The sequence below is a fragment of the Hemiscyllium ocellatum genome, chromosome 2 (assembly GCF_020745735.1).
Source record: "Hemiscyllium ocellatum isolate sHemOce1 chromosome 2, sHemOce1.pat.X.cur, whole genome shotgun sequence".
Lineage (NCBI taxonomy): Eukaryota > Metazoa > Chordata > Chondrichthyes > Orectolobiformes > Hemiscylliidae > Hemiscyllium > Hemiscyllium ocellatum.
This window is the reverse complement of record NC_083402.1, coordinates 46,491,050-46,746,116: the sequence shown is the minus strand read 5'-3', so window position 1 is coordinate 46,746,116 and position 255,067 is coordinate 46,491,050. Positions and strand designations below refer to the sequence as shown.

Below are 255,067 nucleotides of genomic sequence, written 5' to 3'. Positions count from 1 at the left end.
GGGAATAGAGGTCCTCTGAAGGCAACTCCCACCATCATATCCAACACGCCTAGCCCCAGCTCAGTGATGTTTCCATCCCAATCTATTCAAATGCCTCCAATGATCCAGCAAGAACCTTGGCAGAAGTCATAAACCATTGCCAACAACAGATACCACTCGCCCTGCCTCTAAGTGACCAGACATTGGTGAGGTCTGCTTACACTGCGATTGCCACAGGTGTCCTGGAGAAAATCAACATGACGCTCACAATAGGCCTTTACACAGTTAAGGATGACCCTCATCGCTAGGTCTAAATTCTGTCTGAGTTGTGACTTTTCATTGCCACTACAGGTTGCCAATCTACATGCTCCACTCGTCAGGCACACAAAAATAAAAATCTACTCCAAATTGTTTTGAGTTGTGCTGAAGCCTAAAGGGTGAACCAGATATTCTACATCAGAGCAATTAATTCATAAGTTTTGTTTGTTAAATTTATTTACATGGTAAAGTTTTAGAAAGCAAGTTTGTAAATTGTTTGTATTGCTAAATGATGGGACAGTTTATTTCAAAAACTTTAATTATAAATAAATACAAATACAAAACAGTACAGCACAGACTTTACAGAAAATACAATTGAATGTTGATATTCCTCATTAGAGCTTCAATCCAGTTGGAACAAAAAAGGCATTTTCTAAACATGAAAGGCAATTATTTACATACCTTAATTACATACCTAATATAACACATGTATACATTAAGGCATAGGATATTACACCAAAATATTTTAAGTTAAGCAAGTTAAATATTAGGGGCAGCATTAGAGGAAAGGAGAATTATTGATTTTTTCATTTAAAGTGACTATCTCAGATGTTAACTGTACTCTGAGAGAAAAGCTTGTCTTTCTTTTGCTGCAGATAAGCTTTGCTGCAGTGCATCTTGTGCTCAATGTATTATTCACATTAGATTAGATTACTTACAGTGTGGAAACAGGCCCAACAAGTCCACACCAACCCTCCGAAGAGCAATCCACACAGACCCATTACCCTACATTTACCCCTTCACCGACCACTATGGGCAATTTAGCATGGCCAATTCACCTAGCCTGCACATTTTGGACTGTGGTAGGAAACCGGAGCACCCAGAGGAAACCCACGCAGACACGGGGAGAATGTGCAAACTCCACACAGACAGGCAGGAATTGAACCCGGGTCTCTGGCACTGTGAGGCAGTGGATTTGCATATTGTATCTCATTGGTCAGTCATTATACTGCGCGATTCGAAAAATGTATAAAGCTGATGGAAACTGAGACATTCGCAACACAATGTGATTGTCCGTAATGACTGGTAAGGGATGTTTATTGTAAAGCTATGGGTATGTGTATAATTTTGTTCTAAATATAGCTTTCACATATAATAATTCTTGGAACTATAATACTATCATCAGTGGGCATCAATGGAACATTCTTATTTTACCCTTAACTGTACGGAGGAACCTCGATTATCCGAACAAATTGGCCAAGCACTATTTCGTGCAGATAATTGATTATTCAGCTAATTTATTCACTGCTTCTCCTCTGGGGGTTGGGGTTTTCTGAAGTTTCCTTTTCCCTCGCTCTGACTGCCTTGCTCCCTCTCTCTGTCTCAGGATTTGTTTCTGAGCAGAGGCACACACTTGTGTGTAAAGGACCTGCAGCATTGCTGAAGTCCCCCCCCCCCCGACCAACACTGCTCCAAACAGTTCAATGGGATTGACACAGCGAGCACTTGCTAAGACTGCTCCCTGTTCAGAAGACTAGGCAGCAGCGCACCGCGCGCGGTCCCTGCACCCCTGTCCATTCCCACGCCAGCCCCGTCCCCCGGTACCCCCCGTCTGCTCCCCCAAACCCATCCACCTTCTGGCCCCCCCAACCCCATCCAACCCTGACCCCTGTGACCCCCCAACCCATCCACGCCAGCCCAGTGAGGTCCCTTTCACCCCCAAACAACATTCCGCCACCCCACCCCACCTCTGGGGCAGCCAGGCTGGACGTCAATAGGAAGATTGCTGCTGCCTTTGGGAGGGTGAGTTTCAAAACAGCACACACACGCGCGCGCACACACACACACACACGTGCACACACCCACACGCGCACGTGCACACATACACACACACACACACACACACACACAACATTATACTACAACTTTTTGGCAGGTTCCACCTTTGTCCTGTACAAGACAATGTTGGAAAGGTTATCTGGGGAAGGGGGGTTTAGGGTACACCCTTGTGTGGAACTCCAGTGAACGTGTGAGGAGAGAGAGAGAGAGAGCAGGAGGTTGAAACAGTGCCTCGGCTCCCATCGACGTTCAGGACTGTTCTCAGCAACATTTCAGTAAGCCGAGTTTATTTTAAACAATTTTTAAATCATTGTAAACAAAAGACGTGAACAGTGTTGAAGCACCTCTTTTATGTAATGTTTCTATCGGGACCTTGAGAACTTCGGATAATCCAAAACTCGGATCATTGATGTTCGGATAATCGAGGTTCCTCTGTAAAAAGATTTAATGCACATTAATGAACTCAGTCAGCAGTCATTTGCTTTCACTCAAGTTCTAGATGTAGGCTTGGTCGCTGAACTGGAAGGTCTATTTTCAGACGTTTTGTCCCCATACTAGGTAACATCATCAGTGAGCCTCCAGATGAAGCACTGGTGGTATGGCCCACTTTTTGTTTATGTGTTTAGGTTTCCTTGGAAACTGGAGCATAGCATTTCATCATTGTTCTCTGGGGGCCTTCACAGACAAAAAGGACTTCAATGATTATTGAGAGGATCCAAATCATACAATATCAAGCCAACAAAGAGTGCTTTATGAACAAAAGACTCTGGCCTTCCGCTATCTGCAAAGCATTCTGAAAGCCCCTTGAGCTGCACCATCTTCATGTAGTGGAGGTTTGGCTTCCCCGACTGGCTGTAGCTGGTTCAGGCCTTGCTGCTGCACCCCTTTCTCCACTATCTCCGTGTGCTGTTGCTGAATGGCAGTAACTACAACAATGGAGCCCTGCTGTGGTTGGGTGCATCCATGGACCTAGGTAGGGAACATAAGGAAGAGAAAAGGTTCTTGCCAATTGGACCAGTTGCATTCATGACAAAGAAAGACTTGACATGCTCCTCCCTAGTGTGAGAAATATTGCATTATATCAAGGAAGGCCAAAGAATGACTTATTTTGCCATTCTTGCATTGGATCTTATTTTCACAAGTGTTTTCTGGTCATGCCACAGAGTTGTTAAGCAGATATGTCACTTGGATCACTGCATCGCTGAGTAACTATCTGTTTTTTCATGTGTCTACTTATCCCAAGGTTGTATAGTGACACATGCTGTTGGAGAAGACTGAAACATGTCATTGTGCACAAATACTCTCTTGTCAGTTTAATATTGCCCATGAGCAACCCACTCTATTTCAGCTCACACTATCAGCATCTCCTATCCCTCTTTTCCTTGAGCATTTATAGTCATAGAGTAATATCGCACAGAAACAGACCCTGCAATCCAACTTGTCCAAGCCAACCAGATATCCTACATTAATCTAGTCCCATATGCCAGCATTTTGCCAATATCCCTCTAAACCCTTCCTATTCATATACCCATCTAGATGTCTTTTAACTGTAATTGTACCACCCTCCACCATTTCCTCTGGCAGTTCATTCCATATATGCACCAGCCTCTGTGTGAAAAAGTTGCCTCCTAGATCCTTTTTAAATCTTTCCCCTCTCACATTAAACTTGTGCCCTCTCGTTTTGGACTCCCCTACCCTGTGGAAAAGACATTGGCTATACTCCCTATCCATGCCCCTTAATAACAAGAGGGCAACTATTCAAATCACATCAATAGTGCCTTTCCAATCGTACTTGTGACCCAATTCTAAACTCACCCAATTTCCCTCAATCAAACTCGTAACCAATGGATTTGACCTAACTTCTATCATCCTACTACATCCAGTCATGAATGAGGTAGACAATTAAACAACTAATAAGATTTATCCACAAATATGATATGGGGGAGACCAGCACGTAAGGCTGAGGTATTTGAATCCATCTTCAACCAGAAGTGCCAAGTGGGTGATTCTTCTGAGTCTACAGGATCACAGATGTCAGTCTTCAACCAATTCAATCATTCCATTGACATCACTCCACGTGATATGAAGAAATAACTGAAGATATTGCATAATGCAAAGATTATGGATCCTGGCAACATTTGAACAATTGTACTGAAATCTTGTGCTCCAGAACTTGCAATGCCTCTAGTCATGTTCTTCCAGTATAACTATAAACTGACATACTTGACAATATGGAACATTGCCTGGGTGTGCCCTCTACACACACACAAAAAAAACCCACCTCAGCCAATCATTAAACTATCAGTCCACACTCAATCATCAGAAAAGTAGGGAGATGGTGGCATAATAGCAATATAGCAATATTATAATAGCAATATAGCAATAATAGCAATATTAGTAAGCTAAAGACCTGGGCTAATGTTCTATGGGCAGGGGTGAAATTTTAATTCCATGACATATGGAATTAAACGTGACCATCTAACTATTGTTGATTGTTGTAAAACCACATCTGACCCATTAATGTCCTTTAGGGTTGGAAGTCTGTTCTTGTTACCTGGTCTGCCTTATATGTGACTCCAGACCTACAGCAATATGGCTGATTCTCAACTCTGAAATGGTCTAGCGAAGTATTCAGTTGTAGGACAATTAGGAAGGACGCCAAATGCCAGATGACCCAGTGATGCACCCACCCTGAATGAGTTTTAAAAAGTAATAGAAGAGGTCATTAGCAGTGCTGTCGTGCACATTGATGCTCAGATTTGTTTCTGCCAGGGGCACTCAGGTCCTGAGCTCATTACAGGTTTAGTGAAAATATCGACTCCAGAGGCAAGGTGACATGACTGCCCTTTTTATCAAGGCAGCCTTCAAATGGGGGTGACACCAAGGGGTCCTCACAAAACTGGAGTCAGTGGGAATTCGATGAAGAAATGTCACCAATTGGAATCATACATTAGCAAAAAAAAGGAAGATATTTGTAGTTGTTGGAGGTCACACATCTCAGTCCATGGACATGTCTGCAGGAGTTTCTCCATGTAATGTCTCTGATTCAACCATCATCAGCTGCTTCATCAATGACCTTCCTTCCATCATAAAGTCAGAAGTGGGGATGTTCACCAATGACTGCACAATATAAGAGATTGAGGAGTGACCTTCTCGAGGTTTATAAAATCATGAGGTGCATAAATAAGGTGAATAGCAAAGGACTTTTACTAAGGGTTGGGAAGTTCAAAACTAGAGGACATAATTTTAAGGTGAGACGAGAAAAATTTAAAAGGGACCCAAGAGGCACTTTTTTACAGTGAGAGTGGTGAATATATAGAATTAACTGCCTGAGGAAGTGGTAGATGTAGGTACAGTTACAACATGTAAAAGACATTTGGAGAGGTACATGATAAGGAAAGATTTAGAGGGATATGGGCCAAATACAGGCAAGTGGGACGAGTTTAGTTTGGGAAACCTGATCAGCATGGATGAATTGGACTGAAGGGTCTGTTTCATCTGTATGACTCTATAGGGTAGCATGGTAGGTCACTGGTTAGTACTGCTGCCTCACAGCGCCAGGGACCCGGGTTCAGTTCCAGGCCTAAGTGACTATCTGTGCGGAGTTTGCACATTCTCCCTGTGTCAGAGTGGGTTTCCTCCGGGTGCTCAAGTTTCCTCTCACCATTCAAAGATGTGCAGGTAAGGTGGATCAATGATGCTAAGTTGCCCATAGTCTCCAAAGATGTCTATGTTAGGTAGATTAGCCATTGCAGGGTTACAGGGATAGAATAGGGGGATGAGTCTGAGTAGGATGCTCTTCAGAGAGGCACTATGGACTTGTTGGGCTGAGAGTCCTGGTTCCACACTGCAGGGATTCTATTCAGCACCATTTATGATTCCTCAGATACCGAAGCAGTCTGTGTATACATGTATGTTGATAATTGGTATTTACGCCATACAAGTCCCACATGATGATCATCACCAACAAGAATGATTATCTAACCATCACCCCTTGACATTCAACAACATTATCGTCACAGAGACCTCCACTATTGATGGTGTTTGCTATTAACCAGAAATTGAAATGAATCAATCATATAAATGCTGTAGCTACAAAAATGAGTCACAGATTATAATTTCTGCAGAAAGTATCTCAAATCCTGTGTCCCCAGTTCCTGTCCACTATCCACAAGTCAAGACTTTGATGGAAAACTCTCCGATTCCTGAATGTGTGCAACTCCAAAATCCCTCAAGAAGCTTGATATCATTCCTGGATAAAGCTCGCTGCTGATTTGAGCCATACCTAGCACAAAAGAGGTCAATCATCTGCAGGCATTCTTCAGAGTAATGTCCAATTCAAACCATCTTCAGCTACTTCATCAAAAATCTTCCTTCCATCATAAGGTCAGAAGTGAGGATTTTGTTGATGATTGCACGGTCTCCAGCATTACCCAGAACACCTCAAATGCTGAAGCAGTCCATGTTCAAGTGCAAGAAGATGTGCACAATATTTAGGCTTGGATTGATAAGTGACAAGTAACTTTTGTACCATTCAAGTGCCAGACAATAGTCATCTCAAACAAGAGAGAATTTAACTATTATCCTTTGACATTCAATGGTGTTACCATCACTGAACCTACCACCAAGCCCTCAGCCCCTTCCTCAATATCAATATCAATTGACCAGAAACTACACCAGGCATATCAATACTGTGGTCAGAGGCTTGGAATCCTGCAATGAGTAACTCATCGCCTGATTGCCAAAGCCTATTCCCCCTAGGAACATAGAAACAAGGTTAGGCCACTCAGTCGCTTAGGCCTGTTCCACCATTTATGCATTCATGGCTGATCTATGGCCTAAATGTATATACCTACCTTTAGCCAATATGCTTAATACCGTTCCTTAACAAAAAGAAATGACCAATTTCAGATTTAAAGCTAACAACTGATCTAGCATCAACTGCCATTTGTGGAAGAGAATTCCAAACCTCTATCATCCTTTGTGTGTAATATATCCTCATATCTCCTGAATGGTCTAATTTTCAGACAATGCCATATCCACATCAACAAAGCAATGTGATGAGCGTGGTGGAATAAACTCCATTGGCCTGATGAGTCCAGTTCTGAAAACAAGAAGCTTGATACCATCCAAGACAAAGCAGCCCCTTTGATTGGCAGCACACCCACAAACATCCATTCCTTCCACCAATGATGCTCAGTAATAGCATGGGGTACCATCTACAAGATGCATTGCAAAGTTGATCAAAGATCCTTCGTCAGCACCTTCCAAACTTGCATCTCTGAAAAAAATCTCACTAATGGAGGGCACTCCACAAATATCCCTATCCTCAATCATTTAGGCACCTCACAAATTTGGGTTGCTTTGTCTCAACATCAGATTAATTCTAAAAGCAATTTTACAGGTTTATGTATACCTTTGCTGTCTTCAATAATGTTTGAATGTAATGCTCACACAATACCACTGTTGCTGTGTAACTTGTGAAAAGTCTAGGGTCACCCCACTTCATTTCCATTCTGAAAATCAAAGGTTTTGTACCATTATGTAGTGGATTAAACCAGGATCAATAACTCTCATGCAATATACCAGATAAGGAATTGTGTTTGCAATTCTAGTTAATTGAAAAGAACATAAATGTTTCACTATCAAAGGTTACTACAGAAAGAAAACACAAACCACTCTGGACCACATATTGAATCCTTCACACATGAAGTTGTTTGAAGCAGTAATTCCAAATATTTTGTAATTTTTCGCTGTCAGTTTAATGTTTTCTTTTACTCCAATGGGAACAACTATAGCTGGTGTTTACAGAGCTAAATACTGGTGCAGAACTAACCAGATCAGATTATATTAATTCAGAGCACATTAACATGAATTCCTTTGCAGTGACTAAATTAAGACATCTTGGTCACTGCATGTCCTTAAATGAGGCAATAAACTTTGCTGCTGATATTCTGTGGGGTTTGTGCCAGTCTCCTGCTCTAACTCTGACAGGAAACTGATGGAATTCCTTGGAAAATTGCAGACACCTACTCACTCCACCACTCTAATGTTGCCAGATGTACAGAACGTCTACTTCACAGGTTTAGTCAGGACCCAGCCTACTTCTGTTCGCTGGCAGGCTGAGTGAGCCGAGGGGTGCTGGTCTTCAAATGGGCAAATGTGGACCCCACCAATATGAAGCCAGGCAGTGGAGCATGCTGGAATCCAAAGTAAATTGAGCTTTTCAGGGACATTCTTCTTATTCAGTCCTTTCAGGAAATGAGGTTGGGAAAGCAAAAGAAATGCCCTCAATGACATACAGTGACATTCCTTTTTCTATATTATGGAGGATATGCTGGAGGCTCATTCACTTGTACCTCATTGTTCTATGCAAATTTTGTGCCCCCAACCCGCCCACTGCATCTGCAAAAAACAGCAGTTACCAATCAAATACAACTGCAGGCATAGTTCCAATGGTCAGGACTGCATTGTATGAAACTATGTGTGCTTTGGCTCATCAAAGCTACAATGGGTCCTCATTTCCTCCTATCTTGTGTCAATTTACATTGAGATATGTTCTGCAGGTCATTATTTTAATCCACCTGAATTACAAATTCAAGATATTCGCATAGGTCTCACATCACTCAATATACAAACACCTTTTGACAGAAAATAAAGTTCAGAAATGAAGGAACAGTGTGTGAAGAAACCTTTTGCTTCTGAACCCAATCCAGAAACAGCAGTTCAACAGCTTCCAGCTCCAGTGACAATCCTGCTGGTTTCAATTAGGAATCTTACCAGTTTATAGAGCTGAGACTTCACTGCCTGTCAGCATTCAAAGGCTTCAGTTTCGGATGATCTGGATATTGGCAGTAATGTCAATCAACTAGAAATCTCAACATTTAGTTTCATTTGTGTTGAGGCACAGGGAAATGGGTTAGGAGGTACACTGTCTCTCCGAGAAAAAACTCACTTACACTGCAATGGATCACATTGGCCTGACATTAGAATTAACAAATGTTTCAATTTTTAAGATTTGCACGTGATTTGGAAACTTCCCTTATTTACATCTTAAAAGTCGACCCCAAGACCAGTTTAATAAATTTTGTCAGAGCAGAAAATCCCCGAGGAGACAGTGACCATAACATGGAAGAATTTCATATTCTATTTGAAAGGGAGATACTTGAGTCATAAAGAAGTGTTAAACAAGGGTAATTACAAAGGAATGAGGGCACTGCTGGCTAGGGTAGACAGAGAAAGGAATTTAGCAACAAAACAATTGAGAAAAAAAGTGACAAATGTTTAAGAACATGGTACATGGCTCACGACAAAATGTACAGGAGTGAGGAAGAATGATCCCATGAAGGGATAAGCCAACCAAAGGTAACCAAGAAAGTTAAGGATGGTGTCGCACAAAAGAAAAAAATACAATGTGGCAAAGATCAGTGGTAAGCCATAGGATTGGAAAAGACGTTTTTAAAACTAACAAAAGACAATCAAAAATATAGTAGAGGAAAAAAATATCAACAATGGACAGCAAAAGCTTCTTCACATATATAATGAAGAGAGAGGCCAAAACCTCTTAGAGAATGAGATTGGGAAAGTAATAATCGAGAAACCACAAAATGACAAAACAGTTTAATAAACAATTTGCATCAATATTCACAGTAGAAGACATGAACAACCTTCCAAAATATACTAAATAATCAAGAAGCAAAAGGAGGAGAGGAAATGAACGCAATAATCATCACTAGAGAAAAAGTGCTATGAAAACTAATGAGCTGAAGGCAGTAGGTCCCCTGGACCTGATGGGGTGCATCCTTGGATATTAAAGGAAGTAACTATAGATATAGTGGACATACTGAAAGTGATCTTCCAGAATCCTTTGATTCTGGAAACGTCCCAAAGAATTGGAAAACTGCCAATGTAACATCATTGTTAAAAAAGGGGAACAGACAAAAAAAGGGGAACTGTCAACCAGATAGCTTAAAGGCTTATTGGAAAAATGTTACAGTCCATTAGAAAGCATGCAATAGCAGAACATTTAGAAATGTACATTACAATAAAGCAGAGTCAGTAGTGCTCCACAAAGATAAAATCAAGCCTGATAAATTTATTCAAATTCTTTGAGGGAGTAGCAAGCTTGATAGATAAAGTGGAAGCGCAGTGGAGGCCAGGACGTTGGGTGTCTTCAAGGAAGAGATTGATAAATTCTTGATCTTGTAAGGAATTAAGGGCAATGAGGAGAGTGTGGGTAAGTGGAATTGAAACACCCATCAGGCATGATTAAATGGCAGAGTGGACTCGATGGGCCAAATAGCCTTACTTCCACTCCTATGTCTTATGGTTTTATGGTCTGATGGTCTAAGCTGTGCCTGCAATATATTTGGATTTTCAGAAGGCATTTTATAAAGTCCACACAATACACTACTTAATATGATACAAGTTCATAAGTTTATTAGTGTGAATAGAGAATTGGTTAACTAATCAAAGGCAAAAAATTGGGGTATTTGGGGCATTTTCAGGATAGCAACCTGTAAATAGTAGAATGCCATAGGGATACATGCTGGGGAACAACAATCTATATCAAACATTAATGACTTAATAATGAATTTGATTGCACTGTCACCATGTGTGCAATGAAACAAAAATAGCTGGGAAGGTGAATGTTGAGAATGATAGAAAGAGTCTGCAGAGTGAAACAGATAGGTTAAGCTGAGAGGTGATCTTATTGAAACAGAAAGGAATCCTAGGAGGTTTCACAAGATTGATGTGGAAATATTGATTTCCCTAATGGAAAAGTCTTAGACTAGAGCACGTAGTCTCATTTAAGATACAGATGAGGAGAAATTTCTTCTCTCATAAGATGGTGAATTGGAGGAATTCTGTACTGCAGAGAGCTGTCAAGGTTGGCTTATTAAGTATATTCAAGGCTGGCTTATTAAGTATATTCAAGGCTGAGATGGACATATATTTAATTAGAGCTGAAAATGTGTTGCTGGAAAAGCGCAGCAGGTCAGGCAGCATCCAAGGAGCAGGAGAGTCAACGTTTCGGGCATGAGCCCTTCTTCAGGAATGAGGAAAGTGTGTCCAGCAGGCTAAGATAAAAGGTAGGGAAGAGGGACTTGGGGGAGGGGTGTTGGAAATGCGATAGGTGGAAGGTGGTCAAGGTGAGGGTGATAGGCCAGAGTGGGGATGGGAGCGGAGAGGTCAGGAAGAAGATTGCAGGTTAGGAAGGTGGTACTGAGTTCGAGGGATTTGACTGAGACAAGGTGGGGGGAGGGGAAATTAGGAAACTGGAGAAATCTAGGTTCATCCCTTGTGATTGGAGGGTGCCTAGGCGGAAGATGAGGCACTCTTCCTCCAGCCGTCGCGTTGCTATTGTCTGGCGATGGAGGAGCCCAAGGATCTGCATGTCCTTGGTGGAGTGGGAGGGGGAGTTGAAGTGTTGAGCCACGGGTGGTTGGGTTGGTTGGTCTGGGTGTCCCAGAGGTGTTCTCTGACACGTTCCACAAGTAGGCAGCCTGTCTCCCCAATATAGACGAGGCCACATCGGGTGCAGCGGATGCAGTAAATGATGTGTGTGGAGATGCAGGTGAATTTGTGGTGGATATGGAAGGATCCCTTGGGGCCTTGGAGGGAAGTAAGGGGGTAGGTGTGGGCGCAAGGTTTGCATTTCTTGCGGTTGCAGGGGAAGGTGCCGGGAGTGGAGGTTGGGTTGGTGGGGGGTGTGGACCTGACAAGGGAGTCACAGAGGGAGTAGTCCTTTCAGAACGCTGATAGGGGAGGGGAGGGAAATTTATCTCTGGTGGTGGGGTCCATTTGGAGGTGGCGGAAATGACGACGGATGATACGATGTATGTGGAGGTTGGTGGGGTGGTAGGTGAGGACCAGTGGGGTTCTGTCCTGGTGACGATTGGAGGGTTGGGGCTCAAGGGCAGAGGAGCGGGAAGTGAAGGAGATGCAGTGGAGGGCATCGTCGATCACATCTGGAGGGAAATTGCGATCTTTGAAGAAGGAGGCCAGATGCAAAGTGGATGAACTCTTCAATCTCCTCATGGGAGCACGAGGCAGCGCCGATACAGTCATCGAGGTAGCGGAGGAAAAGGTGGGGGGTGGTGCCAGTGTAGTTGCGGAAGATGGGACTGTTCCACATATCCTACGAAGAGGTAGGCATAGCTGGGGCCCATGTGGGTGCCCATGACTACTCCTTTGGTTTGGAGGAAGTGGGAGGATTGGAAAGAAAAGTTGTTCAGGGTGAGGACCAGTTCAGTCAGTCGAAGAGGTGTCAGTGGAAGGGTACTGGTTGGTACGGCGGGAAAGGAAAAAGCGGAGGGCTTTGAGTCCTTCGAGATGGGGGATGGAGGTGTACAGGGAATGGATGTCCATGGTGAAGATAAGGTGTTGGGGACCGGGGAAATGAAAATCATGGAGGAGGTGGAGGACGTGGGTGGTGTCCCGAACGTAGGTGGCGAGTTCTTGGACTAAGGGGGACAGGACCGTGTCGAGGTATGCAGAGATGAGTTCTGTGGGGCAGGAGCAGACTGAGACAATGGGTCGGCCAGGGCAGTCAGGTTTGTGGATTTTGGGCAGGAGGTAGAAACGAGCAGTGCGGGGTTGTGGGACTATGAGGTTGGAGGTGGTGGATGGGAGATCCTCTGAGGTGATGAGGTTGTGGATAGTCTGAGAGATGATGGTTTGGTGGTGGGAGGTGGGGCCATGGTCAAGGGGGCAATAGGAGGAGGTGTCCTTGAGCTGGCGTTTAGCCTCAGCGGTGTAAAGGTCAGTGCGCCAAACTACTACTGCGCCTCCCTTGTCTGCTGGTTTGCTGGTGAGGTTGGGATTGGAGCGGAGGGAGTGGAGGGCTGCACGTTCTGAGGGTGAGAGGTTGGAGTGGGTGAGAGGGGTGGAGAGGTTGAGGCGGTTAATGTCGCGGCGGCAGTTGACTATGAAGAGATCGAGGGCGGGTAAGAGGCCAGCACGGGGTGTCCAGGTGGATGGGGTGTGTTGGAGGCGGGAGAAGGGGTCATCAGAGGGTGGGCGAGAATCCTGGTTAAAGAAGTAGATGCGGACGCGAATGCGGCAGAAGAATTGTTCGATGTCTCGCCGCGTATTAAACTCGTTAATCCGAGAGCATAGGAGTATGAAGGTGAGGCCTCTGCTGAGGACTGATCTTTCCAATACCAGTACTGACCAGTTCCAATACCATACAAGTCCCTCCTCCCTACCTTTTATCTTTGCCTGCTGGACACACTTTCCTCATTCCTGAAGAAGGGCTCAAGCCCGAAACGTCGGCTCTCCTGCTCCTTGGATGCTGCCTGACCTGGTGCGCTTTTCCAGCAACACAGTTTCAGCTCTGATCTCCAGCATCTGCAGTCCTCACTTTCTTCTAGCATATTTTTAATCAGTAAGGCAATCAAGGTTTCTGGGAAAAAGATGAAGATGAGGAGAAGAAGATGATCAGATCTGTCGTGATTTCATTAAATGATGGAGCAGAATTAATGGGCTGAATGGCTTATTTCTACTCTTGTCTTATGGTTTTATTTTTTTCATCGGAGTTTACTCTCACAAGCACTTTCCGCAATGAACTTTATTTTAATCTTTTAAACAGACTTGGTGTTTACATAACTCCAAGTGCCCATAATTTTGATTACTTAACAACTGTAACAAAAGCTCATGCCTGGAAGTGCTCCTCAAGGGTCAAGAGTATGTATGATAAATATTTTTATTTCTTTCCTGCTTTCTTCTCCTGTGTTTCAAAATATTGCTTGCTTTTTTTGGATTGTTTTAACTTTGGTTTTACTCTGTCATCAGAATATGGTCAAAAAACAAGGGTCTCGTTAGTCAGAGGCATAGACAGATGTTTCTGCGGCCAGCAGAGAAAAATCAAAATTGTGTGTTGTCTCCCTGGTGCCAGCATCAAGGATGCCTCAGAGAGAATGCAGAATGTTCTCATGGGGGAGAGGAACCAGCAGAAGTTCATTGTACACATTGGAACTAACGACATAGGAAGGGAAAAGGGCAGCAACCCGAAGGGTGGGAGCTTGCACCAGGGCCTGCCAGGAGTGGTGAGTCACTGATTCGAACCTTTAAAAACTTACCATGAGCGCTGGAGTCCTCCATTTTTGTTTTTCAGTGGCAGCAGCACCTCGAAGGGTGGGAGCTTGCACCAGGGGCCTGCTGGGAGCAGTGAGTCACTGATTTGTGCATTTAAATTTGAATCGGAGAACAGAGGTTTCTGGGAGAGGAGGGACTTCTTATTTTTATTTCTGTCCAGCTATATAAGTCAGCGTTTTCTCAACCCGAGACCGTACCTTTGTAGGGCCTCCCACCCAACCACCTCCTCTAACCTTAAAACCAGAGACATATCAGATAAGCATCTCTTCTTTTTTATTTTGTGACTAGGGGACTAGCAGGGATGGCAGTGCAGGGAGAGCAATGTTCCTCCTACATGGTGTTTGAGGTGTGGAACACCATTAGTGTCCCATCCAAGTATATCTGCAGGAAGTTCCTCCAAGACCGTGTTAGGGAACTGGTGTGGGAGCTAGATGTACTTCGGATCATTCGGGAGGCAGAGGCTGTGATAGATAAGAGTTATAGGGAAGTAGTTACTCCTGGGCATGAAGAAAGCTATGTGATTGTTTGAAATGGAAAAAAACAGTCAGTGGAGGGATCCCCTACAGTCATTCCCCTGAAAAACATGTATACCATTATGGATACTGTTGATGGGGACGACTTACCAGGGGTGTGCAGTGGGGCCCAGGTCTCTGGCACAGAGCCTGTCCCTGTTGCACAGAAGGGAAGGAGGGAAAGGAGGAGAGTGTTAGTCATTGGGGACTCGATAGTTAGAGGCTCAGATAGAAGGTTTGTTGGGAATGAATGAGACTCATGGTGGTATGTTGCCTCCCAGGTGCCAGAGTCCATGATGTCTCAGCTCATATCTTTGGGCTCCTGAAGGGAAAGGGTGACCAGCCTCAAGTCATTGTCCATGTAGGTACCAACGACATAGGTAGAAAGAGGAATAGCGATGTAAGGCAGGATTTTAAGGAGCTAGGGTAGAAGCTGAGAGTGAGAACAAACAGAGTTGTTATCTCAGGTTTGTTACCCATGCCATGAGGCAAGGAATAGGGAGAGATATCAGCTGAACATGTGGCTGTAAGGATGGTGCAGGAGGGAGGGTTTCAGGCTCTTGGATAACTGGGACTCATTCTGGGGAAGGTGGGACTTGTAAAAAGAGCACGATCTTCACTTGAACCAGAGGGGTACTAATATCCTGGGTGGGAAATTTGCTGGTGCTATTTGGGGTGGTTTAAAATAACTCAACAGGGGGATGGAAACCGAAGGTATAGTTGCAGTGCACAGGAGGATGAGAGTAGGAAGGACAGGAACAGGATTTCAGGGTCACAGGAATGTGCTGGCAGACAGCGAAGTGGTTTGAAGTGTGTCTACTTCAACGCCAGAAGTATCCGAAATAAGGTAGGTGAGCTTGCAGCATGGATTGGTACCTGGGATTTCGATGATGTGGCCATTTCAGAGAAATGGATAGAGCAGGGTGAGGAATAGATGTTGCAGGTTCCAGGGAATAGATCTTTCATTAAGAATGGGCAAAGCGGTACAAGAGGGGGAGGTTTGGCCTTGTTCGTCAAGGACAGTATAACTGTGGCTTAGAGAACTTTCGATGAGGTGTGGGCTGAGATTAGAAACAGGAGAGGAGAGGTCACGTTGCTTGGTGTTATTTATAGGCCTCAGCAGAGTTCCGGGGAGGTGGAAGAGAGGATTAGCAAAATTATTCTGGATAGGAGTGAAAGGAACAGGATGGTCATTATGGGGGACTTTAACTTCCCCAACATTGACTGGAAATGCTATAAGCCTAGTCCGTCGGATGGATCAGTTTTAAACCAGTTTCAGTCCATGTACATAGATCCCTGCAAGTTTCCACCCAGGTGGATAATGCTGTTAAGAAGGCATTCAGTGTGTTAGGTTTCATTCGTAGAGGGATTGAATTCCAGAGCTGCAAAATCATGCTGCAACTATACAAAACGCTGGTGTGGCTGCACTTGGAATATTGTGTATGGTTCTGGTCCCCATATTTTGGGAAGGATGTGGAAGCTTTGGAAAAGGTGCAGAGGAGATTTACCAGGATGTTGCCTGGTCTGGAGGGAAAGTCTTATGAGGAAAGGCTGAGAGTCTTGAGTCTGTTCTCATTGGAAAGCAGAAGGCTAAGAAGGGATTTGATAGAGACATACAAGATGATCAGAGGATTAGGTAGGGTAGACAGTGAAAGTCTTTTTCCTTGGATGACGACGTCAGCGTGTACGAGGGGGCATAACTACAAATTGAGGGGTGATAGATTTAAGACAGATGTCAGAGGCAGGTTCTTTACAGAAAGAGTGGTACAGGCATGGAATGCCCTACCTGCCAATGTAATTAACTCCTTGGATAAGTACATGGATGATTTTGGGATATTGTAGGGGGCCGAGCTGAGAATAGTTCACAGGTCGGTGCAACATCGAGGGCCAAAGGGTCTGTTCTGCGCTGTATTGTTCTATGTTCTATGTTCTAGATTCTGAAGGGAGAATATAGAACATGAGGCAGGAATTTAAAAAAGAGGTCCTTGAGGGTAGTAATAACTGGATTACTCCCAGTGCTATGAGCTAGTGAGGGTAAGAATAGGAGGATAGAATGGATTAATGCATGGCTGAGAAAATGGTGCAGGGGTGAAGAATTCAAATTTTTGGATCGTTGAAATTTCTTCTAGGGTAGAAGTGACCTGTACAGGGAGGATGGATTGCACCTGAATTGGAAGGGGACTAATATACCACAGAGAGATTTGCTCGAGTTGCTCGGGCGGATTTAAACTAGTAAGGTAGGGGGTGGTGGTGTGGACACAGGGAAACAGTGAAGAAAGAGATCAATCTGTGACTGGCATAGTGTAGAAAGACAGCAAGTCAGTCAGGGCAGGCAAGAACAAAGCAGGGAACAAGGTGGAACTGATAAAATTAAACTGTATTGACTTCAATGCAAGAGGCCTAACAGGGAAGGCAGGTGAACTCAGAGATGGTTAAGAACGTGGGACTGGGATATCATGGCAGTTACAGAAATGTGGCTCAGGGATGGGCAGGACTGACACCTTAATGTACCAGCATACAAACGCTACAGAAAGGACTGAAAGGGAGGCAAAAGAGGAGGGGGAATGGCGTTTTTGGTAAGGGATAGCATTATTGCTATAATTAGGAAAGATATTCCCAAAAGTACATCCAGGTAAGTTATTTGGGTGGAACTGAGGAATAAGAAAGGGAGGATCACCTTAATGAGATTGTATTGTAGACCCTGTAATAGTCAATGGGAAATTGAGAAACAAATTTGGAAGGAGGTTTCAGTTATCTGTAAGAATAATAGAGTGGTTATGGTGGGGGAATTTTAATTTCCAAACATAGATTGGGACTGCCATAGTGTTAAAGATTTAGATGGAGAGAAATTTGTTAAGTATGTACAAGAAAATTTTCTGATTCAGTATGTGGATGTACCTACTAGAGAAGGTGCAAAACATGACTTACTCTTGGGAAATAAGGCAGGGCAGGTAACTGAGGTGTCAGTGGAGTAGCACTTTGGCGCCAGCAACCGTAATTCTATCAGTTTTAAAATAGTGATGGAAAAGGATACACCGAATCTAAAAATTTAGTTTTAAATTGGAGAAAGGCCAATTTTGAAGGTATTAGGCAAGAACTTTCAAAAGCTGATTAGAGACAGATGTTCACATGTAAAAGGATGATTGGAAAATGGGAAGCCTTCAAAAATGAGATAACGAGAGTCCAGAGACAGTATGTCCCTGTTAGGGTGAAAGGAAAGGCTGGTAGGTATAGAGAATGCTGGATGGCTAAAGAAATTGAGGGTTTAGTTAAGAAAAAGAAGAAAGCATATATCAGGTATAGACAGGAGAGATCGAGTGAATCCCTGGAAGTGTATACAGGCAGTAGGAGGATACTAAAGAGACAAATCAGGAGGGCAAAAAGGGGACATGAGATAGCTTTGGCAAATAGAGTTAAGGAGAATCTGAAGGGTTTTTGCAAATACATTAAGGACAAAAGGTAACTAGGGAGAGAGTAGAGCCCCTCAAAGATCAGCAAGGCAGGCATTATGTGGAGCTGCAGGAGATGGGGGAGATGCAAAACGAGTATTTTGCATGAGAATTTACTGTGGAAAAGGACATGGAAGAAAAAGAATGTGGGGAAATAAATGGTGACTGTCCTGGATATCTAAACACAAATAAAAGTGGGTAAGTATGCATAAATATGCATAAAAATCCCCAGAACCCGTTCAGATGCCCGAAATGTCAAATTTCCTGTTCCTTGGATGCTGCCTGACCTGCTGCACTTTTCCAGCAACACATTTTCAGCTCTGATCTCCAGCATCTGCAGACCTCACTTTCTCCTCCTGATCAGATGTACCCTAGAACTCTGTGGGAAGCTGTGGAAGTGATTCCTGGGCCTCTTACTGAGATATGTGTATCATTGATAGTTATAGGTGAGGTGCCGGAAGAGGTTTGTTAATGTGGTGTGTGGGAAAAGATTTGCTAACCCATGATAGGCCCACAAAAGCAAAATTGGCCAAACAGTACTAAAAACACCCAGAATTCCCAAGCAACTCACAAGCCAAATCAGACAACCCACACAGATAAAGCAATACATTTCAAGCTCCCACTAACAATAACAGAACACCACAAATATCTCAAAGCCCAAGGGCAGTTTTACAACCCAGCAATACCAAAGCCACACAAAGAGCAGGTCAGATAGAGGGACACCAGCAAGGACGTGCTCTAGGAACAGGACAATGGAAACACTCCACCACTTCAGAAGAGACATTAACACCTACCTGTGAAGAGGAATGAAACCACCGATACTGTCAGGATGTTGCATTGTGTGAAGGAACAGGACATTCTTCAAATATTTATTTTCCAATTAGCATCCTTGCAACTATTTTCAGATACATTGTAGTTTCCCATTTCCTAATCAGTGTCATTGTGCAGCATTCCTGTAAAACTGGTCTCATCCTCAGCTCTGGGAAGAGACATCTGATCTACCCTGTTCAGACTGTCAGATCTGTGTCAGCTGGTCTGTTTCTCTTCCAGCGATATCACTTGCAATAAACTGTTAATTTCACTTCGAGCTTTGTTTTGTGATCTCGAACCTACTGGGCAAATTTCTCCGACATGGTGCCGTTATTAAAGAAAGGTGTTAAGGAAAAGCAAGCAAACTATAGACCGGTGAGCTTGACATCGGGCAAGTTGTTGGAGGATATCCTGAGGGACAGGTTGCACATGTATTTGGAAAGTCAAGGACTGATAGAGGGATAGTCAGCATGGCTTTGTGCATGGGAAATTATGTCTCACAAACTTGATTGAGTTTTTTGAAGAAATAACAAAGAGGATTGATGAGGGCACAGTGGTGGACGTGATCGATATGGACTTCAGTAAGGCATTCGACAAGGTTCCTCATGGTAGACTGGTTAGCAAGGTTAGATCTCATGGAATACAGTGAGAACTAGCCAGTTGAATACAGAGCTGGCTTGATGGTAGAAGACAGAGAGTGGTGGTGGTGGGTTGCTTTTCAGACTGGAGGCCTGTGACCAGTGGAGTGCCACAAGGATTGGTGCTGTGTCCACTACTCTTCATCATTTATATAAATGACCTGAATGTGACCATAAAAGTATAGTTAGTTAGTTTGCAGATGACACCAAAATTGGAGGTGTAATGGACAGCGAAGAAGGTTACAGCAGATTACAACAGGATCTAGATCAGATGGGCCAATGGACTGAGGAGTATCGATGGAGTTTAATTTAGAAAAATGTGAAGTGCTGCATTTTGGAAAGGCAAATCAGAGCAGGACTTATATACTTAATGGTAAGGTCCTAGGGAGTGTTGATGAACAAAGAGACCTTGGAGTTGCAGGTTCATTGTTCCTTGAAAGTAGAGTCACAGGTAGATAGGATAGTGAAGAAAATATTTGGTATGCTTTCCTTTATTGGTCAGAGTATTGAGTACAGGAGTTGGCAGGTTATGTTGTGGCTGTACATGACATTGGTTGGGCCACATTTGTAATGTTGCATGCAATTTTGGGCTCCTTCCTATCAGAAGGATGTTTTGAAACTTGAAAGGGTTCAGAAAAGATTTGCTAATACGTTGCCAGGATTGGAGGATTGAGCTATAGGGAGAGGCTGAATAGGCTGTGACTGTTTCCCCTAGAATGTTGAAGGCTGAGGTGTGACCTTACAGAGGTTTATAAAATCATGACGGGCATGGATAGGTTAAATAGACAAGGTCTTTTCCCTGAGTTAGGAGAGTCTAGAACTAGAGGGCATAGGTATTTTTTCCTGATTAAATTCCCCTACAGTGTGGAAACAGGCCCTTCGGCTCAACAAGTCCACACCGACCCTCTGAAAAGTAATCCATCCAGACCCATTTCCCTCCAACAAATGTACCTAACACTATGAGCAATTTAGAATGGCCATCTCACCTGACCAACAAGTCTTTGGACTGTGGGAGGAAACTCACACAGACACAGGGAGAATGTGTAAACTCCACACAGACAGTCACCCAAGGCTGGAATTGAACCTGGGTCACTGGTGCTATGAGGCAGCAGTGCTAACCACTGAGCCACCATGCCACCCAAAGATCTCCCCCCATTGGGGAATTGAACCCTGGTCTCCCGTATGACAGGCGGATATACTAACCACTATACTAATGAGGAAATGACAGATTGATAGGCGAAAGACAATAAAAGGGACTTGAAGGTCAGCTTTTTCACGCAGAAGGTGGTGAGTGTATGGAATAAGCTGCCAGAGGAAGTGGTGGAGATTGGTACAATTACAACATTTAAAAGGCATCTGGATGTGTATATGAATAGGAAAAGTTTAGAGGGATATGGGCCAAATGCCAGCAACTGGGACCAAATTAGGTTAAGATATCTGGTCAGTATGGACAAGTTGGACTGAAGGGTCTGTTTCCATGCTGTACATCTCTATGACTCTATTGCTTCTACAGAAGTACCAAGTCATCCACTGTAATAGAAGTGTTTAAATTAGTTCATAAATCAAGCAAAATTGCAAAAAGTCTAGCCGTGTGAATGAGCTTTTAGAGGGTGAATGTTTGATCCAAATCAGTGAACAACAAGCCACTTAAGCTTCAACCTATTTAGCAGGGTGATTTAAAAATTAAGATGATGGGGTTGTTTTGAAAGTCACTCAACTATATGTATGAAGTAGCGCAAGATGCAAGAAGGCATGTGTGATCAGCAGGGACCAGATTCCTGCTGCCAGACTTTCCAAATCCAAATATACCTGTATGTCATGGTGTTTACTATGTGCTGACTGAGAGCAGACTTTGTGTCTGCATCAAGCTAGTCGCACAGTCTTACCATCTGTTGTAGAACCCCTGTTCTGTATTTCTAGCACAATGACAGCACTGTTCATGCTACCAGTACACAACACCTCTGCCCAAAATAGTTTAGGGATCATCTGAATACTGATATGCATGAGTTGAGCAAATGACTTGTAGAATAATCATCAGATCCAAATCAATCATCTCCTTAAACAATTACTCAATATTACTGAGCTGTTGTATTTCCCAAAATGTGTGGGCTATTGTTGTCAGTTGCTTAAATTGGCAATTTATATTAAATCTAAATGACCAATTCTGTGAATCAGTGCAGCTATTCAGGTAGTAGGTTCCCACCCATTTAATTTGCAGCCAATACTCTATCATGATTTCCTCTACACTGTGACTCCATCAGTTCAACCTTGTAAAGCACGTCACACCCTTAGAAAGTAGCTTATTGTGATTGGTTGCTTGCAAACTTATACAAAAGAATGCAAAATGTTGTCTTGTCCTTGTTATTGGCAGTGTGTTGATATTAAACTTTCTTAACTTATTCCATTGAATTTCAAAATATATCATCCGACATCCTCTTCCTGCAAGAGCATTATTTTGAACTCATCATTATTTCCTTCTTCCTCCATCTCCTATCCTTCCTCCTGTCCTTCAATCCTCCCTCCCTTCCTTCCTTCCTTCCTTTCTTCTTTCCTCCCTCCCTTCAATTTTATCTTGAGCTCATTTAAAATTGCTTTGTTGCCAGAAAGAATTTGGTAAATCAATTCATAGATAAGAACACAGAAGCATTATGACAGAGAGGGAGACTCTTCAGCCCATCATACCTGCATGACCCTCTAAATGAGCATTGTAACTCAATGTCAATCTCCTTCCCTTTCCCCATGATTCTGCACATTGTTTCTATTTAAATAATCATCCAATGATCTTTTGAATGCTTCAGTTTTGCCTACACCAACACACCTCCAGGCAGTACACTCCAGATCCTAGCCACTCATTGTGTGAATTTTTGTTTTCTCACATTAAATCACCCTTGATTCTTCTGAAAATCATTTTAAATCTATCTTATCATCCTTGATTTTATTAGACATGCAAACAGTTTCTTCCAATCCACTCTATCAGACCACTTCATTTGGAAAACTGCTACCAGTTTGTTCTGCTATAATGCATGTTTTGTTAACACAAATTCGCTATAACACGATTGACGAAGTGGGGACCCTGTTTCTAAAGCACAAAGTTTTAAAGCGTTATTGGTTATAATGTGATTCTGGCCCCATTTGTTTAAATGATGCTGCTATTACATGATTTTCTTATAACATGGAATTGCACAAGAATGGAACTACCGCGTATAGTAGAACTGACTATGGTCCCATTCTCTCCAACTTATTTTGATAGCTAAAGTTCCTATCATAAAACCACTCTCGTAAATCTCTTCTGCACTCCCTCCAATGCATATGCATCCATAAAATAACACGGCACATAGAACTGTATTCAATACTCCAGATGAAGTTGTAACAAGTATCTTGTATAAGTTTAATTCCACTTCTTTGTTCTTGTATTCTAGTCTCTATAAATGAAATCCAGGAAACTGGGTGCTTTACTGACTGCTCTCTCACATGTCCTGACAACTTCAATGATTGAAATGCATACAACCACATCCCTCTGCTTTTGCATCCCTTCAGAATTGTGCCTCTGATCTTATATTGTCTCTCTATGTTTGTGAGGAACAAAGATCACGTATCAATAAATTTCATTCTGAGTCAAATTCTGAAACAGCGAATTTTATTGAAACGTTCTTGCAAGACTGGTGGCTAACAAATAGGCACACCAATCCTAAAATTACTTCACAATTTATACAGTTTAACTGAGTCTCTCTCGGTACTTCCCCGTTTATTTCATTGGCCTAGCATATTACACGTCAATCCTATCACTATTCCTTACTGTATTCCGCCCCTGCCTAGCTGCGCTCTGCCCTTGTTTACTTCTCCCACTACTCTAAGCCTGGTGCCCCTTACTCTTGTTTGTTTTATCCCTTATTTGTAACTAACTTGGCTTGTTCTGGTGCCAACGTGAAGGCAATCTGCTGAGCTGGCATGGTTCAGTGTCCTTTTCTTCCTACTATCCTCCTTATCTACTTGTCCTAACATATTCCATTGTTGCTTGTCCTAATCTTAACTGACTCTCTTCAGATAGTTTCATCTTTGCATGCAAGTTTAGCTAACTCAGCTCTTTGCTTAAACAATTATGCAATTGTGTAAGTTAGTTCATCACCTTGCAGAAGCAATTACAGCTCAGAAGTAACACTGCTTTACTTACATCCCACAATTTCCCCCTTTTCTTTAATTAACATTTGTTGTCTTATCCCCAAGATTTCATGTATTTTGGAAACCTCCCCGAGGTCACTTATTCCCTCGCTGTTCAGCCCTTCTCCCTGATTGCTCTTTAGGGGCATTTGTGAGGCCAAAGCTATTTCAATCAGCCTCATGCTCAAGGTATGATACAGCATCCTATTGTGGTCAGTACTCCTGCCACTACAATCAAAGAGGTAAGGACTGAATCCACCACACCCTTCCACTTTCCAAACCACAAGTTTAGCCACCCGGTGAGTGATGAGTTGACTCCTGAGTTTTCGGCTAGTTCTTCCGTCAGAGTTGTTAGGCCTTGCAGGGCCCGAGTAATAGACCCATCTGGGGCTGTGCTATTTGGAATAAAGGTTCAACAGCTCCCTCCTAACATCACACACACACACACACACACACACACACACACACACACACACACACACACACACACACACACACACACACACACACACACACACACACACACACACACCTTTTCCACTAGGATCATGTCTTGGGCCATTCTACTCTCCCGTGCCATTCTGCTGGCTGCATCAAGTTGTTGTTCAGCTATGCCTTTAATTGCGTCTCTGGTGTAATTAACAAGAAAATATCATTTATCCATTCCACATTTTTGTTGACTGTTACCCACCAGAAGAGATCCGATTCAAAACCTGCTGTGATCTGGTTACAAACCTTGAACTCATCGGGTACCCCTCTTTGAACTCCGATAGAGTCTAGATATATCTGATCATCAAATAAAGTATCCAGTAGTGATCTCTTTCTCTGTCCCCCTTTCATTACTATCTTTTTCTTTTCAAATGCCAGGATGAACGGGACTGCCAATTACATAATCGCACGCATGCCCGTCCAATCTGGAGGTAGTGTGGGTCTCAATTTTTTCCCTCCACCGTACCACCACAGATCCACTTGGGGAATCCTTAATGCTGAGTAGTTCCCTCCCTTGTCCGTTTCCGTCACATACTCAATTTCGGTACATGATTTCAGCTCCCCAAGTACCTCGACCAATTTGTTTCTCGTCTGTTTACACATGATGCGTGTTTTCCGACCAAGGCAGAAAACGTGGGGGGTGTTTTTAAATCTTCCTTCTTTAAGGGCAGGAGCATTAATAGAAGGAGCTTACAATTTTTATTACTCCATGTGGTGCCATCCTGATGCAGGGCTATCATGCATGTCATGCGCCTCCTGTCTCACTTCCACACGAGTGGATAGGGGACTATTTGGGCCATTGGTCTCCCAGAGGCACATGCATAACAATTGCTTTTATTCAGACTTTTCACAGTGTACTTTACCCATTCAACCCAGGCATTTGTATCCCCATGTCCTGTTTCTACTTTAATGGTCTATTTTAAGTCTTTTATCTCTGCAATTTTTATCACCTCAGCGTCAGAGTAAGGGGCTTTACCATTCATTTCTTCTACTCGGGTTCCATCTTTTACCTGTATATTGAAACAACATCCCAAATCCTTCCCATCTGCTTTCATCTCTATCCCAAATGTTTTGTTTAATTGGACCTAATAGGTTCCTCCCCCCAAAACCACTTCATGCCATGAGGTTTCCTTTATTGTTAAATATATAAGGTTACACTTTTTATCAGGACAGTCAAGAGCTGGCCGGAAGGGGCCCCGCTGTACTACAACGAGTGGATTAATCAAGAGATCACCTTCACGGTCTTGCTGCCTCCGCCATTCTTTACATCCTCCATCCCAAAGACATCCTTTACACTCCTCTCTCCAAGACACTTTCTTCCCATCAACCCTACCCCATGCCTCCCCTTCGGGGCCTTTTTCATAGAACTTAACTCTGAATTACTATATTGCCTGAATTCTTGCATCTCCGCAATCCACTAGGCTGCAGGCATCTGTTTCTACGACTTGTGGATTTGTACTTCCTGGAACTGTTATCACTAAGTAAGACGACCACACCAGGGCCTGACAGATTCCTAGGACTAGAAGAGCTAATATCGTGTACCTAAACATCCACCCCCCCATTCTACAATGGTACTGAAGCCCCGAGAGACTTAGCATACAATACTACAGAAACTATCCCGTGCCTGCACCGCCACTGTATAATCAGTTATTTAAAGTCTTTTTAGTTTGAGTTTAAGTGGTTCTTTTGTCGATTTAGTTTTCCAGACTTCTCTCTCAACTGGAAATTCAACTGGCCCCTTAATCTGGGTGTAGTGAGTCCAGCCTTTCTCTGCCATTCTTATCACCGTTTCAGTGGTCAAAACAGCCTCTCCCAGTCCAGTTGCAATTTGGTCTCAGTCCATGATTTGACTAGGACCCAATCTCCTGGTTGGATTGGGTGGACAGTGAATTCAAGGGGTGGAGTCTGTGCCAATGAACTCTGTTTTCTGAGGAAAGACAAAGAGGAGGATTAGCCCAGTATATACTTCTTTAAGAACAGAGCTTCAGTCTCCAGGGTCGGTAGTTCCCCTTTCATTCCCAGATAGGGCAGGCCAAACAATATCTCATAAGGGGACAGCCCCATATCTTTCCTTGGGGCAGTTCGTACTCGCAAAAGAGCTATAGGTAAACACTTAGTCCAAGGAAGTCTGGTTTCTACTACTAATTTAGCTAACTGCCTCTTGAGTGTCTGGTTCATTCTCTCAACCTTTCCTGATGAAGGTGGATGCCAAGAGGTGTGGAACTCCCAGGAGATTCCCAACTCCTTCATCATTCGTGGAGTACCCTGGAAGTAAAATGAGTTCCCTGATCCGAATCTATACACTCCACTATCCTGTATCTGGGAATTATGTGTTCAAGTATTATCTTGGATACCCCACTTGCAGTGGCAGTGGCTAGAGGATACACCTCCACCCATACAGATAAATGATCAACTATTCCCAGCATATACCTCAGTCTTCCCACTCGGGATAATTCAGTATAATCTACCTGGATGCTCTGAAATGGTCTTAACCCAGTTATCTCCGTCCTGGGACTTGTTTCCTTTACATCCTCTTGTTTACTTTTTTGCATGTTATACATCCCTCACTTATCTGTTGGCTATCATGTATATCCCTTTGCATCCATATTTGCTTAAGACTAAATCACACGTTGCTTGCACTCCTCAGTGACTCCCATGATATAAGACAGCCATAATTTCTTGCATCATCATTTTATTCAACATTTCCTTCCCATCTGGTAACATCCAGCACCCATCCGCTGTCTTTGCAGCCCCTAAATCTTTCAGTTCCTCTTCCTTCTTTGCAGTAAACAATGGGGCACCCTGAAGATCTGGAATTGTAGGTATTAGGGTGTATATCACTGCTCCTTGTGGATTTGGGGCTGCTTCTTTAGCTACCTCATCGGCCAGTTTATTTCCTCTTACTTCCAGTTCATTCCCCTTCTGATGTCTGTTTATATGAACTATCGCTATTTCTCTCGGGGAGTAACAGGGATTCCAGCACTTGTTTTGTCAATTCCTCATGCGCTAGTTCTTTTCCTGTGTTATTTATTAGTCCTCTTTCTTGACAAATTTTTCCGAAGATTTGTACCACTCCAAACGCATATTTGGAGTCTGTGTACACCTTTCCTTCCTTGTATTCTAAGGCTCTGAGAGCTCTTTCTAGGGCATAGAGTTCACAAGTTTGGGCTGACTAGTCGTTAGGCAGTCTTTCAGCCTCAATAACCCTTCCCTCTATCCCTCTACAGCATACCCATTGTGCCTTTTACCCTGAAGCATCCGGGAGGACCCGTTGATAAACAACCGAGCTCCCACATGCAGCGGGATGTCCCTTAAGTCCATCTGCACTTTCGTCTGATATACATAATATCAAGGCAGTCGTGTTCTGGATTGCCGAGGGCCTACCCCTCTCCCCTCCACAGGAATGTGGCCGGATTTAAGCAACTATCTGTGACTAACACAAGGTCATCTTTCTCTATTAAAATTGCTTTATATTTCAAGATCCTAGAGTTGGTGAGCCATCGTCCTGCTTTCTGACTTAATATGGTCAGTACCTGGTGTGAGGTGCTGAATATTAAGGCTCCCCCAAAAGTAAGTTTCCGACTTTCCTCTATCAATAAGAGTGTTGCTGCCACTGCCTGCACACACTCTGGCCAGTAATGTAGCTTTCCATTCTTTAATTAACAATGAGTTAATGCAGTCATGTTTTAAATTAACCATGAATCAATATGACAGGTCACTGAGAATGTGTGATGGAATCCTGCCATGAACATTGATGCAGGCTAATACAATTGACTTATTTAAAATATTAATAATATAAATAATAATATTTATAATTAATAATAAATATTTATAATAATAAATAAAATAATCATTATCTGTAATTCAGGATGAAAACCAAAAAATTGTAATCTGCTGCTTTATCCTTCTTATTGCATCATTCTCTTCCCTTCTGTAGTTGATCTCCTTGCCTGATTTTTCATTTTAACCTCATTTAACCAATTTATCAAATTATGCTTGTCTAACTTTAAAGCCTGTTTCTAATTATACATTTTGGAATCTTACTTGTCATAATCTGAAAGCTAATTTTAGATTTGAATTTTCATCTAATCAAAAATTGCAAGAGGAGAATAAATAAATAGGTGATTTATCTCATTCACTTGTCTACAAAAGAAATAATGATTGATATACCACCCTATTCCTCGATACGTTTGGCTGTCCCTATTTTCCAAAGGTTGGAATGCTGGGTGACAGCAGTGCCTGCTTAAGTCAGTTAGGAACACCTAATGATAAGGATAGAATTCAGCTTAAATTTTGGAGAAAGCACTGAGTGGAGTGGTACCAAGCCACTATAATTACCTGGTTTTAGTCCCTTAATTTAAATTCAAAATTAGTTTTCTTAAGTAGTCCTGACCAATCATTGCTCAATTACAATGCTATAGGTCATGAAATAACCGGAGCTACCTTAAAAGGATTTGTCTATTCAAGTTAAAAAAAAACTTCTAATGCATAAATAATGGCCGAATCCAAGGTCACAGATGTTACCATAGGATTTTTTTGGATGATTTATTACAATCTAATGTTGAACTGAAACTTCAACTGTCACTGGGGGAGGGGACTTTCTGAATAAAGCTACAGCTGGCGCATCATAATCACCAATAAAACACATCAATCTTAAAATTAAGTGGAAACAAATGAGTCTGAAACACAAATAAAAAGATTATAATGTTGTTTTCCTCCATATTAAGCTGATTTGAAATCGAATAAGGTTGGCTTTTATGTAAGGATAAAATAGATTAGTTAGAAACTGATAGTAAGGCAGCCATGACCTGTAAAAAGAACAGGAGTTAACATTTTATTTCATAATCACTTCAAAATCCTTAACCTTAAAAGAAATCATGTTAAATTTCCACAATAGAAATCAGATTCAAAACACTCCTGGATCTCAAGCTCCAGGAAACAAAGCACAAACATTCAATCACCAGCAAGCACATGTGCATTCAAACCAAATCACCAAGGGTGAAACTTTCTATTGTTTACTATCTCACACACGCACACACCACATCTCACAAACACTTTCTGAGCTTTCCGCAACAACTTCTCTGGAGCTTTCTCACTCCACCTCTCTATCTTTTGAATGTTTCTGGATGTCTGGTCATGATTTTGTTATGAAGTCTACCCTCAGTAGCCCTTCAGCTACTAGCCCTTCCAGGTCCATCCCGGAATGCTTTCTCATAGAATCTCTTAACAAGTATTATGTTTCCAATTCCTTAACATCCTCCCCAATGGACTTTCTGGAGGTAAGACCCTGCCTCATTTCCATCTCCTTTTTCCTTGGAGGCTTTCTTTACTGCTGGCACAACCCATATTGAGTTCCTTCATCACTCCCCTGTTGACTACTAGAACTCAATCCCAGCCACCAAAGCAGTACTTAAAAGTCAATTTTCTTACCTTGGCCCATGCACAGAGTTGCCTGGCTTAACGTCTCCCTGTGCCTACTTACATTTCTCACTTCATAACCCTTTCGCCTGGTTCAGATAGATTCTCATTGGATCTCGATCAGTCAACCAGAAGGGGGAGCCCACTGCTGAGGAACATAGGACCATTCTAAAAGGAACGGAACGTGTCTTCCCAGCCGTCGATGGTGCCTACCCTGCTGGCGATGATGAACATCGCGGACGAGCCCCCAGTTGTGAGGAACAAAGCTCACGTATCAATAAATTTCAGTCCAAGTCAAAATCTGAAGCAGCGAATGTTATTGAAACATTCTTGCAAGACAGGTGGCTAACAAGTAGGTACACCAAGCCAAAAATACTTCGCAATTTATACAGTTTAACTGAGTCTCTCTTGGTACTTCCCCATTTACTTCATTGGCCTGGCATATTACGCGTCAATCCTATCACTATTCCTTACTGTATTCCGCCCCTGCCTAGCTGCGCTCTGCCCTTGTTTACTTCTCCCACTACTCTAAGCCTGGTGCCCCTTACTCTTGTTTGTTTTATCCCTTATTTGTAACTAACTTGGCTTGTTCTGGTGCCTACGTGAAGGCAATCTGCTGAGCTGGCATGGCTCAGTGTCCTTTTCTTCCTACTATCCTCCTTATCTATTTGTCATAACATATTCCATTGTTGCTCGTCCTAATCTTAACTGACTCTCTTCAGATAGTTTCATCTTTGCATGCAAGTTTAGCTAACTCAGCTCTTTGTTGAAACAATTATGCAATTGTGTAAGTTAGTTCATCACCTTGCAGAAGCAATTACAGCTACAGAAGCAACACTGCTTTATCTATATCCCACAATGTTCTTCCTATAGAAATGGGCAGCATGATGGCTCAGTGGTTAGCACTACTGCCTCACAGCACCAAGGACCTGGATTCAATTCCATCCTCAGATGATTGTCTGTGTGGAGTTAGGATGGGTTTGCATGGGTTTCCTCCAGAAGCTCTGATTTCTTCCCACCATCCGAAGTTGTGCAGATTAGGTGCATTAGCTATTCTAAATTGCCTGTGTTGTCCAGGAATGCGCAGACTGGATTAATTAACCATGGGAAAAGCAAGGCTACATGGATACGGGGAGGGAGGGGGGTGGTGGAGATGCTCTTTGGATGGTTAGTGTGGACTTAATAGGCTGAATGGCTTGCTTCCATACTGTCAGGATTCTATGAAAATGCATAATTTCACATGCATTGAAGTTCGCCTCCAACTACCCATCTACTTCACCAACTTGCTGATTACTTTTGGAGTTCTACATTGTCCTCATTACAGTTTACATTGCTTCCAGGTTTTGTTTCATCCAAGACCAATGAAACTGTCCCTCATGCACTAAGTTCTACACTGTGACCATATATCAGGAAAAGCAAAGGTTCCAATACTAATCCCTGAACAACACCACTACAAACATTCCTCCAGCCTGAAAAACATATCCATTGACCCATTCTGAGGAAGGGTCACTCAACCCAAAACGATATAATTAATGGCCACATGGAAAAAGGTAGAGGTTGATTGGAAAGAATCATCATGAATTTCAAGATTCTAAAGCCCACCCTCTTTTGCCATCTTTTCAGCCACACATTCATGCCTTATCTTCCTCTTCCTGTTGCACATCTGCAGAATAATCCAGAGGTGAATACATTTGAGGTCCTTCTTGCTAGTTTTTTCTTCCTAGCTTCCTAAATTCTGATTGTAGGTCTACATTCCCCTCCTACTTAAGTCATTAGTGCCAATGTGGAACGTGACCACTAGCTGTTCACACTCTCCTCGAGAATGTACTGCACCAACTCTGTGACATCCTTGACCCTGGTACCAGGAGGGCAATACATCATCCTGGAGTCACATCTATGGCAACAAAAACACCAGCCTGTTCTCCTCACAAGTAAATCTTCTATCACTGCTGTTATGCATTTCTGCTTTCTTCTATCATGGGGAACTGAATGGCTCGTGGTGTGACAAACTTGAACTGAATCACCCAACTGAAATAATCATTGATACAGTACACCATCTCATTTATCAGTGAATCAAGAGGCCAGTTTCAAGTCCCACCTGCTCCAGATGTGTGTAATAACATCCCTGAACAGGTTGTTTTGAAAGTATCTCATTACTAGCTGCTTTATCTAGAAAACAGGCAATAATTCACATAATCCTCAAATATTTGCTGTAATGCCTATTTCTCTGCTATAGAACATTATCTGCAGCAAAATAGAATATCACACATATCAATGTAGTAACTTCAGAACATCTCTCAGAGTTGAATGCCCTCCTTTGTAAAGTTGACCAACTAGGGCATCACTAGGAATAGGCGTCAGAAATAAGTTGATTTTAGCATTCTAACTACCAATGCATTCCTTTGCTGTTGTAGATCGGGTGAGATAGCATACCTAATGTTTGAAGACCAAAGATGGTTGAGCAATGTCTCTCTTGACAATGACTAAGTTGACCTTATCAGTAAGAGTTTTCATTGAAAGAGTTTGACTTGAAAAGCTGGATATTTTGTGGGGGATAACATTAATTTTTAGGAGTCCTGAGATCACTCCCTTTCAGACTATCCTGAGATAAGTTAGTCTTATCCTACTGATGATGTGTTGTTGCAATAATAATACTGCTCAGTCCGCATGGAACTGTAGGTTCAGACATTTGGTGTTGTGCGTGGCTAAGGAGCCAGTGATATGAGTTGTGGGACTGTGGGATTGTGACTGAATGCTTCTAAGTCAGAATCCCAGCTAAAGGTAACAATACCCTGGCACTGTGGATTGCTAGTTGGCCTTAGATAACCGAGTGCGCTCGTGTGTGCCATCTGATTCAGGGCAGAACTGTGGCTGTGCAGAAGTTGTCTCTCTCCAGTAAACACACAACATGTTTGTGGGGAACCTGGTGATAAATTGTGCATAAATGACCCGATTCTGGCTCAAGGTTTTATAAGTAGCAGAGCAGCTGCATCACTGCTATTCATTGAAAGTCATCCCCAAAACCAACCTTTTGTTACTTTTTTTGGGTGGTTCAGTGGTTAGCACTGCTGCCTCACAGCTCTGGGACCTGGGTTCAATTCCCGCCTTAGTAAACTGTCTGTATGGAGTTTGCACATTCTCCCCATGTCTGTGTGGGTTTTTGCTGCATGCTCCAGTTTCCTTCCATTGTTCAAAGATGTGTAAGTTAGGTGGATCGGCCATACTAAGTTGTTCATAGTATGCAGGATGTGCAGATAGGTGAATTAGCCATGGAAAATGTGAGGATCATGAGCTGGTTCTGGGTGTAATGCTCTTCAGAGGGTTGGTGCAGACTCGATGGGCTGAATAGTCTCTTTTGTACTGCAGAGATTCTATGATTCTAATTGTATATTACTGACCTGTCCATGGAACAGGATATGTAGAAATGAAGATGATTAAGGAATATGAGTTGTTGACTGAAATGTATAATTCTTTGTGTAGGACTATATCAGGTTATTATTGCTTAGCTAGTCTGTGGGACACTTTGGGGAAGGAAATGGTGCAATGAGATCTCTGAGTCCTCATGTACCACTCACTGCAAGTAAGCATGCAGATGCAGCAGGCAGTGAAGTAGGGAAATGGCATGTTCCTAGACAGAAGATTCGAGCATAGGAGAAGGGATACAACTGTACAAGGCCTTGGTGAGGTGACAACTGGAATATTGTGTACAGCTTTGGTCTCCTTTTCTGAGAAAGAATACTCTGGCTATTGAGGAAGGGCAAAGAAGGTGCAGACTGATTCCTGGGACATCAGGACAGACAAAAAGGGCAATACTGGATCAGTAAGGACAATATTCAATGGAGCTTAGAAGAATTCTATTAGAATTCTCATACAAGCCTATAAAATTCTAACAGGACGAGACAAGGTAAGTGCAGGACAGATGTTTTTAATGACTAGGGAGCGCAGAATCAGGGGTCACAATCTAAGGATATGGGATAGACCATTTTGGATAGATTTGAGGTGAAATCTCTTCACCCAGAGACTGGTGAGCCTGTGAAATTTTTTGTTAAAAGAAACAGTTAAGACCAAAAAATGAAGACTTTCAGGAAGAAAGGACTAAACACATCAAAATAAAAGGGCAGCTTTCCCATTTCACTAACAACTTAGTGAGGTAGATTCTCCAGGATCAAGTTAGTTGGATGCACTTTGTCTTATCCAAATCCAGTCCTCAAGTTGGTGGCAGGTAGTCTATCCCTTATAATATGCTTATTATAATTTTTGTAGCACTTTGAATAATCAGTGGCTTCCTAGCTCATTGAAGAGGACAGCTACATAATTGGTGATCTGAAGATGCATACATAAACACGGCAGAAATCCTTTGTTAAGGACATTAGTGAAATAGGTGGGTTTGATGAAGTTATTGGCCTCCATTACTGATATTGGGCCTTTGTTGAAATGCCCACATTCCACAAATGAGTATAAAAAAACCCTCCATGGCACAGTCACTATTGCCAGTGCTGTAGATAGGATTCCCACCCATATGACTACACTAACACTAACCCAGTTGTACTTTATTCCCATTTTGACTACAGTTGAACTTCAATTAGAAATATTGTAAAACAGATCGAATATTCACTATTTCCCACTTTACACTGTTACTAAAAGAAAAATCTATACCTGTAATGCTTGCAAAATTGCAACTCAGTATGAGAAAGCTAAAATTGCGGTTGGATGGAATTGAGATACAAGCCCAGTCCTCCAGGATCTCATTCATGCGTTTCCATACTGTAGATTGTGACCCCCATTGGGGTCATGGGCTGATCATTTGAGCTATAAGTTCTCATGTAGTAATAGTGAATCAAGATTCTGGATAGAATGTGAACTTTCTGGCCAAATAATTTCTGAATGGAACAACTTCTCAGTCCATTCATCAGTCATTCTTTTAATCACCTGACTGACCATTTAATTCTATACTCCAATGAATCAATTAGGGACATCCTTGGACATTTCTGGAAAGGAGGAGGATCTATATTATGCATTACTGTCAATGGTGGGACAGTCCCCGATCTGCACTGAAGCTCCATTACATGCTCACGTGTGACCCTTAGCTCTGAAACCTTATCAGAGCCTTCAAGACTATTGTAGACAAAGCTATTTGCCTCCACTCAATAACTGAGCTGAAAATGTGTTGCTGGTTAAAGCACAGCAGGTTAGGCAGCAGCCAAGGAACAGGATGCTACCTAACCTGCTTTGCTTTAACCAGCAACACATTTTCAGCTCTGATCTCCAGCATCTGCAGACCTCACTTTTTACTCCACTCAATAACTCCCCGGTCTGGCTCAACAACATTCCTTTATTCCTCTCACAATTCCCAATCCCACACCACTCCCTGACAATTGCTAGTATGTGAATTTCTCTTCCCCAAAAGCAATGAAGACTGGGCTATTGAATGTTTTTTCAAGTGTGCTGGATAACATTTTGATAGCAAGAGAGTCAAGGGTTGCGGGAACAGACTGGAAAGTATCACCCATGATCAATGGGGAACCGACTCAAAGGGCCAAGTGGCCTATGTTCTATATTCCTATTACCATTCTAGCATCATTTTACCCTCAAAATGTAAACAATGAACACCAGTGCAAGGTTTGTGTCTTATTTCTATTTACATATCATCAATATAGTGCAGCAAGTTAGTTTCATATTCTTCAGGTTATCTTCAATGGGTTCATTGTTTTGTCAAGTTGAGAAGAAGTTTTAAAGAAAAGGGACAACTTATGCATGTTTCATGGATGCGAAATGTTTGTCTTTCACTGCAGGACTTATCGCAGATGTCCTTTTCAGTGGTTCGAGCAGATGTTATGGGATTTGGAGCATTAAACTTGAAGCAGTCCAGAATACAAGTGGGCCTCCAATGCCGCACGTCATACCGGAACTGGGCATGGTTAATAATTTTTTCTGGCATTAGCTGTGTGCCAAAACGCCTGATTACAGGTCCATTGAGTCTAAGTCTCAAAGATAATCTTGTACCCGAACAAAAAAGATTGTTTTATATTCTAACCTGAGGCTGTAAACACTACAGTTGCAAAAGCTGAACTTTAGTAAGTACATCAAGATATTAAGTTTAAGTCAGTTCAATTACGAACATGGTACATGTTGAAACCATTATTCCCTGGCATGAGTTATTCACTTTCTTTGTCTGCAGGGAGAGAAGGAGGTGATGTAGAAGCACCAGCACTGACTTCATATGCCTGCTGTTGCTACAGCCAGAATTCTATGAATCTGGGAACACATTTTACAGATAAGTGGCAACTTTCCAAAATGGCATGTTGGCCCTGGTAAAAGTGCAGCACTTACCACATGATATAAAAGAATAGAAGAATGTATTGTGCATTGTATCTAAAAAGTCCATTCTTAGTACTTCAAAATCATTCATTTTCATTAGAAAATAAGAATTCTTGGAACAGGTAACAAAAAAATAACTAACAACTTTGGTTGAGTTCAGAATTGTTTTTAAGATAGTAGTTCACATTACAATTTATTAATGACCCTTTCTCTCATTGTTCTGGGATTTGTTTAACTCTTCTACCCAAATGGATGGTTCGGGAAACTCAAATGAAAATTCACCCCAGAAGTTTTTTTGTCATTGCAATGTGTAACAGTCTCTTGGTCTACATTCTTGTCAAAAAGCTTAGAAATAGTCTGCGCTGAACATAACTATACAGAAGGAAAAGTAACAGAGAATATCTTCTGGAAAGCTTCAGACTCGGGTTCTATTTCCATGTAATCTGCATCACTATGACATGGTACCTTGTACACATTCTCGGTAGTTATTCTCAGGTCAAAGCTATAGTTAACCCTTTACTTCACATGATCAGGCAGTAGACCATGTGAGGATAAACGAGTAGACAAGCAGGAAGATGATGACAAAAATTTGCTCTGACACTCTTAGCCAACAGCTCAAATATTGGCATTGAATGTATTTTGGAGGAGAACATAGCGATTGAATCTAAACATGGGGAAGCACTGGGGACAAGTAAGCTGCAGCGAGGGCAGTGAACAAGGATAGTCGAGATCCAATGTAGAGGTGCTGGAAAAGCACTGCAGGTCAGGCAGCATCTGAGTAGCAGGAAAATCGATGTTTCAGGCAAAAGCCCTTTATCATGCATCTTGCCCGAAATGTTGATTTTCCTACTCCTCGGATGCTGCCTGACCAGCTGTGCTTTTTCAGCACCACTCTAATCTTGACTCTAATCTCCAACATCTGTTGTACCCACTTCCACCTCTCCAATGTAGAGGATTCATGTGAGAACACCAGTGAGATGGTCAACAAAAGAAGATTGATACATTAGTGGATTGAAATATCTGGTGCCATTGCCAGACCCATCAGAAAGCCAGGGGTCAGTCAAGAAACTTTGAGGAGTCCAGTGTCAACTTGGAATAGAGCTTTATGCTTGTTTTATGTGAGGAACTTGAGACCATTCTTGCCTGTGTGGAAGTGGTGGTTAAAATTCCATCAGCGAAGCTATGGGTCCTACTGGGCTGCAGCTTGTAATGGTCAATGTTTCAGCTCCGCTGCATCACAAACAGAAGCTAACTAATTTTTGAATGTTACATTAAAAGACCATAAGACATAGGAACAGGAATTAGGCCATTTGGCCCATCAAGTCTGAACTGCCATTCAATAATGGCTGATGAGTTTTTCCCACTTTCTCTCCTTTACTTTGGATCTCTTTAGCAATCAAGAAATTATCTATCTCTATTTTAAATATTCTCAATGACCTGGCCTCCACAGCCTTTTGTGGCAATGAATTCCACAAATTCACCACCCTCTGGCTGAAGAAGTTCCTCCTTTCCTCTGTTCTAAAAGGTCCTCCCTTTACTCTAAGGCTGTGCCCTTCAGTCCCCACCTCTCCTACCAATGGAAAAATGTTCCTGACATCCACTTTGTCCTGGCCATTCAGTATTCTGAAAGTTTCAATCAGATCACCCTTTCAACCTTCTAAACTCCATCAAATATAGTCCCAGAGCCCTCAAAAGTTCTTCATATGTTAAGCCTTTCATTCCTGGAATGATTCTTGTGAACCTCCTATGGACCAGCTCCAGGGCCAGTACATCTTTCCTGAAGTATAGGGCCTAAAATTGCTCATAATATTCTAAATGTGGTCTGACCAGAGCCTTAAAAAGCCTTAGAGGTACATCCCTGTTTTTATCTTCTAGTCCTCTTGAGGTAAATGACAACATTGTATTTGCCTTCCTAGCTACTCACACAACCTGCAAGTTTACCTTAAGAAAAACCTGGACAAGAACTCCCAAATCCCCTTGCATTTCAGATTTCTGAATTTCCTCCCCACCTAGAAAATATTCCCTGCCTCTATTCTTCCTACCAAAATGCATGGCCACATACAAAGCTCAGACAAGCCATATAAGCTGACCTTGCACTCAAACTGCTCACATCCAAAGCTGGATTGGTTGCCACTGTCATTCAGTTTGCTGCTATTATAACAGCAGGAATCAATGTTCAAAGGTACAGCAGACTCTCGCAGTAGTCCAGCATTGTTTTCTTGAAAACCTTACTAGATTTGTTGACCTATTGCCTGGGAGGACTGACAGTGACACCACAGAGCATGACATATAGCCTGCATTCACGTTTGCAACTTACATCTTCTCAGGCCCTATAGAAGGGCCTTTACTGTTGTCTACCAGCCAACCAGCCCAGACCGATGCCACACATGCAACATTCCAGCTGATGAAGGAGCACTAGGTAGGAGCATAAGGATCAACAAAGGAAAACAGTAAGCTAACTAAAAAAATGAATGGGGATCTCAAAAGAACCTATAAAATTCTGACTGGACCAGACAGGGTAAACGCAGGAAGGATGCTCCTGGTGACCAGGGAGTTCAGAACCTGGGGTCATGCTTTAAGTACACAGGATAAGCCATTTAGAACTCAGATGAGGAGAAATGTTTTCACCCTAAGTGGTGCACCTTTAGATTTCTCTGCCACATAACACAACTGAGGCCAAAACACTGAATATTTTCAAGAAGGTATCAGATAAAGTCATTAAAGCTAAAGGGAATATAGATATAGAGAGAAAGTGGGAAACAGGGAACAGAGTTGACTGATCAATCATGACCATTTTGAATGGTGGAGCAGACTCAAAGGGCCAAATATCATACTCCTATTCCTATTCTCGATGTTTCTATGTTTCTAAGCAAATGTTCTGAGGTGTTGACATGATGCTTATGAGCACGTAGCATGATTTGAATCATGGGTCTTATTTGAAGCACTTAGTTATTGGTGAGTTTTATTTTTACATTGTGGTCGATGGACACTCTGATCGTCAGTGACAGAGTGAAAACTGGATGTATGGCTGTTGGGGCAATGGAATTTAAGGTTGCATTCATTGGTATCACAGTTGAATGAATTGATTGTAGCCAGCCAGCTCAGTGTTACGACACAGGGCAAGCCCTCCTGTTTAATTTAAACCAGCAACATAGAAAAGATTTGTCCCATCCAGTAATCTGTAAAAAGGTTCGAGTGGCTAAGAACTATTTAAAGTAAAAATGAACAACTTGATTTAATAAAGTAGAACAGTAAATAATTAAGTAACAACTACGGACATGTCCTTACTATAACCTACCTTTTACCTTCCCTTCTATAATACTAGTCCAATAAAACTCACAATTAAGATTTAGAAAATAACACTTTTTGTCTCAAAACCAGGCAGCTTATGCTTCTTCTATTCGGATTTTCCTGTGTCTTCTTTTCTTCTTCTTATGAATTTCTGTGTCACAGATTACTGATTGAAATGGTACCTTTTAAGACAGCTATTTTTCAGATAGTCTGTTTACATGCTGGGCTTGGCAGTTCTAGTTCTATCCCCAACTATTCAATTTTCCTCTGGTCTGAAAACCCCAGAGCATCGGATTTTAAGATTGTCAATATAATCAATTCAAACTTGACCAGAAGTTGGTATTTTTCGGGGTATAACTTAAACTGATTGGCCTAATTCAAATCTGTTTTTTGTTATTTCCAGGCAACCAGCTGCTCCAGGAGCTGGAACACATGTTACGTTGTGTCTTATTGAGAACACTTGGTGCTGTCACTGTTAGCTTTTAGCTCTCTTAAAAGGTATAATTCACCCACCCTTTATAACACCTCCCTCCTTAAGAAAAAATGAACCATCATAATGAAAAGATTAGATTAGATTAGACTTACAGTGTGGAAACAGGCCCTTCAGCCCAACAAGTCCACACCGACCCGCCGAAGCGCAACCCACCCATACCCCTACATTTACCCCTTACCTAACACTACGGGCAATTTAGCTTGGCCAATTCACCTGACCCGCACATCTTTGTGACTGTGGGAGGAAACCGGAGCACCCGGAGGAAACCCACGCAGACACGGGGAGAACGTGCAAACTCCACACAGTCAGTCGCCTGAGTCAGGAATTGAACCCGGGTCTACAGGCGCTGTGAGGCAGCAGTGCTAACCACTGTGCCACCGTGCTGCCCACTAATGCTTAATGTTTTTCTCTACTTTTTAACCGCATTACCCTAACATACAGATGACTTTAATATAAGTTCACCCTAATTTATTTCTATATATTTTATATGTATATAAAACATTAAATAAAGACAAATCTCATCTAAACTCTATCAGTTAAATCCACAATAATGCATCTGTGATTACATTCTTCTGACCTGCAACATGTATGATTTTTATATTAAAAGTTCAAAGTTTGTGAGAAGATTTGTAGCTCCGGTGCTTCACAGGAGGCTCCCAAGCACTGAAGATGTCACCTAGAAAGGGGACGAAACGTTTGCAACAAAAACTCCCAGCTTGGCGAACAGAACCACAACAAATTAAAAGTCTGTAACATAAGACTGCAATGAAATTGTCTGATATTTTTGTCTTTAAAGCATTCTAAGAATGTAAGTGTATTGTGGACTGTGTCCGACTCATGTATGCGGTATGGTGGCACAGTGGTTAGCACGGCTGCCTCACAGCACCAGAGACCCGGATTCAATTCCCACCTCAGGCAACTGTCTGTGTGGAGTTTGCATATTCTCTCTGCGTTGGTTTCCTCCGAGTGCTCCGGTTTCCTCCCACAGTCCAAAAATGTGCAGGTTAGGTGAATTGGCCATGCTAAATTGGCCATAGAGTTAGGCGAAGGTGTAAATGTAGGGGAATGGGACTGGGCGGGTTGCTCTTCGGAGGGTCGGTGTGGACTTGTAGGGCCGAAGGGCCTGTTTCCACACTATAAGTAATCTAATCTAAGTCACATTAAAATGTTGCAAAGCCAGTACCAAACTCAATAGTTCCTTTTCGATAGTGGATTTTCCTTTGTTGAATGTGAAGCATTCTTTCTTCAAAAGGCAATGAACTGGCAGTTCAATCCCATCCTCATCTTCCTGTAAGAGTACAGCTCCAACTCCAATGTCACTAGCATCGATGGTTACTTTAAAAGGTTTTGACAAGTTTGGTGTAGCTAAAACTGGTTTAGTGGTTAATATTAATTTCAAGCGATCGAATGCCTCCTGGCATTGTTCTGTCCACCGAAACTTTGTGTTCTTCTTCAGCAAAAATGTAAACGGTGCCACTACACTGCTGAAGTTTGGAACAAACTTCTGATAGAATCCGCTGAGTCTGAAGAATCATACACCTCTTTCTTCGAGGTTGGTTGTGGAAATTCCTTGATGGCCTTCGTCTTTGCGTTCCATGACCGATGTTATGTCCCAAGAACGTTGCCTCTGCTTTTGCGAATTCTGTTTTATTTAAGTTTATCACTAGTTTTGCTTCTCATAGTCATTCAAGGAGCTCTGCCAACTATACCATGTGATCTTTCCAGATCACCTACTAAAGTGATCACTACATTGTCCAATAGACTGCAGTTTGTTAACCCAGCCATAACTCTGTTCATGGATCTTTGAAATGTGGCAGGTGCGTTCTTCATTCCAAAGGGCATCACTTTAAACTGATATAGCCCATTTGGGCTTACAAATGCAGAAATTTCTTTTGCCAACTCTGATAAAGGTACCTGCCTGTAACCACGCATTAAGTCCAACTTGGTGATGTAACTGGCTTGTCCGACTTTCTCGATGCAGTCCTATGATCTAGGAATTGGATATGAGTCCAATTTTGTAACGGCGTTGACCTTCCAATAATCCACGCAGAATCATTGAGTCCTATCGGGCTTGGGCACTGAGACGATTGGTGAATTCCACTCGCTCTGGCTTGGTTCAATGATGTCTTCATCAAGCATGGCCTCCACCTCCTTCTGGACCTGTCTGGCTTTGAAAGGATTAAGCCGATAGGGGTGTTGCTTTATCAGAACAGCATTTCCTATGTCAACTTCATGAATAAAAGCATTAGTCCTCCCCAACCGATTCTTACATGTGTCCTTGCACTGCACGAACAAATCTTTCAACTCCATTCTATGTTCCTGAGAAAGATAGCTTACTAACCTATCCCATTCTTCAAGGACTTCTTCATTTTTTAATCTTTTTTGAGGCACCTCAAAATCCACATCATCTGGATTTGATTCCTCACTCTGCAGGGCAGTAACTAACACTTGTTTCTCCAGTTCTTTCTCTCTAGTGTAATATCTATCTGGCATCTTTATTAGATAGTTCACCTCACTTAACTTTATCTCAATTTGATAGGGACCACTAAACCTGGCTTTGAAGAATCTCTTGTCACTGGTAACAGTACTAGCACCTTATCCCCTTAGGAAAACATCTAAGTCTCAGAGCTTTTATCTGCCACCTGCTTCATTCTATACTGTTCCCTCCTTAGATACTGTTTAGCTAACTCACCTACTTGGTTTAATCTCTCCCACACCTCCGATATATAATCTAAGTGTGAGATCTCTGACTTTGGTCCTGCCAATTTTTCTTTAATTAATTTCAAAGGGCCTCTCACTTCATGCCTGAATATTAACTTGAAGGAAGTGAACTGAGTGAATTCATTTGGGGCATCTCGAACAGCAAAAAATACGAATGGGATACCTTTATCCCAATCATTCGGGTAATCCTGACAGTATGCTCTCAGCATGGTCTTCAAGGTGCCACCTTTCTAAAGCCACCTGGGATTCAGGATGATACACACTGGATTTAGAGTGCTGTATACCTAATCTATCCATAGCCTCCTTAAACAGCCTTTGGTCTGACTGAATCTCTCTAGGTAACCCATACCGTGTGAAGAAAGCTACTAACTCCTACACTACCCTTTTTACTTTGATATTCCATAATGGAATTGCTTGCAGAAATCTGGTAGACACAACCATCATGGTCAACAAGTACTGGTTCCCACTTTTAGTTCTCAGCAAGGACCTACACAATCAATTATAGCACACGTGAAAGGTTCTTCAAATGAAGGAATTGGCAGCAAAGATGCTGCAGTTTATCTACCATTTGACATTTGTGACACATATGGCAAAAGTTAACCACATCCTTGTTCATTCCAGGCCAATAAAAATGTTTTTGTATTTTAGCCTGAGTCTTTTGTATGCCTAGGTGACCTCCTATAGGTAGTTCATGTGCTGCCCGTAACACTTCCTGTCTGTATGCTACCGGCAACACAATCTGGTGCACTTCAGCCCATTTTCCCTCTGCACTAGCCAGCCATTTCTGTCTTAGGATTCTATCTTGCAGATAGTAACCATCTGGAATATTCTTGCCTCCTTTTCAAAGTTTGCATCCACATATATATCTTTTATTGTCTCGTCATGCTGTTGTAAGTTCCTTAGCCTTTCAGGACGAAACACTTCTGTCTGACCCTTTGCCTGTTCAGTTTTTTTCTTGTACCATTACATCAAACAGGGTATCCGCTAACAGAACCTCAACTCCTTCATCTTTCTCTTTACTTTTTGCTTCATGCTGTGACTTATTAAAGTAGGATCTGGTTACCCCACAGTCTGGGAAAATACTAGGATATTTCTGTCTTAACTCCTCAGTTTCTTGGTCTTCCTTGGGATTCTCCACAACAAGGAGTGTCACTCCCATCTTGGATCCTGCCAAATCATTCCCAAGAACAAACTGAATTCCTGGAACTGACACTTTGTCAATCACTCTCACTGTAGTTTCTCCAGTCTTAAGCTGGCACTTTAACCTAATCTTCCACAGAGGAATGCTACATTTCTATCTATTTATCCCACAAATTACCACACTCTCAGGTCACAAATCAGAAAGAATGCATACTCGCTCATCCCTTACTATCAGTGACTAGTTAGATCCTGTATCTCTCAAAATTATAACTTCTTGTCCTTCTCCCCCTTATCTTTCTGACTAAACTTTATTCACAGAGGCGAATTCCTTGTAGAGATCAGGTACTAACTCCATACCCAGCCCCTGTCTAGGCTGTACACTCTCCTGCTGCCCCTTGGCTCTTCTTGGAGTCTCCTTTACTACCTTCACTAATGCCACTGGCTTTGCTTCTTTTACCACATTTTTTTTTCCACAGCACCTTCTTTTAACAATTATGTCTTTATGTGTCCCACCTTCTGGCAGTGAAAACACCTTTTCCCAATGCCCTTCTGAAATCACCGGCACTGTAATTTTCTGAGTCCCACTCCAGTACAGTGAAAACACCTGAGGCCTTTCACCTCCTGTCCACCCTCTTGGGCTTCTTTAACCTGTGGTAAAATCTAACCAGTGCTCTCTACTCTTGGTTTAGTAGTGTAGAATCTCCCTTTCTCCTAACTTCTATTCTTTACAGGGCAAAACTTTGGCCAGAAGCTTAGCTTATGCAACAACATGTACTCATCTGCTAATTCTGCTGCCCTTCTCACTTGCTGAACTTTGTGTTCCTCCACGTGAATTCTTACCATCTCTGGAAGTGAGTTTTAAACTCCTCTAGCAGAATAATCTTTCTTAGAGCCTCAAATGTCCTATTTACTTTCAAAGTATGCACCCATCGATCAAAATGACTATATTTAACTCTTTTAAGCTCAACGTAAGTCTGATCTGGTTCTTTCTTTGTGTTTCTGAACTGCTTCTGGTACCAATTCATAAGCAATTAAAATAGTCTGTTTAACCTCTTCATAATCTCTTGACACCTCATCTGACAGTGCAGCAAATACCTCAAGGTTTTCAAGGAGCCCAGGTTTTGGTTCCTTGTCTTTTGCCCTTGTTGTAATGCACATTCCCAGTACCTGAACCATTTTCTCCTTAATCATTTAGTGTTCAGCGATAGTTTTTGCTCTCAACCTTTGAATGCACATTAACCTTTCAGATCCTTTCTCATCAAAATTTGGGTGTTCGAAGTTAGATTGTTTCTTACTCTTCTGTATTACTTCAGTAAACCAAATCATACATTTAGAAGTCTTACTCAAGTGTTTTGCCACAGATACTTGGTCCCCTTAACTCAGCTTATGTCCCAGCACCAGATCCAACAATGCTTCCCTTTATAATTGGACTGATAGTATACCAATTAAAGAAGTTCTCCTGAGCGCTAAAGGTTTTTGTCCTTGCCCTTTACTTTAAAAATATCACAATAAATATTTAGATAATTAAAGTGCCCCAATATCTTCATTCCATAGGTGTTGTAAATCTCTGTGATTTTGATGCAGATTCAATTCTCTATTTTTCTTTCTCTCACTATCTGAAGACCAATGGTATATATTTTTTGTTTCATGCAAGGCTTGTGGACTTCACTGGCTGAACCAGCATTTATTGCCTATTCCTTCTTGCCCTGGAACATAAGAAATAGGAGCAGGAATAGGCCATCTGGCCATGAAAAAGTTGTTTTCTTGATGGTAGTATTCTCATTTATCTGCTGCCATTATCCTAATAGATGTTCATAGTCATGGGTGAATTTCTGGTGTGCATATAGGAACAGGAAAAGGCCTTTCAGCCCTCAAGCCTTTTCCATTACTCAATTAGATCAGATCATGGCTGATCTGTGGCCTATCTCCATATACCTGCCTTTGGCCCACATCCATTAATATTTTTAATAATGATGATTACTATGTATTTAATATTGCTGTATAATAAATAATGTTACTTTGAAATCTAAGCCTGAAGATAATTCTTGACTTTACTTCTCCTCAACCAATCTGGACATACCCGAAACTCATAAAATGGTATGACACCACACAATAAAAGAACATATCCCAGAATAAGGCCCAAACAAAGTCATGCAGCCCTTGCTGAAGTGGTAGAAACCTCTGGGTTGATAACAGCCACAATTCTGTCAGAAACAGCAGGGCATCTGAATGAAATCAAATATGCACAGAAATCTGATGAAGAATGTGATCAGGTCAGAGAGTTGTCTGACATAAAGTGCCCAGCATCAATGTCAAAAATCCTAGTCTCATACATTACTATTTAAAGAGAGGTTATCAAAGTGCAGTGGATGTTTTGTTCATCTACACTGAGAGAATAGTCATTCTGAGAGTTCTGAGATTCAACATATTGCAACAATTGCATCAATAATAGTTGGGCATTACAAAACATTGAAACAGAGCAAAGTATACTGTTCAGTGGCTATGTTTCTCAACATCACTCGAAGAAAAGATATTAATCTGTATTACTTGTGCTTTTGATGATCAAAAGACAAGACAAGAATTTATGTCATCTTCCATCCCATTACAATCATGGAATGAGTTGAGTTGGCATATGGTAATCAGCAGGATGTTTCTTTGCCCATGATTAACCTATGCCACAAGACTTCATGCAGTCCAGAGTTAATATTGAGGACTCAAAGGTCATTAACATAATGGACCCTTTGCCATTAACTCTGCTGGACCTGTCTTGTCAGTGAGACAGGAATATCCTAAGATAGTGGTGGTGCCTGGCATATTGCCTGTAAGGCATAATTCCATGATTATGACTATGTCAGGTCATTGTTTGATTAATCTGTGAGACAGCTATCCTAGTTTTAGCTCTAGCCTTGAGATATTAGTAAGGCGGTCTTGACTGCGTTGATAGGGCTAGGCCAGCAATTATTGCTCAACAATAGTTGTGCTGGAGAAAGTGGTGTTGAGTTGCCTTCTTGATTTGCTGCATTCCTTGGAATATAGGGAGACCCACAATTTTATGAAGGGAGTTCCTAGACTTTGAACCAGTGACAGTGAGAAATGGAAATTTTGTTCCATGTCAAGATGATGTGTAGCATGGAGGGAAAGTTGCAGGCAATGGTATTCCTCATCACAAGGACTTTAGAAGTTTGAGGACTCACAACTTTTCAGGGTAACTGGTAACATACAATGTATACAACCTTGTTTGTCTCACACTTATTCCAGGCACAAATAACAAAATATTTGTTCCATGTGTAACAGGAAAGGCCCTCCACAAAGAAACTCCACTAGATGGAGACATTGTGATAAGATTGCAAAATAGTCAGTGGTTGGCATTTGTTCATTAGATTAATATCATGTGCAAATGACATAAGAATGTTTTGGTGACTGAGTGATGTATTTCACCATAGATTGTGTCAATACATTGAGTGCTTGGCAAATGAACTGTAAAGGCTGTCTCAAAGCTTTTCAAGTGGCTGTTTCTTTGTAAACAGTCAAACTGATCTTGGAATTCACCCCACATTTGCTTTCTTGTTAATATGCCCTGGAATTAATTGGACAGAAACATTCAGCACATTAGGACTGCTCCACATTTCAACATGATCATGGCTGACCCTTTATTTTCCACACTGCCATTCATCCACTCTTTCTCGATATCCCTTAACACTTCTAGCTTCAAGATGGCTATTTATTTATTAAATATATTCAAAGACTTGGCTGACAAAGTGTTCTGTGGTAAAGAGTTCCTCATGTTCATCACCCAAGAGTGAAGGCATTTCTCCTTCTCTCAATACAAACAATCCAACCCAATACCCCAACCCTGTATTTCCTTCTTCTGGATACCCCTGTCAGGGGAAACACCAACTTTGCATTCAATCTGTCCAGCCCTGGAATTTTACAGGTTTCAATGAGAATCCCTCTCATTCTTCTAAACCCCAATAAATATAGGCCTATTTGACCTTGTCTGTCCAAACCTGTCACCTCACAAATTTGTCTGATGAGACTTTACTGCACTTCCTCTATAGAAATTATATTGTTTATTAGATAAGGAGACCAAAACTGCACAAATACCCCAGGTGTAGGTTTACCAAGTCCCTGTGAAGATGCAGCAACTTCCTTGTTCTTGTACTCAAACCCTCTTACAATGAAGGTCAACATGTCATTTGCCTTTCCTAACTGCTTGAGAAATCTGCATGCTTGTAGTCAGTGCCCAGCATATAAGAACACCCACATGCCACTTTTCATCAACATTTCCCAGTATATCACAATTTAAATAATGCTGTACCATTCTATTTTTCCAACCAAAGTGAATATCTTCACACTTATCCATGTTTTGCTATATCTGCCATGCATTTGCCCACTTGCTCAACTTGACTATATTGCCTTGAAACCTTTTTATATCCAACTCACCACTCACAATCCCACTTAATGTAGCATCATGAGAAAAATTAGAAATATTCTGTTTGATTCCCTCATCCAAATTTTTTATATTTATTGTGAATAGCTGGGACTCAAGAACTAATCCTTGCAGTATCCCACTTGGGACTCCTTTCAAATCGTCTGAACTTTTCTTTATTCAGTCATGAGAGTAGGTATTGCTGGCAGGATGAGTATTTATTGCCCATGTCTAGTTGCCCTTGAGAAGATGTTGGTAAGCTGCGTTCTGAAACCACTGCAGCCTGTGTGCTGTAAGTAGAACTTCTTCCACCCAAAATATATAATGTTAAAATCTTGATGTAATCATACAGAACCAATTATGGTGTGTTTCAATGAATGTTCTTCAAATGTACAAAATATCTAAACTTACAATCAAAAGTTCTGCTAACAAGTTTAATAGCTATGATTTTCATTGGCTGTTTTCAGTCTGATTTTCATCTGGTGATATAGAGAGAATGAAGTCAGAAATTACAAATATATTCAGGTTTTTTTGCAGTAATAATAAATTTGCAACGCCCTCCAAACCAACAACGTTTACCTCATGTATAGGTGGTGCGCACTCAGAGCAGGACCCAGACACAGGACTGTTGGGTTAGTGAGGCTTTATATTTATTTGAGTGGTTGCTTTAACCTAAACACTACTCAGGTAGTGTCTCCTACTAAACTCCTCTTCTAACCAAAACAAAAGGTTTTGTGCGCCAATTGGTAAGGTGATTGGTTTATTTCTTTTTAGTTTTTCTGTAGTCTCATTGGGAATTTAGAATAGTGGGAGTGGAGGTTAGGGCAGTTAAATGTTCCTCGTGAAGAATGTGGGAGGTAAGGGTCACCAACAGTGTCCCTGCTGGCTGTATCTATGGAAAGTGCACTCAACTCCAGCTCCTCGAAAACTGCGTTAAGGAACTGGAGCTGGAGCTGGATGAAATTCAGATTATTCGGGAGGTGGAGGGGTTACAGGGAGGTAGTCACCCCTCAGGTAAAAGATGAAGGTAAATGGGTTACCATCAGGGAACAGAAAGGGAACCTGCAGGCAATGCAAGCACCCCTGTGGTCATTCCCCTTAACAAGTATACTGTTTTAGATACTGTTTTGGGGGGGGAAGGGGCAGGACCTTGCCAGGGGTAAGCAATAGGGCACAAGTCTCTGGCACAAGGTCTGTCCTTGTTGCTTGGAAGAGAAAGGGGAAAAGGAGCAGAGTATTAGTCATTGGGGACTCCATAGTTGGGTGGACAGATAGGAGGTTCTATGGGAATAAGAGAGACTCATGGTTGGTGTGTTGCCTCCCAGCTGCCAGGGTTCATGATGTCTCTGATCATGTTTTCGGGATCCTTGAGAGGGAGAGAGAGCAGCCCAAAGTCATGGTCCACATTGGCACCAAAGATATAGATAGGAAGTAAGATAGGGATTTAAAGCAGAAATTCAGGGAGCTTGGATGGGAACTTAGAACTAGAACAAGCAGAGATGTTATCTCTGGTTTGTTGCCTGTGCCACGTGCTAGCGAGGAGAGGAATAGGGAGAAAGAGGAGTTGAACATGTGGCTACAGGGATGGTGCAGGAGGGAAGGTTTTGGATTCCTGGATAATTGAGGCTTTTTCTGGGGTAGGTGGAACCCCTACAAACAGGATGGTCTTCATCTGAACCAGAGGAGTGCCAATATCCCGGGGGAGAATTTGCTAATGCTCTTTGGGTGGGGTTAAACTAATTCAGCAGGAGGATGGGAACCAAAATTTGTAGTTTGAGTGTACGGGTGGATGAGAGTAGTGAAGTCAGAATGAAGATTTCAAGATTGCAAGAAGACAACAGCAGGCAAGAGATTGGTTTGACATGTGTCTACTTAACTCCAGGAGCATCCAGAATAAGATGGGTGAACTTGTGGCATGGATTAGTACCTAGGATTTTGTGGCCATTTCAAAGACATGGGTAGAGCAGGAACAGGAACGGTTATTGCAAGTTCCAGGATTTAAATGTTTCAGTAAGAACAGAGAAAATAGTAAAAGAGGGGGTGGTGTGGCACTGTTAGTCAATGACAGTATTACAGTTGCAGAAAGGACGTTTGAGGATTCATCTACTGAGGTAGTAGGGGCTGAGATTAGAAACAGGAAAGGAGAGGTCACCCTGTTGGGAGTTTTCTATCGGCCTCCAAATACTTCCAGAGATGTAGAGGAGAGCATAGCAAAGATGATTCTCGATAAGAGGGAGAGTGACAGGGTAGTTGCTATGGGGGCTTTTAGCATTCCAAATATTGACTGGGAATACTATAGTTCAAGTACTTTAGATGGGTCGGTTTTTGTCCAAAGTGTGCAGGATGGTTTCCTATCACAGTATGTAGACAGAGCTGAAAATGTGTTGCTGGTTAAAGCACAGCAGGTTAGGCAGCATCCAAGGAACAGGAAATTTGACATTTCAGGCCACAGCCCTTCATCAGGAATCATTCCTGATGAAGGGCTCTGGCCCGAAACGTTGAATTTCCTGTTCCTTGGATGCTGCCTAACCTGCTGTGCTTTAACCAGGAACACATTTTCAGCTCTGATCTCCAGCATCTGCAGACCTCACTTTTTACTCACAGTATGTAGACAGGCCAACAAGAGGCAAGGCCACATTAGATTTGGTACTGGGTAATGAACCCTGCCAGGTGTTAGATTTGGAGGTCGATGAACACCTTGGTGACACTGACCACAATTCAATTATGTTTACTTTAGTGATGGAAAGGAATGGGTATACAACGCAAGGCAAGACTTATAGCTGGGGAAAAGGCAATTACAATGTAATTAGGAAAGATTTAGGATGCATAGAATGGGGAAGGAAACTGCAGGGGATAGGCACAGTTGAAATGTGGAGCTTATTCAAGGACCAGCTATTGTGGACCCTTGATAAGTACATACCTGTCAGGCAGGGAGGAAGTGGCCAAGTGCAGGAGCCGTGGTTTACTAAGGAAGTTGAATCGCTCGTCAAGAGGAGAAGAAGGCTTATGTTAGGATGAGATGTGGTGGCTTAGTTAGGGTGCTTGAGAATTACAAGTTAGAGAGGAAGGACCTAAAGAGAAAGCTAAGCAGAGCCAGGAGGGGACATGAGAAGTCATTGGTGGATAGGATCAAAGGAAACCCTAAGACTTTGTATAGGTATATCAGGAATAAAGGAATGACTCGACTAAGATTAGGGCCAATCATGCATAGTAATGGGAAGTTGTGAGTGGAGTCAGAGGAGATAAGGGAAGTGCTAAATGAATACTTTTTGTTAGTATTCACATGAGAAAAAGACAATGTGGTCGAGGAGAATACTGAGAAACAGGCTAGTAGAGTAATTGGGATTGAGGTTCATAAGGAGGAGGTGTTAGTAATTCTGGAAAGTGTAATAATAGATAAGACCCCTGGGCTGGATGGGATTTATCCGAGGATTCTCTGGGAAGCCAGGGAAGAGATTGCCGAGCCTTTGACTTTGATCTTTATGTCATCATTGTCTACATGAATAGTGCCAAAAGACTAGAGGATAGCAAATTTTATTCCCTTATTCAAAATGAGGAGTAGAGACAGCCCTGGAAATTATAGACCAGTGAGCCTTACTTCAGTTGTGGTTAAAATGTTGGAAAGGGTTATAAGAGATAGGATTTATAATCATCTAGAGAGGAATAAGTTGATTAGGGATAGTCAGCACAGTTTTATGAAGGGTAGGTCATGCATCACAAATCTTATTAAGTTATTTGAGATGGTGACCAAACAGGTAGATGAGGGTAAAGCAGTTGCTGTGGTGTACATGGATTTCAGTAACGTGTTTGGTAAGGTTCCACATGGCAGGCTATTGCACAAAATACAGAGGCATGGGATTGAGAGTGATCTACTTGAATCAGAAATTGGCTGGCTGAAAGAAGGCAGAGGGTGGTGGTTGATGGGAAATATTCATCCTGGAGCTCAGTTACTAGTGGGGTACCGCAAGGATCTGTTTTGGGGCCACTGCTGTTTGTCATTTTTATAAATGACCTGGATGAGGGCAGAGAAGGGTGGGTTAGTAAATTTGCAGATGACACTCAGGTTGGTGGGGTTGTGGATAGTGACAAAGAATATTGCAGGTTACAGAGAGACATAGATAAGCAGCAGAGCTGGGCTGAGAGGTGGCAAATGGATTTTAATACGGAAAAGTGTGAGTGATTCATTTTGGAAGGAGTAACAGGAATGCAGAGTACTGGGCTAATGGTAAGATTCTTGGTAAATGAGCAGAGAGATCTCAGTGTCCATGTGCATAGATCCTTGAAAGTTGCCACCCAGGTTGATAGGGCTGTTAAGAAGTCATATGGTTTGTTAGCTTTTATTAGTGGAGGGATTGGATTTCAGAACCATGAGATCATGCTGCAGCTGTACAAAACTCTGGTGCAGCCACATTTGATGGATTGCGTACAATTCTCATCACCGCTTTATAGGAAGAATGTGGAAGCTTTGGAAAGGGTTCAGAGAAGATTTACTAGGGTGTTGCCTGATATGGTGAGAAGGTCTTACAAGGGAAGGCTGAGGGACTTGAGGCTGTTTTCATTAAAGAGAAGAAGTTTGAGAGGTGACTAAATTGTCACAAAAAAGGTAATCAGAGGGTTAGATAGGGTGAACAGTGAGAGCCCTTTTCCTTGGATGGCTAATGGCTAACATAAGGGAACATTGCTTTAAATTGAGGGATGATAGCTATAGGACAAATGTCAGAGGTAGTTTCTTTACTCAGAGTATAGTAGGGGGCATGAAATGCACCGCCTGCAACAGTGATAGACTCGCCAACTTTAAAGATATTTAAATGGTCATTGGATAAACATATGGACGAGAATGGAATAGTGTAGGTTAGATGGACTTCAGATTGGTTCCACGCATTGGCACAATATCAAAGGCTGAAGGGTCTGTACTGCTCTGTAATGTGCTTTATACTATGTTGTATGTTCCATGCTGCGCTTCTGAGTGGCAATATTGCAGGTCACGTAAGTTTTGGATCGCAACATCACGTGTATTTTTTTTTGAGGTCAGGGTAACATTGTCAGTTCTGTATAAAATCTTTGAATTCTCCTCCACAACCGCAGTATTTCTGTGTAATGGTATAGCATATGTCCTCTGTAGGAAGCCTGCTCAGGAATTGGGAACATTCTTACAGGTAGGTCAGTGTTAAAAGGTATAATAATTTCACATTTAGATGCTGTTTTGTAGCATTTTGTGTTCTCATGGCTTTTGTAATAGTGCTCTGTCATGAAAAGTTAAATTGACCATTGCATGGATTTCGAGTAAAAAATGAGGTCTGCAGATGCTGGAGATCACAGCTGCAAATGTGTTGCTGGTCAAAGCACAGCAGGTTAGGCAGCATCTCAGGAATAGAGAATTCGACGTTTCGAGCATAAGCCCTTCATCAGGAATAAGAGAGAGAGAGCCAAGCAGGCTGAGATAAAAGGTAGGGAGGAGGGACTAGGGGGAGGGGCGATGGAGGTGGGATAGGTGGAAGGAGGTCAAGGTGAGGGTGATAGGCCGGAGTGGGGTGGGGGCGGAGAGGTCAGGAAGAGGATTGCAGGTTAGGAGGGCGGTGCTGAGTTGAGGGAACCGACTGAGACCAGCATTGCATGGATTTCAACAGCTTCCTCATTTCCCTTCCCCCAACATTATCCCAGTCTCAAGCCTTCAACTTGGCACAGCCCTCCAGACCTATCCATCACTCCCCCCTCTGACCTATCACCTTCTCCCTCACCTTCAACCACATATCACTTTCTCAGTTACCCTTCACCGCCACCCCCCCAAATCCCACCCACCTCCCATTTATCTCTTAGCTCTGGCCCACAAGCATCATTCCTGATGAAGAGCTCATGCCCAAAATGTCGATTCTCCTGCTCCTTAGATGCTGCCTGACCTGCTGTGCTTTCTCAACAACACACTCTCGACATTATATGGGCTTGCAATTATAGAGTTGTAGAGTCATAGTGACGTATAGCTAGGAAACAGACCCTTTCGTCCAACTTGTCCGTGCTGACTACATAACCCAAACTAATCCAGTCCCATTTTCCAGCACTTGGCCCATAACCCTCAAAGCATTTCCTATTCATAATACCCATCTAGATGCTTTTAAAATGGTATAATTGTACCAGCCTCCATCACTTCCCCAGCAGCTCTTTCCATACATGCACCACCAGCCTTTTTATTAAAAAGTTGCCCCTTAGTTCCCTTTTAAATCTTTCCCTTCTCACTTTAAATCTATGCCCTCTAGTTCTGGACTCCCCCACCCCAGGAAAAAGACCTTATCTATTTACCTTTTCCATGCTCCTCATGATTTTATAAACCTCTATAGAGTCATCCCCTCAGCCTTCAACACTTAGGGAAAACAGCCCCAGCCTATTCAGCCTCTCCCTGTAGCCAAACTCTCCAACCCTGGCAACATCCCTTGTAAATTCTTTAAGTGTTGTGATTAGAGTATTTATTAGAGTACATTTCTCATTGGAAAAAGTGCCATAATGCATTCAAGATTGCATAAACATGCTGGAAAACTTTCTTGCCATGTTGTGATTTAAATGTGCAGAAACGATTGCCTTTGATTAAAAAGTTGCTTTGCTATTGAATATTTTAAAAAGCCTAATGACTTGCTCCATTGTAGTGTTTGAGAGGCAGTCTGTTTTGAAATGGAATTTAAAAAAAACACAATTTCATATTTCAGCTTTATTGTCTGCAGCTGCAATGGCCAATTTGAAAGCTTGGCTGAGTTTCAATTCAAAAATGACCTGAGATCACTAGGTAGTCTATTGTTGCTGTTGGTGAGTGCGATAAAAGCGTGGTTTAAATGAGAATTTAAACAGGTTGTAACAACACTATCAGTCATTGATCTGGCTTCAGAAGGGACCCTTATTTGTTTTCATAACTGAATGACCACTTAACAAGATTTATATTAGTTTAGTGGATTTTTTTCGTTTGAAGTATTAATGGAATTGTGTAGGAATTACAGCTTTAACAGCTTGTTGATGGTATGGCACAGTGGTTCAGTGGTTAGCACTGCTGCCTCACAGCACCAGGGACCTAGATTTGATTTCATCCTCGGGCGACAGTGTGGACCTTGCACATTTTTCCCATGTCTGGATGGGTTTCCTGCAGTTGCTCCAGTTTTCTCCTGCAGTCAAAACATGTGCAGATTAGGCGGATTGGCCATAGGAAATGCAGATTTACAGGGATGGGGTGGGTCTGGGTGAGATGCCTTTTGGAGAGTTGGTGTAGTTCCGATGGGCTAAATGGCCTGCTATAGGGATTCTAGGATTCTAATTTTGTTTCCAAATTTTGAAGAAATTACTATCCCTTGCCTTTTGAAGACTGTGCATAATGGATACTATGTGAGAGGCTATGGAGGATAACATGGGAACTATGAGTTGATATGGAGGACATGTAGGGAATGGAAAGGAGATAAGGTAACATGACAATATGAGGGACATAAAATATGTATGAGGGCATGACAGATGCATGGTGGGTATAACGGACAAGGAGATGGGTAGGGACTGAGGAGTGAGGTTTTGAGGATTTAAGAATGATGTTGGAAGCTGAGCTGTTGTCCAGGAGAAGAAAGATTGGTTTTCTAACCAGCCTATCTATGGAGCCACACTCCTCCCACACTGCATCAGCAATACACAATCGCTACCCACATCTCTCAGAGTCAAAATATGACAAGAACAGGTCTCATTTACTGAATACAAGACAAAACCCCAGCTCGGACACAAGTATTTTAGGCCGTATGGATCCCATTTGGGTTCAGGATCTATACTGAAGCGATTGGTGGTGTTGGAAACTGATTTACTCAAGTTTCTGGCAGAGGAAGAGGGCACACAAACTGTAAACATGTAGATTAGGCAGATCAGAATGTGAGTCCATTTAGTTCTAGCATTTCCATTTCTGACCTTCAGCGTTTGCCATCTCTAAAACTTGCACAGGAGAACATGCAATGGCAGCAGGAAAAATTGTACACAGACACAATTTAAGCAGATAGGCAATTATTTCCAGATTAATTGCTGATTGATTTCTATTAACTGTTGTTATGTCAGTAGACATATTTGGATGCTTATTCTGCCACATTAAGTTGCTGCAAGGAATGGTCTGGCACATTGTTAACACCTTGGCTCTGAACTTAAGGGATCAGCTCAGACAACCTGCTCCCAAACATGCGTTCAGTGGTTTATTTTTCCCTTGCTTTGACGTTTAACTTGGAGCATGAGCAGAGAATATACAAGGGAGGGAAAGCTGTTCTAGAAGGGGGAGAAAGAGGAGGGAAATGGGCTATAGCAGAAGGCCTGATCAACCCAGATCCTTCAGGGAGTAAATCACCCATCTCAGCCTCAGTAAAGAAGTGTCTGATTTCTGTGTTTGATGAAGGAAATGATCGAAGGGATCTGTCAGCTGTTTTAGACAGACCTGCTGCTTGATGGGGTAATGGAGATTGCATTACCAGTGTCTGCAATGGTGCCTGCAGCCATGAATTTCTTGGAATCGGCACATTATAGATTGGACAGGAGACATTTTTAACTTCTTTCAGTTTAACTTTCTCATTGTGGATAGTGTCACTGCCTGTGCATCTTACTGGGTACAACATTTGAATTCTGAGAAGTAAAACAGATGTAAATATTCATAGTTCCTGAAGTCGCAGGTAGATAGGACAGTGAAGAAGGTGTTTGGTATACTTTCCTTTATTGGTCAGAGCATTGAGTACAGGAGTTGGGAGGTCAAGTTGCAGCTGTACAGAATATTGATTTGGTCACTTTTGGAATATTGTGTGTAATTCTATTCTCCTTCCAATCAGAAAGATGTTGTGAAACTTGAAAGGGCTCAGAAAAGATTTACAAGGATGTTGCCAAGTTTGGAGGGTTTGAACAACGGGAGGGTTTGAATAGGCTGGGTCTGTTTTCCGTGGAGTGTCGGCGATTGAGGGGTGACCTTATAGAGGTTTATAAAATCATGAGGGGCATCGATAGTTTAAATAGACAAGGTCTATTTGCCCTATAGACAAGGGAGTCCAGAACCAGAAGACATAAGTTTAGGGTAAGTGGGGAAAGATTTGAAAGGGACAACTTTTTCACACAAAGGGTGGTGGGTGTATGGACTGAGCTGCCAGAGGAAATGTGGAGGCTGGTACATTGCAACATTTAAAAGGCATCTAGATGGGTATATGAATTGGAAGGTTTTCGAGGAATATGGACCAAGTGATGGTAAATGGGACTTGATTAAGTTAGGATATCTGGTCAGAGCGGATGAGTTGGACCAAAGGGTCTGTTTCCATACTGCATATATCTATGACTCTACGTCTCTGTCAAAGTGTCCAAATATTATCAACAGCCTGTGTCATGCTGATTAGATCCTCCTGCCTGTTTAACACACACTGCTCTACAAGAAAGTGGAAAATATGCTGTGAATGTGGGGCGATGTGATTGGTAGAATAAAAGTTTAAAGGTTGAAGCTAATAGTATCTGCAAGATCTGAAGATGTGTGCAAGGATTGCAGCATAGCTAAGTGAGGATGGTATTAAAAAATGTGAGAGCTGAGTTGTGACAGTGTTTTGGGGTAAATGAATGAGGAAAGTGTAGTACAGTGAACAAAATTATAGTTCAATTACAAAATAAGACATTTGTCACATACAATCAGTTACCTCAACTACTTGTGTAGGTTAATTAACTTCTTGTGTCACGGTTTCCAGAGCCTGAGCTTACATTAAGTGTAGCAGTTAGCTGTTCCCATTGCCTTTCCAGTGTTTGTCTGGATGGCCTCCTGGGACCTTGCAGATAGAAAGCATCTCTCGATTTGACTACCTCCTGCTCCAATGCTTCTGCTGCTAAATTGGAGAATCTTGAAGCACTATCTCTGCTATTTCACTACAATCACTCTCATAGCAGGCCACACATTCTTCCTCAGTCACTTCCAGCAATGCTTCCCCATAAAATACATCTCTTCCTAAGGAGTACAGACATATTTAAACTCATGGTTACTTTTCATGATATTTCAATTCATTCTAGAAATGTGACTATTATTTGAAAGATAAAAATTGAATGCTTGTCCCTAATTACTCTTGAGAAGGTGGTAATGAGTAAGCTTCTTAAACTACAGAGTCCATGGTGTGAGTACATTTATGGTGCTGTTCGGGATTTGAGGGTTTTGATTCCTAGATAGTGAGGGAATAGCAATGTGTTTATAAGTCAGGGTGGTATGCAGTTTGGAGGAGAACTTACAGCAGTGGGGTTCCCACACCTCAGTTGCCCTTGTAGGTGGTAAGAGAGGTCACTTTGAAAGATTTTGTTGAAGGAGCCTTGGTGAGTTGTAAATCTTGTAGAAGTTACGCACTGCTGATCTTATGCATTGTTAGTGGAGGATGGGAATATTTAAGGTTGTGGCAGATCAAGTGTCTGTTTTGTTTTGGAAGGTTTCAAGCTTTTTGAATGTTGTTGGAGATGCACTCAACCAAGAAATTGGAGATTATTCCATCACACTGCTGAACTGTATTTGGTGACCAGCTTTAGGATGTTTGGGAGTGAGTTAGTGTTCTCAGTCTTTGACCTATGCTTGTTGCAAATTTATTTTTGCAGCCTCTGGTCAGATGAGAACAATTCAGCAGTCTACTTAGTGTTGGAAGCACATTGTAATCATGCAAATGAGCATTGGAGTGACAAGAGTGATCATTCATCACAATGGCAGTATCCATTTCATTTTTTATTGAATTTTGCACTACTATTTTGATCTTATGTATTGGAAAATCAAATCAATTTGCCCCTTTTCTCTCTTAGGTTTCTTACATGAAATCGAAATAACTTGGATGGAGGTAGTTTGCATAACCCACCATGATCAACCAACTTGTAGTAATATGCTACAATATAGAAAAAAAATCTCCCAAAAAATAGAGATCCAACTAAAACACATTTGCAGAGCCACAGAAGATACTCGAAGACGTGAGTTGAAAGCACAATCAGAGGTGAGTTTTAAGGAAGCTCTTGAAGGGAAATTTCTTCTTGCAAAGGGAAGAGGGAAAACAGAAGAAATTAAATCAGAAATGTCGGCGGATGATTTTGTTTATGCGAAGATTGGTAGGGTGGAAGGATTACACCTCTTCCCACTCTACCTCTTGCAAAAATGCCATCCCGTATTCCCAATTCCTCCACCTCCGCCGTATCTGCTCCCAGAGGACCAGTTCCACCACAGAACACACCAGATGGCCTCCTTCTTTAGAGACCGCAATTTCCCTTCCCACGTGGTTAAAGATGCCCTCCAACGCATCTCGTCCACATCCCGCACCTCCGCCCTCAGACCACACCCCTCCAACCGTAACAAGAACAGAATGCCCCTGGGGCTCACCTTCCACCCTACCAACCTTCGCATAAACCAAATCATCCGCCGACATTTCCGCCACCTCCAAAAAGACCCCACCACCAGGGATATATTTCCCTCCCCACCCCTTTCCGCCTTCCGCAAAGACCGTTCCCTCCGTGACTACCTGGTCAGGTCCATGCCCCCCTCCTTCACCGCTGCTCCCTCACCACCAGACGCCTGGAGGAAGAACACCTCATCTTCCGCCTCGAAACACTTCAACCCCAGGGCATCAATGTGGACTTCAACAGCTTCCTCATTTCCCCTTCCCCCACCTCATCCTAGTTTCAAATTTCCAGCTCAGCACTGTCACCATGACTTGTCCGAACTGGTCCAACCTGCCTATCTTCTTTTCCACCTATCCACTCCACCCTCTCCTCCCTGACCTATCACCTTCCTCTCCTCCCCCACTCATCCATTGTACTCTATGCTACTCTCCCCCCACCCCACCTCCCTCTAGCTTATCTCTCCATGCTTCCAGCTCACTGCCTTTATTCCTGATGAAGGGCTTTTGCCCGAAACGTCGATTTCGCTGCTCGTTGAGTGCTGCCTGAACTGCTGTGCTCTTCCAGCACCACTGATCCAGAATCTGGTTTCCAGCATCTGCTGTCATTGTTTTTACCCTGTATATCATGGCCTAGACTATTAGTATGTATTAGGAAGAGCAAGGGTCCTAATATTGACCTCTGGAAAACTCTGTTGTAAACCTTCCTACAACTCCAAGGATGTGCAGGTTAGGTGAATTGGCCATGCTAAATTGCTCACATTGTATATTATTAGTCAGGGATGGTCTGGGTGTGTTACTCTTCAGAAGGTCAGTGTTGACTTGTTAGGAGGAAGGGCCTGTATCCACACTGTAGGGATTCTAATTCTAATTTTAATTCTTCTAACTCAAAGGTAGCTGGTAACCACAACTGTCTATTCCTTGTGACCAACCAATTTTATATTTATGTTGCCATTATTCTTTTGATTCCACGAGCTCCAACTTGTTCGCAAGCCTGATTGTCCATACATGACATCAGTAACATTAGCCTCATCAATCCTGTCACCTCATCAAAAATGCCAGCAAGTTTTTTAAACACGATTTGCACTTAACAAATACATTAAAGTTTTCTTGGCAGATCATCCGAGGTGTAGATGGAGGCAAGGGATATTACAAAGGTAGACTCTTTACTCAGCGAGTCGTGAGTTCATGGAATGCCCTGCCAGTAACAGTGGTGGACTCTCCCTCTTTATGGGCATTTAAACGGGCATTGGATAGGCATATGGAGGAAAATGGGCTAGTGTAGGTTAGGTGGGCTTGGATCGGCGCAACATCGAGGGCCGAAGTGCCTGTACTGCACTGTATTTTTCTATATTCTATGTTCTATGTTCTAGACGTGAGCAGTATTTGTGATAAAGAGGTTTGGGAGATGTATTGTCTTACAGTCAGTATAACGGAACATCTTTAAAGGCCATGACAGTGGGGGGGATCCAAGATGGCGGCATTCTGAGAAGATTGTACTGCAGAGCTCCACATCGCAGCACAAGCCAGACAAATCTTTAACCCACCTAATCCAGGCCATCGTGGTATCTTGGGACTCTGCAAAGATTGTGGAGTCCCAAGAAACTTATAAAAATTAACTTACCTGTGTTTCCAGATGTCCAAAGATGCCGAAAAAGAGAGGAAGAGCATCCGAGGCCAGGTCTGCAATTCAGCCTGCAGAATGCTCAGAGCCGATTACTCTCCAGGGCCTGGTGAGCAAGCTCCCGAAATCTCCCGAGATGTTGGGCAAACAGATTGAAGAGAAGCTGGCTCCAATCTCTCTCATGTTGCAGAAGCATGAGCAGCAGCTGGAGACCTGGAGAAGAGGACGGATGAGGTGGAGCACAGGGTCACAGTGGTGGAAGCTCATGGCAGTTCATTTGTGTGACCAAGTGGATGATCTTGAAAACAGGGGCAGGAGAAAAAAAATTCGGATCATCGGTCTGCCTGAGGGTAAGGAAGGTGAGCGGCCTGCGGAATTTGTTGAGGATTGGCTGCCAAAATTCCTTTACTTGGAGGCTGGCATGAGAGGAGTGAGGATAGAGAGGGCCCACCCGGTTGTAGTGCGGAGCTGGGGTCTGGGTCAATGTCCTTGTCCTCTCCTGGTGCTGTTCCATCATTACCAGGATAAGGAGAGAGTCATGGAAGCTTCCAGAGTCCAGGGGAAGGAGCTGAAGGCCCTAATTTACGAGGGCTTTAAGATCATGTTCTTTCAGGTCTTCTCAGTGGCGGTGATCCAGAAACCAAAATCTTATGACGGTGTCTAGAGAAGATGGAGGGAGCTTGTGATTCGGTATTCCCTGAAGTATCCGGTAGTGCTCCGGTACACCTTAGATGTACATCTTTTTGACACGTCGGAATAGGCAAGAAACGTTGTGGACAAACTAACCTAATTTGAACAATTTCAGTATGTATAAATAGTGTTGTTTGGGTAAATGTTTATCATTCTGGAAAAGAAATGGAAGAAGTCTGATTGGAGCTTTATCTTTTTTTTTACTCTATTGATAATAATTTGGCTTAAACTATGTTTGGCGGTGGTTGAGACGTACATTTTCAATTTCTAAGTTAGGGTATACTAAAGGATGGGTGGGGTATGTATTCCCCTTTTATTAAAAAAAAGTGTTTTTTATTCATTTGGTTTTTTATGGGGTGTTTATTCTTTTCTGCTTGGGTTTGTGGTGCGGCTCTAGCTGGGAGAAGTGAAGGTGGTTGGGATGGTTAGATGCCTACTTATGGGCAATTTGGGATGGGTAGTTGCCCCTCTGGGCAGGGGTTGAGTTCCCCTATTGAGTGCTGTTGGTGCTTTATATGTTGTTTTTTTTTTGGTTTTTGTTGTTTTTATTATTCTCAATACTTTTGTAGATTTGTTAAATGTAGTGGCTTTAGTTTATGTAGTTTTTATGTTTGGTGGATCATATCACATTAAGGCTCAGCGGTTTGTGGTTCGGGTTCTTCCTCTCTGGAATTTAAATGTTATTACAGAAGATTATGGCTAATGACTTGATTAAATGGTGTACCTGGATACTCAAGGGAAGTCACTCACAAATTAAGAGGAAGAAGGTACTCTTGAGTCTTAGAAAGGAGAAGGTGGATATTGCTTTGTTACAGGAGAAACATTTGGATTCAAGAAGCATTTGAAATTACAGCAGAATGGCTTTGACCGAGTTTATTTTTCATCATTTAATACCATAAGTAGGGGAGTGGCTATATTGGTTAGGAAGAATCTCCCATTTAAGTTGTTGGAGTGCATTAAAGGCACACACGGGAGATTTGTAATTCTTATAGCCTTGATAAATAGGGAAGAATACGATGTTATAAATGTCTATTGCCCTCCAGCTCATCCCCTTAAATTTTTGGTAGACGCTTTTTCTAAACTGATAAGTCTTGAGTCCTGACACATCATTATAGGGGGAGATTTGAAATGTGTTATGGATCCCACAGTAGACAGGTTCCCCAAAGATCCCTTGATACCCTCTGTACAAACTAAACAGTTAGTGGGTATGTGTGGGGAGTTAGGGTTGGTGGACGTCTGGAGGCATCGCCACCCTACAAGTAGGGATTTTACGTTTTTCTCCAACCGGCACAGATGTCACACCAGGTTTGATTTTTTTCTGACCCCTGCGGAAACCCTGGATTTGGTGGCATCTTGCACGATTGGTAATATTACCATCTCTGGTCATGCTCCAGTGTACCTTATGATTAAGATTAAGGTCGTTACAGTGGGTTCAAGGTACTGGCGAATGGATTACTTTATCCTCAAGGATAATAAGTTTGTGGAGCATTCCTCTTGGGAATTTCAGACTTTCCTATGCATCAACAAAGGCTTGGTTGATAGCTCGTCCATTCTCTGGGAAATTGCCAAAGCCTACGCTAGTGGGTTAGCTATTTCATATTCCGCCATTAGGAAGCAGCAGAAAGGTGAACGGCAATGTCTCCTTGAAACATGGTTGAAGGCAGCTGAGAAGGCCTACTTTGACAGACCTTCACTGGTCAAACTACAGAGGATTACAGTGCTCTGATCTGCATTATACTCTGTGCCCACGTAGACGGCAAAGATGGTGGTGGCTTTTGCAAAGCAAAGGTTATACGAACATGGTGAAAATCCAGGCTTAGCATATCTTGCCAGAAAGAGGAGTGCCCCACAAGCCATTACAGCGATTAGGGAAGGGTTTGGGAACCTAACATGTGATTCTAAAAAGATGAATGTGGCGCTCCAGAGATTTTACTCTAAGTTATACCAATCTGAGGATTGTGAAGAGGAGCAGGCCAAAATGGAATCCTTTTTTAGGGATCTGAAGCTCTCTGGTGTGACTCCCGAACAACAGTCCTTTCTCAATGCCCTGTTATCAGAGCAAGAAGTGCAGGAAGCTGTGAGGCAGCTTCAGAGTGGAAAGGGGCCCAGTCCTGATGGACTTCCTAGTGATTTCTATAAGGAATTTATAAGTATACTATCTGGCGCGATGCTCAATATGTTTAATGATTCATACCGTCATGATTGTCTCCAACCAGCTCTGAGAGAGGCCAATATTTCACTTCCTTTTAAAAAAGGGAAGGACCCAGAAGATTGTGCTTCATACAGGCCCATCTTGCTTTTAAATGTGGACTTTCAAATCCTCCCTAAGACTCTCGCGTTAAGGGTGGAGAATGTGTTACCTTCTATTTTAAAGAGGATCAGATGGGTTTTATAAAGGGTCACAAAACTTCCAATGTTAGGAGCCTGCTTAATGTAATTCAAGCATGACAACATCAGTCAATACAGGGATTGGTGATTTCTCTAGATGCAGAGAAGGCATTTGACCGAGTTGAGTGGCTGTACCTTTTCTATACTCTAGAGCGAAGTCTTCATAAGATGGGTAAAGGTTCTCTAAGTGGTCTTCTAGCAGGGGTCATCACCAATGCCATGCAATCTAGCAATTATAATATTTTTAGGGGCAGCTGGCAGGGCTGCCCCCTTTCACCATTGCTTTGTGTGTTGGTGATTGAACCATTGGCAGAGGCCATTCGTGGGGATCCCAATATATCAGCTCCAGAAGTGGGGTCAAAATTACATAAGATTTTGTTGCATGCAGAAGATGTCCTAATTCTTTTTGACAAATCCAGCAGTTTTAGTGCTAGCTCTTGAGGACAACTGCTGGTCACAGGGAGTTTTGTATATTTGGCTCATTCATTACTCCAGTTCTGGATCGGTTGTTCAAAGCCAATTTTATCCAATTATTTGGAAAAATTAAACAAGATCTTCAAAGATGGAGGCACTTCCAGTCTCGTGGTTGGGTTGGATAGCCCGCTTATTAAGATGGATATTCTCCCCCGATTGCAATACCCTACACAGATGCTCCCCCTGATTTTCAATAAGCAAACTCTCAGGAGGCTGAACGGCTGGTTTAGCTCCTTTATTTGGTATCATAAGCGGCCCCTCATTAAATTAGCCAAACTACAACTGCCTCACAGACTGGGGGGAGTGGACCTTCTAGACATTAAGAATTACCAATTAAGCTCATTTTTGTCCTAAGTGAGTGATCGGGGTTTGTGGAGATCCTCTTTCAATATGTCTAGATATTGAAGCCTCCCAGGCAAGGTGCCCCCTTACCAGTTTGCTGATTTTGGACAAAATGAGGACAATTAGGGAATATTGCCATAACCCAATAATCATCAATATTGTTAAAGCATGGAGGGCAATTCAGCAGAGGGAAGGCAATATTGGCAAAACATCTTTGTTTACACCTTTAGTGGGTATGCCGGGTTTTCAACCGGGGATGATAGATTCAGGATTTAAATGTTGGGCAGCTAGGGGTGTGTCTTGCATGGGTGATTTATTTGACGGAGATGTAATGATGTCCTGCGATCAGTTAGTACGGAAGTACAAGTTATCTAATAGCGATCCCTTTAATTTTTTTCAAGTTAGGAATTTTATTCAAAAAAAGACCACACATTTGATTGATTCCTGCAAATCCGACATGGGGACGGGGGTGGCGGGGGGGGGGGTTGTGGAAGGCAGAGCGGGGTAGAGCTGCTAAGTGCTAAGAGTACACTTTCTGTCAGTACTTTATATCATCAATTGGGGGTGCCCCAATTGACCGACTCTGCAAGATGTGGGAAAGACATGTGGGTGTTAAAGTCTCCTCAGAGGCATGAGAGGATATTTGGGAGAATGCAAAGAAGATATCAATTTGCAATAGGACCCATGCTTTACAGTTGAAGATTCTCCACAGGGTCCACTTGGCTCTGGACCATATGTCAAAGTTTAAACCAAGGGTATCTTCAGCATGTCCCAACTGCAAGGTCTGCATGGGCACTCTTACCCATTGTCTTTGGTCTTGCGATAGGCTTCAAACATATTGGAGCGTTGTGGTGGGCGCAATGGAGAAAACCTTGGGTGTAAGGGTGGAGAAGGACCTTATCCCTCTCCTTTTGAGCCTGCCCACTGTATTTCCTGCACATGCGCATAAGAAAAAAACTTTTCAATATTCTCACGTTTTGTGCAAGAAAGAATATCTTGCTAGGTTGACATCCGAACCCCTCCACCCCGGACCTGTCAGGTTGGTGGAAGATTGTTGTGGAGCATATTCCCCTGGATTTTCTCACAAATATGGTACACCACAAAACTGAGAATTTTTACAAGACATGGCATACCTGATTGGAATACCTTGACACAGATTTATCTGTCACGCCAACAAGGGCTTTAATATAGCCATAACGATTGTGTTTTACGAGTCCAATGTCCATCGAGGAGGAACTGTGAATGTTTGAGCATTTTGTTTGGCTGGGCTGAGTTATTACTATTTATTAGATTGTTGTTGGCTATTTAATTATTTAGTTAAAAAGCCATATGGGTTTCTTTTTATTTTTTATATATATGTGTTTATATATTTGTACGTGAAGGTGGGTTGGGGATTGTTTTTATCTGCATTGTTTGTTTTGTACTTTTTGAATTGTATTATTTTGTACTTGTAATATTAAAAAATCTATTCTTTCAATAAAAGTATATTTTTTAAAAAGACATGACAGCTATCATTACCGTACTATATCATGTGACTGAGGGTCCAGAGTTCTCATACTCTAACTTGCATTGATTACTTAAAGCATAGCATTCTATTGGAAGTATTCTCTTCTGGTTTAACCAAATAAACCTAAAATTTGTCCAGATACTTATTTATCTGAGGAACGGAATGTTTGTATATACAGAGTATAACATGCAGATCAGCCATGATCTCATTGAATGATAGAATACGTTTGAGGGGCTCAGTGGCCTCCTCCTGTTCCAAATAATTAGTTGGAATAAATGTCTGTTGGAACGGAATGTTTGTATATACAGAGTATAACATGCAGATCAGCCATGATCTCATTGAATGATAGAATACGTTTGAGGGGCTCAGTGGCCTCCTCCTGTTCCTAATAATTAGTTGGAATAAATGTCTGTTGGATTCTTCAAAACCACATTTAAAGCCAGTTGCTTATGTTGAAGAAGGTAACATAGGCATTGCCACATCAGGACAAATACACTGTTGGAGGCAAACTCACACCAGTGTGGGTTATGCATTCTATTAGAAATGACATCAGAATCTCAGCTTTTGAATGTATAAAACACTGAAGATGCAATGAGTCTATCTTAACTTGTTGAAGTGGCTAGAAAAAGTAAGGGTCTTGTATGGTATTTATCTGTCAGATGTGGCATTTATATTTGCTCTGTCAATGCAAATGGAGCTACTGAATTTCAGATCTTTACTGCTTTTAACAGTTAATCTTTCTGAAATACCCTGGCACTGGAGATCCACAGGCTGACAAATCTGCCTGGCTCCACCAGCCCATAGGCTTCATTAGTGATTACAGCAATACCCATGGGACTGGGAGGATTACAATTAGCTGTTCTCTGGCTCCATTCCACAAGGCAATCCCAAAGATGTTGCCCCTGTAACCTGAATTACATATATTGTGAGTTGCTGCTGATTTTCCAGACTGTTTGATGACACTCGGCATCAGAGAATGCCAAATCAGTGGTTGATTCTTGAAGTTTCTAACATTATATTTCAAAAAACTCTTGGGAGAAATTTCCAGAGGTCTCTGCTCAGGTATACCTGACTGCATAGAAACAGAGAAAATAGGAATAGGAGTAGGCTTTTGAGCATGCTCCATCATTCAATATGATCATGGGTGATCATTCAACTCAGTACCCCTCTACCATTTTCTCCCCAAACCTTTAAATCCCTTCAGATCTAAGAGCTATATCAAATGCTATCTTGAAAACATTTAATGTTTTGGTATCAGCCACAATCCATGACAGAGGATTCCACAGGTTCACCACCCTCTGGGTGAAGAAAGTTCTCATCTCAGTCCTAAATGGTCTATCTTGCACCCTTAAACTGTGAAGCCTGGTTCGAGACTTCTTGGTGACTGGGAATATCCTTCCTGCATTTATCCTGTCAAATGCTGTTGGAATTTTATAGGTTTCTATAAGATCACCCCTATTTCTCTACACTTCAGTGAATATGGTCCCAACTGATCGAGTGTCTCTTTATATGTCAGTCCTACATCCCAGAAATCAGTCTGGTAAATCTTTGTTGCACTCCCTCCATAGCAAGAATATCCTATTTTTGACAAAGAAATCAAAAAAGCACACAATACACCAGATGTGGTCTCACCAAGCACAATTGCAGCAAGACATTGCTAGTCCTGCAATCAAATCCTCTCATTATGAAGGTCAAGATAACATTTGCCTTTTTCACCTACTGCACCTACATGCTTACCTTCAACAACTGGTATCTCCATTTTCCTCACAGGCTCACCCTCCCATCCAACTTTGTGTTATCTGCAACCTGGACATATTTCATTTAGTTCCCTTATTTCTATCATTAATGTATTTTTGAATAGCTGGAGTCTAAGCACCTATCCCTGCACTATCCCATAAGTCACTGCCTGTTAATCAGAAAAAAGACCTGTTTATTGCTCTTGTTGTATCCTTTTTGACAACTAGGTCTCTATCAATAGCAGTACACTATCCCCAATCCCATAGCCTTCAGTTTTACCCCTTAGTAACTGAAAACCTTCTAACAGTCCACGTAAACCACATCCACCTCTCTTATCAACTTGAATTATATCCTTACAAAATTCCAATAGATTCATCAAGTGTGATTTCCCATTCATAATTCCTTGCTGCTTGTATCCAGTCCTGACTCTGTTTTCCAAGTGCTCTGCTGTTAAATCTTTCAGAATGGACTCCAGCATTGCCTACCATGTGGCACCCCAAGTATTGGGAAATGTGGCAAAATTAATGGAATGAAAATTGGCATTCTTGTTTACTGTCACACACTGCAAGCCATCTAACTTTTTAAAAATAATTGTGGCAAAATCATCCAGATTATCTATTTGCAGACCCATATTTGTTATAACCTACTAAATTCTGTGATTCATTTAATCTCTGTCAACATAAATTTAAAAGGGACCTAAGGAGTGATTTATTTTCAAGTAGAGGCTGGTGTGCATATGGAATGAGCTGCCAGAGGAAGTGGTGGAGGCTGGTACAATTATAACATTTAGCAGACACTTGGATGGGTATATGAATAGGAGGGGTTTGGAGGATATTGGCAAATGTTGGCAAATGGGACTAGATTAACTCAGGAGAAATGGTCGGCATGGACAAGTTGGGCCGAAGGGTCTGTTTCCAACTGTACATCTCTAAGACTCCACACTATAAAATTTCAGAGAGCATATGCAATTCCAAGAATTAATTTTTAGGTGAATAATGTCCAAGTATAAATACTGTATATCCAATAAAGTCCCATTTCAGATTAACTGATCACTAAATGTAACCTATTTTGCTATATGGATAACGAGACCAAAAACAACAGGATCACTCAAACTGAAGTGGGGCAGATGAAAGGGGCATATCCAATCTATTACTACCTTAATTCAGCACACCATCTGCCTCTCTCTCTTTCTCCCGATGCCAAGCCTAAGAGAGTAAGCATTTCACTAGATTGTACTGTTGTTAAGCTTGTGCACGTATTACAGTGTCATGCTGAAAAAGCACAGTCAGTCAGGCAGCATCCGAGGAGCAGGAGGATTGACGTTCTGAACATAAGTCCTTCATCAGGGTGATCATCAATCATTTGAGTCACATTATAAATGCACTTTCTGTGACCTTGAAATAGGACTTGAGCATGGAGTTTCTGGCTCAGAGGTAGAGGATGCTAAATATTGCACCACAATACCTTCTTATCCAGTACACTAAGAAGTTTAAAAGCTCATAAGATTAGCAAAGGTGAGTTCAATGCCTATAACCAGGACCAAGATTTCAATCCTGCCTGGTTGGAAGTACAAAAGTGGGCAATCCTTTAAAATAATCCTAAGGGGTGATGTATCAGTGTACCAGCTCCTCTTGAATATGCCATTGTTTTCAAAGCAAGGGCAGGGAAGTCAGAAACCTACTCATCTCCAATTAAAGCCCCATTAAACAGGCTGAAGATGGCTAGGCCATTTTCCATGCGTAAATCACCAAAGCCACTTTGCTACATGAAGGCGCATGACTGCCGTAGTCAGTGCAGGATGGCGATTATTTTACACAGAAACATGCTTGCCACCGTGTTTTATTGTCAGATCAGATGCACTAACAATTCTTCACAGTTTGGCATTTCTCTCTGTACAGCAGTGAGACACCTCCAATATGCTGTCTCCTCTCTCCTGCAAGGCAGCAGCAGCAGCCTTTGTGAGGATTATCACCTGTCCTTGACAATTATGCGCAATCTATTCCAGTAATGTCAGCAACCCAACTCAGCCATCTATATTTGAATATTGTGTTGAGGGAGTAATCCACATGAAACATCGGATCACGACCTGAAAATTATCCATGTGTGCTTTGCTAACAGTAGACTGAAAGCCGCTATGTCTAACCGTATTTTAAAATCAGTGCAACCAACAACTGACATTAGTGCAAGTTAACAGTAAGGGTCTGTAAGCTAAATTATAAATAACATGAATATTACATCACTGGAGAATGCAGTGCATGAGTATCCTTTGAAGAACCATTTCCTTGAATGAACAGATGCACATGTCACATAGCCTTGTCTGTGATAGAGAATATTCAACCATTCTGTTCTCTTGCAGAGAAAAAAAACGTGCACATCATTTGCAGGAATAACAGGCAATTGGAAACCATAAGGCCATTAAATATAGAAGCACAACTAGGCAATTTGACTCATCAAGTCTGCTCCACCATTCAATCATGGCTGATGTGTTTCTTAACCCCATTCTCCAGCTTTCTCCCAGTTCCCTTGATCCCCTTACTAATGAAGAACCTATCTTTCTCTGTCTTAAATAAACTTAGTGGCTTGGCTTCCATAGCCTTCTGCAGCAATACATTCTAAAGATTCACTAAGTACTGGCTAAAGAAATTCCTCTCATCTAAAAGGGTCATACCTCAGGTCCTAGTCTCTCCTACTAGAATTAAAATCTTTTCCACATTTACTATATCCAAACCTTTCAATACTCTATAACTTTCAATGAGATCACCCGTCATCCTTCCAAACTCCATGAATACAACCCAGAGTCCTCAACTGTTCCTGATATGACAAGCCCTTCATCCCCAGGATAATTCTCATAAACCTCCTCTAGACCCCCTCCAACATCAGCATGTCCTTCCTGAGATATAGGGCCCAAAAGTGCTTACAATAGAGACACTATGATGACGGTCAATGGAGAACAGGAGAAACACACAATCAAGGACAGGAGTAGGTCACTCAGGCCTTCCATCTTGCTCCAATATTCAACAAGATCATGACTGATGAAATTTGAACCTTAATTCTACATTCCTGCAGCTCTCTGATAATCTTTCAACCTGTTGTTAATTAAGAATCTATCCAATCCTGCATTAAACCAATTTCAAAATTCTATATTCGCTACCTTTTGAGGAAGGGAATTCCAAAGGCTCACAACCCTTTGAAAGAAAATATGTTTCATCTTTTGATTTAAATGGTCTACCCCTTATTTTATAAACTATGACTGTATTATGACTTGTACATAATAAATTACAATGTGTAATGACCAAAACGCTTTTCAGTAACCTGATACTTGTACTCTTGAAGAGATTTTCATTTGTAGAATAGAAAGAATTCACAGAGTGCAAGAAACACTATCCACTCTGCTATGAATTTGTCTTCAAAAGAAAGTAGAGAGAGAAAAAAATGACCAATAGTAAAGCTCTAAACAATAGAAATTAATAATGGGTCATTCACCCGAATTTGGTTCCATCTATTAGCTCTCACATTGTAACTTGGAAACATAGATTGCTGAGAGAAGGAATGGACATCGGGCAGTGTATAAGGAAGCCTGTGGCTGGGGCCACAAAACGGAGAAGGACATTATTAGGTGTACCTTTGGTTATTTCATGAATGCTTGAGTAATCATTTCAAGGATCCTATTACGAACAAAATGGGGCAGGATCATCAAGGAACTATCTGAAAATATACAAGAGGTATTAGCAATGAACAATGGATCCTGGAAAGCTGAAATACAAACAAAGTATTGGAGAAATGGGAGCAGATCTGGCAGCACTTGTAGAGAGAGGAGCAGAAGTAACATTGAGTGATCCCTGGACTCTTAAAAATTAACACTGCTTCTCTCTGTACAGATGCTGCCGGACCTGCTGAGTTTCTCCAGCACTTTCTGTTTGTGTGTAGCAGTTGTCAGAACAAGGGAAGGAGTTCAGCACAGCGTCAGAGTGGGATCCTCAACAATGCAGGGCAACATGAAAGACTTCATGGGATAGATGCAAAAACATTGACTCTCCCTTCTGGGAGAGTCTAGGACCAGAGGGTAAAATCTCACAATAAGTGGTTGCACATTTATGATTGGATGGAAAGGAATTGCTGCACTCAAGAAGGCTGTGAATCTCTGGAGTTGTTTTTCACAGACAGCTCTTGAGGCTAGATTGTAAGTATATTCGAGGTCGAGAAAGACAGATTTTAAATCACTAAGGGAATCAAGGGTTTGGGAAAAGACAGAAAAATGGAGTTGAGTATTATCAGGTCAGCCATGATCTCATTGAATACTGGAATACTCTTGATGGACTGAATGGCTTACTTTCTTTCCTATATCTTATGATCTTGTGGATGATAGTTACAGGAACATTTGACTAAGTGTCACAGAAAACCAAGGCCTGAAGGGATGCTATCATTTCCAGTATGCAGGCTTTGATTAGTTGCTTTCAGTCTTTGTATAGTGAAATGTCGGAAATAGGCAACGCAAATTCTACTCAAGCATGACCTCCTGAGCATTATTTTAGACAGTATGCAGAATACATAGCATTCACTTTCCTAGTACGAGGCTGCTAATTTCATCATTAATTGGGTTAAAAAATCGTTGATTAGCCGAAATGTGAAATCACTCAGATCCCTCTACCCAGAGTGCTACAGTGCCCCCATGATGCCAACTGATTTTATGACCTTACATTGCCCTCCAACCTGCTGACCTGCTCCTGTAGAGACCATAACATTCTGGTCACTACTTCCAAATCCTGTTTCGATTGATGGAAAAATTCTATCTGCTTGGAGAAGAGTATTTGAATTCTCTCAGGATCCTCATCAATAGATGGCTTTTAACCAAAATAGATTGGATGGGTATTTACCTATAAATGTTTATGGGATCTTACTAAGCAAATTGGCTTTAACATTTGCTCACAAAATTTACAATGAAGGTTCTTTGAATGTAACTGTTTGAATTTGAAATATCAGGGCATGTCCTCAGCTAATGAAAGATATAGTAGAATAATGATGTTTGCTTTCCTGATCTCTTTTTACTTTTATTACTGTGGACACTAAAAGAACATAGGATCAATATCAGAATGTTTCTTTAGAAGTCTATGTACATAATGAATGGCTAATTCCCAACCAGATTTGATCCCCTATTGGTTGCCAAGTTGCTTAGATACACTCGTTTTGGCTCAAGAGGACCTCGACCAGCTATTTGCTACTTGTCTGTGTGTGTGCAGGAGCTTTTATTTTAAACTCATTGGTATCTCAGAAATTCTGTATTAGCAATTGGATTTTCTACAATTCTATACAATGGTTCAATGGCCCACATTCCTCTACTCAATGTCATCAAATATTTGTTATAATCCTATATGAGTCAAGATCAGGACACTGTCCTGCCCTCCCAGGAGTAACTCACTTCCCCTATTAAGTTATTCACTATACCTAGTTCATTAAGTAGTAGGAACCAGATTGAAGGTACTTTTTAGAGGGCAATATTTCTTCTATGGTCAGTACCAGTCCGGGTGCAGTTGTCACAGGACATTCCAGAGTCTATTTCCAATAGGTCTTCTGTAATCAACTTGCTCCCACATCAATTGTTGAGATTTAGAATTTTCAAACTCTCACACAAATATATTGAGAGTCATATGCAAAATCACATACTTGCATGATCATTCATATTAATTAAGAATTTCTTGCAGTTCCATTTTAACATTGTTTCAATCATCTGTACGTCACATTTTCCTTTATCTCCTTTCAGATTCTGAATCATCAATAATGTGCTTATTCGCCCACACACAGGAAGCATGGGTGTGGAGTTTAGTTAATAGGTATCTCACCTGACCCATGAAGGTCAACTTGTCTTTCAATCCAAGATAAGGTCAAAAGTAGTATTTCGGAGAGCTTTGGCTTCGACCTTTGAAATTAATCCTCCCACAACTGGACTTTCTGGATCTTTCATTTGAAACAGAGACCATATTATCTGCCTGAGAAGCTAAAGCTACCCATCCTAACTTGGCAAACATACCCTGATTGATCTCTTTCAGCAGGTTATTCTAGTGAGTGTGTGAGGGACTATCCAGAAGAAGCCAGTCAATCAAGCACACCAGTTTGATTGACAGGAGATATTCATGTTCAGAAATAGAAGATATGTACATACCATCAGTAAATGAATTGGAAATTCGCAAACAGACTTTGATAAACTATTGAATTAAAACAATTCACAGGACCTGGGGGGAATATCAGAGAACTGGAATTAATTGTACAGATTTCCTGGAGGCTGAATGGCCTCCTTTATGCAGTATTCTTCAAAATTTCTCTGATTCTTTTCTTACATATACAAAAATGTTTCAAAAACATATTATGCCATATTTCTGTCAATAGTTTACTTTGGAATGTTATTTATTTTGTTCTGTCTTTTTATTTAGACTGCAGTACTCGAGAAATTAGCTCACAAAGCAGAATTTGAATTCTTGTAACATTACATTTGCCACAAGCAATTCAAACCTATTGATGTTTCACATCAAATACAGGAACAGTGCATATACTGCTGTCTAACCTATCTGAGAAGCAGTATTCTCTGATTTCAATGGTAGTGAGCATTGCAAGCATAGCCTCAATAGAAAATTGTGGTACTGAGACAATCACAAAATTTTGAATCTAGTTTTATCCGGAAGGGAAGATGTTACACTGTGAACTGCAAGAAAATGATCAGTCAATAATAATCATAGCTCAAGACAATTATGAAAACATGTCTGATAAATACTAGAGATATATTATAACTGATAAGTAATCACAATTCTCAGGCTATGCAGAGCTTATTAAATAGTAGATCACACCATTTACTGGAAAATTCTGCAGCATTGGAAAAGCTATAGTACAAGTATTTCATGAATGCTTGGCAAAACCAAAGACAGTTTTGTGTTGATAATTTCTAACTTCAACAGGAAACCTAACTAAGTTTTATGTTGCAATGAATTAGAACATTTCAGGGAGGACATTTAAGGTCATTTCATTTTTTGGCCACATTGCTTCAATGATCTGAGGTACTGAAATTTAAGCCAAAGAAGAGAAAAAAGGATAAATATACTGTATCTGGCAAGACAATATTACAAAGTTGTACTTTACTATATCAGCATTATGTCAGAAAAAGAGAATTGAGTAAGGATGTATAATACAGGAAAATCACAAAACAAAATTGTTAATGATGTTCAGATCAATGATCTGCTGAGGGGGCAAATTGTATTTGGTTGGATTTCAGAGCTCCTGTCCTACTATAAAACAAACTGGTATATCATAAATTATGTAAATTTACAAATGGAAAAATGGTGTGCTTTTTAATATATTTTAAAAGGTTGATTCATATGGTCAAACCTGGTTGGATAGATTGCTGGAAGTTTAACCATATGGTTTTGCATTTCCAATGACCTACATGCATCATTGACAAATTCCCCTCACAGAACACCACTATTGATTATCTGATTCAATAATTCTTGACTGTCAAGTCACATCTTCAATTTATTTTATAACTAATCAGTGGAAGTGTCCAAAGAAAGTGAAGACAACATCCATATTTTTAAGTTCTCTGTTATTTTCTTCTCCCAGGTTACTCACAAAAATGTCTTACAGATTAATATTCAATTCCTGCTTCAAGACAATCCAAGAGCATTGGCAATGATGTAAATTAGGGCATCAATATACAAGAAAATAACTAATTGTCACTGCATCCCAACATTGCAATATAGCCAAAGGCTTCAAATTTTTTTTTAATATTGCTCTTCAAGTCAGTTCTATCAGTAGGACTAAGGCATGAAAATAGAAACAGCATGATCAAAATTTGTTTTGGTTTCTTTGGTGAACCACAGTAAGTAAAAAAAAGTAACAAAAAGGTTTTCACTATTTCATTCACAAAATCCCAAACGTTCACATTATACACTATACAAGTTAAAATATAAATACAGCATTGTTCTGTGTGCATTGTCAAGAAATATAAAGCAAAAAAATCATACAGTGATTTTTGTTGATGCTAGTAAAAAGAGGAAACTGAAACGGCTGAAGCAACCAACATGTTTTCTATTCAGAAATTAATTTACTGCTGACCATATTAAGTTTCATTTTCAGAAGTCTTTGTTCTTACCACATGTTAACCATTGGACTTAAAGGTCATTTAATTCTTTCTTTCTGCCATAATCTCTCCATGATTGAATTTAAATCGATGGGATTTGGTTCTTCTCAGTATAATTTCTAAGTGGTTTCTATACAATCTTTCCACTCATTTCCACATTTTTGAATGTGGATAATTAGACCACGAGAATATAAAATACATTGCAATGAAATCTGAATCAAAATGATGTACTTAGATCTTTTCCCACAGTGCAAATTATAAAAGCCGGTGGTGCTTTATACAGATTCCAAAGGGTTAACAGCAGAAATGTTACAAAAATATATAGTTCATTTCTTCTCAATCCCATCCTTTCAAAGTAAATAAAATCCCAAGAATTAAACTACATTGTCATATGTGATGACCAACATATGCTACACAGCTGTCACATTCAGACATAAACATTCATTTTAAAAAATGCACTAAGATGGTTATATATACAAAAATTAATTTATTTTTTTGTTTTTTTTTACAAAAAAAGTAGGTTTATATTCACCCTTAGAAAAAGGCAGCTCCATATTGTAGTATGGTTAGTGAGGGCTGCAAAAAGCTGCCATATCTGAGAAAGTTAATATATTAGCACTTGTGACCTCAGAAAGAACCAACTGGCTTTTGGTAAGGTCATGTAGCGTCCTTTTGCACTTGCTATTCTGATTGCTTGTATCCAGGTGAGTTAAAGAGCAGCTTCACAATGCAGTCTCTGGGCTTGATCCCACCTTGCATCCTTAGAAATACAATACACAGGGGTCTTGTAGCTGTAGAAGTGAGAAATCGATTGAGGAAGAGGATGTTCAGTGTTTTTGAATCAGACAATTAATCATCCAGGTTCTGCAAAAACAGGTTTCACTCACATTAATGCACCATAACTGCCTCTATTTTCTGTTCACCTAAAATGGCTTATTATAGTGATCAGTAAATTTGGAGCAGCAATCAAAATGACTCTTGTGCGACCACCAGATTACTACAAGCAGCATGTTAACGCCTTCACATCCTGAACATGACTACTTGAAGCAATGTAAAATTTGGAAAGAAAGTAAGTTGAAATAGCCACTAGGGGTCACTGAAACCACAGGTAATCATTTTTCATATACTGTATATCAAACTGAGTCGTTAGCTCCGTTGGCCGGATGGCTAGTTTGCAATGTAGAGTAAGGCTAACAGCATGGGTTTAGTTTACACACTGATTGAGGTAACCATGTAGGCCCCCCTTCTCAACCTTGCCCATTTGTATGGTGACCCTCAAGTTAAACCACTCCCAGTTATCTTTCTCTCCAATGACAGCACAGTCCTCTGGAACTATGGTGACTTAACCTATGTCTCAAATGAGTGCAATAAATAATGAAATGAATTTATAAAATATATGCTAAAGTTAGCCCAGTAAAGTGAAAAGGTACAACTGAAATGGTGATTTATGATTGATTTGCAAATACTGCTGAAAAATGTAACTTTTCCACATATAAGAAACAGAAAACTAATGACATGAAAAGGTGCAAAAATGCTCTAAAATATTTTATATTGTTAAAGTAATCCTGCAAAGACATGTGCAGTATATGCACGCATAAATAAAAGGAGTTGTTCAATATTTGTAACACAAAATGGAGAATTATCTGTAAAATGCTGAATGTTAGAATTACGAAATTACAATGAAATATGAACAAACAACAGGGCCTCAGCTTCTATTCAATTTAACTTATTCAGATCATCATGAAATGAATGATTTACAATTGTTTTAACAATCACATTTTTGAAGACACTGCCGTTTGATCTTTCCCGATGTGCTTTGTCTTTTAAGAAATATTCCCCATCCCAATGTGTTACTAATGGCACTGTTTGGATCAGATGTGGCTCGAATAGCAAGGAACAGTTTCCCACCATTCAGTGGTGCAGTCAGTGCCCTGAATGGAATTTCCTGATCCAGCGATGATGGTGTCGGATCGGTTCTTGCGAAGTTTTCATTCCTTTTCGGTACAATCCATGAAAATACCTTCGGGAGTTTCGCTGATACGTTGAAGCTATTGGGTGCAAGGAAGAAAAGAGAGAATTAATGGAGTTGACAAAAAGAAATCAAATGATGAAATATTTGCAAACACTTTGTCAATGTGGGTTAAAATCATCAAAAGACAACTAATGCCGTAGGAGGTGAAACACACCATCTGTTGTGGTAGTGAGATACACAGACTAAATTCTGCATGCAGTCCTTGGCCAGTATTGAGTCTATGGTAAAGTTAAGATGCTGCATGTGGGTTCAGTCCTTTTAAGCAAGGGAGAAGATAAATTAGTCAAATTTTGAATTCTAGTCTTTATTGAGTGGCTCCTACTAGGAAATGTGGGACCATGGATATTGGACTCAGTCAGAAGTAAACTTGACTGCTATGCATCTTTAAAACTGGCAGAATACCTCGAGAGATAAGTTCATTGGAAGTTATTTGCTATGGAACCAAATCCCACCATGAGCAGGTACCTTCTCAAAAAGATAGGACTGCATCTTTCCTACAGGTCATTTTAAGCCAGCTCTCCTCAAGCATCATTCTACTGGAAGAAAAACCAAATTACATGACCTTAAAAAGTAGGTGGCTTTTTCTTGAATCTGGATTTATTTAAAAGTAAAATAAACGTCTAAAATAGTCAGTCTTAATTGGTAACTCCCAACAAAATATTTTTGTCACATCTTATTTCTTATGTTTTGCTGCAATGCTGTGAATTCAAATAGTATTGTTTACATTCCCAACATCAGGACTAAGTAATGCTGTACTGCTTTCTGAGAGAATGAATAGGAATGTGACCAACATGTCCTTTCACTTCAAACTTACAGGTACACAATAAAATTGTTCAGATGATGGCCTAGAAGAAATGTGAACCTTATTTAGGAGTTCAAATCATTAACAAAATTTAAAGCCCAAACTAACTACAAGCCATGATTTTACTGAAGTTAACTTTCCAAGAATAAATACCAAAGGAGCTGCTTAGTATGAACCTGGTAGTAACACTAATGTTATTTTATGTATTGAATTTTGTACATCAAATGGCATATAAGCTGTCTAGGGAAGGCAGCAGGTGTCATTTGATGAAATCCACAACAAAAAAAATTAAGTGAAAATAATAAAATCAACATCCACTTAAGCAAGTTACAATCCTGTTGCAAATACATAACTAGCAGTGCACAGGCTCTGGGAACAGGGCTACAAATCTCATTTTGACAAGTGCTACAACTTAACTTCAATTAATAAATCTGGAATATAAAGCTGGGTCAGTTATGCTGACTATAAATACGTTGATGATTATTGTGAAAAGTTGGTCCACCAAAGTCCTTGAGGGAAGAAAATCAAAATCCTTCTGAGAAATCATGAGTGGTGATAAATACTTGTTTTAGATTGTGTTGGGGCTGTTTTTATGCAGTGATTGGCTTGGAGAAGTTTTCACTTATCTACCTGAATTAGAGGAAAGCCTGCTAAGAATTGTGATTTGGAGATGCCGGTGTTGGATTGGGGTGTACAATGTTAAAAATCAGACAACACCAGGTTATAGTCCAATAGATTTAATTGGAAACACTAGCTTTTGGAGCGCTGCTCCTTCATCAGGCTGATGAAGGAGTAGCACTCTGAAGACTAGTGTTTCCAATTAAACCTATTGGACTATAACTGGGTGTTGTCTGATTTTTAACTCTGCCAAGAATCAGCTTATTAGAGGCAAGTTTGCTATCAACAAAATACCTATCTGATCTCTCTCATTTCTGAATGAGAAACCTCCACATCAGTTCAGGTTAAAACCTATTTGCTCTTTTGAAAAAGTTATGGCAAGAACATGTTAAGGTAGTATTTTCTGAGCAAATTGTGTCTGTACCAAGTATGCAACTTCAGAGACAACAGCGCATGATTATTGACTACCACATATGCGAGAACATCATAGAAATAGGTTCCACAACACCCTATACTTTATCCTTTCGTCTCTATGTTCTTTGTACACAATTTTAAAAAAATGTACAAAATAATGGGCTCCATACTGCAGGATTTAACAGAGGTATAGAATACAAGAGCAAGGTGATTGTGGTGAACTTATTTCTGATGCTGGTTGAACCTCAGCTGGAGTATTGGGTACAGAATGCACTGCCTGATAGTGTAGCACAGGTAGGTTCAGTAAGGCATTCTCAAGAGGGTATTAGATTTTTATTTAAAGAGAGACAATTTGGTGGGGGGGGGGTTGGCTATGGGAAAAAGCAGGAGATTAACACTGACTTTTAAATCTTCAGGGAGGCCAGTGTAGACAAAATGGGTTGAAGGACCTCCTTCTGCATTCTAACAGTTTTCATTGGCTAAGAGTGTGATTTGTGAACATTTAGAGGAGTATACATTTTATTTTTATATGATTACCTGTTAACCAGTTAGTGCAATTTTATTGAATACATTTTATTTTGACAATAAACTAATAACGTGTTTACAAAGAAACCTGATTGTTTGACCGTCTTACTTAAAACCAATATAGTTAAGACATTTAATTGGTAATCTTGCTACCTTAATGAAATATTTTTACCTTATGTTCTGACTTGTGGACTGGTGGGAATAGAACAATCATGCATTCCTCCAGCCTCAGCAGTAACAATATTTTAAACATCAAAAAAACTTTTCTCCTTTTTACTTTTTTTCCTCTCCTCCAATCTCAATAAAGTATTTATGCAACTTACGTGTTATGCAGGCGACTTTTGGTTTATCCCAGTATCCATTGGTTCGACACTTAATGACTGGAAAGTGGCGTTGGATAAAGCCTGCACTGCAGTGGTACCTGATCATAGAATTTATTTCATATCGAGGTTTCAACTTCCCAAACATCCTGGCATTCTTCACAACAGGCGGTTGACCACAGGCAACTAAATTAAGAAAGGAATGTCTTCTGTATCATTAATGACAACTTATTAGAGGAAATTTATTTCTTAACTTACAAAGTAATGGCAACCACTTTATATACCATAAGCTGAGCAGAATTACAGAAGAAAATTAGGAAGCAACTTCTACAATTGATTGGATAACAGCTAAGAAACTAGTATAAATAAGGTTTTAAAAGAAAACTCTGGTACAAAGTTGCAAATCACCAATCATTTTCTATAAATATAAATAGAAAGATATAAATTGAAATCAGGTGACAACAGCTTTGCTTCACTTAGAGGTCACCACTGATGATGTTACCTAGCCAGGTAATGAAACGTCTGGATATCAAACCTACAGCTCAGTGAGCAAACCTACACCCTAAACGTCAACCTAAGCTACAAACCTTCACAAGCCTTGCAAAAATTTTCTATAAAGTAAGGAGTTTGCATCTAATGTAAAAATCTTTAGTTATTGATAAAATCTGTCTTCTATTAATGCAACTGTTTGGCTTAAGTCCAAACCAAGGAGGAACAAAGCACTATTTTGCTCATTTTAAGGTTATAGGGACAAAGGCTTCGACCAGCAGCTAACATAATCGTAAAATGAAAGTCTATTATATTTCTGGTACACTAAGATATTTTAAATGAAAATCAGAGCATGTGTAAACACTCTTAAGATTGAAGGACCTAACATTTAACAATGAACGCATTCTGAAAAGCAGAGGCCTAAATTATTATAGTAAAATCAGTAAAAAAACAGAACCACATGTCAGTTTGTACTCTCGTCCATTATCTAGTCATCACTACTGTGAAATGTCTATAAATCTCAAATGATGTCAGGATGAGTTTAATTTTAATGCCCTCTAGGGTCGAAAACCTGTCATCACTCGGCTGAGGTGGAAGATACTGAAAATGAAACACTGTAATATTGCAGGGATCCATTTTGCATGGAGTGGATGCTTCTGAAGGATGAGTGAAAAATATTTTGACTACATAAGCAGAATATCTACTTTTGTATTCTAGGAGCATATAGCAGCATATTATGTGCGCCTTAACCTATGACTTTCCATCCATTAAAATGAGTGAATAAAGAATCACAGGTTTGGGATATGCAGATCACTGGTATATGTTTCCAGTATATAAATGAAGGAATGTCTTCACAAACCTCTTTACTACATATTGCTGTTATACTTTATGCTTTCATCTATGGGAAAGGTTTTGAAGAAATGTTGAAGGACAGGTTTGAGAAAGAAAAGGGGTAGAGCCAAGTATATGCAGTCAATGCTAGATCTTACCTGTGCCTTTTTTACAAGTGTAAGTTAGGTGGTAGTTACATGGAACATCATTCCACTGGCCACCTTCATGCCAGATCATAACAACACAGTCTTCTCCAGTAGAAAAGAAACTGTCAGGCTGGTGTGGGCGCCAATTTTCGTATTGCTATGTGAGAAACAAAAATACAAAGTTAAGAGAAAAGCTAAGTACTGCAGATGCTGGAGATCCAAAATAAAAAAGAAACAGGAAGTACTGGAGAAACTCAGCAGGTCTGCCAGCAACTTTAACTTCAAAGAAGAAAAATCAGCAATGTGTCTCTACAGATTGCTGAGTTTCTCCAGCACTTTCTACTTTTTATACGACAAAGACTTTGAATGGAATCATCTGGTTTATCAACAATACCCATCACAGAATTATAATGATAGTGTGCAACAGCTTTTGAGAACTGAATCAGCATGGTGACATAGCGTGGTACAGATGTAAATGAGCTTCTAGACACTAAAAATAGACATTTTTTTCTGCGCTCTAATTGCTGTGATGTTGATACTGGCAAACAGCCATGCCTAATATTAATTCAATTTATAGCAATTATAATGAACTGTCACACTCAATGCAGAGATTAAGTATATGTAGACAAGGCAGATACCAGAATAATAATATTTTGTTTTGAAAGGGAGAGTAATTTCATTGAGAATTGAATTTTGAATAATACAAGATTTACTAAACTGTAACATTCTTGATTCAGTGTCTGATGGCTACCTGAGCTTGTGTTCAAGACAATAAAAACATACTTGCCACATGTTCTTTGTGCTATAGATACAATGCTTCATTAGCCCTGTGCTTTAACATTGCAGTGGCCCTTGCTTTGAGGACACAGACACTTTTTGTGCTATAAAAACATGGGCCTGACTCATATCCTGTGAAATAAGATTTACTGCCCATCTCATATCTTGTAGCATATGATTCACTTTCTAAGTGCCCTCTGTCCTAAAGCAAGTGATCACATTTTCTTGGAATGCTTTCGTTTGATTTCAATGGATGTCTGCCATTTTTTCTGGAATCAGCTTCTTTTGTATCTCAATGCACAAAGGCTCTAGCTTTGAAACATTAAACTGGAATTTATTTTACCAAATAAATGAAGCTCTGAAGATAAAGTTTTGCTTAGACAACTTCAAAATGATATTGAACAATTATATCTTTTTAGGTATTGGTTAATGTAATAGCCTTTGCCTGCTGCAATGCAATAATAATATTCAAGGTATGAACATGCCAAGAGGTAATAATTCACCACATTTGCAATAGAGTTTGTACTCTATTCCTCTATTTGCATCAACAAGCACATCCATTCTCCTGATTCTGTGGTCACTATATATGTTGTGAATAACTATTCTCAATTTAATATCTCTGCTCCCACATTTTGCATGAAAATCTAAGTTTTAGTTTCACCATAAAGACAATGATATCTTTAAAACGGATTTACTTTACAGTATGTAAATATATATAATTAGCTTGCTCCAATTAATCAATTGGAACAAGCTAATTAGGCCATCTATTGAACATCCCATATAACTGAAAAGATCGCAAAATAGTTGCATTCGCTTATGAGTGTCACAAAATGAGTCACTAATGCATTTAAGATAAAAGAGAAATGAAATACATTTTAAAAATAGTAACTGCTGGGAATTCTCAGGCCTTTAGTCAGCACAGAATGAGAAAAATAAGTTAACATCTTGCTCACAAACGAACTTAAAATTTCCAGCATTTTAGCATTTTAAAAAAATCTCAGATAATTGCTATCTTCATTTTTTTGTTCAGTCCTCAACCTACGTATTTTAATATCAATTGTTAATAAAATCCAACAGCATTAGTGAGATAGAAAACAAAGTATTATTGCTCTTTTTTGGGATGAGTGTTTATCAACTTGCTCAGTTTTACTCCTCTCATCTATGCCAGAAATCCTTATGTATATGTGTTTAAAGTAATTAATATCTGCCACCCATTTCTCTTAACCTTAACAATGACATTCACAAACCTTAATCATGTGATTAGCAAGACACTAACATTAGTGTCACATTATGAGTCTTGTGCTCAATCGTGAATTGTGTTTTACCAATTTAAAAATACAATTTATACAAAACACCATTGTTTACATAAACATAATTCTCACAAATCTCAACCATTCCCCATGATTTTTAATTCAAATTAATCATTCTCTTCAAAGCATTCCTTCTTCAGTTAACCTTGTTTCTGCAATATCCTTTAATACACGTGCAACTTTTCTGTCTAATCTAGATTACAAAATTTCCTACCTCGCTCTGTATAACCAATGTTAAGTCATCAGATATTATACCCCTGTATCAAAACCCCTCTCTCAACCCAGCTGTTTTTAAATTGAACAAACGTTATTAATGTCTTTCCAACACACTGCCTTTTACAACCATGGCTTCGACCACATCCCAACCAGACTTTTCTGTGTAAAATTTTGCTTCCAATGCAACACCTTAGGTCCATTCTTAGATTAAAGATTGCACATAAGTTGTTGAAGTTCTAAACTATAATACCAAATAGATTTCTTCAATTATAATATTTTACTAATTTGCATCAGCTCTTTACTTAATAAGCTTGCAGGAAATTATTATAATGAGTTTTGTGTGCAGATGCAACTTTAAAATGAGGTCAATGTTTCTGAAAGCATCGAGATTTCAGAATAATATTTTAAACCATGGATTCTGAACTGTCTTGGCAATGTTGCTTTTTATGGCCGTTACTAGACTGTAATAAGTGCCAGGACAATAAATCAGACTGCAATGCCTTGTCAAAATTGGGCCAAATCAGATAAGGCAACTTATTAAAGGGCTATTCTAACTAAACTGCTTAAATTTAGCTGGAATTATATGCCTAGATAAAACTTAAGGATTTTCTAGTAACCGTAACTTTACTTTACTTCTGAATTATGGGTTTTACACAAGACCTATTTCACATTTTATTGTACCTTTATCCGATCATTTACAATGTTATGGCTCAGTTAGCCAGACAACTAGCATGTAATACAGAGTAATTTGCATTCAATTCTTGCATCAGCTGAGGTTACCATGAAGACTTGTCTCATCAACTTCTCATTTTACCTCTCTCTCACAGACACTCACAACCCCCCCCCCACCCGAGACACGCACACACACTCCCACACTCACACATGCACCCCCTCACAGACTTATGACACTCTTCACTCACTACGCGCGCACACACACACACACACACACACACTCACACTCACAACCCCCAACCCAGACACACACAGACAGACAAAGACCCACATGCATATATATATTTTGTGAGATGAATTTATACTTGCAGAGTTACATTGTACTTTGCTCAAAAACTGCATGGATTCATGTAAACCTCTGAGCTCAAAAACTGCATGAATTCATGTAAAACTCTGTTATCTCACTTTTTAGATTAGAATTAATCTAAACATCATGGCATAGACAGAGAACACAGGGGGCCAACACCTTCAACATATTGTCTAGCTATCACCCATTGTTACAGCTAACCTGAGAATGCAACTTTTAAAAGGTTTTGTGATTTACACATGAAAGAAGTGAAACTATCATGGTATTCAAACAGATGAAAGACTCAACAGACAATCAAGGTATTTTTCAATGTATCATTTCAGTTACATCACACTGTAAATTTTTGCTATAAATTCTGTGTTTTAGGATTGAGTCCTCCACTACCTCCTGATGAAGGAGTGATGCTCCGAAAGCTAGTGTGCTTCCAATTAAATCTGTTGGACTATAACCTGATGTTGTGTGATTTTTATCATTTTACCTGAGGTATGATGACCCTTAAATTCAATCACCACCAGTTGTATCTCGCTCTAATGGGGAAGGAGCACTATGCTCCAATTGGACAACGGTGATTTTACCTTGATGCCCAATGTAATTTATTACAAAATCTTAAATATTAATGCTATTTTCCATTAATGCCAGTAATAAGCCTGCTCATCTGAACTGAGAGGTAGCTGCCTTTAGTAATTCAGGCTTTCTGCTAAATAGGTAACAACATTTGGGTCGGAAGGGTGGAACCCTCTTAAAGTTCAAGAGTATTACACTTGAAACAGGCAGCAAACACACAGCCTTGTTTCAAAAAGCATGTCAGCTCAGGTCATGTACACTACTACAGGCACATTCCATTTGATGGTCCAGAATGTATTTGACTAAAACAAGAACATTGACTGAGGGACAGCTTGTTTTATAACTTATGATTTGGTACTGGGTGTAAGCAACCTGTAGAGTTTTCCATGGACTAAATTAATTCAGACCACCGATTCACACCAGAATGGATTGATACACAGTGTGAAGCCAAATGGAACAGGAGATGTGGGAGTCTCACACTTCACGATATGTGATATCAATCACACCAGGACCTGATTCACAAGTTGTACTGCTCCTTTTTTTTGAACGTGCACCTGAAAATTCTTAAGTGTGCTGCACTCAGATTGTGCCTCAATTCAAACACAAACTAATTTCTAGACTATGAAGTTTCCTTCCTCGTTTCGCACATGGTGAAAACTAATTTCACTGACTTGACACAGCTGAATCTTTTAAGTACTGTATGTACTATGAGTAAATTGATATATATTTAATGATAAAGTGAAAAATGATTTTACCTAATCTCTGTGGTGCTAAAATATATTTGTTTCAGATAAATATATTAAATGGCCTCCTAATGACAACATATGTAGGTTTCATTAAGGCATCACTAATTGTTCAGTCACTAATTAAGAATTGAGTTCTATCTGCCTCTGTTCTCATCTATCTTCCACAAATTTTCATAACTTCATAAAATTTGTAGTTTTCAGGAGACTACAGTGAATGTTTCACGAGTGTTCTTTAATTATGTGTATATTAATTTGTACATAAAATAAAAATGATTATAGATGATCACCTTTTAGCAGCATGGTTTACAGAAAAGAAACATTGGGAAAAGATTTCTTGTGCAATCCGAAAATTCAGTGGGAGCACATCCCCACTGATACCAGCTGTCCCATAGCTATTTGATGCTTGTGGCAGGAATTAGGTTAGGGGAGACTTCCAATGAAGAGGAGGTTCTGTCAGAGAATTGCTGCTCAGTTGGATGGCAAGCAGCTCTGTCTTCCCAATGTTACCGAGATCGAGCAGTAGTCACTGCTGGAATTAGAGACAGTCCCTGAAGAAGAGCAGGCCAGACTGACAGTAAATCCAGAGTATCATTGGGGCCTGGATATGATGTGCCAGGGGAGAAAGTGAAGGCTTTGCAACAGATGGGCTTGGAAGGTCAGGGGTGGAAGTATTAAAGTGGGACATGACTTTGAGGATAGTCTGCTTCTGATGGAAACCTCCTCCCCACAGAGCAAGTCCCTGTCTGCAATACCCCACTTCCTCTGACCAACATAAGCATCTGCAAGGATAGCTACCCAGTTATCTGCTTAGCATGGGCCTCCGCTTTCTGTGGGTGTAATAAAAGTTGGGTGGGATGATGCACTTTAAGTGACTGACAACCTCAACAGACTCAAGGCTGGCAGACCACCAAAGGCCTTCACCATTCCCCAGTGAAAGTTTAGATCATGCACATACGCAATGGGCAGACCATGTACCATATTCAACAAGTCACCTCCTACCTCACCCCTGACTTCAAATTTGCCAGCAAGAATTGTTAATAACTCCCACAGATGGAATCCCCATTTATTTTCTTCGAGAAATTTGGTATTTATCCCTACTATTTTTCTAATGAAGGTGTGTAACTGTTTAGTGATATATGAAAAAAACTGAAGAGACTGAATCTCAACTGGGAAAAAGTTTATGAAAAATCTCCAGTGCAGTTTTGATTAAACATTAAAGCCTGTTCAGGCTAACAATAGAAAACTACATGGCACAGTTTAATTTAAATTACTCTGCATGACAGCATGGCATAGTTGACAGCAGGGTATAACATCGACAATGTGATAGAGAGGGGTCCTGCTGTTATAATGAGAATCATGCCAATAAATCTCTGTACTGTCAACACTGTTCTTACTTGGGAATGAACATTCATAAGGGGAAATTTTCTCGTCTGTTCAGCATCAGGAGCCTATCACAATTTAATTGTGCCCTCCTGTCTTTCATTGCGAGTAATATTCACCAGGCACTGAAGACTATACTCATGCAATTTGCCTGCTTTCCATGCAGGTGTTGACAGGGTTAAGTGGTAGGGCTGTCAGTTACCAGAGCTTGACTGTCCCTGTTGGGTGGAATGCATGAGTTGTCAGTTGGGCTGCCAAACAATAACTTGGTTACTTCAGATGATCCATCAATGCAAGTGAAAACTGAAAATGCTTGCTGTAAGTTTAACTCCTGCTGGGTTACAAGATGACATCAGGAGTAACTGTTGTAAAATCTCATGTTCACTCATCAATAAAGAGGAAAGGAGAAACAACAAACAGAACTGTCACTAAAAAAAAGTCAATATTTAAATTTCATGCAAATTCTTATGTGTCTCAATTAATTTGTTTCATCAAGACCACTATAGATTGTATAGAAAGTCATCTGCCTTCCTTAGCTTTTAGTCTCCTTGAATTCTCCCAACTATGATTCTCCCTACATTAACAAGGGGATTGAGTTTAAGGGCCACAAGGTTTTGCTGCAGCTCTTAAAAACTATAAACCATAAAAACCATTAAAACTTAGTTAGACCACAGTTGGAATATTGTGCCCAGTTCTGGTTGCCTCATTATAGGAAGGATGATGCTTTAGAGAGGGTGCAGAGGAGATTTATGAGAATGCTGCCTGGATTGGAAGGCTTGTCTTATGAAGAGAGGTTGAGTGAGTTCAGGCTTTTCACACTGGAGAGAAGAAGGCAGAGAGGTGACTTGATCGAAATGTGTAAGGTAATGAGTGGCACACATAGAGTAGATAGCCAGAGACATTTTCCCCAGGGCAGAAATGGCTGTCTCCAGGGGTCATAATATTAAGGTGACTGAAGGACAGCATAAGGAAGATGTCAGAGGTAGGTTCTTTTTGCAGAGAGTGTTGGGTGCTTGGAACGCACTGCCAGCAGTGGTAGCAGAGTCAGAGACATTAGGTACATCAAGTACATGGATGGCAATAAATTGGAGGGTAGGTTAGGTTGATCTTAGATTAAGATAAATGCTTGGCACAAAATAGTGGAACAAATGGTCTGTACTGTGCTGTGCTGCTCTATGTTCTACATTTATTATACCATCTCCACCACAAGATGTAGGACTTTTGCTTTTGCTGAAAAAACATCCCATTGTTCACTGTGAAACGTGGAAGGGTGGAGATGCTACATCCCCAGATCTTTTTGCTTTATGCATGCAATTATCACTGAACATGCTGGATGGTGGTCAATAGGTTAATTTCAATATTAAAATATACCATTTAAAGAGTATGATGTATACTCTTTCACTCCTGTTCAGAGCAATCATGACATGACGAATTGTATAAAGAAAACTCAATTGTTGTCTGAAGTGCAACTCAATTTCACGAGGCGGGAGTTCCATTTAATTTTATTTTGCTGTATTTCCGACTTGTAGACAAATTTATTGCAGTGACTTAGAGGTTTCCTCACTATATGCAAGTTACAATCCTTTTCAGTGATACATTTTCTGTCAGTTCCATCATGTGGGGTTACTTAGCAGCACCTGGTGATTGCTGGAATCTGCAGCCAGAAAGCATACAACATTTAGGTAATTTCAAATGTGCTATTATTGATCAACTTACCAAGGGATAATTACCCTATGAAAATAGGAAGCTGTGGATTCATACGTGTTAATAGCTGGTACATCTCCAACAGCTGTTAAAAATTGGTCAAGATTACTGCCAGTCTGTAAAAGTCATTTCAGTCAAATTTGGATTTTACTATGGTGATTTATTTACTAACAAATATAATTTTAACACAGCCCTGGCTTTAAGCTGTAACTAACATGGATGCTGGAGATCTGAAACAAAAACAGAAATTGCTGGTGAAATGCAGCAGGTCCGGCAACATCTATGGGGAAAAAGTTAACATTTTGAGTCTGGTCTGTGTATAGGTGGAGACTGAATCAGAGAGAAAGAGAAAGAGACAGATTTAAACCGGGTAGGCAGATATAGAGATTATTGATAGTAGGCCATTAAAGTTAAAGTTAAAGAAGACAATGTCAAAGTGAGGATAAACTGGATAAGTGAGGAGATGGTTGTGGATAGGGACAGCTCAAGTCTTTCCAGGAAGAAGCAGAGAGACCTAGCCTTCACAATTCTGTCCTCACCCCTTCTCTTCCTCTCCTGCCCCCAATAAAGCCTCCACATACAGAGGATCAGAAGATGCCATTTCTGTCACCTCCAGCAGGATATTACAACCAGACACATATTCCCATTCCTTGTCAGCATTCTGCAGGGATTGTTCCCTCCAGGACACTCTGGTCCACCCCTCCTCCACTCCCTACACTTCCCCTCACCCACGCAATTACAGAAGGTATAACACCTACTTGTTTATCTCCTCTCTCCTCACTATCTAAAACTCTAGACACAAGTGAAACAGCAGTTTACCTGCATTTCACTCAATCAAGACTATTACATTTGCTGGTCACAATGCAGTCTTCTCTACATTGGAGAGACAAGCACAGACTGACTGACTGTTTTGTGGGACATCTACAGTCTGTCTATAAAAAAAAAATGACCCTGACCTTCCAGTTGGTTACGACTTCAATACACCACGTCAGTTCCCACACCAACATTTTTCTGTTGCCAGCCTGCTGCAGTGTTCCAGCACAGCTCAGAGAAATCTCGAAGAATAGCATCTCATTTTCAACTTGGGAGCCCTGCAGCCTCTAACACTCAACATCGAGCTCAATAGGTTTAGAGACTGATTCCATTCTTCCATGTTTTTAACCCACTCCACCCCTTGGTCTTGTCATGGCATGGGATGCTTTCAGCACAGCCAACCCATTCCTTCCTATCCTTGGGAATCATTTATTCAGCTCCTCTCTGTACTGGTCCTCATCAGCTTTCCCCTTTCATACCTCTGTCTCCATCTCCATCTACCCACTCACCTCTCCCCCCTACCAACAGCACTCCCTAGTCTTCAGCATAAATACTAATTTCCCCAGACTCAAAACGTTAACTCAAAATGTTAACTCTGCTTTATCCCCATACAGATGCTGCTAGGCTCAATAAGTTTTGCCAGGAATTTCTAATTTTGTCTTAGTTGTAGCTGTCTGGTGAGCAATGAATAATGCAATTTGTTTCAGAATGGTCAGCATTTCGACAGGCTATTCTGATCTATTTGGGGAATTGTTTTAATAGTTCCTAGAGCAGATGAGAATTAAAATATGGTACACATTTGGATCAGGCTGGGCCATATGGGTTGAAGTATCCACATGTGATCCCTGTTTGGTGCCATGTTGAGCTGTTGGGTTGGGAAAAGTTACTATTCATTACTGAAATTGCGTGGAACGAGCTCAGTTATGATGCTCTCACTCAATGACTATAGCACTGGAATGAAGACTGGCTGCATATACCAAATGGCAGGTCTTAATGGCATCCCAAAACAGTTGGCCACTAACAGTTAGGCCCTGCAAAGAAAGGAAAAGGAGAATGCAGGAAATCTGGCACACCTCACAGTCTGATGTCTCCACAGCATCTCAACCGATCTACCTGCAATTTGCTATATTGGTTGCACTCGACTTGCAGAACTGGCCTCAGTCCAGACCTTGGGCTGCAAGAACTGAGCTGATTCCTGAACACTGGTTGAACCAAGTGTCTGACTAATTGTGGCCAATTCCCTTGGTGTGGAATTGGCTGACATCCTTGATCTCCTGGTGGTGGTATTTCCTGATTGACGGTCATCCCCCTTGACCTCACTATGGACAGGTCTCTTTTAGACTTTCACTTTAAACCATTTTCTTGAGGCACATGCAATGTGATGCCATGTAAGCTGCTGCCACCTGCTGGTCTAACATTGAAGTAGCTAAGTGCCACACAACAACATTGATTGATTGGTTCTCCCCACCCTAACAAGTTCTCTGCCCCAACATCTGCGCTAAGTATGCAATATGAAATATACAAAGACAGGCAGCCTCCAAGTATTCACAAAGTGAGTGAGCACTAAAAAAGCAAGATAAGAACCAATAGATGCATCTTGTGCAGGTGCACGAGGTGCACATCTGTCCCTGCATGCAAAGTGCCCTGGCAGAAGCAAGCAAGTCACAGGTGTTACTGAGTTTCAAGGTGAAGCATTAAGGAACTGAAGTCGCTTGTGAATTTGTCCAAGAGCAAACCTGATGAAGCTGGTGGCTTGCCAATGCTGACTCATGTGAACTAAGGGTCAAGGACTATGATGGCCATGCAGCGCACAGGGGCATTGTGCTGAACAGACAGTTGGATGATGATCAATAAGCTGTGTTACTCATTCTGACTTACATGTCAGGAATTCTCTCTAGGAGAAAGAGGGCAAGAATTAGATGTGGCATATAAATGAGGTAAGATAGTGGCAGGGGTTGGGGTAAGAAGTTCCACATGAAGTCTTTGGCTTTTCCAATATTCTTCCGTTCAGGTAGAGAGAGACTGCAAGCAAGAAATTGGAGGATCACTGGAATTTATATCTATCCATGACCTCGAAAGGTTCCACAGTGCTTCACAGTCAATTTAGAGCAATTTGGAAATATAGTAAATACATTTCAATGTTTTCAAGGACAAGCTGCTGGAGGAAGAAGTGGGAGCTCCAAAAGCTTGTGGTTTCAAATAAACCTGTTGGACTCTATAACCTGGTGCTGTGTGATTTTTGACTTCAAGGAATAAAAATAGGAGAAAATTTGGGCAAAAAATTGTATTTAAGTCATTTTCTACTACAATTAATTAATGAGAGTAGCAGTGTTCTTGGTGTTAGGTGTGAGAACATATGAGAGAAAACGGGGCTCTTCACTTGAACTAAGTCAAGAAGAAACCTTTTCAACATGCTAAAAATTACCTTTTTCAGAGATACATTGAGAAAAACAAATTTCCACTGACTAATCAATAAGTGGGATCAAAGGAATAAGTATCATAATCCAAATGGATGAAAGGAGAGGTTAAGGTGATTGTTAATATATGGACTTGGCAAATAAAAACACAGATGGAAGCAGAATCAGTCTTTGCTTTCAAAACGGAATATACGTAGTTCAAGAATATGAGTTTTCACCAGTTTGGGGAAGGGAACAGGGGCTGGATTGGAAAGCAGCAGGCAACTCCTCTACAATGAACTGAATAGTCTTCTGCTACCCTGATGGAATCTGTTCTACAATTTATGTAAATAAAATGATCGTGTGACTAAATGCTAAAAGGTTTATTTGAAGAGAGATAGAAGGTGTGCTTCTATCAAAGATTTTAACAGTTTTCAGCAATTGTAAGTCACTCATTTTTTTTCCCCCATCAGTGCATGACTCAGTAATATAGTGCAAAATGGATGGGTTTTTCTTACTGATTTTCCATGCAGTCATTATTACACAATGCTCAAACTGGCCAATTATACTAGACTAATTATGCTGCATCAAAAACAAACATACCATCAAGGAGACTTTTCTTCTCTGAAGAAACCAACTGAGAACTTCTCCCACTGGATTTCGTCTCAGTGAGGGTAAATCTGTCATTTACACCACTTCTGTGCAATGTCTTGGGAGTTTTATGTCTCAACTTACACTTACAATATTGGTGATCTAAACTATGTTACCACATGCGGTGGTGACTCACCTTTACATAAAAGCTCATTATATTAGCAACTGCTGCTGGAGCACATTGTGTGTACCTCAGCAACAGGTCTTTGGAATGGCTCAGTACAGAAATCTATAAATATCTCTGCCAGATCACCAATAACATTTGGCTTAAACCACTGAATGCTTTTTGGTCTGTATTCAGAAATAGACTTGAAATGAAAGTAGCAGAATCACACTGAAATACCTTATATAGTCAAATAATGCTAATAATTCAAACAGCATAATGTGTAAAGTCAGTGGAAGTGCAAAGAATTTTTAAGGGAAAGAATTATGTTCCAAATGTATTTCTGCCAGGTTTTTAATAATGGGGATTGTTTGATGTTTCACCTTATAAACTCTAGTTTTTAATAACATGCTAAAGTGTCAGCAGTGGAGTTTCTTTTGGCTCTTCATAACTCAGTCATACTATAACTCTTAATTTATATCTATGTTGTATTAGTTCACAATCAAATGCTAGAATGAACAGCATGAAAATCATTATGATTCATAGTGTTGCTGTACTGATCATAATTAAGAATGAGCACAAAAATAGTTTGAATTGAGCCATCATAAGTCAATTAAGAAAATTATTTGGGCAATTTACTTTCAGAGGTAGACTGCCACATGTTTATCAGTGCTGTAAGAATTTCTCTTCCCCTTTTCTTGTTTCTTTAATTCTCAATAGCTTGGAAAGGTCAAGATAGATACAGGCTGCTTGGTACATAGTCTTCATTCTTTAGTGAGGGAATCATGGCCTTGGTAGATATATATCCGATTAATTTCTGATAAGGTAATGTACTATGTGGTTGCAGGGAAGATTGTTATTATCACAAAAGTGTGTTTGCCTAACCTATTGCCATTAAGTAGACAGGTATATGGGCGTTAATTTTGCTTTCATCTGATAGCAGTTATGGTACAACAGAACATGCAATTCACAAATAATTACATAATGAATTTGTTTATCTACAAGTTTAACTATCTCCACTGGGACATTTAACAGCTCCTAATGCAATCTGAAAATCCTGTCTCTGTATTTAGATGACTCAAATTTCTGATCACATGAATTACAGTCGAAATCAGAGATTGTAATTTATACAAGCACATTTTCTTGGTCATAATAGTCAAGGCTATTACATTAAGTGAGATTTCAATGTACAAATGCATTATATAATCATAAGTAATTCTTTCATACGTTCGTTATATTGAAGAAACTAACCCATCTGCGGATTAAAGTTGGCGGTGTAGTTTTTATAATGCTTGTGCATTTAACAATGATAATGCTTGTCTAGAACCTTGTGGTTAGGCCACACTGCCTGCTCACAGATCCCTGAGGGGTTTCTCACTTGAATGATATAAAATTGAAAAAAAATTTCAAAGACTAACCAGAGGGCTTCCATCAGTCCAACGGAAATCATGTTCAAACATTTTGTCATTTAGGCCAATCCATTGGTAGTCCTGGCCAATACCTATGGGGCAGATAAAACAAGGAAAGGATGTGTTTAAAAACAATTCCATGTATGGCAATGATTAATCCAGCAACGTCAGGAAGTTTATATGTATATATAAATTGCCCTTCCTGTTCTGTAGATCTCAAACAAAAATCTTGATGACTGGGTGTCTTTCATCCAATCTTTTTGGAATTTCTATCTTAACACAAGTAAGCTGTTTTCATTGTGCTTTCCTACCCTCCTTCCCTCCCCGAAATTTTTTAAAAAGCTATCTTTGTTAATTGTCGTGGTTTGGCTATTCCACATTTCTGTTTATTGGCATTGTCCTAGTATGATTACTGAGGTACTGGTAATATGTCAGGCTGCCATTGTCATACAGGTAAAAACTGAAAGACCTGCAGATGCTGGAAATCAGAAATATAAACAGAAATTGCTGGAAAAGCTCAGCCGATCTGGCAGCTTCTGTGGAGAGAAATGACCAGAGTTAATGTTTCAGGTCCAGTGACCCTTCCTCAGAATGCTAGTGCATGAAATGTTAACTCTTGATTATTCCCACAGAGCTTTTCCAGCAATTCCTGTTTTTGTTTATATGGGTATTGCTAGGCTGCACTAGGTACTGTTGTCAGAACCATGTTAAATCTATTATTAGATTACTTACAGTGTGGAAAAAGGCCCTTCGGCCCAACAAGTCCACACCGACCCTCCGAAGAGCAACCTACCCAAAACCATTCCCCTACACCTAACACTAAGGGCAATTTAGCATGGTTACACTTTTTTGGAAGGGGAGGAAACTGGAGCACCCAGAAGAAACCCATGCAGACACGGGGAGAATGTGCAAACTCCACACAGGCAGTTGCCTGAGGCAGGAATTGAACCCGGGTCTTGGGCGCTGTTAGGCAGCAATGCTAACCACTGTGCCACCGTGCCTCCCACAAAGTATCATTATCAGACTGTGCTAATTCTATTACTCATCTGTGGTCAATAAGCAATGTTAACTCTAATATTCAAACAATATTATCCATGCCACTAGGTAAAAACAAGGACTGCAGATGCTGGAAACCAGATCTATATTAGAGTGGTGCTGGAAAAGCACAGCAGGTCAGGTCAGGCAATTCCTGATGAAGGGCTTTTGCCCAAAATGTCGATTTTCCTGCTGCTCGGATGCTGCCTGACCTGCTCTGCTTTTCCAGCACCACACTCTAATCTAGTATCCATGCCACGATAGCTCTATTAGCTAGAGACCATTATCAGTGTTATATTGAAGGTGCTAGGTTGTTCATTTTTTAATACATTTTTTGAGACATCTTGTCAACTCTTTATCACACCCAAAACTGTCAACTGTAGGCATGGAGGAGAGGAAAGTAAGAATGCACTTGGAACTTAAAAAAGAGTTAATTAAATACATTTGCACCAGCCCTCACAGGTTTCTGGCCCATGTCAGCTTTAGAGACAAAACGCATTCACAAGAGATCCATGTGTTGGAAAATTAAGATTATGGTTTTTGAGAATTTTACCTATGCATTAATGTATGCACTGAAGGGTTTTGAATCGAATTACGCACACTGTTATATGTGATTTTAAAAACCTTATGGACTCTTCAATGCATGGACAGGTTAACGCTCAAAATAAAATGTATTCTGAACCATGCTCCCCTAGTGTTTTGCATCTCAGAACTACTGACCCTTCAGATGTGCTCACCTCTGTCAGTTTCAGTTTTGTCATGCTTCCACTGGGCTGTCAGATGGAGCATGTGCAGAAATGTGATGGCCTCCTCTGAGGAGGTAAAGATCACTGACATGTTTCAGCTGGCCAGAGTCCAGTCATACCCTCCTGCTGGCTGTCAATGGAGTTCCACTGCAGTCATGAGGAAGGCAATAACCCAGGTTCAGGAACTTATGAGACAAAAGAGGAGGTGCACTCATAAGCAACCTCTGAAAAAGGAAACGGGACCTAAACGTAAGTTTTCCAAAGCTGAACTATCTTTTATGTTGGACAACTCTGCATGTTATTTCTTTGTGTTTGTACTTTCAGGTTTGAGCTTTAGCTTTGACCTTGAATCTATTGCCTTGATGCAAAGAAGTAGATCCATAGCATTAGAAATATCCTCTTAAGAAGGAATCATTTCAGAGGCTACTTTCCCTGGATTGTCGGAGGCTGAGGGGTGACCGTACAGAGGTTTATAAAATCATGAGTGGCATGGATAGAATAAATAGACAAGGTCTTTTCCTCAAGGTAAAAACAATGACTGCAGATGCTGGAAACCAGAGTCTAGATTAGAGTGGTGCTGGAAAAACACAGCAGTTCAGGCAGCATCCGAGGAGCAGTAAAATCGACATTTTGGACAAAAGCCCTTCATCAGGAATATAGGCAGAGATCCTGAAGGGTGGAGAGATAAAAAGGTCTTTTCCTCAGCATAGGGGAGTCCAAAACTAGAGGGCATATGTTTAAGGTGAAAGGGACAAAATTTAGAAGTGATCTAAAGGACAACCTTTTCACGCAGAAGGTGGTGCGTGTATGGAATGAGCTGCCAGAGGAAGTGGTGGAGGCTGGTACAATGACAATATTAAAAATGCATCTGGATGGGTACATGATAGGAAGGGTTTAGAGGGATATGGGCCAAGTGCAGGCAAATGGGACTAAATTTATTTAGGATATCTAGTCGACATGGACAAGTTGGACCAAAAGGTCTGTTTCATGCTGTACATCTCTATGACTCCATGATAAATTGTCACAGAACATACGGTTCACAAAAAGTTGCTCTTCATGTGTGAGGATGCTAGCCAAGTGAGCACCCTGCAGGCGACATTCCTTCTCTGCATCTTCCCAAGCTCGCCGGTGACCGAAGTACTTGTAGCAGTGTCCTTGGAATTTGTGCCAGCCAAAATCACACACCTGCGTATCTGAAAATCAAACAGACCCATCCATCAAAACGGCATTGCTTTTCCAGACTGTTACACTAACTCAAAGCACAGCAGATACATATTTGCTTTGAATATAACTTAACTTTTGGAAGATACAAACTATGCAACTATCAAGGGGAGATTTACATTATGCAATAAATTAATTTCATTTCTACAAATATATCATAGCCCCATACAACAGAGTTAAAACATGTCAGAAAAAAACATATTAATTTACTCTGTAAGGCTTTGCAGTAATGGCATAAGGGTTATTTTTGACATCCAGTTTCATCCATTTCTGATCTATACCATAAAATGCCTGCACACCATGACAAATATTTTTGTTTCATTTAATCAACACCAGCCTTAGCCAAAACAATTAAAATAGTTTAAAACTGGTTAAATTGTACTGGCTTTGAAATTATGCTGTTTCAACTTTTGTTTAACACTTTCATGTTTGATTATTTATCCTGCTAATTTAAATAGACAAATAAATTATGAACAAATAATTTGTTCATAAAATAAATAAACAAATAGTGATATATCATAATTTCGAGCGAATCAGATTTAGGACAATAATGAGGTGGCTGATTTAAAATGCAAAGAACTCAATCTCACTTTTAAAATTTTATTTTATTAATTCATGGGACTTGGGCATTGCTGGCTGGGTCAGCATTTATTGGATATCCCTAGATGACCTTGAGAAGGCAGTGGCAAGCTGCCTTCTTGAATCAATATAATCCATGTCCTGTACATAGACCAACATTGCTATTAGGGAAGGGATTCCAGGACTTCGACCCAGTGGTACTGAAGGAATGGTGATATACTTTCAAATCGGAATAGTGAATGGCTTGGTGAGGAATTTACAGATGATAGTGTTCCCTTGTATCTGCTGCCCTTGTCCTTCTAAATGGAAATGGTCATGGGTTTAGGAGTTACTGTATAAGAATATTTGGCGAATTTCTGCAGTTCCTCTTGTGGATGGTGCACACTTTTGCTGCTGAACATTGGTAGTGTCAATCATGTTGGCTGCTTTATCCTAGATGGTGCCAAGCTTCTCAAGTGTTGTTTGGAGCTGCTCTCATGCAGTCAAGTGGGGAGTATTCCATCACAGTACTCACTCATGGCTTGTAGATGGTGGATAGGTTTTGTGAAGTTAGGACCTGAGTTACTCGCTGCAGGATTCATAGACTCTGCTCTTATAGCCACTTTATTAGATTACTTACAGTGTGGAAACAGGCCCTTCGGCCCAACAAGTCCACACCAACGCACACCCATCCAGACCCATTCCCCTACATTTACCCCTGCACCTAACACTACGGGCAATTTAGCATGGCCAATTCACCTAACCTGCACATTTTTGGACTGTGGGAGGAAACCGGAGCACCCAGAGGAAAACCCACGCAGACAAGGGGGGAATGTGCAAACTCCACACAGTCAGTCACCTGAGGTGGGAATTGAAGCCGGGTCTCTGGTGCTGTGAGGCTGCAGTGCTAACCACTGTGCCACTGTGTCATTATTTATATGATGAGTCGGTTTCTTCTCAATGGTAACTCCCATGACATTGATAGTGGCATATTTAAAGAAGATAAATGAATGTCATGGGACAATGTTTGGAATAACTCTTATTGGCCACCATCTTTGCCTGGGATTTGTGTAGCATAAATATTACTTGCCACTTAAATATCCCTAACCATCATTATTGTCATCAACCTTGACATTTAGTGCCATTGTCATCACTTAATTTCCCCCAAGATCAGCCAGACCATTGACTAAATCAAGCCACTCATGAGACAGCATGTTAGCCTGAATGGCAGCATGAATATCAGGTCATTGGGGTCAATTTCTCCCAAGCTGTAGAGATACATCCAAACTGGGTCATCAAGAACTGACCATGAGTGAACATAATGCAGGCCAAATGCAGATGTAGTTTTAACTATGATGTGAAAAAGGAGGACTTTTCAGGGAAAGCACCCAAGTTGTCACTTCCAAATCTCTACCTGCAAGTTTTCTTTGACTGTTTTATTCAGGGAAGCTCATTTTCAGAAAAAAAAAGTTTTCAAGAATTGGTAAATGACCCTACAGTCAACCCAAATGGGTGGCTCTCAGGATATTATTACTGGCCTGAATGTCTCTTAATGGGTGAGGCAATATCTGAATAATTCCTGATTCCAAACACTCTGAAGTTACTATTGTGAAAAAGACACTGCACAGTCAGATTTTCTGATGAGGAAAGGATTAGGTTCAGAGGTGATGCCCTTACAGTCATATCTGCCACTGAAACACTTACCTGTCCATGTTTATGTGGAAACACCTATGTAGAAAAGATACTGAGCACACGTAGCACTTAATGACATCTTAATTTGTATAATGGATCAATATATTGAGAAAAGAATGACAACACAAGACAGAATACTGGCAACATATAAAATTACTTGAGGTATATTTCAATAAGGGTTTGACAATAAATCAAAAGACAAGGTAGAGGACAGCTCAGTTTTTTTTATTTTGCGATTTAAATGTGTGGTGACTTTCAACCTCCGAACATCAGGAAACAGGGAACATGTCTTGCGACAATAAACTAATGACTAATTAAAGCAATTTGTCATTCCGATGATTTTTAATAATTCATTTTCTAGTTCCACTGTATCACTGACAAAGCTAGCATTTGTCCTCTAATTGCTGGGTTAATATAACTCTGAAGTTATATTAAGAGTCACTCTGAAGTGACTCTTCTGGTCACATCAGAAGCCAGTTTAATTAGCGGAATAGATTCTAACTGTTGAGAGTTCAATGGGTTTTGACTGTTGTCTGTTCATTGTTATACAGAGTGAATCTTTCCTTGTAAGGAGTAGTTTACAAACTCAAACAAAAATTCTGGGTGGCGGGATTACATTCAAATATTGTCACCCTATTCACAAGGTGTCCAAGTGATGAAAATGAATTTGAGAAATAGCAGCACTCTCACTGAGGGCCTTTAAATGGGCAGTCAATACTTCCATGGAGGTCTCCGCTTGTGGATGCAAATCTGGGTTGGCTTCAATAGCATTGTCCAATGTCACGAGAACTTTGGGGTGACTGTGCATCCATGATCACAGGGCAACAGACATGCACACAGTTCCAGGCCCTGTACATCATCGTGTCATACACAAAACCCCACAATGTGTTTGCATGCATTATAGGAGCAAGCTTGAAAATGGAATCAAATGAAATTGGAGGGAAGGGAATGGGTGAGGGGACATATGGGGCTGAGGTGATGATGGGTCCACATTAAAGTTGGGAGGAATGGGAGAAGGGCGTCATCTGACCTCTGTCCCCACATGGTGATCTCTTTCTCTCTCTCCTCCCTCATAATCTCCCCCTCCCCGATTTCTCTCTCCATCTCCACCCACATCCCAATCTCTACCCCATCCTTAAAGATGAAAATAGTTAAAACTATCTGTTCAAAAATATAACTAAAGTCTGAAAGTGCATTCAAACCAAAGGGCGGCACAGTGGTTCAGTGGTTATCACTGCTGCCTCACACACCAGAGTCCTAGGTTCGATTCCAGCCCAGGCAACTGTCTGTGTGGAGTTTGCACATTCCCCCTGTGTCTGCGTGGGTTTCCTCCCGGTGCTCTGGTTTCCTCCCACGCTCCAAAGTTGTGCAGATTAGTTGAATTGGCCATGCTAAATTGCCCATAGTGTTAGGTGCTGGATTAGAGGTGCTAGAAAAGCACAGCAGTTCAGGCAGCATCCAAGGAGCAATAAAATCAACGTTTTGGGCAAAAGCCCTTCATAGTGTTAGGTGCATTAGTCAGAGGAAAATGGGTCTGGGTGGGTTACTCTTCAGAGGGTCGATGTGGACTTGTCAGGCCAAAGGCCCTGTTACCGTACTGTACGGAATCTAATCTAATCAGCTACAGATATGTTTCTAAAGACAAAGATGTGTATGTGGACACTTTTCAATAAATCTTATTCACAAGCACATGTGCCAGCATGTCCCTAGAGCATACTGCACATGCTTATCGGTATCACCAACTGCAGCCATTTGCAATTTCTAAGTAAAAATGGAGCTACCGCACATCTTAAGTGCAGTCCTTAAAGGAATCATGATTGCAAACCATTCTGTGACAGATTGCAGCAATATTTGAATTGTAGGAGCAACAAGGCTATTCCTGCTCCCACAGACACACTGCAGCCCACCAATAGTCAACAGTCAGATCTGAGGAAGGGTCATTTGACTCAAAATGTTAATTCTGATTTCTTTCTACAGATGCTGCCAGACTTGCTGAGCTTTTCTCGCAATTTAAATTTTTGTAGCCAGCAGGCAGGATAGCCTGACTCTTATAGTATTTACACTGAATTTTAACCTCTCACTCAATTTTTAATTTGCTGAAAGTGTCGAGAAGAGGCAGTAAATGCGCCAATAACTTCACATCCATTTTGTGCACAGATTACCTTACATACCCCTGCAGCAGGTTGGACCTAAACCCAGGCTTTCTTGTCTAAAGGTAGATATGCTAACACTTTGCCATAAGAGCTCTCCATTTTAGGTTTATGTTTAATATCACCCTTTGGGTTTGCCAGCCAACAATGTGAACGAAGATAAAACAATGATATCAGATTAAAGTCAATTGAGATAGTTCAGTGGAAAGGGGTTGGTAGTGGGTTGGGGGAAGTAAATTGGACCAGTCCTCCACTAACTTGTGCTCAGTGTCAAGCTGTATTTCTCATTAAAACCATCAAAGAGACTCTCAAAGCAAGTGGGTCTTCAATAAAAACGAAATCTAATTCCATTTCTGGATACAGCAATAAAACTGATGTATGAACAGCAAATGTTCCTCGAGTCTTGAATGATTAACAGAGGGGAGGGTACAGATGACACAGTCAACTCCTCATATCATGTCTAAGATCTTTCAATCATCTAATTTTTAGCTAGCTATGAACAAACGAGTTGTTGGCAAATGGAATTAACTTAAATCTGGAAAATTGAATAAAGGTTATTAAAATTAACATAAGAAATTGTAATACATACAATTTTAAAGCCTTGTTCCTGACAATAAAGTGCTTCATGAGTTTTGCCTGGTCAAGGTCACAGACTTCTAATTTCACTGAGAGACTGATTTTATGCATATCGCTTTCAAAGACAAGTATCTGAGGGATAATTTTCTGCTCCTCGAATGAAATATTTCCCAATGTGTTTGAAACTACCTTGCTCTTTTATCTCAAAAGCACACAGTAATTCTTAAGAACAGAGTATTCTCCCCACTCCAACAGTGGTTTAAGATTTATTGCCTGAGCCCGTTTAGAGACTCTTCAACAGCTCACAGGAAGGAAGTGGCGTGTAACAATAAAGCCTGTGGTAACTCTGAGAAACCATAAGCCACGTCTAAAGAGTGCAGGCTACCAACTACGCAATAGAGAAGAGAAGCAGTTTAAAGGAGTCTGTGAGAAAACTAAGATAATTTGTTCTTGTTTTATTGAAGTGAAAAATAAATAGAATATATAGGAATTAAAAACTGTGGAAAGGGAGTATTGGAAATGTAATCCAGAACAAATGCAATTTATAGACTAAACTCAAACCTCAAAAAAGATGAAAGATATAATTACAGTCTTAGCATCAAGGGAGTGGGGAGATTTCTTTTTGTGCTATCTCCATCAAAACTGCAAATGTTTTTGACACAATTCATAATCCATTCCTGATGCACAAAGCACACAGTGTTGTTATTTTAAATATTACCGCAAAATGCTATCTTATTATCGTCCTGTTTAATGTTACTGAATTGAATAATAATAATAATTAATCTTTCCAATACTTGGAACTTGCCTGGTTTTGGTTAAAATGGTCTTTTGCTGCTGAGCTGGTAATGGTAGCTTTTGAGAAACAGATTTTTTTGGCTTGAATTTTGCCATAGCCCAGCACTCATTTGTTACAATTGTTGTAAGTCAACAACTGCAATTGGCATTTATGCAGCATTTTAAACTAATTAAAATGTCCTACTTAGGCGTCTTAGGAGATGAATGTACTCATTCTGATTCTGTGTTTGAGTGGGGGTACCATTAACAATCTTGAAAATAGAGGTGAAGGGCATGTGCCCAGTTAGGAAGCCACTCCCAACATCTTCCCTGCCAACTAATACATACTGGGAGGCTGCAAGGATTTATCTAACAGTCTCCCTGTATGCCAAAGAGTCCCATGCTTCCCATCCACACCGTCACACTGTTGTTAAAATACCAGCTGAAGGGGAAATGGTCCTTAATTGCCACTTTTGTGGTTGAATTGACCTCTGGTGCAATGACTCTGTGATGCCTTCCCCATTCCTGGCAAAATGTCATGGGAGCATCCCCCCCGTAAGGAGGTGAGGATGACTCGAGATCTCCCAGCCTCCACATCATTTCATGTTTTTTTTAATTCATTCAACTGATGCAATTATCACTGATGAACCCAACATTTATTGCCAAAGAAGATGGTGGGTAGCTGACTTATCGAACCACTGTAGGGGTAGTCCTTGGGGTGCGGGAATACCCAAAATGCTGTTAGACACAGAATTTCAGGATGTCGACTCAGCCTCTCAATTCAGTTAAAACTCAGCCTGATGTTTAATACATACATGAATGTTTGCCTCTCATAGAAAATACATATTGGGTTGGTACCTGGGACTTCGATGTTGTGGCCATTACAGAGACGTGGGTAGAACAGGGACAAGAATGGCTGTTGCAGGTTCCAGGGTTTAAATGTTTTAGTAGGATCAGACATGGGGGTAAAAAAGGGGGAGGTGTGGCATTACTTGTCAAAGATAGTATTACAGCAGTGGAATGGACGATGGAAGAGGACTTGCCATCTGAGGTAGTTTGGGCTGAGGTTAGAAATAGGAAAGGTGAGGTCACCCTGTTAGGTGTTTTCTACAGGCCTCCTAATAGTCCTAGAGAAGTAGAGGATAATATTGCGAGGATGATTCAGGAAAAGAGTGAAGGTAGCAGGGTGGTTGTTATGGGGGACTTTAACTTCCCAGATATTGACTGGGAGAGCTATAGCTCGAGTTCATTAGATGGGTCGGTGTTTATCCAATGTGTGCAGGAGGGTTTCCTGACACAATATGTCGACAGGCCAACAAGAGGTGAGGCTATACTGGATTTGGTTCTAGGTAATGAACCAGGCCAGGTGTTAGACTTGGAGATAGGTGAGCACTTCGGGGACAGTGACCACAACTCGGTGACTTTTACTTTAGTGATGGAGAGGGATAAGTGTGCGCCGCAGGGGAAGAGTTATAGCTGGGGGCAGGGAAATTATGATGCAGTGAGGCATGACTTAGGATGTGTGGATTGGAAAAACAGGCTTCAAGAGAAGAACACTAATGAGATGTGGGGATTGTTCAAGGAGCAGCTACTACGTGTCCTCGATAAGTATGTACCAGTCAGGCATGGTGTAAAGGGCCTTGTGAGGCAGCCGTGGTTTAGTAAGGAATTGGAATCCCTTGTGAAAGGGAAGAAGGCGGCATATGTAAAGATGAGGCGTGAAGGTTCAGTTGGGGCGATAGAGAGTTATAAGGTAGCCAGGAAGGATCTAAAGAGAGAGCTAAGAGAAGCGAGAAGGGGACATGAAAAGTCTTTAGCTGGTAGGATTAGGGAAAACCCAAAGGCTTTCTATAGGTATGTCAGGAATAAAAGGATGACTAGGGTAGGTATCGGTCCAGTCAAGGATAGTAGTGGGAAGTTGTGTGTGGAGGCGAAGGAGATTAGAGAGACACTAAATCAATACTTTTCATCAGTATTCACTCAGGAACAGGACACTGTTGCTGATGTGAATATGGAGTCACAAATGATTAGAATGGATGGCCTGGAAATATGCAGGGAAGAGGTTCTGGGAATATTGGAAAGGATGAAAATAGATAAGTCTCCTGGGCCTGATGGCATTTACCCTAGGATCCTATGGGAAGCTAGGGAGGAGATAGCAGAGCCATTGGCCTGGATTTTTATGTCGTCATTGTCAACGGGAATAGTACCAGAGGACTGGAGGATAGCGAATGTGGTCCCCTTGTTCAAGAAAGGGAGTAGGGATAGCCCTAGTAACTATAGGCCAGTGAGTCTGACTTCAGTGGTGGGCAAAGTCTTAGAGAGAATGGTAAGGGATAAGATTTATGAACATCTGGATAGGAATAACGTGATCAAGGATAGCCAGCATGGTTTTGTGAAGGGCAGGTCGTGCCTCACAAACCTTATTGATTTCTTTGAGAAGGTGACTAAGGAAGTGGACGAGGGTAAAGCAGTAGATGTTGTGTATATGGATTTTAGTAAGGCGTTCGATAAGGTTCCCCATGGTAGGCTAATGCTTAAACTACGGAGGTATGGCATTGAGGATACATTAGAGGTTTGGATTAGGAATTGGCTGGCTGGAAGGAGACAGAGGGTAGTAGTTGATGGACTATGTTCATCTTGGAGTGCAGTTACTAGCGGTGTACCACAAGGATCTGTTTTGGGACCATTGCTTTTTGTTATCTTTATAAATGATCTAGAGGAAGGGCTTGAAAGCTGGGTAAGCAAGTTTGCGGATGACACAAAAGTCGGTGGAGTTGTGGATAGTGAGGAAGGAAGTGGTAGGTTACAGCAGGATATAGATAAGTTGCAGAGCTGGGCAGAAATGTGGCAAATGGAATTCAATGTAGCTAAGTGTGATGTGATTCACTTTGGTAGGAGTAACAAGATGATGGATTACTGGGCTAATGGTAGGCTACTTGGTAGTGTGGATGAGCAGAGGGATCTTGGTGTCCATGTACACAGATCTCTGAAAGTTGCCACCCAGGTAAATAGTGCTGTGAGGAAGGCATATGGTGTACTGGGCTTTACTGGTAGAGGAATTGAGTTCCGGAGTCCTGAGGTCATGTTGCAACTGTATAAGACTCTGGTGCGGCCTCATCTGGAGTATTGTGTGCAGTTTTGGTCGCCATACTATAGGAAGGATGTGGAGGCATTGGAACGAGTGCAGAGGAGGTTTACCAGGATGTTGCCTGGAATGGTAGGAAAATCTTATGAGGAAAGGCTGAGGCACTTGGGGCTGTTCTCATTGGAGAAGAGAAGGTTTAGGGGAGATTTGATAGAGGTGTATAAGATGATTAGGGGTTTAGATTGGGTTGACAGTGAGAACCTTTTACCGCTAATGGAGTCAGGTGTTACTAGGGGACACAGCTTTAAATTAAGGGGTGGTAGGTATAGGACAGATGTTAGGGGTAGATTCTTTACACAGCGGGTTGTGAGTTCATGGAATGCCCTGCCAGTAGCAGTGGTGAACTCTCCTTCTTTATGGTCATTTAAGCGGGCATTGGATAGGCATTTGGAAGTTATTGGGCTAGTGTAGGTTAGGTAGGATTCGGTCGGCGCAACATCGAGGGCCGAAGGGCCTGTACTGCGCTGTATCTTTCTATGTTCTATGTTCTATGTTCTATATTTTTTATGTTAGTCTTCGCTCTTCTTTTCCTGAAGGTCACAGAATTGTTGCAGTACAGAGGGAGACCATTCAGTTCATTATTTCTGCACCAGCTTGCCAAATGGCCATCATGACTCAGTGCCATTCTATTGCCTTTTCCCAGCAACCTTGCACATTGCTTCCATTTAAATAGTCAGCAAATACCCTCCGGAATACCTTCATTGAACGTGCCTCCTCCAATACACTTCTAGACGGTGCTTTCCACACTCCAGCTACTCGTTGAGTGAAAAACTTTTTCTCACATTGCAAATCTTTTGCAAATGGCAAAGATGTTGAATACTTTAAAAAAAATCTTCTCTATCTGCTAAGTAGAGACATGTGAGCATATAACATGTCAAAGTAATTCATGCGATCAGTATTCCTGCCACTAAATTCAATGTCCACCTCTCCCCTACAAACACATAGCAGTTGCAGTGTGCAAAGCGCGCAGCCTGTGTTGCATTAGCACTTTGAGGTTTCTTAGGCAGTACCTCTTAATGCTGTGGCCAGCAGGAGAACCAATGCCATAGGAATGCAAGAATCTTCAGGTACCCTCCAAATCACACAAAATTCCTACATTGTTGCTAGGTCACAATTCTGGAATCCCTTACATAAAGTCATGGCAATCCCCATCTCTGGCCTAATTGCTGCAACATGCATGTCTATCATTCTATCAACACACTTGCTTGGATTGAGGTTTAGCAACACCAAAAACCACTTGTCAAAAAGTCCAAACGCCATCCACTTTACACATACTGTTTGGGTACTTTGATTCTACAATAATAATGGAGTTGTTGATTAATCTCTGCAATTAATTTCTGTCAAATACCCCAAGACAGTTACAAAAATGACATGAGGAAATCCTGATGGTATGGAGTTTTCACAATCATTGGTCCTAAGTAATCTTTTTCTGACCAAGTAAGTTACATTCACCAGATGTCTCAAATTACTCATACATTCCATCTTTAAGTATGACTTTAAAAAAAAACCTTATTTTCATTTGAATGAATCAATACTGAATACTGGCACTATTTCCCAAGGGAGTCTGTTGCACAGATCAAGTACATACGTATGTTTCCAAAGATTTCAAGAAAAATGGTTGATGAATCAAGTTTTGTATGATGAAATTGGAATAACCCTCATTACTTAACTCTTCATTTTTAAATTTAAAACTGACTGATGTAACTCTCTCTCTCATTGATCAAAAAGTAGCAGCGTATTAATTCATTAGAGCTGATTTGGTCAGATCCTCCAAGTTGGTTTTATACAGCTTTTAAAAATTAACTGTGTACTTAAACAGGCAGACTGTCCTCAAAGATTAAACAGATATCTGATTTTATAACACAGACTTTTCAATGGCATTTGAAAATCTTCTTTCATTGCAAAGTGAAAGAAATACAAAATCACAATGCAAACTTTGCTTTTACTCAATTGGTTCCATTCACTATCAGAAAAAAGTAAAGGAATCTATTAATTATGCATCAGAATAATAGAAAAAGCTTTTGTTTGAAGAAAGTGAGCTGTGAGAAAATCTTTGATTAATCATGATGTCAGTTTGTTGGCTGTGGGTCCTCAGCATGTAACAGTAATGTTAATGCAAGTTAGTGATTGGGTGCTCTGTGAACATTAATAACATTTGGTCAGCACTGTCTCACACACACAGGCTTGTTTAGGTAATGGAGCAGTGCCTGAAGGTCACCAAGGCCACCACCCAATCTAAGATGGACTGACAGACCATGTGGGCCCAATCAAATCAGGCAGGAAACTCATTATGATAGTTGAAATGGACAATTATTTTAAAAACTTATCCATTACTTACGACAACTCTTCGAAAAAATGATTTGTAGGTGGGAATATATTGATGGTGAATAAAAAGCCCCTTTAAAGCACAGCATACAAAATGATCTAGTCCTCAGAGCTTAACTCTGAAAAAAGGCATAAACGTACCATTTCCCTCAAGCTACTAGGTTGCTGCAATATTATAGATGCCTGAAAGTGGATTAATCAATGATGGTAAAGAAGCAACTGCACTCTCTCATTTCAGTCAATTTTACAATTTTGCAGTTTATTTCTAAGTAGATATAACATCTACATAGAGCTGGAAGATCAGCATCTCATATTGACCACTATGCATCCTTCAGCACTCAATATTGAGTTCAATAATTTTAGGGCCTAAGCAATTTTGCCCATGTCCTTCCGCCAAGGGTGGCACGGTGGCACAGTGGTTAGCACTGCTGCCTCACAGCGCCTCACAGCGCCAGGGACCTGGGTTCAATTCCCGCCTCAGGCGACTGACTGTGTGGAGTTTGCACGTTCTCCCAGTGTCTGCGTGGGTTTCCTCCGGGTGCTCCGGTTTCCTCCCACAGTCCAAAGATGTGCGGGTCAGGTGAATTGGCCATGCTAAGTTGCCCGTAGTGTTAGGTAAGGGGTATATGTAGGGGTATGGGTGGGTTGTCGCTTCGGCGGGTCGGTGTGGACTTGTTGGGCCGAAGGGCCTGTTTCCACACTATAAGTAATCTAGTAATCTAATCAACCCCACACACCAGGCCTTGTCATCACATGGGCTGCCACCACAAACAACATGTTGTCAGCCATTAGCAACTATTGACTCTCCCAGGCTGACCTTTATTCATTTTTCTGTCTGCTCAGTTCTCTCTCTCTCTCTGAGCTCCATCTCTACCTATCGTTTACTTCTCCCCACTCCCCCAACCCATATTCAGCATATATACCAATCTTTTCCTAGCTACGATCAGTTCTGAAGAAGGTTCACTTGACTTGAAACATTAACTCTGCTTTCTCTGCACAGATGCTGGCAGACTTGCTAAGTTTTCCCAGCTATTTCGATTTGTGTTCCACATAGCAGGTGCTATTCCTTAAAAGGTGTAGGACTGTACAGTTGGTTGATAATGAATGATGAAGCATTATTAGTAGCAAATTAAAACAGATGAGATAAATTATTGGATTTTTCTTTGAATCCTGTATTGTCACATACACAGAATGTGGCACTTATAATGTCTTTATATTTGAGGTGGAACTCCAGTATGTTGACTATCAGAACAGACCCAGAGGCTACATACAGAGAAAGGACCCCACCCGGGCATTGGCAAGTCATCTTACAGAATTCCTGGTCATAGAGTCATAGGGGAGTAGTGCACCCCAGCATCAGCCAAGATACACGCTGAGCCAATACTAGTTTCTTACTCATGAAGGAAAATATATTATAACTGCATTTGCTGTGGAGTAAAGATTATACTATATTGTAACAAATTTCACAGTCTGTTGATTCAGTCATTGGGTCACACTCAATTAATCATGTTTTCCTAATTGGCCAAAGGGTTATCCCATCTTTCATGTGCTTTTCCCATTCCCTTTCTCCACAAGATGGATTTGAGCCATGCTACTACTAGTGCAGTGCCTTCACAGGACAATTTATTTTATTGTGAAAGATTATGATCATTATATAAACCAATGGAGAGAGCAAATTCAAAAGCAAAGTAGATGGATAAGTTGAGATGCTAAGTTAAATTTAAATACAGATTTCTTTCATTTGAATTTTAATGAAAAGGAAGAGGCTAAAGAAGGAAATGAAAAAATGTTCTAAATATTCTAGAGCAGTTAACATGGTGAAATAATATGGCAGGTCATATTGATAATGGCATACCATTTCTACTCAGGTAGGACAAACACCAATAACAACAACTTAGACCTATACAGCATCATAAATGTCATGAAATATCCCAAGTTGCTTCACAGAAGCAATATGTAATAGCAGATCTGACAGTAAGCCACTTTAAATGATATTAGATGACCAAAAATGAGGTAGGTTTGGAAAGGTATCCTACAGGAGAAAAATGTGGTTGAGGTAAAGAGGTGTGGAGAAGGAATTTCAGGGCTTGAGGCCTAGGCAACTGAAGACACAACCATCCATGGCAGAGTAAACATGATCAGCAATACATTGAGAAATAGGGGAGGTCAGCCATCTCCAAGAATTGTGGGATTGGAGATTTCCGAGTAAGGGAGAAGCAAGGAATTTGAAGACATGGACGAGAGCATTAAAATCAAGATACTGCTTAACAAAAGGCCAGTGAAGGTTAGCAAGCTCATTGCTGCCTCTGTCCTAACTGGCAATTAGGACACGGACAGCAAAGTTAGTCATTCCTAACATCACATTTACAAAGGGTAGAATGAAGGGTAGAAAAGGAAGATCAGCACAGTGCTTTGGAACCGTCACATCTAGATGTAACAAAGATATACGGATGTTCTCATTAACAAATGAGCTGAGACTGGGATTAAGTGGAGCATTGTTATAAGGTGTAAAAGGAGGTTTTTAACATAGAATGATTATAAGATCTCAGGATCAAATGTGACACCAAGGCTTAAGGTTGCCAGGCAAGAGGTACAGGCTGCTAGACAGGGAATGGATTTTGAACAGATACTCAAAACAATGGGTACATGTACCCCAATATTTCATTTGAGGAAAACTCTGCTCATTCAGAACTGAATGCTAGTTAAGCAGTTTGATAATTTAGCAACAGCCAAGCAATGTGGGGAGGTGGAGCTAGTTATCATCAGCATATGTGTGAATGCTAATTCCATCCAACAGTATCACCAAAATGGCGTATGTAGTCGAGAAATAAGAGGGCAGGAATTGAGGAGAGATCATCAGCATATCAACAGCTTATTGTGAAGCAAAGGAGCAATGATTATACCAAGAAAACTGCCTAAAATATTAATGGATATGAACTAAGTTGAGAGCTCAATATAATGTTAACTTACCGTAATCCTCTCCTTTAAGAAAAGTGAACCAGCATATTGGACTATTGCCTTTGCACAGCACTGCCATAAAAGGACTTCTACATATTTTAAGCAACTCCTACAATTCTGACTTACATGTGACTAACTGATTCAGCATGCATTTCCTGGATAAGCATCTACAGACTCAATTCAGATTTGGAAACCTAAATTTTCCCTGAACCATTACCCCCAAAGGTCATTTATCACAAACTTATGTGGCACTGAGACATGGATTCAGTAGTATTTTGTGATGACTTCCACTCCTGTGGTCGTATCCTCACACCAGACAGCTATGTCTGTGCTTTGAAATACATTTTTGTCTGGTGTGGTGGAAATCTGGCATGAAATGCTTTGCCCAGAGAGTTCTGCTGGATCTGAAGTCTGAGCTGCTTTATATCCCAAAGACTGCTGGCAATAAATATAACTTACAATTTCATACCCAAATTGCTGCTGAAGAAACAGATACTTCTCAGGTGAGAAGCAGCTTTAGAAAAAAGTTAATCAGGGACTACAGATCATCAGACAGTATACAGACGTTTAGATATTATTTTGTTTTGCAGTCATGTCCATAGTTACTACTACTGTCACTCCTTGGCTAAGAAGCACATTTGTGCAATGTGTGATAGGATTCTTCCCTAACGAGACTTGTCTCCCCTCCCAGAGACTGTCTATGCAAGGATGGAAATCCTGATGTATTATTTGTAATTATGACTTCACCAGATTAACAGAATATTTAACCCTTATAATGCATGGATTTTTTAAAAATGCGTGATAATGAATGGAAAGCGAACAGATATTCTGAACTCAAAGATTTAGAAGTTAATAATCTGGAGGCTTACGTTATTCTTTCTTTTTAAAAAAAGAATCAAACACAATTCCTGTCTGTTATATGTAATCAGCAAATATGCTGGTTGGCTGCACATTCACCCTCACTGAAATGAATTGTATTGTTTGCTGTCTGTGGGATAATTTGGCTCATTTCTTATTTCTTTATGTCTAAATCCATAATTTTTTTACAGATCATGTGAGTTTTGTGCACAAGAAATTACTCTTCATTGCCACATGATCACATCCTATTTGCAAATTGAAATCGAAGACAGTGCAAATTTGGCACTGGTTCAGTTAACAGATTGTTGAAAAGTACAGCTGTAAATGTGCTGAGGAACTGACTTTAGAATAGTGTTCAGATCTCAGTTAACATTGTAGGAACATTAGATTCAAATATAAAATGTCCTGGTCTTGAAAGTAATTTATTAAGTGTATCTTTCCCTCAGATTTTACAAGTACTCATTAAAGTCCTCATCTAAGAAAACATTCTTCTAATCTAAGCCCAGACAGTGAGTGTCAGCAGATGATTTGATTCTGGGGGCATATCACAGCTGGAACAGATTATTAACAACAACAACAACTTGCATTTTTGGTGCACCTAAAGTAGTCAACTTGCAAGCGGTAAGCTCCAACAAACAATGATGCAATTTGTTTTTAATTAATTGACAGGCTATGCATGTTTTAATCAAGGTCAGTGGTTATGGCCATTCCAATATGACTGCATGATTTGTTAAACCATTTCAGTAATCCAAAGCCAACAGTTCTAATCATGGAATACCATTCAAGAATTTGGATAAAAATCTTGGAACCCAAATTGTCTCAGTCACTAATTAACAAATGCTTTGTGACAAGTTACTACGTCTTGGTGAATAGATATCTCTGACAAAATGCTGCCAAAGGAAGGTTTAAGCTATAAAGAAAGGCTGGGATTTCTTTCGCTGGAGCATAGGAAGCTCAAAGGTCAAGGACAAAAGGGTAACTAGGGAGAGAATGGGGCCCCTCAAAGATCAGCAAGGCAGCCTTTGTGCGGAGCTGCAGAAAATGGGGGAGATACTAAATGAATATTTTGCATCAGTATTTACTGTGGAAAAGGATATGGAAGATGTAGACTGTAGGGAGATAGATGGTGACATCTTGCAAAATGTCCAGATTAAAGAGGGGGAAGTGCTGGATGCCTTGAAATGGCTAAAGGTGGATAAATCCCCAGGACCTGATCAGGTGTACCCTAGAACTCTGTGGGAAGCTAGAGAAGTGATTGCTGGGCCTCTTGCTGAGATATTTGTATCATCGATAGTCACAAGTGAGATGCCGGAAGCGCAACCCACCCAGACCCATTCCCCTACGTTTACCCTTTCACCTAAAACTATGGGCAATTTAGCATGACCAATTCACCTAACCTGCACATTTTTGGACTGTGGGAGGAAACCAGAGCACCCGGAGGAAACCCACACAGACACGGGAAGAATGTACAAACTTCACATAGTCAATCACCTGAGGCGGGAATTGAGCCTGGGTTTCTTGCACTACGAGGCAGCAGTGCTAACCACTGTACCACCATGCTGCCCAGTGCTGTTGGAGGGAATCCTGAGGGACAGGACCTGTATTTGGAAAGGCAAGGACTGATTAGGGAAAGTTAACATGGCTTTATGCGTGGAAAATCATGTCTTAATTGAGCTTTTTGAAGAAGTAACAAAGAACATTGATGAGGACAGAGCGGTAGATGTGATCCATGTGGACTTCGGTAAGGCATTTGACAAGGTTCCCCATGGGAGACTGATCAGCAAAGTTAGGTCTCATGGAATACAGGGAGAACTAGCCATTTGGATACAGAACTGGCTCAAAGGTAGAAGACTGAGGGTGGTGGTGGTGCAGGTTTGTTTTTCAGACTGTAGGTCTGTGATCAGTGGAGTGCCACAATTATCGGTGCTGGGTGCTGGGTCCACTACATTTTGTCATTTACATAAATGAGTTGGTTGCGAGCATAAGAGGTACAATTAGTAAGTTTGCAGATTACACCATCTTATTGGAGGTGTAGTAGACAGCGAAGAGGATTACCTCAGATTACAACAGGATCTTGACCAGATGGGCCAATGGGCTGAGAAGTGGCAGATGGAGTTTAATTCAGATAAATGAGAGATGCTGCATTTTGGGAAAGCAAATCTTATTGGGATTTATACACTTAATGTCCTAGGGAATGTTGCTGAACAAAGAGACCTTGGAGTGCAGGTTCATAGCTCCTTGAAAGTGGAGTTGCAGGTGAATAGGATAGTGAAGAAGGCGTTTGGTATGCTTTCTTTCCTTGGTCAGAGTATTGAGTACAGGAGTTGGGAGGTCATGTTGCGGCTGTACAGGACATTGGTTAGGCCACTGTTGGAATATTGTATGCAATTCTGGTCTCCTTCCTATCAGAAAGATATTGTGAAACTTGAAAGGGTTCAGAAAAGATTTCCAAGGATGTTGCCAGGGTTGGAGGATTTGAGCTATAGGGAGAGGCTGAACAGGCTGGGGCTGTTTACCCGGAGCGTCAGAGGGTGAAGGGTGACCTTATAGAGGTTTACAAAATTATGATTGGGTAAATAGGCAAAGCATTTTCCCTGGGGTCGGGGAGTCCAGAACTAGAGGGCATAGGTTTAGGGTGAGAGGGGAAAGATATAAAAGAGACCTATGGGGCAACTTTTTCACGCAACATGTATGGTATTAGCTGCCAGAGAAAGTGGTGGAGGCTGGTACAATTGCAACATTTAAGAGGCATTTAGATGGGTGTATGAATAGGAAGGGTTTGGAGGGATATGGGCTGGGTGCTGGCAGGTGGGACTAGATTGGGTTGGGATATCTGGTCAGCATGGACGGGTTGGACGGAAGGGTTTGTTTTTATGCTGTACATCTCTATGACTCTTATAAATTTTTATAAAATCATGAGGGGTATAGATAGGGTTAATGGTAAGTGTCTTTTCCCGAGGATAGGGGCGCACATTTTTAAGGTGAAAAGAGAGAGGTTTATAAAAGGACATGAGGGACATATATTTTATACATAGGGTGGTTCGCAAGTGGAGTGAATTTCCTGAGGAAGTGGTGGATGTAGGCACAATTACAACGTTTAAAAGACATTTGAATAAGGACATGAATAGGAAAGGGGATTGGAGAGATACAGACCAGGAGCAGTCAGTTGGGACTAGTTTAGTTTGGAGTTAGGTTGGGCATGTTTGGACTCAAAGGTCTGATTCTGTGCTGCATGACTCTATGACTCCAATATAAAATAGGGGGTGTGGCATTATAATTGCCATGCTTCTAAACCCAATCAGAAAGAGTGCAGGAGGGCATGCCAAAAGCAGAAGGTATATCTAAAACTGAGGTGTCAACCTTTGGAAGCCACTACACAGGACTATCTGCATGCCAAACATAAGCAGCAAGTGACAGACAGAGCTAAGCAAGCCCAAGGCCAATCGATCAATTCTAAACTTTGCAGTTTGACCATATTTAATCATGAATGGTAGTAGACAATTAATCAACTAACAGGAGATGGAAGCTCCAGCATTCGCTCCACCCTCAATGATGAGGAAGTCTAGTATGCAACTGCAAGTGATGAGGGTGAAATATTTGCATTCTTCTTCAGCCAGAAGTGTTGAGTGGATGATTCACCTCAGCCTCACAGATGCCGGTCTTCAACCAATTTCATTCACAAATTATCAGGAAATGGCTGAAGGCACTGGAGATTGGAACATCTATGGGCACTGACAACAATCTGGCAATGTACTAAAAACTTGTGCTTCAGAACTAACTCTACCTCTAATCAAGCTGCTAAAGCATTGCCACCTGTCCACACCCTGACCAAACAGTGGACTCGAGATCATAAGCAAAGAAACAGACGGAAGTGCGGGCTGTACAATCAAACAGCACTTGCTTGAGTTGATTAATCAGCTCACTGACTCTCAGACTGAGCTGAACTCAAGAGGTGAGGCAAGAGTGATATCAAGGCAGCATTGGATCAAGTGTGACATCAAAGAGCTCTGACCAAACTGGAGTCAATGAGAATCAGGGCAAAAACTTTGCAATGTTTAAAATCAATACCTATCACAAAGGAAAATGGTTGTAATTGTCGGAAGTCAATCATTTCAGCTTCAGGACATCAGGGGAATGACCTTGACTCAAATATCTTTAACTGCTTCATCAATGTCCTCTTCTTCATCAGAATTGGGGATGTTTTCTAATGATTGCATGATGTTCAGTATCTTTTACAGTTCCTCAGGTAATCCTTGTCCATATGCAGCAAGATCTGGTCATCAGGACTTGGGTTGCGAAGTGGCAAGTAATATTCATGCTACAAGTGCTCAGCAATGACTATTGAAAAGAAATAATCTAACCATCACCCCATTGATATTCAGTAATATTACCATCACTAAATCCCCCCATCTACATCTTGGAGGTTAACATTGACCAGAAATTGAACTGGACTACCCAGATACATACTGTGGAAGAAAGTGATGACTGCAGATGCTGGAGATCAGGGTCAAGAATGTGGTGCTGGAAAAGCACAGCAGGTCAGGCAGCATCCGAGGAGCAGGAGTTTCCTGATGAAGTATTTTTGCCTGAAATGTCAATCCTCCTGCTCCTCAGATGCTGTCTGACCTGCTGTGCTTTTGCAGTATAACATTCATATACATACAGTGTCTACAAGAGCAGCCAGAGGCTAGGCATTCTGTCCTCATCTACAAGGCACAAGTCAAGGGTTAGTCTAATGGAATACTGCCCATTTTCCCTCCCTAATGGCATGGTGAGTCCACCTACATCACATGGACTGAAGCAGTTAAAGAAGGCAGCTCACCACTATCTTCTCAAAGGCATCTGGGGTGGGCAATGAATGCTGGCCAGCCAGCGATGTCCACTTCCCATTAGAAAATAAAAAAACATTGCTTGGAATGTGTAGCTCTGACAAAACTCAAGTAGTCTGACACCATCTAAAACAAAGCAGCAACGTTCAACATTTCTCCCAACAACACTGAGCACCAGAGGCAACAGTAGACACAATCGAAACAGTGCACTGTAGCAACTCATCGAGACTTCTTTGAAAACGCCATCCAATTCTACAACCCTCACCATCTACAGGGACTAGGAAACAGATATATGGGAGTACACTACCTGCAAGTTTCCCTCCAAGCCACATGTCATCCTGACTGGGAACTACATTGTCATTTTGTTACTCTTGGTGGGTCAAATGCCTGCAACTCTCTTCCTAACAGCATGATGGGTGGATGTAGCTACCTGCTACTGACTGCACTTGTTAATAAGGTAGCTTAGCACAACATTGCCAATGAATGTTAGCTTTTCCAGTGAATCCACATCCCATGAACAAATTAGAAACTTGAAGGGTCAGAAATCAGGTTCTATGTAACAGACAATTACGATGTTGATTTCAGAATGTCTACCTACCATAGGCTTTAAAGTGGCATATTCTTATATTCATACAATCCCTGTCATGCAGAAGCAAGTCATTCAGCTCAAGTCCACACCCATCCTCCGAAGAGCATCTCACCTAAACCCACCCTTCTGTGGTATCCCTGTAACCCTTATTTCCCATGGCCAATCCACCAAGGCTACACATCTTTGAACAGTAGGAGGAAACCCATGCAGACACAGGGAGAATGTGCAAACTCCACACAGACAGTCATCCAAGGCTGGAATCGAACACAATACTTGGTGCTGTGAGGCAGCAGTGCTAACCACTGAGTCACTATATTCTTCATTGCAAAGCATCCGGCTTTTGCCAGTTTACCAAATGCTTAAGCAAGATGTTGCAATTTGTGTCAAAAACATGAAGAATAAATTGCTATTTAAAAGTTGTTTGCTGCATGCCCATAATCATCATTATCCCATTATGGTAAAGGGATAATGGGTTTACTTGAAATATGTGATGAATTGTTCATTTCAACACTTCAAACAATGAGCTTTCATAATTAATACATCTTTAGGCTTACCTTGTTCACACAAAGCACCACCATAGCTTGGTAAGCAGATACAACTGAAGCAGTTGGCACCGTCAATACATGTGGCTCCATTACGGCAAGGATTGGATTGACATTCATCTATATCTGTGTGAGATATAAGATGAGATTTAGTGATTAATTAAACCAAGAATTGCTTTCATTATTGCTGTATCTTGTGTGCATCAGAACTAAAACAGCCAGCAAACTGGACCATGTGAATTGGCATGTTCAAAGAGCTGAACCAGGAAGTGGCTTCTTTGAAAGTTTACATCAATTCCCTAAAAGCTGAAAGCATCCTTAATTAATCAGGATGGCATTACTGCTTAAAACTTTACTGGCTCTTACTGTGTCTTTATCGACAAAAACAATGGCACTTAAAATATTTCAAAAAATACTGCCACAACTTAAACATGAAAAAGCTTGAGCTGTCAGATGTACTTGGGGCAAATCTGAAACTCAAAGCAAATACAATAAGTAATTAAATACAAACGACCAGAAACAATCCTTCAAGGTAACCAAGGCTTCAAGTGGATATTTTGCAGATAAAAAGATTGTAAAATGTCGTTAAAGGGTCAGTATTAAATGGATGTCTTAGGCACATAATGACTATCCCATCTAGCATTGGATAGCATGGCAAATAAGGGGCATGTGTAGAGTGGATGGAGGTGAGGGTGTGAGGGCCTGACGTTGATCATTAAAGCAGTGGTTAGCACTGCTGTCTCAACAGCGTCAGGGACCCAGGTTTGACCCAGCCTTGGCTGACTGTCTGTATGGAGTTTGCACATTCTCCCCGTGTCTGCATGGGTTTCCTCCGGGTGCTCCGGTTTCTTCCCACAGTCCAAAGATGTGCAGTCCAGTTGAATTGGCCATGCTAAATTGACCATAGTGTTAGGTGCATTAGTCAGAGGGAAATGTGTCTGGGTGGGTTACTCTTCGGAGGGTCTGTGTGGACTTGTTGGGCTGAAGGGCCTGTTTCCACACTGTAGGGAATCTAATTTAATCTATTCTAATCTAAATCTGGGTTAATGTTCCAGTAAAAAGTGGTAGACATTCCACCTGCTGGCCTCACCATCTTCCTTAAATGAGAATGTGGTGGCTATGCACCCTTTAAGTTGACAGATCTCCTGATTTGGGAATGCTTCTGACTTGACCTCCCAACCTCCTGAATGAAAATCTATGATAAAGAGTCTTAGAATCACTATGGCACAGAGAGAGATCATTCAGGATCAGTGGAATCTAATCTTTCTCACTCAGTCCATTCCACTCTGAATCCTTTAGCCCGAGAGTTTCAGTACTCTCCATTGTCCAGCCCATTTCCTTTGAAAGTCATCCATCATTCCCACTTCTACCACCCTCATAGGCAATGAGTTCCAGGTCATTGCCACTTACTACATGAAAAATGCTCTTCCTGACTGCCCTCCCCCTTCATCTCACACACATAACCTTAAATTTGTATTCCCAATCCTTATAAAATGAACTAATGTCAAAAAGCATCCAAAATGTATCAATTGTTTTACATATATCAAATCTTTGATATGGCAATATGGGAATGTTCTCTGCCCTATTAAATCTGCTTTAATATTCTCTAATGCATTACTTCCTCCAGTGGTAGTAACTTAAATATGCTATTCTTAATCTTACCAGAGGATGGCACTAGTACACCTCTGAATGAAAAGCATGCAGCCTGTTCTTTATGTTTGCTCCAGACAAGCTGCCTCTTTCTTCAGCAAATCACAAGAAGCTCACCTAAAGGTAATCAATTCCTCTGCCTAATTATGAGTAATTCTATGATTCTATGATGAAATTCAATTGGACTCTCAGTATTAAATTCATTCTGAAAGACTAAACGGTTTTGGGCTTCAGTTTTCATTTACTACAACAAGGAGATTTATAGATAATAAACAATAGGTGCAGGAGTAGGCCATTCTGCCCGTCGAGCCTGCACCACAATTCAATATGATCATGGCTGATCATCCTTAATCAGTATCCTGTTCCTGCCTTATCTCCATAACCCTTGATTCCACAATCCTTGAGAGCTCTATCCAACTCTTTCTTAAATGAATCCAGAGACTGGGTCTCCACTGCCCTCTGGGGCAGAGCACTCCACACAGCCACCACTCTCTGGGTGAAGAAGTTTCTCCTCATCTCTGTCCTAAACGGTCTACACCGTAGTTTTAAGCTGTGTCCTCTGGTTCGGCACTCACCCATCAGTGGAAACATGTTTCCTGCCTCCAGAGTGTCCAATCCTTTAATAATCTTATATGTCTCAATCAGATCCCCTCTCAGTCTTCTAAACTCAAGGGTATACAAGCCCAGTCACTCCAGTCTTTCAGTGTAAGGTAATCCCGCCATTCCAGGAATTACCTCGTGAACCTATGCTGCACTCCCTCAATAGCCAGAATGTCTGTCCTCAAATTTGGAGACCAGAACTGCACACAGTACTCCAGGTGTGGTCTCACCAGGGCCCTGTACAGCTGCAGAAGAACCTCTTTGCTTCTATACTCAATCCCTCTTGTTATGAAGGCCAGCATGCTATTAGTCTTCTTCACTACCTGCTGTACCTGCATGCTTACCTTCATTGACTGGTGTACAAGAACACCCAGATCTCTCTGTACTGCCCCTTTACCTAAACTGATTCCATTTAGGTAGTAATCTGCCTTCCTGTTCTTGCCACCATTTGTTGTCTCTGAAGAAGTATAAGAGGCTGGCTAAAGTGCGTGGGTGAGTAAAGATGCACTTTATTCCCTGTGGACTTTCTTAAATAGTTTCTTCCATGCCTGGAGACATCAGAAATGCCCTGTCATTCCTGTATCCTGCCCCGTTATGGCAAAAAGATGGAAAAGGTGAGATCTGGAATCACGGGGTCACTGATGTGTCATCTGAATATGTGGAAGGACTTACTCAATGACTGACATGGCTTTTATTGATCGCAGTTAGTGGAAAGCTTATAGAATTTAGCACAGGCTGATACCTTACCCTCATCCATCAGTGATTCACCAGAATTTGTGTATAAACATCTAGCTGAAATACATGGAGTGCATTTGTGAAGATTGTTGCTATGTCAGTGAGATGAGATTACTAGTTGGGAGACTGAATTCTGAATTTATGAACAAAAGATTTGATATGCTTGGAGCAGATCTGTTTTTTTCTCTGATACAGTATATTGAATTGTTTCCCACAGTCAAGGTTTGTGACTTCTATTTTATATCTGCATCAGACCGGGTAATACTAGTAACGAGAGTGTACTTCAGACTACACTAACACAGTGTGCATGAAATGCAATTTCCGTGTCATGATGGAAACAGAATTGGATTGCTGCATTACTTGTGGGTATCACCTCTGATTAAAACATAAAATTCCTATAATCTTAGCATTCTAATAATGAATATATATCATTTCCAATGAAAACTAATTGAAAGCATTGTATATCACTGAAACATTGCGGAGTGTCCTGCCCTTACCTAGTTCACAGTGCTCCCCAGTGAATCCTGGCAAACAGGTACAAATGTAACTTGTTTCTCGTGGGTAACAACTGCCTCCATTTTGGCAGGGGAATTCTTCACATGGGTTAACCTGTGCTATGAGAACTGAAAGCATAAAGAACACACAATCATGGTTACTTCCTTAGCTGGGTATATTTCCTTTTTGCAGATGAAGAGAAGAAAAATCACATTATGAGTAATTACAGCCATATACCATTATTAAATTTAATAGTATATACTGAATGGAATTCAGTTCATTGATGCCTTTACAAGATAGTTGCTTAATTTCAAATGCTTAAAATTGGAATACCATTTCTGCGAATCAATCCCATATTTTGTTTTTCATTGAGGAGGACAACCAGGTTCTGTAAAAAAAACCTTCAGCCAAGCGGTCACAAAAGGGTTAACATCTTTGCAAAGTGTTTTGTAAGATTGCCAAAACTTCAGAGAAGCTGATAATCAAAAATCTTATTCAGTGATTCTTTTTCTTTTGCATATATGGTTCATTCTTAATAGCAGATAGAAAATAGTTGCAAGTTCAAGTAGAATGTCAAGTGCCCAGCCACAGCACAAGCAGAAAGTGCAGTTTTGGAGAAGAGTGATTTTAGGGGCAAGTTGCCGAACGATAATATTGTAATCTTGCTAATGACATATAAGTTCTCTCCTTAGAAATCATTAGTCAGACATTTTGAGCATATGTCAAAGAAAATATATTTGAGAAGAACAAACGATTAAGTAAGAAAATGACTGAAAGAAAACAATAGAGGTGCATTATTTATTTTAGATCTTTATGAAGTATTTCCTTCATGTAAGAGTACAAATATTTGAAAGCTGTTAGATGAACATAACTAATCAAAAAAATCTGACAACTGATCATTTGTCAGAGCACCCCGGTGGTTTGAACCAACAGCTTGCAAAAGCAGAATTGTCAGTTCCATACCAATGCACTAAGGGAGATAAGGAGAAACATCTTCAGCCAGAGAGTGGTGAATCTATGGAATTCATTGCCACAGAAGGCTGTGGAGGCCAGGTCATTGAGTATACTTAAGACAGAGATGGATAGGTTCTTGAGTAACAAGGGGATCAAGGGTTACAGGAAAAAAGCATGAGAATGGTGTTGAGAAACATATCAGTCATGATAAGTTGATGGGCTGAATGGCCTAATTTCTGCTCCTATGTCTTACAGTCCTCTGGTCTTATGACATATGGGACTCATTCAATCAATTTCCTTAACCAATGAGGATTAAGGATTCAGAGGGAAAAGCTATATGACTGAGAAGGAGGAGAAATGAGAATTAAATTGGTTATAGAGAAAAACACAAAAAGAGGGAAAGATAAACCAAATCTCCCACATGAAGGAATGACTCCACAATTTTGGGCCAAAGGAGTCGATGAGCATTGTATTAGCAACTGACAATCAGGTACATGGTATCTTAATTACTGGATTTTAACATTCTGCAGTGAATTTATCAAGCCATTCATGTTCTGATACAATAGGTTGTTAGAACAAGGCGGCTGAGAAAGAGACAAGCGTATGTGAAGTAATTGGCAGAGTGATGTAAAACAAATAGCAAGATCTGAAGATAACACATTTCTTGGTGCAATGAACCTGTTCACTGATCTGCAATTATGATTTGGAGATGCTGGTGTTGGACTGGAGTGTACAATGTTAAAAATCACACAACACCAGGTTATAGTCCAACAGGTTTAATTGGAAGCACTATCTTTCAGAGTGCCGCTCCTTCATAAGGTGATTGCAATTAGAATAAGCATGTACCAGTAATACATTGTGTATTGGTCAGTAGGTTCCGTGACACACTGCAGGCCAGCTCAAATATTGAAGAGTCAGACCTCCATCCCTCAGTGGGAATCAGTCCCACCCTCTGGAGCTTTCTGGTCAATCTGACTGGCTAACAGTTTCAGAACCCCAACAGTGCCAGAACTCCATAATGAATACTGCAAGGACTGCAACCAGTGAGAGACAAAAACAAAATGCAAATGCTGGAATCCAATGTAGACAAGCAAAAGCTGGAAGAACGCAGTAAACAAGGCAGCATTAGGAGATGGAGAAGTCGACGTTTCGGGTATAACCCTTCTTCAGGAACGAGGGTCGGGGTAGGGGGAGCTCCCAGCCTTCCCCTATCCCCAACGCCATTCCTGACGAAGAGTTATATTCGAAACACTGACTTCTCCACCTCCTGATGCTGCCTGGCTTGCTGTGTTCTTCCAGGCTCCTGCTATACTGCAACCAATGTGAGAATGAGCCCCAGATCCAGGTAGGTAAGCATTGGATGGGGAGGATTTGGCAACATCAAGGAAGAGGCAAAGGTGATACATTCATGGATTAGTCTCTACTGTCAGAACTATTAAAAGAAACATTAGAACACCCAAAACTCAAAAGACAAATTGAAATATTAATTAACCTTGAGGATTCCAGATACCAATCATGTGACTGTGGTCCCAAGTTAAAATTTTACACCTCAAAGATACGCTAAAGTTTAGACCATGTATTCCTTTCACCTTCCTCTCCTGATGGACTCTATCCACTTTTAAGTTTGTAGCTGTCTGCATATGTGCTTGATACTGTGTCTTTATGAATTTCTCTTTATTTCACTGAAGAAAATATTGTATTTGATGCCACATAGGCAGACTAGACTTTGGGTAATCTCTTTTCCATTAGGGAGTAAAGTAGCAATGAGAGGACTTCCAGAAATAGTGTTATTAGTATTAATAAGTAGGGTTAAAAAGAAAGCTCATGATGCCTAAAAATGAGTTCTGCAGTTCCCATTCGATTCTAAATTGTCACAATATACAATAACACATATTGCAACACAAAGGAAGGCGATGAGGGAAATTAAAAATCCAGACAAGACAACTTGAGTTACCATGGAAACTAACAAACCCAAAGCTAAATATTGAGATAAAATGGGCCTGCATGAGTTTGAGAATGATAAATACATTCTGATAATTCTTCTGAGAAGTTCTTTGGTTAACCAAGATGAGATTTTCCCTTGCATATACTAATATCTTTGATTGAATCAATCACACTAACTGAGAGTGGTTGTTTTTCACCACAACAAAGAGAGAGGTATAGACACAGACTAAAAAGAACATAAATGTTTGTTGGCAGTCAACTGAGTAGGCTAAAAACAAGGGAACTAAATCACCCCTCTTCACCCCGGAATAATACATTATCCCAAAAAATCCTGCACACTTGCTTCTTTTCTCTCTTTCCTCCCAGCTTAAATTTGTTTCGTTACATTTTAAATGTTGTTCCTTTGTAATGTCCTGCCATCCTAAGGGAGAATCTTATATCAGAAACATAAAAATTCCTGATGGGACTGAACAGGCTAGATGTGGGAAGAATGTTCCCGATGTTGGGCAAGTCCAGAACTAGGAGTCACAGTCTAAGAATAAGGGGTAAGCCATTCAGGACTGAGAGGAGGAAGAATTTCTTCACTCGGAGAGTTGTGAACCTCTGGAATTCACTCTTGCAGGAAGCTGTTGGGGTCAGCTCGTTAGATATATTCAAGAGGGAGCTAGATGTAGCCCTTGCAGCTAAAGAGATCAAGGAGTACTGGGAGATACTGAGATTGCCAGATCAGCCATGGTGGTAATGAATGGTGGTGCAGGCTCGAAGGGTCAAATGGCCTACTCTTGTACCAGTTTCCTATATTTCTATCCAAATTCTGACTGACTATTTTCTCCACACATGCTACTTGAACATTTCCAGATTTTTCTTTTAGAAACCTAAGATACTTTCTTGGTTGGTCAGTAGTTAATAGCGTTCATATCACTTAATGTGAGTCAATTCAAAGCGAATTTAAGCCTCACATGCAAACCACTAAAAAGCTTGGCTAAACTATTATTCCTACAAGACAACTCTAATTAATAAAAGAAAATTATTGTGAATGTTAGAGATTGGAAATAAAAACAGAAAATACTGAAGAAACTCAGCAGGTATGGCAACTTCTTTGGAGAGAAAACCAGAGTTAACATATTGATTGGACTTAGGGCAGCACAGTGGCTCAGTGGTTAGCATTGCTGCCCCACAGTGCCAGGGACCCAGGTTCAATTCCCACCATGGGCTGTGTGGAGTTTGCACATTCTCCCTGTGTCTGTGTGGGTTTCCTCTGGGTGCTCCAGTTTCCTCCCACAGTCCAAACATGTGCAGTCCAGGTGAATTGGCCAGGCTAAATTGCCCGTAGTGTTAGATGAAGGGGGTAAATGTAGGGAATGGGTCTGGGTGGTTTGCTCTTTGGAGGATAGGCGTGGACTTGTTGGGCCAAAGGGCCTGTTTCCATACTGTAAGTAATTTAATCTTAAAAAGTTTCATACTGCACAGATGCCACTAAACCTAATTTATAAGGCCTCTGTACAATTTCCATCAACGTCGTGCCTAAACTATTTTAGGTGTTCAAAGTTTGTGAGAAGATTTGTAGCTCGGGTGCGCGTTGTTGTGGTTCTGTTCGCCGAGTTGGGAATTTGTGTTGCAGACGTTTCGTCCTTGACTCGGTGACATCCTCAGTGCTTAGGAGCCTCCTGTGAAGCACTTCTGTGATCTTTCCTCCGCCATTTGTAGTGGTTTGTATCTGCCGCTTCTGGTTGTCAGTTCCAGTTGTCCGTTGCAGTGGTCAGTATATTGGGTCCAGGTCGATGTGCTTATTGATTGAATCTGTGGATGAGTGCCATGCCTCCCCTGGCAGTTCTCTGTTTGGTTTGTGCTATAATAGTAGTGTTGTCCCAGTCGAATTCATGTTGCTTGTCATCTGCGTGTATGGATACTAGGGATAGCTGGTCGTGTCTAGATTAGATTAGATTACTTACAGTGTGGAAAAAGGCCCTTCGGCCCAACAAGTCCACACTGACCCGCCGAAGCGCAACCCACCCATACCCCTACATTTACCCCTTACCTAACACTACGGGCAATTTAGCATGGCCAATTCACCTGACCCGCACATCTTTGGACTGTGGGAGGAAACCAGAGCACCTGGAGGAAACCCACGCAGACACGGGGTTTCGTGGCTAGTTGGTGTTCATGGATGCGGATCGTTAGCTGTCTTCATGTTTGTCCTATGTAGTGTTTTGTGCAGTCCTTGCATGGGATTTTGTACACTACATTGGTTTTGCTCACGCTGGGTATCGGGTCCTTCGTCCTGGTGAGTTGTTGTCTGAGAGTGGCTGTTGGTTTGTGTGCTGTTATGAGTCCTAGTGGTCGCAGCAGTCTGTCTGTCAGTTCGGAAATGCTGTTGATGTATGGTAGTGTGGCTAGTCCTTTAGGTTGTGGCATGTCCTCGTTCTGTTGTCTTTCCCTTAGGCATCTTTGATGAAATTGCGCGGGTATCTGTTTTTGACGAATACATTGTATAGGTATTCTTCTTCCTCTTTATGCAGTTCTGGTGTACTGCAGTGTGTTGTGGCTCTTTTAAATAGTGTCTTGTTGCAACTTCTTTTGTGTGTGTTGGAGTGGTTGCTTTCGTAGTTCAGGACTTGGTCTGTGTGTGTAGCTTTCCTGTATACCTTTGTGGTGAATTCTCCTTTAGGTGTTCTCTGTACCATCACGTCTAGGAATGGGAGCTGGTGGTCCTTCTCTTTCTCTCTCGTGAATCGGATTCCTGAGAGTGTGGCGTTGATGATCCGGTGTGTGTTCTCTATTTCTGTGTTTTGAATGATTTCAAAGGTGTCGTCCACATATCTGACCCAGAGTTTGGGTTGAATTTGCGGTAAGACTGTTTGTTCCAACCTTTGCATTACCGCTTCTGCTATGAGTCCAGAGATGGGTGAGCCCATGGGTGTGCCGTTGATTTGTTCTTATATTTGGTTGTTGAATGTGAAGTGTGTTGTGAGGCACAGGTCCAGTAGTTTGAATCTACCTTCTTTGTTGATAGGTTCAACATCCTGTTGTCTGTTCTGTATGTCCAGCAGGGTGGCTATTGTTTCTCTGGCTAAGGTTTTGTCGATATAGGTGAACAGTGCCGTTACATTGAATGAGACCATGGTTTCTTTCTTGTCTATGTGTATATTTCTGATGATGTCCAAGAATTCCTGTGTTGATTGTATAGAGTGTCTGGATCCGCTGATCAGGTGTTTCAGTTTCTGATGTAGCTCTTTAGCCAGTTTGTGTGATGGTGTCCCTGGTAGTGGTACTATGGGTCTGAGTGGGATGTTTGGTTTGTGCACTTTAAGTAGTCCATAGAATCTGTGGGTGTTGTTGCTTTCAGGTTTCCAGATTCTGGACATACAGAACAGTCAACAGGACGCTGAACCTATCAACAAAGATGGCACACTCAAACTACTGGACCTGTACCTCACAACACACTTCACATTCAACAACCAAATATGAAAGGTTAGAACAAACAATCTTACCGCAAATTCAACCCAAACTCTGGGTCAGATATGTGGATGACACCTTTGTAATCATTAAAAACACAGAAATAGAGAACACACACCGGATCATCAATGCCACACTCACAGGAATCCGATTCACTAGAGAGAAAGAAAAGGACAACCAGCTCCCATTCCTAGACGTGATGGTACAGAGAATACCGAATGGAGAATTCATCACAAAGGTATACAGGAAAGCCACACACACAGATCAAGTCCTAAACTACGAAAGCAACCACCCCAACACACACAAAAGAAGTTGCATCAAGACACTATTCAAAAGAGCACAACACACTACAGTATACCAGAACTGCAAAAAGTGGAAGAAGAACACCTATACAATGTATTCGCCAAAAACAGATACGCCCGCAATTTCATCAACAGATGCCTAAGGGAAAGACAACGGAACGAGGACATGCCACAACCCAAAGGACTAGCCACACTACCATACAGCAGTAGCATTTCCGAACTGACAGCCAGACTACTGCGACGACTGGGACTCATAACAACACACAAACCAACAGCAACTCTCAGACAACAACTCACCAGAACGAAGGACCCGATACCCAGCATGAGCAAAACCAATGTAGTGTACAAAATCCCATGCAAGGACTGCACAAAACACTACATAGGACAAACAGCTAACGATCCGCATCCATGAACACCAACTAGCCACGAAATGACACGACCTGCTATCCCTAGTAGCCACACACGCAGATGACAAGCAACATGAATTCGACTGGGACAACACTACTATTATAGGACAAGCCAAACAGAGAACAGCCAGGGAATTCCTAGAGGCATGGCACTCATCCACAAATTCAATCAATAAGCACATCAATCTGGACCCAATATACCGACCACTGCAGCAGACAGCTGGAACTGACAACCGGAAGCGGCAGATTCAAACCACTACAAATGCCGGAGGAAAGGTCACAGAAGCACTTCACAGGTGGCTCCCAAGCACTGAGGATGTCACCTAGACAGGGGCCGAAACATCTGCAACACAAATTCCCAGCTCGGCGAAAAGCATCACAACATATATTAGGTGTTCTTACGTGGACTGAGATCAATTCTACCTTGCATTTTATTAAGTATTTCATTTGGCAAAACCTTCCAAACAGAAACTAAAATTTTTCCATTGAATGGAATAAGAGTTTGAATGTACGATCACTTTCAATGCTCAGATCAGCCTGCTGGGATCATTTCACAAAAAAGTATAGGTAGAATTCCCATTTTCCATTCATTTCCCAAAATGTGGCTCTTGACGGCAAGGACTCTGCCCAGGAATGTTCATGCAGAAAACGTAATTTCAAGCAATTTGAGAATATTAAGTTACCAAAAATAACATGATTTTTACACCAAATATTCCTAACGTTGTATTTTTCTTTGCATCACTAACTGACTTTAAAATTCTAGGGGAAAAAAAATAACCTGACAGACATTTCATACCTGGAACATGAACAGTCTCACCGTCTTCTGGCACACCAGTAATCATTGGTTCGCCCGTTTTACTATGGTCCCAAGATTCAATTTCAGAGGTGGTCTTTGAGCGAGCTGTCGACACCAGGGTGGTCTCAGCAGTTTTGTTATCAGTTTGTACCAAATGAAAAATAATTTTACCAGAATCATCAGTACTCTTTATCAATAGTTGAGGCGTTTGTGTTGATCTCCTATCTTCTGATCGGTCAAGATGTGACGGAGGAGGAACATCTGTGTGAATGTCAGTGCCATCTGTTAGAGACTGTTCTGCAGAAGGGGAGGCAGGTATTGAAGGAAGAGTCCTGAATTCACTTATTTCTGAATGTGTCTGAAGTGACACTACTGTTGTATCCTTGAGATCTTGTTTCACTAATATATCCAACTCCTGGGAAGTGTTCTCATGTAAAGAGGATGGAATTTCTGTAACTTTAATAGATTCTTTAATATCCTTTTCAGTATCCTTTTGCTCTGTCGATGGCCATAAAGATGTCGCACTGACTGACGTTTCTTTAGAAATTTCGACATAATTATCCTGTGCTGGTGAAGCATCTCCTTCTACAGGTATAGCAGTGTCTGCATCTGGTGGCAACATAGATCCTGTAATGTGTTCTGTAGCATGTATGTAAATATCATATAAAGGAATTTCACCCACTGTGCTTGGGGAAGTGGCTGTTGGTGGCACAGGTGATTCCTTTCCAAATATTTTGATGGGCATTGAGGCTGTGGCAGAACTTCCTACTGACTGTAACTTTGTACTCAAATCTAACAAAGATGTTGCATTAGTCACAGTCTCCTCAGTCCTCTTGTCCATTGCATGTGAAAGTTCATGCTGACTAATAGTTGGTTGCATAATAATCTGACTTGCTCCAATTTCTTCTTTTGTCGAAACATTGTCAAAGGTCGATGCTGAAGGCAAACTTTCGAGTTCTTCCATTTTAATTTGCTGTGTGGTTGGTTCCATTGTCACAACCATCACCAATTCTTCATCATGCTTCTTGTCTGGCAAATCTATTGATATCCCTTCTTCTGCAGAAGAGGAAGTCAAGTTACTAGTAGATACATGTTCTGTTGGCAGCTCTGTTACAGTTAGAGCTTGTTCTTCAGCAGAATACACAGAAGTTGCTTTTGTTGATGAACTTACTGTGTTAGTAATATCAAAGCCAAGTTGAGGTGAAGTCTGTGTTTGGGCTGCCTTATCCAATAAATGGGTAAATGTTCTATCGTCAGTACTTACGAAATCATCCCCAGAGAATTCCTCTTGTAGTAAACTGGATGCTGTTGAACTTTCAATGTCCTTACGTTCTGTCATAGTATGAATATATCCTTCACTGACATGGGCCTTTGAATCATTGACTATTTGATATGTAACTGATTTTTCTGAAAGTGTACTTGGACTATCTACATACTTGAAAGGAGTCTGTGCAGTGGATGTGTGTATGTCACTATCTTCTTCAACTGAAATTATTTTTGACACAGTTTTCTTTATGCCTTCAGTGGGTGAAACTGGTACATGTTGAGGTAAAATTGTAGTCTTAAATACTTGCGACATATCCTTTTTTATCTGTGGTTCAGACACATCTTTCTCAATTTTATCCAAGGAAACAGTTGTGGCAGCTGTGCTCCTGATAATGCTTGGCTCAGATGTTACTGGTAATAAAGATGAAGGCAGATCTCCGGATCCAACAATATCTGTCTCAATATCACTCAACGCATAAGTGACAACGTGCTCCAGTTCCTCAGTTTGGATAATTTCCAATAGCTTTGTAGTGTTATGAGTTGGCAAATGAGTTGGAGACACCTTATCAGGTTTATCCACGTTTATACTTTCAATTTCTCCTTTTGCATCTTCTAATTTTTTGTCAATATCAATTATAAAGTCTGACACTGTAGTGGTTCCAAATTTCTGTTCTTCTATAATACTAATGCCATTTTCTTTACCATTCACGTAAATTACACTAATGTTTTGAGGTGCTAGAGAGCTATCTGTAATTTTATCTTCAGATAATTGGTCATCTCCCCAATCCCAAACAATGTCTATGGTTTTTACTGTCTTATCATCAGGTTTTATAGTTCCCTCTTGGGTTTCTTTCAGCTCTGCTTTAACTGTTTTTAACAATGCTTCAATTTTTTTATGATCCTCGTCACTCCTGGCAGTACTAGAAATTATTTGTTGTGTATAATTCATTTCGTCACTTGTTTGGATTCTTGTCCTATCAACTGACTTTGGTTGAAATTTATCCATTACTTTCTCTGTTGGAACAAGAGTTGGGGTAGTTACCTGTGAGGTTTCTTTTATATATATGCTACTGGCAAACACTTCTGGTTCTTTTGCTGAAAACTCTTCACTGATCAGAGCAGAGGTTGGTGAAAACTCTTTGTCAAACTGCACTGTTGTTAATTCACCAGAACTTTCTTCTCCTGTAAAAGGAGATACTGTTTGTTTGCTTACTTCAGTAGTAAATATGAATGGTTCCCTGGGAGTTGGTGAAGGCCTAGGATACTCGACAGATGGTTTTGATTGTGGTTTACCAGTAACCTCAATTTTCTCTCGTCCTTTCAGTGTGGACATGTCAGTTTTCTCCTGATGTGCAGCCACAGTAACGGACTGAATTTCCCCTTCATGTTGTGATTCCTTACTGTGGATAATTTCAACAGAACTTTCCTGCTCATGTAATGAAATCGTTGTGTGGAAGCCAACTTCCACAGTTTCTTCTCTGCTTTGCATTGTGCCAGCACTTGTTCTCTCAGTTGAGTCTTCTTCACTTTCACTGCTATCTCCAACACCAGGATGAACTGATACCGAAATATGTTCTTGTTCAACTTCTTCACCAGAACTTTCTTCATCTGAAAGAGGAGTCTGCTTGTGGTAAACTTTAATCATTTCTGTGGTTTCTTCAATTGCTGCAGAGGTCCCTGAAGGTTTTGTAATCACTTTTCCAAGCAAACTGTACATTCCAGTGATGGATTTTGTTGAATCTGATGTAAATTCTTCAGACTTTTGTTCAAATGCGGGTGTAACTGTGACACGGGGAGCTTTTGTTGAGACTGAAAATAATGTATCAAAAGTTTGCTCCTGGTCAACCACAGTTATTGCTGGAGATTTGTCTGATGCTTCAGTAAATATTTTGACCAAAGTTTTTTGTGTTTCTGACTCTATCTCAGGTAAATCAGATGTAGATATTCTGACTTCTGCCTCATGACCAGCAGTGACAGCTGTATAACGAGCTTCCTCATCCAGTGATGTTTTGCTAATCACTGGGACTCCATGACTGCGTGGTTTTGAAGTGGAAACATCTGTAACTTCTTGTGTGAGGTTAAATAATCTTTCACCAGAACCTTCTAAACCTTCAAATGGCATTTGTGTCTGTAAATCTTCTTCTGCTTTTGTGCTTTTCTCAGTAGCTGGAGATTTATCTGAAGGCTCAATATCCTTCACTGGCAGCTCTTCAATTGTAGTGATCACCTTTGTTGCTTCTGTTCTGGCACTTTGAGACAGTTCTTCAATTGCTGGCGCAACAGAGACATGGGGAATGCTCACATCCATTCTTTTTGTTGGGACTGACAATAGTTTATCCACATTCTCATCAAACCAGGCTGCTTCAGGAGATTTGTCTGTCACATCCATAGGCACTTGGAGAAATACTTTTTCTGTTTCCGGTCCAGACACGGGTGATCCAGATGTGGTCAGTCCAGGCTCGCCATCATGTCTGGCTGTAACAGTTGTCTGAAGAGGATGTGAATCTAGTGGGATTTGACTTGTCACTGGAGTTTTTTGGCTACTTAGTTCAGAAGAAGAAAGAACTGGAACATGGCTAATTGTGTCTTTGATGCTAAGTAATCCTTCACCAGAGCTCTCTGTTTCCAGTAAAGAAGAAGTGGACAGTTCTACATCTCCAGCATGAGTTGATGTAATGTTGCTGTGGAGAGTTTCCACATCTAAAGATATGTTACTCGTCACTGGAAACACATGGCTGGTCAAAGTAGAAAAGTCTGAACTATCTGGTTCTTTGATGGCAAACATGTCTTCACCTGAACCCTCTATATTTGCAACTGACATTTGTTTTCGCAAATCCTTATCTATTTTTGTGGTGCTTTCAGTCACTGAGTATTTTTCAGAAGGCTCCATCAACTTTTTCCCTGGCAGTTTTCCCGTCACTGCGGTCACATATATTCCATCAGATGTAGGTTCTTCAGACCTTTCCTCAGTTAGTTCTGAATGTACCTTTACAAAGTCTGTTTCTGCTTCTGATTTTATCCTTGGTACTCCAGATGTGAACACCCTGGCATCTGTAACAGCAGTACTCACAGCTTCTGCATCTAGTGTGGTTTTGCTCGTCATTGGAACTATGTGGCTGCTTGTTTCAAAAACATCTGGAACAGGTCTCACATGTACCTTGATGGTCAGGAATCCTTCACCAGAAGCCTCTATGTCTTTAAATGGTGTTTCTTTTTGAGAATCTTCATCAATTTCTGGAAATTTTTCAGAAGGTTTAGTGATTACCTTTTCTGACAGCACTTCAGTCTTAGTGATTATATCTGTAGCTTCGGTTGTGGATTCTTCAGACATTTCTTTGATTGTTGGTATAACAGACACATGCGGAGCTGGCAGATCCAATTCAGCAAATTGCCTCTCGGTTCCTTTAATGGTCAAAATTCCTTCACGTGAACTCCCCACATCCAAAAATTGTGTTGATTTCTGCAAATCCTGATCAGTTGTTGTGATTTCCTCAGTTGCTGGAGGTTTATCTACAGACTCCATGTCCCTTTCTGGCTGCTGTTTCATTTCCTTCGTCACTTTTGTAGCTTCAGTTGTAGTTTCCTGAGACATTACTTCGATTGCTGAGGTAACAGTGATACGGGAACCTGGCGTTTCCAATTCTCTAGGTGTGACTGAAATGAATGTATCAGTTGTTTCCTCCTCACCAACCACAGGTGTTGCTGGAGATTTGTCTGTTTGTTCCGTCGCCACTTTTCCTGTTAAATCTACCATTTCTGACTTTGTCTCTGGTAATCGCGATGTAATCAGTCCAGACTCTCTGTCACGTCCAGATGTAACAGCTGTACGAACAGATTCTGTCTCTACTAAGATTGTCCTTGTCACTGGAGCTACATGTGTGCTGGTTTCAGCAGTGTAAACATCTGGAAAAACTTTGACTGTTTCTCCTTCACCAGAACTCTCGCTATCTGTGAACGGAGTTTGTTTCTGAGAATCTGTTCCTGTGGTTTCTTCAATTGCAGGAGATTTTTCAGAAGTTTCCATTACTGTTTCTGGCTGTTCCTTTCTCTCTGTGATCACTTTTATTGCTTTTGGTGTGAATTCCTGAGACCTTTCTTCAATTCCTGGTTTAACAGTGACACGGTGAGAACCCACATTCACTGTTGGGACTGAAGTAACAGTCTTAGTAGCTTCCTCTCCATCAACCAGAAGTGCTGTTGAAGATTTGACCACTGGTTGTGTATGTACCTCTCCAATCTCCGATTGTGTTTCCAGAAAAGAAGATGTAGTCAGTTCCTCATCTCCAGCATGAGTTGCGGTAACATTGGTGTGGAGAATTTCCACATCTAAAGGTATTTTGCTCGTCAGTGGACCCACATGGCTGGTCAAAGTAAAAACATCTGGACTGTCTGGTCTTTTGATGATAAACATTTCTTCACCTGAACCCTCTATATCTGCAACTGATGTTTGTTTTGGCAAATCCTTATCTATTTTTGTGGTGTTTTCAATCATGGAGTATTTTTCAGAAGGCTCCATCAACGTTTTCCCTGGCAATTTTCCCGTCACTGAGGTCACATATATTCCTTCAAATGTAGATTCTTGAGACCTTTCCTCGGTTGGTTGTGAATGTACTCCTACAAAGAGTGTTTCTGCTTCTGACTTTGTCCTTGGGAATCCAGATGTGAACACTCCAACATCTGTACCATCTGTAACAGCTGTTTGTATGGCTTTGACATCTGATGAGATTTTGCTTGTCACTGGAACTACATGACTGCTCAGTTCTAAAACATCTGGAACAGTTCTGCTTGCTGCTTTGATGGTTAATAATCCTTCACCCGAGCTTTCTATATCTGTGAATGGAGTTTGTTTCTGTGAATCTTTCTCTGTTCCAGTGGTTTCATTGATTGCTGGAGATTGTTCAGAAGGTTTCATAATCAGTTCTGGCAGACCTTTGATGTCTGTCATCATTTTTATTGCCTCTGATGTGGGTTCTTGAGGCTTTGGTTCAATTCCTGGTGTCAGAATGGCTTTGGGAAATCCCACATCTACTGTTTTTGTTGTGAATGAATCTAATGTATCAAAAGTTACCTTCTCTTCAGCTTTAACTGTAGCTGAAGATTTATCTGCTCTTTCTGTATGTACTGTCACCAATAATGTTCCCATTTCTGATTTTGTCTCCGATAATCTAGATGTGGATGTTTCTGTCATTCTATCATGTGGAGCTGACATCACAGTATGTAGAGATTCTCCTTCAAAAGGCATTTTCCTTGTCACTGGAACCACAGGACTGGTCATTGTAGAAACATCAGCAGCCTCCTTCTCTGTTTCTTTTATTATAAATATTTCTTCACCAGAACTCTCCACGTCTACAAAGTGTGTTGATTTCTGCAAATCTCGATCTGTTGTTGTGATTTTCTCAGTTGCTGGAGATTTATCTACAGGCTGCATTTCCTTTCCTGGTTGCTGTTCAATTTCCTTGATCACTTTTGTAGCTTCGGTTGTGGATTCTTGAGACATGACTTCAATTGCTGGTGAAACAGTGACATGGGGAACTGCTGTATCCAATTCTTTTACTGTGACTGAAACTAATGTATCACCAGTTTCCCTCTCATCAACCAGAGGTGTTGCTGAAGATCTGTCTGCCAGTGCTGTATATAATTGTACCAATACCTTTCTCGTTTCTGAATGTGTCTCCAGTAATGAAGGTGTAGTCAGTTCCTCATCTCCAGCATGAGTTGATGTAATGTTGCTGTGGAGAGTTTCTGCATCTAAAGGTATGTTGCTCGTCACTGGAACCACTTGGCTGGTCAAAGTAGAAAAGTCTGGACTATCTGGTTCTTTGATGGCAAACATGTCTTTACCTGAACCTTCTATATCTGCAATTGTTATTTCTTTTGGAAAATCCTTATCTATTTTTGTGGTGCTTTCAGCCACTGAGTATTTTGCAGAAGGCTTCATCAACTTTTTCCCTGGCAGTTTTCCCGTCACTGCGGTCACATATATTCCTTCAGATGTAGGTTCTTCAGATCTTTCCTCAGTTGGCTCTGAATGCACCTTTACAAAGGTGGTTTCTGATTCTGATTTTATCCTTGGTAATCCAGAGGTGAACACCCCAACATCTGTATCATGTTTACCTGCAACAGCTGTATGCACAGTTTCCACATCTAGTGTGGTCTTGCTTGTCACTGGAACTATGTGGCTGCTTGTTTCAAAAACATCTGAAACAGGTCTCACATGCACTTTGATGGTCAGGAATTCTTCACCAGAAGCCTCTACATCTTTGAATGGAATTTGTGTTTGAAAATCTTCAGAAATTTCTGTGGCTTCATCAATTTGTGGAGTTTTTTCAGAAGGTTTAGTGATTACCTTTTCTGACAACACTTCCGTCTTAGTGATTATATCTGTAGTTTCGGTTGTGAATCCTTGAGACATTTCTTCAATTGCTGCTAGAACAGACACATGTGGAGCTGGCGTTTCCAATTCTCTAGGTGTGACTGAAATGAATGTATCAGTTGTTTCCTCCTCACCAACCACAGGTGTTGCTGGAAATTTGCCTGTTTGTTCCGTCGCCACTTTTCCTGTTAAATCTACCATTTCTGACTTTGTCTCTGGGGATCCTGATGCAGTCATACCAGCCTCTCTGTCACGTCCAGCCGTAACAGCTGTATGAACAGATTCTGTCTCTACTGAGCTTGTCCTTGTCACTGGAGCTACATGTGTGCTTGTTTCTACAGTATAAACATCAGGAAAAACTTTGACTGTTTCTCCTTCACCAGAACTCTCACTATCTGTGAACAGAGTTTGTTTCTGTGAATCTTTCTCTGTTCTTGTGGTTTCATCAATTGCAGGAGATTGTTCAGAAGTTTCCATAATTGCTCCTGGCATCTCTTTGATTTCTGTGATCACTTTTATTGCTCCTGATGTTGTTTCCTGAGACTTTTCTTCCATCCTTGGTGATACAGTGACTTGAGGAAATTGAACTGTTTTTGTTGTGAATGAATCTAGTGTATAAACAGTTGCTTTTTCTTCAGCCTTAATTGTAGCTGAAGATTTGTCTGCCTGCTGTATAGGCACCGTTACCAACAGCGTTCCCATTTCTGATTTTGTCTCCACTAATCCAGATGTGGGTGTTTCTGCCGTTCTTTCATGTGGAGCTGACATCACAGTGTGTAGAGATTCTCCTTCGAAACGCATTTTCCTTGTCACTGGAATCACATGACTGATCATTGTGGAAACATCAACAACTTGCCTCTCTGTTCCTTCTCCTGAACTCTCCATATCCACAAATTGTGTTGACTTCTGTAAATCCTGATCAGTTGTTGTGATTTCCTCAGTTGCTGGAGATTTATCGACAGGCTCCATGCCCCTTTCTGGCTGCTGTTTCATTTCCTTTGTCATTTCTGTAGTTTTGGTTGTGGTTTCTTGAGGCACTACTTTGATTACTGGTGTAACAGTGATACGGGGACCTGTTGTCTCCAATTCTTTTGTTATGGCTGAAACCAATGCATCAGCAGTTTCCTCCTCACCAACCAGAAGTGTTGCTGGAGATTTGCCTACTCGGTCTGTAGCCACTTTTACTGACAATTTTACTATTTCTGACTTTGTCTCTGGGGATCCTGATGCAGTCAGACCAGTCTCTCTGTCACGTCCAGCTGTAACAGCTGTATGAACAGATTCTGTCTCTACTGAGATTGACCTTGTCACTGGAGCTGCGTATGTGCTGGTTTCAGCAGTGTAAACATCAGGAAAAACTTTGACTGTTTCTCCTTCACCAGAACTCTCGCTATCTGTGAACGGAGTTTGTTTCTGTGAATCTTTTTCAGTTCCTGTGGTTTCATCAATTTCATCAGAAGTTTCTATTATTGCTCCTGGCATCTCTTTGATCTCTGTGATCACTTTTATTGCTCCTGATGTTGATTCCTGAGACTTTTCTTCCATCCCTGCTGTTACAGTGACTTGAGGAAAATGAAGATCTGTTGCTTTTGTTGTGAATGAATCTAATATATCAACAGTTACCTTCTCTTCAGCCTTAATCGTAGCTGAAGATTTGTCTGCCTGCTGTGTAGGCATGGTCACCAACAGCGTTCCCATTTCTGATATTGTCTCTGGTAATCCAGATGTGGGTGTTTCTGCCGTTCTTTCATGTGGAGCTGACATCACAGTGTGTAGAGATTCTCCTTCCAAATGCATTTTCCTTGTCACTGGAATCACATGACTGATCATTGTGGAAACATCAACAACTTGCCTCTCTGTTCCTTCTCCTGAACTCTCCATATCCACAAACTGTGTTGATTTCTGTAAATCCTGATCAGTTGTTGTGATTTCCTCAGTTGCTGGAGATTTATCTCCAGGCTCCATTCCCCTTTCTGGCTGCTGTTTCATTTCCTTTGTCATTTCTGTAGTTTTGGTTGTGGTTTCTTGAGGCACTACTTTGATTACTGGTGTAACAGTGATACGGGGACCTGGTGTCTCCAATTCTTTTGTTATGGCTGAAACCAATGCATCAGCAGTTTCCTCCTCACCAACCACAGGTGTTGCTGGAGATTTATTTGTTCGTTCCGTCGCCACTTTCACTATCAATTCTACCATTTCTGTCTTTGTCTCTGGGAATAGTGATGCAGTCAGTCCAGCCTCTCTGTCACGTGCAGTCGTAACAGCTGTATGAACAGATTCTGTCTCTACTGAGATTGACCTTGTCACTGGAGCTGCGTATGTGCTTGTTTCTACAGTGTAAACATCAGGAAAAACTTTGACTGTTTCTCCTTCACCAGAACCCTCGCTATCTGTGAACGGAGTTTGTTTCTGTGAATCTTTCTCAGTTCCTGTGGTTTCAGCAATTGCAGGAGATTGTTCAGAAGTTTCCATAATTGCTCCTGGCATCTCTTTGATCTCTGTGATCACTTTTATTGCTCCTGATGTTGATTCCTGAGTCTTTTCTTCCATCCCTGCTGTTACAGTGACTTGAGGAAATCGAAGATCTATTGCTTTTGTTGTGAATGAATCTAATGTATCAAAAGTTACCTTCTCTTCAGCCTTAATTGTAGCTGAAGATTTGTCTGCCTGCTGTATAGGCATGGTCACCAACAGCGTTCCCATTTCTGATTTTGTCTCCACTAATCCAGATGTGGATGTTTCTGCCACTCTATCATGTGTAGCTGTCATAATAGTGTGTAGAGATTCTCCTTCCAAATGCATTTTCCTTGTCACTGGAATCACATGACTGACCATTGTAGAAACATCAACAACTTGCCTCTCTGTTCCTTCTCCTGAACTCTCCATATCCACAAACTGTGTTGACTTCTGCAAATCCTGATCAGTTGTTGTGATTTCCTCAGTTGCTGGAGATTTATCGACAGGCTCCATGCCCCTTTCTGGCTGCTGTTTCATTTCCTTTGTCATTTCTGTAGTTTCGGTTGTGGTTTCTTGAGGCACTACTTTGATTACTGGTGTAACAGTGATACGGGGACCTGTTGTCTCCAATTCTTTTGTTATGGCTGAAACCAATGCATCAGCAGTTTCCTCCTCACCAACCAGAGGTGTTGCTGGAGATTTGTCTGCTCGGTCTGTAGCCACTTTTACTGACAATTTTATTATTTCTGACTTTGTCTCTGGGGATCCTGATGCAGTCAGTCCAGCCTCTCTGTCACGTCCAGCCGTAACAGCTGTATGAACAGATTCTGTCTCTACAGAAATTGTCCTTGTCACTGGAGCTACATGTGTGCTTGTTTCTAAAGTATAAACATCTGGAAAAACTTTGACTGTTTTTCCTTCACCAGAACTCTCACTATCTGTGAACGGAGTTTGTTTCTGTGAATCTTTCTCTGTTCTTGTGGTTTCATCAATTGCAGGAGATTGTTCAGAAGTTTCCATAATTGCTCCTGGCATCTCTTTGATCTCTGTGATCACTTTTATTGCTCCTGATGTTGATTCCTGAGTCTTTTCTTCTATCCCTGGTGTTACAGTGACTTGAGAAAATCGAAGATCTATTGCTTTTGTTGTGAATGAATCTAATGTATCAACTGTTATCTTCTCTTCAGCCTTAATCTTCACTGGAATCACATGGCTGGTCAACCTGGAAACATCAACAACTTGCCTCTCTATTCCTTCACCTGAACTCTCCATATCCACAAATTGTGTTGATTTCTGTAAACCCTGATCTGTTGTGATTTTTTCAGTTGCTGGAGATTTATCTCTTGGCTCAACATCCTTTTCTGGCTGTTGTTTAATTTCCTTTGTCACTTTTGAAGCTTCAGTTATGGATTCTTGAGATATTTCTTTAATTGCTGGTGTGATATTCCCTGTTTGAGTGGGCACTGAAACTGATACATCAACGTGTTTTTCCTGATGAACCTGAGAGGTTGTTGTTGGTTTGTCTGCTCGCTCTGTATGTAATTTTGCAAATGCTTTTGTCTCCGGTGATTCAGATGTGGATATTCCAGCTTCCTCATCATGTGTAACTGGAGTGGCTGTCAGATGGGTTTTGCTTGTCACTGCAAGATCATGGCTGCTCATTTCCAAAGAAGAAAGGTCTGGAACTGACCTGACTGGTTCTTTACTGGTTAATGTTCCTTCACTTGGGCTCTTAACATCTAAAGATGGAGTGAATTGTGGTTCTGTTTTTCTGGGTTTTTCAGTAAGTTCAGTGTGTGTTTTTTCTGTCAGTTTTTCCATCCGTGTGGTTGGTTTCATTGTTGCCAGAGTGAGTACTCCAACCTCTCTGTCAGTTCCCAGTGCAACATCATCAGTCTGGCGTCCCTCACTTCGGAATGATCCAATGGTACTGGATATAGTTACCGTAACGTCTGACACAGAACTAACTCTTTCTCTACCAATACTCTCAGTGACTGTAATTGGAGTAGATATGGGCAAAGTGCCTGCATACATTTCAGTCAGGGTTGCAGTTTCTAGTTTTGGTCTTTTTTCTGAAACATCAGAACCTGTTTCCGGTTTCCTCAAAATAACTGTTTTTGTTGTTGCTTCTTTGACAGCATCAGAATCTACATGGCTAATTGTTTCATGTTCTTCACTTGAACTCTCAACCTCTTTTTCAGTGCTGAATACTTCTAGTGATTTGCTATCTTCACTCTCAGTGGACTCCAATCTCTTTTCTGCTCTAAATGTTGGAACAATGATTTCTGCTGATGACCCTTCTGTTGGCAAGACGTCTGTTTTTGTATCTGTTGTTGTGACCTCTACTTCAATTGTACGTGAAGCAGTTTCCTTTGATGCAGTTGTAACAGCCAAATGATGCTTGTCTTTCAACTGATCCATTTCTGAAAGCTCATCACCTTTCTCTTGAGTACCTCTGGTTGAATGGGCATAATCCTGTGTGACTGAAGAGATGATCCAGTCTTTGTCATGTTCTACCCCAGAATGAACTTTAGTTGCTTCTTTTGTAATGCCTAGAATTTCAGGTTCTTTACTAGTAGAAACAGTTTCCATACTCTCAATAGTGATTTCTTGTTCCTGTGTTCCAGTAATTCCAGTTATTAAATGAGGCTGGCTATCATCGTGTGTTTGTATCATATCCATATCTGGTATTGGTCTTAGAGCAGGTGATACACTTTCCAGTTGGCCACCCTTTGCTTCCTCCCCATTTGGTGTCTCACATGGGGGATCAAATTCCATTCGGCTCTTGCCAATAAGAAAGCTGGGTGATGGAGGCACATCCTCTCCTGTACCTGCTGTTGGTGCTTGCTGGCCAGAAAAAGATGGAAACAAGCCAAAGTTTCCACTGCCTTCTATCCTATCATCATCCACTTGATGAATGTGAATGTGTAATATATTGATCTTGTCAAACATTTGAGATGTCATGTCTTTAGTTGATTGATGATGTGGTAATGACATTGATTCAGTAGAAGTGCTTTTCCCAGTTTCAAGTTCTTCAAGTTCAAGCCCTGAAATCAAATCAATAAATATGTATCAATGAAAGAGACAGAAACATAGGAATAGCAGTAAATTACTCAGCTGCTCAAGCCTTATTTGCCTTAATATCTCAACACTTCTTAGCCACCTCAGTTCCAAGTCCCTGAGTATTCTTAACTAACAAAAACTTGCATGCTACATATTTTCATAGATTGGATACTATTCACAGCAGACAGAAAAAAATGTACATGCACAAAAGATATATTTCAACTCAACAAAACAGTTAACATCCATTCTCGGATTTGTTTCTCAGGGATTGATCAATCAAAGTCAAATTGCCTGGTTTAAAACTTAAAGAAAGTATCTCTTTTGTCAGGCATCACTAACTGAAGCATTGTCCACGGAAACGCCGCTATTAATTAGAGGTATTCTCCTCTCTTGAGTATAAGTGTTACTTTCCCTTTACTTTGGTTTTTCTTGCAACCTACCCTGATGATTCCAGAATGAACAGCTTTCACAAAATTTGCCTTTTTTTGCAATACTCAAATTCTGTACAATTAACTGAATATTTGTAACACATCTCTATTGCTCTCCATTTGACATTTTTAATTAGCCCACCATCAGCTTTGTGAGAGGCAAGAGTTCCCGGTTCCCACATTCTGAAATAATGTGCTTCTGTTTTGCTTGTGAAGAATATGAAAGAATGCTGGATGATGTCAAGCTTCTTGACTGTTGTTGAAGTTGCACTTATCAAGACAAGTGGGGAGGATTCTATCACCATCCTGACTTGTGCCTTGTAGATAGTGGAAATTTTGGATGTCTGTAGGTGAGTTACTTATTGCAGTATTCATTACTTCAGTAGCCACTGTATTTATGTGTTGAGTCCAGTTAGTTTCTGGTCAATGGAAGCCCTCAGGATATTGATTCTAGGGGATTCAGTGATAGTAATGCCATTGAATGTCAAAGGACAATGGTTAGGTGCTCTTTTATTTGAGATGGTCATTGCCTGGTGTGATAAAGCATGCCACTGTTCAGCTCAAGCCTGGATATTGTCCTGGTCTTGTTGCATTTGAACCTGGGACTGCTTCAATATCTGAGGAATAGCAAATAGTGCAGATGATAACGCAACATTTGACCAAATATGGCATCAAGGGGCCTGAGCAAAAGTGGGCTCAATAGAAATCAGAGGGAAAATTTTCCACTGGTTAGAATCATACATAACAAAAAGGAAATTGAATCCCCCACTATCAACATCTTGGGTAACCACTGACCAGAAACTGAATTGAACCATAGCTACAACAGCAGGTCAAGAAGCTAGGAATTCTGTGGTGAGTAACTCACCTTTGCCTCTCAAAGCCTCTTACCATGTGAAAGTCGCAATTCAAAATGAGATAAAATACTATATGGGCACAACAACATTCAAGAAACTTATCACCACTTAGGACAAGTAGCCCACTTGATTGGCACCCCATTGAACCCCTGCAATATTCACATCCTCCATCATCAATACACAGTAGCAGCGGTATGTAGAAGAACAATAGCAATCCAGGGTAACAGATGCAAGGAGCATTCCACCTACAACCTCTTCAAGCCGCACACCAGTCTCACGCAAAATTATTTCATTATTTCTTCACTGCTGCTGGTTCAAACTCCTTTCTTAATAGTGCTCTGGGTAGAACTAACCCACAGTTCGAGAAGGTAAAGCTTCTCTCATGGAAACAGCTTCTCTCTCTGCCCTACTAAAGAACTCTATAAAGGCCTCAAGTGCTCATTAATTTTCAGGGAGGCAGTCATAGTTTGACAACTGCTTGCCTTCAGACCAGTTGCATGGAACTCCAAGCCCAGGATCAGTGAAGGGAATATTTTAAAAGTCAAGCAAAAATGGTTTTCCAACTTAAAAGAGTTTAGCCCAATTGTAGTTAAAGTTCCATCACAGTCGGTGGAGGAGACAGATTGAGAAATTCAAGGGAACCCTAGTCTTCTGGAATTGCTTGACAGTGCCTGCTAACATGAGGGCACCACAGCACTGGGGTATGGCTGTGTAAACTCCAGCTGAGCACCAGGAAGGATACAGGTGGAAATGGGAGGCACATCCCCAGAGCTCAAGTCTACTGTGGATAAGCAGCAGTAGGCTGCATGAGAACTGCACAGCTCTGGGCTTCAGGATGCCAAAGGAGAGGAACAAAGGGCACGTAGAGAAAGAGATACTACCATAAGCACAGGATCTATGTACAGAGGAGAAACCGCCTGTCAATGACCGAGAACCAGTGGCGTAAGAGGCTGTGACTCTCTATGGAGATAGCCACAGACACAAGTACCCCTGAGAGTGGCAGATCTCTGCAGAATCGCACAGGCGGCTGCAGCCTAGTGTATCATTCAGGATAGACGGCCCCTTTACTGATGTTGGATACCACATTAGCATTACAACTGATGAACCATTGCAGGATCAGAGGGCACTGCATCTGTTACCTTGGGTGGTGTCCTGCAACACCAGCAGGTCATGGAGGATGGCCCTGTTGCCTGACAAGGTGGTCTGCAATCAGGATCCTTCAGGAAGAGGACTTCCCACCTCTTTCTCATGTGTATCAGGACTCTAGCTCCCCATGCCATCTTAATTCCTGTGGAGCAGTGGCAGTGGCAGGCTTTGGTATAACCTCCCTTCCTAAAGACAAGCAACAGTCTCAGTGATGTCTGCCCGAAACCAGATTCTGTTCCTGCCCTCCCTAGCTTTAATCAGGTGGGAGACCTGTTTCCAACGCAACTTGGGGTTCACCCCCATGAAAATTGCAACTGGAGTCAGTTACCTGGTAGAGAAAGGTTTCTAAACTTAATAAAGTCCAACCTCCTGTTTCACATCTTCAATGGGAAAATCCAATCCTGAGAATTCGAACAGTATATTCTTTGTTTCTGCCATTTCCAGAATTCATTGAATGCTACCTTTGCAACATCTCTTCACGTTAGAGTGATGTAATTAATTCATCATGACTGGGCATGCTTATAGCTTGGTAATTTCAGAGGTCTGATGTAAATGCTGTGGCAGGGATAAAAAGGTACTGACAGACGCACAGCAGTAAGTTCTAGGTTTCCTGAATGCGAACAGACACACTGTCTCACAATTCCCAGGACATCCCTAAGTTACAATTCTATTCAAAAGTTCAGATGTTGTACCCAAAGTTGAAATATATAATGACATCAATTGAACTTTGGCATCAAAAGCACATATTTCTTGATCTAATCTCATTCTCTGTTTTTCAATTATTTCTTGATCTAATCTAATTCTCTGTTTTACAATTATTTCTGCACACCAGTGTCCTATAAACTGGGCCTGCTTGTTCATGCCTGTCTAATCTGCCTTAGGACATTGCTTATCTGGCTAATCTGTTCCTTTCAGATCTCACGACTAAATGGCCTTAGTACAGCTGTGACAAAAATTAGATACTTTAAAAAAGCATCAGATCACTAGGATAAAGAAACACCTCGAGTTAAAATTATAGTTCTCAGCTCTATAATTGTAGTGGATAATTGGTATGCTTTATTATGCTGTACAAAGGGTAATGGCTACAAATTATATTTAATTATTTATTGAAGGCCAAGATAGCATTGGTACTTTGACCTGTACAATCAAATGCTTTTGAAACATTTTATTTCATGATCGGCAAGTAAGTTAAGTAGACAAATAATCGTACTGATCTATACCAATATTCTCCAGTAGTTAAAGTATCTGCAGTTTTCACAAGGTCCTTCTGAAATGCAAAGCCCATGCTTAATGATTTAACACCTCCACTTCTACCAAACAGCAAGGTCATCATTATTCTTACCTACCAACAGTCCCATTACACTACGTTGAGTTCTACTAAAAGATGACTAATCAAGAACACTCACTGTATCTCTCTGCAGATGTTGTCTGATCTGCTAAATGTATCCAATATTTTCTGCTTTTATACAACACTGGAGTTTTCAATCATAATTTCTTGTGAAGTTTGGGCACTCACCAACTTGACTGCATTACCTTCCTGCAAAGCAGATTGGACGTCATTGCAGCTGGAGATGGTACAACTCAATATTGTTGCTAAGAATTCAAAGTGAGATTCGTAAGGAAATTCAAAAGTTGTAATAATATAAGAACAGGAGTATACTTGAATGGTTTGCCATTCAAGATCATGGGTGAGTTGAGTATATATACCTTCTTTCACCCCATATCTCTTTGGGTAACAAAAGCTCATTAATCTCAGAATTAAAACTCTCATTTGATCCACCATCAATTGCCATGACAGAAGAGAGTCCCAAACTGTTATCACCTTTTGTATATAGGAATGCTGATACTTTCATTCTTGAATGATCTGGCTTTAAGTTTTTGCTTATGTTCACTTTTCCTTAAATTCCCAACCAGTAGTTTCTTTCCATCATCTATTCGTTCCCATTAATATATTGAAAATTTCAATCAAATCAACCCTTAACCTTCCAAGTTCCTGGGTATATAACTCTTGCTTCTGTAATCTTGCTGTGTAACCAGTGGAGTTCAGGTATTATTCTGATCAATCTAGCCTGCACTCCCTCCAGGCAAATATGTCCTTCCTGTGCTGTCCAGAACTGCTCAAGGTACTCCAGGTATGAGTTTTTGAAGCATCCATGTCATCTATGTGAATGAAACAGTTTCAAGCCTTTTGTACCTCCATTGCTTCTAGAAATTTCACAAAGTTTAGACGTGTTCTGTTCTTTCCTACCTTGCCCATTCAATTTACCATTCTTTTCAATTTTATGATTCCATCTATAATGCTGCCTATCTAAGTGTCTTCAGTAAACTTGGATATGTGCCTTTCAATTCCATTATCTTAGTTATTATTAAACACACTATATTGTTGAGGCTCTAACCACAAAGCTCTGTGGAACTCTACTCATCACATCCCTCCAGCTGTAACACCTACTCATTATCTCTACTGGGGGTCTCCTCCTGCTCAGCCACATGCCTAACTGTGGTAATCATTTGTCCTCGCTTGTATGAGCTTCAACATTAACAAAGAGCTGGTAAAATAGTTGAGATATTTCTCTGCCCACCATTTTACTCAAGTCTTCACAAAATTCAATCAAGTTTCACCAGAAATGACATACCTTTACAAATCTATGTTGGCCCACTTTGACCAGCTTAATGATTTCAAGGTGTTCAATCTTTCCATCCTAATTATTAAAACTTATAAATTTCCTAACAATAGGCATTTGTTAATACGTTGACAACCTACTTGCTTTCCTTAGATAAACACATCTGTCTTGGGATTTGCTCTTTATTCTTCATTACTATTCATTTGCTTACATTAACTTTGATGAAACCCATTTACAGTTTCAATATTAGCTTCCTGACCATCTCTAGAATACTGTTTCCTCCACTGCAAATACCAAGGCAACACAGTTAACATGTCTGCCATGTTATTTTCATGGAAGCCACCTAAACCATTCTCTTTTTCTAACATAATAGTAAAACAAATTGATTTATGTTTCTTGTAAGTTCTTTTCATGCATTTTTTGTGACTTTTACTATCTGTTATGTCACATTTTGCTATTCTTTTGATTATTTGCATTCACTGAGATCTGTCTTTTTGTTTTGCATTCTTTGGTCCTTTTTTTTGTTTTCTGTTATCCCTTACCACACCTTAGGAAGCTGAAAATGTGTTCCTGGAAAAGCGCAGCAGGTCCGGCAGCATCCAAGGAGAATCAACGTTTCGGGCATAAGCCCTTCTTCAGGAATCATTCCCGAATCATTGCTATTCTGTTCCTTTACCAAATAAGAAACTTTTCAGTTACTGTGGATAGGCTCACACCATTCCATTGAAATTGGCCTCAACTAAATCTACAATCCTAGTGCCTGTTTGTATTTCTCATTTTCAAACAATACATTGATCTCAATGTTATTAAGGTCATTATTAGATAAATGTTAACCACTTTTCATATGTTACCCAAAAGTGTATAAAACTCATGGTTAATCAAACATGATCATGAGATATGGTAGCAAAATTATGTCATTTGGCCAATCAAATCTGCTCCACCATTCACTCATAGCTGATATGTTTCTCAATCGTCGAGAGTGCAGTGCTGAAAAAGCACAGCAGATCAGGCTGCATCCTAGGAGCAGGAGAATCGATGTTTCGGGCAAGACACTGCTGCCCTGCTGGGCTTTTCCAGCACCATACTCTTGACTCTGATCTCCAGCATCTGCAGATCACTTTCTCCTGATATGTTTCTCAACCCTATTCTCTTGTCTTCTCCCCATAACATTTAATCACTTTACTAATCAATAACCTATCTATCTTTGTCTTTATTACAAGAAACAACTTGGCCTTCTGTGGCAATGAGTTCACACAGATCCACACCTTCTGGCTGAACAAATTCCTCCTCATCTCAGTTTGAAAGAATCCTCCCTTCACTGTGAGGCTGTTCCCTCAAGTCTTCTTCATGCCTGCTCTATTCAGGCCTCTCAGTATGCTGTGAATTTCAATGAGATCTCCTCTCATCCTCCATTGGGCAAAGGGCCAGATTCCTCAACTGCCCCTCATATGACAAAGGTTGTTCAACCACTCCTCATTTAATAAGTTCTTCACCCCTGGGATCATTCTTGTAAACCTCGTCTGGACCGCCTTCAAGGCGCTCAAACCCTTCTTTAGATACAGGACCCAAAACTGCTCTTATATTCCAAATGTAAGTTCCAACATTCAATCCAGAGCCCGACACAGACTCAGCAGTACATCCGTGCTCTAGTTTTTGATCCCTCTTGAAATGAATGCTAACATTGCATTTACCTTTCTAACTGCCAACTGGACCTGCATGTTAACTTTAAGAGAATCCTTAACTTGAATTCCCAAGTCCTTTCATGCTTCAGGTTTTAAAAGCCTTGCACCATTTAGAAAATATTCTATGCCACTATTCTTCCTACCAATGTGCATAACTTCATACTTTCCCACATTGTTCTCTACCTGCCACTTCTATGCCAATTCTCCTAGCCTGTCCAAGTCATTCTGCGGCCTTCCTGCTACCTCAACACTACTTGTCCCTCCACCTATCTTTGTGTCATCTGCAAACTTAGTAACAATGCTCTCAGTTCCTTTGTCCAGATCATTATGCATAACATGAATAGTTGTGGCCACAAAATGACTTCTGCAGAGCTCTGCTAGTTACCGACTGCCATCTTAAAGAAGACCCCTTTATTCCCACTCTCAGCCACAGTACTCAGTACTCGATAATGTCATCCTTAATAATGGACTCTAAAATCTTACCAATATTGAGGTCAGGCTAACTAGGCTACAATTTCCTTTCTTCTGACTTCCTCCTATCTTAAACTGTGATGTTACATGAACCATTTTCAGGCCTCTGGGACACTTCGTGATTTCAGCATATATGGCCCTAATTCCTTTTGGTGTCCAAAACATTGTCATGGAAAACTATCCTGAATACACTCAAGATATTTGCAGTCTTTTTGAATACAAGCATCGCTGCTTATCCCAGGCTGTACAAAAGTTAAAATTTTACCTTCACATTAAGGAGAGCTGCTCAATGCAACATATTTGTACACTTTAAATATTCATAATTTCACAATTATTTTATTTTTTGTTTCATGCTTACGTATAATTGTTATAAATTATGATTCAGTGTTTTGTTTGTAGCACCATTACAGTTCAGCACATACCTCCATGAAGATTGTGAATAAATTAGTTTGAATCTCCCTGGACAGTGTATCTGTGAATCAGATCATCCAACCCTTACAGATGCTTCCTAATTTCACTCCATTGCAGTGAAGATAAAAATGTAGCACTGAGGATTTACTTAACTTCAATAATACACCATTTAGCTATATTACCAAGTAACAAAAATGACAGCAGCCTTTCAATTTAAAATTATCATCTCTATCATCATTTTTTCCCTCTTGAAATGACAAAAATGCACTCAACTCAGTACAGCTATCTCCAAATCAGTGATACAATACACAAACCATTTTAACTGAAATCAAATGTACAATATTAGTATGTCATTGGATTCATCTGAAATATTTTGCCTACGAGGTAGGTTTTCGTTAAAGAAGCAAAATAAAAGATTGTCTTTTAAATGTATTCATTATCAATATTACTGATTTCAGCTTACAATGAATGTCCCTTAATTCATATTCAGACCAGAAATTACAATCAAAGCACACCCAAATTACACCTTTAGTCATTGTATACAGTTCAGAAATCTAATCCTGTTTGAGCGGATTTGTTAAGTGCCACCTGAAGGTGAGATCAAATTCTTTCCTCTGACAAAAACTCACCAATGGTTCACTTAAATCCCTGTCTAAGGTAACATTTTTGGCCAATTTAGAATATAATAATTAGCATATAATAATTATTAGTGGGCGGCACGGTGGCACAGTGGTTAGCACTGCTGCCTCACAGCACCAGAGACCTGGGTTCAATTCCCGACTCAGGCGACAGACTGTGTGGAGTTTGCACGTTCTCCCCGTGTCTGCGTGGGTTTCCTCCGGGTGCTCCGGTTTCCTCCCACAGTCACAAAGATGTGCGGGTCAGGTGAATTGGCCATGCTAAATTGCCCGTAGTGTTAGGTAAGGGGTAAATGTAAGGGTATGGGTGGGTTGCGCTTCAGCGGGTCGGTGTGGACTTGTTGGGCCGAAGGGCCTGTTTCCACACTGTAAGTCTAATCTAAGTCTAAAAATTCAACTGTGAATAAGATAGTATTAACTGTATAATGACTCATATTTCCAATGCTAGACAGTATAAGATAGAAAATAAAGTTGATAAACTGTAAAAAATTTTCATAAACTAAAATATATTATAATCTCATTTGTTTTACTTTGGTGCACATTTCAGTTATAATGAGCCGTACATTCTATTTTTGCTTGACAAACTGAAGCTATGTACACATTTGATAGTAGTTAGTAGCCTGCTTATTAAATTGTGATATTGTGCAATTACTGACAATGCAATTTCATTTCAGGGAATAAAAAAATTAACATTCCCAAGCTGCCTATGCTAATTAACGTTTAACATATTTAAATCTATTAATAAGTGACTTAAATCCTATAAATCTTGGAGATGTTGCTCGCACAACTTTAAAATGTTGTGTAGATATTTAACAGCCACTTTGGTTGCTTGCAGCAGAAGTAAACCCACTTCAGTCAAAGCTTTTTAAACCTCAAGTTCCTTCATTCACTGCCATGACACAGATGTGAAATTTCCTCAGGGCTACTCTCCAGCAAGTAGTGGGAGGAAGCAAGAGGGTTCGATCCAACCATAAATGAAGTTGCCACAGTGGGAGCTCCAAGGAAATTCAAGGCTCAAAACTGTTCACTGTCTATTCTGTGTCTACTGTAAATAGTGCACTTTCTATACGCCTGCGCTGTTAATCATTCTTGCTCATTACTGTATATCTGCTAATGACTACTGCAGTCATGCCATCAGGTAGCGAATTGTTCAGTACTTTGCAGATGCAAAAAAGCTGAGAAGTACTATTCAGTTCTGATGTGGCAATGATTTGAAATGTCTGACCTTAAATGCACTTCACAGCAGGTCTGGCCAAGTACAAAATCATAACATTTCACTCCATGTTGCTAAGTAACATTGTTTCAGACAGTAGTAGAACAAATGAGCTTGGAGCCAGAGGAAGAGGAAGGGAATGGTGGCATGGTGGTAATGTCACTTGACGCGTAATCCAGAACTTTGTGATGATGTTCCCTGGGGTCAGGGGTTTGAATCCCATCATGGCTGATGTTGAAATTCAAATTAAATAAAATCTATAATTAAAGCATTGCCTTTTACTGTTGTGGTTTTGTCACTGGATTAATAATCCAGAGACCCACGTCCAAATCCAATTCGCAGATGGTAGAATTTGAGTTGGAAAAATCTGGAAATAAAAGTTTAATTATGCCCATGAATCAGTTACTGGGGAAACCTGGTTTTCCAATGTCACTTAGGGAAGGAAGTCTGCTGTCCTTGCTTGATCTGGTTTATATTTGACTCCAGACACATAGCAATATAATTGACTCTCAAATGCCCTCTGAAATAGCATAGCCAGCCACTCAGTTGTACCAACTGCTAAAAAGAAAGGTGTGAAATGAACAGACGATCTGACATCCACCTAGGGACCAGAAATGACAAAGGCACACTCAGCCATGTCGACCCTTCAAATGAAAAGTGCATGCCAGGAGCACCAGTAGGCATATCTAAAAATGGCATGCCAACTTGGTGAAGCTACAAAACAGGATAACAGGGCTAAATGATCCTACAACCAGCAGATCAGCTGTAAGCTCTGCAGTCCTGCCACACCCACTCATGAATGGTGGTAGACAATTAAACAACTGACAGCAGGTGAAGAATCCACAAATGCCCCCAGCACAATAATGTAAGACACACGGAATAAGTATTTGCATCCATTCTCAACCAGAATTGACAAATGAATGATCCATTTTACACTTCCGGAGTTCCCCATTATCACAGATGGCAGCCTTCCAACAACATCAAGAAATGCCTGAAAGTGCTGAATGCTGCAATGGCCATGGACACTGACAACAATCAAACGACGGTACTGAAGACTTGTGCTCTAGCACTAGCTGCAGCTCTAAACAAGATGTTCCAACATAGCCAGAATACTGGCAACTACCAGCAATGTGGAAAATCGCCTCGATAAGCAGGACAAATCTAATCAGTTTAATTACCACTCCATCAGGCTACTCTTAATTATCTGGAAAGAATTGGAAGTGTCATACAAAATACTATCAAACAGTGCTTGCACATGATTAACCCGATCACTGAGGCTCGATTTGTGTTCTGCCACAGTCACTCAGCTCTTGAGCTCATTGCAGCTTGGTCCAAACATGTGTCTGCCCATGTGCAGCAAGACCTGGACAACATCCAGATTTGACCTGATAAGTGACAAGTAACTTATGTAATTTGAGTTCCAAGCAATGACTGTCTCCAACAGGACAGAATCTAACCACCTCCCCTTGAAATTCAATGACAATAGTTCCGCTATAAGTTTCTGTCCAAAACAGACACCATTCTATCAACATTCCTTCACTGTCAGTGGGTCAAAATCATTAAACTTCCCTACTACTAACATCCTGCCTGTTACCATTAACCAAGATTAGAGTGGTGCTGGAAAAGCACAGCAGGTCAGGCAGCATCCGAGGAGCTGGAAAATTGATGTTTCAGGCAAAAGCCCATCAGGCTTTTGCCTGAAAAGACAATTTTCTTGCTTGTCGGATGCTGCCTGACCTGCTGTGCTTTTCCAGCACCACTCTAATCTTGACTCTAGTCTCCAGTATCTGCAGTACCCACTTCTGCCACCATTAACCAAAAGCTGAACTGGAAAAGTTGGTCACAACCTATGGGTTCTACAGTGCAATTCCTTACCAGTCCAATGGCAATCTATCATCTAGAAGACACATATCACAAGTTTTTTTTTTGTTAATACTCTTGTGCTGTCTTGCAGGTCAAAGCACTTGGTTGGCACCCCATCCACCAACTTCAGCTTTCTCTTCCTTTATGCTCCAATGGCTGCAGTTTGTACCATTTACGAGATGTGCTGCAGTAACTTACCAGTTAACATTCACCAATTAAAAAGACAGGACCAACAGATTTAGAGGAACATTACTACCTGCGATTTCCCTTCTAAGCCACATGTCATCTTGATCTGGAATTTTATCAATACACCTTCACGGTCACTGGGTCAAAAATCTGAAATTCCCTTCCTAAGGCAGAAGTGATTTCCAATTAGTACAGGCCTGTGAGTAATAAATGTCAGCCAGTAATGCCCAAATCTCATAAAAGAATAAGAAGTAAAGGATGTATCAAGCAAAGGAAATGATTTCAACCAAATCATTAATAAAGATCAAGCATCTGGACACAGAGCCTGCCTTGGCTCAGTGACAAAAGATTCAAGCCTCGCTATAGCATCTTGAGCAATAATCCAGGCTGATATCCAATGCTGAAAAGTGTGGTGTTGGAAAAGTGTAGCAGGCCAGACAGCATCCGAGGAGCAGGAGAATCGACATTTCAGGCATAAGCCCTTCTTCACGAATGAGGCTGGTGTGCCAAGCGGACTGAGATAAAAGGTGGGGGGGGGGATTTGGGGGAGGGGCGCTGGGAATACGATAGGTGGAAGGAGGTGAGGGTGAGGGTGATAGGTCGGACAGGAGGGTGGGGGCGGAGAGGTCGGGAAGAAGATTGCAGGTCAAGAGAGCGGTGCTCAATCCGGGGGTTGGGACTGAGATAAGGTGGGGGGAGGGGAAATGAGGAAGCTGGAGAAATCTACATTCATCCCGTGTGGTTGGAGGATTCCTAGGCGGAAGATAAGACGCTCTTCCTCCAGGCGTCGTGTGGCCAAGGTCTGGCAATGGAGGAGGCCAAGGACCTGTATGTCCTTGGTGGAGTGGGAGGGGGAGTTAAAGTGCTCAGCCACAGGGCGGTTGGGTTGGTTGGTGCGGGTGTCCCAGAAATGTTCCCTGAAACGTTCCGCAAGTAGGTGGCCTATCTCTCCAATGTAGAGGAGACCACATCGTGTGCATCGGATACAGTAAATGATGTGTGTGGAGGTGCAGGTGAATTTGCGATGGATATAGAAGGATCCATTGGGACCTTGGAGGGTGGTGAGGGGAGAGGTGTGGGCGCAGGTTTTGCACTTCTTGCGGTTGCAGGGGAAGGTGCCGGGAGTGGAGGTTGGGTTGGTGGGGGGTGTGGACCTGACGAGGGAGTCACGGAGGGAGTGGTCTCTCCGGAACGTTGATAGGGGTGGAGAGGGAAATATATCCCTGGTGGTGGGGTCTGTTTGGAGGTGGCGGAAATGACGGAGAATGATACGATGTATCCAGAGGTTGGTGGGGTGGAAGGTGAGGACCATTGGGGTTCTGTCCTGGTGGCGATTGGAGGGGTGGGGTTCAAGGGTGGAGGTGCGAGAAGTGGAGGAGATGCAGTGGAGAGCATCGTCGACCACATCGGAGGGGAAATTGCGGTCTTTGAAGAAGGAGGCCATTTGGGCTGTTCAATAGTGGAACTGGTCCTCCTGGGAGTAGATGCGGTGGAGGCAAAAGAATTGGGAATATAGGATGGCGTTTTTACAGGGATAGGGTGGGAGGAGGTGTAATCTAGGTAGTTGTGGGAGTCGGTCGGTCTGTAGTAAATGTCTGTGTTGAGTCAGTCGCCCAAGATAGAAATGGAGAGGTCTAGGGAAGGGGATGGAGGAGTCTGAGACGGTCCAGGTAAATTTGATGTTGGCGTGGAAGGTGTTAGTAAAGTGGATGAACTGTTCAACCTCCTCATGGGAGCATGAGGTAGCCAATACAATCATCGATGTAGCGGAGGAAAAGGTGGGGGATGGTGCCAGTGTAGCTGCGGAAGATGCAAGTCCTTGGCCTCCTCCATTGCCAGACCCTGACCACACGACGCCTGGAGGAAGAGCGCCTCATCTTCCACCTAGGAACCCTCCAACCACACGGGATGAATGTAGATTTCTCCAGCTTCCTCATTTCCCCTCCCCCCACCTTATCTCAGTCCCAACCCCCGGATTCAGCACCGCTCTCTTGACCTGCAATCTTCTTCCCGACTTCTCCTCCCCCACCCCCTCACCTCCTTCCACCTATCGTGTTCCCAGCGCCCTTCCCCCCCCCACCACCACCACCACCACCTTTTATCTCAGCCCGTTTGGCACACCAGCCTCATTTCTTAAGAAGGGCTTATGCCTGAAACGTCGATCTTCTCGCTCCTCAGATGCTGCCTGGCCTGCTGCGCATTTCCAGAACCACACTTTTCAACTCTGGTCTCCAGCATTTGCAGTCCTCACTTTCTCCTACCTGATATCCGATGCTGCACTGAAGGGTACCAAGTTCCATGTAAGTGGCCACCTTCTCAAATGAATACAAGTATTCTATCGCAGTATTCACAGAGATGCCTCAAGTCCTTTAATTTCAACATATGTTTGTCATTTGTATGCACAAATTGTTTTGCACCAATTGTCTGCTCTGTTTCCCTACATTACCTACCGCCTCATTTCAGAAGTAGTTCTCCGATTGTAAGCATATCAAGCAGAATCTTGTTCTGCTGGGGATGGCAAGGCAGAGGAAGCACTGTGGTGGCATACCTCAACTCTGCTGTCATCTCACCTCTACAAGAATTAAGTTCTGATTGGAAAGGTACATGAGTGATCATCTTGCTTAGTTGCCAAATGAGACCCTAAAGTGGTCTAGTAAGGATCGCTTAGGAGCCTGCCCAAGAGTGCTGTGTTTAAACCAGTGGCAAGTGCAACTTGCAGTTCCCTGGATGAAAATGAACTGTGGGCTGTTTATCAGCTGGAAGTGTAAGAGGTGCCCTCGATCATAGGCAATCAGAGCCTGATCAAGGACATGGATATAAGGCAGGGTGTTGTCTACTGAGAGCTTTTCTAACAGCCTTGTCCCCTCTGCCCATATGTCTGATATCTGAAAACTACAACGACCACTACAACTGAGTCTCTTACCTTGATTCTGGACCATTGGACAGGGGTCTACTTCCAACACCAACCCTGTGACGCTGTCAAGTATAGGAGCTGCCAGCGTGTGATTAGTCAGCAGTTCCTGGTGAGCAGGATCTCTAATTCTGGGATTTAATCCCAAAGCAAGGTCCGTTTGTATCTTCTGACCTGACTGATTGGCAGAAGCTTCAACGGGTCTTACTTTGAAGATGCAGTGCATGTCAATGCAAGTCATTGCTTTATTAGGTTACAAAGCTCTTGAACAAAGGCTGTCTTTCTTCAATGATCTTTAGAGTCAGTTTTCAAATATTGCATTCCTGGAATTTTGCCGGTCCAAAGTACTGAAACAGTACCTTTTGGAAATTCAGGCAATATTATGCACGATTTTCCAGCTAATTCAACAAAAGCAACAAATGTCTAACTATGCAGTTCCAGCAGACAAGACTGGGAGTGTAAAGTATTTCAGCATTTCTTCCATTATGTTTTTACTGTTTAATTTCCATCAACCAAAAACAAAATGTTTGGTTGGATATGTCAATCATTTTTGTCTGATATTTTGCTTCTCTCTCATTTGTTTCTCTTATTCTTCTCTTCTTTTATAAGCTACCAATACGATGGTTGATAAATGCTTTAGAATGTTTTACGGGTAAAATATATTATGGAAAAGAATAATAAAAAATAACTAAATCAAGTAGACAACCAAATAACTGCGCAACTGATTTAAAATAAAAACAGCAATATTTATTTTTAATGCATTTAATATACCAGGACAGGCTGTCTGGTAAGTCATTGCTGACCTGTTCAAAACTTCAGAACCTTTGTCTCATTGCTGAAGAGAATTATTGCAAGCTATGGGAAATAAATTATGCGTAGCCACCTGGACAGGTCAATAGTTTAATTCTTAATCAATTGAAGAGACAAAATGCACCCAAGATTAAATCATCCCTAAAGCAAGATCAAATATTGTTAATGACGTCAGCAATTTATATCGATTCATTTGAATTATGAGCAAATTGGAACCTGATGTTTGAATGCTTATACAGGATGGACGTAAAGGTGATGTAGCATGCAGTCATGGGTAGAGACTGAACTTAAAAGTGGTGTTTGCTCTGTAACAGGACACTGCCAAGCCTTAACATCAGAAAAGCTTCCAGTGTGGGGTTCTCAATTCCTGGATAATCACATCAGCTCTTTCCACAGTGCCTAAGGCTCTGTTTCAGATGGAGGAAATGGCTGGCTGGTGATTTAACCTGTCAATAAATCTCACTGTTAAAAGCAAATTTAACCCATTGTTGCCCACATGTAACAGAATTCCTCTCTTGCTAACAGTAAGATCCTGCAATTAGTTAAAAGAAAGGAAACATGGGTTTGGAGAGAAGAAAGCCATGAGGAGACATGATGGAAGTTTTCAAGATTGGGAGAGGCTGGATAAGTAGAAAGGAAGAAATCTTTCTGCTGAAGAAGCTGGGTGCACAGGTTTAAAGTGATTTGCAATAGAAATAAATGTGAGGTGAGAGAAAAAGACATTTCACAGAAGTGGTTTGGGTCTGGAATGCACTACCTGTAAATATGGTAGAAGCAGGTTCAATCAAAGCATTCAGATGGCATTCGGTAATTATTTAAATAGAAGTAACCAAGTGAGGGTACAGGGAAAAGATAAGAATATGGTTCTAAGTCATGATGTTAATTCACAGAGAGCCAGTGCAGACACAATGGGCTAAATGGCCTCCTTCTACATCAGCTCCAGTAGTTTTGATGGATGGGATGGATGGATAAAAAGTAATAGCGGGCAGCTCTAAAAGCCCAACTAATCCTGCAGGAGTAGGCAAATGTCTGAGATAGGAGATTGTCAGAGACTTTGCTGATGACATGGAATATCAGAAAGCAGAACTGGCTGAGTTGGGTGGACAGTGTGGATCAGATTGGTGCCATAACATGTGTTTACATTCTGGTTCTAACTGAGATGGATTCAGGACATGCTTCCTTACCATACTCAGTTTGAGGACATGCCCTTGGTCATTATTATTCAGTTGCTGCCAATAAACATTCTATGAGGATAGAGCTAACTGGAGTTGTCTTTGCTGCTCCCATTTCACTTATATAGACTTATTCAGATTGCAATGGTGTTAATTAGCTGTGGTCAAGTAAAATGACACATGAGAGTTCCGCTGTTCTATAAGTCCATACCCAATGTATTAAACGAATTTAAGTAATTGTGGCGATGGTGTAGTGTTATCAATACTGAATTAACAATCTTACAAAAATCAGGAAATGATCTGGGATCTTATGTTCGAATCCTGCCATGGTAGACGGTGGAGCTTGCTGTTCAATAAAATCTTGAGTTGTGAGGGTAAGATGAGCTTGAAACTATTATCAATTGATTAGGGTTCTTGGGTTACAGTGGCAGTGTCCCTTCCTTTGGGCCAGAAGCCTGGGTTCAAGATGTTCTTGAGATGTGTCGTAATGGTTTGATTTAAAAATTTGTTTATGGGGCTTCTGTGGTGCAGTGGTTATGTCCCTACATCTGGGTTTAAAACCAATTTTAATAAAAGGGAGGTCAGAATAAAAAAAAACTGGAAAAGGTCGAAGGTTGAAAAGGTTATTTTAACTCATTGAAGTTGTCACATTTTACCTTGAATCTTTTACCTGCAATTCATGAATTGCGATAGGTGGTGAAGCTTAAGAGGCTGAGCTCCAAATGAACATTTTTTATTGTTTATATGCAAGACAAACAAAAAGACAAATCTGAGAACAGCCTTTGTACACTGGGAGCTCAAAGTACTGAAAGAACACAGAAAGCATCACAATCTTTGCAACACAACCACCAATTGTGGGATAATTGATGGGCCTGGATTTAATCAACCAGAGTAATTGTGCACACACTCTATCATTACAAGCTTTCTTCAATCAAAAGAGGCTTATTGAATACATGCAGAATAACACCAGGTGCAGTTTAGATATGATTTTTATACCTGTTAGATATGACTACAAAAGTGGATTTTTATACAAGTTCAGGCCATTTTTCTATAGAACGTACCAAATTTGGGCACTCCTCTACCATTTTTTTGTAAACCATTGACTTGCAGGAAAAAAAACTAAATCATATGATGTCTGAATAATTCTGTGATTTAAATTTTTTTTATCCCAGTTTAGTTTTTATCCAGCAGTTTATTTTACCAAACCTATAAATGCTACCTCATGGAAAGACAATGACAGCAGATGCATGGGAACACCACCACTTGCAGTTTCCCCTCCAAACCATGCACAATCCTCAGAAATACAGAACTATGGAACCACAGAAGAAGGTGGTTCAGCTCATCATGCTCGCATTGCCTGAATAATCCAGCTGTCCATTCTGATCCCACTTATTAGCACATGGTCCACAGACTTGCAGGTTACAGCACTTCAGGTTCAAATCAAGGTTTTTTTGAAATGATTTGACAGTTTTCATAGCAACCATTAAACTGGGCAGCAAATTCTAGGCAGCTCCCCACCCTTTGAGTGAAAAAGAGAGTTTCCTCATATTCCTCATGGGGCGGAATGGTGGCTCAGTGGTTAGCACTGTTGCCTCACAGCACCAGGGTCCCGGGTTTGATTCCAAGCTCAGGTGACTGTCTGTGTGGGTTTCCTCCGGGTGCTCTGGTTTCCTCCCACAGTCCAAAGATGTGTTGGTTAGGTGAATTGGCCATGCTAAATTGCCCGTAGTATTAGGTGCATTAGTCAGGGGTAAATGTAGGGGAATGGGTCTGGGTGGGTTGCTCTTCAGAGGATCGGTGTGATCTTGTTGGGCCGAAGGGCCTGTTTCCACACTGTAGGGAATCTAATCTAATCTAATTCCCTCTAATGGTTGAAACAATCCCCTTAAATCTGTGTCCCCAAGGAACTGATTTCTCTACAAAGGACAAAGGTCTTCCCTGTCCACTCTATGAAAGTCCCTCATTATTTTGTATAAATCACCCTGTATACTCCTCTGTTCTAAGGCAAACAACCGTAGCTTCTCCAATCTTTCCTTATGCTTGGAATTTTTCAAGCTCTGGCAATCTTCTTGTAAAATTCCTCAATACTCTATTTTAAATAATTATAATTTTCCTATAATGTGCTGACCAGAACTTGACATAAACTCCAGATGTGGCCTAACTAGTGTCTTACTCAGTTCCAGTGTTATACCTCTGCTTGTATTCAATGCTTCTTCTAACTGACACAAGCATCTCATATGCTTTCATTTATCACCTTGTCCACCTACACTGCTGCCTTCAAAGATCTGTGAATATGCAATTCAATGTCTCTCACTTCCTCTACCTCTTTCAATATCCACCCATTTATTATGTATTCTGCTTTGTTTGCCCTTCTCAAATGCACTGTCTTGCACTTCTCCAGACTGATAAATTTTTATTATTTTTCAATCCATTCAACCAAACTGTTGCTATTCTCTTCGCTATCACACACATACCGAACTTTTGTTGGATTTGGAACTGTACCACTGTTCTTTCACCATTGTGGGATCAAAGTCCTGGAACTCCTTTCTTAACAATACCATAAGTGTCCCTACATCCCAAAACCTGCAGTAGAGTTCAACAAGGCAGCTCACGACTATCTTTTCCAAGGCAATTAGAGTTCAACAATATAGGTTGGCCTAGCCACATCAGATTAGATTACTTACAGTGTGGAAACAGGCCCTTCGGCCCAACAAGTCCACACCGACCCGCCGAAGCACCACCCACCCATACCCCTACATATACCCCTTACCTCACACTACGGGCAATTTAGCACGGCCAATTCACCTGACCCGCACATCTTTGGACTGTGGGAGGAAACCGGAGCACCCGGAGGAAACCCACGCAGACACGGGGAGAATGTGCAAACTCCACACAGTCAGTAGCCTGAGGCGGATGAGCAAATACAGTTGTTTTCTGCTACTTTTTCTTAAACTAGTGATTAATTTTGGGTAGAAAATGTGTTGCTGGAAAAGCACAGCAGGCAAGGATGCTGCCTGACCTGCTGCGCTTTTCCACCAACACATTTTCAGCTCTGATCTCCAGCATCTGCAGTCCTCACTTTCTCCTAGATTAATTTTGGGTATAACTTCACAAATAACAGAGCACTCTTGTACTCATTGCACTGAAGAAAACTTGGCAAAGCCTATAAGACCCTTGTTAAAAACATCTCTAACCAAATGTTAACCTATATTTTCTCTTTTCATTCATGTTTGACTGCTATTTTTTGCATGCATCTGTTCTAAATTCAATATTCTAACATTAGTTTTAAAAATAAAAGAATCTATTATTAATACTTGGCCAACAGGCCACAGCCGAAAATCTTTGCACCTAAGATTCAACCAGTGTGAATGGCTCCATTAAAACTGAATTATTGAAACTAAAGTAGTTCCAATTACCAGGTTACCAACAATGACAAGTTCAATTGCTTTCAACGTTCTAAAGGGAAAGCCCTAAGGCTTTTAAACAAAGGGCTACTCTTAGCTGTCCTCAGCATATCTTCCTATTCCTCAATGAATTTTCAAGATAATGTGTAGTGCAGTGTTCAAGAACTTCACCTAGCTACAAAAACATGTAGACTACACTGTCTTTACCCGATTAATCTCATGCTGTACGAAAGACAAACAGCTTGATATACTCTTCTATTGCCTTCAAAGGAGATGGTCTATGGTTTTAAAAGGACTTAAATTCCTTCTGTGATAACACAAAACCAATTTCCTGCGGGCTTCCCCTATTAATTTTAAAGGTTTTTATGGAAATAATTTAGTAAAAACAGAGAACTTACAAGCAACTTGCAACAGAAACTAAATTTATGTATTCATATCTTGCATATCTTTTAGTGTCACCCTGGTATTTTCAAAGCACTTGCAGTGACCCATAAATGTGTAGCTTCATGTGCAAGTATTCAACGGAAATCATGGTTAATGTCTCATACATGTCAATCTTGCTGCCACCAGGGGAAAAAATAAATATCAGTTGATTTGAAGTCATAGCAATTTGGTAGTATCAGAAACTTTAGAAACCTGCCTTTGAAAATTGAAAGATGAGCAGGAACTGGCTAGAGGACTACAGGGAGAAGCTAAGATACAAATAGCTGATTCTTTCTCTTTGCAGAAGAACAACTATCAAGCTTTTGGAAAGGAAGTTGCCTTAAGGCAAAAGTCCATTGACAGTTTATTTAAAGAAAAAAAAGACTTTTTATACTCCCTCACTGTGCCTACATCAACAATAAATAAGGACCTCTGCCACTGCAGTTACATTTTGATTAGGAGCCAGCTGGGAAATTGAGTACAGTTTCAACTGGGCATAACTGCCAGAATTAAGCACCCCCAGGTAAGATGTTCTGTAGAGCAAAGATCTCTGTTTCTGCTGAACAATGACTTTCATCTCCAATCACAGAAGAGCAACACAGTAATGCAATTATTTCCATTTCCCAAGCCAACACACGTTGTGGTCTCTGTAGCTGCCAACTAGTTGCTGCATGGGAAATTTTATGTTGTGTACTCTAACACACTGGAACTAGGTTAAGACAAGTCAACCGCATTATTTTCACTTAGGTCCACTTCAGTCAGCAACAAGAAACTTTCATCCATCAGTCTGATCTGGATTCATGCCCAGCCTTTGACAGTAAAGGACAGTGCTTGGTGACAATACAGTATCAAGTCCTCAATTAGAAGTATATATTTTAAGTATAAAGCTCCTTTTCAGGAATAAATCTATTGTTCAAATAACAAACTGAAATTACAAAGATTTTCAAACTCAGATCATTAAAAAAACTTAAGCTGTATTAACAGGAAAAGTAGAATTTCCTGATTATACCTATTCCTTGAGATTCTGTTAAAGAATAGCCACAGATTTAAATTTGAGAAATGTTTTGGGGGAAGCATCTTTTCCCTCTCCAATAAGTACTCACTCTTTCCAGTTCAACCATCTTTTCATCACAAATGTATTGGGCTATTTGCATCCATTTTTGTGAAAAAACAATTTTCAGAAAATGAAACATGTTGTAATCAAGCTAGCCAATATACAGGAGGAACCAATTACAGTCAAGTGTTCCTTTATTACTGTGAGCAGATTGAAGACTCTGAAGTAATATTTTGCAGGATTTATTCTTTGAAGAGATTTTGACTCAGAGGCAGAAGCAAACCCCAGCTTAACCATTCAGTTACTGTGCACCCCTATTACAGATGTGAACTCCAATTTGTGACAGTAATCTGAATGTAGGTGCACACAGTTGTTTAGTCAATGTTGTATAGCCACAGTATTAATACTCCTAAACAGTTCAATGAGATGACTCAGAAAGTTGTCAGGTGGTCAAAATGATAAAGACAAAGGTCAAACAAATTTAAAAGCACTGCATGCATCAAATAACCCTCCACCATGATAGTTTGATAGGGCATTTAAACAGACTAGAGAGTGGTTGATGGTGACTCTGCTTCCTTCACATCACCATCCTGATAAAGTCAGTGTCAGAAAGGACTTTGGACAGTCTTCCATTCCACATAACAAATGCCTCTATTGAAGCTCATACTTTCATCACTGGTATTAACCCATTAGTGCGCAGGGAGGCAAGATGGAAAACAAGCCTTTTTGGGATTACTTACGGGCTCTGATCGGGTCCTTTGCTCATTACCTGATGAAGGAACTCAGCATCAGGAAAGCGATATTCCTGAGGGCCACCCTCTCCTTTTCCTGCCAAACCTCACCTCTCATGATTTCCCTTTCCACCATTACTCACCTGTGGTATGAGTTCCAGTAACACCGCTATGTCTCAGGCAGATGTAAAATTGGCAGCAGTCACCAACTCCCTGCTGACACTTACGTTCAATAGAGCTGTCACTGTCTGACTGGTTGGCAGATCTTGGCAGGCAGGATTTCTGCCTGTGGGATTCTTGATCCATGGGAAATCCCATTGCTTTTAAGTATCTAATTTGACAGAACTTTCCTAAAAGAGGTGACACAAATGTCTCACTGGCTTTCCAGCTGGCCAGCAAGATCCCTGCTGACTCCATCAAATACCACCCAGAGATCCTTTTAATGGTGGTCATTTGTGAGAAGGTTTACTAAAGAAATACTTTTGGTTATTCCTGTAATTTATTGATTCAGTTCAATAAAATGGTCCTAAACAAAAAAATTGAGAAAAATGGAAACTATTAGAGACAATATCAAAATTCCCTGTGAGACACTTGTGAATCTGGATTCCTTGGAAGTAGGATCCCCATACACAATGATATCAGTGAAAAGAAGACGGGAGATGAGTTGTGTGAGGTCAAGGGGCAAAAATCATACAATGAACATTTATATGAAAAGGAGGCTAACACTTCCTAACAGAATAGCAAGTTGGTTGTCTATATAAATGTATTAAACAATCTGGTGCTGTTAAAAGAATGACTACACACTTTGCTGAAGGCCAAGTAAAGTTGATTCAGTTGCAGAAAGACCCTGCATGGTTTTCCAAACGAATTACAGATAAGCAGAGGAGTATACTCCGAGACTGACGTGCTGGAGTCCTGCCAATATTGAAAGATCAATGACAAAATATGGCTTGAATACATCAGCCAGGATAGGCCTAAAATCAACCCACACAATTCAAAAATCAAAACATCTGAAATGATTTTTAAAATGTTGTGTGTGTGCCTCTGTGTGTGTGTTGATGTGGAGGTGGGGGGAGAGAAAGAGCAAAGTCACCTATATCATACGTTAATGATTTTTCAATTTGCATCCTGTTTGACTGAATTATCTGTTGTAAAAATGCCAGTAATGATCTAGCTCTGTTTAATTTATTTAAATATACACACTCTATGGGACAAAAAGTTCATTTGCATCAAGTACAATCTGTGAATAAGAGACTCTCAAAAGTAAAAGTCAAGAACAGGATAACTTAGACTGGCTGATTAATCTGTTGATTGATGTTTAATTGACACAGCTTCTTTTGCCTGAAGGCAATTCTTTCAGTTGGTCCTGAGATGCTGGGAAAGAGAGAAGGTTTTTGTTTCATACTGCAATTAAAGTTGAGGCCTCCTGTATGACTGCATGCGACCATACCCTCACCTCCTTTGACAGGCCTTTGTGCAAGATGTAATTCATTCATATTTCAGTTTGTTTGCAGTTAAGGTTAATATACTCCAGCAGAGAATGTGCCTGAAGCTACCATAGAGATTTCATAAACAAAATGGATATCACATCTTTTTTATATTCTGTACCTGAACTGGAAGTTTGTGCTGAATGAGCAGAAAATTGACAGCACGAAGTCTCATATCCCAAAGAGGTCAAAGGTTAAAACCAAACTACACACAGTAACATAATTTAAATAAAATTTGGCTAAGACATAGAGGTAAAACTATTTTTAATCATTCTAAAATTCATTCATTTTCTATTTGCCAAAAATTAGACAGCAGAGTAAGTATTTTATATGAAAAACACTTGTTTGAGACCTTTATTTGCTGTTCTCTTCTAATGGTTGTCTCTCTTTAAATCTCCCATCTCTCCATCACTTTTCATCTTTCGCAACTTACAGACCTTGCTGATTCCCTGATAAGACACCTTCACAGCTGGCAGACCCATCCATCTAAACCTGACAAATCTCAAACCACCGGTAACTAGCTGTTTATTATTGATTACAGTTGTTCTTCCACAGTGGAAGTGCTGGGGATCTTGTTATGATATGGTATTATCATGCCCCATGCTATTCCCTCCATGTAAGATTTTAGTGTTATTGTATTGAGTGTATAGTCTGTACCGAGTGATAGGCACCACTCATTGCAGATTTACAAATTCCAAATATATTTCAAACGTACATTATACAAACAACCTGATCATTGGATTAGTTTTCCAAGATTGATATAAAAATTCTGTTTTGCTCTCATTCTTTCTCTAAGTTTCTCATTTCATTTTTCTCAAGATTCTCTCCATTTTTTTTCCTGTGTCTTCAAGTACTTTTACATTTAGTGTTTCAGGTTGTGCAATATCAATGTGTATGAATCTGCAATTTCATTGTCAAAACAAGGAAAGCAGTTTAACTAAGTATGTGCAGAAAGCTAGCATGCAAACAATAATCCAATGATCCAAACTACTGAAAGAATAATTATCTAAGTGACTTTTCTGCCGTCTTGTTTCCTCTTTCTCTTGCATTTGTGTTCTTTGTCTCTGACTATTTCACCTTCTCTTTCTTTATGCCTCACCCTATTTCCTCTAACATCCCAATGAAGCCTAGAGAAAGCTCAAGAGCAACAGTTCCCTGTGGCGTGGAACTAATCTTATCTTCCCTCGTTACAATTCTTAAAAGTTCTCCTCTTCAGCATTAGCCAAATCCTTGAGCATGCTTTTCTGAACAGTGTTACACCACAGACGTTCCTAAGGACAAAGGATATGTGCATAATAGGATTGGACTTGGACGGGGGGAAGAACATGAGGCATGTAGTGATTTATTTGTCCCAGTATATGATCAATAATGCATTCACAGTTACATGATTACTTCAATTCAACAAGATGTCCAAAAATAGCCATACACCTTTATAGCTAACAACTGTACAATTTCTATTATTAAACATTTTGTAATATAAAATATATAAAAATATTGACATTGTTAAAAATGTTTCAATACTAAAATAATATACTATTTTGTAGTAAAATGACAATTATTGCTAAAATAAGTTCATTTTTGAAAAAGTTTACAAAACATTGTTTTCCTTATGAAGGAAGTTGGAGCAAGTTAGGCCAAGCTCATTGGATTTTAGAAGAATGAGACATGATCTTATTGAAACATGTTAGATTCTGAGGGGACTTGACGTGAAGAGGTGTTACCGCACATGGGGTTATCTAAAACGTTTGGGTGGGGTGAGTTTCAATACAAGTGGCTTCACATTTAAGGTGGAGATAAGGAGATTTTTTTCACTCAGATGCTGACTAATCTTTGGAATTCTCTTCCCCAGGAAGTAGAGTTGGCTGGGTCATTGGATATCTCAAGATTGAGTTAGATAGATACTTGATTTACAAGGGAATCAAGAGTTATGGGGGACAGATAAGATAGTGAAATTAAGGCCACAATCAGATCAGATATTATTGAATTGTGGGGCAACTGAAGGGACCAAATGGCCCCTTCATACTTCCAATTTAAGTTTTTGCTATGTTCTTATTCCCAGACAATTTGTTGTCTCACCCAAGTGACACTTCTACTCTGAATCAGTTATATCTTAGATAAATTCAAAAAGTTCATGTAAAATATGCTTCAGCTATAAATCCCTCAGCTAACCTAATAAAACTAATCATAAAAGTTTATAAATAGGTTTCATATTTTCAAATTACTTTTAAATTATAGCTACATCATGCATAAAATAAAGTGTCTAGTCTTGCATCTACTCAAAACTAAAGTGAATTGTATTTCATGATGAAGCTTGAAGCCAGAGAGTATCATACCTGGTGCTCAAGCTGGAAGCAGTACCAGGCCAGTGCTGAGGCTTGTATCATGAGACTATTTAGGTAGGAATGGGATAAAGCACCATAAAGTGGCTAGAGTTAAAAACTGAGCCTCAGGGTGACTCTGTGTGTCCCTTTCTCACTGCCACAATGGCGTGACCTCCTCAGCCCTCCAGCTCTTCCACCATACGGTGAAACAAACTCACTACTACAACCACGTGACATTCCTCAGCTGCTGTCTTCACAACCATCTCATCCCTCAAGGCTAAAGGTATACCTTCTACCTGTTTTCACCTATTCCTACTTCACCATCCTGCCCACCACTCCCTTTATCTGCAGCTCTCCCTACACCCACCACCAGTCTTGAAGGAGGGTTATACCTAAAATGTCAACTTCTCTACCTCCTGATTCTGCCTGGTTTGCTGTGTTCTTCCAACCTCCTGCCTGTCTACCCAGGGTCACTCAGAGCATGAGTGTTTAATTCCAAGAAAGCTCATTACAAAGAAAGTCCAATAGAGTAGCAAGAAATGGTCGTATCCAACAGATATTTGGAACTACATTTAACAGTGATATTGTTCAAAGACTGTTGAGATAAAAAAAGAGACATAAGAGTTGACTCAGGTTTTATAAATCTAGATTTAGAACACTTTTCTTTTTGGCTAAGGAGTGACAAATATCCAATATTATTGAGATCTCTTTTATTGGGTATTCTATCTCTTTCACAATTTGATCAAACATGCTACACTTTTTTATTCTATAAGTTTTCTGTCATAGATTGCAGAGCTAGATCCAATTAAAAAAATGTAGTAATGTCCTCTGCAATCGATTTCTCTCAATTTGTTCTCCAATTAGCTACTGCAATTTCATTACCTGTCCCACCATAAGTCAGTAAATAGTCACCAGAACAGTGGTGGTGGTTCAGGGCTAGCAGTGGTGTCACTTCTTGTTTATGATGACCGGGATTGAGATTGGTAACAGTGATATATAGTCCACAAACTGATCTCCTATTCACTAAGGCTAAATTTTAACTTCATTACGTTCTAGAATTGTACTTGGAAGAACCAGTGTATGGAAAGCCTACTCATTGTCTTAGAATAGTCGTGATTTAGTTCAGAGGTGATTAATCCATTTCCCTGATGGTATCTTGAAAAAAATGGCAATGATGACCATCACTGTTTAGAACTATCTTTTATACCACACCAAGTCACATCTATGTTGCATGTCACAAAACATCTAATGATTCTTCACCTTAGTAATTCCAGATATGGGGTTTGCAGCTGAGGGCAATGTTGAGAATGAAAACAATTCAGTCTGAGCAAATTACCCTGGAAGGAGGAATAAATCCCAGGAACCATCTACATTAAGAAATGAGAACCTTACTTCCCACAGGTTACTCAATTAGTAAATGAGCTCAGACTGAATAAAAGTCATTACAAATCAGGAGGTCTCCACTGTGCATGAACTCAGCATGTCTGGAGCAGCAGTATGAGTGCAGCAAAAGGCAACCAAGGATTATAGGAGAAAAGAAACAGATGACTCTAGTTTATTGATCATTAATGCTTTTGCATGATTTTGTGCCAGAATGTACGTGTGTAGATTTTAAATGTGTTCACATTCTAATTTCTGTATAATGTTCTAAGAATTTATTAACCTGTCAAAATTCACCAGCTTGTTCCACACATCAATAACAGTTGCTTGAGCAAAACATTAAACAGTGGCTAACATCCATAAACCACTTGGAGCTTAATTTAGGTAAATGCAAGGTATTGCATTTGGATAACACGAACAAGGGAAAGCCTAATGGGAGGCTCCTGGCAGTGCTTGAGAATAGAGAGACCTAGAGGTTCCAGTACATAGTTCATTGTCAATTGCATCACAGGTAGACAGAGAGGTAAATAAGGCAATTGAAATGCTTGCCCTCATTGCTCAGATTATTGAGTTTAGGAGTTGGGACATCACGTTGAAGTTATACAAGAGGATGATGAGACCACTTTTGGAGTACTATGTATAGTTCTGGTCACCCTGCTTTAGGAAGGATATTACTAAATTGGAGTGGATGCAGAAAAGATTTCCAAGGATGCTACCAGGATTGGAGAATTTAGGTTATAAGGAGAGACTAGATGAGTTGGGACTTTTTGCCCTGGAAAGTAGGAGGCTGAGGGGTGACTCTATAGAGGTTAATAAAATTATGAGGGGCATAGATAAGGTGAATAGCAAAGTCTTTTCCCTACGGTTCATAAGTAGAGTGCATTATTTCAAAGTGAGAGGATAAAGATTTAAAAGGGATTTGAGGGGCAACTTTTTCACAAAGAGGGTCTTTCTTATGTGGAATGAATTGCTAGAGGAAGTGGTAGATACAGGTACAGTTACAAGATTTAAAGACAAATTTAGATAGATGCATGAATAGGAAGGGTTTAGAAAGATATGAGCCAAGTGCAGGCAAATGGGACTAACTTGGCTTGGGAAACTTAGTTGGCATAGACAAATTGGACTGAAGAGTCTGTTTCCTTGCTGTATGACACTTATGACTCTAGGCTGCCCCTTTTCAAATGGCCCATATGTTTTCCTAATGGATATTTCTGCTAAACGTTGTTAAAATCAGGACCATTCTTCAAACAAATCACTTAATTAAAGTAAGTGAAAAAAGACTTTGTTATTTTTAAAATAATACAACCTATTTTAATATGTGTGTTGTATTAGTCTTATGAATTTGCATTGGAGCATCTTATCTTAAACTCTAAACTAATGTTGATTTTCCAGCATCACCAATCCAATTGTGATCAATGCCCCAATATAAGCATGATGTGGAGGTGCCAGTATTGGACTGGAGTGGACAAAGTTCAAAATCACACAACACCATGTTATCGTCCAACAGGTTAACAGCATATTTGGAAGCACTAGCTTTTGGAACAGTGCTCTGAAAGTTTGTAATTCCAAATAAACCTGTTGGATTATAACCTGGCGTCGTGTGATATTTAACCAGTATAAGCAGCCAAACTCATACAACACCACCTTCTAAATTTACACTGGTTGACTCTATACTTGAAGCACTTGCCCTCAAATGTGTAAAGCAGATCTTAACTTGCATAAGAAAAAGCTACTTGACTGGGTTCATGCATTTTGGCCATAACTGGTTATGGACCAATTACTAACATTTAATAAATTGCAATCTGTGTAAAGGTACTGCACCAAATGAAAGTTGTCACAATTTGCAAAACATTTCCTCCCTCCATGCTGGCCCTATTGGAGAAGTCATTGTTGAATGCCTGCTTTCAAGAGCATTTAAGCTTAACTCAAGGTGGGTGGGAAGTTTTTATGGCAACTGGTCAAATTCTGTGCAGCGGAAACTAGATAAATCCCTAGTGATATCTCTCCAACGTGCAGAGCTGGATTTGTGTTTAAGAATTCACAGTGTACTCCTTCACTCACATAACCTCCAGACTGACCCTGTTCCTGGCATCCACCAGGAGCACCTGAAATGGGGGATGTTACTCAGATGAAACACCTGTTCTCCAGAGGGATTTGAACTAGGAACAATTTAAAGGGACTTCCGCCAGGTCTGTGACTCATAGGAAGAAAGGACAGGCATACTGGGAAATAACAAATGCATAATAAACAAGAAATCTCTTTTATTACTGATATGACCTTACATTTGGAAATCAGACTAAATAAATAACATTACTACGAATTGCAAAACCAAGTTTCACCCAACTCTGACCTCTTTTAAAACTGCTAACTTCCTGTGGCTTCAACTGATCTTCCAAGTTTCAACAAGATTGCATCTGGGCTCTCAAACACTAGGTAATAAAATATTAGATTTGAGGTTCAACAATAACTTTACTGTCTATTCACTGCTGGCTACTTATGAATCCATCAGAAGTGTCTCCAAATGAATGAATGCCCCAATACTTTTCAACAGTATAATCTCAAAGATCAGCTTCATGATATGTCAAAAGCATAATTTTGTATGTAATTCAATCATTATGCTGCCATTTATTTATTTATTTGTAACTGTTACAGATTTATAAGTGTGTATAAGATTTTTCTGAAATGATTTTGAAATTTTAGAATTCTGTCCAGACGGATTGATAATTGTTAGCTGTAAAAAGCCATTTCCTTTTGGCCCTGTGACCATAAAAGATGCAGTATTGTACTTGAGAGTTTAATGGGATACCTATACATAATCACACCTGTGGTGGTATATTACAGCTGTTTGTTCTCTTGGGTCCAAGATCTATAAGTTATACAAGCACCAGAGGCTGAAGAGAGACTTTGAGCCCTTCCGATTGAAAGACCATTCAGAACAATTCACTAGCTTGAGGAATTTCAACTCAAACTATAAACATTATTAAGGTTCTGAAAGTGGGGTCAGCACTATATCTTGTTGATGTAGCTTTCTGGAATTTGATGTTATTTCTGTCAAATAAAATGGGTCATTTGCAGATGATGTAACTGTGACAGACCTGATGCAGTTTTAGCTTCCTTCTCAAATGGTAAAATTATCAGATCATAAGAGATTTCAAAACATTTTGCAAACAAGTAAACTGCCGCACTGAATGCATTTTATTTTTCTTTTGCTACTGAAAAACAATGTGAATGATGGAAGCACTTGTTTTCAGAGCGCTGCTCCTTCATCAGGTGGTCGTCAACCACCTGATGAAGGAGCAGTGCTTCGAAAGCTAGTGCTTCCAATTAAACCTGTTGGACTAAAACCTGGTGCTGTGTGATTTTTAACTTTGTACACCCCTGTCCAACACCAGTATCTCCAAATAATGTGAATGGTGATGATGAACAGCAAGAAGAGTAGACAGTAAATGAACCCTTCATGCAAAAGAGATGAAAGAATTGCAGGTGCAACAAAAACAAACACTGATATTGCTGGAAAAACAGCAGGTTTGGCAGCATCCATGGGCAGAAATCAAGAGTTAACATTTTGGGTCCAGTGACTCCTCTTCAGAACACTGAAGAAGAATCTCTGGACAAAAAAAAAATCTGATTTCTCTCCACAGACGCTGCCAGAGCTGTTTAATTGTTTATGTGTGCTCTAAGACATGGATTTTACACAGAAGGCAGGCTCAGCACACTTTACCATAAAGGTTGAGACTTGCTCAGCACTACTTGACCAACTCGCCCTGCATTAATTTTAGTCATTCTGAAGCAAGACATTCAGCCCTTTCCAGATTCAGAAAGGTCCTGGGTGGGTGGCAAACCTTAGAAAGAGGAATAGTAAGGATGTTGAATGCTTTGGATGGAGGACAAAAAAAAGTTTTGGTATAGCTCTGGGAATACAGGTATTCAACTAGTCATTTAAAGTACCATATTAAGCAATTTCTCTTTGATAAAAAAGAATTAATTCCTATATTTTTCTCCAAAATTTGTATATCATAGATCTTCTGCATTTTATGCATTTGACTATAAAAATAATTTACTTTTGCAGTAATTCCTCATTCTTGTCTAAATCTTCTTAAGGATGGCAGATCAGTATGTCCAAAGACAATTGAAAAATGTCTCAGAACGTTATGATATATTAGAAGTTGGCTCGGCTGGTTGCAATTAAGCCAAGGTCAAAAATAAATTCGAAATTGCTACATGACATTAATGCTGAGATTGCTCAGCGAGACATTAAAAATCCAGGATTTAAAGTTCCTCCAAGCCACTTAATCAGATAAAAAAAAGGAGCAGAATTCCCATTCCTTGTGTACCTATTAAAATAATGTTCCAAATTGCATGGTTCATGTGACCATAAGACCATAAAATTGTAAGACTTAGGAGTGGAAGTAAGGCCATTTGGCCCATGGAGTCCACTCCGCCATTCAATCATGGCTGATGGGCATTTCAACTCCACTTACCAGCATCCTCCCTGTAGCCCTTAATTCCTCGTGACATCAAGAACCTATCAATCTCTGCCTTGAAGACGTTTAGCATCCCGGCTTCCACTGCACTCTGCAGCAATGAATTCCACAGGCCCACAACTCTCTGGCTGAAGAAATGTCTCCACATTTCTGTTCTGAATTGACCCCCTCTAATTCTAAGGCTGTGTCCACGGGTCCTAGTCTCCTTGCCTAACGGAAACAATTTCCTAGCGTCCACCCTTTCCAAGCCATGTATTATCTTGTAAATACCTATCTGACCTATCTAGTCAGATAGTTTCTCCAGTCACCCTTGTCCTTGATCTGGCATTGGAAGGTTGAGTGACTCATTTCCACACTGCTGAAGGTAGAACCTCAGAACCAAGATAAAACTGATTTGAAATAAGAATGGAAAATGCTAGGCCAGCTCAGCTCAGAAGATGAGTCAAAATTCAGCTCTGCTTCTCTCTGCATGGATTACTGCCTGACCTTCTGAGTTCTTTCAGCACTTCGCAAATGTTTCAGATTTCCTGCATCCACTGTATTTTATTTTTATTTCAAAAAAAGAATATTTTTCACTTTGACAGGAGACATCATGTGCAGGCAGAAAGTAACTGCTCTTGGAACAATCTGGATTCAATTTGATGCATTTCGAAAGGTTTTCATGCCATCTGTGGACTAGCGTGAATAGAACTGAAATATGAAAGAACATAAAAAGTGAAATTCCTACACCAGTTTGGCATCTTCCATGCAAAGGTCTCCTTGATATAAGTCTCTTTGAATAATCTATCCAAGACTCCACCACCAGAAAGAGAATGAGGGTCCAACTGCCATTTTGCCTCTGATTTGACTAAATCTGGTGCAGGGGGAATAAATGCCCATTGTGGGCCTCATCACAGAACTGATATCTTACTGATTCTGAGCCTCAGGGATGCATTTCTAGCACTGCTCCTGTTGTTATGTTGTCTGCAATGAAAAACCTGCTGATTTTTGATTGGCCTATAATTTTCATGGAATGGGGTTTCCATCCCCAGCATCATTGATCCCTGGAATGACCTGTTGCAGGCCACTTCTGTATGCCTGACTGGCATTCAATACAGCAGCACTTTTAATATGAGGTAATACAACTGGATAGGGATGGCTCCTGTCCCCTGTACTAAATACAGGCCCTGAATTTCTCCATCCAGCAGAACTAGTTTTCGTCCATCCTATTAGTTCCTCTTAAAATTTTGAAAACTTTGATCAAATTACAACTCAACGTTCAATATTACAAATAACATGTTGCTAGTCTGTGTTTATTTTTCTCATAATTTAACCGCTGGTGGCCAGGTGTCATTCTGGTAAATCTAGCCCACACTCCTTCAAAGTTAATATATACTTCTGAAGCTATGGTGCCCACAACTGCTCACAATACTCCTGCTGTGCTCTAATTAGAAGCTGGCTTTCTTTTTAAACTAAAATTCATTTTTAATTATTTTGGATTTGCTACTTCCTAACTATCTATGTTGGTATCTGTGGTTTATATATTACATACATCTGTTAATATACTGAAAGTTTTACAAATGTAATTCATTTTAAATGTGCCCAGATATATTTTACTTGAAGTTATGAAACATATTCCATTTATATTGCTACATTTCTTATTTTTCAATACAAGAAGTGCCTTAGAAGAGAACTTAATTTATGCATTTTACATGTAGAATATAAATATTTAAAAATCTAAATTAAAATATTAGTGTGGACTGTTTCAGAGTGTTTTCTTCATTTCTGGGGGAAACACAGAGATGCAAACTGTTTGGAAGATTTAGTTTACAGATAGTTATTAAATTCTATGCACTGATTTTATAAACCCATTCAAGCCTTCCTAATATTGAAGTCTATACATATAGCTGAACAATCATACTTCAGCTGTCAAATTATGCTCACAAAACTGCAACAACTTTCACCAAGAAAAATACAGCACAGATTCAGTGGCACTAAAATGGATGCAGAGAGAAAGATATCTGAAAGTAAGTGAGGGTGGGAGTTCAACTCTAAACAGCAGTTAGAACTTTCAAACAAAAACTGACACTACCTCAAAATCCAACTGTGAACTTTAGGTGATTGTTACATCACTCACCCTTGCACCAACACCACCAACACTGAGAGTTAACACAGGAGTCAATAATAAAATATTTGAAAAAAAATGTGTTCTTTCAGCATAAAGAAAATCAATTATACAGGATATCACCACAGGCCAATTTGTGAAGAAAGCTGCATTTGTATTTTTTGTTGAAAAGAGGCAGAGTGCACTAAACTAAACTTCAGTAACGATTTGCATCTGACATATTTGCAGAGACAGAAATCTAAACAAGAATATTATGTCAGTGTCAATGCAGACAACCGGTGCTGTAAAGATATTTTATGGCACCCAACACTATAAGGTAGTTATTGATGTGTATATGTGTTAAGGGTACGAGGAAGGATTAGATTGGAGTCACTATTGTGCAACTTAAGTTCCACAGGTGGTCCGACATTGTCCTTTTGTTACCAAAGTAAGCAAGTCTGTTGTATTTGCAAGAGATAATGCTGAAGATTCTAGGGGAAGCAGGATGTAAGAAGAGGATTTTTTCCAGAGCCCACACAGCCATTTCAATAGGGTTAAGTGCTATTTCTTTATATGTAATTATACAGTAATTAGTCGAAACACAATGTGGTCGGTTACTGGAGTTCTGGATGCTGAAAGGAATCTGCCAGTTGTTGTTAGTTATCATGATTTAAATGCTGGGCATATACCTTGTGAAGGAAACCCGAGGTAGTGAAGTTGACACAGTGAAAAGAACAGCAACTGCCAAAGTACACATGCAGACTTCAGATGTTTAATGGCTTGACTGCAGCAATCTACAGTCAAAAATATAAAGATTGTTCGAGTAATTTTATAATCTCTCACATGTACTGTCAACATTTGAACTTCTTTTCCACAACAAGCATCTATACAATCCAATTTGTTTTAACTCTGTTTCAGAACGAAAACCGACTTCTAGGTTTAAAAATATTGGTCACAAAAATGTTCCAGTGTTTACTGCAAAAACTTAGAAGAGATTAAACAATAATATCTAACATCTATTGTTAGTCTTAGGTTTTCGGGCACAGGCTAATATATACTTGAAATCTGAAGCATCTGTAATTAACTGAACGCCACTTTCACATCCACATTGGTTACTCTGCAGTAACACCAGAGAATATTTTCTTTCCCATGGAGTCTGGTCGCATTTGTGACAGATCAGAATGGGATGCTAATTTGACAACATCGAGGTTTTTAAATTATATTCCACAGGGAGTGAAACAAAGACTTTTTGTTGAAGTGATGTTGTTAAGTCTCAAGCAAAGACTGATCTGAATTTAAAATTAAATGAAAGCTAATTTCATGAATTAAACTAACACATAGGAGGATGGGTGATGAGCTGAGAGATAGAGTTGGAATTTCTCTGGGGAGGTAATAGTTGCCCCCAGTCGGGCTGACTAGTAATTAGTTTAGATTAGAGTAAAAGTTCATATACGTGAACAAAAGAAATATGACTGATTGTTGGCCCGTTCCATTTTATTAGCATGACGAATTAAAACTGCAGGAGGTTTTATTGTGGTCTGGCATGGAGTGGGAATTTTATTCAACACCTGGGTTGAATTATCCATAAAGCTGTGAAATGTCCAGCAGCAATGCTTAATACCATTGTTTTCCTTGTCAGAATCAAGCACTTCAAAGCAACAGCCACAAAGCTCCTGGATACTGTTCCTTTTGTTGCTTTGAGCCCTAAAAATAAGTCCAATTCTTTTAGTCGATTAACCAGAGGAGTCATGTGGAAAGTTACACTAATTCTAACTTTGTCAAGCATGAAAATGTAGCTACACTCTAGTAGAAGGCAAACCCAGGACACAAAGGTAGTTACTCAATCCACTGACCCACACAGACCCCAAAGCAATCACTGGATGATCTGCAGGATTCCTGCACAGTTTCCTTTTCTACAATGGTTGTCTTACACTGGTAAGGTTTCCTCTGCTGAATGAAACATTTTAAGTCTTTACTGCAGGGTCAACTTTTGCTATTAAATTAATTTATGAGGCTCATGTTGGAGAGGTTGCATGGGGAAGCAGTGGTGTTTTCTTATCATCTCAGTCTTTCTTTGTCTAAAGACCCAAGATTAACGCTACACTGAACTTAGAATGGCAATGAAGAGCGTCCAACTTTTCCTGTGTTTGTTTTATTACTGCTACAAATCAGCATTCTAAATTGCCCCTCTCTTTTCCTGATGATTGTTCATCTATACCTATAAGGAATCTACGTTTACTGGTATAATGAGGAATGTTAGATACTTGCAAGTTAATGTTGCTCAGCGTACAGGAGCAAGTGGTTCATTTTACAGCCATTTTTCGTGCTGCAAATGGAGAAAAGGGAAAGCTGTTTTTTTTGGATGGCTGCTGGTGCAATGGACACCACATCATTGGGATTTCCAGTTTAGTCGGCATCCTGGAGAGCTGACTTAAAGCATTGTTAGCGCTTTTGAATGAGTTTACGAAAGAAAAGGCTTTGTGTCTGCTTAAGAGCCTCTCCTGAAAATTTGTGTGTGTTGACATGTCATGCCACAGCTGGGAATCCCACAGGAATATACTCATGACAGGATAAATACCTGTGAGGAACTGGGGGAGAGAAATCACATGCAGGGGAGGGGTAGCCCCTGCTTCATCTGGAGGAGATTTGGATGGAGTTTCAGATGGAGATTTAAAATTGTATTTGATCAGATTTTGCACAGGAACGCAATAGCTAAATGCATCACTCAATTTTAACTTCTCTATTGCTTGCTTTCCACAGGGAAACAGTGTTTAAAATGCTTATTATGTAGCCTAGGAAGGAAGACGCAATTTCTAAACCAGTGGTGAAGCTTATGTGATGGACAGCTCAAAAAATACTAATGAAGAAATTGGCTTGCATTGACAATGGAGCACATTGCCAATGCACGATATACACTTATTGAGACTGGTGCCAAGATCACAACAAAATCATCTGCCAACAATGCTGATTCACAACTCCAGATTTAACAAACAGTTAAAGTGTGTGTGTGCGTGTGCGTGTACTTGGGGGGGTGGGGGGGGCGGGTGGTCAAGGCCTCAGGAGAGTCCAGGAAATGGAAATTGTAAGTTAGGAGGTGCTTAGCACAGGCATTACACACTGTTCAGCAGTAACCCAGAGCAGCGTCAATAAAACCTGTTAGTCTGAAAGGGTTAATGGCAAGGCATGCCATAAGCACCACCCACTATGAATTATGGACATGAGTGCAGAATAGCTTAGGATATCGGAGTGATACCTGACACATGGTTCTCCTCAAAGTCGCTGTAACTTGTAACTAATTGATAACTTACAATAAGCTGTCTGGAGTTAACTATGAAAGACTCTTCTTGGTAGACCAAGAAGTGATTTTTCTGTACCAACAGGTCATACAGTCATAGAGACGTACAGCATGGAAACAGACCCTTCAGTCCAACCCGTCCATGCAGACCAGACATCCCAACCCAATCTAGTTCCACCTGCCAGCACCCAGCCCATATCCCTCCAAACCCTTCCTATTCATATACCCATCCAAATGCCTCTTAAATGTTGCAATTGTACCAGCCTCCACCACATCCTCTGGCAGCTCATTCCATAAACGCACCACCCTCTGTGTGAAAAGGTTGCCCCTTCAGTCTCTTTTATATCTTTCCCCTCTCACCCTAAACCCTCCCCAACCCCAGGAAAAAGACTTTGATTATTTATCCTATCCATGCCCCTAATTAATTTTGTAAACCTCTAGAAGGTCACCGCTCAGCCTCCAATGCTCCAGGGAAAACAGCCCCAGTCTCTTAAGCCTCTCCCTGTAGCTCAAATCCTCCAACCCTGGCAACATCCTTGTAAATCTTTTCTGAACCCTTTCAAGTTTCACAACATCTTTCCGATAGGAAGGAGACCAGAATTGCACGCAATATTCCAACAGTGGCCTAACCAATGTCCTGTAGAGCTGCAACATATCCTCCCAACTCCTGTACTCAATACTCTGACCAATAAGTGAAAGCATACCAAATGCCTTCTTCACTATCCTATCTACCTGCAACTCCACTTTCCAGGAGCTATGAACCTGCACTCCAAGGTCTCTTTGTTCAGCAACATTCCCTAGGACATTAAGTGTATAAGTCCTGCTACGATTTGCTTTCCCAAAATGCAGCACCTCACATTTATCTGAATTAAACTCCATCTGCCACTTCTTAGCCCATTGGCCCTTCTGGTCAAGATCCTGTTGTAATCTGAGGTCACCCTCTTCGCTGTCCACTACACCTCCAATAAGATGGTGACAGCAACCTTCATCATGAACAGCAGCTCATACTGTGGAGGGAACTGGCAAGTTAAAAAATCTTTAAATTTATTCCCTGCGTCAGCTGCCAACTGATGTATTTGGCACAGAGACTGAAATTTAAGCAATTAAGATCATGGCTTATATTTGTAATAGACCTAATATTAATTTTCATCAGATTCCTGATGAGGGTCTCCTGCCCAAAACGTCGATTTTCCTGCTCCTTGAATGCTGTTTGACCTGCTGTGCTTTTCTAGCACCACTCTAATCTTGACATTAATTTTCAGCAAACAACTAGGGTACCCACACCGCTAGCCAATTGGACGGATTTTGCCAGCAAAATGGGAATAATCTTATCAAATTTCAAGGACCTGCATATTAGACAACAGCATTATCTTTACAAGTATAATATTTACTAATGCTTTTGCACATTTTTCATTTAATTAGAGCTCAGTAATCTGTAACTCTCAAGACGTCATAAATAATTTTAAGAAGGCTAACAGTGATCTACCACCCATATGGAGGCCATGTGCTATTTGTGTGCATCGACAGAATGCAGCCACACACAACTAAAGCAGGCCTGCAAGTTTCATTAGGTTGCTAGGAATGTAGGCACTTGGGAACTACTACTGTCTAGTCAACGGTAGACTACCTCACCTCCGCAAATAAGTTTCAGCAGCCGTGGTTTAACAATTGGTATAACCTCATCAGCAAGTTTGTATCACATTGCTCAACAGGGATCTAAAGCAGCTCTAAAGGATTAATGTGTTTCAGTAACGACAAAATCACATGTACAGTGTTGTAAAAGTAGGTCAGTCATAGGGAGATAAAGGAACAATAAATATACTGTTTTGGGGAAAAAATGTTTTCTAGTGACAAGTTGCAAGAGGAAAAGTAGATCGATCTGTGCTGCAGATGAGACAGAAGTTTTACAATAAGAAATTTTATGATAACAGAACAAAGATTTCAGACAATATTACAAAATAATCTCCCCTGAATTTCATCCAATTATTCCACATTGGCAGCATTTAAAATGCTTGACAGAATTTTTCACACAGGGAACAAATTACAGAAGAGAAATGGTTAAGATATTTCAAAGGCTTGGGTTTTTCCTAATTTCCCTGTATGCTAGTTTTCTGACTGTAATTAGTGTTGGTAGCTAATGCTTCTCACTATCAACACATGGAACTCCATAATCTCCACCCTTACAGTTTTGTCTGGTCTCTACCATGAGAATAAAGTTGTTTCATTTGTTTTCATAAATTCATCTTGAGCATAACTTAACCAAAACAGTACAGGCATTTCAGACATAACTTTTTTGTAAGATACATTCTGATGCAACATGTCTCATTTCTTGGGTGGGAGGAGAAAGAATAATACATAAGAAACAATACATTAAGAGAGATGGAGCCATGAGAAAATTTCTGGAGCTGTAATCAAAATCTGGCTTATTGGGGTGTTTTAGTTTGCGATTAGTTTACATCAACAAATTACGGTCATTAAATAAAATATAAGCCATCTGTTTGAGAATGAACATATGGAGCTATCTAGAGTCTCGGACATAGACTTGGAATTTTTGGCCAAGTTGAGCTGAATCAGTCCTGTGGAAAGCATAACATCTGTGTCCTGGGATGTATCCTTCTGAATGAGGACACACACATTTACTGAGTCACTGTGAAAACTGGAAAGTGCTGTACTTAAGTCATACTCAAAGCAGGTGGCCAAGCTGCAAAATTCATCTAGGCAGGATGAATTATTCCTAATTTTCTCCACAGAGTCATAAACATTAACCTACATGTTCTGGGCACAAAACCCAAGCTTCATTCTTGTTTCTTTGCAGAAATGTTCTGTTGATTGATTTACATTTTCTCCATTTTTAAAGTTAATTTTTCATTTTGTAGGAAACAGTTTTGTCTCTGCATCTGCATGTGTAATAAAATGTATTTATTCAATGTTTCTCATCACACACCACCTCCCCCGAATCACAATAAAGATTTGTTTAAAATATTGTTATGGCTTTTCAATTTAATGCTGTTTTACTTTGGTGTCAGATATATTCAATTCTTACAATAATAGAAACATAAGAAAATTTAAAAAGCATTTACTGCTAAACTAAGTGCAGGCTTAAGCTTTGATATAACCAGTTAATCCAGTCACCAGATATTCCACAGTCTTCAGTTGTCCATCTCTCTATTTATTTAAAGGGATTATTTAACAGAATGGAATGCATTTTCATTGTGCACTTTTGATCTTTTAAATAGTGCTTCCTTGCACAGTTAAAACATCTCAACAAAAGCAGCTAAGGTTGCTGTGATTAGCTGCTACACAAGAAACAGCCGAGCAAATATTTGATTAAGAATGGGAATGAAGAATGGAAACGAACAGGACAGAGATAAGGATCAAGACAAATGTTTGATTGTTCCTTGGAATGCAATAGTGTCTATGCCGCTAGCATCATACAAATTTGGCTTTATAAACCAAGTGGCCAATTGAATGAGATAAATGTTAAATTGTTATATTATTTGTAATTTGCAAGGTTTGGATATAGCCTAGGCTGCCAAAACCACTATCACACAATCCACTAGCCACACAGAGTCATAGAGTCAGAGAGATGTACAGCACGGAAACAGGCCCTTTGGTCCAACCCGTCCATGCCGACCAGTTATCCCAATCCAATCTAGTCCCACCTGCCAGCACCCAGCCCATATCCCTCTAAACCCATTCAAATGCCTCTTAAATATTGCAATTGTACCAGCCTCCACTACTGCTCATTTCTGGGATGGAACTGTACTCCTATGGTGAATGCTGTTGCAAAAGCAACTGTTACTGCTAATCTATCTCTGTTGTTGGGAAATAGTAGGACTCTGACCTGAAGGAAGTTCACCTGATGAAAACGCAGCTGCATTTTGAGTCTAAAGTGTGATTATTTCTAACTTATGAAAATTGGAATGACAGTAACAGATGGCAAAGTATAGTTCTGGGGCAGATAAGCCCACCTGCCCTTGCCTGCAAAAGCTCCTTCCAATACTTCAGCAGATTAATTATCAACTTATTCCCTCATTTGAAAGGCAGGCCATATTCTCTGGTTCTAATATGATGAACAAGCTGAAACCACCAGTCCAAACCTGTTTTTCCAAGTTCCTTCAAAATCCTGGGAGAAACAAATTTTTCTTCTCTATCCAGTTGAGATCATGTACTAAATTTGTGGGTGATACCCAAAATAGGAGGTGTAGTATGGAGACGATCAACTGAAACTGCAAAGGGATGTTAATAAATTGAGAGATTCGGGGTAAAATGTGACAATTGTAACTCAGTGTCAGTAAATGTGAGTTGTTGCATCATGAGGAGCAGAATTTTGCAGGTGAAAGGGTTAACCCCCACTTCACTGAGTTGGCACAGAGCACATCCCAATTGATCACTGCTCCCATACAGCAACCTAGCAATGCAAGAAGCATTCATTGGCTGAAGGCAAGCATTCCTCCTCCTCCTCCTCCTCCTGCCCCCACCCAACACTGGGATAAAGTCCCAGAGTTTCCAATCAATCTGATTGACATGTAGCTGCATAGTTCCAAAAGACTACAAACAAAGCAAATGAACCCAGATGGAGATACGGCTAGCGTTGCTTGTAGGGACAAGAGAGAGGATCATGGGATGGTGGGGACAGGGAGAGAAGAAGCCATGATGGCAAGGCCGGGCAGAGAGGGAGCAATTTGCAGCGTGGGGCGAGTGGGGGGGTTGGTGGTGTGATCTTAAGTGGATGACATTTGAGTCCAGAGCTGGGTGATCTGCCATGCTTTCTCTGATCCCTGAACTCCTCTCACTGGCTGAAAAGGGGTTATCGAAGAAGCCCTTAAGTGGCCACTGAGGGATCTTAATTGCATCTTTTTCTGTCTGTAACTGTAAAGTTGAGGACAATTCAAAGGTGGAAACGAAGAAAGACTACCCAAGGAATTTTACAGGCCTCCTCCCCACCTGAAGCCAATCAATCAGGCAACGTAAATGTTTAGCTTTTTCTAACTTGAATGAATGCACTCGGTTCTGTGGAAGACCAGACGGGTCAGTTCATGGAATACTAAAGGCAACAACTCGGGATGATAAGGCACCATTGGGTTCCATACTATAATAAGGATGTATAGAGAGAGTACAATGTTGATTCAAGAAGACTGCTGATATTACTTGAACAATTGGGTCTTTTCTCATTTGGATGTAATGATTGCATGATAATACAATAGAAGTACTTAAGAGTAGGAAAGGCTAGAGCAGGGTAGGTAAAAGTGGATTGTTTATAGATGCTGAGAATCATAAAAAAAAGTATTGCTACAAGATTAAATGCAAGATATTCAGATCAGATGGCAAGAGAAACTTTTCACATGCACATTTCTGAGTCATAGAATTTGCCTTTAGGGTTAGTGAATGAGATAAAAATTATACATATTCAATACTAGATTTGGTAGATGCTTCATTAAAGGATAGAGGACCAGATACGCTACATGTATGGGTCTACTTTAAAACATGTGCAATCATCAACAGGAATAATGGCTCATGACTTTGAAAAGCTAGACAGCAAATCAGGAACTAACAACGATCTGGGTGGTTTGAATCACACCCACAAACATTTTCACTCTTGCAGTGTATAGTATAGCATCCAAAGCCTTCAAAAATGCTCCACTATTACAGTATGCTACCAGCCATCTGCTGTCCTCTTAACAGAAGATGTTAATTAATATTCTGATTACATACGATAAATAAATAAGTCTCTGATTTTCTTTCCGTCACATGCTGGTGTCCAACTGGCAAAACTTGGCAAGGGTAGGGGAAAACATTGGCATAAATGGCAATTGGAAGGTGGTTTATTAGAAGAAACAAAGAACTTTCTTGGATGGGTGTTACAAAACTGCTGTGTTGTTATGTTTTATGGCTTCATTTGAACCCAGGGATTGTAACTTTCTCCGAGGCAACTGTTACTCTACTTCTAATACGCTATTGTTACTAGATGCACTGTTTGGGTACTTCGTTTGCTTCTGAGCAGAAACTGACCTACTTCGAAATAAAACAAAACTTAATAAGTCCATTTATAAGGTTAACAAGTCAAAATGAAAATAAATTGTCCATGAAAGCCACCCAACTTGCACACAAGAATAATGATTAAAGTCCAAAGGAAAGGGATGTTCAAAGTAATGAAGAGATTTTGATTAATAATAATCATGAATCCCTAGTGGAGTATAAGGGCAATAGGAGTATACTCAACAGGGAAACCAAAGGGCAAAAAAAGGGACATGAGATAGCTTTGGCTAAGAGGGTTAATGAGAATCCAAAGAGATTCTACACATACATTAACGACAAAAGAATAATTAGGGAGAGAATAGGGCCCCTTAAAGATCAGGCAGGCAAAAGTGAGGACTGCAGATGCTGAAAACCAGAGTTTACATCAGAGTGATGCTGGAAAAGCACCATAGGTCAGGCAGCATCCAAGCAGCAGGAAAATTGATGTTTCAGGCAAAAGCCCTTTATCATTTCTGATGAAGGGCTTTTGCCTGAAACGTCGATTTTCCTGCTCCTTGAATGCTGCCTGACCTACTGTGCTTTTCCAGCACCAAACTGATCTAAACCCCTTAAAGATCAACAAGACCATCTACATGTGGAACGAAAGGAGATAGTTGAGATACTAAACAAGTATTTCATTTCAGCATTTACTTTGGAGAAGGATATGAAAGCTGGAGAACCTGGAGAAATAAATAGCGATATTTTGTAAAGTGTCCATATTACAGAGAAGCAGGTGCTGGACACCTTAAAATGCATATAGGTGGATAAATCAGGTGCAGCCCAGAACTCTGTAGGAAGCTAGGGAAATGATTGCTAGGCCCCTTGTTGAAATATTTGTATTATCGATAGCCACGTATGAGGTGCCAGAAGACTGGAGGGTGGCTAATGTGGTGCCATTATTTAATAAAGGTGGTAAAGAAAAGCCAGGAACTATAGGCTGGTGAGTCTTATATCCGTGGTTGAGAGGATTCAGAGGGACAGGATTTACATTTGTTTGGAAAGGCAAAGACTGATTAGGGACAGTCAACATGGCTTTATGCATGGGAAATCGTGTCTCACTAACTTGATTGAAGTGTTTGAAGAAATCACAAAGAAGACTGATGAAAGCAAGACCAATGGATGTTGTCTATAAGGACTTCAGCAAGGCATGCACAAGGTTCCACATGGTAGACTGGTTAGCAAGGTTGAATCACATGGAATCCAGAGAGAGCTCGCAATTTGCATATGGAATTGGCTTGGAAGTTGGAGACAGAGGGTGATGGTGGAGGACTGTGACCAGTGGAGTTCCACAGGAAACAGTGCTGGATCCACTGCATTTTGCCACTTAAATAAATGATTTGAATGTGAATACAGGATGAATGATTAGTAATTTTGCTCATGACACCAAAATTGGTAAAGTTGTGGCCAATGACGAATGGTATCTCAAAGTACAATGGAACCTTGATCAGATGGCTTGATGAGCCAAGAAGTGGCAAGTGGAGTTTAATTTAGATAAATGTGAGATGTTGCATATTGACAGAACTTACACACTTTTTGGTAGGGTCCTGGGGACTGTTGCTGAACAAAAAGATCTTGGGGTGCAGGTTCATAGAGAGGGAAAAGATTTAAAAGGAACGTAAGGGCCACACTTTCATGTAGAGGGTGGTGCGTGTAATGCATGAGCTGCTAGTGGTAGTGAAAGGCATGGATACATGAATAAGAATGGTTATAGAGATATGGGCCAAATGCTGGCAAATGGGACTAGATTAGGATATCCAGTCAGCATAGATGAGTTTTACTGAAGGGTCTGTTTCCATGATGTACAATTTTAGGACTCTGTGTCAAATGTGTCCAGGACTGCAGGAGTTGCCACAGAGTAGTGTCCCAGGCCTAACTAACTTCAGCTGCTTGATGGAAGTAATGTTTTGGATGAAATCAAAAGTGATGATGTATGATTGCCATGCTTCCTTTCCTTCACAACTCTGCAGATATGAAGTAATCTGATGGCCACGTGCAAAAAGATGTGAACAAACCTGAGCTGATAAGTGGTGAGTAGCAATTGTGTCATGTCATATAAGTGCCGGGCCATGACCATTTCAACTAAAGGACTGGTTAACTGCCTTCCCTTGATACTTAATGTTATTGGCATAATTCCCCTAGCATCAACAACCTGACAATTACTACTGACCAGAAACTTAACTGGAACAGCCATGCAAATACTGTGTCTATTTGGACAGGCCACTTCGTTGGAAGTAGCTCTCTAGTTCAACTTCCCAAAGGTTTCCATCATTTGCAGGTACAACTCGTAAGTGTAACAGAAAGCCCTCTGAATGTCTAGTTCCAAAACCATCAAAAATCCTTCTTTTGAACATGAATTGGCCCAGGCAAAGAGTCCTGGTTCCTGCTTCAGCACCAATACTTTGTGGTTGCAGTGTGCAACATTTAGAAGATGTACTCCTGCAACTCACAAGATCAGTTGAAGAGCCAAGAAGTAGCAAGTGGAGTTTAATCAAAACGCATCATCAAAACACGAATCTACAGGTTGGAAGAATAATGGCAGCCACTGCATTGAAATACTCCCATCTGCCAGTTCTCTCTGAAGTTGCATACTATTGTTTCTTGGAAATATATTGACATTCCTTCAGCAGTGCAAGTTCAAAATCCTGGGAACTATCTACCTAACGTTACTGGGAGAGGACATTCACTACATGAACTGCAATAGTTCAAGAAGAAATATTTGATATGAACTTTTGCAAGAAAGTGCTAAGGATGGATGAAAAGAGGTTTTGAGACTGCACTGAATCAATTAAAACACAAGGTGAGATTTTGAATTAATCACCTGACAGGAAGCTGGTACTGAAGTTTGGTCAGTCATTATGTATGCCACCATAATTAATTTAAAAAAAGACAATTGTGTGGATTTTATAGCAATTGTTGAATTACATCTGAAATCAATTATTGAAAACACACTGTATTCAGTAAAGGGACCATAGTCCCATTCTCTCACTACAGAAAGATGACTGGTGGTGGTTTAACCTGATGGTCACATACCTCAGGTGAGGAGTTAGATGAAGAAAGTGAGACCATCATGATTATCTCAGCTGGTATGGGAATTGAACTTTCATTGTTGTCATCACTCTGCATTAGAAACCAGCCATCCAGCCAATGGAACTACAGGGCATACTGATACAATGTGACAGTTTGTGTTCCTGCAACCTTGCACTGTAAAAAATTGCACTATGGAAAACCACTATAGAAGATTGCGCTGTAGAAGATCGTTACACCCGTTCAATAAAAAGTTCATGCTATCCAAATAGCTTCCACAACTTGTCAATTGCATTATGGTCAATTCGTGTTGACAAAACACGTATTATACCAGAATGACCTGTAACTGACCCCCATGACTGAACTAACAGACACTCACCTATCCATTAAATCTGCATTAGGACTGGGGCAGAATTAACCTGCAAACTTCAGAAAATGAAGGGATATGATGCGTGATAGGCATTTGAAGTTTAGAACCGACAATGGGGAGAACTAAATCTGGAATAGACAAGATAGATGTGATGGCTTTACATCTTGGAACAAACAGACCACAGAGATTACATGTTCAATTTCTGGATTGCAGTAAATTCGTTCATCTCAGTAACACAGCTGAAGTGAGAAATTAGTAAGAGGTTCTAAAGCTGACCATGAATGTGGCGTGCATTGAAAAGAGCGTACAGGTGAATGTTTGGTTAGAGGAGAATAGCATTTAATTCTGATCACAACTATAGCAAATGCCATTATCTTAGGGATTGCCACCAAGTTGGAGAAAATATTATCAGTTCATAAAATTGATATAAGTTTTTTTTAAAGCTGATTCATGGGACGTGGACATTGCTGGCCGGAGAGGTATTTATTGCCCATTTTCATGATTGATCTTGCAGAATTAACATGAAGTAACAAGATTTGTGCTGATAATAAATTAAATTTTGAACTGTGCTTTTATTAAAAGAGGGTTGCAGTATGAAAGGAGGGATGGTTTACTGATCTGCACAAGATACTGTTGAGATCGCAGCTGGAGTACTGTGAGCAGTTTTGATCTCCTTATTTAAGAAAAGATATTATTTCATTGGAGGTAGTTCAGACAAGGTTCACTAGGATGATCCCTGGTATGGAGAGATTGTGTTATGAGTAAAGACTGAACAGGTTCAGAACCTATTCACTGGAGTTTAGAAGAATGAGAGGCGATCTCGTTGAAACAGAAAGGAATCTAAAGGGGCTTGACAGGGTAAATGGATGCTTCCCTTCATGGGAGACACTAGGGGCAGAGGGCATAATCTTTGAATAAAGGGCTTTATTCAAATTAAGACAGAAATGAAGAGAATTTTCTTCTCTCAATGAATTAAGAGTCTTTGGAACTCCTCAGCACAAAGTGCTGTGGGGGCATAGGCCTTATCTATCTCATACTGAAATAGATTTAGGAGAAACAAGGGTTATGGGGGAAAAGAAGGAAAGTATATATGAGGAATACTGGATCAGCCATGATCCTATTGAATAGTGAAGCAGACTCATAGGGCCGAATGGCCTACTCCTGTTCCTATTTCTTATGGTCTTATTGTCTTATAGTAGAAGATGTGTCACACAATCAGATTGGTGATATCATGTAGCTTCAAACTTTAGTATTCAGGGGATGGTGCCAGATTCTTCAAGCACTGGATGTAGGTGATAAGAACAGCTTAACATTCACCCCAGGTCAACGTGGGGTGGCATTTGGATGGCACCCCACCCACCACCTTTAACTTTTACTGCTTTCTACACTGATGCACAGTAGCAGCAGTGTGTACAATCTACAAGATCCACTGCAGTAACTCACCAAGGCCTTGCAATGGTACTTTCCATCTAGAATAATAGGAGTAGAAGATGCAAGAGAACACCCCTCCAAGCTACACACTGTCCAGACTTCCAATGATATTGTCATTCCGTACAGGGCTTACCTTCTCTTAGGGGTGGAATTCTCATTTTCAGCTTACTATGATGGTAGTCAATGGATCATCACTGTATCTTTTTGAAGGTGGGTTCATTCAAAGATAGACTTTTCAACCAGAACCCTCAGCAGTAATTTGTCACCACCAACCGCCTCCCCCCCCCCACCCCACCCCATTTAATTTACCCAATGGTATCAGTAGTTGATTGCATTTTTGACTGAAGAACTTCAGACATTTGATATTTCCATGATTTCCTTTTACCTTCCCCCACCCCATCTTTCCACAACATCCCTTAAGTTAACGGATGCTTTACCAATTCTGGAAAGTTTGATACATTTAAAAAACTAAGCATACTTACACTGCTAATTATGAAAATGTGTCCCAGTGGGAAAGCTCTACATCAGAGTTTATAATTGTGACATAGGAAATACATTTACGTCCCTTGATCCCCATATTGCATTTCCTATTTTTAACAGCACAATGACAATGGAAGATATTGCGTAATGTGGTGTTTATATTATATACACATATATAAGTGATAAATAATAGAGAAGAAAATGTGGGGGGATAATTTTGTAGATAAAATGAAGATTGACCAGGTGGTTGACAATGAGGAGGAAGGTCTTAGATTACAGATGGGTAGAGATGGATTTGGCAGATGGATGGATCAGCAGCAATAGAAATGAACCCTGAAAAGTGATCCATTTGGAAGAATTAACAAGACAAGTAAATGCTCAATGAATGGCAGGGCACTAAGAAGCTCAGAGAAACGGAGGGATCTTGGGGTGCTTGTCCACAGCTCCCTGAAGGCAACAGGTTAGGTTAATAGATTAATTAAGAAAGTACAAAGGATGCTTGCCTTTATCAACCATAGCACCGGGAGCAACTGTGAGAGCAGGGAGGTTATGTTAGAGCTATACAGGATATCGATTAGACTTCAGCTGTGGAGTTCTGATTTCTGCACTATAGGAAAGATGTGAATACACTGGAGAAGGTGCAGAAAGATTTACCAGTTCTGTTGCCGGTGGTGGAATATTTTAGCCATGAAGAGAGGCTGGATAAGCTCAGGCTGTTTTCTTTAAAATAGGCTGACAGAGGAACTGATTAAGGTTCATAAGGTAATGAGGAGATTAGACATGGTGAATAAAAAGTAGCTGTTGTCCTTAGTTGAAGGGTCAAGAAGAAAGGAGAACAGATTTAGGGTGAAAGGCAGGAGGTTTTAAGGAAAGGTTTTTCACCCAGAGGATGGTGGAAATCTGGAATGCATTTGAAATCAAGAAGGGTAGTTAAGATGCAAAACCTCATAACCTTTGAAAAGTGTTTGCATGAACACTTGAAATGTCATACATTCAAGGTATGGGCCAAGTGCTGGAAAGGGACTAGTGCAGATTTAGATTTAGTTTTTGCTGGTACAGACTTGATGGGCAAAATAACCTCTTCTGTATTGTATGATTCTATGATGACAGGTGATACAGAAGTTACAGTTTTAGAATTTTCCTCATGAATCTCGCCACTTTCCTACTTCTTGCTCCTCTCTGTAGAAGCTTTCCATCAAAAGCCTGACTATCTTCTTTGTGCAGTTCAGGCTCCACGTTTGTCAGTAAGAACTCTTGTGAAATACTTTGGGAGGTTTTACTAAGCTTTGTAATGGTAACAGGACTATGTAAGTACAAGTTGATGTTGTTGGCAGTGTCTGGCTTCCCATCAACAAGGGAAGGCACAGATGACCAAGATGAAGGCTGACCGAAACCTTGAGAAGGCAGGAGGGAGTGTTGAGGGAGGAAAGTTCACTTGTTTTTGAGAGGTCTTAAAAGCAGGACATGGTAGCCAGAGGGAATGTGTTGATGAGGGTTTTGATATTTAATGATGTCAGATGGATGACACAGTGCTAACCCAAACAGTATAAGCAATAGGGATCTCAATCTATGATAAGGATAACAAGCAGATAAGTTTAATTACGACAAGCGCACTGTCAAAAATCAAAAATACTGTAACATAAAAGTTCAAGAGAAAATAGGTGTTTGACTTACAGACAGTGTACATTATTTGAAACTTCTAAAATGTTAGAGAAATATGACAGGCAGAAAAAATAGCTGGTTGTTAAATTAATTTCAGACCTTTGGAAATTGGCTCCACACTGATCATGCTGTCATTTCATTGCATTCAGCCTTTTCCATTGCTCTCGGTCATGCTGCAGCTGCTCAATTTATTTGGACACTTTCACTGGTTACAAGGGTAGATGCCCCACTTCCAATCTCAGATAAAACATATAAAATATCATGCATTTATGCAGTGTACTATAATAATATTGCAAGGAGTAAATGGATTTTAATTTCCTATTACGCTGCCACAGTTAATGCTAGGAAAAAGAAAAACAATACAGGTCTGTTAAGTTCTTTCAGTAAATTGATACTGTTAGCCATATCTTGACTAATTTAATAAGAAAAGATTGTTGTTGCCTCTCCTGGCAGAATTTAATTTAAAAATTAAAAAACAGAACAAACTTAACTTAAACAGTAGGTTAAAGAAAGGAATCAATCTCATTACAAAAACTTTGCAGAGTTAAAAATATGCTTTTGATAAGACATTGTGTGTGCGCTTTAAAGTCAACAGGAGCTCTTACAAGCTATTCATCAGTGCCTGGCTATGTTGTCAATATGTTCTGACATGAGACAATTGTGTTTATACATGCTTTTCCTAACGTTTTATTCTAGAATATACAAATAAAAATTCTGTATCATGTATAAAGAAATTCTATATCACGTCTCTGTTACTGTATATATTGTCAAATTATTTAGCAAATAAGTTTCCCATGAAAAAGAAAGTTACTACCTAAATAATTTTTTTTGATGACAGAGAAAGGCAGATTTATTTTTTAACATATCAATGTGAACAACCACTGTGTTCCAGTTGGCAGCCTTATTTTACACATGTATTATTACTGCCGACCAGCTGGAGTCTAAATAAAGTCTGATGTGTAACTTACACATACATAATTATTTTCAAGTTATAATGTGAGTCTACATCAAATCATTTTTCAGGTGGTTCTTCTATAACACAATGGGTGTATTTTTGTGCAAACTCGCATGATAGAAAAATCATGCTTTAGAAACAGTGCTTCAAGTGTTGGCAGTGTAATTGCGTTACTGCTAATACATGTTTTAAAAGTTTGCACTTTAGAAACTGTTCCCAATTCGTCAATCGCATTCTCGCGAATTTGCGTAAACAATACATGCATTATAACAGAACGACCTGTGTATCTTAGATAACATCGCCAGCTCTGGTCTCCAATAGTTAGTATTTGTTTTCATTGATGTTACTGCTGGGGACAATGCTGCATCTTAAAGTATTCACAGATCAGGTTATTTTAATGTTGTACATGGTCTGGTTCATTTTTCCGCTCTTCTACTAATGGGAGGACCATGACAATGCAGCAAGTGCTCTATCAGATCAACACTGAATACTCTCAGGTTCTTTGATATTGGCAAACACAGACATAAAATCAGTTCCATATAGTTGTTTCCCTTTATTCAAAGTACATGAGTGTCAATAGCAAAGGCAGCAGTTATTGTCCCTTGGGAAGATGACAGTGAACTGCTTTCAATAATATAACTGACTGGCTTGCTAGAAAATTTCAGAGGAAGAGTCAGCCAAGTATCTATTCATTTGGAGTCACCTGTGGGCCCCAGACCATATAGAGACAGCTGATATCCTTCCCTGAAGAATATTAGTCAGCAGGAAACTGGTCTGAGTGGGTTACTCTTCGGAGGGTCGGTGTGGACTGGTTGGGCCAAAGGGCCTGTTTCCACACTGTAGGGAATCTAATTAGTGAAGCAATGTATCTTTGACAACAATTCAATCATGGTATTTGAACAAGGTCTCTGGATTAATAGTTCATACTCCAAGATTATTGGTTCATTATCATTATGTTACTATCCAGTGGAGATAAAGCAGCTCATAGTAAACTTCAGAAAAGTCGGATCTAATGAAACTGCACCTGAATTAAATTATTTTTTCTTCACTTTTTGTCTTGACACTCTCAGTGACATTATTTGCTCATTTGGAAATGAACCATACCAAACATCTGATTTTGTGACCAAGATAACCAAAGTAACAACATGGATGTACATGTACCCTTTAACATAGTGCAATGTTCCAGCACAAGGACATCTTTCAGACAAGATTTGACATTAAGCCATAAATAGCGAATATTTGAACAGATGATCCAATATTGGTCAGAGAGATTTTAAGGTGCCTTGAAGAAGAGAGAGGAAGGATGGTGGAATAGTTTAAGGCAGGAATTCCAGAGTTTAGGGCCTCAGTAGCTGAAAATGTTGGTACCAATAAAAGCAGGGATGCATACAAATCTAGAAATATAAAAATATAGTGATCTTCATGATTAATGGAATTAGAGGAATTCACAGACACAGAGAGCTGCAAGACCAATGACAGATTAGGTTCCACACAGTATGGAAACAGGTCCTTCAGCCCAACAAGTGAACACCAACCCTCTGAAGAGTAACCCACCAACCCATTCTATATTTACCCCGACTAACGCACCTAACACTATGAGCAATTTAGCAAGGCCAATTCACTTGACCTGCACATCTTTGGATCATGGGAGGAAACCCACACAGACATAGGGAATCAAACCTGGGTCCCTTGTACTGGGAAGCAGTAGTGCTAACCACTGAGCCACCATGCCACAGGTCAAATAAATTGGCCATGCTAAATTGCTCAGGTTAAATAAATTGGCCATGCTAAATTGCTCATAGTGTTAGGTGCACTAGACCACGAGCCATTATAGTTTATCAAGCAGACCAGCAATTTAAGCTGTGAGATAAAGAGTTTTGCATGAGCTCATCTTTATGAATGATGCAGAAGGAAACCAATCATGAGTACGTTGGAATAATCAAATGAAGCGATATCAATGGCACGGATAATGCTTTCAGCATGAGATGAATAATATCAATCAAGAAAGAGACTGCGATAATTTAGGTTATTGCTAAATAAGGCAGCCTCTGTGTTGCATGCTGCTGCAAAGCAACTTAGGATTGATCAACAATTCCTCTGTGCACATACAACAGGAAGGTTTCCTTGGGTTGCAGGAGCACAGGGGCTGGAACAACAGCTTTCTACTAACAATAAAATGTTTCACAAGTTCTCAATTGATCAAAATAACCACTTGGGTACCCTTGTAATGTTGTATTCATGTGCAGAGTGTGATGAAAGAAAAATTTTAGTATTTAAGAATTTCAACATTCAAAATGATTGCTTTAAAATGGTAGGTAATCCTTTACTAGCTACAAAATAATAAATGGATGACAGTCAAGCCGCAGACAATTAATTAACATAATAATGCTTTACGTATGAAGTGAACTATAGAGGACAGTAGTAGGTGTTAACTGCTCAGGTCTTAGGATACTATGTGCTTAAAGTACATGGAATTGTGTTCACAAGAGCTTGAATTCTGATGACCACAGGAATATGAGTACATCATTTTAGTTCCTCAAGCCTGTTCTGTTATTCAGTGAAATCATAACTAATCTGGGAACTAATTCAATAAATCACCATTTGCCTCACATTCCTTAATAGCTTTCAAACACATATCAACTTCAGCTTTAAATTAAAAATATAACAGCATTAATTTAAAGTTTGTGAAAGAGAGTTCGAAACTTCTATTACCCTATGTTAATTTCAATTTTGGGAATCGCCTCTGATTTTCAGACTATACACTCGAGTCCTGGACTTTTCCATTAAATGGATACATTCTCTTTAACCATGTATCTTTCTTCTTAATATCATGAAACATTTGATTAAATTATTCCTTCACTTTATAAATTCCTTACAATAAAAACATTTCTATAATGTCTCCTTAAAATCCAGGTAAAATTCTGACTAACAGTATTCCCTCCAAAGCCAATATCTCCTTCCTAAGAATTGCCCACAGTCTTCCAAATGTGGATGAAGTCATGCTTTGTGGATTTGATGCATGACTTCTAACCATGAGTACTTTTGATTCTTTTCATTGTCTGTTGACATTTTAACAATCACTGATCAGATCTCTTAGGATCCCAACTGTTTCTGACTATTCACCATTCACCACTAGGGTGATCATCTTATGGAATTCACTACCACAGAAGGCTGTGGGATCTGGGTCACTTAATATATAATTTTTGTAACGGCCATTTCTGGGATCTGGGCATTGCTCACTGACTAGCATTTACTGTACGTCCCTATTAGCCCTTAATAGGGTGGTGGTGAGGTATCTTCTTCAACCGCTGCAGTCCACCTGCTATGGGTGGATCCATAACATTGCTAAGGAAGGAATTCCAGAATATTGGTCCAGCGCCACTGAAGGAACAGTGATATATTTCCAAGAAAGGCTGGTGAGCAGCTTGGAAGGGAACTCGAAGGTGTTAGAGTTCCCTTGTATTTGTTGCCCTTGTCCTTTTAGGTTGAAATGGATATAGGTCTGGAAGGTGCTGTGTGAGGATTTTTATCGAATTTACACAGTGCATCTTGTAGTTAGTACACACTGCTGCTGCTGAATGTTAGTGTGAACAGAATCTTTCTCAAGATAGGGATTTTATTACAGATAATAAACGTATGAAGGAGAATGGAGAGAAAACTGGAATATGACGTTGCAATAGAGGTTTAGCCATGACCATATTAAAGTCATAGAGATGTACAGAATGGAAACAGACCCTTCGGTCCAACCCGTCCATGCCGACCAGATATCCCAACCCAATCTAGTCCCACCTGCCAGCACCTGGCCCATATCCCTCAAACCTTTCTATTCAAATACCCATCAAAATGCCTTTTAAATGTTGCAATTGTACCAGCCTCCACCACATCCTCTGACAGCTCATTCCATACACTTACCACCCTTTGCGTGAAAAAGTTGCCCCTTAGGTCTCTTTTATATCTTTCCCCTCTCACCCTAAACCTATGCTGTCTAGTTCTGGACTCCCCGACCCCAGAGAAAAGACTTTGCCTATTTATCCTATCCATGCCCCTCATAATCTTGTAAACCTCTATAAGGTCACACCTCAGCCTCCAGGGAAAACAGCCCCAGCCTGTTCAGCTCTTCCTGTAGCTCAGATCCTCCAATCCTGGCAACACCCTTGTAAGTCTTTTCTGAACCCATTCAAGTTTCACAACATCTTTCTGATAGGAAGGAGACCAGAATTGCACGCAATATTCCAACAGTGGCCTAGCCAATGTCCTGTACAGCCGCAACATGACCTCCCAACTCCTGTACTCAATACTCTGACCAATAAAGGAAAGCATACCAAACGCCTTCTTCATTATTCTATCTACCTGCGACTCCACTTTCTGGGAGCTATGAATCTGTACTCCAAGGTCTCTTTGTTCATCAACACTCCCTAGGACCTTACCATTAAGTGTATAAGTCCTGCTACGATTTACTTTCCCAAAATGCAGCACCTCACATTTATCTGAATTAAATTCCATCTGCCACTTCTCAGCCCATTGGCTCATCTGATCCAGATCCTGTTGTAATCTGAGGTAACCCTCTTCGCTGTCCACTGCACTTCCAACTTTGATGTCTTCTGCAAACTTACTAACTGTACCTCTTATGTTTGCATCCAACTCATTTATGTAAATGACAAAAGGTAGAGGGCCCAGCACCAATCCTTGTGGCACTCCACTGATCACAGGCCTCCAGTCTGAAAAACAACTCTCCACCATCACCCTCTGTCTTCCATCATTGAGCCAATTCTGTATCCAAATGGCTATTCTCCCTGTATTCCATAAGATCTAACGTTGGTAATCAGTCCCCCATGGGGAACCTTGTCAAATGCCTTACTGAAGTCCATATAGATCACATCTACTGCTCTGCCCTCATCAATCTTCTTTGTTATTTCATCAAACAACTCAATCAAGTTTGTGAGACATGATTTTCCACTCACAAAGCCATGTTGACGATCCCGAATCAGTCCTTGCCTTTCCTGTCCCTCAGGATTCCCTCCAACAACTTGCCCACCACCAAGGTCAGGCTCACTGGTCTATAGTTCCCTAGCTTGTCCTTACCACCCTTCTTAAACAGTGGCACCACGTTTACCAACCTCCAGTCTTCCAGCACCTCACCTGTGACTATCGATAATACAAATATCTCAGCAAGAGGCCCAGCAATCACTTCTCTAGCTTCCCACAGAGTTCTTGGGTACACCTGATCAGGTCCAGGGGATTTATCCATCTTTAACCATTTCAAGACATCCAGCACTTCCTCCTCTGTAATCTGGACATTTTGCAAGATGTCACCATCTATTTCCCTACAGTCTATATCTTCCATATCCTTTTCCACAGTAAATACTGATGCAAAATATTCATTTAGTATCTCCCCATTTTCTGTGGCTCCACACAAAGGCCGCCTTGCTGATCTTTGAGGGGCCCTATTCCGTCCCTAGTTATCTTTTTGTCCTTAATATATTTGTAAAACCCCTTTGGATTCTCCTTAATTCTATTTGCCAAAGTTATCTCATGTCCCCGTTTTGCCCTCCTGATTTCCCTCTTAAGTATACTCCTACTTTCTTTATACTCTTCTAAGGATTCACTCGATCTATCCTATCTGTACTTGACATATGCTTCCTTTTTTTCTTAACCAAACCCTCAATTTCTTTAGTCATCCAGCATTCCCATATTGAATAGCACAACTGGTTTGAAGAGCCAAATGGCTCACTCCTGCTCCTAGGTTCTAGGTTTTTGGTTAGAAAATACCCTGTTTTAAATTTTCCAGATCCAAAGTGGATAATATTGCATTTGCCAATATTGAAATCCATTTCATCAAATTTTATCAATTTGGGAACTCTATCAATCTATCAATGTTGTCAAAACAATCAATCTTCCATTGTAATTTGGTGCTTCCATCTACATAGTTGACAGGATTGGAAAGACCACCCAGTATTGACCTACAACACCAAATGTAAAATAAAGACCTACAAAGGCCAGTCAATTCTTTAAAATTCTCTTCCCCAATACCTCAGATATTTTACAAAAGTCAAAAGCTGGCTACCAGACTGATCAAACCTCAGTCTTGATAGATTCATGGAATCAGACCTTACAGCCAATTTCCAAAATTTCACCATCACTTATTCCTGGACATATGCTGCTCCATTGACTTACCCAACTTGGCAGTAGAGTGATTGGCAGTCATAGAGAAATTGCCAGAACTCTCAACATTGTCTCCAGAACTCACAAAGTTTGATGACATCAGGTCAAAAATCAGCGGAAAAATCTCCAACTGATTACCGTTGACCACCTTGACTCAACTGCTCCGCCATACAACTCACATGTTGAAACTTACTTGGATTATTAACTGAGAGTACCATAGAATGCACTTGAATGGTTTAAGAACATGGCTACTGATTAAGTGGTTGACAACCTTGAGTGAGGTGCCAGAAGACTGGACGGTGGTTAATGTGGTTCTATTATTTAAGAAAGGTGGTAAAGAAATGCCAGGGAACTATAGATTGGTGAGCCTGACATCAATGGTGGATACGTTGTTGGCCATTCTGAGGGACATGATTTACATGCATTTGAAATGGTAAGGATTGATTAGGGATAGTCAACAAGGCTTTGTGCTTGGGAAATTGAGTTTTTTTGAAGAGGGAACAAAGAAAACTGATGAAGACAGAGCAATGGACATGTCTAAATGGATTTCTGTAAGAAGTTCGACAAAGTTCTTCATGGTAGACTGGTTAGCAAGGGTTAGATCACATAAAATCTGGGGGAGCTAGTCAACTGTATTCAAAATTGGCTTGTAGGTAGGAGATGGAGGGTGGTGGTAGAGGGCCATTTTTCAGACTGGAGGCCTGTAACCAGCTCTGTGCCGCAAAAATCGGTGCTTTTCATCATTTATATAAGCGATTTGGATATGAATACAGGAGGTATGGTTAGTAAGTTTGTGGATGACACCAAAATTGATGGTGTAGGGGATAGTGATCGTGGTTACCTCTGAGTGCAATGGGATCTTGATTAGATGAGGCAATGGGTTAAGGAATGGCAGGTGAAATTTAATTAGATAAATGTGAGGTGTTGCATTTTGGTAAGACGAACCAGGGCAGAACTTAAACAGTTAATTCTAGGGCTATAGAGAGTGTTGCTAAACAAATAGGCCGAGGGGTGCTGCTGCATAGTACCTTGAAAATGGAGTTGCAGGTAGACAGGGTAGTGAGTTTAGCATGCTTGCTTTCATTGACCAATACACTGGGTATAGGAGTTGGGACCTCATGTTGCAGCTGTACCAGACATTGTTGAGGCTACTTTTAGAATACTGCATTCAATTCTGATCTCCCTGCTGTAGGAAAGATATTGTTAAACTTGAAAGGGTCCAAAAAAAGATTTACAAGGATTGAATGGTTTGAGCTATAGGGAGGAGTTGAAGAGGCTGGGTTATTTTTTTCCCTGGATCATCAGAGGCTGAGAGATGCCTTTATAGAGGTTTGTAAAACTGTGAGGAGCATTGATAGAATGAGTAAACAAGACCTTTTTCCCTGAGTAGGGGAGTCCAAAACTAGTGGGCATAGTTTAAAGTGAGAGGAGAAAAATTGAAAGGGACCTGAGGGGCAGCTTTTTTCACACAGGTTAGTGCATGTGTGGAACAAGTTGCCAGAGGAGGTGGTGGAGGGTACAAATATAGCATTTTAAAGACATCTGGATGGGTATATGAATAGGAAGCGTTTAGAGGGATATGTACGAAATGCTGGCAAATGGGACTACATCAGTTTAAGGTGCCTGTGCAGTGTGGACTAGTTGGACGGAAGGATCTGATCCTGTTCCGTATAACTCTATGACTTTATCAGTGAGTCCTGAAGGATGTATCAATGAGAAAGGTTTGCTGCTCATGGTTTGAGTTACTAGACTGATCTGAATCTATCCCATTTAGCACATCAGTGATGCTACACAACATACTGGATAGTTTGAAAATAGAATGCCTTTTCCACAAGGACTGTGCAGTGGTCACTTCCATAAACACTGTATATTGGATAGACACAGCAGTCACAGGTGGATTGATGAGGGCAAAGCCAGGTGCCTTTTTATCCTTACATTGTTTCTCAAAACACAAACAGCAAGCCTTTCTCGCTGAATTTGATTCAGTGCACATGACTTCAAGGTAACGTTGAACACAATGGATACAGCAAATGCTATGAGCCTAGACAATATCCTAGCTATAATGCTGAAGATTTGTGCTCCAGTGCTAATGGTGCCCCTATCCAAGCTGTTCCAGAGCAATTACAATGCTGACAGCACGACCCAACAATTTACTAAGTTCAGCATAGTTACCTGATACTCAAAGGCAGGGCATGTCAACTTTATCTTGATATTATGTGCACTGAATCAAATTCAGCAAAAAGGTTCTGCTGTTCATGGTTTGAGAAACAAGGTTAGGGTAAAAAAGTTCCTGTTCACAAAAAGTGGCACAAAAGTAACATTGCCAACCAGCACATCATCAGTTTGTTCCCAATCTTAAGTAGGTTAATAGCAGGAGAGATGTGGAAATTCTGTGGCATGTAACTCAGGGAGTGTGATGGATTCTGACAGCTCCCACATGTCTCCAGAAATTCAATACCATTGACAATAAAACATTTTTTTAAATGATTCCTCTCACCTTAAACATTTACTCTCTCCATCATCAATGCAACCGAGTTGCACTGCTGATTACTGCATACCTTTCTACCTCATTAACAAATTGGATTAAATTAATTCTGGAAAATAGCTGACATCCAATCACAAATCCTGGCAGGACATCACTATTCATATCCTGCCAATTACAGTAAGTATCTGTTGTCTGTGTTATGTCTCTGAGCCAATTTCTTAACAAATGGTGAGATGAAGCCCTTGTGTAGCCACTGATTTACCACTAAAGGACCTTAATTTCTGAAAAATGGAAAAGGTTGTCCAAGGAACCTCCTGCCCAGTATTTAATTGCCGAGGTGGTGTGAAGAAGTTGAGGATCTATCCAATGAAACTCTCCTTCTCACCAACTTCTTCAACATTTCCAGGGAGGGGAAAAATGAACATGCAAATTTTTTCTTCAACATAGTTTCTGCCAAATCCGTTGACTATTTCCAGATTGACAAAACAATAGAGAGATATGGGCCAAAAGCTGGCAAATGGGACTAGATTAATTTAGGATAGCTAGTTGGCATGGATGAGTTGGATCGAAGAGTCTTTTACTGTGCTGTACATCTCTATGACTCTAATAGCTTGTTAATATATAAATGCAGAGCAAGAGTCAGCATCTCAGTCCATCTAGCCTTCTCTGTCACTTTATATGATTAAGACTGTGTCCTCTACTTTCCTGTCCATCCCATATTATCTTTAACACCCTTGTCAGTCAAGACTCTATCTAACACAGCTTTACCTTTTGATTTATAATAGATAGATAGGTCGTTCCTGGGGGAATGTTCCACCACTTATTAGCTCTTCCACTGTCATTTTCAGTGAATATATTTTATTATAATCCCAACAAAACACTTGATTTCTTTGCTTTGCTGCTTCATGGTGAAGTAAATTATAATGCCATATCCACTTTCTTCTTCATGGATTAACTTAATTCTAGATCCCATTCAACAATGTAAATGCAGAAGGAATGGATTAATTTGCACACAATCTTTTAGGTCTCCCATTAAAGTTAGAAATCAATGCTAAAATTCAATATCAATGAGTGCAACCCATGAATGGCTACACTTCAGATATGAATAGTGCATCTTCCATGAAATATTAACTATGAGCGAACACTACAGATTCAGAACATTAACACTCCATGTTTGGATCCGATTGGAATTCTATTCTTGTTAAAATTCCTCACAGTTTGATCACAATCAGAACTTCATTAGAATCTTAAGTAAAGGTAAAATTGCCATGGTCTTACCAGACCATAGAGCTGGTCTCTATTTAGCAGGTGAGGGGAGAAGTTAAGAAGGAGAACCCTCCATGGTAACCTCAGCTGATTCAGGAGTCGAACTCACACTGCTGGTGGCACTCTGTACAACAACGCAGTCCTCAACTGTAATAACTTCTAGAAATTTGTTGTGTTTTGTAAGTGGTTCCTACAATCATGCTCAATGTCACATTCCAAGATTTGGGGCCACTTTCAAATATTGAATTATCAAAGTACAATTGATTCCATGATAATATTAAACAGAATTTAGTTCTTTAGTTAAATGATTTGATGAGAGGACTATCAGTGTAACATTTGAATTGAATTGAATTTATTGTCACATATACCGAGGCACAGTGGAAAGCTTTGTCTTGTGAGCAATAAAGGCAGATCACAGAGTTAAGTTGCATAGATAATAAATAATAGTAACCAGCAGCATGAACAAAAACAAAAACACTTAATGTCCATGATGTGGGCTGCACCAGCTGATTGTGCTTGGTGGATTAAAGAAGTAAATTACAGATCTCATACAGAGTACAAACCAATGATGATGTGGTTATGAATTCAACAGAAGCCTTGATATCATTAGTTGAAACTTGAAGCTGTTTCATATATTTAATTATTGTAAATTAAAACCACTCAACGTTCTTTTCTAAGTCCTTGATGAAGGCAAATTATAAGTTCAAGCAATATTTATACTAGTACTGATTTAGCAACAAGCCATTTTGTATTACATACAGTAATATAGATTTCTGAAAGCTGAATTGTTAGAATAATGGTCAAGTGAAATAAGTAACACACAGCTACAGATTAATTGGTACTTCTATAAGGAAGCCAAAATGTAAGGAGAAACTGCACACAGCGTTCAAGGTGTGGTGTTACCAACACCCTGTATAAGTGAAGCTTAATATCCTTCCTTTTATGTTCAATTTTGCTTCATCTAAAGAATAGCGTTCCAGTAGCTTTCTTAATTCCTTTCATCAGCATTCTAACTTTTGTGACCTGATGTACCAAAACAATTATATCACTCTGCATCTTGAAATTCTGCAGTCATTCTTCATTTAAGTTATAAATTATTTTATGATTCTTTCTGCCAAAGTGAACAACTTCACATTTTCCCAACTGTACTTCATCTGCCAGATTATTGGCTGCTCACCCAACCTACTTGTATCTGTCAGCATCCTAGTTTTGTACAATTCAAAACGTACCTTCCCAACAGTCTTTATGTCACCTGCAAATGTAGCTACCAAGCCACGGCTCCTCTCAGCTAAGTCATTGATTTAAATTAGAAAAAGCTAAGGCCCCAGCATGCACCCTTACAGTACTCCATGCATTCCTTCCTGACTATGAGAAAAAGACCAATAATGCACACACTCTGTTTTGCCAGCAATCAATTTTCTTTCCACGCTAATATGTTACCCCTATACCATGAGCTCCTACTTTCCACAATAACCCTTGATGTGGTACATGGTCAAATGTCTACTGGAAATCTAAGTACAGTACATTTTTAGACTCCCTTTATCTACATGTGTTGTAGATCAATCAAACAACTTTAAAAATTTGGTTTAACATAATTGCCCTTTCACAAAACCTCACTGACTTTTCCTGATTACTGTGATTTTCCTGATTTCTATGGGACAAGTCTTAATTGCCTTCATGATCAATCTAACACCCTTCTACCACAATAGGTGTCAAGCTAACTAATGGTTTCCCTTTTCCTGCCTCCTTTCCTTCTTGAATAGAAGAGTTCTCTGTGCTATTTTTCATTCTACTGAAAATTTCCAAACCTAATGAATTTTGGTAAATTATAGCCTAAGCATGTATTGGCCATCTTTTAAGAACCTACGATAAGTCCACCAGGAACCAAGGACCTGCCAGTTCGCTGCTCCATCAGTTTGCTCAGCACTACTTTTCCAGTGATTAGCTTTTTAGCTTGTTCCTTTCATCTTTCCATTTCTTGATTAACTGTTAATCCTCAAATGTTACCTATTTCTTCAATTGCAGAAGGCAGAATCAAACAACTGGACTTCTTTATCCCCCACTTCCTTATTATCTACAATTAATTCCCCATTCTTATTCTTGAGAGAACCAACATTCACTTTCCTCACTATCTTCCTTTTAAAGTACAAGTAGAAACACTTATTGTCTGTTTTTAACACTTCTAACCAGCTTTTCTTCAAACTTTCAGTATTTTTCTCCAACTTAATCTTTTTGTCATTCTCTACCATCTTTTATAATTCTCTACCATCTAATCAATCATCTGACCTGCCACTCATCTTTGTAATTATTTGCTTTTTCCTTAACACTGAATCTTCCAAAATTATCTGAATGAGAGGAGATTGGTAGATTGGTAAAATGCTGATATAATTTATCAAAAAGGGAGGGAACCAAAAAGTAAAAAATTGCAAACCAGTTAGTTTAACATCTGTCAGAAGGAAATAGTGGAATCCATTATTAAGGATGTGATAGCAGAACATTTGGAAAGTCAAAAACAATTCCTCACAGTCAGCATGGTCTTATGAAGGATCAGTCATGTTTGATTAATTTCTCAAGTTCTTGGAAGATGTAACAAGCATAATGGGGATCCTGCAGAAGCAGTTTATCTGGACTTCCAGAAGATATTTGATATGGTGCCACAATAAATGTACATAAGGTAAGATCACATAGTATTCAGGGTAATTTGTTAGCTTGGACAGAGGATTGGCCAACCAGAAGAAAGCAGAGAGTCAGGATAAATGGACCTTTTTATTGTTGGGAAGGTGTAGCCATTGGGCTGCCGCAGGGTTTGGTCCTTAAGCCCTAACAATTTTCTATCTATATTAATGATTTGGGTGGAGGGATAAAAAGTGTAATAGGCAAATTTGCAAATGACACTAAAATAAGAGAGAAAATAAGTTGAAATAAATATTTTCACATGGATAGGTTAAGTAAATTGCCCAAAATTTGGCCAATGAAGTTTTAATGTGATTAAGTGTGAGATTATCCATTTTGGTAGGAAGAATAGAAAGGCAACTTATTACCTAACTGGAGAGAAATTTTTGAGTGTTTGGTGCACAGAGATCTGGATGTCCACATACATAAATAGCAGAAAACTAGAATGTAGGTCCAGTAGGTAAAAGAAATGTTAACGGAATTTTATAGTTTCCTACTAAATAAATAACATAAAATATTAGATTAGATTACTTACAGTGTGTAAACAGGCCCTTTCGGCCCAACAAGTCCACACCGACCCGCCGAAGCGCAACCCACCCATACCCCCACATTTACCCCTTACCTAACACTACAGGCAATTTAGCATAGCCAATTCACCTGACCCGCACATCTTTGGACTGTGGGAGGAAACCGGAGTACCCGGAGGAAACCCACGCGGACACGGGAAGAACGTGCAAACTCCACACAATCAGTCGCCTGAGTCAGGAATTGAACCCGGGTCTCAGGCGCTGTGAGGCAGCAGTGCTAACCACTGTGCCACCTAGGACAAGCCAAGGGAGGTGTTGTTGCAAAAGTACAAGGCATTAGTGAGACTGCATCTGGAGTATTGTGTACAGTTTGAGACCCCTACTTGAGGACATAGTAGCATTGGAGGTAATTCAGATTTACTAGATTGATTCCAGAAACAACGGGTTCATCTTATAAAGAGCAGTTTAAGCCTATTATTTCTACAGTTAGAACAGTGAGAAGAGATCTAATTGAGGTATACAAAATACTAAAGAGATTGAAAACATACATGTAAAGAAGATATTTCCTTAGGTGCGGCAATCTAGAATGAGTGGTCATAGTTTTAGGATGAGGCAAAACAGATTTAAAACAGAGATGAAGAGAAAGTACATCCCTGAAAAGATTGTGAATCTGTGCAATTCACTACTCCGAAGTGCAGTCGATATTGGGACATTGAGTAAATTTAAGAAGGATAGAGACAGATTTTTAATTAGGAATCAGGTTGAAAGGTTGTGGACAGCAGACATCAAAGTGGAGTTGAGGCCGAGATGAGATCAGCCATGATTGTATTTAATGGTGGAACAGGTTCGAGGGGCTGAATTGCCTTCTCCTATTCTTAGTTCTTATGCTTCTAACTTATTTAATTAACCTCGAGTGATGGGTCCTCTATTTAAGAACTTTTCTCTGCTGTAGGAATATGCTTATTCTCAACAATGATTGATGATAGACTGAATTCCCTGCTTTTCTTCAACATGCCATGTATCTTCTACATCCATCTGAAACTCTGGACAAAGCTTTAGTTTTGTATTATTCTGTAATAATGAAATATTTAGTCACTTGGCTGTACAGAATTTGAATAGCAATGAAAAAGTACACACTGTCAAATCGTTTCATCTGTCACTCATCAGGTCATTTGAAAGAATATCAACTTCAAAGGAGTAGCAATTTATAACACATGAGATGAGGATGCTGAACGGTTGTAAGTCAACTCTGATGAATTATGGCGTTGCCTTGGAAAAAGTTCCAGTAAACTATTGCCTCAATGTTTTTGATTATGATGTACTGTTAATGTTAGTTCTCCCTTCACTAAAGTGAAAATGACAACTTCGTATTCCAGCCTATTTGTGAATCTGGAATTCATCATCTACCACACAAAGAGGCAAATCTGTTAATACTCTGGATGTAGATATGCTTGCTGAGCTGGAAGGTTCATTTCCAGACGTTTCGTCACCCTACGAGGTAACATCCTCAGTGGGCTCAGGCGAAGCACTGTGAATTAGTCCTGCTTTCTATTTATTTTTGTTTGGTTTCTTTGGGTTGGTGATGTCATTTCCTGTGGTGAAGTCACTTCCTGTTCTTTTTCTCAGTGGGTGGTAGATATGGTCTAACTTGATGTGTTTGTTGATAGATTTCTGGTTGGAATGCCATGCTTCTACATGTCATATGTGTCTTTGCTTGGCTTGTCCTAGGATGGATGTGTTGTCCCACACAAAGTGGTGTCCTTCCTCAAACTTATGTAAGGATACTAGTGAGAGAGGGTCATGTCTTTTTGTGATTACTTAGTGTTCATGTACCCTGGTGGCTAGATTTCTGCCTGTTTGTCCAATGTAGTTTGTTACAGTCCTTGCATGGTATTTTGTAAATGACATTAGCTGTCTTAGTAAGAGGATTAAATTACAACTGCCAGGATGTGGACAAAAAAGATTTCTTAGCAACATTAGAAACAACACTAAAAGACAACTAACTCACAGAAGAAACCCTGCAAATCATCAGACAGGTAGTTGCACCAACATTAAGCAGAAAAAAGGAAGGAAACACACTAAGTACACAAGAAAGGAAAGCACTGGAAAGACTTAAAAAAAAATAAAAACATTGATATCCTACCTCCAGACAAATCAAAAAGACTACATTGAAAAAGCAAAGGCACTACTTACAGATAGCAACACTTACTAACAAGTGGCGATAGACCCAACCTCACAATTAGAGAACCGAATCACAGCCCTACTCAAAAGAATTCAGAAATCTGGAGACATAAATAAGACCGACTTACAAAAAATGAAACCAGATGGCACCAACACACTATGCTTCTATGGATTACCCAAAATTCACAAAACAGAAGCCTCCCCTCAGACCCATAGTCTCACTACCTGGAACACCAACTTACAGATTGGCCAAGGAGCTACACCAAAGACTAAAACACTTAGTAGAAGATTCACACCACTCCATCCACTCCACCCAAAATTTCCTGAAGACCATCAAAGACATGAAGATAGAAGAGGATGAAATAATGGTTTTCTTTGATGTAACAGCCCTGTTTACATTAATCAACATTAACATGGCCAATGAAACACTGACTACACTATTAGAAGACCCAAAGACACATATAGCAAACACCACTAACTTCATCAACAAGGACAGTATCATCAAGTTAGTGGACCTACGCCTTACCACACACTTCACCTTCAACATCAAAACCTACAGACAAACCAATGAAACACCCTTGGGATCTCCAATATCAGGGTCCTTAGCAGAGGCAGTAATGCAAGAGACTTGAACAAATAGCTCTGTCAACCATCCAACCCAAACTTTGGGTCCGCTATGTGGATGACACCTTTGTCATCACTAAACAAAACAAATTAGAGATAACCTTTAAGACCATCAATAATATTCTTACTGACATAAAATTCGCTAAAGAGGAGGAAAACAATAACAAACTGTCATTCCTAGATGTCACGGTAGAGCGAACAGCCAATGGGGAACTTCAAACCAGCGTCTACAGGAAAACAATGCATACCAACCAAACATTGAACTACAGAAGCAATCATCCCAACATCCACAAACGAACCTGCATCAGAACATTATTTCAATGAGCCAACACATACTGCAGCACAGAGGAACTTCACAGAGCAGAGGAAAATCACCCATATGCATTCAAAAAGAACGGATACCCAATGAACATAGTTTGCCGATTTCTCAGCAACAAACCCAAACAAGAAGACAAACCATGTCCAGAAACCCAAGCCACTCTCCCCTACATCAAAGACATCTCGGAAATGACCGCCAGACTACTCAGACACCTTGGCATCATGGTAGCCCACAAATCCACCAACACACTAAAACAGCAGGTAATAAACTTGAAAGACCTTATAGAGGCAACAAGCAAAACTAATGTCATTTACAAAACACTGTGCAAGGACTGTGACAAACACTACATCGGACAAACAGGCAGATGATGAAGAGCTTTTGCCCGCAAGGTCAATTGTCCTGCTCCTCGGATGCTGCCTGACCAGGATGCATGAACACCAACTAGCCACAAAAAGACATGACCCTCTCTCACTGGTATCCTTATATACAATGAGGAAGGACACCACTTCGACTGGGACAACACATCCACCCTAGGACAAGCCAAACAGAGACATGCATAAGAATTCCTAGAAGCATGGCATTCTAACCAGAACTCTATCAACAAACACATCGAGTTAGACCCCATCTACCACCCCTGAGAAAAAGAACAGGAAATGACATCACCGCAGGAAATGGCATCACCAATTGAAAGAAAGCCAAACATCAATAAATAGAAAGCAGGACTTATCCACAGTGCTTCGCCTGAGGCCCACTGAGGATGCTACCTAGTAGGGTGACGAAACGTCTGGAAGTGAACATTCCAGGTCAGCGAGCAAACCTACATCCAGAACATCAACTTGAGCTACAAGTCTTCTCAAAGCTTGCTAATACTGAGTTAACCCGTGACTTATAGTATGACTTTAACATCATCCTTTCACAAGGCCCAATATTGCTTATAAATGGAGAACACCTGTTTCAGTATTTGCACTTTTTGCAGAAGTTTTGAAATCCACATGAATGAAAAGGATAACTCCAGTGAAACCAAAGCAATGACTTCCATCAATCTGCTGACAAGTCACTCACTGGTGGAATGCAATAGTTCAAGAAGGCAGCTCACTAATATCACCTCAAGGGGAACCAGGGACAGGCAATACATGCTGGCCAGCCAGTGATGTCCACATCCCACAAATGAATTTTTAACTAACTTTCTGCAGTTTAACCATTATATCCACTTTAACAATTGCCTTCATAAATTTTCATTAACAAAACAAGGCACAGGTCATAATGCTCACATGGTAGAGCACACAAACAATGTAATGGCATACTATCAAAACCTGTACAGCAGCTGTGATAAAGTGAGCTTTCAGCACTCTTTGGATTCTCAGTATTTTAAATAGGATCAACCACCACTGTACTTCAAATGGGATTACAGGTTGAAATTGAAAAAATACCACTAAACCATAAATCCCTAATAAAATTTAAACAATTGATCCATAATACGTACAACAAATTACCTCAACTACAGGAAATATATAAAGTTTTATTATTAAGCAACAAATAAAAATAACTTGCCTTGATCAGTTGGTATTTTCTTCTGCGCAGTCATATTAGCAATTAACCTTTCTTCAACTGTCAGAAGCTGCTGCTGCTGCTTCTCCTCAGTATCTACTGAACTTGGAAAAGCTGTGGTTGATGATGAAACAGTGGGAAATGTTGGACTTTCCACAGCCCTTTGAGTAGCTACTTTCTGTGCAACAGAAGGTTTAGAAGTTGCCGAAACCAGTCTAGTTCTGGATGACGGCATTGTGAAATATTCATGATCGATGTCGGGTTGTGAGGCTGTACCAGTCATATCAACCTCCAAGATATCAGGAGGCTGTGTACCTGATTCATCAATAATGACAACCTCTTCAGCTGTCATCTCACCAGGCTCATTTTCAATAATAATTGGAGTTGCACTCATTTCCACACGTTTAGGTTTCGCTGAAGTTTTTATTTCATGATCAGTCTTAGAAGCACCTGTACCAGGTCTAACTTCAGCAAGAGGAGCCGTGACTGTTGATACCATTTTAGGCACTGTTGTGGTTATGTTCATCCGCGCTGCAGTGGTAACAGCAGTGGTTGCCGTTTTGACAATAGTAGGCCCTGCTGTTTGATAGCTTGTGGGAAAATCCTTTTGGATAGCTGTTGACTCTTCCATGGTGTGTGAATCCTCTTTCTTTTTTATTGCTATGGATGGGGTAACAGGAACTGATTCATTCTGGGATGTGGAAATTTCTTGTTCCAATGTAAGTGTTTTGGTGACTGTTGGCATTTCAGTAACTATTACAGAGCTTACTTTCTCATGGGTCCTCTCAGTATCATGTGAAGTGGGAAACCTCATAGAAATGTTGGTTTCAATCTCAGGGATTAAAGTGGCCTCCTGTGTTGAGATAGGGTGATAGGATATTGCTTTCCCTGACTCATCCTCAACCTTAGCAGAAAATGTGGATGTTGATGGAGTGGCTGGATGTAATTCAGTGCCCGGACTCAATGCACGATCTTCCTTGCTCACATGTTCAAATGAAATCGTTTCAACAGTACTAACTTTTAGTTTTTCTTGGGAGCTTGCAACTGTGAAACTTTCAGTAAATGACTTTGTAGCAACTGGCACGACTTTTATTCTCTCATAATCAGTAGATATTGTTTCAACTGGATGAGTTTTGTCTACAGATACCAATCTAGTTTTTGCTGTTTCCTGAGGAGTTATCACCGTGGAAATATGGTCTTCTCTTTTTGCTTCTGATGTTTGAATGGTTGCAACAATGTCATGTGTGTCATTTTTCTGCCCAATTACTGGAAAAGGTGTCTCAAATGTTATTTTGTGTTCAAAAACAGAAAAGTGGATTTTTTGACTTTCATCAATAGGTTTTGTTTGAGAACTCAGATCAGCGGTGATGGGCTCTGGTGCATCAGAAGATGTGGATTTATCCTGTGGCAGCTGAGTTGTCATATCCACTTCTCTATCACGTTCAACAGAAGAAATATCTGGCTCTACTTTAGAGCTTGTAACAGGGTGCTCTACACTCATCTCTTTTCCCAACTGTTGTGTGGCATGTTCTGGTTCTTTTTCCTTGTCTGCATCTGTTTGATGACTTACAGAAACTATGTGATCAATATCTTTTGTGCTCCTTTCTAGTTCTCTATCTACATCCAGAGTTACAACAGTACCAGCTGCAGGTTCAGCTATTGGTGGGGTAACTCTTAACACAATTGTTGGCAGTGTAACTTCTTCAACATGTTTGGTTTTTCCATCTTTAGTTGTTATGGATTGGATTGTAATGATGTCCATGTCTCTTATAGAGGTACTCACCTCTTTCTTGCCTTCCTGCTCTTTCTTAGGCGCGAAGCTAACATCATCTGTTACCTTCGTGGCCATCTCTTTTTGAGTACCATGTTCTGCAGACTCAGTTTCATAAGCCACTGGAACTGGTGTTATTGATGATGTAATGAATTTCTCATCACCCTTATCTTCTTTTTTCACATATTCTTCAATCTTCATTTCATCCTGCCGTGTTGAAGCTGGTTCACTAATGTCAATCCCTGCAGCAGTAACACTTGCTGTTATCTTCTCAGCTACCTTTTTGGGTTCCAGCTTTTCCCTCTCATCCTCTGAAAAAGTAACTGAAATATCAGTGATGTGAACCTTTTCAGTTGGCTGCAGTTTACCTGTGGTTGAAGTTCCAAATGTTGAAATTGTTTCATGGTCATCTCCTTCCACCAGCTTAACACTCTCACTTGCACTCTCTATTGTAGTTTTCATAGTGTCTGGTGACCTTGACATTGTTGTGCCACTGGTGGGTTCCTTAACTCCTTGTTGTCTAGCAGTCTGGGTGTCTTTATCTGAAATTTCTATTTTCTCAGTACTGGCACTCACAGGTAGTTTCAGCTTCTTGTCGTCCTCTGTTACGATATCCATTTCAGTAAACAATGTGGTTTGTATGCTAGGCAGAGCTTTTTCTTCCTTGTGGGCAGGAGCACTTGTAATTTGAAATTCTTCTTTGACTGATGGTTGAAATGAGGCAGCTAAAGTTGCTGTCTCTCTGACTACCTCCTGGCTAATGTCTTCAGGATGCCCAGTAACACTTTTGTCATCTGGAAGTTTTGCACTGTATACAGTTTTGGGCATTTCAGTGCTCAGACTTGGTTCCATTGTTGTTTTTACAGCAACTTCATCACTCGGCCTTTCTTTAATTCTTGGAAATATGCTGTGGCTTTGTGTGGTTACTTTGTCCCCAAGTTTCTCAATATCAATTTTGACTACATGAATTCCAGTTGTCAATTCTTCTTTTGATGTAGATTTAGGGGTTAAATGAGTACTTATCTGCCCTTCTTGAAAAGGCTTTGAATCAAGGCTCATGCTTTGATTATAATCTTCAATAACTAAGGTTGGAGATAGTTCTACTTTCTCAACAATCAAATCAGTTGCAGCTTGATGCACTTTCTTTGGGCCAGAAGCTATTTGTGGTGGTGTTTTCCTTAAAGGTTGACCTATGAACACATAAAAAAAATGTTGAAATTTTGTCAGAATACCACTTTGGGGTTATTTTCCATATTACATGGGACTAACATGAAAAGTTTCAAAATTCATATCATTTTCCATTTAATTCGACAAAAGTAATGCAGACATTGCTGAGGTTCTTTGGAAAGATGCTATGAAAAACTTAGCAGAGGATCCATACAACTTTGAGGCTGCAGTGCTTGTCTGAATGAAGCATGCAGGAAGCCAAAATGTACTATGAGTGACATGGGCTCCCACGACCCCATAGAATTGGGAGTTCTCCCCCTCGCCACATATTCAGGCGGTATAAGTATTTGAGGGGTATAGTAGCTTTGTGATCATTTTAGTTTTCTGGAGACTTAGATTGATGATCCAGAAACATGAGTCAAAATCCCACCATGGGGAATTTAAATGCAATTAATAACCCAAACCTGCAAAGTACCGCAGATAGTGATGGCTAGCATGAGGGGACATAGCTTTAAATTGAGGGGTGATGGATATAGGATAGATATCAGAGGTAGGTTCTTTACTCAGAGAGTAGAAAGAGCGTGGAATGCTCTGCCTGCAACAGCAGTAGACTCACCAATTTTAAGGGCATTTAAATGGTCATTGGATAAACATATGGATGATAATGTGTGTGTCGCCACAGTCTCACCAGACCACAGGAGCTGCTCTCTTATTAGACGGAAGTGACTGGTGGTGATTTAACCTGAGGGCCACCAGACTTCAGGTGTGGGAAGAGGTTGAGAAGGAGAGTCCTTCATGATAACCTCAAACCAGTGATGGGAATTCAAACCACACTGTTGGCATCACACTGCTTCGTAAACCAACAATCCAGCCAACTGAGCTGAACCATTCCCATGAATGATAATGGAATAGTGTAGGTTAGATGGGCTTCAAATTGGTTTCACAGGTCAGTGTAAAATCAAGGACTGAAAGGCCTGTACTGCGCTGTAATGTATATATATAACAGAATATAGATCTGTTGTTTTGATTCATCTTTATCTGGTGATTCCAAACCCATAAATGTTATTGACGCTGACTGGCCAGTGAAATGACCTAAAAAGCCAGTGAGTAGTGTAAGGATGTGCCACAAATGCTGACTTTGCCTGCATTGTCTCCATTCTCTGAATTAATTAATGAAAATAAGATAATCACATTTCAATTACTGGCATCATATGAAAATTCAGGCACTGTTAAATGTTGCTAACCCAACGTCGAACATTCTAATAAATGTGGCCTATTAAAATGCACCTATGATTGGCTCTTGGTAGATGTGGTACCTGTCAGAAGAAAATCACCTTTCTAACAACCATCCATCACATGGGATAAAAGAACAGGCAGTGTAACCATTGTACAGTTATGGGTTATGGCTTCTGCTTTTTTTTCACCCAGTCATTCACTTTATAGTCAGCAGGGATCATAGCCAAATCCATCAGGTTAGCATGTTAAGCATGCAAAACCAAACAATCCTTGTGATTCCTAGTAAACACAAAAATATAAATAAGGTTTCTCCAAAGTTTTCTCAAGACATCAGCAATCGTCAGGATAAATTCACCACCCAAGATATTTTCAATATGAATTTTAAGTTAAATATTAATTTTCTCCTTACAAAATTGATAACGTTCACTTAGGATCTGAATGCTAGCAAAGGAGTCCAGTCTGGAGCACTACCTTTTGTGAATGTACATTGATGATCCATTTGTTAATGTTTACAGTTGTTTGGCAACCAGGAAGCGTGAGGCCCATTCTAAGACGTCAGGTCCTAGTCACCCCAAAAGGTTGGCTGTCGGCCAGTAACAAGGTGATAAAAACACATGCTTAAGTGATTCTTTTCCATTAGTACTGAGATTCGAAAGCTGGGGTTATTTTGAAATGCACTTCAGAATGTAATTTTTGGTTGGATAATTGTAAATCTTTACAGTTTTGCAGTGATAGTTCAACAGCTTTGACAGCACGTTGAAGTAAATTTTGCATGAATGTGTTTCGTATAAAAACACAGAGATGAATTACTTGAGAACTTTTCTTTAATGATAATGATTAACTTTCATTTTTCAAACTTCTTAAAATGCACATAAAACCAACAACTGGCTTTTTTGCTTTCATACTTAAACCCTGCCATTTCCTGACATTCTAGACTGGCTCCAAAATGACTAAAAATCGTAATTCAATCAGACAAAGCTGCTTTTGGCAGAGAACAGCAACTCATGATCAGGCATAAGTCAAAATTAATTATTCATCATAAACATTTTCAGAATCATTCAAAATAACTTTGTACATTTCCCAGCACTACCCTTTGTGTGACATTATGAGTAGATGATAAATTGTGACAGTTAGAACATGGAATATAGAAAAGTACAACACAGAACAGGCCCTTTGGTCCACAATGTTGTGCCAAGTTTAATCCTAATGTAAAATATAGTAACTTAACCTATGCATCCCTCAACTCACTGCTATCCACGTGCATGTTCAGCAGTCACTTAAATGCCCCCAATGACTCTGCTTCCACCACCACAGCTGGCAATGCATTCCATGCATTCACAACTCTCTGCGTAAAGAACCTTCCTCCCAATATCTTCAAACTTTGACTCATCGTACCAGTCAATCCTCCCCTGGGGAAAAGTCTCTGACTATTGACTCTATCTATTCCACTCATTACTTTGTATACCTCAATTAGGAACTCCTCTCTTCCCCCTTCTCTCCAGAGAGAAAAGTCCGAGCTTATTCAACCTTTCTTCATAAGGCAAGCCCTCCAGTCCAGGCAGCATCCTGGTAAACCTTTTCTGCACCCTCTCGAAAGCCTCTGTATCTTTCCTATAGTAGGGCGACCAGAACTGGACACAACATTCCAAGTGTGGTCTCACCAGGGACTTGTAGAGTTGCAGTAAAACCTCGCGGCTCTTAAACTCGATCCCCCGTTAATGAAAGCCAAAATACCGTATGCTTTCTTAACAAACCTATCCACTTGGGTGACAACTTTGAAGGATCTATGTACTTGCACACCCAGATCCCTCTTGTTCCAAGATCCCTCTGCCAAGAATCCTGTCTTTAATCCTATATTCAGCATTCAAGTTCGACTTTCCAAAATGCATCACTTCGCATTTATCCAGGTTGAACTCCACCTGCCATTTCTCAGCCCGGCTCTGCATCCTGTCTATACCATGCAGTTACTGTTGAACTTCTTCCTAATGACTTAATCCTAATGTATGGATAACCCCTAGCTACAGGAGGAGGCATGTTTTTGTACCAAGTGTGCAATTCAGGAACTCACAGTCTGAGCAGGATTGCCACAACTATATATGATGCTATGAGTTAAATTATTGATGTGACAGCATACAGAAAAAGATAGGTTTTCCAATTTCAAGCACATGCAGCATTTAAATGTTTTCCCCATCTCGTTAAGATCAGTGATGCCAACTGGCTAATTCAGCAGTCATGTGCAATTGGAAAAATTACAACTAAGCCAGTATACCTTACCTTTACGCCAAATATGCTTGTCTGCTCATTTTAGTTGATCATCTCAAATTACTCTTAAGAATACCACAATGGGTGTAAATATTTCATCTTAGTTTTATTTAATTTCAAATGCCTCTTCTAACCAAAAATTTGGAATAATACATTTATATTGATTGTGCTTTTGAATCATTTCTAAATTTTAAATTTTAAACAGAGCAGAGTACACAAAATTCAAATACTGACTATTATGATGCACTGAAAGCCCTGTAAAAATGCTAGTGCAGCCTTATGGAAGCTTCATATGCTTAAAGTTACACATTATTTCTTACTCTGCAATTAACAACTTCTGGCAAAGAGCTGTAACCTCATAGAGAACACACCAGAAAACTGTGTGGGTATGTAGTCTGTGGCTTTCTTATTCAGTATGAATACCAGTCCTCACAGGCAAGAAACCATCTTAGAAATATGCTCTTTATATTCTGATGACAATGTTCATCTTAAGGCCTTATAATAGTCAGGGGCACCTTTCTCATACCTAAATGAATCTTACCCCAGCAGAAAAATAGAACTCCACAAAACATAAGCCTTGAATCTATTTTCTAAGCATGGAATATCATTGTGTTAGAATGTACATGTTTCTATGTAGTTGTACAGCTTCCTTACAGGCTTACAACTCGGAGAAAGTGAGGACTGCAGATGCTCGAGATCAGAGCTGAAAAATGTGTTGCTGGAAAAGCGCAGTAGGTCAGGCAGCATCCAAGGAGCAGGAGAATCGACGTTTCGGGCATAAGCCCTTCTTCAGGAATGAGGAGGGTGTGCGAAGCAGGCTAAGATAAAAGGTAGGGAGGAGGGACTTGGGGAAGGGGTGTTGGGAATGCGATAGGTGGAAGCAAGTTAAGGTGAAGGTGATAGGCCGGAGAGGGGGTGGGGGCGGAGAGGTCGGGAAGAAGATTGCAGGTGAAGAAGGCGGTGCTGAGTTCGAGGGTTGGGACTTAGATAAGGTGGGGGGAGGGGAAATGAGAAAGCTGGAGAAATCTGCATTCATCCCTTGTGGTTGGAGGATTCCTAGGCAGAAGATGAGGCGCTCTGCCTCCAGCCGTCGTGTTGCTATGGTCTGGCGATGGAGGAGGCCAAGGACCTGCATGTCCTTGGCGGAGTGGGAGAGGGGGGGTTGAAGTGTTCAGCCACGGGACGGTTGGGTTGCTTGGTCTGGGTGTCCCAGAGGTGTTCTCTGAAATGTTCCACAAGTAGGCGGCCTGTCTCCCCAATGTAGAGGAGGCCACATCGGGTGCAGTGGATGGCAGTAAATGATGTGTGTGGAGGTGCAGGTGAATTTGTGGCGGATATGAAAGGATCCCTTGGGGCCTTGGAGGGAAGTGAGGGAGGAGGTGTGGGCGGAAGTTTTGCATTTCTTGCGGTTGCAGGGGAAGGTGCCAGGAGTGGAGGTTGGGTTGGTGGGGGGGTGTGGACCTGACGAGGGAGTCGCGGAGGGAGTGGTCTTTCCGGAACGCTGATAGGGGAGGGGAGGGAAATATATTCTTGGTGGTGAGGTCTGTTTGGAGGTGGCGGAAATGACGACAGATGATACGATGTATCTGGAGGTTGGTGGGGTGGTAGGTGAGGACCAGTGGGGTTCTGTCCTGGTGTCGATTGGAGGGGTGGGGTTCAATTGCGGAGGAGCGGGAAGTGGAGGAGATGTTGTGGAGAGCATCGGCAACCACGTCTCAGGGGAAATTGCAGTCTTTGAAGAAGGAGGCCATCTTGGTTTTTTGGTATTGGAATTGGTCCTCCTGGGAGCAGATGCGGCGGAGGCGAAGGAATTGGGAATATGGGATGGTGTTTTTACAAGGGGCGGGGTGGGAGGAGGCTTACAACTAGGCAGAGCATTACATTCGCGGGGATGTTCGTAATGTCACAATCTGACATTGCAGAAGCCTAAGCTCCTATGTGGAGGAAAGGGGTTCAAATCTCAATGTGGGCACTGAAAAGTGAAAGTAAAGCTCGTCACACAGTCCCATCAAACACACCATGGTTAGGGACAGCATGGACCAGATACAGAGAAATGTTACCCCATATCTTTTGAACTGAAAGTAAAGCTTCCTCTACCCAATTCTCATCAAACACATAATGATTGTTTTGCACTGACTCGGGGCAGAGCAAAAAATAAAAACAATCCAACTGGACAATTTTCATGGAATCTGGTGACCATGGTACCTGGTGGAACTTAAATTCATTTAAAATCTATCTAAATTATAATGTTATTCTCAATAATGGTGGCCATGAGAAGCATCACTGATTATTATAAAATCTCATCTGGTTTATTAAGTGTCTTTTAGGGGTGGAAACTGGACTATTCTTATCACTTTCAAATCTGCATGTGACTCAGACAGCCTCAGTAATAACTGCCCTCCGGAACTGCAAACACATATTTCAAAGCAATGAGGGATGGGCAACAAGTCTGACTTTGACAATGACACTTTAAGATATACAGGAGAGATCGCAATATGCTTTAGTGTTGCATCTGTGAAATTCATATCTGACTCTTTAAATTTATGGCCTCAAATTGCTTCAATTGTTACCACTGGTGGTATAAGCATTGGAATATTAGAACAATGTCTACATTAAAGAACTACTTCAATGTCTGTAAAGCTCATGGAGATATTCTGAAGGTGCTATAAAAATGACACCTTTTTTTGCATTTTTTACTTCGCTCCAGCTCAAAATACCTTAAAATAATAGCATACATTTGAAAAGATGAACTTTAATGTTGCATTGCTAGTAGATTCCACAATTCAATGGATACAATATGAACATTTGCATTACAATCATTATTGTCAGTTCAACAACCGTATCAAAAATGGACTATGATAGCTGTGTCTCCTGATTCAGTCAGGGCAGTTGGAATTCCCAAGTTCAACAATACAAGTTTATTATCTTAATTTGAATGTGCAATCTATATTGTTGTAAAACAATGGTTTGGAAAGAGTTAACTTTGAAGTTGCATTATCTCAGTCAAATGCTGATTGTCACAGTCTTTGGTGTAAATGATGAGCTGTACATTAGCCTTCATAGTGAGTAGACGTAGTTGGTAAAGCTCCTGTGAGCTCTTAGTAATAATTCCTGACTAATAATGTAAACTTATTCCCATCATGTAATACATCATTAAAATGGTGTAACTAGGATAAGTGGCTTTTCTGCAAAGACTCTATACTTGTGCGTCCTCTGCCACTAATCACTAATTGCCCCTAGTCAAAACATAGATGAAGAATAATTGGTAGCAGTGAACTACCTCAAACAACCCTAGTTTGGACTACATATTGAAAGAGGTGGCAGTTATCACATGATGCTAGTAGTGGAAACAGCTCTAATATTACTTTTCATTCACTTAAGTGTTTTCCATGCATTGAACTTAATAGAAGTAAGGAAACTGCACATAACAAACTACCAGAGAGATGATGGTAATTTGTATATTCTGCTTGCCAGGCCAATGATGAAAATGGTCAAAGTTGGGTCAAGCCCTCTCTCAGCTAAAACGTGCAGCAAACATGATTCATAAATACTATTTTCCGCATCCAAAGCTCAACTGACAAGGTTATTAGACCTGCAAGTTAAGCTAATGCTACTAATAGGCAGACTACACAAATTAAAACTATGAGCAAACTCTACCTGCTTTGAATGTGATATAATATCAGGAATGAAGATGGAAAGAGTTAACACAATTTCTTGAATTTTTCACATAACATTTTTAAATTCTATCATACTTCAGCTTCACCTTTGTGGCTGGCACTAAAAGGTGCTCCCAACATCATCTATTATTATATTTTTATAGGTTACATCGCCAAAGATATTTTGCATCTGATATCCTTTAAGAAAAGATGTAAATAGATTTGAAATGAATCATGGCTTATTTATGTGAGACCAACTTAATTATGAACAAGAGAAGTGCTGATGTGTTCTCCATGCAAAGTCCCTGAGAGGTTTTGAAAATTAACTTCACCTAAATTTGACACCTCAAAATCTGGGGTATGGACCTGGCCCAATTTGAAGAGGTAATCAAAACATTTTTCTCCAGCTCCTTAAAGACTGGTTCAACCCAAATCACCACGACCTCAACCACAGGTACCACAAGGAGGCAGGTCACAGCTGGAAAGGAAATTTAACCCCATGTTGTTGGCACCAATCTGATCAACATTAGCTCTTCAGCCAACTGAGCTAACCTGAGGTGCGGCAAGATACATTTTTTACGTGCATGTGGTAGTTTAAAACTATGAACAGCTGACAGATTTGCTGTCCATCACATAGCTGACCAGAATCTCCTCCGCTTTCATTGTCTGCTATTGTCGTATGTTGGAATATTTGCAGATTGACCTTCAACTTTTTTGGCCTTGTTTTGTGCATGCCTTTCTTGGCCATCAAGTTCTGGAGTGGATCTTCAGCTCAGAGCTATTAGCGCAGAAGAAGGGATGCTAGCCAATGCACCATAAGACCTCCTACCCAGGACATGCAAATCACAAAATTGATCCCATTCCACTTTACTGAAACCCTAATGACAGTCTGTACTGCAAGACTTTATTGTAAATAAGAAAGCAATTTCAAACTATTATTGTTTTAGTTTAAATTAAATGTTACTAAAAGTGAAGCAAAGCAAATCATTTGGCAATCAACAGAAAGGAATCTGTAATTAAATAATCAATGGGAGTGAGAGGGGATGACTATATTTTGACTAGGTGCAGGTCATTCTGCCATAGTGGGCATTTATTTAATGTGGATTCAGCATAAAACAATTGACAAATTGGCAACACTGTTTCTAAAGCACAAACTTATTAAGTTCATATTGGTTTCAATGTGATTCTGCCACATTAGTTTAAAATGGTGCAGCTATTATGCGATGTTCTTATAACACGGGATTGCAAGAGAATGAAACTACCGTGTTGTAGCAGAACCGACTGTATGCAGTTCTAATAGATACTTAGATTGACTCTGAACTGTATTATAGAAAATATATCTTTTGTAATGAGGGGTTAAGTGGAAATTTGTGAGACTTCAGGGGCTGGTTTAGCATAAATATGATGAAATTAATATTTAGGTATATCAGACTAGGATAAGAAATTGGAGCCTACATCATTACTTTAAATATTTCATTACACTAGTCTTACATGAAAATAATTATTTTAAAAAAAGAAGAAGGTTTTGTGTTTCAAATAACTTAAAAGCAATTTTTCTGGCTATTTTCAAGTATGCATATTTTGTGTGCAATTGAGATTTTACCTGAATAAGCCCATACACAGCATCATCAATGCAGTACAAGTTTGCCTGCTGTGCAATGTACTATCTTTGGGTGTGAAATACCCCAGAGAACCAAAGCAGAAAGTGTGAGCTCATTTCCATGGAGCAGTCTGGGAACTTTTTAAACTTACATTTCATTTTGTTTTTACTGTGAGCACAAAGCCAACAGGGAAAATCTGCTGGCGTTAACTGCAATCAGATGTTAGTGAGCAAACCAATCCTGAAGGCCATCTTCCAAGTCTGTGTTGGAAAATCCTGTGCAGCTCATGGCCGAATTTCCAACTTGTGTGCTCAGGGGACAAGATCCCCTGTTTGGACTGTGAAAACATAAATGTACCCGTTGATACCTCAGCTTAAAATTATTATAAGCTTCAATTTACCAGGCTGAGGAATGAAGAAGGAGCAGTAATATTATGAATGTATGCCTACCCAAGGTCACTTAAAAGTTTTGCTTCACAACCATACATACAGTACCATAACATTCTAAAAGTGATGTCAGTGGCTACACTTGCCGAATTATTAATGATCAATCTCAGCAACAGACCAGATGGAATCAATATTGCTGTATGATTTCCACTTGATTCTCGCTAGAAGACCTGGAAAATCACTGAGAAAATGGTCAGGGGTCAGATACATTATTCTGATCTTTGCTGGGGAATCATAAGCAACTGTGCGAAGGTTACTGCCTAAATTTCACACCCATAAGGAGCGAGTCCGAGTCATGGCAACAGGGATTCGCTGACTTTGAGAGTTCACAACTTTCAGGGCAGATCACAGACCTGGCATAAGTCTAAGTGAATTGCAGCTTGGGGGTGCGGGGAGAGGGGGGAAAACAAACGAAGTGGATTTTATCTTCCAAGCTGATTGCTCCTCCCAGCCCAGCTTCCAGAACGAAGTTGCATGCAGACTCCAGAGGATGCCAATCAACTCAGGTAACTCTGACAGGACAGTGAAAGAAGTTGCACACGATGTAGCTATTGTGACAGGGCAGTTGTCGACTTCATGGACATGAGGTGCCCATCACTAACCTCAGAAACACTGGCAGGCTCAGGATGAGAGGGTTACTGCCATGATCATTTTTCAAAATATTTGGAGCTGTAGTATTTATTATTTTGCTCTACACTCACTTTATAATCAAAGTTCCACATTCCTTAAAGGTTTAATAACATTGTGATGATTTGGACTCAATAATGAAGTGCAGGGCTGAGCAGAAAAGGTAACTTAGAGCATCTTTGTGAATAGATTAGCAAACAATTTGGTAATGCTGATGGCATTATATCCCTAAAACTGGAGTGTATGAACTCTGTATATTACACAGTTGAAATGAATTGCCAATTACATCAATCAGAATATCCTGTAGCATTTTAAATTTGTTACATTAAGGCCACGTAAATAGTTTTCCTCAATGTGTTTAGAAGGTCGATCCTCAGCTTTTGCTGCTCATTCCCAGATGCAGCTGCTTTTCATTATTTTAACCTCCCCTCTCCCTCCCCCAACACCCACCCTTGTATTCTATCCTCAGTGGTGTCTTCTAGTAGCAGTCAGTGAAGTTAGATGTGAGACAGATTTTCCCAATTAAAAAAACATGAATGTATTAACTCTCCACATCCAACTATCTCACCAACATCTGTTTACATGAAAAGCCTTTTTGTTTTGTATTTTTGTTAAACTTCTAATTAATCAAACGGAGGCAGAAACATGTTAACAATAAAGGCACTGGGAAAAGTATATATGAGTCTATAAGGTGAGATCTCTAATTTTTCACGCACTTATGTCTTTTTTCACAATGAGACTATATTTAAAAGTACACACTTTCTCACAAATTCAGTATGATACAAAGACTATGAGCATTGTCTTGACTGAATTAGAACTAAGTTGCTGATCTAATCCAGAATCCCCAGAAATTATTAAACAAGACGTAAGATGCCTGTGAATATATTTTCCTTTACAAAACTACACTTCCTCTCCCAAATGTATACTCAGGTAGAATTTCACTTGTGTTGGTACCTTGCCCAACTCGCCATGCTTCACATGAATGTCAGCAAATAATTTGACTGCAGGGAGATACAATACCAAATTCAGCTCTATCTATGCCAACACCCACTTATGTTCTCACAGGGATTGTCAATGACTGATGGTCAAGATGAGTAGCCCTGACAATTCCCTCCCTATCCCGTCTGCTCCTATGTTACTGGCCACACTTCTACCCAAGCTGAGATCAGTCAATTAAATACACACCAGCAGTCAAATCTGAGACCCTCATGATCTAAATGGCTTATCATAGACAAATGCTATGATTTCAAAGAGCATTATTTTCAAAAAGCATCAGAACTTTAGATAAGTTAGACAAAGGAAAGAATCCGTTTAGTGTAGATAGAGGTTATTCAGCACATCAAGTCTACTCCAACCTTCCAAACAGCACCCCAACCAGACCCACCCCATCATTGTTACTCCAAATTTACCATAGCTGACAAATCCCTGAATGCATGGCCAATCCACTAGTTTGCACATGAATGTCAGCAAATAATTTGACTGCAGAGATACAATAGCAGGGAGGAAATCACAGCACCCAGCAGAAACCCACACAGACACAGGGAGAACACACAATCTCCACATGGACAGTCACCCAAGGCTGAAATTAACCGAGGTCCCTGGTGCTTTGAGGCAGCTGTAACCACTGTGCCACCATGTTACCCAAAAGCTGTTCTCAATGTCTAATCGTAAAAGGACAAAGAGATGTGTATTTAAAAACGCTGAGCAGGAAAAGCAAGGCAATGTGAAGAATAACTTTACTTTGCAATGAGTGATAATGACCAGGAACTCATTACTCACAAGAATGGTGAATGTGGAGATAACGAATGATGCCAAAAGGAAATTAATTGACACTTGAAGAAAATGAATTTACAGGATGGATTACTCTACGCTGTACTCAATGGGCTCAATGGGTTGAATGGCTTCCTTCTGTTAAATAAAGGCTCTGTGATCCCAGGATAATTTTGTGTACTTCAAACAGACAAGTTACAAAGTTTCAGTTCTGAAGAAAAGACATACTGGACTCAAAATGTTAACTCTGCTTCTCACTCCATAGATGCTGCCAGACCTGCTGAGTTTGTCCAGTGTTCTGTGCTTATTTCAGTTGCAAACCAACACTGGTCTGGTAAACAGAACAGACCACACATTTTCCCAATTGCTGTATCAAATGAAAGTGGGATTGAAATAAAGATAGCAAGAAAACAAAATCTGAAAAGAGCTGAAGTTTTGGCTAATTTTTAAAGAAACTTTCATCTTATGAATTTGTATTATCCAAAAGACTGTGGTGTCTCTAGTCTGAGTGAACTCTGGAGAGATATATTAAAAAATTACATCATTTGGAATAACAGGAAGAACATGTGTTCCACAGACGCTGGCCAAAGTAGAAGTACCTGCCTACTTGAAAGGGCTCGTTGGCAATGTGCTTTTATGTTCCAACTTAACAAATGCTATCTTTACATGAAAGTAGATCAGCCATTTTAATTTATGACATCCTTAGTTAAAACAAATATGACTTTTACATCTTCCTGCTCTTTCTTCGAAAGAGATCCTGAAGTAGCAAAGCAACAAATCTAGTGCTGGACTCAAACACCAAACAGTCACAAAAATATGGAGTGCAAATGGTTCAAAATGTCCTTTCAGTTAGAAAAGTAATGTTAAAGAAGCTACCTAAACTTTAAAGGTGGGTCTTTACTAGACTTTTAAAACAACATTGAATGTAGAAAAAGCTGTTTAACAGCAATTCAAGAAGGTAGCTCACCACCATCTTTTCAAAAGTAATTAGAGATGGGTAATAAATGCTTAGCCAGTGACACCCACATCCCGTGAACGAGTGAAAAAGATCCTTTGTTTGAGAAGAAACCACTTTTGTCTTTTGTGTCCATGTCACATTCTAAAGCATGCTAATGAATATCAGTGTGATTTATGTTGATTTGTTTTCATTTGTTCACGGGACGTGGGTATTGCTGGTAAAACCAGAATTTATTACCCATCCTTAATTGCCCTTGAGAAGATGACGGTGAGCTGTCTTGAATCAAAGTGTGTAGGAGCTCAAGGAGTGTGACCCCATGGCATTGAAAAAAACAACAATATAGCTCCAAATAACAATCGTATTGCAGGTCATAGTGCTCCCATGCATCTGCTGCTTCGAGGTGATCGAGCTCATCGGTTTGTAAGTTGCTGTCCTGAAAGCAACTTCTTGTAGTGACCTTTAATTTCCTAGCTGGTTTATGCCTTAGGTGCTTCAGTCAACAGATAACCTTCATATATTAGTTTTACCTATGTTACAGAAAATGAACAGATAATGGGAGGGATCACAGTCAACCTAAACCTATTCTGACACCTACAGATCACTAAATCTTATTCACAGCAGGAGGCCTTTCAGACCATTGTACCTGCACCAACTCTTTTAAAGAGTTATATTTGCTTACCCAGTCACAGGATATGGGTGTCACTGACACGACCAGTATTTGTTGTCCATCTCTTGCAAAGGCAAAATCCATATAAGTTATAGATTATTCTAAGCTTTCTGGTTCAATTCCACAGCGCTTTGCCATTGACCTGCAAATTCTTCCCCTTCAAGGCACAGTGGTTCAGTGGTTAGCACTGCTGCCTCACAGTACCAGGCCCTCAGGTTCAATTCCACCCTCAGGTCATGTTCTGTGTGCAATTTGCATATTTGTCCCGTGTCTGGATGGGTTTCCTCTCACAGTCAAAAGATGTGTAGCTTAGGTGGATTGGCCACATTAAGTTGCCCACATTGTCCAGGGATTTGCAGGCTATGAGTGTTAGCCAATTTGCAGGGTTACAGAAATAGGAGAGTGGGTCTGGTTGGGATGCTGTTTGTGGAGGGTTGGCAGGGGCTGAATGGTTTGCTTCCTGACTGTGAGGATTCTAGCTGTCATTTCAATTCAGTTTTAAATGTTATAATTCAAACGTTTTGCATCATCCTTTCAACCAATGCAATCCAATTAATAATAATTCACTGCATTAATTATCAAAGGCATGATGGACCAAAAGTCCTTTATGATTCTAAGATTTTGAACTTCTCTATTAAACCTCCACTTAAACTTCTCTGCTTGATGGCAAAAAATCCTAGCTTTTCTTATCTTTCCACGTAGCTAAAGTCACCTATCCTTGGTACTCATGATTTGGAGATGCCGGTGTTGGACTGGGGTGTCCAAAGTTAAAAATCACACAACACCAGGTTATGGTCCAACAGCTTTAATTGGAAGCACACTAGCTTTCGGAGCAACGCTCCTTCATCAGGTGATTGTGGAGGGCTCGATCGTAACACAGAATTTATAGCAAAAATTTGCAGTGTGATGTAACTGAAATTATACATTGAAAAATTGATTGTCTGTTAAGCCTTTTATCTGTTAGAATACAGTGATAGTTTCACTTCTTTCATGTGTAAATCACAAAACCCTTCTTTTTAAAGTTGCTTTCTCGGGTTAGCTGCTAACAATGGTGATAGCTAGACTAGCTATCACCATTGTTAGCAGCTAACCCGAGAATGCAACTTTAAAAAGGGTTTTGTGATTTACACATGAAAGAAGTGAAACTATCACTGTATTCTAACAGATGAAAGCTTAACAGACAATCAATTTTTCAATGTATAATTTCAGTTACATCACACTGCAAATTTTTGCTATAAATTCTGTGTTACGATCGAGCCCTCCACAATCACCTGATGAAGGAGCGTTGCTCCGAAAGCTAGTGTGCTTCCAATTAAAGCTGTTGGACCATAACTTGGTGTTGTGTGATTTTTAACTTTATCCTTGGTACCATTTCATTGAGTCTCCTCTGGACCGTCTCCAAAGTCTTGACTTCCTTCCCAACATCATGATGACCCAGGATTGGATAAAATACTGCAGCTTGAGGCATAGTTAATTTTTTTCATGATTTCAATGATTTATACAGCTTTAGTACTTATTCCAACTCTTAGCAATTATTGATCTTGACACTCCCTGTTATCGGGATAACAAATTAATTGTGGCTACCCAGCTGCTACCTAAACTTTCACCAATCAATTTTGTACTGAGAGGGATTCAATCCAGACCAGGGAAGAATCTGAATGATTGACTCACATTGGGAAGTGCATTTTCCAACTGAGTATTTATAAAACTGCAGGCCATATATAATAACACAAGAGAAGCATTGTGCATGAGCATATTTATTTCCAAACAAGTGAACATTACTTTTTATGAATACTCGCTTGGTCATGCAGAACTTCTCAGTATTGCTGAAAAACACGACATGCTATCAAAGCTTTTATCTTGCACTCATCGGACATAAGAATGCCAAATTTCAAATTGCTCCTTTTTTGAATTAAACAAAAGCATAGAGGATTAGAGTTTCCCCACATTCTCCACAGTAATGCCTTTACCAAAATAAACTTGACAGTCAATCAGAAGCCTACTTTCAGACAGTATAAATTGTTGCTGCTTTTAAATTTGATGTGAGGTGCCAGTGTTGGACTGGGGTGGACAAACTTAAAAATCAGACAACACCAGGTTACAGTCCAACAGGGTTATTTGGAAGTACTAGCTTTCAGACTGCTGCTCCTTCATCAGGTTAAAAAAAAATTGGCATTCTTGCCAAAGTCCTGATGAGTGCAAGGCAAATATGGCTTTGACAACATTCTCTTTTATTCAGCAATATTCCTGCTGCAAGCAACCTTCTCTGATTTGTTTTAATTAGTGTGTCTGTGTGAGTGTGTGACACATGCGCATCTGTGTGTCTTGAGTCAGTGGGTGTGTGCATATATCTCGTAATTATAGAGAGAAAGGGGCAGAAGAGTGATGAGGGAGCATAACAGGCAAAAAAAATACGAAAAGCAGAGACATATAATAAACTGACATGAGACACAGGAAGGCCAGAAAGGTGAAGGAGAGTTAGTGCGACAGGAGAGAAAGACACAATGAAATGGGAGATAATAGATAACAGAAAGCAGAAGAGACAAAATTGCAGACAGAAAATAAAATGGATGGTGTTACACTGAGACAAATCATAGAGTCACAGAGATTCATACAACATGTGAAATTAATTTACTGTTTCTCATGTCTCACATTTGTGTCTGAGTGAAATAATGTGGTTTGAAAGAAGAAGAAATAATATCACAAATTTAAGGCGTAACCCCTTTAGCCACGCCAAAACTGAGTGGGAAGCAATTCTGCCAGCTCCTCGTCACCTAGCGAGTTCCACAAATCTTCAGTGGATGTGGAAAGTGAAACTTTGATCTATCAATTTTAGTTATGTGTATTAAGACATTATACCAATATCTCATACATTATAGATTCTGTCAACTTTCTCCATTGTAACATATGTATTCCTGGCAATCAATTACACACCCATTGATCTCAGTTTTGTCAGTTCCATAACAAAAAGTTTTAAATTACTATCTGCCCACTTTGGAGTTACAGTGGAGGCTTCCTGATACTAACAGGATCTTTCCATTCAAGGTGCAAGCTCAGAGCAGATAGTAGGGACTGGGAAGCACAATGTTTGGGACTGGGAAAAGAATTGTCACCTTTGCATGTGTATGTTTGATGTGACATCTCAATAGTCATATTGCAGAAGGTGTGACTACAATCCCTTTAAAAAATCAGGACATCCTGAACACCACTACCTAAAAACAGTCATGAAAGATAGGGACAATTCCACAATTATTGCACATTTCTAAATTGTATTTTCCTGCATGTTGCATAGCATTCTAAAGGAATTTTATGTTATACTCCCAACATGTGTTTTCATCCACCAGGAATGCAAATCAAGAGATAAAATCTGGTGAGGATCATTGAATATTAGATACATGTTCACAAGGCTAGGTGAAGATAAATTTATACAATTTACTCTCCTATTCCATCAGCTTCTTTTTAGTGCAAATTTCCAGAAATTTATTTACCTCGAAAACAATAGGCATCAAACTTTGAGTTTGCGTCTGGAAATCCAGTCCTATTGTTGAATCGATACTTGGTCCTCACTCCGACAAGACCCCCTCCACACTGACTCCTGGCATGGACAACTGGGTAACGTACGCTACCATCTGCCAGCCAGCCGTAGTCACAGCGATCCAGACCTTGCTTCCATGCAGCATGTAACTGTCCGGTGGTTGCTAACTGTGCATTCCTACGCTTGCACTCCAGCTGTGCTTGAAGAAAGGTCAACTTTCCAGGTGCTGACGCATGGAAGACAAACCCTATTAAATAAAAGAGAAAGACCAGCTTGAGTTAGTAATGACATCCTGAGAAATAACAACTAAAAAAATGCTTACCTGAATTAATAAATTGTTAGAGCATTTTAACCCGTTCCCAAAGCCACTTTCAATAAATTGGTGACAAATACATTATGTTGTCCTCTTTTCCTCTCTGGTTTTATACTTGTACCCAGCAAATAACATGTGAAAGTTAAGAAAAGCTACAGTTATATTTTTCTCTTTATTCTTCACAGTCTCACCAAATAATTCTCCTGAATTCAAGCAATTATTTCTGTCCCTGTGTTGATGTTTAATATGTAGAAGTTAAAACTTCTGTATCTGGAGATCAAAATGGGATCTTTCTATCCCTATATCTTAATACCACAACTTGCAATGCCCATCCTCACCTTGTCATGAGGGGCATATTTACCATTACCATATTTCATCAGTATCCATAAACAACATAAAAAGAAACCCCAACCATTTTCGTTGGTAATGCCTTGAAAACATGGGGAGATTTCCCAATTCCAGCATTTAGTTCATTTGATCACTACGATGCAACACAGACAAAAAAAATACAAACAGGAGAAGATTATGTGCTGATATATTCTTCCTGTCTAATATTCCTCTGATTTGCCCAGATACAGGGAGAGGTAAGTCTGCCCAATATCTGTCATAAGTGTTCATATCTACTTTTACTTTGCTTTTTGCCATCTGCCTGTCATAACCCTCCTTTAGGATGAAGCACCAATGACTTTCCAAAACTGTAATTTGCCTTGTTCTTAGTCAACGAGAATGTGCTTACAGAGCAACATCATATGAAGAGATCTATTAAGGCTTTGGTACTTTATCAGAAACTTTTATGAAGGCAATACCCTAACCTGTCTTTCTCTATGCAATTGTTGACAGTATCTTTCATTTTTTTGGCTTTTGTTGTAGATTTTAATCATTTTAACAATTTTTTCGTATGCATTGAGGAAATATTTGTTTTATTAGCCTATCACCATCAACTCTCTCTAATTTTAGTAAAGATCTTGGCACTTCATTTCCAAATTGTTTGCAACAAAGGCCTGAAACTAAATAAACATGAGACAAAATTCAACTCAACTTATTGTGATTGAATTTTTTTTTAAATCCAGTAGTTTCGATACTGGGTTGTTGAACTGAAAGGCCAGGTTTATGCCTGAGTGCTAGTTAAAAAAAAATTCCCACTAGTGACTGAAGTAGATAACCATAAGTTCTTGACAGCTCTGAAACTTACATTCACTTCATCCCTGCCACAGGACAATTACTATGCTGGACTGAAACTGTATTTAACCTATAACATCATAATCCCCAAGGAACAGTACAAATACTGTAAGAAAACCTCTGCTGAAATAACATTTGATTTATGGGAGAGGAGTGAAGTTGACTTGTAACTAGATCTTAAGGAGGCAGCATAGAACAAAGAGATTCAAATAATAAAACTTAAAACAAATGCAGAAAGTAACCTGCTGTGTTTGAGACAAATCTCAAACTTTGAAGCCACAACTAATTAATGATAACAATCTTGTTATTCCAATCATCAAAGGAGTCAAATATTTCAAGGAAATCTGTCATCCAATTCAGACAGCAAATATATCCATTCAAATGTGGGCTCGGCTGTATGACCTCATTATTTTCACCAATAGTACCAATTATTACTGAACCATGCACCTCATTTATTAGAAGTGATAACCATCATTTAACTTTTAGAAACTCAACTTTAATCCTTAGCACCTACAGGGAAAGTATAATCCTTTCATTTTTTTTAAAAAATCTCTTTTCTTGAGGTTTTAGCTCATGCCACTAGTATTGCAGTCATATCAGGTACATCACAGCAATGACATTCTTTAAAAGTGAGGTCGGGCAGTGATGGAAGGTTGTTCAATTTATAAGATCCTCAAAGGCAAGTTCAGTTTTGTATTTAGCTTATTGACAGTCTGGGCTGAGAATAGCACAAAGTTGGGATGAAATCAAAATCTTCTAAGCTTACATAAGCATTTTAATGCATAGGTAACTTGCTAAAACATGTTGCGTAACATTCCCTTGCAATCCCAAGCATAAACCATTGACCTTTGATGTACACTTTCATTAATTGATTTTTTTTAACATATATTATAAATACTTTCGAAAACATCCTGATTCAAAACAAAATAAGATATTATTATTGCTTCATTAGGATTTCTCACTTTGAAAACCTACGCTCAGTTGAACCAGCACAGTCTGCAATTCAAAACACAGAATAACAAATGCTTGACCTTATTCTTTCATTTTCCACATGCTGTTAACAGCAGGAGATATAATGCTTTGCAACTTTATAATGAACCTTTCCTTAATTTGTGTGCAATGGATTCATTAAAATTTGAATTTTATTTGGCAAAGGCACAATCTATGAGGAAATATCATTTTGGGGCAAATATTAGAGTTTGGACAATGTTACAAACTAATTTGTAAACTAATCAGTAAAGAATGTAAAATTTTGAAAGTCAAGGTTAAAAAGGTTCACCAATATATGGTGAATGTCCCTTGCCTCTTCATCCATACCAATATTAACAAGTATTTGATCCTGGTTCTAATAGCAAATGCAAAATTCACTCAGGTGGCCCCATGTCTGCTGAAACTTCTCTGGACCCTCTGTTTCACTAAACTAACATAGCAAATGAAAACAGAAAACATGACAATGTTTTAACTTGCTGCCAACAATGGACTGTATGTTGACACTGACTGAGAGGGTGAGAGAGGGAGACCCCTTTCCCTTATTTCAGGATGCAATTTGTATTTGAAATTATCTCAAGTATTTCCCAAGTGTACATATAGCACCACTTTATGTGGGGCTTGATTTGAAGAATGTCTGGCTTTCTCCGCTAATACATCAGTGAAATTATCTAGTGAGTAATTGAGCTATATACAAAACAAGAAACTCACAGGTTTTTTTTTCAATTTAGCATGTCGTGCCAAGTTAACTGATCCCTGCTGCAAGAACATAAGGGTGCTACAATTTGTAATGCTACCCTGGGGGTTAAGGGAAAGAAAAGTCAACCCAAGATTTTTGCTCTTGATCATTATTGAGTAACCCTTGCTAGCAACATGACAGCATATAAGGCTAAAATAAGACTTGGCCATGTGGTCAAATATCTTCTGACACTTATTTTTAAGGCTCACACATAAATGCTACTGTCTACTATAAGTGGATTTATGGAACCTGTGGAATCAAACAACTAGACTTTGTGGGCGGCACGGTGGCACAGTGGTTAGCACTGCTGCCTCACAGCGCCTGAGACCCGGGTTCAATTCCCGACTCAGGCGACAGACTGTGTGGAGTTTGCACGTTCTTCCCGTGTCTGCGTGGGTTTCCTCCGGGTGCTCCGGTTTCCTCCCACAGTCACAAAGATGTGCGGGTCAGGTGAATTGGCCATGCTAAATTGCCCGTAGTGTTAGGTAAAGGGGTAAATGTAGGGGTATGGGTGGGTTGCGCTTTGGCGGGTCGGTGTGGACTTGTTGGGCCGAAGGGCCTGTTTCCACACTGTAAATAATCTAATCTAATCTAGACTTATTTGTGCTCCTTGACATTACTTGGTGAATATTAGTACTGTGGACCAATGGAAGAAATTTTTTCATGAAATATTACTCATTAAAGTAGCAACTTTTGAATCAAATGAGTACCCACTTCAGGAATTCCAGACTTCAAAGTTACTAATTAACACAGATGGCCAACCGTGAACAACCCCCTAACAGTAAATATAATTGAGAAAAGGTTTTTTTTGAGAAATGTCAGTTTTGTAATGTTTCATTTCACAGAAGCAAAGAATCTAGATGATCCATTGCTTTCACATTGTGATTTTTGCTTATATTAATTCCTCAAATCATAAAACTAATATGTGCTCAGTTTCATTGAACTGAAGATTTAACACCAACCAAAACAGGACATGAAAGGGGTGTTGCCATTTACAAACAATACTGTGACAGGCTAGCTGAAATAAAGCCCTTTTTCTTGTCAAAAACTCTAATGAGTACATAAACATAGCTAACATGGGATACTTTTAAGATTCAAAAATTGTTTTTTGTTTTTATTCCCTCAATTTCCCTGTAAGGTTTTATTTAAAAGATTATATCCCTCATCAGTTGCAATTAGCAGCCAAAGCAATTTCATCACAGTGATCATGAAGTAAGCTGTGGCCTAGATTGCTGGTTTTAATTTACTTGCAACTTGATGCAATAACAAATAACAAATGGCACACACAATTCTGCTAAATCAGCTTACTGGGCAGAATGAGTGGCCAAATCAATAGCTTGCAACGGAATCCAGAATATTTTAGTTTAATCAATATCTTTACGAGAACAAAATTTAATGAATGACTGAGTTTATATAACAACAAACTATGATTATGCACACCAGGTTCTTAGCCATCCTCATTTAACTAGCAGTGATCCACACGACTTTCTGACATTTGGATAATGTGTGTCAGAGAGTCCTGCTTGACTGGTATTATTTTAAGGAGCTTCATGAAATGAAACCAGAATTGGAAGATCAGAATCAGTAAAGAATGGGATGAGAACGAGGGGAATAGAGCAGAATGGGGATAGGTTGTGTAAAAACAAAACCAAAGGTTCTTTTAAATTATAGGAATGCAGCTGACACCCATTCCCCTGGTGTTGTCTCTATAAACTGTTGTTCTTCAAACTTTCCATTGTAATTCGGATGCCCGTTTCAGGAATATAAATGTAAAAGACCACTCTCCTGTATTTTCATTTACCAGGGGATTCATACCCTTGCCAGCAAGGCAAGCAAATAGATGTCTGATGCCCAAAAAGAGACAGGTGCCAACAGCTCATCTCCGTTATTTAAATGATTCCTGATGCTCAAAAGAGCAAAAATTAGAACTATAGAACTACAGAAATGATCCATCAGAGAAGGGGACCATTCAGCCAGACTGACCCAAAGACACCCAGATGCTCTTTCTAATTCCATCTTCTCTTGCCCTAGTCCTGCAGCTTATAGCACTAAAGGTACAGATCCAGGTACTTTATGAAAGAGTTTAGGGTCTCTGCCTCCACCACTAACTCAGACAATGAAGTCCAGACAGCCACTACCCTCTGCATAAAAACATTTTTCCTCACATTCCCTCGAATCCCTCTTCCACTTCACTTGGATCTATCGCTTCTGGTTTTAGAACTCCCCATTAATGGAAACAGGTTCCTCCTGTTTACTCTATCGTTACCCCTCACAATTTTATATATCTCAATCATGTCACCCCTCAGCCTTCTCTGATTCAAGGAAAATAATCCCAACCTCTACAATGTCTCCTCGTGGCTACAATTTTCCAGCTCTGGCAACATTCTAGTAAATCTTCTCTGCACTCTCTCCTGAGAAATTATGTCCTTAAATTTGTTTTATGGGCAGAATTCCCTCCATAATGGCACAGCGACTTCAGCAGTTCAAGAAGATAGCTCACCACCACATTTTCAAGCGCAAATAGCAGCAGTCAATAAATGCTGGTCAGCCAGTGATGTTTACCTCCCAGAAATGCATAAATGAAACCAGAGAGGTGTGCTGTATCAGTGTAGTACTGCAGAACACTGAAGACATCTTTCAACTGAGGAGCTAATTTAAGGCCCTCTCTGACTGTTATGATGGGTGGAAAAGTTTCCCATTTCATAGCGAAGAAAATGACTCCAAAAATACATCCACTGAGCCCAAATAAATCTCTATCCCATTGACAGTACCAAACCTTCTAGTACTTTTCTGAAGTATTACCTTAAGTTTTCCAATAAGAAGACAATGTTATTATTGAAAAGGTTCAGTTATCCTAGAGGCTTCTTACCATGTATGTCTCCCACATAACAGTAAACATCATATGTCTCATTGGGATCTCGTATTCCATAAGTCCTGACACCTGGTTGTCCCCTTTTATCTGCATAGCAGCCAGGTCTTGGTTTGGTGATTGGGTATCTAAAAAGCAAAAAAACAAAAAAAAATCACTGTAGTCAGTGAATAACTGAATAACAAACTTCATCAACAGAACTCCGTAAACGAAGTCTCATTCTTTTCCCTTTGGTTTTCCAATTGCAGATGGTACTGGAAAAGCTGCATTATTGTTTAATACCACTTACCCTGAGAAGGTAGTAGAATATTTTATTGAATAACAATTGCTGAAGAGAATATAAGGTTCTCACAGAATTGCTTAGGAAATCAGGTAGCGGTGCGAGATTCTTTTTTTTAAGGGTATAAGTGTAACAATTGGCTTTTCACAACATTCCAGCAATATGTATGCTTTTGTTGGCAGACTTGGCTAGAATTATCAGATTAATTCAGATTGTACAGGTTCCGATGGTGAGAATTGGACTCATGGAATGGAATCTTGCTGCCCCCATGGAGATGGGGTTGCAGATGGACCCTTCAAATCCTCCAATGGTGCAATGGGTTAGCTCCTCAAGCATTCCCATCTTCAGAAACAGGAGATGCCCTCACTGTTCTCTATATGTTTCAGCTCTCAAGTCCTTTGTTAGGCCTCTAGTTTCTGGAGTTTATCCATCTTTATTAATTGAATGGCAACTGCCTCCATGGACATGGAATTGGCTGTTTCCTTTAGGATCACAATGTTGTGCAGTCAGCAGTCAGATCCAGAAGCAGGTACTGATTCCGATGGTATCTCTTGAACCTTATGATACCATCAGAATCAGTACTCGGTTTTGGTCTCAATATAACATAGAACAGTACAGCCCTTTGGCCCTTGACCTTGTGCTGACCTTTTATTCTACTCTAAGATCAGACTAACCTACATACCTTTCATTGTACTATCTTCCATGTGCCTCTCCAAGAGTCGCTTAAATGTACCTAATGTATCTGACTGTACTACCACTGCTGGCAGTACATTCCACCATCACCCTCTATTCACCTTAAAATTATGTTCCCTCATGATAGACATTTTCACTATGGGAAAAAGTCTCTGACTATCCATTCTATCTATGTCTCTCATTACCTTGTACATCTCGATCAAGTCATCTCTCACCCTTCTTTGCTCCAATGAGAAAAATCATAACTCATTCAAACTTTCTTCATAAAACAATCCAGGCAGCTTCCTGGTAAATTTCCTCTGCACCCTCTCTAAAGCTTCCACATCTTCCCTACAATGAAGCAACCAGACCTGAACACAATATTCCAAGTGTGGTCTAACCAGGACTCTATAGACCTGCAGCATAACCTTGCAGCTCTTAAATTCAATCCCCCTGCTAATGAAAGCCAACACACCACATGCCTTCTTAACAACGCTATCAACTTGGGTGGCAACTTTGAGGGATCTGTAGACATGGACCTCAAGATCCCTCCGTTCCCTCACATTGCCAAGAATCCTGCCATTGACCCTGTATTCTACATTCAAATTTGACCTTCCAAAGTGAATTACTTCACACTTATCCAAGCTGAACTTCATCTGCCACTTATCAGCCCAGTTCTGCATTCTGTCAATGTCTCATTGTGACGTGCAACAGGCCTCCACACTAGAAGAAATAATCAAGAGGTGGTAGGACTCCATCTTGCCTTTCTCAGTTATTGCTTACTATTCTACTCACAATGCTACCATATTGAAATAACACTGTGTGATAATGTGAAGTCTTATAAATTGTCTCAATAGAGAGGTGAAAAGTAGAGCTAAGATATAGATATACATCAATAATGGCCCAAACAATCTACAATCTCAATTAAATCATCACATGGAGGCATAAAGCTTTCTTTTGAAGGATGAAAGTGAAGCTAGCATTTATATAATGCCTTTCCCATATTCAGGATGTTCCAAAGCATCTTACAGCTAATAAACCACTTTGAAAGTGTAATTGCTATTTTACAATCAAACCTAAAGCTCTTCATTAAAATGTCATTTTTTTTTACATCAATCTTAATAGTCAGACAGTCTTTGGTTAATTTCTCAATTAATAGACAGCATCTTCATCAGTGCAACACTCGTTTAGTAGTACGCTGAAGTAGCACCCTAAATAAGAATGTAAGGACATAGATAATCAAAGTCAGAATAGGTTATTTTGTCCCTCAAACTTCCTCAAGCATTCAATAAGATCATGACTACTGTTTTATTGCCATTTGCTTGCAAAATCTGTATTCCTTTGTTTACACAGTAGTAGTTGGCAACATTGATAGCACTTTGAGATCATATATTGGACATGAAACACTTTTATGCCCTGAGAACTGACAGAAAATGATAATTAACTTTTCCACTCTGAATTTGAAATACCTGTATGGATGTTCCTATGACGACAGTGAGCCACCTTTTGGTGGGAATTGTGAGCTGCTATTGAGTCTATTGACTCCAATTTTCACCAGCTTTATTTTCACAGGCAGTTTCTTTCTATCACAACATCATCACCACCATAAAATCAGTACCATCACAGCTACTGAATGAAGATGTTTGGATTGAAATGGAGAACCACAAGCACATCATTACATTGTGTGCATATCGTTAAACAAGACCTTATATCCTCAATCTGTTTCTGGTGAGAAAATAAATAACCTCTTCCAAATTCAGGTTTTATTACACCGCTAATTTGAAGGCACCTTCTAATTGCAAAGCAGACAGTTGCGTAGAAGGATTGGCAGAATCATCAAAGCAGTAGCTAACATTGTTTTCTCAGTGCACAGCTCTTAACATGAGAAATAACTGGTTGAATTGAAGTTGTAGAGACAATCCATCATTTTAACTGTTATAAATGCAATAGGGGCAATTAAACTTTATGTGCCAATATAAAGGCAAAGGAAGTGGCTCCAATTCAAAGCCCACAAGCAGATAGTCAAGCTTCCTTAATCAGGATTCCAACAGTACAGAGTTCACATGTGTTCTCAACCACAACAACAACTTGCATTGATAAAGCATTTTTAATTTAGTAAAATGCCTAAAGGTACTCCATAGAATTAGAGAATAATAAGGGTACAGCAGAAGATCATTCAGCCCATTGTGTCCACATTAGTTCTTTGTCAGTGCAACTCAGAGATAGACCTGCAGCCCCAACTTTTGCCCTTAATCTTGCAAATTGTTTTCTTTTTGTGTTCCTATCTAATTTGCTTTCAAACTGAACGTGCCTCTCTCACACCTTTTGGGCAATGTATTCCAGATCTTAGCCATTGGTTGTTTTTCCAATTCACATTAAATCGGTGTCTTCTGGATCTTGATCTTTTCACTAATGAGAAAAACTTCTCTCTGTCTCCTCTGTCTAAGCCTCTCATGATCTTGAACATGTCTACTGAATCTATTCTGTAAGGAGAACAATTGCAGCATCTCCAAAGGATTCATGCAACTAAAACCCATCACCTCTGGAATCACCTCTCCAAAATCTTCACATTCTTCCAAACATATGAGGACCAGAACTGGACCCAATACTCTAGTTGAGGCTAAATCAGAGTTCAACATAACTTCCTTGCTTTTGTACTCTATGCCTCTACTCAAGAGTCCAGGATCCAATATGCCCTTCTTAATCACTTTATTAACCTGCCTTACCATTTCAATGATTTATGCAATCTCTGTTATTGCACTCCATTTGTATTGCATCTTCTCATTCTTCCTACTATTTAATACTAAATAGCTAATCTGTCATTTGCCAATTTACAACAAACACCAGTTTTGTACGCAGTAATCAATCACTTACCTGACACTTCGATCAGAAAGCCAGCCAGCATCACAGTGATCAAACCCATCTTCATACGAGGATTGAAGCTGTTCTGGGGTTGCAATGGTGGCACTGTTATCCTGACATACTTGTTTGGCCATCTCGAAGTTCAGTGCATATCTGCTTGCTGCTGCCCGATAGTGGAATATTACACCTGAGGATGGAATGGCACCTCTCAGTAAATATATTATAGGTATGGGTGCATTTATTTTCTTCTCTTCCCTTCCCTTCTGAAGGTAGTAATCCTTGCTAGCGTATACAGTCACAGTTACCACAGTTCAGTAACCTCTCATTGAATTGTTCATTAGCACAGCATGTCATTGAGTCAAGATAATGAGACCAGCCTTTCTCTACTTTAAGAAAAAACATTGTATGGACCACCATAGAAATCTGAATGTGGATTGTGCAATTTGCCTTTGTAGTTAACTAACATCTATCCATCACCTTGAGGCTACTCATTAATATTGAACACTTGGACAAGAAATGTCACAAGAAAACAGAGGTAATTAGCGAAAGAAATAAATATAGTCTAGTCTTCTTTCTTTACTTATCTCTTCACTCATATTAGTCTGCAGGTTTTCGCAGTACTCTGCTCTTTCTTTTAGTGTTATTACATGCTGTCTTTCTGGCCACCCACTGTTGCTATAGAAGCATTGATGAAACTTTTGAGCATTGGAAAACCAAAAGCAGATACATAATCACATGTTTTGGAGGTGGTAACTGCCATTATTGGGTGGCAGTGAGGGCGTTCAGTAGCTACACAAATCGCATCCACCAATTCAACACGTGGAGCTGAATAGATTAGGCAAAGATTAGATATAGCACACAATAGGCAAATGTGTAGACCTACACTGTTATCAGGAGGGTGGTGACAATGCACATACACATTATATGGGGTTTGTGCAACTCACCATGCCTTGTGAGGAGCTCCTGCTACCTGCTGTTTATCAAACAAAGGTTCAGCTTCATAGGTTATTGCAGCCTGTCTGCCTTGGAGCTAAGTAGTCAGAATCCCTTTGTGTTGTGTGCTGTGCAGTAGAAAGTCAGAATGGTTAACTCCGTGTGGCAGACTTAGTAATCTGATACCTGATCCAAGCAGAAACCTGGAGAGCCTGTCTTTGGGGCTGGGATTCTCTTCAACAGCATCTAAATAAGTTTGCAGGCAAAGGCTCTGACAAATACCGGGATGCATGCCATTGTCTGAGATTACAGAAGCTATTTGTAATCTTAATGTCTTATTTGATCGAGAGGTCAGTTTTTGATGTTACTTCTCCCTCACAAACTGTCTGCTTTGAGCTTTGAGTTTATGTCTGTCCCTATCTCAATCCCTTTGCTACTGAAACCCTTATTTAAATCTTTGTCACCTTCAGACTATGTTACTTAAATAAATTCAGAAAATACTAGAAATACACAGCAGGTCTGGTACTATCTGTGGAGAACGAAACAGGAGTTACTGTTTCATGCTGCCAGACCTGCTGAGTACTTCCACTTTCTAGCATGTTCAGTTTTTATTTCGGATTTCCAGCTTCTGCAGATTTTGCTTGCCTGGCCAGTTTACTTGGCAGTTTATGATCCTAATTCCCACACAACACTGTTGACAGTATCCCCTACAATACCACATGCTGCACATCGCACACATTTCTGCTCTCCAATCAAACTTGGTTCCCAGAATCCCATGCCTCACATTTAATACTCATGTATTTATGGTTAAATGTCAAGCTCCTCTGTAACTCATTAACCACCTTGTTTCATTGCTTTATTCTTGTGATTAAAATCTGATTGAAGATTTGTAGCTCGGGTATCCGTTGTTGTGGTTCTGCTCGCCGAGCTGGAAGGTTTTGCTGCAAACGTTTCGTTCCCTGGCTAGATTCTTGTGAATCTAGCTATTGAAGAACCTTTCTTCCTGGCCCCACATTTTGTTACAGTGCTTTTGTTTTGTATATTTTTTTTGGATTTTTTAAACTGAGCTTCTCTACTTGTAAAGCTTACATCTTCCTTTTAAATTTCTCCTTAACATCTATATCTTCATCTTTCCTCATCTCTCTCTTTTGGTTTATAACAGTGAATTATGGCTGTAATAATAAGTATCCCTGACTATGCCATGCAATTGTTGTGTGAATACTGGCACAATATTTATATTTCCATCCTTTCTTCCAGTTATACAGTTTCCACTTAGTAAAACTGTACTTTAAAATTGAAGAAAATTTAATTTTCTTCTTCCCCCAAACTGGATTACAGCAATTTCCAACTTGTCTTTCTTTTTCTTCAACTTTTATGCACTTATGATTAGCTGAACTAATATCCAATGAAACCATGAGGAATCATTTATTTGCTAGCAGATTAAACAGAGGAAGGTTTGCATTTATATAGCATCCTGTCACAAATCCCAGAAGTGTTTCAAAGTACTTCAGAGGCAATTGTTTATATTGAACTGTGGTGGCTGCTGTTACAATGCTAACCAAGGTGTCTTTTTCCCTGTATCCAGCAAGATTTCACAAGCAGCAAATAGTTTTTGGCTGAGGGAGAACATTGGCACGATGAGGATTTCCTGCTCCTCTTTGATTATGTTACTGAGATCTAAACATCACAATAAAACAGACAGGATCTTCGGCTACTGTGTCATCAAAAGAATCGTTCAATAGGGTGTCTGTCAATACTAGTGTAATGCCAGTCAGATTATGTACTTGTATCCTGGGTTGACTTGATAAGAAAAGACACTGTGACAAATTATATAAGCCTGTATGTCTGGGTCAAATAATGGTACATTCAATTAAATGAGAGACTTCTAAACCAAATAAAATGAAACCTAAGCAGTTTTACAGACCCATTTCTGCAGTAGGATCTACATACAAACACTAAATCTGTAACTAAAGATCTGCGATCAATAGAAGAAGATGTCAGTCTAATAGTCATTTGGCTAGTGTCAATGTCACTGCAATCCATGAGCTGAAAATCACTTGACATGTCGAAACTTACCAGTAACATCTAATGAGACAGTGTCTTGCTCATCTTCGATGCCAATCATTACCTCACAGCGGTAAAGACCAGTATCACTTGCTCGCAGTCGGCAAATGGTTAGTGTTGCATCACTCAGACTCTCCGGATGCTTGGGCACTGCAACTCGACCATCATAGTCAGCAGCAATTTTTATCACACCATTCTGCGCCACCAGAATTAAGGTTTCTTTCTTGATCCTTCCATCTTTTCCTTCCTCTATTTTTGTCCACTTAATCCGAGGAAACTCCTGGAAAGAATGGTTGGATGGTGAAGGTGTGGCCAGCATTGAATAGTGACATGGAAGAGAGACAAAGCTAGAAAGGGAGCCTTTCACATAGGAACTCCTCTTAATCTTCATTCTCATCATCTTCCCACTATCGTGTGCTAAGGACAAAGAAAGAAAGAGTTGTCATTTGTGAATTAGGAACAGGTGGACTTTACAAAATCACTCTATGTAACATTTAACTTGAAAGAGAAGCCAGCCACATTTGGGTTCACCTTCACTCAATTGGAAATATTACTTTTAGGTTTCTGTCATTTGAAACCTGTCAGTGAAATGGATACAGGAGCTGCCAGTTCCTCAGGCTTAGTGGCTGTTTGATCAGTTTTGCTGGCCAGAAAGAGAAGGAGTACTTCTCCGGGCCTCTCGTTAGAGGTCTTTGATGTTCACCAACAGCAAACACCAGGGTTCTTTACTCCCATATTGATTGCTGTTTCCATCACCACCATTTGCCAGAGACTGACCCCAGGAATACGCAGCGAAACCCTGCTGTTGCTAGTGTCCATTGTCCCAAACAAGCCGTTCATTGGCTAAAGTGCCATGCAGGAAGCTAAGGAATATTAACAAAGTTCTATTGTCCACAGTATCCAATCTGGTTCTTCAGCATTTCCGAACAGCACCCTACCCTCCTCACCTCCCCATGATTAACAGTGACAAAATGTTTGTAGCACCTGCATTGCATTTCCTCCCAAACTTATGCAGATGACCTAGAAAGTGCAAAAATAGCACCTAGAGTCTTCTATGAGTATGCAATGAGGATAACTGGGCTGCTTCTCAGCTGTACATCATTGGCAGATGGAAGAACAATTCTAGTGCACTAGTTCTAATAATGGTCTCTATGAGGAACATGCAGCTCTCAATGCCAGTTATGGTATTAGATCTTCATTTTATTAGATTTTAAAATATCTAATATTGTTTCACCTAAGCACTTGAATATTGCTCCTTTTAGAATATTGAAATTATGCAGTTTTCCAACAACTATATTCTGGCTAATACCGTTATCTTTGAAGTTGTAAAATTATGTACACACACGGGCTCATGTAATACTTAACTTGCAGACTACTTTAGAACATTTAAGGGCAATAAAATTACTCTTGTACACATTGAGATATACAGCACAGAGACAAACCCTCCAGTCCAACTTATCCATGCCGACCAGATATCCCCAAGCAATCTAGTCACACCTGCCAGCACCCGGCCCATATCCCTTCAAACCCTTTTTTATTCATATACCCATCCAGATGTCTCTTGAATTTTGCAATCATACTAGTCTCCACCACTTCTTCTAGCAACTCATTCCATACACGTACCACCCTCTGCATGAAAGTCGCCCCTTAGGTCTCTTTTATATATTTCTCCTCTTACCCTACACCTATGCCTTCTAGTTCTGGATGATCCCACCCCAGTGAAGAGATTTTGTTTATTTATCCAATCCATGCCCTCATGATTTTATAAACCTCTGAAAGGTCACTCCTCAGCCTCCCACACTACAGGGAAAACAGCACCAGCCTATTCAACTTCTCCCTAAAGCTCAAATCCTCCAACCCTGGCAAGATTCTTGTAAATCTTTTCTGAACCATTTCAAGTTTCACAACATCTTTCAGGTAGGAAGGAGACCAGAATTGCACACAATATTCCAACAGTGACCTGACCAATGTCCTGTACAGCCGCAACATTATCTCCCAACTCCTGTACTCAATACTTTGACCAATAAAGGAAAGCATACCAAATGCCTTCTTCACTATCCTATCTACCTGTGACTCCACTTTTAAGGAGTTATGAACCTGCACTCCAAGATCTCTTTGTTCAACGACAGCCCCTAGGACCTTACCATTAAGAGTATAAGTCCTGCTAAGATTTGCTTTCCCAAAATGCAGCACCTCATATTTATCTGAATTAAATTCCATCTGCCACTTCACAGCTCATTGGCCCATCTGATCAAGATCCTGTTGTAATCTGAGGTAACCTTCTTCGCTGACAACTACACCTCCAATTTTGCTGTCATCTGCAAACTTACTAACTATACCTCTGATGCTCACATCCAAATCATTTATGTAAATGACAAAAAGTAGTGGACTCAGCACAAATCCTTGTGGCACTCCACTGGTCACAGGCCTTCAGTCTGAAAAATAACCCTCCACCACCACCCTCTGTCTTCTACCTTTGAGCCAGTTCTGTATCCAAATTGTGAGTTCTCCCTGTATTCCATGAGATCTAACCTTGCTAACCAGTCTCCCATGGAGAATCTTGTCGAATGCCTTACTGAGGTCCATAATAATCACATCCACCACTCTGCCCTCATCAAACCTCTTTGTTACTTCTTCAAAAAACTCAATCAAATTTGTGAGACATGCTTTCCCATGCACAAAGCCATGTTGACTATTCCTAATCAGTACTTGCCTTTCCAAATACATATACATCCTGTCCCTCAGGATTCCCTCCAACATCTTGGCCCACCACTGACGTCAGGCTCACTGGTCTATAGTTCCCTGGTTTGTCCTGACCACCCTTCTTAAACATTGGCACCACATTAGCCAATCTCCAGTCTTCTGGCACCTCACTTGTGATGATCGATGATACAAATATCTCAGCAAGGTGCCCAGCAATCACTTCCCTAACTTGCAATAATGATCTTTTACATTTCATGCAGGCAATGTAGAAACATAGGATGGTGCAAGAGGTAATGTTATCTTACCTGAGTGTACTGACGATACTTTTGTCAACGTGGAACATATCCACAAGATATGCATTAAATGTAATATCATTTTGACCTAAAAAGGAAAGAAAACACATTGCCAATCAAATTGCACAGTAGTCTCCACTAAATAATTAACATTAAAACAGAGGAACATTCTACATCATTTAAATTCTAGAAAAATATTCATAGCTACATGATTTACTTCTGCCTGCAACTGAGTATGCTGTTTGAGTACCTGCTTTCTAGGAATGAAGAGCTGAAAGTGATCAGCACTTACACTACACTCAAACTCTCAAGATTACATGCAGTAAATTAAGTGTAGAACTATTTAATCATAGAAGTCAAGTAGCTGAACTACAGAGTAAAAGATAAATCAGAACCTGATAGAAATGGGAAACAGTTGAATACACTTGAAAAGCACTTCACTGAAATTGCCATAGTCAAGCAATTTATTCATAATTAGTTTAAATACTGAAAGATTGTAGGTAAAGAAAAGGCATTCCTCATGTCAAGAGAATACAGCAGGTTTCCAGTGTAGCTACCCTGACGACAACAGTGCGATATCAATAAGTTAGAAGTTGCAAGTATTAAGGCAACAAAAATTATAGGCTATATAATCAGAGAATGTTCAAGCAAAGGAAAGAAAAGGTGAACTGAATTGTACATACTTAACAATTGACTGAGCAGCAATGTATTTAGATTTCTATCAAAATGAAGATGATAAGACAAATGATGGAGTTGACCCTCAGACAACGTGTGCTCGACCTAAATAATTTTCAACACAATCATCAAAAATCAAACAAATCATGCAGGATTTCTATGTATTTTGTGTAAACATTCCAGCTTTCACTTCCAATCTACTCAAGAATTGGGCAGCTTCCGAGTCTGTGGAAGAGTCACTCAACCCGAAATGTTAACTTTGATTTCTCGCCATAGATTCTACTCAGATCTGCTGAGGTTCCCCAGCAATTCCCCTTTTTGTCCCTTGTCGGGAATACTGACTATGAAACGTATTGCTGTCCTTTGTTGGATCAAACTCATGGAATCCTTTCCTAACAGCACTGACTGTACTTAAACCACATGAACTGCACTGTTAAGAAGGCAGCTCATACTCACCTTCTCAAGAGCAATTAAGGGAAAATAATAAATACTGCTCTTGCCACTGACACTCATACTCCAAAAATTATTAAGAAAAAGTCCACATTGAGATAGCTGATCTCACGATTGCTAATTGCAACTTCTGCCCCAGCACCCCCACCCCACCTGAGACAGTACTTTTATCCAATGTTAAGTTCTTTGAAGTGGTTTATAGTCTTCACGTAGAGGCTAGTTGCACTTTCTAGTGTCGAAATTAAAATGTTGAAATTGAGGAACAAGATAATTCAGAGGTCTTAAGAGTAAATAAGAAGACTCAGGAGCAATAGTCAGGTGAGAGAGAGAAAGGATTGCATTTGTTGTTGGCTGGTTTATTTAAATATTTTGCTTGAGAAGGCGAAAGCTAAATGCCCCTCAGACTAAACTAGCTCCAACACTGTCCTGGGATAACAAGTTCTCAATTCACAACCCTAACCAATCTATAACTCAATATGCAAGCTACGATCTGAATATCCCCGGGGCAGCAAGGAAAAGAAGATTACTCCAAATGACTGATTATATCAGTTCTGTATGTTATCACAGACTCCCTACAGTATGGAAGGCAGGCTATTCAGTCTAATGGGTCCACACCAACCCTCTGAAGATCATCCCACCCATACCAACCCCCTGACCCTATTTCCCATGGCGAATCCACCTAACATTCACATCCCTGGATACTATGGATAATTTGCCATGGCGAATCCACCTGACCTGCATGTCTTTGGACTGTGGGAGGAAACCGGAGCACTTAGATGAAACCCACACAGACAATGGGACAATGTGCAAACTCCACACAGTCAGTCACCTGAGGGTGTGAGGCAGCAATGATAACCACTAAGCCACTTTGCCTCCGTTATAGTACTATAAGGCAAAACTGGCAAAACCTCTTTTGGCCATGGGCCAAGATGACTGATACAGCCACGTTTGCAAGGAACTCCTGAGAATGGGACTATAAGTATGGAAAATATGGTAAATTACGAGATGTTAACATCTATTCTATAGTGATGTAATTGTTTTTTTTAACTGCAGCAATGTTGAACCAGGTGTTATTTGCAAACCATGAATTTTATTCCCAGTATTTAGGGTTTGAACTTTAAGAATCACCATATGGTTAGGTTAATTTATCAATTTTACATCGTAGTCTAAGCAAATAGTGAGACAAGCAAACTTAAAAGAACACTTTTTCTAATTAGTAGACACTATACATAGAATGATGCAATGCAAAACTAGAAAGACATTAACTATTTTGACAGATATATTTCTTAAATCTCATTTATTTTGAATAAACAAGTCATTTGCTCATAAAATGTTAGCTGCATAGTTATTTAAATGAAAGCAATAGCATGAATGTTTCACCTTAAAAACAGAAAGAAAGCAAATGACATTTGCTAGAGACTTGTCTATAAACCTCAAAAGCCACATTCTCAAGGGAAGACAGACAAAATTAAAGGCTTTGTAGACTGTTTCATTCTGACATGAATCCAATAAAAACTTGCATTTATGTATTACCTTTAATGTGGCAGAGGATTCTAGATTTTTAACAAATTGGGAATTGGATGCTAAGTCACAACAACAGAAAGCACAGTTGAAAAGGTGGGATTTTGAGGCTGTTTTTAAAAGCCTTAGGAGAATTATCCAGCATGTTGACTTTAGAGATGAAAGGTGACAGAAAATATTAATTAAAAGATTGGAGAGTGAAAACTGGGTTACAGAACGAGGTGAAAATGTGTTGCTGGAAATGCGCAGCAGGTCAGGCAGCATCCAAGGAGCAGGAGAACTGATGTTTCTTCAGGAATCCTGAAGAAAGGCTCATGCCTGAAACGTCGATTCTCCTGCTTCTTGGGTGCTGCCTGACCTGCTGTGCTTTTCCAGCAACACATTTTCAGCTCTGATCTCCAGCATCTGCAGTCCTCACTTTCTCCTTACAGAATGAGGGGCATGCTCAGAATCAGGGTGAAGTAAAAAAGGATTGATTTTTAATTCAGACTTCTAGCATCAACAGTATTTTGTTTGATTGAATGAAACAAGGACAGGTAATGAACCATAAATTCCACACAGTAACTTGATAATGTGAAAACTCCATATACCTTGACTGCCATTTTCATATTTTACAAACACTGGTAAAGCATTTATAGCTAGCTGTTTTTGATTTCTTTGTTCTGTAGGAATAATTTTAGTAGCAAAGTTAAATACATTCTGATGATTCTAATACCAAAACAAATGGAAGTAAACTGTTTTACCACATGGGCATTGCTCTTCTTACATTATTAAAAATCTCTGACAGGAGATTAGACATGAAAAAAACTCTCCTGTCAGAACTTGTAACGGGACTTAAAGGGATCAATTGAGGTTTCCTTCTAATGTGCAGTTTACCTGCTCCAAACTCGAAAATCTGAGAATTCTTTCAAGATGGAACTAATTCAAAGCACACATTTAAAATGTGTATGTGACACCATTTCCAGTGTGTCATGCATGTCATTATACAATATCAGAACAGCTGTATAATCTTTCATGGAGGGAAAGATTTAGCAGAAACATTTAAACGTAAATAAGATTCAAATCTTTGGCTTCTTCAACCCTTAGCAGCCCCAACTTCTGCCCTCACCTCCATTTCATACAATTAAAAAGATGGGCATGACTAGGCTTGCACAGTCTTGTGCACTGGTGTACAATTCCTATCATCTGTAAGTGACAAAATGAATACTATTTCTCATCCCACCTGTCAGCACTGCTCCCTGTTCATAATGCCCCAGTAGTGATGCATTTTTAGTGGCTCAGTATTGTCATGATAGATTTGCAGATCAAAACGGTGGATAGAGGGGAGGTGTCTGTCTTTGTGTTTTGATGGAAGAACATCTGTGAAGGGGAGAAATGTAAGGAAAAAGAAATGTATTGAGAGAAATAGATGGATCTGACAGGGTTTGGAGAAGTAATGATATTGATATTTTGTTCCAAAAGAATAATTCCAAATACCACTTTTTTTAGATTAAGAATCCATTAATTGTTATATAAGAATGAGCCAGAAGTATTGATAATGAAAAAACTCAAGATTTTCCAGGTTAATATGCTCTTGGACCCCTATAATAAATATCCAGTAGTGAGTATAAGGTGGGATGCCATAATTCAGGATTCTCTTAAAGTTAACATGCAGTTTCAGATTTGCTACAATACAACAGCAGGGATGTACAGCTAAGGCGGTATAAGCCTCTGGTCAGACTGCATTTGGAATATTTTGAGCGGTTTTAGGCCTCATATCTAAGGACAGATGTGCTGGCTTTGGAGGGGGTCCCAAGGAGGTTTACAAGAATAATCCTGGGAATGAAGGACTTGCTGTATGTGGAGTAGTTAATGACTCTGGGTCTGTACACAATGTAGTTTAGAAAATTACAGAATACTGAGAGGCTTGAATAGCATGGACATTTTAAACTTGGTGCCTTCTCCACACTTGTAACATAATGATAAAACAGTCGTAACAATGTATTTGTATCACGTTGAAGGCTGAGGGATGACCTTATAGAGGTATACAAAATCATGAGGGACATGGATAGGATAAATAGACAACTTTTCCCTGGGGTCGGGGAGTCCAGAACTAGAGGGCATAGGTTTAGGGTGAGAGAGGAAAGATATAAAAGAGACCTAAGGGCAACTTTTTTCACGCAGAGGGTGGTACGTGTTTGGAATGAGCTGCCAGAGGGTGTGGTGGAAGCTGGTACAATTGCAACATTTAAGAAGCATTTGGATGGGTATATGAATAGGAAGGGTTTGAGGGATATGGGTCGGGTGCTGGCAGGTGGGACTAGATTGGGTTGGGATATCTGGTCGGCATGGACAGATTGGACCGAAGGGTGTCTTTCCATGCTGTATATCTCTATGACTCTATGACTTCAATAATGACAAAGTCAATTCTTATACCAGGTCAGTGAATGATAATATTAATGATTGACATGCTTCCAAAGCTAAAACAAAGAACATAAATTGTTTTAATTTATGAGCACCACTTTTCTTGCAGCATTGAAGATCGCCAACATAAAGGTAGACATTAGACATAGTTCTGACAAAAAGTCATCGACCAGAAGCATGAACTCTGTTTCTCTATCACAGAGGTTGCCAGCTTCAACAAGTATTTCCAGTATTTTGATTTCTATAATGATAGTGAGCTCAGCACCTCAATTGGATCTGCATATATCTCCAAAAATGCTGTGCATTGAAAGTCAGTCAATGTGCTCGACAAAGGGTCCATTGTAAAGGTATATACAGAACAGGAGCTGAGTTTGTCTCCCAGGTGCATTAATACCCCACACTAGTGAAGGTACATATGTAATTCCTTATTCACCTCAACAACCCAGTTCTTTGCAGGTTTATATGTTTCCATGTTCATATGAAAGTTAATTTTTGATTATCTGGAAGCCCTGAAGTTACTCTTTCTGGTATCAAATATTGGTGTCCTCTGGGGGAAACTGCTGAAGTATAAGATAATAGCTCTGAAGGGTTAATATTCATGTTACATTATGTCTATCCACTCTATTGATGTCACACAGTTTGTGGGTGAAGACAGGGAGTTCCAATCTAGTTTTCAAAGGGAACAGAAGTATCTCTACCATCTCCCTCATTTCTTGTTATTATGTCTATTAAGCTTTACTTATTGCTATTGTGTATAACAAACCTTCTCCTTTTCTCGTAACAGTGTCTCTTCAGTAGTCATTTGAGAAAATACCACAAGTGCAATATCTGTGTTGTTTGGTGTAATGTTTGAGAGTAATAGCATTGATGCTGGATCACAGAACAAACTTAATGTTAAAAACTTTCCACTGATTTTTTTTAAAAATTCATTCACGGGAATGTGGCATTCACTTGTTAGACTAGCATTTACTGCTCATCCCTAATTCTGCTTGAGTAGATGGTAGGAGCTGCCTTCCAATGCTGAAGGAATGGCAATTTAGTTCCAAAGTCAAGATGGTGTGTGAGCTATGTTGCTGTGTTGGTGGAAAATGTTGATTTTGATGGATGGGCTCTTTGTCCTGGATGATGTCAAGGACCTTGAGTGCTGTTGGAGCTGCAACCACTCAAGAAAGTAAAGAGTATTCCATAACACTCCTGATATGTGCCTTGTCAATGGTGAACAGGCTCAAGTGAAGACTAGAGTTACCCAATGAAGAATTTCTTGGTGTGACCTACCGTCACAACATTTACATGGCTGCTCCAGTTCAGTTCCTGGTCAATGGTAGCCCCCAGGATGTTGATATTGCGGTATTACAAAAATAGTGTCATTGAATATCAAGAGACAATTCTGTTCTGAAGAAGGGTCACTGGACCTGAAACATTACCTCTGATTTTTCTCCATAGATGCTGTCAGACCTGCTGACTTTTCCAGCAATTTCAGCTTTTGTTCCTGATTTTCAGCATTCGTAGTTCTGGTTTTTCATCAAGAGTCAATTGTTGGGATTCTTTCTTGCTGCAGATGGT

General features: G+C 40.3%; 1 protein-coding gene across 1 annotated transcript; it reads right to left on the bottom strand.

Annotated features, from left to right (window-relative positions):
- Positions 1-76,758: 76,758 nt before the first annotated feature.
- On the bottom strand, positions 76,759-245,850 carry LOC132823025 (versican core protein-like). Its single transcript, XM_060836562.1, has 13 exons — positions 245,472-245,850; positions 242,475-242,649; positions 238,649-238,776; positions 232,515-232,808; positions 231,747-231,748; positions 123,057-123,168; positions 119,587-119,700; positions 98,392-98,550; positions 95,586-95,668; positions 82,481-82,625; positions 81,006-81,188; positions 78,200-78,339; positions 76,759-77,082 (listed from the first exon to the last, which is right to left on the bottom strand). The coding sequence occupies exons 1-12, from the start codon at positions 245,848-245,850 to the stop codon at positions 78,215-78,217; spliced, it is 1,899 nt and encodes a 632-aa protein (XP_060692545.1). The 3' UTR covers positions 76,759-77,082; positions 78,200-78,214.
- Positions 245,851-255,067: the final 9,217 nt, after the last annotated feature.

Bases quoted from the DNA above. Each gene is read 5' to 3' on its own strand.
- LOC132823025 (XM_060836562.1), bottom strand. From the start codon at position 245,850: ATGAAGATTAAGAGGAGTTCCTATGTGAAAGGCTCCCTTTCTAGCTTT. The intron at 242,650-245,471 runs GTAAGTTTCGAC...TTCCATCCTCAG, and splicing joins TGTCTCATTAGATGTTACTG to GTGTAATATTCCACTATCGG. The intron at 232,809-238,648 runs GTAAGAAGCCTC...TTTATTTAATAG, and splicing joins TTATGTGGGAGACATACATG to GGTTTGTCTTCCATGCGTCA.